Source organism: Molossus molossus, unplaced genomic scaffold (genome assembly GCF_014108415.1).
Source record: "Molossus molossus isolate mMolMol1 unplaced genomic scaffold, mMolMol1.p scaffold_m16_p_9, whole genome shotgun sequence".
Taxonomy (NCBI): domain Eukaryota; kingdom Metazoa; phylum Chordata; class Mammalia; order Chiroptera; family Molossidae; genus Molossus; species Molossus molossus.
The window spans coordinates 96,932,076-97,220,433 of NW_023425403.1; the positions used below are offsets into that span (position 1 = coordinate 96,932,076).

The window sequence follows — 288,358 nt, forward strand, 5'->3', positions numbered from 1 at the left end:
GGTAAAGGCAAATAGGAAATGGGAATTCGGGTGGAGGGGTATAATGAAGAAGGCATCCTTGAGGTCGAGGACTGAAAAATGGGTGGTGGTAGGGGGAATGTGAGAGAGAAGGGTGTAGGGATTAGGGTCTAGGCGGGTATAGTGTACCAGGGCCTCCTGCAGGCGGTTGAGAAAAAGGGCCGGGTTCTCTTCAGGGAGCTGGGTAATTTCTCTCAATTTGTCATAGTTAACTACCTTATTGGAGACTGCGTCCATACCCCGAAGGAGGTATCGGAGCATGAGGTTCTGACGTGGAATATTAGATCCAGGGCCGGCCTGATAGTTCCATGCAGGATCGTCCTGGGGAACTGCTTCATTGCCGAGGGGGACAGTATTGTCTATTAGGTGGTCTCTATCTGCCTGCTGCCTGGTGGCAGCGAGGATACGCTCATGTTCCTCAGGGGTGAGAGTGGAGGTGCAGATTACTGTGATGTCATGCCATGTCAGGTCATGAGTCTGGGACAGGTATTGGAATTCTTTGATGTAGGTTGAAGGGTCAGCTGAGAAGGATCCTAACCGCTTTTCAATCTGAGAGAGGTCCTGGAGGGAGAAGGGGACATGTACCCGCACCAGTCCTTCTGCCCCAGCCACCTCGCGGAGAGGGGCCAGGACAGCAGGCAGGGGTTGGGGAGTGCGAGATCGGGTATGGGCTGCTATGGGAGAGTCGAGGGGGTCAGCGGGAGGTGGGGCAGCTGGAGCCGGGTCAGGACCAGGGGGTCTTCTCTGAGGAGGGTTGGGGGAGGCGATAGGTGATCAGGGAGGTCATCGGGCAGAGAGTAAGGAGGGGGGTCTATAGGAGGTGCCTTTGGAGGAGGGGAAGTCTGGGCTAGGAGAATCTGGAGAGTGGAGCAGTGTGAGCAAAGGTCAGGGCGGGAGCGGAGGTCTCAAAAAGCCTGAATGTATGGGATCTCAGAGTCCTTTCCGGTCCGCCGGCAAAAATTGGCCAGGTCCCGGAGGACGTTGAAGTCCAAAGTACCCATAGGCGGCCAGTGAGACTGGTTGTCTAGGATGTATTGAGGCCAAGCGACCTGGGATAAGAAGATGAGTTTCTTCTTGTGGAGGGTCTGAGAGTATCCCAATTTGGAGAAATTTATAAGAAAACATCCCAAAGGAGTCTTAGGGTCTATTTTGGATTCGGAGTTTCCCATAATTTAGTGGCCTTCTGGACCCCTAAGTGTCGGAGGAGAAAGGGTATGAGGGAGGCGTCCCTTCCAGATACCCGTCTCCGGACAGAGATAGAGGGGTGAGTGAAAGGCGTCCCTTTCAATCAGTCCCCCTATATAGACTCCAGGAGTCGTGAGGGGAGGGCTCTCTGCTCGGCCGTGTCTAGGACGAGAGACCCCGGCGGGGACACAGGGGTCCTGCAGGAAGGGAAAGGGATTGAATTACTAACGCTTGCAAGCCGTATCTGCAGGGAGCTCCGAATTCAAAGCGGTGGAGGGCGTGGTGGAGGGCGGCACGAGGCAGGGAGAGAGAGGGGGGACTCTCGCCTCAGCCTGCAGGGACCGAGGCGGGTTGCAAAACCCCTCCCCCGGGTTTCGGCACCAGATGTAAGGTAGCCAGGCGCCGCCGGTGGGAGGTGAGAAGAAACTGAAGAGCCAAACAGCCGAATAAGCAGAAATCGGGCTTTATTGGGTACACTCTGGGCGGGTCACAGACTCCGGGGGTCGAGTCCGAGAAGCCACGCCCGATGCTGGGGTTTGTGATTTTTATATCTGCGCCTGTGGCAGCGGGAACTTGTTGTTAGGGTTAGGTCCTGAGGGGCTACGCATGGGGCTCCTGGAATGTGAGTCTATTGTCCCGGGGCAAACAGTTCCTGGACTAGGACAGGAGAATGGGCCAGGAGTTGATGTATGAGTTCGGGGCAAACAGTTCCTGAAACAGGGTGGGAGTTTAGGTTGGGTAAGCGAGGTAATGGCTGAGCAGTTTGCCTGGTGCCAGTTCCCAGGCCATCGGGCACTATGAATATGTAAAGAATACTTTCAGAAGTCAGGTGGTTTCCAATAGTTTGCTTTCAATAAAATAGATGGAGTAGGACTTCCAGTCAAGATGGCGGCGTAGGTAAATGCGCTATCGCGTCCTCCCACAACCACATCAAAGTTACAACTAAACTACAGAACAACCATCATTCAAAACCGCCTGACATCAAGCTGAATGGAAGTCCTACAACTACGGAATTAAATCAGCAGCCACATCCAGACTGGTAGGAGGGGCGGAGGCTGATGGGCTGGTCCCACACCCAAGTGTGGCGGATAAAAATCAGGAGGACACCTCGGCTGGGAAGGTCCTTCCTGTGGACTGAGGGGTCCCTGTCCCACACCAGGTGCCCCGCTCAGGGTTGCAGTGCCAGGAAGAGAATCCTCATAACTTCTGGCTGGAAAAACCAGCGGGAACTGAGGCTCAGGGAGGCTGAAGTGGCTGGAGCCCCAGGCAGCTCCTCTTAAAAGGCCGGCGCACGAACTTTGGACTCTCTCCCGCTAAGCTTGGAGGGGAGGCAGCTTGAGGGGCACCAGAGACATACAGGGAAGAACTGAGCTGTTTGGCACTGGAGCGAGGGCTGGAGAGGGGGCTTTCTCCTGGACAGAAGTGCTGTCAGAGGCCTTTGTTCCTTTGGTGAGCCCTTCCCTGGGGCGGCAGACAGAAGCCATATCTGGGACTCCAGCAACCTGGCTAACACTGGTAGCCCCGCCCTGGTGACTCCCTGAGGCCCTGCCCCACCCAACTTTCAGGCCCACCCAAGCTATTGTCAGTTGCTTTACCATAGGATTGGCCTGTCTTGGATCCTGCTTCAGGTTTTCTAAATTCTTTCAAACAAGCAGCATCTGGTCTAGCTGGCCCCATACCTCTCATTAAGTAATACATAGAAACAAACACAGGGAGGCAGCTAAAATGAGACAAAGAAACAGATCCCAGATGAAAGAACAGAACAAAACCCCCCAAAAAAGAACTAGGCGAAATGGAGATAAGCAACCTAGCAGATGCAGAGTTCAAAACACTGCTTATAAGGATGCTCAATGAACTTAATGAGAACCTCAGTGAACTTAGTGAGGGTCTCAAGAGACTAAAAAAAAAAAACCAGTCAGAAATGAAGGATGCACAGTCAGGAATGAAGGAGGCATTAACTGAAATAAAGAATAATTTACACAGATTCAGTAGTAGAGTAGGTAAAGCCAAGAAGCAAACCATCGATTTGGAATATAAGGAAGCAAAAACACTCAATCAGAACAGCAAAAAGAAAAAAGAATCCAAAAAAAAAATGAGGACAGTGTAAGGAGCCTATGGGACAACTTCAAGTGTGCCAATATTTGCATCTTGGGGTTGCCAGAAGAAGAAGAGAGAGAACAAGAAATCAAAAACCTATTTGAAACAGTAACGGCAGAAAACTTCCCTAACTTGGTGAAGGAAACAGACATACAAGTCCAGGAAGCACAGAGAGACCCAAACATGATGAACCCCAAGAGGCCCTCACCAAGACACATCATCATCAAAATGCAAAAGGTTCAAGACAAAGAGAGAATCTTACAAGCAGCAAGAGAAAAGCAGTTAGTTACCTACAAGGGCGTTCCCATAAGACTGTGAGCTGATTTCTCAACAGAAACTTTGCAGGCCAGAAGGGGGTGGCAAGAAATATTCAGAGTGATGAAAAGCAAGAACATACAACCGAGATTACTCTATCCTGCAAATCTGTCATTTAGAATCGTTGGCCATATAAAGAGTTTCCCAGACAAGGAAAAGCTAACGGAGTTCATCACCACCAAACCATTATTATATAAGATGTTGAAGGGTCTTCTTGAAGAAAAAGATAAAATATATGAACAAACAAAATGGCAATGAATACATATCTATCAACAATTAAATCTACAAACAAAAGAAACAAGCAGAACAGAAATATTCTCATAGATATAGAGAACATTTTGTTGGTTGTCAGATGGGAGGGGGGTTTGGGGAATGGGTGAAAAAGGTGAAGGGATTAAGAAGTACAAATTAGTTGCTAGACTGACAAACCTTAAAGGGAAGGGGATTTGGGGGATGGGAAGAAGTAAACCAAAGAACTTATATGCATATATGCATAACCAATGGACACAGACAACAGTGTGGAGAAAGGTAGGAGGCGGGGGAGTGGGGAGGAGGGGGTCAATGGGGGAAAAATGAGGAACATCAGTAATACATTCAACAATAAAAAAAAAAAAAAAATGGAGGAGACATAATAGAATTTGTCAGGGATTTATAAAAAATAATTTTGGGTAATAAGCAACTAAAATTCACCATTTTAAAGTGTACAATTAAATGACCTTTAGTATATTCATAGAGTTTGCACAACCACCATGATAATAAATTTTAGAACATTTTTATCATTTCAAAAAGAAACCTTGTACATTCTTCAGCCAGCACCCTTGGCTGCTCTTATGCCTCTTTCCCTGTATTCTACTGGCAGCCACAAATCTGTTTTCTGTTCCTCTAGATTTGCCTATTCTGGATGGAATCTTACAATATGTGATCCTTTGTGAGTGCCTTCTTTCATATAGCATAATATTTTCAAGGTTTATCCATGTTGTAGCATGGATCAGTACTTCATTTATTTTTAATGCCAAATATTCTATTGTATGAATATACGGTAGTCCCTCTTTATTTGTGGGTATACATTCCAAGACCCCTAATGGATGCCTGAAACCTCAGATAGCACTGAACCCTATGTATAAATATCTTTTTTTCTATACATGCAAGTCTATAATCAAGTTTAATTTGTAAATTAGGTACAGTAAGAAATTAATAATAGCTAATAATAAAATAGAACAATTATAATATGTTGCAATAAAAGTATGTGAATGTGGTCTGTCTCTCACATAAACTATCTTATTGTACAGTACTCGCCTTTTCATGTTATAGAAGCACTTTACGGCTTTTCTGGTATGTCACAGCATTACTACTTTTGTGCCTTGGGGCCATTATTAAGTAAAATAAGTATTACTTGAATACAAGCACTGGGATACCAAGACAGTTGATGTGATTGATAACTGAGATAGCTACTAAGTTACTAATGGGTGGGGAGTGTACACAGCATGGATGCACTGGACAAAGGAATAATTCATGTCCTGGGTGGGACAGAGCAGGATGGTATGAGATTTCATCACTCTTCTCAGAATGGTGCACAATTTAAAACTTGTGAATTGTTTATCTATGAAATTTTTCATTTTAAATTTTCAGACAGCAGTTGACCTAGGGTAACTCAAACCTCAAAAAGCAAAACCATGGATAAAGAGCGACTATTGTACAATATTTGATCCATTTATCAGTTGATGGACATTTGAATCATTTCCATATTTTGATTATTATGAATAATGCTGCTATGAACATTTATGTACAAGTTTTTGTGTAGACCAAGAAGTGGAATTACTAGGTTATATGGTAACTGTTTAACCTTTGAGGAAATGCCAGACTGTTTTTTAGGAGGCTGCACTATTTTACATTTTCACTGGCAGTGTATGAGGGAGTTCCAACTTCTGTACAATTTCGCTAACATTTGTTATTATCTATCTTTTTTATTTTTATTTATTTTTAAATACATTTTTATTGATTTTTTAGAGAAAGAGGAAGGGGGGGAGAGAGAGAGAGAGAGAGAGAAACATCAATGTGAGAGAGAAACATCAATCAGCTGCCTTCTGCACGTGCCCTACTGGGGATCAAGCCCTCAACTCAGGCATGTGCCCTGACTGGGAATTGAACTGGGACCTCTCAGTCCATGGGAAGGTGCTCAATCCGCTGAGCCACACTGGTCGGGCTCTACCTTTTTTATTATAGCCATTCTAGAAGTTGTGAAATGGTATGTGATTGTGGTTTTGATTCACATTTCCTTGATGGCTAATGATGTTGAGCATCTTTTCAGGTACTCAATGGGTATTTGTATATCTACATTGGGGAAATGTCTATTCAGATTCTTCGCCAATTAAAAAAATTGGGCTATTGGGTTATTTTTTTTATTGAGTTGTAAGAGTTCTTTATATATTCCAGATATAAGTCCTTTATGAGATATATGATTTGCAAAACTTTTCTCTTATGTGGTTTTTGACATGAAAGAGTTCAAAGAATTGAGTGGCACTGACATAATAAAACTTCTTTCATCCCTATCTATGTATGTAAATGAGGTTTCTTAGCTCTTACATTTACTATAGAGCCCTGGCCGGTTTTCTCAGTGGTCAGAGTGTCGGTCCATGGACGACTAAGTCACAGGTTCGATTCCGGTCAAGGGCACGAACCTCAGTTGCAGTTCATCCCTGGCCCTGGTCAGGGTGATCCAGGAGGCAACCAGTCAATGTGTCCCTCTCACATCGATGTTTTTCTAGCTCTCTTTATCTCTCTCTCCCTCCCTCCCACTCTATCTGAAGATAAATAAAATGTCCTTGGGTGAGGAGTGAAAAACAAATAAATAAAATTAAAAATTAAAAAAACAAAATAAAACAAAAGAAACTATACCAATAAAATTAATCCTGAATCTTGCTAAATTCCAACAGTAAGTCATTATTTATTCTTAGATACAGGATAGAGACTTATATATAAATATTTTATACAAAATTTTTATATATTTTAGTTTCAAGTAGTATTACAGGGAAATCAATAAAAAGATCCTCAAGAATAAAAATATTTACAGTAAATGTTAATATTTACAAGACAATAGAACTCAGCTTCTTTGAAATATTTAAACTTATATTTAAATTCTTCAAAATTCTCTAATATATAAACAAAGGAATATGAGACTAATTTTTGTAGCAAGCTATTCCTTTCTGTTCTTGACCTCCACCAAAATGCCCCTTCTTGTGGGTGAAAGAGTAGGGTTGAGCAGTCCTCATTCCCTAGAGCAGGCAGGAGTTTTTAACCTGGGCTTCTGATAGTTGTGTGCTTTCTGAAATTGCATTGTAGGCCTTTCTCTTAAATACCAATTACTCGCCTTGGTACTATAATCTGTTTGTTGTATGTATTCTCCCGAGGAGTGTTCTGTCCCAGGATTTAGGGCAAGGTATAGATTTCAGTCTTTCCATATTTTATAATGGAATAGAGTTAAACAAATTCAAACCTGCCTCTTTTTCTTTCTATTCATTCGTTCAACAAATATAGTATGCCTCCTAACATACCAGGCACTATTCTAGGGGATAGATATACAATAATGAACAGGTATACAATGTCCTTTCTCTCTCGGTGTTTCTCTTTTAGAAGAGGGAGATTAAGAAATAAGAAATAAACAAGGTTATTTTGGGCAGAAGTTCAGTACTGTGAGGAAATAAAACGGGGTGATATGCCAGTGAGTGTTGTGAACAAGTGGAGTACTTTAGAGGCAGGAGGGTGAGACTCTTTAATGAGCTAGCATTGGAGCTGAAGCCTGAGTGGTGAGAAGAAAGTAGCCAGGAGGTGAATATAGCTGGTGCGAAGGCCACCGCAGGAAGGAGGTTGGTGTTTCTCCGGGATTTCCAAGCCAGGGCTTGGAGAGTACTGAGCAGGAGAGGTGAAGTTGGCATTTTATCCCAAGTGCAGTGGTAAACCACTCATGAGTTTTAAGCAGAGGTATAACTGATCTGGTTGATATTTTAAAACAAAATCTTCTGGCTACTGTGATAAATAAAAGGATTATATGAGTGTTTTGGGTAGGGCTCAAGGAGAAGGAGTAGGGAAAGGAATTAGCTACTGTGGTAGTAGAGGTCAGAGATTATGATGACTTGGACTGGGGTAGACATAAGTGAGAAAATTCAAGATATAATTTGGAGATGGAGCTGATAGAACTTGTTAATGATTTGGATATGAGTTGTGAGAAAAAAGTACAAAATCAGGAGCAAGTCCTAGGAAATTAGTTTGAACAATTGTGGAGGCAACTGATAGATGTTTCACTCTTACATCAATGTTTCTCTTTCTCTCAAATTAATAAAAGTATGTCCTCGAGTGAGGATTAAAAAACATTTATAAAGATACTGTTTGGAAATATTTGGAACACCTATTAAACAGTTAAGTGACAAAGCGGAGTGGTATTAGATATATGAATCTAGAGTTCAGGGCTGAGGTCAGGGGTAGAGATAAAAATATGGAAGTGTAAACCCTGAGGGGAAAAAAAGACATCTACTAAGAAGGGCTCCTGGTGGCTACATAGGGCTCAATTTAAAAACAAAACAAAACAGCCTAGTAGTCATTTCTGCACAAAGTCCTCTCATGCAAACTGCATTTCACAGAGAAGCCTGCACTGAACTGCCTACTTGTACTGTGCTTTTGCCATATGAGCCAGCCCTTATAGAGAAATTCCTGGAATCCTGTTTCAACCAATAGGACTGAAGCTTTTTCCGGACTGTGAAGTTCTGACCAACCAGAGTGGCTCTATTCTGATCAATCAGGACAGTGAGTTTTGGACCAATCAAACTATAAGAATTTGGAGTCTTCATTTGTCTTAGAACAGGCCAATCAGGGACTAGGGGCAGGGATTTCTGTCCATATTAGCCAGTTCCCCAATAGCTGTGAGCTTTTCCATTGAAGACTGAAGACTGTGTCTCCCTTGCTGAGCTAAAACACCAAAGAGGTCTCATCAGAGCAGAGAGAAACAGGCCAGTGCAGTACAGAGCAGACCATGGAGGAGCAGAACAGAGCTGTCCAGCCAGAGAGGGGCCAGGCTCCAGGAAAGCCTGGCCCCTGGGGCAGCCTCACAGCCCTGATGTATCATAATTAAGCTGTTTTTGCCCTGCATAAAATTTCCTTCTTCATCACACCCAAAATTAGGGACTCCTGTTGGTGTTGAATTGGTGCCAAGGACAATTGGTTGACAGGAGTCCGGCATACAGATGGTATTTAAAATCAATGTGGTAGGCTGAAAAGTCCCCCCCCCCCCCAGGTATGTCCATGTCCTAATCCCCTAAACCTTGAAGGCACTTAAAAATGTCCTTTGTAAGCGCACAACAACCACCCAAGGCAGTTATTATCCTCTACTTGATAGGTGGAGAAACTGAGGCTTAGAGAAGTAGAATGCTTTGTTTTTATAAATAAAGTTTTATTTTAAAAATGAAATGCTGTTGTTTCCCAAAGCTGAAAAATACCCTAATTATCCATTCAAGGGCATTAGAGAATTTCTGCAAAGACTGGAGGTGATAAAGGGTCGCACTGTGCTTTGAGAATTTTACTGTGTGACAGGCCAGTAAGCCAGGACAAGCAGAATAGGGAAACTGAGAGTTAAACAGCAGTTTGCAGCCATCTAGTAAATCCTTTCTTTCCTAAACTAAGGACACTTAAGAGTAAATGGTTTGCACTTCCCTCCAACCAGAGAATAAATAGCTTAAATCACCCTACTCAGGGAGATAGCAGAAATTCTTAATTTCTTTTAATTTTTAATTTTTTAATTTTTATTTTTTTATCCTCACTCGAGGACATTCTTGCATTTATCTTCAGATAGAGCAGGAGGGAGAGAGGGAGGAAGAGAGAGAGAGAGAAACATTGACGTGAGAGAGACACACAAAGTGGTCACCACCCACACAACCCCAACCAGGGCCGGGGACAGACTGCAACCTAAGTACGTGCCCTTACAGAGAACCGAACCCAGGACTCTCCTGTCCGTGGGCCAATGCTCTAACTGCTGAGCCAAACTGGCCAGGGCAATAGAAGAAATTCTTTAGTGCCCTTTACCAACAACCCAAGGCAGATGAAGTTAAGGGAATAAATCTCATTTTGATACATCAGCATAAAGCTGATGAATATTCTATTGAGATCCTCCCCTAAACACAGCCTTTAGAACTCCTGAAAATGAAGGTCCCAGCACATGGTCTCCCTCCCAGGAGCACACCCCCGTCCACTACTTCTTTCCCATCTCCTAAACTCTATGGGACCCAAGGAGGCCTGCAACCAGGGCAGCAATGTACACCAACAGCTTGTCCAGGGCTGACTCCCTAAACCTGTTCCCAAGTTCCCCTTTTCTCTGACTTCTTAGAGAGCCAAAGCAGCCCAGCCTAGGATCATTTCCCCACCTCGTCCCTTTCCTGTTATTCTAGGCCCTTCCTTGTTTCACTGTCCCCATCTTTAACAGACATCCTCTAAAATTCACTTGGGCTTGTGTTGTGAAATTTTTCTGCACGAAATCAAGAACCCATACACTACTGGCTGGCCCTAGGCAGACCTGTTCAGGACCAGGTCCCCTGTTCAGTAGTAACATTTGCAGCATACTGCCTTGGCTGCCAAAAACTTCCCTTAGAAATGCACCCCACCCCCCCAAAAAAAGAATTAGAAAAAAGCCCTGGCTGGTTTGGCTCAGCAGTTGGAGTCGGCCTGTGGACCAGAGAGTCCCAGGCTCAGTTTCCACTAGGGACAGGTACGAAAAAAAAGAATTAGAAATGCATTTCCACAAGGCATGTCCCCTTCTTTGCTCAGCTCTAATATATTATTTTTCTGACCTCCAGAGGCCTTTTCAGTCCAATCACACCACACAGACCATGATTATTCCTCACTAACTTGTTAACTCTTGGATGGCTCAGTGGGGTTATCACATAATGAAAGATGTCACATGCCAGGCCTGCACCAAGAACCTAACATTTATTCATAATAATGATCACAATAAATCTCATAATAATAATCACAATAACTGTCTCCTTTGTCTCTGCAACAAGTGGGAAAGGCCGGATTGCTGGGTAACAGAAAGAAGTCAGAACCAGGAGTAGCGAGGCCTGGGTTCAAGTTTGGATGGGGGGTTATAGCACTAAAACGGAGCTAAAGTAACCTTGGGCTAGTAAGTTCACCATCTAAAAAAATTAGAAGATTGACACTACATATGATCTCTAAAGTGCCTCAAAGACATTTTTGTACGAGAAATTCTCTTTCCCCGCCCTTAGAGTTCCACGATTATGGGCAGCGGCCTGAACCAAGGACATAGGACAGCCTGTTCAGCCAGGGCTGTCCCTCCGTTCTCTGAATTTAGAGGTCAGTCCTGGCAACAACTCGGCCAATGGCCGGGGAGGCAACCGAGCTCCCCAGGCCAGGAGCGCAGAGAAGTGGGAGATAGGTCATTCAAAGACAAGGGAGAGAAGGCTCCGAGAAACTACAACTCCCAAGAGCCCACGGGGTGTCATTCGGTGGCCGGAGCCTGGGGCACTTTGAGAAAGGTAAGGCGCCTTCCGCCGCACTTCATTGTTAAGGCTGCTACGGCCAGGTAACCTGCGCGCATGCTCAGTCACGTCCCAACTAGTTCAGCTTTTTTTCCTGCAGGCTTCTTCTCTTTCCGGGTCCGCGCAGGCGTCCTTTTCCCCTCCCCACTCTCCACCCTCTTTTCAAGGATTTTTGGGCGGGAGGGGCGAGGCCTATGGCAGGCGCGTCCCCAGGGGTGTGGACACGCGCGTTCACGGGAGATTGAAGGGGGAGGAGACTAAACACTGGGTGTGTATGGCGGCGAAGACAGAACCGCCGAGAAAGGAAGGCGCATGCGTTCTAGGGAATGTGCAGCAAGGGTTTGGGAGAGGAGAGGCGGGGCGGTCCCGACGGAAATGGGCGAGCCGACAGACGCACGCGCATTGGCCGCCAGAGCCCCGCCCCTTTGGAGGTTTCCCCTCCTCCTCCACCGTCCTTCCGGAAGTGCAGCCATTCACCCTGGCGCCGATCAGCGGCCACACCCTGCGGCAGGCCCCTCCCTTTACCGGCTCCGCCCCCCAGCTCTCCGCCCCCTGCGCTGGTGGTGGCGCTGGGTTGCTGCGCTGGTGGTGGCGGTTTCGGAGCCCAAAGTCGGGAGCGCGGAGTCGTTCCCTGAGGCGGCGGCCAGGCTATGATCGCGGGTCCCCGGCGTCCTGCTCGGGGCAGCCAGAGTCCTTGTCTCAGCGTGTGCCTGTGGTCGAGCGGTCTCCTTAACCCGGTTCCACTGCGCGGTTTGCAGCGGCGCTCCCGGCGCGCCCCCTCCTCCGATGGCGGCGGAGATTCAGCCCAAGCCGTTGACCCGCAAGCCGATCCTGCTGCAGCGGGTCGAGGGGTCCCAGGACGTGGTGAATATGGCCGTGATTGTTCCCAAGGAGGAGGGCGTCATCAGCGTCTCGGAGGACAGGTACGGACCTCTGACCCTCGGCCGTGAGGAGGGGCGGGACAGGTCGGCGGTCCTCTAACCCGCGTTGGGGGCCGTGCCTCAAGGTCGGCACAAGTGTAGATGTGCTCCCTCAAGTTTTTATTGTATTACGCATCCTGGTGATGCCGGTGTCCAGCTGCGCGGCGCCTCCGCTGTGTGGCTTGGAAAAACGGCGCTCGGACAGGGGCGTGAGCTCTGGGCCCCCCCGGGGCCGGGTGACGCCTGCCGGCACCTGGGTGGCCCTTGGACTAACAGTATGCTGGCCACTGGACCTTGGTCCAGCCCTGAGGGCAGGACGGGGAGAGGAAAGAGCCGCCAGACCCTGCAGGTGTGTGCATGAGGAGGATGCCCTGAGCCGCCTCTGCAAACATAACAGGGTTTTTGAGTACTCTGGTACAGTTCTTAGGGCTCCAAACTGAGAAAGCAAATGCCAGTGTCTTCTATACTTTCCCATCGAATCTACATCTGCTAGACATCTTAAGTTGAATTCAATGAATATTGCAAGTTGTGAAAAGAGTAACTTTGAGTTTGGCCAAAGGAAAGGTGCCTGCTTAAAGGAGAGTGCCCTCTCTCCTTTGCATTCCCTTTCTTATCTCTTCGAGTTCCAAGGGAAGCGTCTAGAACTTCCAAGGGACCATTGCTGCAAATAGCTCTTGAGTTCCTTCCCTTTGCTTGCTTCCTTTCTTTTTTGCTTTAATTTTGCTTAATTTGCAGAAGTGGAGCCAGTTGTTCTGCCTTTAATATTCTCCCTTATTTTTTCAGACAAAAGAGTTTTTGATTTAATTTAATGTCCGTTAATATGCAAATATTAGGCTAATGTAGCTAATGTTCATAGGAATGCTGCTTGAATATAGTAGTTATGATATTTTCTGGAATTATTGTTTTTTTAATATCAACTAGCATTCTAAAAAATATAACACTAGAGGTATATGACAAGGGGCTTTAATCTTAAAACAGTTGTTAGGTTTTCAAATTATGCTGAGGTAGAGAATACCCTAAAATTGTAGGCAGAGGTAAAACAACAAAGTATTCATTATTATCTTTATAGTCATTTCAGCACTTTGCATACAATGTAGCTGAAAAAATTTTACCTGATAGGTCTATTCATATCATAGGTTCTTCAGTATAAATAGGATGAATATATTGTGGTTGTCTACATCATTCTCCATATAAATGGCCAAATGGATTTATTTTCTGTGCAAATCCAATTGAAAAGATTGTAAACATACACTAGTGACAAGCAGTATGCAATAAACAGAAGACATTCACAGCTGAAATGGAATGCATGGATGTAGTAACCTTTTGAAATTCACAAATAAGTTTTATGAGTGTTTAATTTTTCAATAGAGGCACAATTCTATTAAAGAGATTGTTTTAGGACCTAGAAAGTCTTTTGTCACAGAATTGTTTTAAAGGAATAGAGGATGGACATCATTTTCTCCAGTTTGTAACTACTAGAGATGAAACTGCTCAACCTGACTGCTGTTAAAATTCGTAAATAAGTTGGCTGAATCAAGTAAAAGGAGAAAGGTAGTTAAACCTAAGTTCTTTAATATTAGTTTTGAAACTTTTAAAAATCTTCACCCAAGGATATTTTTCCATTTATCTTCAGATAGAGTGGGAGGGAGAGAGAGAAACATGGATGTGAAAGAGACACATCAATTGGTTTTCTCCTGCATGACCCTGAGCAGGGCCAGGCACCGGATGCAACTAAAGTATGTTCCCTTGACCAGAATTGAACCCTTGATTATTTGGTCCATGGGCCTTTGCTCTAACCGCTGAGCCAAACCTGCCAGGGCTAGTTTTGAAACTTTTTGCTTTGGTTGATGGTTTGGGAGTAGAGGTAGGCTTTAAAGTTCAGAGGGATCTTAGAGAGGTTATTTACTCTAACAGCTTATTTTACTGATGAGAAAATTTAGGCCAGAGAATTTGCCTGCCCAAATTCATGTAGCTGGTGGTGGAGCCAGGCTTAGCTCCTAAATCATCTGATTCCCAAATCAGTGTGTTTATCATGAAGGAAACAGCTTAAGTGGGGTACATTCAAAGTATTTGGAGAAGCTAAAGTGGCATATATGAAAGAAGCTGAGAGATAAATTTCATTTGATTATAGAACAAAACTGTGATTTTTTAGCTATATGTTACCTTAATTTTCACTTTCCTATTTTACAATGTAAATAATAGAATTAATTTTATTACATCATTACTGTTAAATAAATAAAGCTCACCCATAAGTCCAGGATTCTTCTTCTTTTTTTTTTTAATCCTCACCCGAGGACATTTTTTCATTTTTTGTTCAGATAGAGTGGGAAGGAGAGAGAGGAAGAGAGAGAGAGAGAGAGAAACATCGACGTGAAAGGGACACATCGAGTGGCTGCCTCCTACACAACCCAACCAGGGCCAGGGACAAACTGCAACTGAGGTACATGCCCTTAGCGGGAACCGAACCTGGGTCTCTCTGGACCACAGGCCGACGCTCCAACCACTGAGCCAAACCGGCCAGGGCCTGTTTCAGTTTTGATTATCATCCGCATTAAAGGAGATTTGATCTGTATTATTTTCAAAATCTAATGTCACTGTCACTAAAGATATGAAGATAAAATACTGATTTTCATCTAAACCTACAAAGCCATTTCCATTAACTGCTTCAGCTAGAAAGTAGTACTTTCATTCCTAAACTATGAGGTTAAACCACAGATAATGTTCCATTCCTGAATGGCAGTGTCTCATAACCCATTAAGTTCTTTTGAAACCCTGGTTTCCTTTTTTGACCTCTCATTCTCAATAGCCTTTATCTATACTTTTGGAAACATTTAACATTTTTCTATTTTAAACAGTATTATAGATACTTGTCCAATTTATTTTCTCCATAAGTTCTGTAAGGTGCTATGTGCATCTTTTTTGAAGAGAATGTGATTCTTTAATAATCGATGCTGGAACAAACCAGTTAGTCATTTAGATAAAAAATAAAGCTTGATGTTGTCCTTAATTCCTTATCTGTATTCCAGATGGCACAATTACTTAAAGTTAAAAATTGAAATAATAAATATGCTAGAAGAAAATATGGATGACTTTCACAATGAATCATGGAGATCTTTCTAAGTTTGGGGAAAAAAACCAGAAACCATAAAAAATATTTTTTGATAAATTTGACCTTTTAAAATTTTTACTTTAAACTTGACTATTTAAATTTTTTAAAATTTTAATTAGAAAATCCCCCAGCTAAAATCCAGAGATAAATGACAAAGTGAGAGAAAACATTTGCAGCATAGATGATAAAGACTAGATTCCTTTGTGGCACACATTAATAAGATGTAGGATAATTCATAGAAAGTAAATAAAAATCGCTGATAAACTTAATGTTAATCAAAGAAGAGCAGATTAAATCATCAAGGAAATACTATGTTTCACCTATCAGATTGGCAAACATTTTTTTAAATTGAATTTATTGGGGTGATGTGTGCATCTTAGTATTATCTTTGGGGCTTAGCATAGTGTTTGGCACATAGTAACATAGTAAGTCCTCAATAAACATTCACTGTATCAGTGACTGATTTGCTTTCGTTGTTCCTGAAAACAGCATCTTTACTATTATAGACATTTGATTGAAATTTGTCAAATGAATTTTATGACCATCTTTAAAGTACTGTGTGAACAAATGTATACACTTGTGGGAAAAGGTTTGGAATGGGTGGCCTTTTTAAGTCCAGTCCTGGCCGATTTTGCTCAGTGGTTAGAGCATCAGCCTGCGGTCCAGAGAGACCCGGGTTCGGTTCCCACTAAGGGCATGTACCTTGGTTGCAGTTTGTCCCAGGCCCTTGTTGGGTCGTGCGGGAGACAGCCACTCGATGTGTCCCTTTCACATTGATGTTTCTCTCTCTCTCTCTTCCTCTCTTTCCCTCCCACTCTATCTGAACAAAAAATGGAAAAATGTCCTCGGGTGAGGATTAAAAAGAAACCACAAAAACTTTGTAAGTCCATGCATTTAAATTACTTCATTAATTCCATCAGCAAACATTTGGGTTTCTGTTGTGTTTCAAACACATGTGCACAATACATTGGTGAAAATGACAAGGTTCTTTCAGGAAATTTTAGAAGATAATAAAATTATGACCTCTAATATTATTGAAAAGAGAATTTTCAGATGCAGAAGAGTGGTTGGATTCCACAGGTCTTGTTGTTTTCTACATTTTACCTTTATTTTTAAAAATTTGTTTTTATTGACTTTTAGAGGGAGAGGGGGAGAGAGAGAGAGAGAGAGAGAAAGAGAGAGAGAGAGAGAGAGAGAGACAGACAGACATCAATGTGAGAGAGAAACATTGATGGGTTGCCTCCTGTATGCACCCTGACTGGGGACCAAACCCAAAAGCTGGACATGTGCCCAGAGAATTGAACCCTCAACCTTTCAGAGCCCAGGATGACGCTCAACCAACTGAGCCACACCAACCAGAGCATTTTACCTTTCTTTAGAGGATTCTTTCACTTGGACTATCATTTTCACCCAATGGTTCCTTAGTAGACTGATAATATTCTAATCTGCAGGCTCAAGAGTGGATAAAACCACACCCTGGGTTCACCTTAGCACAGTTAAGAATGCCTGGAACTTTACTGGATACCAAGGAAGGAAATAGAAGAAATATAAAACAATCTGACTTAAGGGATAGATTTCTGTTGCTATCATAAAACAGAGCTTGTTCCCAGAACTCACTGGCCTTTTCTGAGTATCTGCTTTGGCTGTAGCTGGGTTTTATCTCTAAAGCACAAACCCAACTTTGATACTTTTGGTTCCTCATTTCCCAGCTTCTTTCCCCACTGTCTTTTCTGAGTGAGTGCCATTTTAACATTTCTTGCCTAGGAGCTTCCTCTGTGACATCTTGGCTCAAATTTTGTTAAGACTTGTCTCGTCTGCAGCTCACCCAGGGCTCCCTTGTCCAGTAGCAGGTTCTTCTCCAAGTGTCGAAGGCTGGGAGAGACCTCTCCTGGTAGGTAGGATCCAGCCTCATCCAGACCTTTATCTTTATAAATTCTTTTTTTTTTTTTTTTAATCCTCACCCGAGGATATTTTTCCATTTTTTGTACAGATAGAGTGGGAGGGAGAGAGAGGAAGGGGGAGAGAGAGAGAAACATCGACGTGAAGGGACACATCGAGTGGCTGCCACCCGCACGACCAACCAGGGCCGGGGACAAACTGCAACCGAAGTACGTGCCCTTAGCGGGAACCGAACCGGGGTCTCTCCGGACCGCAGGCCGACACTCTAACCGCTGAGCCAAACTGGCCAGGGCATATCTTTATAAATTCTTTATAGGCATATCTTTACACAAGCCAACAATCTTAGCATTTATACAGAGAGTTTTTAGTAACTCCAGGTAGTTAGTATTAGACAATTATAAGAAATTGTTCCTTTATCAGGAGTCTGTATCCATGCAGTAGGTAAAAGGGGGGTTTTATCTCAATATAAGGAGATGTGCTGAATGAAAACAGGTGCAGTGTCCTCTGGGGTTGTCCTGTGTTTGTGGTGGTCAGAGAAAAGCAACTTTGCTTCGGATGGCACTTGCAGAATGAATCGTTCATGTGAAAAAGCTAGTGTAGAGGAAAGGGCATTCTAGGTAGAGGAGGAAGAGAAAACTTTCTTTCATTAGAGGCACTCGAATGGACTGGTTAAGTGTAAACTCAGGAGCCATTTTACTTAAATTCCGAATCCAGCTCTGTTTGTCACACTTCGAAGAATCTGGAAAATTAGTGTCTCAAGGGTAATAACTATAATGGCGAAAATTCACAAAATCTTTGGGTACAATAATTTGGAATTCTGTTTTGGATAAAAGGCCCTGAGGGTGTGGTGATAGATTGTGGGAAAGGGGACTCTGGGGAACTGCCTCTGTATATTCTGACTTTATTCAGGACCAATTTATGCAACATAGCTGTACTCTATAAGCTCTGAAGGCAGACAGAACCTGCAGGTAAAAGGGAGTCAGATTTTTTTCTTTACTTCATATAAAGTGATCTAATCCCCAGTGCTTAGCACAAAGGAGATAGGTAGTATATGTCCATTGATTGAAATTAAACACTGGCTGATTAATCATCTATTTGGAATGGAATGGATTGGTCCAGAGGAGGTTGTGAGTTTCCCAGAGCAAAAATATTTAAGTTGAGCTTGAGGGGAGTTTAGCATTTTGCTTTAAGCCAGGGTAACATTCAAAAGGGGATGGGGGCAGGAAAGGGCTGGGACAAGAGAGGGGTTTGCTTTTTTAATCTCTAAGGCCTTTTTTCCCGACTTTGAACTACCATGATGCTAAGTGGCCATTACTACTTGACTATTTTTTGAAAAGATATTTTAAAATCTCATTTCATTTTATAAGTCCACATACTACTGTTTCATTTACCATTGATTCTTTTCATTGTTAAATTACATGATCTCAGCTCTCTGGTTGAAACCATTCGTTTCACTAATACTTAAACCTTTGTTCTGTTCAGTTGAGATTCTGGTAGAGTTTTATATGTCATGCATTTTATAACACTTGCATCAAAAATTATTTAATGACAATCTCTCCATTGCCCTGGCAACAGTTGAGCCATCTGGGAAGAAAGGCATCTTTCCTTCTCTAGGCTTGAATCAAAAATTGTCAATCATTTTGGCGATACCAGGTTGGATGCCCAAAGCTGCCTAAAGCTGTGGAGGAAAAGACCAGGAGAACTTTCAGGAAAACCTGTACCAGCAATTCAGACATAGCAGAAGTGAAGTCTATGTTCAGGGAAGTCCTTCCAAAACAAGGGCAGTTTTCTGTGGAAGATATAACCACAATGGTGCTGTGTAAACCCAAACTTTTACCTTTAAAGTCTCTGACTTTGGAGAAACTGAGAAAATACAACAAGCAGCACAAGAAACAATTTGTCAACAAGAAATGGCAGAGCCCTGGCTGGTTTGGCTCAGCGGTTAGAACATTGGCCTGTGGTCTGGAGAGACCTGGGTTCGGTTCCCGCTAAGGGCATGTACCTCGGTTGCAGTTTGTCCCTGGCCCTGGTTGGGTTGTGCGGGTGGCAACCACTCAATGTGTCCCTTTCACGTTGATGTTTCTCTCTCTCTCTCTTCCTCTCTCTCTCTCCCGCTCTGTCTGAACAAAATATCAAAAAATATCTTCAGGTGAGGATAAAAAAAAAAATGGCAGAAAAGGAACAGCAGCAAATAACTCACTAATAACTTAGTACTTCTATAGAACACCCTACCTTCCTTACTATTAACAGTAGCTAGAAAAGAATCCACCTGTATGCTGAAAATATGTTAATAAAACAGATATTCATATAGATAATATAAAAATATCCAAGACTAATGAAATTTGTATGGTTGTATTGACTATAAGACATTAAAAACTAACTCAAATCTTAAAAAAAATTATTTAATGAAAATTGAAGTTTTTCTCACAGTACAAGCATAGTTCTAAAAGTTGAGGACTTCTTAGCGTGATAGTGAGTGTGAGGTCTCTGAAGTCGACAGAATCCATCTAAACTAATTTTTGAGTGTGACAAGTCTTTATTGAAATGTCATAAAATCAATAAACTTTTAACTCTGCACTTGAGAGTAATCACTTGGTGGTCATAATTGAGGCAGGACAGTTAAGAATCTTGGAAAATTTCTTGGCAAGTAGAATGGGGAAACATACAGATAGCTGGCTGAACAAACTGTCTGAGCAATTTACAATCAGATACAGATGGGCAAAACTTTCACCAGACCTCACCCCAGGGTGGCCTTTCCTCCCCTGGCATATCACTGATCTTGTGGTTTAGACCCCCAACCTTTCATATGGCTGGTCATGCAGTTTAGAACCTCCCCTCACCTTTCTTTCCTAGAGATAACATCTAGGCCTCAGTTGTATTTCAGCTCCAGGCCCAGAAAACAGCAAAGCCAGGCGGGTGATGCCAGGACCCGCTGTAATGACTAATGATCCCTTGCCCTGGCACCAACCAACCACGACCCTGAAAGGACACATCTGGAAGAGCTGATGAATATTCTATTCAGCTTCTTTCTTGAGACCTTCCCTAAACTCCTAGCCTTTAAAACTTTTAAGGTGAAGGACCCAGCCTACGCTCTCCTTTCCGGCAGCATGCTTGCACCTTTCCCTTCCTTTTCTTCCCCACAGGCTTGCATCTTCTAAACTCTAAGGGACCTCATGAGACTTGCAACCAGAGGAGCAATGGGCAACAGCAGCTTGTCCCGGCTAACCCCTGAGCCTGTCTTCCAGCCTCCTTTTCTCTGATTCTCCAGTGAGCTGACAGCAGTCCCACCTTGGCTCACTTCTTTCCCATAATGTTTCCAGGAGCTGAAGCAGCCCTGCCTAGGCTCTCTCCTGTTGCTTCTTTTTCTATCCTAGGCCCTTCCTTGTTTCACTGTTCCCAGATTTAATACACGTACTCTCAAAATCACCTGGACTCATGTTGTGAAATCTTTCCTGCATGAAGTCAAGAACCCACACACTTCAGGTGGGCCCAAGGCGGACTTGCTCCAGGCCAAGTCCCTATCCAGTGACAATAATTGATGGTTTCTAGGTCCCCAAATGGGAATTTTCTGCATATGATTATTGAAATTAGACCTTTACGCTCTATTCATAACATCGGGCAGTCTTCATGTCAGCAAATCTGTGTGGAAACAGGCTGCCTCTATGCCTCTAAAAGTCAGAATACAGATCAACTTTTTAAGAAAAGGTCATTATGGGAAAGCTTGTTTAAGGAGGCTCACTAGAGGAGGCTTAGCTTCCAGTGACCCCAAAACTCCTGATGGTTCTGAATTTCCTACTTAGTTAGCCAGATTTTTGCCAGGACCTCAAAAGGTCTGAATCAGGGAACATTCGCCTGGTTGTTACAAGGCAATGGGAAATAGTAGTGGCAATTCTGACACTCCTATTATGCGTGTGATTCACAGACTGTAAAATCCTGACCAGCTATCTTATACCTCAAACGTTAGTAAACTTACTTTGAAAAAAAAAAGGTAAAATGATAAGATATTAGTAGACGGAGGGACTTCAGAGAGCGGATATTTTCTAAGCAAACACAATCAAAACTTTAAAAACAGCAATTCTGCTTTTTACTTGTATATCATCTTTTCCTGGCTCTGTTTTCACTTTGAGTTTGGCGTTGAGAGGGAGACATTTTCTGTTTGTTGTTGAGAACCACTGTAATGTCATAAAAAATAACAGTTTGGGGGAAATTAAAACACTATGGCATTTAGAAATCAGTGAGACTATTTTAAGTAGTAGTGATCTAACACTAAACTAAATTATAGTAACAGAAGGAATGCAAAAGAAAGTAACACTCATTCATTTTTATATGAATAGATTGCAGGGAGAGGGCCACAGTTAGCCTAGGAATTTCCTAATGCAGAAAAGGTAACTTTCCTTGTGCAACTTCAGTGAGCAGTCTCACTAACTCTTCTTTTTAAGGGGCCAGGGGCCTCCTCATCCAAATGCTTCATTTAGTCATTAGTAAAAATTAATTCAGAGATGTAATTAACAAATAAAATCAAAAAGGAAAAAAGTAATCTACTTGTCTTGGCAGGGAGCATTACATTGTGCTGTGTGCCTTTAATTTAAGGATTCTTGGAAAAGAACTATGACTGGGAGTCTGATTTAGCTGTATCCTGCATTGACCTTGGGCCTTTTCTAGGGCATCTCACTACTCTATGCCTCAGTTTCTCCATCTAGCAAAAGAGGGCATAGGATTACTTAGCTGTGACTCTGGTACTATGCATTACTCACATAGTGACTAAATAAGTGTGAAGTTTCTGTACCACATCATCCTAAAACCTCATGTGGATCAAGTGCACGGAGGGGAAAAAGTGGCACGCACTTTGTAAGGCAACTGTGAGAAGATGCATTCCGAGCCTTGGGACAGCAGCAGTTATTTATTCCTGGATGAAATATTAAAGAGATGTTTGTTTTGTGTTGGTACCTGATACCTGGTTGAACTGGATTCACTACACTTCTACTTTTTTTTTTGGTACACGCTCCTAGTGGGAACCAAATGCGGGACTCTCTTGTCCGATGCTCCAACCGCTGAGCCAAACCGGCCAGGGCCATTTCAACTTCTTGATGAGTCCTTTAGTTTCAAATACTGAGCAATTTAGCTCTGGATGGTTTGCAGGCTCCTAAGTCAGGGCTTGGGTTGTCTTGAGTAGTGCTTTTGAAACGTTTCTGGTCACAAATCATAGTAAGAAATGTATTTAGCATTGCTACCCTAGACTCACAAATTTAGACACATACATCCATATATAACTGAAATAAAAGTTTTATAAAATGGTATCCTTTTTTTAAAATTTTATTTTAGAGAGAGAGGAAGTGAGAGAGACAGAGACATAGATCATCAATTTGTTGCCTCTTATATGCGCCCCAATTGTGGATGGAACCTGCAACCTGGGTATGTGCCCTGGCCAGGAATCGAACCTGAAAGCTTCTGGTGTACCGGACAACACTCCAAGCAACTGGCCACCCAGCCAGAGATAAAGTGATGGTATCTTTTTAATAGGACCTGCATTACTGGTATTTTCTGTTCTGTTGTAGCCTTTTAAAAATTCTGGCTATAGTTGATTCAGTTGATTTTATGACCCATGATGGGTTGAGAACAATAGTTTGAAAAACAGTGCCTTAGAGCAGTGATTTTCAACCAGTGGGCTGCAAGAATTTTAAAACATGTAATACCTGACTATTTAGTTGGGGCAGTGACCTCTTTCCCCTTAGATTGTCAAATAAAAAAATGACAACAGCCAGCATAACAATAGCCATCTGGTGTGAATGAATCAAAATTATACCTATTTTTTTTTGTCAGATCGGCAAAAAATATAATGTGTTTTTGGTGTGTTGCAGAATTTTAGTAATTAGTTTACGGGTGCCATGAGATGAAAAAGATTGAAAATCGCTGCCTTAGAGAAACTGTTGAAGTTTTGTACCCTCTTTCTCTTTGTGTAATTTAGTGTTCTAGAAGATGGAAATATAGTTCAACATAGGGGCTGTCACCCAATTCCAGGCTGACTCACCCCTGGCCACCCTGCCTTTCTGAATTCCCACTGGGATCATAATAAAATTGACCTTGTTTCACCAGAAACCTCCAAGTCAGAAGATGAGTGTAAGCCCGTTCAGGCTGCAGTCAGAGAGTTCAGAAAAAACCAGGAGTGCAACAAATTGAACAGGTGTTTTGGTTTCTTGTGTTCATTTATTACTGAGTTAGGACTCAGAAATGATGTCTCATCTAAGTTATGAATGTCAGTTAACCTCTCTGTATAACTATACATTTTAGTAGGGCAAATTTACCTATAATATGGAGCTGTTTGGGATTTGAATCATTTTCCATTAGTTAGTAAAATTTTTTAGCTTTTTAATTTCTTAGGATCAACTTATATATATTTTTTTATCCTGACCCGAGGACATTTTTCCATTTTTTGTTCAGATAGAGTGGGAGGGAGAGAGAGGAAGAGAGAGAGAGAGGAAGAGAGACAGAGAGAAACATCAACATGAAAAGGACACATCGAGTGGCTGCCACCCGCATGACCAACCGGGGCCAGGGACAAACTGCAACCGAGGTAGATACCCTTAGTGGGAACCGAACCTGGGTCTCTCTGGACCGCAGGCTGACGCTCCAATTGCTGAGCCATACCGGCCAGGGCAGGATCAACTTATATTTTAAGTAATCATAACAGTAATCATCTGAGTTATGTTTATATTTTATTTTATTTTATTTTTTGGTATGTGCCCCTAGCGGGAAACAAATCCAGGACTCTGGTCTGCAGGCTGATGCTCCAACTGCTGGAGCCAAACTGGCCAGTGCTATGTTTACATTTTAAATGAAGATAATGTAACCATAATGAAGAATAATTGCTTATTAACTTCTTAGCATAATGACTGCTAGTGTTTTATGAATTACCATCTGGAAATTTTTCTAATGCAGCTTTCAAAAATATGAGTAATCAGCCCTGGCCGGTTTTGCTTAGCGGTTAGAGTATTGGCCTGCGGTCCAGAGAGACCTGGGTTTGTTCGGTTCCCGCAAAGGGCACGTACCTTTGTTGCAGTTTGTCCCCGGCCCTGGTTGGATCTTGCAGGTGGCAACCACTCGATGTGTCCCTTTCCCATTGATGTTTCTCTCTCTCTCTCTCCCTCTCACTCTATCTGAACAAAAAATGTCCTCGGGTGAGAATAAAAAAATATATATATATATATATATATATATATATATGAGTAATCATACTTTTATATTCTTGCCCCCACTTAAAATCGAGCCACCAACTATCTAATAATCTTTAACCATCATTTTGAGTGGCTGCGTATTTTCCTTTTCTTCAGTATTTAGTCATATTTATTTAATGCTTGTGCTAATTTGAACTTGGCTCTGGATGTCCCATCATGAACAAGACAGCCTACTCCCAGGTGCTGGTAACATAGTGGGTTTATTGTCCTTTATCCATCGCTTATTGTTGGCTATTTACATTATTTTCAGTTTTATAAATGTTGTAAATGAACATTGTTGTGCATATAGGTATTTTCCCCCCAGAGTTCTGGATTATTTCTTCAGGAAAAATTGTAAGAAGAAGATTGCCATATTGCTTTTCAAAAGGTTTGTACTACCTATGATATTTACAGTGATATATGAGAATATTAGTTTTGCCACACCTGACCAGCCATGGATATAATCATTTAAAATTTGTTCTTCATAATTTACTTGACAGTGGCACTTATTAATGTTTAATTTGTATGTTTTGGTTGACTAGTGAATATTTTTTTATTTGCTTGTTTACTTATTATTTTTCCTTTTGTCTTTTCTTGTACTTTGCCTGTTTATCCATTGAATTCTCTTGGTTCTTTCAACAATTTCTTGTATATACATTCTATAGATATAGTAAGGATATTAATGCTACGTCTGTTAAAATCCACATATAAGTCTTATACTCTATTGTTCGCCTTTTCTGTTACATAGAAAACATTTACTTTTTTTTTTTTGTATCCTCACCCGAGGACATTTTTTTCCATTTTTTGTTCAGATAGAGTGGGAGGGAGAGAGAGAGAGAGAAACATCGACGTGAAAGGGACACATTGAGTGGCTGCCACCCGCACAACCCAACCAGGGCTGGGGACAAACTGCAACCGAGGTACGTGCCCTTAGTGGGAACCGAACCCGGGTCTCTCTGGACCGCAGGCCGATGCTCTAACTGTGGAGCCAAACTGGCCAGGGTGAAAATATTTACTTTTTTATTTTTATTTTTATTTTTTTTTAATCCTCACCCAAGGATATTTTTCCATTGATTTTCAGATAGAGTGGGAGGGAGGGAGGGAGGGAGGGGGAGAGACAGAGAGACAGAGAGACAGCGATGTGTGAGAGACAATCCATTGGTTGCCTCCTCACACCCCAACCAGAGCCTGGGATCGAACCGCAACTGAGGTACCCTTGACCAGAATTGAACCTACGATTCTTTGTTCCATGGACCGACATTTGAACCGCTGAGCCAAACTGGCCTGGGCAAAAACATTTACTTTTTAATTTAATTATCTCTCCTTTTTAAATTGAAATTTTTCCATCATTGTTCATTTTTTAAAGTGATTCTTTATCCAGAGATTCATTTTTCTTTCATCTTAGTTATATAATTTGGTGAAAAAAAGCAACTTGATTTATTTAGAATGTATTTTATTGGATGGTGTAAATTAAGAATGCTAATGTTTTTTCCAAAATTTACTGTTGAATTACTTCAACATCATCTATTGAGTGGTCCTTATGCTTTCTTTTGTATTTATTTGTGAAACTGCCTTAATCACAAAATTAAATTATCATAATCAACAAGGCTTATAATGGGTTCGGTTGTGTTTTGAGGATCTCTACTTTTTTAAATACCAGTTCTACACTTTTAATTATTGTAGCTAATGAGTTAATTCTTGACTGTGTGCCATTATGTGTCTATAATAACAGCCTGAATCTCTCTGGCCAGGTAAGTGATTTAATGGGAGAGGAATCATTTGTCTCCAGATGATTGGCTCTTTCCCAAACTTTAGGATTTCAGGGTCTCAGATTCTGCACCTGTAAATTGAGAATAATGTTTCCTCCTAGGGTTGTTTGGAGGTTTACATGACATAATATTCCTGCAGTACTTGGAGCATATATGTTCAGTAAAAGTTTTATTTTTTGTTTATGATACCACCATGCCTCTAAGTAGCTAAGTTTTTTCTGTTGCTATGGTTCCATTAAGTCTGGACTATTTTAAAAACCTACTTTGGATATACAAAGGTGGGGCTGTTGAATATTTGTTTGTTTCCTTTCATATGGTTCTGAGCCCCTTTAGTTGTCTCGATATATAAGGGTGTGTTACTCTGTCATGTTTTTACTGCCACTTTCCAAACTACCCTGTGAGAGCCAGTGGTCAGGAGAGATGTGTGGTGGGTGGGTGCTTTGCTCTCCTTTGCAGGCTTTTATCTCTCTCCATTGCCACCATGTCCTGCATTGGTGTGTCCATTGTCCCCACTGGTCTGCTGGTGGGCAGGACTGTTTTTTCCATGGGGAATATGTTAAGGTAGGGATGAAATTCTAACTAAGCTGTGCTAAACTGGAAACCTGGGCTTTTTAACTAGCAAATAATGGGCTGAAGCCCCCTTGGAACAGATTTTGTCCATACACAATGTTTTTAGAAGTTTGAATTAGTAGTCAAGGTTTAAAACTCTGGATTTCACATGAAAGTGCATTCCTATATAGGTGGAAAAGTGAGGTTAAAGGTGGTGACAAATACTGGATGGATTTATCGAGACAATGGATCAAAATGATGAAAGAGTCACTTGAGATGCACTTTAGCTAGGACAGTGCCTCAGTTTGAGAATTGAATAATTGTAGTACAAGAGAAACAAGGTTTTAAGGTTAAGAGAAAGGTTGGTTATTTGGTTTATTTCCCATAGGGAATAATTAATTAGTATCACAGCTGAAGTTCTGACTGTTTGAATGCAAAATCACAGCTAAACTAGATAGATACTGATAGTTAAATTTAAAAAATAATTATACTGCCCGGCCAGTGTGGACCCAGTGGTTGAGCATCGACCCCTGCAAAAAAGAGGTCATAGGTTTGATTCCTGGTCAGGGCACATGCCCAGGTTGTGGGCCTGATCCCCAGTGAGGGGCATGCAGGAGGCGGCCAATCGATGTTCTCTCTAATCGATGTTCTCTCTCATCGATGTTTTTATCTCTCTCTCCCTCGCCCTCTAAAATAAAATCAATACAGAAAAATTAAAAAAAAAATTATACTTGTTCTTAAGGTGATAGTACATGCCTATCTAAAAATCAGAAGGCTATCCTGAGAAGAGTTAAGCTCCCTCCCTCTTGTGGGTTTAAAGATTTTGTGAAAGGAAAACTGATAAGATTTGCACATGCTCTGACAGTGCCCTGATAGGGATCTCTATGGACATTTCTGCTTTAGCAGCTATAAACTTTTTACTTGTAAAACTGCTCTGGGGATTAGCAGTGCTTGCATGTGGCTTCTTCCTCCTGATCTGATAGCTGCATTCCCTCAGCACACTCTTCATGTATTTATCAAAACATATCGTCACAGACATTGGAATTTTTTATTTATCTTATTCTGTGGTCTCTTCTGTGTTTCTCAAGGCCTCTAGCTCAGCACTTGGAACATAATAGGCAAAACCAGAGCAATAGAGTTTTGTGTTGTGATTTAGTTCAATGGCGGAGTCTCTTAGGTTTTGTGTTGTATGTTAGTTCAGTGGTGGAGTCTCTTAGGTTTTGTGTTGTGTGTTAGGTCAGTGGTGGAGTCTCTTAGGTTTTGTGTTGTGTGTTAGTTCAATGGTGGAGTCTCTTAGGTTTTGTGTTGTTTGTTAGTTCAATGGTGGAGTCTCTTAGGTTTCCTTGGTACTGTGAACAGAAACCCGCTCTGGCGTTTCCTGGCAGGAGGCTCAAGTATCTTGCAGAATCCAATGACAGGGATGATGCATTTGGGTCTTAGGAATAGAACAAAAAACGAGCATATGGAGAACTACAAAGTTCCCTCTCCTCATGGGTTTCTCTGTCTGCTTCATTCTTCTTTCTTGCTCACACTGGCTTCCTGTGTTTCTTACTTAGTACATATGGCAGAACATGGCTACAGCTACTTCTAAATTTTGCATTTACGATCTAGATAGGCGGGGAGAGATTGATATCAGGCTCCCAGTCCCAGTTCCAGAATTCCTTTGGAAGGAAATTACTGGTCCAGCCAGGGTCAGCTGTCCACTCAGGGATTGTGGCCAGAAGTGTGGTCATGTTGCAGGAATGTGGCAGTCACTATTAAGCCTGTGGATGGGGGCAAGGAGGGTAGTCTCAGGAAACAGATAAAGGTCAGTGATCCAGCACGTGGCCACTGCTAGGGTGGTGTGAGCAAGGGATGGGCCTGTGCCCTTGTAGCTTGGTGTGTTGTTGGTTATTGCTTTAGTAGCAGTGGAATAATGAACACTGACTCTTGCTTTTCTCATGACTTTCATTGCCCTGTTTTCCTTGACATCTGCTCAGCACTTGACATGTTTCAGATAACCATTTTCTCCTCATTTGATTTGACATGTTGACCCCTATTTTCTTGTAGTAAATATAAAGTGAGGATGGGTAGGTATTTCACCGTGAATGTTTGCTGAGCAGAAGCCATTGTGATGTGACAAATATCTGAACTAGTGAGTGAGTAGAGTCCATGTGGTAACCATATTTTCTAAACTCTAAATCAAAATACGTGGTGAAATAAGAGATTTTTTTCCTGATTAAAAAAATGTATAGTATTTCATTAAACATTTAACAAAAAAAGTTAAAAAACAACATAAAACTAGACTGTTAAGCACATATGGACATAGTATGTATCCTATTCCAGGGAGGAGGGCATCCATAGTAAATAATAATAGCTAACTTTTACTGGGTGCATCCCATGTGCCAGGCGCTGTGTTAAGCCCATTATGTGCCTTTTCTTATTTAATCCTCAAGATGATTTTATGAAACTAGATGTTAAGCTAGATGTTCATAAAACTAGACTGTTAAGTACATATGGACACAGTATGTATCCTATTTCAGGGAGGAGGACATCAATAGTAAATAATAATAGCTAACATTTACTGGGTGCATCCTGTGTGCCAGGCACTGTGTTACATCTTTTATGTACCTTTTCTTATTTAATCCTCAAGATGATTTTATGAAAATATCCTCTGATTTGAAAGATGAGGGATCAGATATATGTGCACCCTGGTTCGCCACTCTCCACAGCCCTTCCATTCATCCTCATTGTGCTACATCACCTCTCTCAGGCTCTGTTTAGGAAGGTGTAGAAGGACCAGTAGATAGCCTCCATGGAAATCACAACAGGCTAATTTAGTTTTTCAGAGGAAAAGCTAGCATATCAGCTAACCAATCAGTAAATGATAATACTAATTAAGTAGAAAGAGGGTAGACATCCCTATTTATACCCTTGTGATGCCCCTTTTTCTTTTTACCTGCTGTAAGCATTTGTATTACAAAATTGTAGATATGACTGAGTACTATCGGGAAGACTCTGCATTTATTGATGGACTACAGGGTCTGTGAATGAGGAAGGCCTTGTACGCTGAGTGGGAGCACTTATCAGTTGGGCCTAACCAAGTCCAGGCTTCTTTCTCTCACCTAACAAAACATCTGGAGATAGGTGGTCCTTATCTCTTTCTGTTCTGCCATCTCCAGCATGTGGCTTTCATCCCTATCATTGAAGATGGCTCTTTGGCTTTCAGCTTCACATCTGGTCATAACTCGTGTCAAACTGATTATAACTCTTACCCCTACACCTAACTCTGCCCCTCTACAAATACTGCAGGACTGCCTTTGCTGCTTAGAGCATATTCCCAGGTTGGCCTGAATGCTGTAATCTAAATCCTTATGTCTGGGATCTGTGGTTTAAGTTCATGGATATAGTCCTGAGACTTTATGATTAAGGTATATAAGTGCTTTGGCCATGGACTGCCCTAAAGTTCATCAATTAATCTGGCAAATAGAAATATCAGAAAGTATGACAGTTCTTGCAAGCATTTTAGAATCACCTGAAGTCATTCATTTGCTCTTTCCATTAAGATGCCAGATATTGAATTGCTAGGAGAATTTATAAATGCACAACCACTGTTTTCTACGCTTGGAATATGTTTACTTCAAAATATCTGGAGCATAAGCTATCCTGTAGGAGTTTAAATTAGAGGTGTGATGAGCTAGTGATGTTTTTGGTCCTTAGGGTTGCCTGCAGGGCCTGGAGCTGCTGCAGCCCCTGGGCTGTGTGCTTTTGACTGAGAGAACCCCTGTCTAGTTATTGCGGGAGCTATAAAAAGGTTGAGAAGCTCCCTAAGGATACTCATGGCTCTTATGTTATATGTAAAACAGCCAAATCATCAAATCTGGCCATATTTCCTCAGTGACATTTTGAGCAAGATATTAAAGGATGTTTTCTTTACATTATAACGTGAGCAATTTGCTCAAAATTTAAATCGTAGAATTGTTCTTGGACTGTTGTTAAGAAGTGTCCTGTGGTAGAAAGAGCATGAGAGAAGGAATTGTAGGACCTAAATTAAAACCATGCTTTCGTCACTCAGTCTTCCTATGAAAATTCTTTGAAAAGCTCTGTTATGGGTCACAGCCTCACAGGGGAAGCAGTATGCTCTGAGAACAATAATCTGCAGCTGGGTGGGGTGCCAGTGTCTGCAGTACAAGAGGGACTAGTGGGGATTTTAGCAAACGAGAGTGTTTGCCTGACGGAAAGCACAGCTGCTTCTCAGCTCCTCATTGGATTTTTAAAGAAGTACTAGAAATCCAGGTTTTCATGTGAAATTTTTCACATGCAAAAATCTTTTTAAAAACTTTTCAAGCCAAGCAAAATATCAGCATGGGTAGGAATCCACCCTTTTGTGTGTTATAAACATTAATTTCTTTAGAAAATGATGCATGGCATTTTATAATATGTATCGGCGAGGTTTCCAATTAGTAAAAGCATTTATTTATATTAGGGTTGCCTTCTTCATTTTGTCCCCTCAGAAATTTCTACTTCATGTTCTTCACTGAAAGGTTCTTCCCTGAATATGTTGAGAGAAAAATCTCTCCATGACTCTGCCTCTATCAAACAGAAACTCATGAGGAGAGTCTCTTTTATTAGTTAGGATAAGATTAAGTCATAACTTCTATTTAAGAAACAGAAATGCAGCTGCAAGCCTAAGGAAAGGAGAGTTTATTGTGAGCCTACAGGAAAACTCCTGGACCCCAAGGACAGGGAATGTGACTGAACCTTATGACGTCAAGGCTTGGGAACAGGAGGCACTTGAGGACTATGCAGAGCTGTATTGTCTGATGTGGTAGCCACTAGCCAAGTATGGTCATTTACAGTTAATTAAAATGAAATAAAATTAAAAAGCATTTAGTAGCTCCAGCTACATGTCAAGTGCTCAGAAACCACAGGTGACTAGTGGCTATCATATTACTGCAGATAATAGAAAGTTTCCATCATTGCATAAACTTCTGCTGGGCAGTGTGGACAGGAGTGTGAAGTGGGAGGTCTAGTTAAAGGTTAGACTAAATGATGGTGGTGCCTGAACTGAAGCATTGGCAGCAGAGATGCAGAGAAGGATTTCAGTTACGATGGCAGGTTACCCTGGGGCAGCAGCATTGTGCAGGGCTTAACTAAGACTGAGGATTGGTGTCGGATTTGAGTCCCTGCTCTATCATTTCTTAGCTGTGTAGTATTAGACAAGTTACTTTAGGCTCCTACACTGACAAATGGGGATCATTGAAGCCTTAGGAATGGATGCAATAATCCAGCGAAAATAGGTAGAATGAAAAAGGAGGAGGATTAGCAGTGTGATCATAGAAAATGCCGGGAAGCTTGCAGGGAGGAACGTCAGTTGGGGAAGATCTCAGAAAGAGATGGGTACTAACCAGGGTTCTAAAGATGAGTGGATTCTGGGTTTTAGAATTAGTCAGTGTCCAGTGGAATAAAATTTATCTCAAAAGGTTGTGAGGATGAAGGGATGATTCATATGAGGATTTAGTAAAGAGCCTGATAATGTAGTGAACATTCTATAGATGTTAGTTGTTTTTATTAAGAATCCATCCTTGTAAGGTGAATGTTCAGTATCAAATAATAGAGAATCATGGTGGATGTGGATTGTACAAACGTGGAGAATTTTCACCAAAAAGAATTAAAACTTAAGGGCACCCTGATAGAAATTTTGAATGTGAAGAAAATAATTTCGGGTGTACATGAAAAAGTTTTGCTCTTGTGTACACAGTCCTTACTTGTGCAACATTGATGGCGGTCAGCTGCCTCCTGCATGCCCCCCACTGGGGATCGAGCCCACAACCCGGGCATGTGCCCTGACTGGGATTCAAACTGGGACCTTTCAGTCCATGGGACGATGCTCAATCCACTGAGCCATATCAGCTGGACTTCTCATTTTAAATAAAAAAGCACAAGGTAGAGACTGCAAAAGGCAATGTTGGGTGGTAAAGAAAGCCAGATAGACCTACTTGGATTACATCCCAGCTCTTCCACTTACTAGCTGTGTGACTTCTTTCACAGAGGTTAAAGTCATTTTTTTTTTTTTTAATCCTCACCCGAGGACATTTTTCGATATTTTGTTCAGATAGAGTTGGAGGGAGAGAGAGAGAGAAACATCGACATTAAAGGGACACATTGATTGGTTGCCACTTACATGACCCAACCAGGGCTGGGGACAAACTGCAACCGAGGTACGTGCTCTTAGCAGGAACTGAACCCGAGTCTCTACGGAGCACAGGCTGATGCTCTAACTGCTGAGGCAAACTGGCCAGGGCTAAAGTCATTTTTAAAATGTGCTATGATGTTTGTGAAGATTAAAGAACAGAAGTAGTTGTGTGTAAAGCTCCTGGCACATGATAGGATTTTTACATGTTAGAAAATGCATGAATTTAGTCGTCTCCAATTCAGAAGTTCAGGAGAATTGTTTTTTGGTGGGGACTTCATATCTCTAGTTCCAACTATGGTGTCAGGCACATTATAAGCACCCAGTAGCTGTGCATTAAATTAATGATCTATGAATATATAACTGTTTCTATATGTAGAGAAGTTGTTTAGGGGTAAAGCAATTATTTCTATAGCTTATTTACCTTTAATGAAACACCCAAACCAGGTATTATTGTAACTAGTTATTTGGGAAATGAGCACTCTGTAAATGGTAGCTCTTATGATAATCCAGAAACTAGATTTTAAAGTAACAGAGTAGGAAATTCACCTTTCACAATGGAGCTGTCATTTGACCTTTTAAAAAGATATGCAGAGTGGGGCAAAAGTAGGTTTCTGGATTCTGGATTCTAGAATTGGTCCTCTTGTGCACATAAGGAAAGCACATTGGATTGAGAGCATGGGCATTGAAGTCAGACCTGGGTTCAGCAACACCATTTATAGCTTTTAACACTTAAGCTCTCAATTACCTGGGTCTTTGTTTCCTTATGTGCAGAATGGGCAGAGTAATAGGTTTATATCATTGAGATGTGAACAAGAAGGTCACAACAAAACTGTAAATGCACTATTGAAATGAGAGGGAACTAGAATCTCTTTTGTATTTAGAATCATTTTGTTTAAAAAAATTGCAAATATAATAATACTAGAACTCACACTACGCCACCATATTTTCAGTTTTTTAATAAAATTATGCACTTTATATAATAAGATTAAGAGATACTTGCCTGTATTATCACTCTTTTGTTTTAATGTTTTTTTTTCCCCCTTTTATTGATTTTAGAGAGAGAGGAACTGAGAGGGAGAGAGAGATAGAAACGATGAGAGACAACATCGATTGGCTGCCTCCTGCATGCCCCCATTGTGGATCTGGCCCACAATCTGGGCATGTGTCCTGACCGGGAATCGAACCAGCGGTCTTGTGGTGCATGAGTCAATGCCCAACCACTGAGCCACACCAGCCGGACTGTTTTAATATGTTTTTAATGATTTTTTTTAGAGTGAGGGAAGGGAGGGGGAGACAGAGAGATACATGGATCGGCTGCCTCCTGCACGCCCCCTACTGGGAATCGAACCTGCAATCCGGGCATGTGCCCTGACCCAGAATCAAACCAACCAGGGACCTCATGGTGCATGGCATGACACTCAACCAACTGAGTCACACCAGCCAGGGCTGTCACTCTTACTTCATGATTCACAGTAACTACCTAAATGACAAAGTAATCATTTTTTCACCATTTTACTGTAGAGGTTGTTAGTTTCTTTTTCACTGAATGGACAAGATGATATATCTTGCTCTCACGTACTGTGATAGAAAGCAGTATCCTCATAGCGCCAGTGATCATTTATTCAGTGATTTCAGCTGTATGAAAAGTAACTGAAAACCAGAAAATAAGCAAAAGTAACCTTTTAGCAGCCAAAATGTGGCATAAAAACTTTGTTCACTTTATATTCTTTCCACCTAGACATACCCTTTATGGACACTTACTTATATACTGATATTACACTGAAATGCCATATTTCATTGCTTTGAAGATCCACATTTATTTCACCTTTAAAGTTTTCTGATGTCAGGATTAGTGCCTAGTAACTATTTTTTGTGCAGGATTCAGTGAGTTGGCTGGGGTGGCAGGTGGACCAGCCTGGACTTGTTCACATGGCAGAAAGGCAGCATCAAGAGTGAGGGCCAGCCCCAGTGTGCATGTACTTTTCCAGCTTCTGTATGAGTCACTTTTGCTCATGTCCCATAAGCTAAAACAAGTTATAAGGCCAAGCCCAGAGTCAAGGAGTGGAGAAATAGACTCTCTCTGCCTCTTCATGAGAGGAGCAATCAAGTCACATTGCAAAGGGGTGGGATTTATGAAGGCATTTTTACAAATAATTTACCATGATAGTACAATAAAAATCATAGTTTAGCCAGTGTAGTTTTCTTTCCCATTCATATGTAAAATCTTATGACCAATGAATGGCATCTTAGAATTGATGAAATATGGTGTATATATTGGGTTTTTAATTAAAACAATATGTATTCAATGTAAGAATTTAAAATAATAAGATTTAATGTGCTTCCCTGTACCTCTTCCCTCACGTTTCAGATTCTAGGGACATCCTCCAAGAATATTTTGGCTAAACAGTGCCCCTTCCCTCAAAGACACTCCCATCCTAATTACCAGAAATTATGAATATGTTACCGTACATGGTAAAAGGGACTTTGCAATGTGATTAAGTTAAAGGCCTTGAGATGGGGAGATTGTCCTTGATTATTGGGATGGGCCCAGAGTAATTAGAAAAGTTTTTAGAAGAGGGAGGCAGAAAGATTAGAGACAGGATAATGCGATGTGTAGGCGGAATCAGAGATTGAATTGATGTGACCACAAGTCAGGCAATACTAGCAGCCTCTAGAAGCTGGAACAGGCAAGGAACCAGTTCCTCCCTGAGGCCTCCCGGACGAACCAGATGTTGACGCCTTGATTTTAGCCTCTTAATGAAGACTCGTTTTAGACTTCTGACCTCCGAAACGCAGAGAGAATACATTTGTGGGACTTTTTGTAGTGATTTGTTACAGCAGCAAATGGAAACATATATTTGTTTATTTAATTTTTTACTTTTAAAGAAATACATGGTTTTTGCCTAGGAAGTCAAATAGAATTAAAGGACAGAAAGTAAAATCCCCTTTTTTCTCATCAACTATTCCCACATACTATAGGATACCAATGTAAATAGTTTCTCATGCATTTTTCAGAAATAGTCACATTTATTTTCATGTTTATACACATAAGATCATATAGATATGCATATTATATTCTGCAATTTGCTTATTAAGTGTATTCTTAGACATATTTTCATATCAGAATGTAGTGATCTACCTCATTCAGTACCATGATTTATTTTATCATTCCCTTTTTAGGGGACATTTAGGTTGTTTTCATTTTTTTTTTTTTTAAATCTTTATTGTTGAATATAAAATGTATTACAGATATTCCACATTTTTACCCCATTGACCCCCTCCTCCCCACTCCCGTCCCCCTTCTGCCTTTTCCCACACTATTGTCTGTGTCCATTGGTTATGCATATAAGTTCTTTGGTTTATTCCCCCCCCCCAACCTCTTTCCCTTTGAGGTTTGTCAGTCTAGCAATGAATTTGTGCTTCTTAATCTCTTCACCTTTTTCACCCATTCCCCCAACCCCCCTCCCATCTGGCAACCAACAGAATGTTCTCTGTATCTATGAGAATGTTTCTGTTCTAGGTGTTCATTTTGTTTGTAGATTCCATTGTCGATAGATATGTATTCATTGCCATTTTGTTTGTTCATATATTTTATTTTTTTCTTCAAAAAGACCCTTAATCATTTCATATAATAACAGTTTGGTGGTGATGAACTCCTTTAACTTTTTCTTGTCTGGGAAAGTCTTTATATGGCCATCGATTCTAAATGACAGCTTTGCAGGATAGAGTAATCTTGGTTGTAGGTTCTTGCTTTTCATCACTCTGAATATTTCTTGCCACTCCCTTCTGGCCTGCAGTTTCTTTTGAGAAATCAGCTGACAGCCTTATGGGAACTCCCTTGTAGGTAACTAACTGCCTTTCTCTTGCTGCTTTTAGGATTCTCTCTTTGTCTTGAACCTTTTGCATTTTGATGATGTTGTGTCTTGGTGTGGGCCTCTTGGGGTTCATCTTGTTTGGGACTCTCTATGCTTCCTGGAGTTGTATGTCTGTTTCCTTCACCAAATTAGGGAAGTTTTCTGCCATTATTGTTTCAAACAGGTTTTTGATTTCTTGTTCTCTCTCTTCTCCTTCTTGCACCCCCAAGATGCGAATGTTGGCACGCTTGAAGTTGTCCCAGAGGCTCCTTACACTATCCTCGTTTTTTTGGATTCTTTTTTCTTTTTGCTGTTCTGATTGGGCGTTTTTTGCTTTCTTATATTCCAAATCGATGGTTTGCTTCTTGGGTTTACGTACTCTACTATTGAAGCTGTGTAAATTATTCTTTATTTCAGTTAATGCCTCCTTCAATTCTGACCGTGCATCCATAATTTCTGACTGGTCCTTTTTTATGCTCTAGAGGCCCTCACTAAGTTCATTGAGCATCCTTATAAGCAGTATTTTGAACTCAGCATCTGTTAGGTTGCTTATCTCCATTTCGCTTAGTTCTTTTCCTGGGGTTTTGTTCTGTTCTTTCATTTGGGACTTGTTTCTTTGTCTTCTCATTTTGGCTGCCTCTCTGTGTTTGTTTCTGTGTATTACTTAACGAGAGGTATGGGGCTAGCTGAGACCAGGTGCTGCTTGTTTGAAAGAATTTAGGAAAAACCTGAAACAGGATCCAAGACAGGCCAATCCTATGTTTAAGCAAGTGGCAACAGCTTGGGTGGGCCTGAAAGTTGGGTGGGCCTGAAAGTTGGGTGGGTTGGGGCGGGGCGGGGCCTCAGGGAGTCACCAGGGCAGGGCCACCAGTGTGAGCCAGGTTACTGGAGTCCCAGATATGGCTTCTGTCTGCCGCCCCAGGGAAAGGCTCACCAAAGGAACAAAGGCCTCTGACAGCATGTTTGTCCTGGGGAAAGGCCCCTCTCCAGCCCTCGCTCCAGTGCCAAACAGCTCAGCTCTTCCCTGTATGTCTCTGGTGCCCCTCGAGCTGCCTCCCCTCCAAGCTTAGAGGGAGAGAGTCCCATAAGTCCGTGCGCGGGCCCTTTAAGGAGCTGCCTGGGGCTCCAGCCGCTTCAGCTTCCCTGAGCCTCAGTTCCCGCTGGTTTTTCCAGCCAGAAGTTATGGGGATTCTCTTCCTGGCACTGGAACCCTGAGCAGGGCACCTGGTGTGGGACAGGGACCCCTCAGTCTCAGAAAGGACCTTCCAAGCCAAGGTATCCTCCTGATTTTTATCCGCCATATGTGGGTGTGGGACCAGCCCGTCTCTCCACCGGCCCTCGCGCCTCCGCCCCTCCTACCAGTCTGGATGTGGCTGCTGATTTAATTCCGTAGTTGTAGGACTTCCATTCAGCTTAATTTCAGGCTGTTTGGAATGATGGTTGTTCTGTAGTTTAGTTGTAACTTTGATGTGGTTGTGGGAGGACGCGATACCGCGTTTACCTACCCGCCATCTTGACCGGAAGTCCTATTTTCATTTTTTTTCTTTTGGTTTTCTTTCCTCCATTACAAACAATGCTGAAATGAAGTGTGTTCTAAAAATATCATTGACTGTGATCTACAAATATATTTGCTAGCAATTGAATTATTACCGGAATGTCACTGTGTGTATGTGCCTGTGCTGTCGTGAGATTGGTTAAAATGTATCTTCCATTCAAATCTTTGCCTTTAATATGTTACTTAAAAATATTTTTAGGTTATGGAGAGCACATAAAACACAAATATATATCTAAAATGTATTTTTAATTGCACTATTGAAAAGAAAACACATTATGAAATTGAACATTGTTGGCCCCTCAGAAGGACCCTCCTTTGTCCTTTTCTGATTACAACCCCAAAAAGGTACACAGAATTCTGGCTTTTATTTACCTCCGTTCACTTTGAATAGAACTCTAGAAAACTTGGTCATCTGAGCCTCAAAATGTTAGGATTGTGAAAAGAGCTAATTAGAGTATTCTTTTTTTAAAAAAATTCTCATTCGAGGGTATTTTTCTATTTATCTTCAGACAGAGTGGGAGGGAGGGTGGGAGGGAGAAAGAGAGAGAGAGAGAAAGAGAGAGAAACATTGATGTGAGAGAGACATCGATGTGAGAGAGACACACACCGACTGGTTGTCTCCCACACGACCCCACCAGGGCTAGGGATGAACCGCAACTGAGGTATGTGCCTTGACTGGAATCCAGTCTGTGACTCTTTGGTCCACGGGCCAACACTCTAGCCGCTAAGCCAAAATGGATAGGGCAGTTAAGGTATTCTTAATAATGTGATCGAGAATTGACAGTTTGTGGCCTGGCTGGTTTGGCTCAGCAGTTAGAGCGTTGACCCAAGGACCGAATGAATGGTCTTCGGTTCATTCCTGGTCAAGGGCAGGTACCTGGATTGCAGGTTCGATCCTCAGCCCTGGTCAGGGTCATGCAGAAGGCAGTCAATCCATGTGTGTCTCTTACATTGATGTTTCTCTTTCCCTCCCTCTGTTCCACTCTATCTAATAATCAATGAAAAAATATCTCGGGAGAGGATTAACACAAAATAAAAGTTTAAAAAAAAATTGACAGTTCACCTTAGGAAAATTATAGAAAGTGGATATAAGAACTAAAAACAAAGTGAGAGTTTGGGACAGTTAGTGTTAAAATGGCAATCCTCTGTGTAAGACTGTAGCACCTGGAACATATGTATATTAGGCATAAAAAATGTTAATTTTTGTTTAAGAACACAAGAAAGTATATCAGAAAGACTACCATAAAGGTGAGTGAAAGAAAAAAAAGTAGCCTAGCCGGTATGGCTCAGTGGTTGAACATTGACCCATGCACCAGGAGGTCATAGGTTCTATTCCCTGTCAGGGCACATGCCCAGGTTGTGGGCCCGATTCCTAGTGGGGGGCATGTAGGAGGTGGCCAATGATGTTTATCTCTCTCTCTCTCTCTCTCTCTCTCTCCTTTCCTCTCTCTAAAATCAGTGAAGGAAAAAAAAAAAAGTAGAATTTGAAAAGACAGCTGTCTGTTGTCTGTTACCTTGAAGATTCATTCGAAGGGATGGCCTTAATGTGCTGGGATGTCACATATATATGCCTTCATTATGGTGTGTCAGGCAACCTGATCTTGAGTCTTAAAAGCTGAATTGACTCAAAGGGAGGCTTGATTTACAGCAAGCCCTGAAAATTGAGTTCTTTGTCTATCCTGTTTTGTAAACTCCCCAAAGGAGGCTTTTCTGATCAGTGCTGATCAACTTTGGAATTGAATCTTAGGGACATATAATTCTTGTCTTTTTTTCTGACTTATACCCAAACCCAGAGGGTAGCACTAAAAATGGCAAATATGAGTTCCTGCTGGAAGAAAGTCTTGGCCAGGTGGTGAGTGCATGGAGATGGGTGTGCCTAGGTAGGAAGGTAATCCCCCCAGAGCTACATATTTGGAGGGTGCTATAGCCCTTCCAGATCTAGCTTGTGGTCCTCAGAATACACTGCTGTGAATTTCTTGTGCAGGACTCAGATCCTGCATAAGGACACAGGTTCACAGGAGCTACCTGAATAAGTATTAAGTGCTACTGCCACTTTAGTAAAAGTTTTCTGTGGTGTAGTGTGGAGCCAGCCAGTCCCCATACTTTGGAAATATTTTTAGTTTGTAATGATAAAGCATAGATAGATTTTTTTTTTTTTAATCCTCACCCAAGGATATGTTTCCATTTATCTTCAGATAGGGAGGGAGGGAGAGAGGGAGAGAGAGAGAAACATCAACGTGAGAGGGACACATCGACTGGCTGCCTCCTGCATGTCCCTGGCCCTGGTCAGGGTCTAACTGCAACTGAGGTACATGCCCTTGACCGGAATCGAACCTGCGACTCTTGGGTCCACGGGCTGACACTCTAACTGCTGAGCCAAACAGGCCAAGACCATAGATATGTTTATTTCTTTCATCAATTCAATGCCTGAAGAGCCTTTTGTACCAGATATGATCAGTGGAACCAAAAACAAATTTCTAAAGTCAAAGTATTGAGTCCTCAGTCCTATACCCTCTCCATGTTAAAACACCATCTTTTTTAAAAAATGAATACCACATAGTTTATTAATCTGACCACTGCTCCAAGATGTAACAGCCAAAACCAAATTGCCATGGCAATCTTCTGTGTTCCTTTCTCTCCATCTTGATTTCTTATTTCGGTGGATCCTCAGACCACCTTTCACTCCCTTCTGACAGTCACTGTTACTGTGATCTACACCTTACCCAGCCAGCCAGTTCCTCCTCAATATTTCCAACCAATCCAGCCCACATTCCTTTTCATGGAACAGCATTGACAGCTTCAGTGTTCTCTTTTAGACCCTGTTGGAAGGAAGCAGTTAGAGGGCATGTGGGGCAGAGTTTATAAAGCCCGCAGTAGCGTGCAGTAACATTCTTGGCCTTCAGATTCACTCACTGCTCATTCACTGACTCATGCAGAGCAACTTCTAGTCCTGCAATCACCATTCATGATAAGTGCCCTATATAGGTGTATCCTTTTAAAATCTTTTATACTGTATTTTTACTATGCCTTTTCTGTGTTTAGATACACAATAATTAACATTGTGTTATAATTGCCTGCAGTATTCAGTTTGGTAACATGCTGTAAAAGTTTGCAGCCTAGGAGCAATAGGCTATACTGTTCATATAGCCTAGGTGTGCAGTAGCCTATACCATCTGGGTTTGTATAAGTCCACTTTATGGTGTTTGCACTATGATAGAATCACTTAAGGAACGTTTCTTAGAACATAACCCTATTGTTAAGCAGTACATGACTGTATAGATATTGATCCTATTTTCGCTTTGCCCTTTGCAAGTATCATTTTCAGAAATGATAACTGAAATATGATTCTGTTTCTTGGCATTCATTCAGACTTGGGGGAAAAACAGGTGAGTGCCTATCAACATTTTTTTCCCTAGATTAATTTTTTTATTTGTGGGTGGTATGGTAAAAAGGGAGAAATAAACATGTGTTCTGATCATTTGAGTTCAACATATGCTGATGATCAAGAATGCTTGTCTTTAGTCCAGCCGGTGTGGCTCAGTGGTTGAGCGTTGATGCATGCACCAAGAGGTTGCCCGTTTCATTCCTGGTCAGGACACATGCCCAGGTTGTGGGCCCGATCCCCAGTGGGGGGCATGCAGGAGGCGGGCAGTCGATGTTCTCTCTCATTGATGTTTCTATCTTTCCCTCTCTCTCACTTCCTTTCTCTAAAATCAGTAAAGGAAAAACTTTAAAAAAAAAGAATGCTTATCTTCAGAAGTAGTTAGTTATACAGCTAAACACCAACAAGGCAGATATTTTGCTTTGCTCACTGTGATATGCCCAGTGCTTAAAATAGTGCCTGGCGCATGTTCAGAAAATATAGCTAACTATAGAATGGAAATATATATTGGCAGTAAAATTGATTGCTGTTGCTTTATATAGTCAGTCTGCATATATATGAAAAATGCATAGCCCAGCCAGTATGGCTTAGTGGATTGAATGTCGTCCCATGGACTGAGAGGTCTCGGTTCGATTCCTGGCTGGGGCACATGCCGGGGTTATGGGCTCGATTCCCGGTGTGGGGCATGCAGGAGGCATCCGATCAATGTTTCTCTTTCACATTGATATTTCTATCTCTCTCCTTTCCACTCTCAAAAAAATAAAAAAATAAAAATAAATGCATATATTCTAATAGTGGTTCAGAACCTTACATTCTATTATTATGATATGAATGGTGGTCATTACAGTTTGGTGTTTTGTTAATTTCCTTGATTGAGTGATTGATTTTAGAGAAAGAGGAAGGGAGAGGGAGAGAAAGATAGAAACATCAATGTGAGAGAACTTTAGTTGGCTGCCTCCCGCATGCCCCCTACTGGGGATTTGACCCATAACCTGGGCATGTGCCCTGACCGGAAATCGAAGTGGTGAACTTTTGGTGCATGGGTTGATGCTCAACCACTGAGCCACACTGGCCAGGCGAATTTCTTTTATTTTCAATGAATCTATTTCATCATTGAGATTTTGGAGAACTATGTTTCTTCAATACACAACACTGTCCTTGAATGAATAATGATCTCTTACATCTGTAAAGCATTTTCTATCTACTTTACAGTTTTTCATGCTTTATCATTTGATCCTCACTACAGTACTGTTGAAATAAGGGATTCCTGACATTTGGTTTTCTGCCCAGTTGTCTAACTTCTTTCTTGATGACTGAACCCGTTTTATTCATCTCTACCCCACATGACTCAGAACTAAATCTTGATTAGTCTAAGCCTGTTACAGTAAGTTCTTTCTCTTTGCCAGGGATTGGTTTAGGAATAGGCACGCGACCCAGTCGGCTTGGGGTAGGGGAGGGAGGTCCATCTGGGAAAAGTTTCCCCCCTTTTAGAAAGAAACAAGCCCTCTTTTTCTGTTGCCTGTTGTCATGATTAGATGTGATCACCTGGAGATGCTATAGCAGTTTTGTGATTATAAGGAGAGGTAGCCTGAAAATAAGTTAACAGTTGAATATATTGGAAGAGAAAGAGATATAATACCAGCTATCAAATGGACCAACCCTGGAGCTGCCTTACTGCTTGACTTCTTAGTGGAGAATACATTTTTCTTATTCTAATTGAGGGCATTCTAACCGATATTGGTATTGTTATTGCCATTTTTCTGGCAAGGAAACAGACTCATAAAGCTTTAAATGGAATGATCATCATTAGACAGTGACTTCACTATTCAGGCCAGGAGAATTAAAACATACTGTTTCCTTGTCTAGCCGTCTTCCTGTTCTGCTGAGTATATGTAAACAGCCTTGCCTCCCCTGCTTGGGGACGGAACTGGATTATCAAATTTAGATATGTGTGTTTTGAAATGCATTTTAGGCCCTGGCCGGTTTGGCTTAGTGGTTGGAGCATCGGCCCGAAGACCATTGAGTTGCGGGTTCAATTCTGGCCAAGGGTACATACCTCAGTTGCGGTTCATCCCCGGCCCTGGTCGGGTAGTGCAAGAGGCAACCAGTTGATGTGTCCCTCTCACGTCGATGTTTCTCCCTTTCTCCCTCTATCTTCCTCCCACTCTATCTGCAGATAAATAGAAAAATATCCTTGGGTGAGGACTAAAAAAAAATAAAAAGAAATGCATTTTAGACAATTCCTAATTTATTTGGTAGTTTATTACCTGTGACAAATAGTGCTTTGATATTCCCACTGATATTGTTTTCTTAACTTGGCTGCATAAATTAGAACTTTATTTACAAATCAGCAACTGAAGAGAAGTCCTTTTATAATTAAATTTTAAAATTGTTTTATGAATATACATTTCAAAAAGCTTGTTAAACTCTGCCTAAATTTGTGGATATATATTTTGAAAGTTGTGTTAAATTCTGAGAAGTGATATGGTTCATTTACCAAGGAATTACAATAATAATTGACCAAACAATTGGATTGAATGGGAGTAGGGGCTGTATATCTGACTTCAGAAGCTGTATTGACATTTGTCAATGTAGAAAGTTTATGGTTGACCATGTACATGATATTCTTTGCACTGTTACTCTTTGTTGACTCTCTTCTCTGCATCCCACCTCTTTCTTCTCTCATCTTCCTTTCCAAACTCTTAGAGGTAGAGGGTACGGAGACTCATCGGTAGCATGTGGTACATTCCTTCTTATTGCAGAGGCGAATCAGGATCAGGTTCAATCTGAGTAAAGGAGTTTATTCATAGTTGAAGAATTCAATTAAAAAACAGTCTGTGGGCTGCAGTGTTGGTGGCCACCACCCTCATGACATCAGTGGAGATGCAGTGGAGTGCCTGGCTAGTTAAGAACTAAAAGGAAAACACTTCAATTAAAAAGATCATTTGACAAGGAAAAAAAAAAAGAAAAACATTTTATGTAAAAGACACTTTGATGGCTGAGGGTTAGGGTTTTGTTTCGTTTAGTTTTGTTTTAAATATTTTTTTATTTTTTATCCTCACCCGAGGACATTTTTGCAGTTATCTTGAGGTAGACCGGGAGGGAGAGAGGGAGGAAGAGAGAGAGAGAGAAATATTGATGTGAGAGAGACACAGACTGGTTGCCACCCACACGACCCCAACCGGGGCGGGGACAAACTGCAACTGATGTACGTGCCCTTAGCGGGAACCGAACCCGAGACTCTCTTTTCCGCGGGCCGATGCTCTAACCGCTGAGCCAAACTGGCCAGGGCTAGTTTAGTTTTGTTTTAAGGAAATTATTCTTGGTGGAAGCAGTGGTGGCTGGTAAGGGGAAGCTGCAAAGATGACTAAGATGGTTTTCAGCCACTTACCTTCCCCCTTTCCCCAAACTGAAGTGACTGCCATGTTTGAGAGGACCTCCTTGGTGACCAGAACTTGTTCTTGCCTCCACCTTTTGGTTCCTTCTTCAGGGTTGGAGGGTTGGTAGATGAAATGAGAGGCCTCAAATAGGACCAGCATATATATATATATATATACACACACACACAACACACACACACACACACACACACACATTAATTTGGTATTAATTTTATAACTTTAAGTACATAAAGGTTTATTTCCACAGACCTGAGGAAATGAATAGAAGTTACAGGACAATCTCTCTTCCCACCAAAGAAAGTTGCATATTTTGGGAAGTGCTTGTCCTAGAGGGAAAAACTGAAATTCAAATTAGCAGTGCTGTGCAAGTTTCTTACATAAGACTTAAAACTTGCCTGCAGTAGAGATCAGGTACCTGGACAGAGGCCACAAAGCTCTTGAGCAGGACAGGGCAAAGGGGACAGTGAAGATGGATCACAGGCATAGCGTGGAAGGAATGCCAGATTGCTTGGAATGCTTTCTCTTTTTCAGTCATCTCTGTAGGAAGTGCTGGGCAGGGATCCCAGAGAAAGGGTCCAGGACTCCTTAAACTAGCCTGGGTGCAGGACATGGCCACGGCAGGTAAGGAGAACCTACTGTTTCAGATTTAGGCAGACCCAGGATGGATGCTGATAGGAAACAGTTTTGCTTGGAATGCTAGATGGCCAAGCTTTGGCCTTTGGTCCAGTACAACCCTTGCTTCAATTTAGGACCTGCGTTTTGAGACTGTTCTTCCTGGTAGCAGATTGGTTAAATAGTACCCTCAGCTTGTTTTTCTCTCTAATCTAGTGAAATACTTTGAAGAATTTGATCTTGGACAATGGTGGAGCTTTCAGTGGGCACCTTGTGAGATGTTTTCTTAACTTTTAATTTCATTTAAAACTACAAGTAGGCCCAAATTCTTGGGAATTGGTTAATGAAAATATAAAGTTTCAATCTTATATAATTATTAAGAATTTCTCCAACGCTGTGATGATTTTTTTTTCACTGAAAAATCTTTTGTCCCTAAAATTTGATTTCACAACTAAAGTGATGGTGTGTGGTATCCTGATAAGGGTAATTTAACATCAGAGATTAGTGCAGGTGACACCATATGTTGCTGGTTATTGACATCTCCTTAAGGGTACTCTGAGATTTCTGTTTGAAGTGCTTAATGATTTGCTTTCTCCCTTTTAAATCAATATAGCTATGAATAGAGAACTTGCCCTTCAGATGGGCATAACTTTTCTTCAAGAGACCATCTTAAATAATGGAAGTGGAAAGAGTGTTTTAAAATCTCTATGAAGATGTTGAATAAACTATGAAATGTAGTTTAGATGTTATATTCCTCTGTAATTAACAGAAAACTTCACTCATTAATAATGTCTCAAATGTGTAAAGGGGTTATTTTTCTCTTATAAGAAGAAGCCCAGAGGTAGGCATTCCAGGACTGGTTAAAGTCATGAAAGACCCAGACTACTTCTGCCTTTCCATTCAGCCATCCTTGAGTGATCTTCTCACTTCAAAGTCAGCATTGCATCTGTCTTCCAGGCAGGAAAATGGGGAAGGACCCAAGGCAAAACAAAGGAAGTTACCAGCTGCGCCTGTTCTCTTTCAAAGAGCTTACTGGAAGCTCTGTTCTGTGACTTCTGCTTACACATCATTAACCAGCACTGTGTCATAACTTCTACACCCTAGCTATACATGAGGATGACTGGGAAATGTAATTGTTTTGGGTGTGGCATGTTGTTACCCTGAACACAGTTGGAATTCTGATGGAAAATCTTTGGAAAAGAATTATGTGTTTGTTGTTTCTAAACTAATGGGACTTAGGGGGAATAAAATGAACATTTATTGAAAACCTGCATATTGGATGCTGTGCTGGTTGCTTTTAGGGGCATTATGTTATGTTAGCCTTTAGCGTTCAGAGAGATAAGTTGTACACACATTTATAGAAAAGAATAAAATAAGTATCAGATGGATTTAAAGAGCTAAAAAAACAGGTTTAATTGTATTCTTTGTGGAAATGTTCTCACAGTCTATCTGTTAAGCTTAGAATTGATTTAAAGGACTGTGTCTTAAACCCAGATATAATGGGAAAGTTTAACAAATGCAGTTATGTTATTTTTTAAAAATCTATATGTTGAAACCAGTATTCATAAATGAAAGCTTGGAGAAAATATTTGCAACATAGATTAAAAAGTCTTAATTTTCATAATAGATACAAAAGCTCTATAAATAAGTAATAAAATATTATTAAAAGCAAAATTATGGACAGGCAGACACTTTTGCAAAAAACATACAGATAGTCAAAAAATGTTGTAACAGCCCAGCCAGTGTGGCTCAGTGGATTGAGTGTTGTCCTGTGGACTGAACTCCCAGTTCAGTTCCCAGTCAGGGCACATGCTGGGGTTGTGGGCTTGATCTCTAGTAGGGGGCGTGCAGGAGGCACCAATTGGTGTTTCTCTCTCACATTGATGTTTTTATCTTGCCCTTCCTCTTTCTCTAAAAAAAAAAAAAATCAAAAAATATTTAAAAAAAAATGTTGGAACAAAATAATTAAAGCAATGTAAATTAAAAGAAAATCTTCTTTTTATTCCCAGCTTGGTATACTTTGAAAATTTGACAATATCCAGTTTTGTAAGGATCTAGGGAGAAAAGCCACTTTCACATGTTATTGGTAGTCCTGTAGAGCAGTTTGATAGTACCCATCAAAATGTGAAACGTACATACCTTTGACTGCAGACTGACTTCTTGGGGCAAAATTTATGGAAATATTAGCATGATTGCATAAGGATGTTTATTGTAGCATTACAATTAAATTAAAATGTGGAACAAGCCAAGATGTCCATCACTTGGGTCATTATTAAATACATTCTGTTGTGGCCATACAATGCAGTTAACTGGAAAGTTGTCAATGGACCATTAAGTAGGAAAGTTGCAAGGTAATATGTATAGTATTTTTGTGATACGTCTTCCACTTAAGAAAAAAGCATCTATGTATGCATATAAGAGAATCGGGGTAAGCCCTAGTTGGTGTGGCTTAGTGGTTAGACCGTCAGCCTGTGCACTGAAGGGTTGAAGGTTTGATTCCTGGTCAAGAACATGTGCCTGGGTTGCAGGTTTGCTCCCCACCCTGGTCGGGGCACATGCAGGATGCAACCAATCAATGTGTCTCTCTCTCACATCGATGCTTCTCTCTCTCTCTGTCTCTCTCTCCCCCCACCTCCCTTCTACTCTCTCTAAAAGTCAATGGAAAAAAATATCCTTGGGTGAGGATTTAAAATAAAAAAAGAAGGGGAAAAATGAGAAACATCTGTAACAAAAACAAATTAATAAATAATAAATAAATAAACAAACAAACAAACAAAAATAAAAGAAGAATATGGGTAAGAGGCCTGATGATTTTTCACTTTTTATCCTTACCCGAGGACAAATTTTTTTCTTTTTCTTTTTTTTCATTTATCTTTAGATAGAGCAGGAGGGAGAGAGGGGGGAAGAGAGAAAGAGAAACGTCGATGTGAGAGAGACACATTGACTGGTTGCCACCCCCACGACCCCAACCGGGGCCGGGGACAAACTGTAACTGAGGTACATGTCCTTAGTGGGAACCGAACCCGGGACTCTCTGGTCCGCAGGCCAATGCGCTAACCACTGAGCAAAACTGGCCAGGGCGATTTTTCACTTTTTATAGGTAGGTATTATTTGAATTTTTTGTAAAGGTGAATTACATGCATATATGTTGATTTTGTTTTTTATCCTCACCCGAGGACATTTTTCTATTTTTTTGTTCAGATAGAGTAGGAGGGAGAGAGAGAAAAAGAAACATGGACGTGAAAGGGACACATCGAGTGGCTGCCACCCGCATGACCCAACCAGGGCCGGGGACAAACTGCATCCGAGATACGGGCCCTTAGTGGGAACTGAACTCGGGTTCCTCTGGACCGCAGGCCCACGCTCTAACCGCTGAGCCAAACTGGCCAGGGCCTGAGGATATTTTTACATCTATCTCCAGATAGAGCGGGAGAAGAAAGAGAGAGAGAGGGAAACATCAATGTGAGAGAGACACATCGAGTGGCTGCCACCCGCATGACCCAACCAGGGCCGGGGACAAACTGCATCCGAGATACGGGCCCTTAGTGGGAACTGAACTCGAGTTCCTCTGGACCGCAGGCCCACGCTCTAACCGCTGAGCCAAACTGGCCAGGGCCTGAGGATATTTTTACATCTATCTCCAGATAGAGCGGGAGAAGAAAGAGAGAGAGAGGGAAACATCAATGTGAGAGAGACACATCGAGTGGTTGCCACCCGCATGACCCCAACTGGGGCCAGGGACAAACTGTGACTGAGGTACGTGCCCTTAGCGGGAAATGAACCCAGGACTCTCCAGTCGGTGGACCAGCACTCTAACTGCTGAGCCAAACCGGCTAGGGCTTGTTTTCTGGGAGTGGTAGGGGTGCCCGAGATGTGATAAGGGAGAAAACAGTCTGGATTAGTGAACAATGTAAATCATAGAATATTGGAAAAGAAATACTATTTTTCAACTACCCTGTGTGAGTCAGGATAGGCTAGATTTCATTATAGTTACAGACAACATCCAGTCTCAGGAGCTTCACCACAGAGATTGATTTCTTACTCATGGTCATGACTATTGAGTGTTATCTGTGGGCTCTACTAACAGCTGGTGAGCTCACAGAGACTCCACCAACTTGGGAAAGGGGCCTGGCAGATTCTGCCCTGGCTTTTAAAGACTTCTTCCCAGGAATGACAAACATCACTTTCACTTCATCAGTCAAAGCAAGTCTCATGGTCATGCCTGAATTAAAGCATGCTGGGAAGTGCCATCCTACTATGTATTCAGGAGGAGAATTCACAGTATTTGTGAACACCCTAATCAGAATATTTGTGAACACAGCACTTGAAAAGGTACTGGAGATGAACTTCTAGGTGTCTGGCATATAGTTATGTGTTTTAATTTTTATAGATACAGTAATTTACACTAATCTAGATTCATTTTTAAGACATGTAAGAAATGATTTGATATTTTTTCTTTATTGATTTTAGAGAGAGAGGAAGGGAGAGATAGAAACATTGATGAGAGAGAACATCTATTGGCCACCTCCTGCATGGCCACCTCCTGCATACCCCTCACTGGGGATTTGACCCACAACCCCAGCATGTGCCCCGACCAGGAATCAAACCGGCGACCTCTTGGTGCCTGGGTCGATGCTCAACCACTTAGCCACACCAGCCGGGTGCATATTTTTTTCTTTTATTAAGAATTTATTTTTTAGAGATGCATAAGGTTCATAGCACAATTGAGAGGAAGATACAGAGATTTCCCATATACTGCCTGTTCCCATACATGTGTAGCCTCTCTCATTATTAACATCCCATATCAGTTGTACAACCAGAGTGGTACAATTTGTTATAATTGATGAACCTACATTAACACAGCATAATCATCCATGGCCCATAGTTTACATTAGGGTTCACTGTTGTCCTTGTATATTCTTTTTTTTTTTTTGGTACGTGCCCCTAGCAGGAACCGAATCCAGGACTTTCTGGTTCTGAGGCCGACGCTCCAACTGCTGAGCCAAACTGGCCAAGGCATGTCTTTGTATATTCTGAAGGTTTGGACAAATGTACAGTGACATGTTTTTATCATTGTGGTATCATTTTCACTGCCTTAAAATCTTCTGTACTCTGCCTAGTCATCCTTAGCCACCACCACCCAGTGGCAACCATGGCTCTTTTTGGTTTTGTGTTTTTCCAAGTGTCATATAGTTATAATCATATAGTATCTAGTCTTTTCAGATTGGCTTCTTTCATTTTTAAATATGCATTTAAGTTACCTCCATGCATTTTCATGGTTTGATAGCTCATTTGTTTTAAGCACTGAATAATATTCTATTGTTTGGATGTACCACAATTTATCTGTTCATCTATTGAAGGACATTGAGGTTACTTCCAAGGTTTGGCAATTATGAATATAACTGCCATAAAATTCTCACTTGTTAAGACAGAGCATCAAATTCTAAGCCTCCTACTTTTAGAATTGAACACTCAAAGTCCTAAGTCTTTTCTTTTTATGGATGAATAATACTCCATTATAGAGATATATCACAATTTGTTTATCCATTCATCCATTGGTAGACATTTGGGCTCTTTCCACCTATTAGTTATTATGAATATTGCTGGTATGTACATGTATTTGAGTACCTATATTTATATTTTTTTAAATTCTCACCCGAGGATGTCTTTTCATTTTTTTTCAGACTGAGTGGGAGGGGGAGAGAGAGAGAGAGAGAGAGAAAGAAAGAGAGAAACATCAATGTGAGAGAGACACATCGACTGGTTGCCTCCTGCACGACCCCAGTTAGGGCTGGGGACCAAACTGCAACCAAGATATGTGCCCTTGACAGGAATAGAACCCATGACTCTGTTCTGCGGGCTGATGCTCTAACTACTGAGCCAAACCGGCCAGGGCTTAAGTACCTATTTTTAATTCTCTTGAGTATATACCCTGGAGTTAAATTCTATGTTTACCTTTATTTTTTAATTAAAAAACTTATTGATTTGAGAGAGAGAGAGAGAGAGAGAGAAACACTGATTTGTTGTTCCACCTATTTATGCATTCATTGGTTGATTCTTGTTTATGCCCTGACTGGAGATTGATCCCAAAACTTTGGTGTTATCAGGGCAAGGCTCTAACCAATTGAGAACTACCTGGCCAGGGCTGATTTGCATGTTTTAAAATCAATAGACACTTGTTGAATTCACATCATTGTACTAAATTTGTGAAAGATAAAAAGATTTGTTTGCTTTCACCACAAAAACATTCTATAACTATGCAAGGTGATGGATATTAACTAGACTTATTGTGGTGATCATTTAACAGTTTATGCAAATATGAAATCATTATGTTGTACACCTGAAACTAATACAATGTTGTATGTCAATTACACATCAATTGTAAAAAAAGAAAAATTTTTTTCACCTGATATCTTAATGTATTTTCAGTCATATGTGTGGACTGAGGTCTGAACAGCTAAGAAATGGAGATGGTGCTCTCAGCACTTTTTCTGAAATTGTGTAAGGGAGAGTGTCACATCCACTGTTTAATGACTATCCACTTATACAAAAAGCTACAGTGATTTTTATGTAAATTCCATTGTCTGTGGTGTAATTAATCTTCGTACTAGTGGAATGCTGTCTCCCCTGCAGTAGGTGAGTGACCGACTTTGATTGTATCAGGCACACTGAGCGAGGCCCCCTTGCGATTGGGTAGCTATTATAAAATCAGTGTGCATTGAAGTCCTTCTCAGAGAATTTAAGTCAGTGGAAACAACCACTTTATGAGTCACCACTTCAATGCTTTTTATAGGCCAGGTCACCAAACAAGTATCTTCTTTTATATTTATTTCTGAAAAGAAGGGATAGTAGCTTAGCATTGTTGAATAATTCTTATGGATCAATTTTCTTACAGGATTTTAATATTATATCATTAACTTTTCAACAACACTCTGAGTTAGTGTGATTATCCTCATTTATGAATTCAATGGAACTTTGTCTTTTATTCTTGGGCCTCCTAGATTTAGTGCTACATTTTGGCAGTACTTTTTTAGAGTACTAGTAAAGCCCTGGCCAGTTGCTCAGTGGTTAGAGCGTCAACCTGTGGACCAGAGAGTCCTAGGTTTGGTTCCCACTAAGGACATGTACCTTGGTTGTGGTTTGTCCCCGACCCCGGTTGGGGTCGTGTGGGTGGCAGCCACTCGGTGTGTTTCTCTCATGTCGATTTTTCTCTCTCTCTCTCTCTCTTCCTTCCTCTCTCCCTTCTGCTCTATCTGAAGATAAATGCAAAAAATGTCCTTGGGTGAGGATAAAAAAAAAAAAAGTACTAGTAAAGAGAGGATATGAGAGATAATTAACATTTTTTGAGCACTGACTGTGTGCCAGCACGGTACTTCATTAGAACTTTGCTCTAGGCTGACAGATGGCCTGTCTCTGATCCTAGTACCATAGTGATAATAAACTAAGAATTGACAGTATGGTGCTTTACTAGGCTATCTCTGCTACTAACTTCTAAGCTTCTTGAAGGCAGGGACTGTATCTTGTTCTCTTTGTCCCCAGTGGTTTTCCACATTGTATAGCAATCAAGTTAGTTAAATGAATGCTTGTGTAAGTGGAAGGATGAGTGGATGAATGAGAGGACTCATTGAGATGTACCACCTGGTTCCTAGTTTGGAGAACTTTATGATTAATAGGTAATTAATGGATCTTGAAATGATAAGTGGGTGTTTGAAAGGTTTCCTGAGTGTATGCAGCCTGTCTACCATGTATAAAGTGAACCTACCTGTTCTGTCACCCTCTCTGTTTGTGTACTGCATTCTCACAGAATGGTGCTAGAATGCCCCTGAACGCAGAACAGCACAATTCTAGATGATGGGGTGGGGGTGGGGGGTCATAGCAAAACAGTAAGGGCTTGGAGTGCCCCTCCCTGCCTGTGGCCCCTGTGAATGCTGGTGGAGGGTGTGTTGGAAATGGAATGAGCAGTGCCACATGCCTTTCACCAAGCAGCAGTCACAAGACTGCAGGCGCCGGTCCACCTTTGGGAGGCTACAGAAGTGAATGAAATATGTGCTGCCTTCTGCTGCTATAAAAATGCTCTTGCTGTAATGGTGAGCTGCAGAGCTCAAAGGAGGAAAAAGCCAATGGTGCCTTGCTTTTTCTGTCTCTCTTTTCTCTCCTTTTCTCAATTAATGTTCTTTTGTTCCTCACAAGATCAACTTCTTCAACTTCCAAAGAGATTCTCCTCCTGACCTTCCAAAATTAAATAATGAAGAGATTCTCCTCCTGACCCTTCCAAAATTAAATAATGGAACTAAGATTCTTCAAATAGGATTGGGGATTATTTTCCTCAATCTACCTCATATTGTGGGCCATCAAAATAAAGGTGAGAAGAAACAGTGGTTACTTGCAGGACACACAGGCAAAGAGAATGATTGCTTATTTTCTAATCTGGGCTGATCTTCCTTACAAGCCCCTTTCCAGTATGAAAATGAACTGGACCAGGGGGGCAGCTAAAATAAGTAAAACTAGTCCCATGCAGGTAATGCTCATTTTAAAGCATGCAAAGTGTTTTTATTCTTACATTTTCTTTCCCTCCGCATTCCTCACTAAGATGGCATTTGGGTGAGGTTGGGGGAGGGGGCACAGGACTGGTTAGACCCACCTGGTGACTTCCAGATCCTTTATGACTCTGCCCTGAGAACTGCACTGTCCTGGTGCCTTGACTGGAGATCGCTGAGGGATGACCTCCCTGCCTGGAGTTGCTGCTGGAAACTCTAGCTTGTAGAACTCCTGTTATGACTGTTATGCTCGGTCGTGTCTGATGGTGCTCCTGGCTGGCTTCACTTTACTTTGGCTCTTTCATGTATGCCTGCCCTCTGAGTTTCTGCCATATCCTTCAAACAGCTACACATGCTTCCAATGTTCTGTGGACCACTGGCTCTCTGCAGTTTGTCTCAGGTAAGCTGGAGCCATTTAAAAGTTTTAAATTCTGAACCTGGTAGAGGGTAGATGCCCTCTGTAAAATGAAAATTAGCCCGGCTGATGTAGCTCAGTAGATTGAACGTTGTCTCATGGACTGAGAGGTCCTGGTTAGATTCCTGGTCCGGGTACATGCCAGGGTTGTGGGCTTGATCCCCAGTACGGAGCATGCAGGAGGCAGCCGATCGGTATTTCTCTCTCATATCGATGTTTCTATCTCTCTCCCTTCCTCTCACTCTATAAAAACCAATAAAAACATATTTTAATTAATAAAAAAAATTAACCAGTAGGGATTTGGGGATAGCATTCATTCATTTGTTCATTTATTAAACATTTGCTAACAATATGGCCATTACTGTGTTGGGTTGTAAGCTTAGAAACACAGGTCCCACCATTCTGTTCTCCAAGAGCTCATGGTTCAGTCAAGGAAGCAGGTAAGTAAACAATTATAGTAGAGAAGGGTGATTGAATATAGTCTAAACTGGGACAATTTAAAAGGTAAAGGTACAATTTAAAAAGGATTAAGATAGTGAATTTTATGTTATGTATTTTTCCTGCTATATACAGAAAAGTGATGATAGGTGCTGTTAATGTTTAGACTAGGACAACAGACACCAATCAGAGCAGTTTTGGGCAAGCAAGATGAATGCACAAGTTGTACTAGAAAGATGAAAGGGAGCCAGGAGGCAGAGACAAAGCAGAGAGAAGGACCAGGTGATGAAAGGACATAGTACCTTACTTTTCTCATCTCTAAAATGGGAATCATTATAATACCTATTTCATAGAGGTGGTTAGAAGGATTCAGTAAGTCAGTTCAAGCTCCTGGAATATTGCCTAAAAGTTCAGTGTTTTTTAAATCTCCTCGCCCATTTTTCATTAGTCACCTGTGGTTTTCCTTCATTGTAGATCTTCAAAATTTTTTTTTATCCTCACCCAAGGACATTTTTCGATATTTTGTTCAGATAGAGTGGGAGGGAGCGAGAGAGAGAGCGAAACATTGACGTGAAAGGGACACATCGAGTGGTTGGCACCCACACTATCCAACCAGGGCCGGGGACAAATTGCAACCCAGGTATGTGCCCTTAGCGGGAATGGAACCCGGGTCTCTCCAGACCACAGGCCAACCCTCTAACCGCTGAGCAAAACCAGCCAGGGCGATCTTCAGATTTTTTTGTGTGTATTTTTTTACACAGTAGCCTCTCAACAGATGTTTGTGGTTTAATCTTTCATACCTCATCATACCCTCCTTAGTGAAAATCACTCATCTTTCCAGGACACCACATGTCAGAATGTACATTTAGTGAGCATTTGGATAAGTTACCTTATATCCAGCCTTTCCTCATTTCCTCTAGAAATTCTGGATATTCTCTGGTTCCAGTCCTTCTAATCTTGTGGTTGTTTTCATCTTTTCACAACAGGCAATCACTCTAGGCAACTCTTTAAAGGGATGGGTACTTTTTTAATGTATAGAAGTACTTTCTTTACAGCCTCCTTCCCCCACCCCAGCTTTTAAAATAAAGGGGCAGAATAAAGAGACATAATTATTTTTTTAACTTTTTTTTAATCTTTATTTTTGAATGTATTACAGATGTTCCTCATTTTTCCCTCATTGACCCCCTCCTCCTCACTCCCGCCTCCCTCCTTCCTTTTCTCATACTGTTGTCTGTCTTTGGTTTATTTCTTCCCTCCCCCCAACCCCCTTCCCTTTAAGGTTTGTCAGTCTAGCAACTAATTTGTACTTCTTAATCCCTTCACCTTTTTCTTTTCTTTTTTCTTTTTTTTTTTTTATCCTCACCCGAGGAGAGGACATTTTTCCATTTTTCGTTCAGGTAGAGTGGGAGGGAGAGAGAGGAACAGATATAGAGAGAGAAACATCGATGTGAAAGGAACACACCGGGTGGCTGCCACCCGCACGACCCACCAGGGCCGGGGACAAACTGCAACCGAGGTACGTGCCCTTAGCGGGAACCGAACCCTGGTCTCTCAGGACCGCAGGCTGACGCTCTAACCGCTGAGCCAAACCGGCCAGGGCCCTTCACCTTTTTCACCCATTCCCCCAACCCTCCTCCCATCTGGCAACCAACAAAATGTTCTCTGTATCTATGAGAATGTTTCTGTTCTGCCTGTTCATTTTGTTTGTAGATTCAGTTGTCGATAAATATGTATTCATTGCCATTTTGTTTGTTCGTATATTTTATCTGTTTCTTCAAAAAGATCCCTCATCATTTCATAATGGTTTGGTGGTGATGAACTCTTTTAACTTTTTCTTGTCTGGGAAAGTCTTTATATGGCCATCGATTCTAAATGACAGCTTTGCAGGATAGAGTAATCTTGGTTGTATGTTCTTGCTTTTCATCACTCTAAATATTTCTTGACACTCCTTCTGGCCTCCAAAGTTTCTGTTGAGAAATCAGCTGACAGTTTTATGGGAACTCCCTTGTAGGTAACTAACTGCTTTTCTCTTGCTGCTTTTAAGATTCTCTCTTTGTCTTGAACCTTTTGCATTTTGATGATGATGTTGTGTCTTGGTGTGGGCCTCTTGGAGTTCATCTTGTTTGGGTCTCTCTATGCTTCCTGGACTCGTATGTCTGTTTCCTTCACCAAGTTAGGAAAGTTTTCTGACATTATTGTTTCAAACAGGTTTTTGATTTCTTGTTCTCTCTATTCTCCTTCTGGCATCCCCAAGATGCGAATGTTGGCACGCTTGAAGTTGTGCCAGAGGCTCCTTACACTCTCCTCATTTTTTTGGATTCTTTTTTCTTTTTGCTGTTCTGATTGGGTGTTTTTTGCTTCCTTATATTCCAAATCGATGGTTTGCTTCTTGGCTTTACCTACTCTACTACTGAATCTGTGTAAATTATTCTTTATTTCAGTTAATGCCTCCTTCATTTCTGACTGTGCATCTTTCATTTCTGACTGGTCCTTTTTTATGCTCTTGAGACCCTCGCTAAGTTCACTGAGGTTCTTACTAAGTTCGTTGAGCATCCTTATAAGCAGTATTTTAAACTCAGCATCTGTTAGGTTGTTTATCTTCATTTCACTTAGTTCTTTTCCTGGGGTTTTGTTCTGTTATTTCATCTGGGATCTGTTTCTTTGTCTCCTCATTTTGGCTCCCTCTCTGTGTTTGTTTCTGTGTATTACTTAACGAGAGGTATGGGGCTATCTGAGACCAGATGCTGTTTGTTTGAAAGAATTTAGGAAAACCTGAAGCAGGATCTAAGACAGGCCAATCCTATGGTTAAGCAACTGGCAACAGCTTGGGTAGGCCTGAAAATTGGGTGGGGCAGGGCCTCATGGAATCACCAGGGCGGGGCTACCAGTGTGAGCCAGGTTGCTGGAGTCCCAGATATGGGGGCTGTCTGCCACCCCAGGGAAGGGCTCCCCAAAGGAACAAAGGCCTTTGACAGCACGTTTGTCCCGGAGAAAGCCCCCTCTCCAGCTCTCGCTCCAATGCCAAACAGCGCAGTTCTTCCCTGTACGTCTCTGGTGCCCCTCGAGCTGCCTCCCCTTCAAGCTTAGAGGGAGAGAGTTCGATAAGTCCATGCGCGGGCCCTTTAAGAGGAGGTGCCTAGGGCTCCAGCTGCCTCAGCCTCCCTGAGCCTCAGATCCCACTGTTTTTTCCAGACAGAAGTGATGGGGATTCTCTTCCTGGCACTGCAAACTGAGCGGGGCATTTGGTGTGTCTCGGGGACCCCTCAGTTCTCAGGGAGGACCTTTCCAGCTGGGGTGTCCTCCTGATTTTTATCCGCCACACATGGGTGTGGAACCAGCCCGTCCGCCTCCGCCCCTCTTACCAATCTCGATGTGGTTGCTGCTTTAATTCTGTAGTTGTAGGACTTCCATTCAGCTTGATTTCAGGTAGTTTTGCATGATGGGTGTTCTGTAGTTTAGTTGTAACTTTAATGTGGTTGTGGGAGGATGCGATACCATGTTTACCTACCCACCATCTTGACCAGAAGTCAAGAGACATAATTAAATGGCTGTGCTCCTACTGTCACCTAATGTTAAGGATAAAGGATTAGAGAAAAGATCAGATTGTGAGAAACCAATATACAATGAAATGGATTCATTTCATTAGAGGACTACTCCAGGCACACATTTATTTGGGATAGTTGTGGACATATTACTGCTGGATTCTGATAGAATTTGCTAAAAGCAGGAGTTCAAATTTCATCCCAGATAATCTATCTCTCAGGGCTCACCTGAGTATTTATAGTTCTGGTCCCAAGAGTGGTGGTGTGAGCCCTTGCTCTTACACAGTTGTGACTCTTGATTTGCTTTCATTCATCACTGGAAGTGGCAAAAATCTTGTGTGTTGAGATCTCTATGTGACTGCATTAAGGTACTTTCACTCTGCTTATTTTACTTTAATTTAGCACTTGTTCAGCAAATATTGGTTGAATTCTTGACTCTGTATCAGGCATTATTGTAGACAGGGATAATACTAGTAAACAAAACAAAGATCCTTACCCCTGTGGAGCTTATATTCTTGGGATAAATAAACAATAATCATAAAAGGTAAGTAGGTGATAATGGAAAAGACAGAGCAGGGTAAAAGTAGGTATAGAAGGTGATAATGGAAAAAACAGAGCAGGGTAAAAGTACTTTGGAATACAGATATGGGGTGGGGAGAGGTGAAGTTTCCACTTTCTAAAAAGGTATGGCCAGGGTAATTCTCACTGAGAAGGTGATATTTGAATCAAGATTGGAAGGGTGAGGGGATTAGCCATGGGGCTATCTGGGCATGAATTTTCTTGGCAGAGGGAACAGCCTGTGCAAAGGCCTTGTGGTAGGAATGTCCCTGGTGTTCAGCAGGGAGACAGTGTGGCTAGGAGATGAGGTCAGAGGGAATGTCATAGGATGAAAGATTGTGTTAGATCATTATGGTGGTGGCTTTTATTCTGGTAAAGCAAGAACAACTGCAGAGTGTTGAGCAGGGGAGTGATGATATTTGACTTGTTTAATAGTATCAACTGATTGTTGTGTGGAAGTCAACTAGGTGCAGGGTTAAGGTGAGTGAGGACTGAAGCTGGCAGACCAGTTGGGAAGCCATGGCAGTAAGAGAGGTGATGGTGGCTTTGTCCAGGATGATGGTGGTAGAGGTAGTGAGAGGTAGTAGGGTACCTATAATTTCATAATTTAAACTTAGTAGTGTCTGGTCAAGTATATTCTGATTAAACAGCACTTTAACCACATACATTTATAGTACTGATGTGATAATTTTCTCTATTAAGCACGTGTGTGTGTATAGCATTTGTTTGTGTAAAAGTTTGGGGTGCAAAATTCATTTTTCTTGAGTTTAATTTTGTTTTAATGCTGAAAAGAATGTAGCTATCCTTTAGCCCCAGTTATGTGATAAAAGAGAAAATGTGTATCTTTACACATTAAAAATAATAATTCTTTTTAAAAATAGCTATTTGTAATATACAAAGCAAAACTGTTCCTCCCTACCTCATGGCAACCACTATCAAAATTTGGTTCCTGTCCTTAATGAGTCAATAAAAATATGCTTCAGTTTGGAGGATTTCAGAAGTTCAGTACAAAAATGGCAGTCATTTATAGAATAAGTACCTCTGGACTTGAGAACTAAGCAAAAACATTACTGAAGCCAACTAAACTCATGTGGGATTCAGCCAAGATTAGCCAGCTCTGAGTGCAGCCAGTCCTGCTAAGGGCCCAATGCTGACAGGGCAGGGGTGAGAGCAGCTAGGACTCGAAGGGAAACTGATATTGAGGGAGGGAATTTTCACCTGACGTAGCATTTAATACTTAGCGCTTCAGTGAGTTAATTCTATTTGATTGTTTTAATATTGTCATACATTGTTCATATGGGTATGAATAAGTCTGGCTAAGAATTTTTCTTGAGCTCTTCAGTGATAGGTAGGTGACCAGAGCCCCTGCTGCCACACCCGTGCCTCACAATTTGGATCTGAGGGAGGACAGATGCTGAAGGGGAATTAATATTTTAGAATTCCATGTGAAATCTCAAACTCTTAAGTAAGTGAGGGCACGAGGCCCAAGTTTGTCTTTAGAACACGAATTCTTCAACAACAAGCCCTAGACCTTTTCTCAGTCTCAGACATCTGTGGCAGCATTTGCATAGTAGAGGGAAGACAGGGTTTGGAGTGGGACTGGTCTGGTTCGGATCCATCCCAACTTCCATTTTTATAATTGGTGAGGCTTGAACAAGTTAACTACCTCTAACCCTCAGTTTCCTTCTCTATACAACAGGGTTTTTTCCATATCTACTTTCTAGAGGTGTTGTAAGGGTCATACCAGGCTACATAGAATTAGTTATAGGAAGCATCGTATGTTGTGCAAGGCTCATTAATAGCCGCTTCCTTTTTCTCCACCACTGGCTCAAGCCATTAATTTTGATTGATGATTAACATCATAGATGTTTATAGTTTGTTTAATTTTGTATAATAAAATATATTACATTTCATAATTTATGTGATTAATATGGCAGGGCCTAAAACAAAATTAAACAAACGTTAACACACATTTTTATTTCAGTGAATTTTTTGTTTACAGTTTGGTGTTTACAGATTCTTCTCTTTAATGTCTTATGTTACCTTATAAAGACAACAACAAAATAACCAAAAAGGCAGAGATTAATTTCCATTCCTTCTGAACAGAGAAGTGGAGGCAGGATGATCCAATAGGTGCCCCTTAACTGCTTTACTCTGCACGTCGTGTTTAACTGAGTGGGATTTTCTTGCTTGAAGATTTGTAATATCTAAAAAGAGCCTTAGAAACTGATTGACCAGCATTTTAAAAATAGGACCATAAGTAAAGATTAAGCAGCAAGATAAATTCTTGCAGGGTTTACACATCTTTCGGAGACATCTTTCTGTGCTCAGTGGAACATTTGTGTGTTTAACGGATCCATTTTGATGGTTTTAAACAGTGCATGGACAGTTTCCTTGACTATGAAATGAGGAGTTTGACTAGATTATTTCTCAGGTGTCCTTCAGTTTAAAATGGAAATTCTGAATTCCAAATTTTTAGTTTAACCTATTGAGAAGACAGTCTTGGAAAGAGCCTCTGAAATTAGTAAAGTGATACTCGACATATGGGAAGCCTCTCAAGCTGTTCTGACTACTGCATGACGTGAGGAGGGTTAACCGAAGGAAGTCGCTGTGGGTTCTCCTCGCCGGCTGGGTTTCTGCACATTCATTTTTGTCTACAGTAGATTTAGGAGCACAGGTGGTTTATTGGTATTAATTAAATATCTAAAAGAATTTGAGCCCCTTGGAAATTTATGGAATATAACCTTGATTGTATATTAATATTATCTTAGTGAAATATGATATATGAAAAGAGAATGTTATTGGGGTAAATTTTACTTAAGTTTCCCAATTAATGTGATTTTGGGAACGGCTCTTGAATGATTAAAGCTTCAAGTTTCTTACTGCAAAATGCTCTGTTTATTTTTATTTTTCTACATTTATCTTTAAGGGTTATAGTCAATAATACTGAAATAAAGTCATGTGAAAAGGAACTATTAAGTACTATAAAGTGTTACATCCTACGTAGACGATAATTGTTAACTTCCTGAGCTTTTACACTAAACTACTGTGGTGCGTGTGGCAGAGAATTAGGAAACTCCGACGTGCAGCGAAGAAATTTGACAGAGTTCTGATTGGAAAACGAGGAGAAAGTGCCTGTGTCATTATGGCCAAGGGATAATTGGGCTTCTTTCTTTGGCGGCACTTCTCTTTGAGTTTTTTGATATACAAATACATATATATATTTTCAGCTTATACATGTATTTCATTTTTATAAAATGCAGGGAAAGTACAAGAAAAATATATGAAACAGGAAGTAATAAACCATTTATGATCTCACCATCTTGGAGCAACCACTATTAACAGTATTTCTTGAACTCTTTTCTTTTCTCTGATTTTAGTAGAGATAATTTTATATGTACAATTTTTTAAAACCCTGTATTCGCCTAACATGATGTCCCCCACACACTGAAAATGATAGGGGAAATACGGAGCCTCAGCCACATATGTATTTGAGCTACTGAATCAACCTGGAAGTGCCTGCCTTCTAGTCCTTTTGTTTAAATCAGACCCTTTTTAAGTCACTTTAGTTGGGTTTCTTTTATTTGCAGCTCAGATCATCTTAAACTGAGAAAACTGTCTTGAATTTATTAATTCCTCCCATGTATGATTTCTTTTAAAACATGGATGTAGAATAAATTACTGTGAGTGGAATTTCTGGGTTAAAGATTATACACTTTGTTTAATTTTGAGTTTTTTAAAATGTTTTTGTTGTTGTTGTAAACTGGTAAAGCGTTCTTTTCTTCTTCATCTTAAAAATGTTTGGTTCATGACAAAGGTGGCAAGAACATACAGTGGAGTAAAAAGACAGCCTCTTTAATAAGTGGTGTTGGGAAAATTGGACAGCTACATGCAAAAAATTAAACTAGACCATCAACTTACACCATACACAAGAATAAACTCAAAATGGATAAAAGACTTAAATGTGACTCATGAATCCATAAAAATCCTAGAAGAAAATGTGGGCAACAAAATTTTGGACATCATACGCAGCAGAATTTTCACTGATACATCACCTAAGGCAACAGAAACAAAGGAGAAAATGAACACATGGGACTACATCAAACTCAAAGCTTCTGCACAGCAAAAGATACAGTCATCAAAATGGAAAGGCAAATGATACATCAGATAAGGGGTTAATTTCCAATATATAGAGAGTGCTCATACAACTCAACAAAAGGAAGACAAAGAACCCAATTAAAAAATGGGCAGAGGAGCTGAATAGACACCTCTCCAAACAGGACATACAAATGGCCAAGAGACATATAAAGAAATGCTCAACATCACTAATCATCAGAGAGATGCAAATTAAAACGACAATGAGGTATCACCTCACACCTATCAGAATGGCCGCCATCAACAAATCATCAAACAACAAGTGTTGGCGAGGGTGTGGAGAAAAGGGGACTCTAATATACTGCTGGTGGGAATGCAGACTGGTGCAGCCACTATGGAAAACTCTATGGTGTTACCTCAAAAAATTAAATATTGAACTGCCATTTGACCCAGTGATCCCACTTCTAGGAATATAGCCTAAGAAACATGAAACACCAATCAGAAAGAATATATGTACCCCCCGTTCGTAGCAGCACTATTTACAATAGCTAAGATCTGGAAACAGCCCAAATGTCCATCAGTAGACTAATGGATAAAAAAGCAGTGGTACATATACACAATGGTGTACTACGCAGCTGTAAGAAAGAAAGATCTCTTATCCTTTGAGATGACATGGAGGGACCTGGAAAGTATTATTCTAAGCGAAACAAGCCAAGCAGAGAAAGACAAGAATCATATGATCTCACTTATTTGTGGAATGTAATGAACAAAACAATCTGAGGAATGGGGTAGTCCCAGAGACGTGGAAGTGGGGTACAGACTGACAATCCCCAGAAGAGGGGGTGGTGGGGGAGAGATAAACCACAGAACTTATATGCATGTATGCATGAACCATGGACATGGACAACAAAGCTGGGACAGGGTGGGGAGGGAGGGGGGAATGAGTGGGGGAAAAAGGAGAAACATCTGTAACAAAAATAAATTAATTAATTAAAAAAAAAAGTTTGGTTCATGCCCTGACCGGTTTGGCTCAGCGGTTAGCGTGTCGGCCTGCGGTCCAGAGAGACCTGGGTTCGGGTCCCGCTAAGGGCACATACCTCCGTTGCAGTTTGTCTCCGGCCGTGGTTGGGTCATGTGTGTGGCAATCACTGGATATGTTCCGTTCACGTCAATGTTTCTCTCTCTCTCCTTGCCACTCTATCTGAACAAAAAATGGGAAATGTCCTCGAGTGAGGATTAAAAAAAAAAGTTTGGTTCACTACAGTGCCTGCGGTTATTTCTTTGTTTATGTACACTATTTTTTAGCATCTACTTTATGCCTGATACTTTTGTACACATTACCTCATTTAATGACCCAGGAGGTAAGTGATATTTTGCTCTTTACTCCCAGTTTGTAAGTGTGTGTGTGTGTGTGTGTGTGTGTGTGTGTGTGTGTTTAAATACAGGTATTTTACCCATTAGTATTCACTGAATGTTTGGTTTTACCCTTGGCATCTTATGTTAGTTAGATTTTCAAATTATTATACTTTCTTATTGTTTACCTTTTTCTGAGTTTTGTCTTGATTTAGTTATCAAGTTTTCCTTTAAATAATTTTCTTTGTGACTTGGAAGTTAAATACATCTAATTTTTGTTCTAATTGTGGGTACATTTAACATTTGAACTTATCATTGGAGCAGCTGTGGAGTTCCCCTAAATGGTATTAACTTCAGCACATTCTTTCCTTCCTTCCTTCCCTTTACCGCCTAAATTTTGTTGAAACAATTAGAAATGTTTGTTCGTACTGTTTTTAAACATTTTGTTTTTCAGGCATCCTTGCTGAATGTTTGCATCATGATTTCAGCACCATTGGCATACACAATTTAGATCACTGTAGTTTTGTTAGCTTTATTGCTCACAGCTATTTGTTTTATACTTATCTATATCTATACTTTTAAATATCTTCAATTTTTTTTTTATCCTCACCTGAGGACATTTTTTGAATTTATCTTCAGACAGTGCAGGAGGGAGAGAGGGAGGGAGAGGGAGAGAGAGAGAAACATTGACATGAGAGAGACACATCAGTGGTTGCCACCCACACGACCCCGGGGCCGGGGACAAACTGCAACCGAGGTACGTGCCCTTAGTGGGAACCGAACCCGGGACTCTCTGGTCTGTGGGTCGATACTCTAACCATTGAGCCACACCGGCCAGGGCTCTCCTATATTCTTGAGTTCTTTTTTCTGATTTATTCTTTAATGATTGTATGTCCTCTTTTTAAAAGAATTTTTTTCCAAAAAGAATATGTGGAATGTACATTTTTATCCTTCTATGTTTATTAATTTTCATTTGCTTTATAATCATGATAATTACAGTATTGATCATTTAGTTAAAATTAGGATTCTTCGGTAACAGTTTTTCCTTCAGAGTCCTGTAAACCTTACTCCATGGTCTTCTAGCAGAGAGCAGGGCAGGTGAGAAGCCTGATGTCCATCTCATTCATATTCCTTTTTTAAAATCTTGGTGGAGGTTCATATGTCTATGGAATTTTTCTCCTTGACATTTAGAAATTCTGGGATGTATGAATATTTTATGATTAATTCTGCCAAGCTCCGTGTGAATAATTTTAGTTTGAAAAACTTATTTTTAAGTTCTTAACCCCCATTTTTTTACTTCATTAATATTTCTCCTTTACTTATTATCTCTCCCTTCTGTTTCATCTTCTCTTTCTTAAATTCCTGTTATATACATATTTATCTTTTGGATCTGTTGTTCAGATTTTATCTTTTTCACTGATAATTTCCAGTGCTTTATTATTTTCCTGTGCATTCTGGGAGATTTCATTGAGAACCAGTTTTCTGCAGTAGCCGGTCAGCATTTCACTGCCTCTGTTCTTTAGGCCACCAGTTTGACTTTTTGCCTTCAGATATTATTTCTTGTTGCTCCCTTTTCACCTTTCCTTGAGGCAACATCTATCAGTGATTCACAATCATTTGAAGCTCACTGAGAATGTACATTTTAAAATTTGTGAGCTTGTCTTGTTTCTTGCAGTTATTCAGATTCTTCAGATGATTGATTCCACTTATCTTAAAATACCTGAGTCTCTTCTTCTGCCAAGTTTGCTCACTTTCTGCTCACTCATCTGCCAAGTGAGATCTAGTTTGTTCAATATGGGGAACTGAAATATGCTTTGTCGGAGATTGTGTAGATCATTGTTCAGTTCTTTTTATTACAGGCAAAAATGGGGAAAAAGTTAGATTTATTGTACTTTCTTATCAATAGCTTAGCCGTCAAATAGTTTGTGTGGGGTAGCGATTGGAGCTGTAGGCAGTGGGAGACAGCTGCAGGGCAGAGTTTCTCTTTGTTGGAAACAGTCTCTCTTTTGTGTTGCCTTGGCAGCTCTGAGCCTGGAGCAGTTGCCCTTCCCCTTGACTAGCTGGATGGCCTGGCATCCAGGCAGAGCTTCCAGCATGGCTTTTTGTGCAGCACTGCCTTGCTTCCAGCTCCACTCCTATCCAGAGCTGTCTGCAGACTCTGAAGATGAGGTCCTGGTGAACTTGGCCCCTCTCTGTGTCGCGGTGTGGTGAAGAGTTTAAAGTTTGAGGCTGATATCCCTGAATTCCAAAGTATTAGCTGTGTAACATTGGACATCTTGTTTAACCCTTTGAGCACCAGTTTAGTATAATAATATTGACATTTATTAACAGCTTAAGGCACTTACTAGGGTGTCTGGCTGTCTATACCTAGTGAATGACAGCAGTTTTATTGTCGAGGTTTTGGGCACTCACTGCTGATTGGGTTTTCCATTCACTCATTACGCTCTTTTCTAAACCATCTCCTGCTCACTCTGCTCAAGGGTTCAGGTTTGTGGATGGGCTCTTGTGAAGTGGTTAATTGGTGGTGAAGAATTTTCCCTGTCAAGCCAGCTGGGTCATTTTAACAGGGAATGATGAGGAAGAGGAGTGGTCATGTGCATCATGTTGGTTCCAGATACTCACATATAACTCTTTAAACCACTGACATTTATTTTAACAAATTATGTGAGGAAAGGGTCTGTGTTTTGGGGGAATAACTAATTTGGGCAGTACGGTTTATTGTACAATTCGTCTTTCCCTCACTATTTGTAAACTTTTTAGTATGTGAATTAGTATATATGCTTGAGTTTCTGGGCTTCTCATTCTGTTCCACTGGTTAGTTTGTGTAGTTTGATACAGTACCATGATATTTGAGTCTTTCTTCAGTGACAAGAATAATTGTTAAATGCATAGGGTTTGGAGACAGACTTCCTGGGTTTGAATTCTGGCTTCCTTACTGCCTGAGAGGTTAAGTAAATTACTACTCTCTCTGTGCCTCAGTTTTATCATCTTGAAAGTGGGCACAGTGATAGTGTCAATCTATTGGACCCATTTAAAGATTAAATCATAATTTTCACAAAGTAATTAAAACTGAGCTTGGCTCAGTGTAAGTGCTCAATAATTATTAATTATTATTATATCTTAAAATTTCTTGTCACATGTAACAAGACTTATTTTCAAGTCTAGCTTCCAAAACTGGAGATCACAAAACTTTATAAACTTCTTTCTACCTTATGTTGCAGCGGAGTCGTGGCTTTAATTCTATAAATAACAACACCAAGAACTAATGGTATAGTCCTGCAAAGCCCTGGAGGTGTGTTTTTGAGGGAGAAAGGATGGAAACCTGACTCTGTGGGCTCTTAGTGCCAGGATCCCATTTTTACCCTTTGTGTTTCCAGTACTAGTTCTGGTTTGTGATAAATACTCAATACATGCTTTTCAAAATGAAGAAAAAGTAATAATTCAGCCTTTTAATAATCAAAGATTTTACGATCTCACGAGTCCAGGTTGGAGTCAATTAAACTTTTGTAAATTTACAGTGCCTTATAACACCTTAAGATAGGAAAAGGCTGATTTTTTTCTCATATATTCAGTACCAGAAATAAGTTTAGTAGAGCAAGGAGAACTTTTTTGCTAAAATGTTTATGTACGGATCAAAGCAATCAATTGGGTTTTATCCACATTGACAAAGCTCAGAGTTGAAGAAGGTAGGGAGATATACGTAGGGGTCCCCTAAGGAAGCCCTAATCCTTTTCGGTTGCATAAGAAGAGTTGAGAGAGAAATTGTAAGTGATTATGATTTTCCTTGCCAGCTTGTGAAGAACAATTTTGTATAACTGAGAGAATTTCACAGAGCAACATGTTTTTTTTGTCTCTTGTACCTCTGGGCTTATTCGAAATGATCAAATCCAGACCTAACTAATACATTGTGCAAGGTGCTCTACATGCCTGTAAACCATTTCCTTTGGTTCCTGTCTTCTGCTCTTATCTAAGTAATGACAACTTCACCTGGCTTCCTCCATTTCACTCTTTGTCCTAATGGTCTTACTGAAGTCTCTCTGACTAAGTAGTCAAGGCAATTTCAGAAATAGTATGAGGGTGACGAAGACGTACACTTCAGAGTCAGGCTGGGGTAATTACTCCTGGTTCTTCCGCTCACTGGCTTGGGGACCACAGGCAGGTTATTGTCTGCATGCTGCAGGTCTTCACTTCTAAAATGGAAATGAACACAGGATCCCCTCATAGAACTTTGGTGAGGATTAAATGAAGGAAAGCAGGTAAAGTATAGTGTGTCTTCTACACCAAGTGCTCAGTATGTTGTTGTCTCAGTCAGTTTGTGCTGCAGTAACAGACTACTGCAGACTGAATGGTTTTCTCACAGTGCTGAACACAAGCCTGAAATCATGGTGCCAGCATGGTGGTTTCTTTGTGAGCCCCTATTTCTGATTTACAGATGGCTGTCTTCTTGTTTCCTCAGGTGGCCAGGAGAGAGAGAGATCATCTCTCTGGTGTTTTTTCTTTTGTTTTAATCCTCACCCAAGGATTTTTTCCCATTGATTTTCAGATAGAGTGGGAAGGAGGAAAGAAGGGAGGGGGAGAGAGAGAGACAGAGAGAGAGACAGAGAGAGAAACATTGATGTGAGAGAGATACATCGATTGGTTGCCTCCTGCACAACCCCAACCAGGGCTGGGAATTGGATTGCAACCGGTACGTGCCCTTGACTGGAATTGAACCTACCACTCTCTTTGGTCCATGGGCCATCACTCTAACCGCTGATCCAAAACGGCCAGGACTGGTGTTTCTTCTTTTAAGAGCACTGATCCCATTCATGAGAGCTCCTCCTTTTTGACCTAACCATCCATTAAAGGTCCTATCTCCTAACATCATCCCATCAGGGGTTAGGATTTCAACATACAAATTTTTGGGAACACACAAACATTCAGTCCTTAGTAGTTGCTGTTGTTCTTTCTACTACTATTATTTAACTTTCTCAGCTAATAGAAAGAAAAATGGAAGCTTTACTCTAATCATACCATCACTCTCCATTTCCCTCTGGGTGTCCCCATATCTGGGCAATAACAGAGTGGAACTTCCTTCTCATATTCTTCATGTACTTTATTTTGACTTCACTCTTTTTTATTTTAAAATAATTTATTTTTGACAGTATTATAGGTATCCCCCCCCCACCTTTGCTCCCCTTCACCCATCTTCTGCCCCACCCCAGGCCTTCATCACACTATTGTCTATGTCCATGGGCTTTGCATGTATGTATGTAAGTTCTTTGGTTAATCTCTTCCCATCTCCTCCACCCCTCCAACCACGAGATCTGTCCGTCTATTCCATGTGTCCATTGGCTTCACTCTTAATGCAAGAGATGCCCACCAGAAGAAGTTTCTTCATTTTTTTTGACAATGTACTTTTAGCCAAGCCTTTGTCTTCCTTTATATATCAGGTGGTTAGACAATTGTATAATGGGCAGTTGGAATTTTTTTTTTTAATTTTTCTTTTTTATTGATTTTAGAGAGAGAGGAAGGGAGAGGGAGAGAGAGATAGAAACATTGATGAGAGAGAATATCAATTGGCTGCCTCCCGTATGCCCCCCACTGGGGATTTGACCCACAACCTGGGCACATGCGCTGACGGGGAATCGAACCGGTGACCTCTTGGTGCATGGGTTGACGCTCAACCACTGAGCCACACTGGCTGGGCCTGGAGATATTTCTTAAAATATTTTGGCTTTTGCTGGTTTTTGCTCATTTTTAGGTTGATGTGTCAATTAGCTACAGCTACCTGCAATAGCTCACATCCATGCATGCATGCTTGCACTTATACATTGACAAACACACTCTGATCTGTAAACATGCTTTAGACTAAAACATTTCCGATTTTACAATTATCTTAGTTATCTTGGCCATAGTTAACTGGTTATTATCAAAACAGACCTGTAGGCCATGATCAGTAGAATTTGGGAAGTGCCAAGCCTAGCTGAGAGGTCAAAGAGGGAATTGACCTTGACCCATCTAGGCAGGATGGAAAGCAGCCAGTTCTTTGGCTTTGTGTTTTTTTACAACAAAGAAAGTAAAATCATTCCATCAGTTGAAAGGACTCTCAAGACTTCACAAAGTATACTTACACACTAAGACTTAGGAAAGACAAGCATGTGGTATAGCAAGAGAAAGAGAACACAGGCTAACATTAGGGAATCCAGAAAATTCCAGGTTCTTTCTCATTTGCACAGAATACTTTTTTGTCTTTGGATAATGAACCTTCAAGATACATCTGAGATAGCATAGACTAGGCAAATGGATCCATGGAACAGAGTAAAAAGTCCAGAAAGAGACCAACACACATATATAATCAATTGATTTTGACAATTTGGTGGAGAAAGGATTGTCTTTTCAACAAATGGTGCTGGAACAATTGAATATTTGCATATTAGATGAACTTCAATCCATGTATCATACATATAAGAATGAACACAGCCCTGGCCAGTTTGGCTCAGCGGTTAGAGCGTCGGCCTGCAGTCCGGAGAGACCTGGGTTCGGTTCCCGCTAAGGGCACGTACTTCGGTTGCAGTTTGTCCCCGGCCCTGGTTGGTCGTGAGGGTGGCAGCCACTCGATGTGTCCCTTCACGTCGATGTTTCTCTCTCTCTCTCTCTCTCTCTCCCTTCCTCTCTCTCCCTCCCACTCTATCTGTACAAAAAATGGAAAAATATCCTCGGGTGAGGATAAAAAAAAAAAAAAAAGAATGAACACAAAATGGATCATAGACTTAAATGTGAAACCTAAAACCGTAAAGCTTTTAGAATTGTGGTTCTCAACCTGTGGGTGATCCCTTTAGGGGTCGAATGATCTTTCACAGGGGTCACGTAAGACATAACAGTAGCAAAATTACAGTTATGAAGTAGCAACAAAAATAATTTTATGGTTGGGGGTCACCACAACATGAAGAACTGTATTAAAGGGTCACGGCATTAGGAAGGTTGAGAACCACTGTTCTAGAATAAATGTAGGCCAAAATCTTTGTGACAAGAATCTGCATTTTTTTGTTTTGTTTTTTTTTTAAAAAATTATTTATTTATTTTTGTTACAGATGGTTCTCTTTTTTTCCCCCCATTGACACCCTCCTCCCAATCCTGCCCCCAACCCCAGCATTATCGGCTATGTCCTTGTTTACAAATACATGTGTAAAAGTTCTGTGATTTATCTCTTCCCTTGCCCCACATCCACCTCTTCTGAGGTTTGTCAGTCTGTATTTTAACAAATCACCAGTTTATTCTTATGCACGTTACAATTTGAAAAGAACTGCCCTGTAAGGTGTGTGTGGTAGGATGAAGACTAGTTGTACAGGTTGTAGAGGGCAGTGTGGGAGAAAGATGCTGCAGCGGAGGTCAGCGGGTGCAGGGGCGTGCAGTGTGATGAGTGAGGGCAGTGGTTCCATTGAACAGTTCATGCAAGAGTTTCACCAATGTACAGTTAAATAAAGATAGGACACTATAACGAGCTTTTTATATCTAAAATATACCAAGTTTTAGAAGCCAAAGATTGTACCCTTCTCTGTAAAATGAAAGTGCAAGCAACTTAATAGATTTTGTTTTATTTGAAGTGTTTTTTTTTCCTTGTCAAAATAAGCTGACAACCCCATGTTTAACTTACCGCAATTTTAGTCTCTGTTTTGTTTTGTTCTGACTTATGAAATCCAACAAAAAGTGTGCCCATTACTGAGGCAGAGAACTAAGAGTAGTTTGGGTTAAGTATTGGGCAGCTAGGTTGGGTGGGCCGGAGAAGCAGACAGAGATCAAATTCTGGAGAACTTGGTAGACCAAAGAATTGGACTTGATCCCCAAATCTCTGAATGTTGTGACATAGTTGGATTTGCATTTTAGAAAGATGACTTAGTGGCTGGGTGAAGGGATCAGAGAAGGGTGAGAAAAGAGACTGGAGACCAGTGAGGAGGCTCTTGTGGATATTAGTAAGCATGTGACTAAGGCAAAGTAGATAAGCAGAAAGAGGATAGACTTTAGTTACATTAAGGAGGTAGAATTGACAGGAATTAGGAACCTATTGGATAGAAGAGGTAACTTGACACTATTTAAATTATTATCTGACTGTATTTTGGTGAATTTTGTATGCCCAGGTAAGTGCAAGTCGGCACATATCTCAGAATTCTTAAATGGATTGATGTAAATGACTATAGAGTGATTGAACATCTGTGCAGTGTAGTCCCTTAAAGACAAAGAGAAACTCATTAAAATGAGATCAGAAAGTTAATCTATCTTCATACAGAAGTACCCATTCATAAAAAGCTATGATATGTGAGTCAGAAAATGTTGATTTCATTCATTTTATTACATTTTTAATTCTTCGGAGAATGCTGGCTAGTGGAAATATTGGGTACTTATAAATTTTTTGGATTTTTATTTTTGCTGGCATTAATTCAATACTGCTGCATATTATGTAGAAAAAATTTACATATCATGCTTGCTCTATAGAATAGCATTTGGAGGAGGGGCTATGTGGTATATCAGCGTTAGCTCAAGAATCTTATAAATTTAAGAACTTTTTTTGCAAGTAATGAATTCCTGAAAAGAATATTAGAAAAGAATTTGGTTTCAGCCTTTACTTTTATCTGACTTCCCCCACAAAAACATAAATGAATGTTGACTATAAACAGGTTTCGTTTCTCTTGCTTCTCTGTGCATTGAATGAGTTTACAAGTGAGCTTTTCTGTTGACATGGCTTAAATCAAGCATGCTTGCCAAAGGAGGTCAAGATATGGTGCATTATTTGTGGTAATAGACTTTTCTTCAGCCAATATATAAAGAATTTTTGCTATTGTAGGTTCATCTGCACTTTGTTACACCATGTACTTTGATACATCAAAGACATTCTATGGAAGCTTATAGGGAATCTTCAGTATGGAAGGGAAGTTAATGTGATTTTGATTTATGGGATTTATTGACATTCATGAGTAATGCATTATGTGTATCTCAAGAACCCACAGGAGGAACTGTTGAGTATAGGAGGAGAGGCTCTCTGTATATAGTAGTTTTTTAAAGATAACATGAGATTTTTCAACCATTTATGCCATTTAGTGTTTTCCAGTAGTTAGGGGAATTTAATCTTCTAATGAAATACATTTAGGCATGGAAGAAAATAGACATTTTCGTCTACTTCACTAACTTCAAAGCAGTCCATGTGCTGTTGTCTCCTTTATCATTGATATATATTATTGTAATTTATATGTTGAGAATATTTAACATGAGGACTTAAAATTTTTTCTAGTGGGATATTCTGATACTTTGTATCAGTTTCTTTGGGGCATATAAGCTAGATAATTTGCCTGAAATTGTTTATACCTTTTAAAGCATAACTTTTTAAAGGCTGTTCATTCATCTTAGAGTCCCAGAAGTTGTGTATCTATTCTCTAGAAATAGTATTTCATCTATGAACTATTTATTAATACCAACAGAGGATAGTAAACCAATTCAGATTGTTAAGTGATGATAAAAGTGTTTAGTACTTTTGTAAATTAATAGCCACTACTATTTCTCTATTCATAAACCCAAAGGAGGCTATACCTTTCTGTAACATACAGTTATAAACAGTTACTGGTATGAGTCAAGACCTCAAGATTAAAAAAAAATTTATAGTGGACAATTTCAAATATATATAACACATGAAAATAATGATGTACGCATCACCCAGCTTCAGTGATCAACCTTTCACCAATCTTGTTTCAAATATTTTCCCACCCCATTTGTTGGGAGGGGTGCTGGGATTTACTTTAAACGCATTTTAGTTTACTCTATTATTTCACCTGTTTACACTACAGTAAATATCTATAAACGATAACTTGTTGTGTATTCCATAATGCCATTGTCACACAGAACTAAATTAACAATAATTTTCTTAATATTATCATCATCATAGTCTGATTAGTTCATCTAGGAGAGGAAATGATAATTTTGACCTAACTTGGGCTAATTTCCTTGTTATTGATTGCCTTCATTTCATCTTTAAGATCTTGCAATTGAGCTCCTCTAGAAGACTGGATTTGCTTTTGCTTCTAACTGGTTGCCTGAGGACATTATAAATCTAGGACCACTTAAAATTAAATTTTCCACATGAAGCTTTTCAGATAACATGAGTAGATCAAATTTATACTTAGTTTTTCATGAGGGTCAGCTTGTGGAGAACAGCTTGATTTAAATTCTTTTCCCCCCCTTTTATCCAGACATGTTTCCATGCTGTTCCATTTCTGCATGGGAGGATTTCTTTCATTCTTTGTTTTTTTTTGTTTTTTTTTTAAATTTATTTTATCCTCACTCCAGGACATTATTGTTTTTCTTTTATCTTCAGATAGAGCAGGAGGGAGAGAGGGAGGAAGAGAGAGAGGAACATCGATGTGAGAGAGATATATCAACTGACTGCCACCCACACGACCCCAATGGGAGCCGGGGACAAATTGCAGCCAAGGTACATGCCCTTAGCAGGAACCGATCCCAGGGCTCTCCGGTCTGCGGGCCCATGCTCTAACTGCTGGGCCAAACCAGCCAAGACTCTTTCTTTTTTAAAGTAATTGATTATTTTTGTTGTTGAAAGTATTACAGATGTCCCCCTTTTTCCCCCATTGACCACCCCCCTCCTGCCTTCCCCAGAATGTATTTCTTATAAATGCTTTCACTAAGGGTGTAGTTTTTGGGATTCCAGATTAAATATAGTTTTTTATTAGATTCTTCAGGTTGGTTAGGCTGTAGGCCTTTTCCCCTTTATCCCATGCCCGCTGCGACATTTAAAATAGATACTCAAGAACTCTGGGATCCAACAAAACCTGTTAAGGTTAAAAACTTCAGAGTTAAAAACTATTAAAAACTCCTGTTACTTAAAGTTTGAGGGATCTGCAGATCACTCACTTTCAACTAAGTTGGCAGTGTTTTAAAATGACAGTAAGAAAACCAAATTCTACCTGACATTTTGATTCTTTTAATCCAGAAGGTCTTTCACTGTCTATTCTGTCACACTGCTGGAAATCAATGATATTTTCTCATTTCTCTTGAAAAAAATGGTTTGACTTTGTGAGGCCTTTCCTTGTTTTTAAGCATCTGTTGCAATCTGCCTTCATCATCAGCATGGCTCTCTAGACTGGAAATGTTACAGCCACCTTAGGTTCTTTCTTTATTCTCCTGCCACTGCTGTATTCTAACATGTTGATCACTTTAGGTTCCCAATTGGCCTTTCAGCCTTTTTAATTTTTCTCTCATCTAATCCATGTTGCTCACTACTGCCAGAGTAGTCTTTTGAAAACATCCCCTTTCATTATGTAATCTTACCCACTTACACATGATTCAGAAACTTTCCTTTGTTCTTTTTTTCATAGGCTATTAAGTCTAATTCTTCCAAACTCTAAGTTCAAGGTGGATGTGAATGCTGGATGGGTAGCCTGATGCCTTACCTGCTGCAGTGGACACGTGAATTCCTTTTTACTTTCTCAGGGCCTGTCTGTTGACAGCTGTCTTCTAATTGCTCCATTTTTGGCAACTCTATGAAGATGGCAGTTTTAGTGAGATAGTCGTTCTGCTCTTCCTTTTCTTTTAAAACGTTAATTTTTTTCCTTTTTTATTGTGATAAAATAGACATAACATAAAATTTACCATTTTAACCATTTTAAGTATACAATTCAGGGGCATTGAGTATATTCACAATGTTGTGCACCATCACCACTGCCCATTTCCCAAACATAAACTCCATACCCAGTAAGCATCAACTCCCTATTTTCCCCTCCCTGCAACTCTTTTGTGTTTTTAAGGTGTAAAGTTAGTTCTTGGTCATTTTGCTACATGTGACTACCCTGGAAAAGAGCAGTTCATCAATCTACAGATTCAGCACAGTGGCAGCCAGGGGCATTCTGTGACTCACTGCTCTTTCAGTCTACTGTTGCATTAAGTCCCTGTTGAGCATTCGTCATGTGCCTGCCTCCTGGAGCAGGCTGTAGGAATACCATGGTAAGTAGGCTGACACCAACCGTGCCTTCCCACTGCATACAGAACGAAGAACTATATTGAAATCTATATTGTTCCTCTAATGATTCCATCCGTATTCCTCCTAATGGGCGATACTGATGAATGCTCACATAGTGTTGAATTGCTCAGACTGAGTTCAAGGTTTGTACTCACATTTCTCTTTCCTGTGAGGGACTCTGGCTGAGGAACAGATGGCACTGCTCATGGTAATAACCAGGAACCCAGCCAGCCAGCCTCTCTGATCTTCTGGTGCATTCCTAGTGCTACCCTGTGGGTTATTCTTTACCATTGCACCAGGATGGATTCATTGTTCTCTTCTCTTTTATTTCCCATTCTCTTTCTTTCCTTTTATGTATTTATATGACCTCTTCGAGCACCTCCTCTATGCTAAATACTATATGCATTCAAAGTAAAAATATTGTAATATTGTAGGTATTAAATCAAAGATAGAAATACTTAAGATAAAAAATTAAAAAGTCCTCAAGGAATTCATCATCTCATGGGGAGATGGACTTGCCAACTAGCATTGATAGCTAATGTGACTGTCATAATATATGCAAGATACAGTGTGATACTGGAGCTTAATTTTGCCTGAGGAGTCCAGAAACTTGTAGAATTATGCTAATAATTGAGGGTAGCTATGCAGGCAACACTGGTAAGGGGTGGAGTCTCAAACCCACAACTATGGAAGGACAGGAAGCTGTGATTAAACAACCATGAAGAATTAAATCACTATTTGCAGACACAGAATATTGATTTTTAGTAATAAAACTTAGACTAGGGCCTTGTTGAGGGCTTCTTTTTCTCAAGACTCTTACTACTGACTGATAAAGACAGCAATTTCATGTATTTTGTGTTTGTTTATAATTTGTCAACCTAGCATATGAGTCCACTTAACTTCATTTGAGACTTCATTTTATAGATTTAAAAAACAATGAAGATATTGCCTCTTGGTTGTGATTTCTTAAATTACAAATGACAAAGGCTTTCACAACCTTTGATTTGAGAGAAATGACCCTGCTGGTTAAAATGCCAAGGGGAGACCTGTAATTAGTACACCTGGCTGAAGCACATGACTGCAGATGACCAGAATGGTTATTATTTTTAAAGCAGGAACGTTATTAAAAGCTCAAAGTGTTGAAATATAAAACAGCCACATATCTTCACCAGCCTCTGATTGCTAGGTTGCTACAGTTATGAGAAAAAAGTCCAGGTGTCTGTGATTCTGCAAAGTTGTTTAGGTCTGTTATAGTGGGGTTATTAATGCTTGGAACTGAGCTGCTTGTCAGAGTGGTATAGAAGCTGGACAGCGCCCAGGATCTTAAACCCTGGCTGCCTTAATTCACTCCGCACAGCAGCCTCCTTCTATCTGTGGAGAAACTCAGTACAGAGATACCTAGTGTTTTGTATGATCCGAATGCATATAATGAGAATCTAGTAGTTTGCTCTTATTATAAATTATCATATAGAGATAGGCCTTTTTAAAACATCCTAATGTTTCAGGTATATTTTCCAAGGATTTCTGCAACATTTTTTGCATTAGAGGCATTTCCACCCTTTAAATAAGTCACTATAAAAAACTATAAAAAGACATTGACTGACATTGCATTGCTCAAAGTTTTTCTGTTAGTTTGCAGGTCCCTAGAGACTGCCTTCTGTTTGTATTGAGGTTGAAATGTATACTCTATTCGAAAAGTATTCCCTGAAAATAGAGGGTCTTCAAAACACAGTAGGTTTTACTCTCTCTCCCTACCCCGTTATTTCAGTAGTGGCAAAAATAACAGTTGTCCCCTGGGAAATGAAGTTCATTGCTATGGTAACTAATGAAGGTTGCATCATTCAGGACACATTTTTTTAAAGCCTAGATTTCAACATGGGTAGACGCCCCGTCTTATTTTATTCAGTAACCTAGCAACCTGTGGTGTACTGTTTGTCACCACCCCCAATTTTTTTTCTCAGAAAAGTGACCTATATAGATAGTTTTTTTTTTTTTTTTTTTTAATTGTAGGTATATTTTTCTGTGAATTTGGATGAATTCTTAGGTATGTTTATAATGACTTTATTTTCTGGCCCCAAAATTAGGACAGATGCTATGTCTGAGAAGTAAAGGATTTTTCTTCTACTTCCTTGGTGTCCCTCAGTAAGGTCTTCACAAAACTTTTTTGTTCTACACTTCTTTTTTTTTTTAATTTTTTAATTTTTTTTTTATCCTCACCTGAGGACATTTTTCCGTTTTATTTTGTTCAGGTAGAGTGGGAGGGAGAGAGAGGAACAGAGAGAGAGAGAGAAACATCGATGCGAAAGGAACACATCGAGTGGCTGCCACCCGCACAACCGACCAGGGCCGGGGACAAACTGCAACCGAGGTACGCGCCCTTAGCGGGAACCGAACCCGGGTCTCTCAGGACCGCAGGCTGACGCTCTAACCGCTGAGCCAAACCGGCCAGGGGTTTGTCTTTGGTGCCCTTTTAAAAATTCTTGTATTATTATTTATTCATTGTTGTCTTTTCATTATTTTTTAAAATTTTATTAAATTTATTGGGGTTAATACAATGCTGGTTAATACCATGATAAGTTTCTGGTGTACAAATTTATAATACATCATTGGTGTATTGTATTGTGTGTTCACCATCCCAAGTCAAGCTTCCTTCCATTTCCATTTACCCCTCTTACCCTCTTCTACCTCCTCCGACCCCACTTTCCCTCTAGTAGTGACCATACTGTTTGTTGTCTGTGTGTGTGAGGTTTGTTTGCTTGTTTTGCTTAATCCCTTCACCATTTTCATCTATTCCTCCAACCCCGCTCCCCTCTAACAGCTGTTAATCTGTTTTCTGTATCTATAAGTCTGTTTCTCTTTTGTTTGTTTGTTTATTTTGTTCATTAGATTCCCCATATAAGTGAAATCATATGATTGTCTTTCTCTGACTGGATTATTTCACTTAGCATAACATTTTATTTAGTTTCCATGTCTTTGTGTGTTTTTCAGTTTTTTTCTTGTGATTGAGTTCTAGTTTCATACCATAATGGGCAGAGAAGTTGCTTGATATGATTTCAATCTTCTTAAACTTATTGAGACTTGTTTTGTATCCTAATATGTGGTCTATCCTAGAAAATGGTCCATGTTCACTTGAAAAGAATGTATATTCTGCTGCTTAAAGGTGAATGAAATACGTAAAGATAGTTAAATTTATCTGGTCTAGTGTGTCATTTAAGGTTGCTGTTTCCTTGTTGATTTTCTGTCTGGAAGATCTATCATGTTAATGGGGTGTTACAGTCCCCTGCTATGACTGTATTACTGTCAAGCTCTCCCTTTATGTCCATTAAGATTTTCTTTACAGCCTAGCCAGTATGGCTCATGGATTGAGTGTTGTCCCATGGACTGAGAGGTCCTGGTTCAATTCCTGGTCAGGGCATATGCCCAGGTTGTGGGCTAGATCCCCAGTGGAGGGCATGCAGGAGGCAGCCAATTGATGTGTATCTCTCACATTGATGTTTCTATCTCTCTCTCCCTTCTTTCCTCTTTTTTTTTTTTTTTTTCTTTATTGACTCTTAGAGAGAGAGGAAGGGAGAAAGAGAGAGAAACATCGATGAGAGAGAACATCGATTGGCTGCTTTCTGTATGCCCCCCACTGGGGATTTGGCCCACAGCCTGGGCATGTGCCCTGACTGGGAATTAAACCGGCGACCACTTGGTGCATGGGTCGATGCTCAACCACTGAGCCACACTGGCCAGGCCCCCTTCTTCTCTTTCTAAAGAATCAGTAAAATGTATTTAAAAAAATAAAAGGGGTTTTCTTTACATAGTTAGGTGCTCCTACATTGGGTGCATAAATATTTAAAAGGGTTATATCCTCTTGTTGGATTGCTCTTTTTATTGTTATATAGTGTCCTTCTTTGTCTCAAAGCCTATTTTTGCCTGATACAAGTATTGCTACCCCAGCCTTTTTTTATTTGCACTTGCATGAAATATCTTTTTCTATCCCTTTACTTTTAGTCTGTGTGTATCTTTCATTCTGAGGTGCATCTGTTGTAGACAGCATGTATATGGATCTTGTTTTCTTATCCATCAGCTGCCCTATCTCTTTTAATTGGAGCATTGAAGCCATTTACATTTAAAGTGCTTATTGATAGGTACATATTTATTGCCATTTCATTTTTATAATTATATTCCTCTGTCCCCCCCCCCCTTTTCCTTCTTGTTCATCCTCCTCTATATCTTCCTCCTCCTTCTCTCGTCATCCTCCTCCTCTTCTTCCTTACTCTTCTTCTTCAAGAAGACCCTTTAAAGTTTTTCCTAATACTGGCTTTATAGTAATGAACTTCTTTAGCTTTATCTTGTCTGGGAAGTTCTTTTTTTTCTTCAACTTTAAATCATAGCGTTGCTGGGTAAAATAGACTTGGTTGTAGGTCCTTGCTTTTTATCACCTTGAATATTTCATGCCAATCACTTCTGGTTTGAAATGGGTCTGTTGAGAAATCAGCTGACAGTCTTATGGGAACTCCCTTGTAGGTAACTGTCTTTCTCTTACTGCTTTTAAGAGATTCTCTTTTTGTCTTTAATCTTTGCCATTTTAATTATGGTGTGTCTTCATGTGGGTCTCTTTGGGTTCATCTTGTTTGGCACACTGTACTTCCTGGACTTGTGTGTCTTTTTTCTTTACCAGGTTAGGACTATTTTCAGTCATCATTTCTTCAAATATGTTCTAGTTCCTTTGCTCTCTCTTCTCTTTCTGGTACCCCTATGCTGTAGATGTTATGCTTCATGTTGTCCCAAAGGTCCCTTAAACTGTTTTCATATTTTAAAATTCTTTTTTACATTTTGCTCCTCTGGGTGTTTTCTGCTACCTTGTTTTAAAGTCACTGATTCAGTCCTCTACTTTATCCAACCTACTATTTATTCCTTTTAGTGTATTCTTCATTTCAGATATTATATTCTTTCTTACTATTTTTCAAAGGTTTCTATATCTTTTTAAATTCTGGCTATCTCTTTTTTGAAGATCTCACTAAGTTCCATGAGCATTCCTATAATAGTTTTTTTGAACTCTATATCTTGTAAATTGCTCGCCTCCTTTTTATTTAGCTGTATTTTTAGAGATTTCTCCTGATCCTTAATTTGGGGCATGTTTCTTTGTCTCCCCATTTTAGCTGCCTCTTTTTGTTTGTTTCTATGTGTTAGATAGATCTGCTATGACTCCCAGTCTTGGTAGCATGGTCTTATGTAGTAGGTGTCCTGTGGGGCCCAGTGGTACAGTTTCCTTGATCACCTGAGCTGGATGATCCAGGAATGTCCCTTGTGTGGGTTATGTGGGCCCTCCTGTTATAATTGCATCTTGATTGCTATTCATCCATTCTTGTGTGAGGTTGACCCTCAGGTTGGCTGACTGTGAGGATCAACCTCAACCACAGTGTACAAGCTGCTGTGCGGGTGCTGACCACACGAAGCAGAATTTGCTTCAGCAGGGTCTGGTGCCTGCCGAGATCTCCCTTTGAATATGCTGCTTATGGAGATAATTGCATCCTGCACTGATGTTGTCTGAAACTGGCCACTGAGTGTGTTGGTTCTGGGGCCTTTGGGAGGGACTCTGGTGCAGACTAATGTCAGACGCTGCTTGTTCCTGGCCCTTGGCAACCTGTTTGGAGCTACAAAGTGATACACAGTTTGGGGCTGCCTTTGCTGGGCCTGGGTTGTGCAGGAAGGACCAAACTGAACACCAAGGCTGGCTTTAACCAGCACCAGGCCCAGGAGCAGGTCAGCAGAAGTCCCAAGGTACCCCAGAATCCTTCACCTGCCTCCTCCTGCTCAGTTGCTCAAAGAGTCTCTGGTGGTACTCAAGTTTCATGAGCTAGGTTCTCAGTGAGCCACCAGGTAGGGGTGAATGGTGTTCACCAGATTGGTACAGATTCAAACCCAGTGCCAGTGCTGGGTCTGAGGCCCCTCAGAAAATGTCCCAGGGTATACCATGTCTACTTGCCACCTGCCAAGTGTCCACAGACCTTTGTGGTAGGATAGGGTTTCAGGGAGTCATCAGGGTGAGGCCAGCAGAGTTTATTAGGCCCAAATAGATCAAGATTTGGCTGTGTGAAGGGAGGGCTCTGCACCACTTGAGCGTGCAAGGGAAAACCTGGAGCCCAGAGGGTGAGGTTAGAGGATGCCCTGTGAGGCTGAGATGCCAGTCAAGTTCATGGGAAAATGGGAGGAATGGCCCCCACCCCAAAGCCACACCACTCAGTGACTGACACCCTCTGAGTCTGCTCATGCCTCTACACTCCAGTGTAGGCAGCTGACTTCTCAGCAGGGCTTGAGTTCTGCAGGGTGGTGGGACAGGGAGTCTGGAGGGTGGGGCTATTGGTAATGCCTCCAGGCTGATTCTATAAGGAGGGGAGTGCTCTAACTAAGAAAGATGGAGTCTGTGGTGGGGGAAGGTGACTTAGCACAGGGGTCCTGGCAGCTGTCCCCTTAGCTCTCTCCCCAGAGCCACAAACCCAGTGTCTCCTGAGATGACTTCAGTTTGCTCTGCCCTTCCTCTGCTGGAGCCCAGGATGAGTGGCTGCAAAGGAGATTTTGTGTGTTGGCCCTTTAGGAGGGCACCTGTTTCCCTAGCAGACTCCTGTCTCTTCCTAGCATAAGAATTCCCCCTCATTTTCTCTGCCAGATGTTATGTGGGCACCTCTTCCCTGCTCTGGTGCTCTGGGCTGGAGGGCCTGGCATGGGGTTGAGACCTTACAGTTCTCAGGGGGAACCTTTGCACCTGAGACATCCCTCCGAATCTCAGCCGTTGAGTGAGGCCAGCCCTTTTTGCATCTCTGCCTTTCCTGCCAGTCTCAATATGGCTTCTTCTGTAAATCCTAGCTTATATGACTTCTACTCAACTAGTCTTCAGTTCATTATTCAGGTTTCTTGTTCTGTATTTTAGTTGTAATTCCAATTTCGTCCTGGAAGGAGGCGAGTGTAACATCCACCTAGTCCCTTCCATCTTGGATCCTTCCAACCTGGCAAACGGGCCTGTTGCAGCACTCTTTTATGAGTGGCTAAAACACTACATGTGGAAGAACCTTGAACAGTAATGAAGTGCTACAACAGAAGCTATTAATACTAGGGACCCCATGAGTCTTCATTGCCACATGTTAATACCCTGGCCCTCTTTTTTTCTTTTCACCAATGACTTAGCTACTGCTTATGTGCTGGTGACTCTCAGATCTTAATTTTCAGCTCAGGTCTTACTCCTGGACTTGAAGTAGGCAGTTCAATCCTTGACAGCCTTAATTGGATTGTCCCCAAACTCGACAAGTACAAGATGAAGTCAACATTGTCTTCTACAAAAATCACTTACTGATGAATATCCTGCAGCACCCTACATCCAGTCAGCCCCCAAGTCCAACTGCTTCTACTTTATTATTATTATTTTTTTATCCTCACCCGGGGACTTTTTTTTTTTTTTTTTTTTTTGATATTTTGTTCAGATAGAGTGGGAGGGAGAGAGAGAGAGAGAAAGAGAGAAACATCGACGTGAAAGGGACACATCAAGTGGTTGCCACCACACGACCCAACCAGGGCCGGAACAAATTGCAACCGAGGTACGTGCCCTTAGCGGGAATCGAACCTGGATCTCTCCAGACTGCAGGCCAGTGCTCTAACCGCTGAGCCAAACTGGCCAGGGCTGCTGCTACTCTTTAAGTGCTCTAATATATGTCCTCTTTCTTTAGGGCCTCATCCTTTCTTGTCTGGTTTACTGCTTACATCATTACCCTGGTTACTTCAGGGTAACGAGGCTTCTTGCAGGTGTAGGGGCAGAAAAATAATTTTCTTCCCACCTTTCTAACATCTTCAGGCCGGACAAATAATCAGATTAACAAGAGAAAATGACCAAATTTATTATGTATGTACATATGGGGCTTCCATAAGAATATGAGACCTGAAGGCACATTGGGCAGTTGAGCCTTATATGCCATTCTGGACAAAGGAGAGGGATCCCTGGTAGGGGTCTGGGACTTAAGAGAGAAAACAGGCAATTCACAGATCGATGAGGAAGAGCAAACATGGTAATTAAACAAATAGACTTGCTTGGATCTTCCCTATCTGCCACACTTAATTCATAGATGCTAGGTGAACATGCTAAGGGTTCCTTCTTGAAGCAGGTTTTGCTATCTGTATCTCTTGAGACAGGTAAAGGGGGCGGCTCAGTTTCTTCCTGGGTCTTTTGTTTCTTTTTTGTTGTTGTTAATCCTTAGCTAAGGATATTTTTTCCATTGATTTTTAATTTTTTATTTTTTGTAGAGACAGTGGAAGGGAGGGATGGAGGGGTAGAGAGAGAAAAACAACTATGTGAGAGAGAGACATCGATAGGTTGCCTTCCACATGCACCCCAACCAGGCCGGGAATCGAACTTGCAACCCTGTAGTCTGTGCGCTGACACTCTAACCACTGAGCCAAACCAGTTAGGCCTGAGTCTTTTGTTTCTTAAAAATAACCAGCTTAAAATAATCAATATCCCAAAAGGCATATTTGGAGGGGGGGGGCAAACTCTAGTCCCCCTCACAGACTTCATCCAAACAAAGTTACGATTTTATGACTGGCAGCCCTCAGAGTAAAATCCAGACTCTTCAGCATGGCATAGAAAGCCTTAGGTGGCCTCCTGCCTGCTTCTTTGTCCAACTCGATTCTCATTGTTCCCACCTTTTCTCCTCCCTGCTTGCTCTTTCCTCCCTGTGATCGTGTGCTGCTCCCCCTGCTAGGAACATGCTACCTCTCCCTCTCCCTGTTTCCTATGGTAAGTGCCTCCTCATCCTGCATTTCTGACACCAGCATCTCTGGGAAGCTTTCTCTAACATCGCCTAGGCCATATAAGCTACGGGGCTGAGGGCTGCCTGAGAAACACACCCATTCTAGTTGAGATTGTAGCCCAGGAAGGTAACTGGATTCAGTTCTTTAGAGGGAGTTGGGGTGGGATAGGAAGTAGCATGGTAATACCATTCCCTTTCTTGTTTCTTTAGGGAAGTAATATATGCTGGAGCTGTAGAATTAAGGCTTTGTAGTTGCTTCTCATTATCTCACTAGTACATTGTAAAGACGTTTCAGTGTCAGCCCTGGACGGTTTGGCTCAGCGGTTAGAATGTTGGCCTGTGGACTGAAGGGTCATGCTTTGGATTCCTGGTCAAGGGCACGTACCTGGATTGCAGGTTCGATGCCTGGCCTAGGTCAGGGTCGTGCAGGACGCAACCAATTGATGTGTCTCTTTTACATTGATGTTTCTCTCTGTCTCCCTCTCCTTCCCTTCCACTCTATCTAAAAAAAAATCAATGGAAAAATATCCTCAGGTGAGGATTAACAACAACAACAACAAAAAAGATATTTTGGTGTTAGCCCAGCTTCTTTGCTGCCATTTCTGCACAAGGGCCTCTGTGCAGATGTAATCAGATAACTTCCTGACAGTGGACAGGTAAGAGGTAAGTGACTGTAGAGAGGGATTTTTGATGTATCACAAACAATGAGCACCACTTTTAGAGATGGTGTGGGGCTTGGCCTTGGGTAGATGCCAAGTATAAAATGCGATTCCTTGTCTGATTTTATTTAGTGCTCAAAGAGTAAACCAGCACAGATCATAGTGGAGATTTGGTAAATGCTACAATTTATTAATATCTATTTTAATCTTAAAAAAAGAGAAACTTTTTTAGGTTTACGGAATAATATTTAAGACTAATATTTAAAAGTGTCCTGGCCGGTTTGGCTCAGCGGTTAGAGCGTCGGCCTGCGGTCCGGAGAGACCCGGGTTTGGTTCCCGCTAAGGGCACGTACTTCAGTTGCAGTTTGTCCCCGGCCCTGGTTGGTCGTGCGGGTGGCAGCCACTCGATGTGTCCCTTCACATCGATGTTTCTCTCTCTCTCTCCCTTCCTCTCTCTCCCTCCAACTCTATCTGTACAAAAAATGAAAAAATATCCTCGGGTGAGGATAAAAAAAAAAAAAAAAAATTTTTTTTAAAGTAATTTTTACCTGTCAAAATGTGGTCAGCTGCATCCAACACGGAATAAGATTATGCTGTTTTCAAAATAGCCCAGCCACTGAACTGATTGAGGCCCTTTGTGGCGTACCTTGCTTTCCTGTTTTTGAGATGAACATTGCTTCTCTCTCCCAACTCTCCCAGTGTCTGTTTCTGCATAGTGTTGAGAGCTTGGGGGACAGGATGACATAGGAGAAGAAAACAGGACCCTGTATGATGGGCAGTGTGGTGTGTGTGGCCCTGTTGGGCTTTGTGTGTGGGGTGAATGCAGTTGCCCATTTCAGCAAGGTCATGCATTTTTTTCTCTAATACACTGACCTCTACTGGCTTAACTATGACTCTTAATCACTGTTGTTTTTTTCTTAAAATTTTTTTCAAGGAAAAAGATTTTCACTCACTATTAAAAGCTTTTTATTTTGCTTTTTAAATATAATTTTCAGAAAAATTAACACTTTAGGGTTTGTATAGTGGAATTTACATTTCTAGGAAATTCCTAGCTATCCCAGTTGTACATTTCACCTCTGGGGTGCAATACCTTATTATTATTATTTTTTAAAAATTGCCATTATATCTCTAAAGTCATAGGAACAGATATTTTTGTATAAATTTTTTATAGATCATAAAATTTATTAATTATCCTTAATACATGTTGGTGTAAGGAAGGTAGTATATTTACTTATTTCATTTTTAAAAAGAGATTCCTTTTTCCTTTAAAAAAAATGATGTTAGAGAGAGGAGAGAGAGAGAGAGGGAGAAAAAGAGAAAGAAAGAGAAACATTAATGTGAGAGAAGAAACATTCATTGGTTGGCTCCCAAACGTGCCCTGACTGGAAATCCAACCCCACCACCTGTTGATGTACTAGACAATGCTACAACCAACTGAGCCACACTGGCCTAGATGGAAGGTAGAATATTTAGTGAAAAGAGCACAGAATTTAAACTATAACTAGTGAGCAGCACTAGTTAGAGCAAATCACTTAAGCTCTCTGAAACTTAGATTTTTCATCTCTGAAAGATGATTTCTGTTTCATAGGGCTAGTTTAAGGATGAAATGTACATGCAAAGTGTTTTTGGGGCTGTTATTTCTGAGAAATATTTGGTAGTATTAAAATAAAAAACAGTATCCTGCCACTCTGTTGACCTGTATGACTATTTTTAAAAATCTTAAAACAACCCTGGCCAGGTGACTGAATTAGTTAGAGAGTCATCCTGTACACCAAAAGGTGGCATGTTCGATTCCCGGTCAGGGCACATACCTAGATTGTGGGTTCTATGTGCGGTGGGGGGGCATATGGAGGTAGTGAGGGTGTACGGAGGCAACTGAATGATGTTTCTTACATCAATGTTTCTCTCTCTCTAAAAAATAAATAAATAAATAGAAACATATCCTTGGGTGAGGATTAAAAAAATAATCTTAAAACAAACTTGTACTAGCTATATTGACTTGTACTTTCAAAAAAAAATGGAACACTTTACGAATTTGTGTGTCATCCTTGTGCAAGGGCCATGCTAATCTTCTGTGTGTTCCAATTTTAGTGTATGTGCCGCTGAAGGGAATACGACAGTTACTAGTATATATTTTAGTAACATATATATATATATATCTCATAAATTTACAACTATAGATCATTTGAGTGGCAATTACATGTAAGGCTATGTGTATATAGGTTGTTACACAGTTGTTACACTACTGTGATGTTAGCTGAATCCTACTCATAGTCTTTCAGATGCAGAAATGATAAGGTGATGTATATCATATGTATCATGCATGTCAGGGATATCATGCATCACATGTCATATATACACACACACACATACATACATATATCACCTTGTAATTTAACTGCTACAAAGGAGGAAGAGGACAATGAATTTGGTTTAGGCAACCAGCAGCCTCTGCTACCTTGGACTGCCACCTACTATTTTATTCATCCAACAAATATTTTTCATATATTTTCCATATTTCATGCACTCTGCCAGGCTCTAGGTAGACAATGGTGAACAAGAAAAGAATGTTGTTTATTCTCATGCTTATTTTTTAGAAGGAAAATTAGATAATGCACACATTTACTTGCCTGTAGATCACATAACAGATGTGGCCAGTGCAACGAAGGAAATAAATGAAATAGATAATGCCATTCCTCCAGAGTCAGTACTTCCTGAACCTTATGCCCTTCCCCACATGCATTAGATACCTTTCCTATGTGGCCTTACATAGATATAACATAGCTCCCAGCTCTTATCTCTCATTGTTTTAATGATATGTTTACTTATCTGTCCACATGAAACTTCTGCACAATGCCTGGCACATAGCAGATGCTTCAGTACATGTTAAGGAAATGCATAAAGGAATGGATAATTTACAGGACACCTTTATAGATTGGGTGTAAAATTCCTTTCATCAAGAGTTAATTAAAGTGATCAATATGTTGGTAATGCAAGAAAGGTTTTGGATCTTGAATTCTCCCATGCTATGGTTGATTAATGCATTTTTTTCTTTTCTTTTTTTTTTTATCCTCACCCAAGGACATTTTTCCATTTATTGTTCAGATAGAGTGGGAGGGGGAGAGAGAGAGAGAAACATCGATGTGAAAGGGACACATCGAGTGGTTGCCACCCCCACGACCCTACCAAGGCAGGGGACAAACTGCGACCGAGGTATGTGCCCTTAGCGGGAACCGAACCCGGTTCTCTCTGGACTGCAAGCCGATGCTCTAACCGCTAAGCCAGTTGGCCAGGACTGAGTAATGCATTTTTAAACACTAGTGATAATAATGACAATGATATTTGTTGGTAATTATTGAGTGCTTGCTATGGGCCAGGCACTGCGTTAAGAACATTACTCTTGACTCACTCAAAGATACCTCCAATACAAATGTTCAAAATTGAACTAATGAATCTCACCCATAATCTGGTCTTTTTCCAGTGTTTATCATCACAGTGAATAACAATATCATCCATGTATTTGGAAAAACCCAAAACCTAAGGAAAGCCATTTTTTTTCCTTCATCTTCTCTATCAGTTAACATGTATTCAGATTCTGATAACAAAATCCACTTAACAGTGGCTTAAGGTAAAAAGAGATGAAACCATCTCACAAACAGGGCTAAAGTTAGTGTAAAGGTTGGTGGATCAGTGTTGTTACTGAGGCCAGGCTCTTTCTGGCTTTCATCTCTGCCGTCTTCAGTGTATTGGCTTTTGTTAAACTTTTTGTCTCATGATTGAAAATGATTGCCTCAACTCTAGGCAAAGCCTGTGTTGATTCTTCGTCTTTTACAATTTTTATTGTGCTGAAATTTACAATAACATACAATTAACCACTTTAAAGTGTATAGTTTATTTTGGTGTTTAGTGCATGCATTCATAGTGTTGTGCAACCACCAGCTCTCTAGTTTGAAAACTTTTTCATCACCCCAGAAGATCACTCCATTACCCATTATGTAATCACTCCCTAGCCACCCATACCCTCATCCCTTGGCAACCTCTAAATTGCTCTCTGTCCCTATGGATTTGTCTATTTAGGACATTTCATATTAAAGGAATCATACAATATGTGATATTTCGGTGGCAGGTGGGGGGGGGTCTGACTTTTTTTTTTTGCATAATGTTTTTGAGGTTCATCCAAATTTAGCATATACCAATACTTCATTCTTTTGAATGGTCATTTTATATATATATATATATATATATATATATATATATATATATGATGATTTATTTATTCATTCATCTGCTGATAGGCATTTGGGTTGTTTCTACCTTTTGGCTATTGTGAATTGTGTTGCTATGAACATATATAATCCTGTATAACTTATCTGTTTGAATACCTGTTTTCAATTCTTTTGGGTATATATCTAGGAATGGAATTGGTGGGTTATGTGGTATTCTGTTTTAACTTTTTGAGGAACTGCCAAACCATTTGACATTCCTATCAGCAATGTATGAGGGTTCCTATTTGTCTACAGCCTCTATAACACTTGTTATTTTCCATTTTTACAAATTATTAGTTTAACCCTGGCTGGGTGGCTCAATTGGTTAGAGTATCATTCCACATACCAAAAAAAAAGGTTGTAAGTTTGATTCCTAGGCAGGGCACTTACCTAGGTTGTAGGTTCCATCTCCTATCTGGAGCGTGCCAGAAGCAACAGATCAATGTTTCTCTCTCTCCCTCTCCCCCACCTGCTCTCCCTCTCTCTCCACCAACCTCTCCCTAATAATTAGTAAAAATATATTATTAGGTGAGGATTTTTAAAAATTATTAATTTAGCCTTTCCAGTGAGTGTGAAATGGTATCTCATTGTGGTTTTGATTGGCATTTCCATTTGTGTGTGTGTGTGTGTGTGTGTGTGTGTGTGTGTCCATGTTTTTCTTTATTGATTTTATAGAGAGAGGAAGAGAGAGGGGAGAGAGACAGAAACATCCATGAGAGAAAACATTGATTTGATCCACAACCTGAGTATGTGCCCTGACTGGGAATTGAACCGGCAACCTTTTGGTGCATGGTTTGATGCTCAATCAGTGAGCCACAATGGCCAGACAATTGGCATTTCCTTATTGACAATTGATGTGGAACATCTTTAAATGGGCTTGTTGGCCATTGGTTTATCTTTGGAGAAATTTTCACTCAGGATCTTTCCCACCCTTTAATTGGGTTATTTGTCTTTTTTGTTGAGTTGCAGTAGTTGCTTATATGGTATGGGCAGTAAACCCTGTCAGATATATGATTTGCAAGCATTGCTCCTATTCTTTAGGTTGTCCTCTCACTCACTTGATGATGTTCCTTTTGCACAAAAGTTTTAAATTTTTATGAATTCGTTCTTTTCTTTGGTGCTTGGGCTTTGGTGTCATATCCATTGCTGAATCTAATCTCTTGAAGATTTATCCCTATGTTCTGCTGATAGTTTTATAGTTTTCACTGTAATATTTAGGTCATTGATCCATCCTGAGTTACTTTTTATATATGGAGGGAGGTTGGAGTCCAACTTCATTCCTCTGTATGTGATTATTCAGTCATCCAAACACCATTTATTGGAAGACACTGTTTCTTTTCTATTAAAGTGTCCTGGAACCCTTGTCAAAAATTTATTGGCCATAGATGTTTGGGCCTGTCCCTGGGCTTTCAACTTTGTTGATCCACATGTCTATTCTTATACTCATACTACAGTATTGTTAATACTGTTGCATTGTAATAAGTTTTGAAATAAGGAAGTGGGAGTCCTCCAACTTTGTTTTTCTTTTCTAATATTATTGTGGCTATTTGGGGTCCTTTGAAATTCCATGTGAATCTGAAGAATATTTTTATTTCTGTAACAAAGGTCATTGGAATCTTGATTGGGATTATGATGAATCTATAGGATTGCTCTGGAGTATTGTCATCTTAATATTAAGCCTTCTAATCTATGATCATGAGATGTCTTTTCACTTAATTTCTTTCAACACTGTTTTGTAGTTAACAATGTACAAGTTTTATACTTTCTTGGTTAAATTTGTTGCTTAGTGTTTTATTCTTTTTGCTATTATAAGTAGAATTGTTATCTTAATTCCACTTTCACATTGTTCACTGCTCGTGTATAGAAACACATCTGACTTCTGAGTGTTGATCTTGTAACTTGCAATTTTGTTTAATTTGTTTATTAGCTTTAGTAATGTTTTTCTGCGTTCTTAGGCATTTTCTTTCTTTTTTTTTTAGACGATGTTTATTTCCTTTATTTATTTGTCTTTTATTAAAATTTTTTTTCTATATTGATTTTTAATTTTTTGAAGAACATCTTTATTGTTGAATGTATTATAGATGTTTCTCATTTTTCCCCCATTGACCCCCTCCTCCCCACTCCCACCCCACTCCTACCTTTTCCCACACTATTGTCTGTGTCCATTGGTTATGCATATAAGTTCTTTGGTTTATTTCTTCCCACCCCCCCAACCCCCTTCCCTTTGAGGTTTGTCAGTCTAGCAATGGATTTGTACTTCTTAATCTCTTCACCTTTTACACCCATTCCCCCAACCCCCCTCCCATCTGGCAACCAACAAAATGTTCTCTGTACTATGAGAATGTTTTTGTTCTTCCTGTTCATTTTGTTTGTAGATTCAACTGTCGATAGATATGTATTCATTGCCATTTTGTTCATATATTTTATCTTTTTCTTCAAAAAGACCCTTCAACATTTCATATAATAACGGTTTGGTGGTGATGAACTCTTTTAATTTTTTCTTGTCTGGGAAACTCTTTATATGACCATTGATTCTAAATGACAGCTTTGCAGGATAGAGTAATCTTGGTTGTAGGTTCTTGCTTTTCATCACTCTGAATATTTCTTGCCACTCCCTTCTGGCCTGCAAAGTTTCTTTTGAGAAATTAGCTGACAGTCTTATGGGAACTCCCGTGTAGGTAACTAACTGCTTTTCTCTTGCTGCTTTTAAGATTCTCTCTTTGTCTTGAACCTTTTCATTTTGATGATGATGTGTCTTGGTGTGTGCCTCTTGGGGTTCATCTTGTTTGGGACTCTCTGTGCTTCCTGGACTTGTATGTCTGTTTCCTTCACCAAGTTAGGGAATTTTTCCACCATTATTATTTCAAATAGGTTTTTGATTTCTTGTTCTCTTTTCTCCTTCTGGCACCCCCAAGATGCAAATGTTGGCCTGCTTGAAGTTGTCCCAGAGGCTCCTTACACTATCCTCATTTTTTTGGATTCTTTTTTCTTTTTCCTGTTCTGATTGGATGTTTTTTGCTTCCTTATATTCCAAATCAATGGTTTGCTTCTTGGCTTTAGGTACTCTACTATTGAATCTGTGTAAATTATTCTTTATTTCAGTTAATGCCTTCTTCATATCTTACTCTGCATCCATAATTTCTGACTGGTCCTTTTTTATGCTCTTGAGGCCCTCACTAAGTTCACTGAGCATCCTTATAAGCAGTATTTTGAACTCAGCATCTGTCAGGTTGCTTATCTCCATTTTGCATAGTTCTTTTCTTGGGGTTTTGTTCTGGTGTTTCATTTGGGACCTGTTTCTTTGTCTCCTCATTTTGGCTGCCTCCCTGTGTTTGTTTCCATGTAATACTTAATGGGAGGTATGGGGCTGAGACCAGATGCTGCTTGTTTGAAAGAATTTAGAAAAACCTGAAGCAGGATCCAAGAGAGGCCTATCCTATGGTTAACCACCTTTCAACAGCTTGGGTGGGCCTGAAGGTTGGGTGGGGCAGGGCCTCAGGGAATCACCAGGGTGGGGCAACCAGTATGAGCCAGGTTGCTGGAGTCCCAGATATGGCAGCTGTCTGCCTCCCAGGGAAGGGCTCACCAAAGGAACAAAGGCCTCTGACAGCATGTTTGTCCCAGAGAAAGCCCCCTATGCAGCCCTCGCTCCAGTGCCAAACAGCTCAGTTTTTCCCTGTATGTCTCTGGTGCCCCTCGAGCTGCCTCCCCTCCAAGCTTAGAGGGAGAGAGTCTGAGTAAGTCCATGCACGGGCCCTGTAAGAGGAGCTGCCTGTGGCTCCAGCCTCCTCAGCTTCCCTGAGCCTTAGTTCCCGCTGGATTTTCCAGCCAGAAGTTATGGGAACTCTTTTTGGCACTGCAACCCTGGTGTGAGACGGGGACCCCTCAGTCCTCAGGGATGACCTTCCCAGCTGAGGTGTCTTCCTGATTTTTATCTACCACCCGTGGGTGTAGGACCAGCTTGTCGCGCCTCTGCCTCTCCTACCAGTCTCAATGTGGCTGCTTCTTTAATTCCGTAGTTGTAGGACTTCCATTCAGTTTGATTTCAGGCGGTTTTGAATGATGGTTGTTCTGTAGTTTAGTTGTATCTTTGAAGTGGTTGTGGGAGGTTGCGATAACCTCGTTTACCTACGCCACCATCTTGACCGGAAGTCCCCGGCATTTTCTATATGTAGAATTATGCCATCTGCAAATACAAATTGTTTTACTTTTCGATTTGGATGTATTTCATTTCTTCTATTTGCCTAATTGCTCTGGCTAGGGTTTCCAGTAATGCTGAATAATAGTGGTGAAAGTGGACATCCTTGTCTTATACTTGATTTTAGTAGAAAACTCCATTTTTAACCATTGAGTATGATGTTAGCTGTCCGTTTTTTAAGACTACCTTTTATATCAGTTAAGAAAAAAATTTTTTATTCCTACTATGCTGAATGTTATTTATCATGAGTTGTTGAAGTTTGTGTTTATTAAATGATCATATGAGTTTTTCCCCTTCTTATAATTTGCTGTATTACATTGATTGATTTCTTTTTGTGTGTTGAACTATCCTTGCATTCCTGTGACAAATTCCACTTGGTCGTTACTTGTAATCCCTTTAGTGTGCTGTTGGATTTCATTTACTAGAATTTTGCTGAGAATTTTTTTCTTCTACATTCCTAAGGTATATGGGTCTTCAATTTTCTTTTGATATCTTGTCTAACTTTGATATTAGATAAAATACATCAGGAAGTAGTTCCTTTCTCCTCTTCTATTTATCTCTGTCTTTTTTCTTTCTTTCTTTTTTAGTTTTGGTAGATTCCAGGGAATTTTTCCATTTAATCTACATTATCAAATTTGCTGGCATAAGTTGTTCATAGCATTTTCTTATAATCTTTTTAATTTCCATGAGGTAGATTGTAATGTTCCCACTTTAATTTCTGATTTTAATTATTTACATTCACTCTGTTTTTTTTTGTTGTTGTTGTTTTTATAATCGGTCTAGCTAAAGGTTTGTTAATTTTGTTGATCTTTTCAAAAAATCTTTTGATTTTCCTGATTCTCTCGGTTGGTTTTCTAATCTCTATTTTGTTCTCTGATCAGATCTTTATTATTTTTTTCCTTTTGCTACCTTTGGGTTTGGTTTGCTCTTCATTATTTAGTTCCATAAAGTATAAACTTAGATTATTGATTTGATATATTATATGTATTTTATTATTTGATAGAGGGAGGAAAAGGGGCAGAGAGAGAAACATCTATTTGTTATTTTACTTATTTGCATATTCATTGGTTGATTCTTTTTTTTGTTTGTTTTTTATCCTTACTCGAGGACATTTTTCCATTTTTTGTTCAGAAAGAGTGTGAGTGAGAGAGAGAGAGAAACATCGACATGAAAGGAACACATCGCGAGGTTGCCACCCACATGACCCATCTAGGGCCAGGGACAAACTTCAACTGAGGTACGTGCCCTTAGTGGGAACCGAACCCGGGTCTCTCTGGACCGCAGGCCAACGCTGTAACTGCTGAGTCAAACCAGCCAGGGCCATTGGTTGATTCTTTTATGTGCCCTGATCTGGTATTGAACCACTGACCTTGGTGTATCTAAACTCTAAACAGCTGAGCTACCAGGCCATGAGGAGCTTATATTTTAATGTAGGTATTTAGAGCTGTAAATTTTCCTCTGAATACTACTTTTGCTGCTGCTCATAAATTTTGGTAAAGTCGTGTTTTTATTTTCTTTTATCTCTAAGTATGTTATAATTTCCTAGTGCGTTTTTTTTTTAACTTTTTATTTATTAATTTGTTTTTGCTATAGATGTCTCTCATTTTGCCCCCACTGACACCCTCCTCCAATTCCGCCCCAGTCCTATCAGCAGCTTTGTTGTTTATGTTCATTGGTCATGCATACATGCATATAAGATCTGTGGTTTATATCTTCCCTCACAAACTCCCCCTCCTCTGCGGTTTGTCAGTCTGTACCCTGCCTCTGTGTCTCTGGGTCAATTTTGTTTATCACATTGTTTAATTCATTATATTCCAAAAATAATTGAGATCATGTGTGATACTTGTCTTTCTCTGCTTGGCTTGTTTTGCTTAGCATAATATTCCCCAGGTCCCTCCATGTCAACTCAAAGGATAAGGGATCTTTCTTTCTTAAGAGCTGCATAGTATTCCATTGTGTACATGTACCACAGCTTTTTTGTCCACTCATGTATGATGGGCCCTTGGGTTGTATCCAGATCTTAGATATTATAAATAGTGCTGCTATGAACATAGGGGTACATATATTCTTCCTGATTGGTGTTTTGGGCTTCTTAGGGTATATTCCTAGAAGTGGAATCACTGGGTGAGATGGAAGTTCAATTTTTAATTTTTTGAGGTAACACCATAGTGTTTTCCATAGTGGCTGCACCAGTCTGCATTCCCACCAGCAGTGTACTAGAGTCCCCTTTTCTCCACAACCTCACCAACACTTGTTGTTTGATGATTTGTTGATGGCAGCCATTCTGACAGGTGTGAGGTGATACCTCATAGTTGTTTTAATTTGCATCTCTCTGATGAGTAGTGACGTTGAACATTTTTTCATATGTCTCTTGGCCATTTATATGTCCTGTTTGGAGAGGTGTCTATTTAGGTCCTCTGCCCACTTTTTAATTGGGTTCTTTGTCTTCCTTTTGTTGAGTTGTATGAGTACTCTATATATTTTGGAAATTAATCCCTTATTTGATGCATCATTGGCAATTACCGTCTTCTATATAATGGATTTTCTTTCCATTTTGATGATTGTTTCTTTTGTTGTGCAGAAGCTTTTTAGTTTGTAGTCCCATGGGTTTATTTTTTTCTTTGTTTCTGTTGCCTTAGGCGATGTATCAGTGAAAATTCTGCTGCATATAATGTCTGAGATTTTGTTGCCTACATTTTCTTCTAGGATTTTATGGAATCACAAGTTACATTTAAGTCTTTTATCTATTTTGAGTGTATTCTTGTGTATGGTGTAAGTTGGTGGTCTAGCTTCATTGTTTTGCAAGTAGCTAATTTTCCCAACACCATTTATTGAAGAGGATGTCTTTATTTCACTGTATGCTCTTGCATCCTTTGTCAAATATTAATTGAGCATATTGCCTTGGGTCTATTTCTGGGTTTTCTGTTCTGTTCCACTGGTCTATATGCCTGTTCTTGTGCCATTACCAGGCTCTTTTGATTACAATGGCTTTGTAGTATAACCTGAAATCTGGTAATGTGATACCTCCTACTGTGTTCTTCTTTTTTAATTTTGCTGTGGGTATTCGAGGTCTTTTTTGTTTCCCTATGAACTTTTGAAGTATTTGTTTTTGTTCTGTGAAGTATATCGTTGGTATTTTGATGGGGATTGCATTGAATCTATAGATTGCTTTGGGTAGTATGGACATTTTAATGATGTTAATTCTTCCAATCCATGACCAAGGTATGTGCTTCCACTTTTTTATATCTTTCTCTATTTCTTTTTTCAGTGACCTGTAGTTTCCTGCGAATTGGTCTTTTATTTCTTTGGTTAAGTTTATTCCTAGGCATCTTAATTGTTTTGCCGCGATGGTAAATGGGGTTGTTTTTTTTAGTTTCTCTTTCTGTGAATTCATCATTGGTTTACAAGAATGCCATCAATTTCTTGATATTAATTTTGTATCCTGCTACTTTGTCAAATTTATTTATTAAGTCTAGTAAATTTTTGATGAAGTCTTTGGGGTTTTCTACGTATAATATCATGTCATCTGCAAATAATGGCAGTTGCACTTCCTCCTTTCCCATTTGGATCCCTTTTATTTTTTTTTTCCTGTCTGATTGCTGTGGCTAAGACTTTCAGTACTATGTTAAATATTGTTTAAATATATGTTTAATTTTTGGCATTTTAATTACTATGTGTCTTGGTGTGGGCCTGTTTGGGTTCTTCTTACTTGGGGCTCTCTGTTCTTCTTGAACTCGAATGCCTTATTCCTTCAACCAGTTAGGAAGGTTTTCTGTCATTATTTCTTCAAATATATTCTCTAACCCTTTCTCTTTTTCTTCCTCTTCGGGGACTCCTATGATGCGAACGTTATTATGTTTTTAGTTGTCCCACAGTTCTCTTAAGCTGTCTTCCTGTTTTTTTAATTGTTTTTTCCTTTTGGTTTTCTGATTTGTTGGTTTTTTTCTACATTGTGTTCTCATTCACTGATCTGGTCCTCAGCTTCCTCTACTCTGCTGGTTAGTCTTTCCAATGTGTTCTTAATTTCTGCTATGTCATTCTTCATTTCCACTTGGTTGGTTTTCAATATTTCTATATCTTTACTCATGGTGCTGATATCCTTACTCATGCTGTTGAGCTTCCTCATGATCATGGCTCTGAACTCTACCTCTGATAATTTGCTTAGCTGCATTTCATTGATCTCATCTTTGATAGAGTTCTCTTGTTCTTTCATTTGGGATTTGTTTCTTTGTTTCACCATTTTGGTTATCACAGTGGGTTTTGGAGCCTGCCAAATTTTCCTTCTTGGTGTTGGTGTTCTACTGTTTGTGGCTGCCTGTGCTCGATTTGGATGACCTGGGTGGGCTCACGTTAAACACCACTGTCGAGTGTTACTTTCCTGGGTCAATTTGCAAGCCCAGGAAAGGTTCAGTTATCGTCTAGCTTTTTCCTGGTGGCTAGCTAATAGTCTCAGTTACTCAGTGCCTTGGAATGTAGCCCTGGTGTTCTGCATAAGAGGATTTCCAGAGGGTTTGATAGATGCTGGTTATTAATGAACCTCAATTTGCATTTCTTTGCCTCACTTGGGAAAGGCTGAATCCGGGGGGGGGGGGGGGGGAGCGAGCTGCTGCTGCTTTTTCCCATAGCTCTGGGAAGGAGCATACAGGCCACCGTCCTTTGTGGCCGCAACTCAGCAACAACTCTGAGTGCTGAGTGCCCTCCAAATCCCGGGTGTCCCCATAGAGTTCCAGCCCAGTCTGCCCTCCCTTTGCCAGAGCCCCCAGGTGAGTGGCTGTGGCTACTTTAGTGCTCTGTCCCGGCTCTCTTCTCTGTGGAGCGGTCTTGTTCTTTATTCCCCAACGGCAATGCTGACAGCTAAGACTGCTGCTGTCCATGGGCTCCCAGCCTGCCACCCTCTTGAGCCTCCACAGATTCTCCCAGTGTCCTGGTTATATGGTTCTGTCTTGCAGCTTTTCTGTTGCTTTTTTCCAAGATTTGTCTTTATATTAGTTGTAATTCCCGTTTGGTCCTAGGAGATCGTCTGCGTAGCTTCTATTCACTCTGCTTCCATTTTTCACATCCTCCAAGCCTATCTTGTTTGCAGCAGGGTCACACAGGCCTTCCTGGTGCCCCAGCACCCTGTAGATCCCGTGAGTAACTGGATGGCACAGTCCCTTTAGGGATCCGGCTCTATGCCTATGTTATGGGCTGCTGGGTCGCACAGGCCTCTCTGGTATGTCAGCACCCTGCAGACCTGTGGGTAGCTGGATGGCACAGTCCGTGCTGGGTCGTGCAGGCCTCTCTGGTGCTTCAGCACCCCACAGGCCTCTTGGGTAGCTACATTGCTCAGTCCCTACTGGGTCGCAGAGGCCTCTCTGGTGCTTTAGCAACCCACAGGTCCTGCAGGTAATTGGATGGCATAGTCCCTGCTGGGTCGCACAGGCCTCTCTGGTGCTTCAGCACCTCGCACGTCCCGTGGGTAACTGGATGGCCAGTCTCTGCTGGGTTGCACAGGCTTCTCTGGTGCTGCAGCACCCTGCAGATCCTGGGGTAACTAGATCACACAGACCCTGCTCGGTCGCACAGGCCTCTCTGGTGCCCCTGCACCCTGTAGGTCCCGCGGGCAGGCAGTTGGATCGCACCAGTCTCTCTTGGGCTCTGGCTTTCCACTGCTCTTGTTAGCTACCGGACTCCACAGGCCTCTGTGGAGCCCCAGGTCCTGCCGCTGGTGGCTAGAGAGTGGTGCTGACCCGTGGGGCTCAATTCCTGCTCAGCATTTGTTGTAGTTTTTGGGGATGGGTGTCAGTTGCTGGTCTGTGCTTCTGTTGCCTGGGGATGGATGTGTGCTCCCCAGCCTCTGTTGCAGGGGATATATCTCGACTCTGATCAGGCTGCTACTATGGGGGATGGTGCTGGGCTACGGGCTGTCTGCAGCTTCCGTTACTGGCACATTGGGAGCTCTACTACTGTGCACAGGTCTGTGTTGACACAAAGTGTCCACTGGTCCGATGGTGCCTGGTGCGCTGGTGGGCTCAGGTTGCTGGGCCCTAGCTGCTCCCACTGCCTCCTCCCAGGGAAGACCCGGAATTTTTTCCAAAATCGTGGAAACCCCTCATGGCGCAGGGAGAAGCACCCTGAAGGACCGCTTACCAAGGTAGCTGGCTCTTCCCACCCATAGCACAGGAACCTTCTGCTCCGTGTCTCTGCACAGCTCAGATTTGGTTTTCCACCTTCGCGTCCACTCACACACTCACTCACTCTCTCACACACTCACCCTCCCTCTGGTCCTGCCCACCGCCATCTTCCTCTTTATTTTGTTTTCATGTCTAATTGTTGTGGGTAAGACTTCAGTCCTATGTTGAATAAGAGTGGCGAAAGTGGGCATCCCTGTCTTGTTCCTGTTCTTAAGGGGAATGCTTTTAGTTTTTGCCCATTGAGTACTAAGTTGGCTGTAGGTTTTTTATATATGGCCTTTATTATGTCGAGATATGATCCTTGTATTCCCACATTGCTGAGCGTTTTTATCAGAAATGGGTGCTGGATTTTGTTGAATGCTCTTTCAACATCTATTGATATAATCATATGATTTTTGTCTTTCATTTTGTTTATGAGGTGTTTCACATTTATTGATTTGTGAATATTGTACCATCCTTCCATCTCTGGGATGAATCCCACTTGGTCATGATGAATAATTATTTTGATGTACTGCTGAATCTGAGTTGCTAATATTTTCTTAAGGATTTGGTTATCTGTGTTCTTAAGGGATATTGCCCTTTAGTGTTCTTTCTTTGTAGTGTCTTTATCCGGTTTTGGAATTAGGATTATGCTGGCCTCATAAAATGAGTTTGGAAGTGTTCCGTCTTCTTGAATTCTCTGGAATAGTTTGAGGTGAATGGGTATTACATCTTCTTTGAATGTTCAGCAAAACTACCCTGTGAAGCCATTGGGCCTGGGCTTTTGTTTGCTGGGAGTTTCTTGATTATGTCTTCAATTTCCTTAGTTGTTATTGGTCTATTCAAGTTTTTTTATCTCTTTCTTGTTCAGTTTTGAGAGACTGTGTGTTTCTATAAATGTGTTCATTTGTCCTAGATTGTCCAATTTGTCGGTGTTTAATTGTTCATAGTATATTTTGATGATCCTTTGCATTTCTGTGGTGTCAGTTGTTACTTCTCCCCTTTCATTTCTGATTTTGTTCATTTGGTTTCTCTCTTTTTGTTTCTTGGTGAGTCTGGCTAAAGGTCCATCGATCTTGTTTATCTTCTCAAAGAACCAGCTTTTTATTTCATTGATCTTTTGAATTGAATTGTACCAGCTTTTTATTTCATTGATCTTTTGAATTGGTTTTTTTTTTTGGTCTCTATATCACTTATTTCTGCTATGACCTTTACTGTTTTCTTCCTCCTGCTAGCTCTGGGTTTTTCATTGTGTTTACTTTCTAGTTCTTTAAGTTGTAGGGTTGGAAAGTCAATTAGGAACTTTTCTTGTTTCTTGAGGTAGGTCTGTAGTGCTATGAACTTCCCTCTGAGTACTGCTTTTGCTGCATCCCATAGATTTTGTGTTGTTTTGTGTTCGTTTTCATTGATTTCCAGGAATTTTTAAATTTCTTCCATGATCTCCTTAGTAACCCATTCATTGTTTAATAACATGCTATTTAGCCTCGAAGTGTTTGAATGTTTTTACTGTAATTGAGTTCTTGTTTCATTCCACTGTGATCTGAGAAGATGTTTTATATTATTTCAATCTTATTGAATTTGTAGAGGTTTCCTTTGTGTCTTAACATGTGGTCTGTCTTTGAGAATGTCCCATGTGCACTTGAGAAGAATGTATATTCTGTGTCTTTGGGGTCAAATGTTCTGTAAATATCAGTGAAGTCCAACTGATATATTTTGTCTTGTAATAACTCTATGTCCTTGTTAATTTTTTGTCTAGAAGATCTATCCAGTGGTTGTCACTGGTGTGTTAAAGTCACCCACTATGATCGTATTGCTATTGATCTCTCCCTTGAAGTTCTCTAGAAATTTTTAAATATGTTTTGGTGCTCCCATATTTGGTGCGTATATGTTTACCAGGGTTAAATCCTCTTGTTGGATTGATCCTTGTAATATTATGTAGTGTGACCTTCTCTGTCTCTTATTATGGAACTTGTTTTGAAGTCTATATTGTCAGATATGAGTATTGCTACACCAGCTTTTTTTATTCATTTGCTTGGAAAATTTTTTTCTATCCCTTCACTTTCATCTTTTGTGAGCCTTTTGTTGTGAGGTGGGTCTCTTGTGGCAGCATATATATGGGTCATGTTTTCTTATCCAATCAGCTACCCTGGGTATTTTGATTGGAGCATTGAAGCTATTTACATTTAAGGTAATTATTGATGGACAGTTATTAGTTGCCATTTTAATTTTATGCCTGTGTTTCTCTCTTTCTTTCTCTCTGTTTCTTCTTCTTCTAACAGTCCCTTCAGCATTTCTTGCAGTGGTGGTTTGGTGGTGGTAAATTCCTTTAGCTTTTTTTTTAAATCCATGAAGCTTTTCATTTATCCTTCAATTTTGAATGACAGCTTTGTTGGATAGAGTAGTCTTGGATTCAGACCCTTGTCTTGCATTACTTTGTACACTACATGCCTCTGCCTTCTGGCCTGCAGCGTTTCTATTGAGAAATCAGCTGACAGTCTAATGAAAGCTCACTTGTAGGTAACTTTCTGTCTCTCTCTTGCTTCCTTTAAGTTTCTTTCTTTGTCTTTAATGTTTGCCATTTTTATTATGATATGTCTAGCTGTGGGTCTTCTGGGTTCATCTTGCTTGGGCCTCTCTGCTTTTCCTGGACCTGTGTGACTTATTCCTTCAGCAGTTTAGGGAAGTTTTCTGTCATTATTACTTCAAACAGGTTCTCTATTCCTTTCTCTGATTCTTCTTTTTCTGGTACCCCTAAAATGCGAATATTTTTACGGTTTTTATTGTCCCACAGCTCCCTTAAACTTTCCTCCTACTTTTTAAACTTTTTTTCTGTTTGCTGCTCTGTTTGGGTGTTTTTCTCTACTTTGTCTCCTAAGTTGCTGATTCGGTCTTCAGCTTCTTCTAATCTACTATTGAACCTTTCTCTAGGGTATTTTTTATAACAGCTATGTCATTCTTTGTTTTCTCTTGATTTTAATGCATCGCTTCTACCTCTCTATGTGTAGCTTCTACCTCTTTTTTTAAGATGAAGTAGTTCCAAGTAAGCTCTTCATAATTCTTATTAAGTTGCTTGTAGTTCTCACCAATGTTTGAACACCCTTAAAATTATTGCTTTGAATTCTTTATCTGACAAGTTGCTTTCTTCCATTTTCTGTAGTTCCTTTTCTAGTGATTACTCTTTTTTTTCCTTCTTTGTGTTGTTTCTTTGTCCCCCCATTTTAGTCATCTGGTAGCTCTAGACCTGGTGAAGGATGTTTGGATGTGTAGGTAGCTCCCTGTATATCAAATAAGGCTATTGTGACTCCCAGATTGTGGTGTTGTGTGCTGCCTCTTGCCTGCTGTGGATTCTGGAGGATTGACTACTGGAGGTTGGTATTGGTGTGTCCTGGTAGGTGTTGCTGCTGGATTGCATGGGCCTTTCTGAAGCTGTGTTCACAGCTGGTCGCTGGTGCCACCTGTAGCTGTATTGCTCAGGCCCTGCTGGAACCGCACTCCCTGCCCTCACCTTAGGTGGCTGGGTCTCATAGGCCCCTCTTGAGCCCCAGCTCCCTGCCGGACCCATGGACAGCTGTGTTGCACAGGCCCTGTACTGGAGCCCTGGTTCCCTGCTGATCTTGTGGGCAGCTGGGTTGTACAGGCCCCGTTGGAACCCCCGTTTCCCTCTGATCCCACGGGGAGCTGGATCGCACTGGCCCCTCTCAAGCCCTGGTCCCACACCATTCTTGTGGGTTGCTGGGTCACATAGGTCTCTATGGATCCCCAGCTTTCCCACTGCTCTTGTGGGCAGCTGTGTTGCACAGGCCCCTATGGAGCCCTAATTCCCATCTCTTGCGTCTGGGGAGTGCTGCTGCCCAGTGGGGCTCAGCTCCTACTCAGCCTTTGCTGTAGTTTATGGGGATGGGTCTCTCCTTCTGGTCTGTGCTTCTGTTGCCTGGGGATGGATGTCTGCTCCCCAGCCTCTGTTACTGGGGTATATCTCAACTCTGATCAGGCTGCTCCTGGGGGGGACGGTGCTTGACTCCCAGTCGTTTGCGAGTTCTGGAACCGGCACCTTGACAGCTCCATTACTGTGCACTGGTCTGTGCTGACACAGGGTGTACACTGGTTCAGTGGCGCCTGGTGCACTGGTGGGCTCAGGTTGCTGGGCCCTAGCCACTCCCATTGTCTCCTCCCAGGGAAGACCCAGGATCTTTCAAAATGGTGGGACCTCCCCGCAGCGCAGGAGAAGCGTCCTGAAGAGCCGTTTACTGAGGTAGCCGGATGCTCCGTCCACAGCAGAGGAACCTTCTGCTTCGCGTCTCTGCACTGCATGAGTTTGGTCGTCCACCTTCACATTCATTCACTCTCTCTCACACACTAGCTCACTCTCTCACACACTCACCCTTCCTCCGGTTCTACCCACTGCCATCTTCTCTGTACTATAGCTTTTTTATCCACTCATCTACTGATGGATATTCAAGCTGCTCCCAAATCTTGACTATTAGAAATAACGCTGCAGTGAACATAGTGCATGTATTCTTTCGAATTAGTGTTTTGAGTTTCTTTGGATATAGTCCCAAAAGTAGAACTGCTGGGCCATAAGGCATTTCAATTTAAAAATTATGAGTTAACGCCATACTGCTTTCCACAGTTGGCTGCACCAGTCTGCATTTCCACCAGCAGTGCCTGAGGGTTTCCTTTTCTCCACATCTTCGCAAGCACTTTCATAAATCTGTTGGCCATCTGTATATCCTCTTTGCAGAAGTGCCTTTTCAGGTCTTTTGATGTTGAGTTTTATAAGTTTCTTATAAATTTTGGATATTATGCCCTTATCAGATGTATTGGCAAATATGCTTTCCCATTCAGTGGATTGTCTTTTCATTTTGTTGATGGTTTTCTTTGCTAGGTAAAAACTTTTTAGTTTGATGTAGTCACGTGTTTATTTTTAATTTTGTATCCCTTCCCCATTTGAATTGATATATCAGAAAAAATATTGCTAGGAGAAATACCTGAGATTTTACTGCTTACTTTTCTTCTACAGTTTTTGTGGGTTTGGATCTAGCATTTAAGTCTTTAATATATTTTGAGTTTGTTCTTGTGTATAGTGTAAGAAGGTGGTCTAGTTTCATTTTTTTGGCATGTATTTGTCCAATTTCCCCAGCAGTATTTATTGAATAGACTGTCTTTACTCCATTGTATGTTTTTGCCTCTTTTGTCAAATATTATTGACTATAAAGATGTAATTTCATTTCTGGGCTCTCTATATAATCTACATGTCTGTTTTTATTCCAGTACCATGCTGTTTTGATTACTATGGCCTTGTAATACAGGTTGATATCAGGTAGTGTGATTTCTTCAACTTTGTTCTTTCTCAAGATTGCTATGGCTATTTGGGGCTTGGGGATATTTGTTCTAGTTCTGTGAAATATGTCATTGGTATCTTGATAGGAACTGTATTGAATCTATAGATTGCTTTGGGTAGTATGGACATTTTAATGATGTTAATTCTTCCTGTCCATGAACAGGGTATATGCATCCACTTATTTGTATCTTCTTCAGTTTTTTCCTTTATTGTCTTAATAATTTTCTCAGTACTGGTCTTTCACATCCTTTGTTAAATTTATTCCTAGGTGGTTTTTTTTTAAGCAATTGTGAGTGGAATTATTGTGTTAGTTTCCCTTTTTGACAGCTTATTAGTTGTTTATAAAAATGCAACTGATTTCTGAATATTTATTGTGTGTTCTACTTTACTAAAGCCATTTATCAGTTCAAATAGCTCTTTTGGTGGAATATTTATGGTTCTCTCTATATATATATAAAGTTTCGTGTTATCTGCAAATAATGATAGTTTTACTTCTTCCTTTTCAATTTCGATGCCTTTTATAACTTCTTGTCCGATTGCTGTGACTAGAACTTGCAGCACCATGTTGAATAAGAGTGATGAAAGTAGACTTCCCTGTATTCTTCCTGATCTTAAGAGAAATGCTTTTTGTTTTTGTCCATTGAGTATGATGTTGGCTGTGGGTCTGTCATATATGGTCATTATTATGTTGAGGTATGTTCCTTCTATTCCCGCTTTGCTCACAGTTTTTATCATAAATTTGTGTTGGATTTTATCAAATGCTTTTTCTACATCTATTGATATGATCATGTGTTGGTTTTTTTGTTTTTTAATACTCACCTGAGGACATTTTTCTGCTTATCATCAGACTGAGTGGGAAGGAGGGAGAGAAAGAGAGAGAGAGAGAAACGTGGACATGAGAGGGACAGATCCACTGCTTGCCTCCTGCATGACCCAACCAGGGCTGGGGATGAACCACAACCAAAGTACATGCTCTTGACCAGAATCAAATCAGCGACTCATTGGTCCACAGGCTGACGATCTAACTTCTGAGCCAATCTGGCCAGGGCTCATTCTGCTTCTTAAAGCAGGCTCTTTTACATTTCTTGTAAAACTGGTTTGGTTGTAACAAACTCATTTAGGTTTTTCTTTTCTGGGAAGCTCTTAATTTTTCCTTCAATTTTTTTAAAGAATAGTTAGTGATTTTTAGAGAGAAAGGAAGTGAGAGGGAGAGAAAGAGGGAAACATTGATGTGAGAATGGAATATCATTTGGCTGCCTCCTATACTTCCCTCATTGGAGATCATACCTTTGAATCGGCAACCTTTTGGTGTAAGGAATGATGCTCAACCAACTGAACTACACCAGCCAGTGCTCTCCTTTAATTTTAAACGATATTTTTGCTGGTTAAAGTAGTATTGGTTGTAGGTCCTTGCTTTACATTACTTTGAATATTTCATGCCAGTCACTTCTACCTGAAATATTTTGGCTGAGAAATCAGCTGACAGTCTTACGGTGAGCTCCCTTGTAGCTAACTGTCTTTCTCTCATAGCTTTTAAGATTCTTTGTCTTTAATCTTTAGCAAATGGGGAGTAGGTGCTAATGGATCTCCCATGAGGCAGAGGTGCTGATCAGGCTTCAGAGAACGTGGTGGGTGTAGTCCCAGCCCTACAGCCTCATGACTCAATCTTTTCTGGATTTTGCCTTGACTTCGGCAGGGTGAAACCAATAGAATTCAGGTGAGTGAGACCTCCATATCCTGGAGGTTGGGTCTGCTGGAAGCTGGGAGTATGGTTCTATCAGCTCTCCTGTGTGGGGGACATGCCTGTCAGCTTCATGGGAAAGTGGAGGTAATTACCTCTTCTCCAAACCAGACAATTCTGTCACTGACACCCCCTGAGTCTTCCCAGGCCTCTACACCCTGTCCAGGGCAGCTGACTCCTCAGCAGGGCCAAAGCTCCACAGGGTGGGGCAAGAGGGAGTGCAGAGTGCGGGGCAGTTGCTTTCCCCCTAGCTTGTGTCACATGGAAGGGAGTCTTCTATCCAAGAAAGATGGCATCGGTGGTATGAAAAATTGACTCAGCATGCGTTTCTGGGGGCTGTCTCTTCAGCTCGCTCTCCATAGCCATAAACCCCAGACTCTCCTCAGTCCTTCTGGTCCACCTCACCCTCCCTCTGCCAGAGCCCAGGGTGATTGGCTGCCAATGAAAGTATGTGTGTTGACCCTTTAAGAGGGTTCCTGTGTCAGCGGTTGAGCTTGTCTCTCCCTGGTAGACAGAAACCTTACTACTTTTCACAGCCAGATGTTACGTGGGTGCCTCATTCTGGCTCTGGTGCTCTGTTTGGGGTTTAGGCCCCACTTTTTTCAGGAAACCTCCCACATCTGATATAGCCCTCTTGAATCTAGGCTGCTATCTGTGGAAGCAGAGCCAGCTGTTTTCTCATCTCTGCCTTTCCCACTAGTCTCAATGTGGCTTCTTCTATAAATCCTTGGTTATAAGACTCCTCTTCAACTAGTCTTCAGTTAGTTATTCAGGATGATTGCTCTTTAATTTAGTTGTAATTCTGTTTTCATCTAGGCAAGAGGTGAGTGTAGCTTCAACCTATTCCGCCACCATCTAGAAATCCTCAACCAGTGATTTCTTTTAATGCTTAGATTTCATAAAGGAAATAAAAGTTTTCTGTCAATTTAAATTCTTTTGACAGACATTTCCTGGAACTCTTCAGCCCTTGAGGATTGGCCCATCTCTTTCTAGTCTTTCAGTGAACTGCCAAGCAAATCACAACACACATCCCCAAATTATGTTGAGGGCTGGGTTCCCACCTTGATACCATCAAGCCACTCTGTGAACATGAGCCATTATCCCCACAACTGCCTGCTACAGAGACTCGGCATGATGCATGATGGTAGCTGCTAGCAAAACATGAAATTCAGTGACATATACCAGCTTGTTTTCTTCATCAAACATTCCCTTGTGTCCTACAAGTATCTAATTATAGTTTTAGAGTTTTGAAATAGTGACTCTGAGAGTTCTTGCCAGCTCAACACTTGATTTGATGTAGGGTCTGATTTCTGGAGCTTTCCACTGTGCCATTTTCTATGATGTCACTCCTGCATTTACTCTTGGTGAGGTAATAATCTCCACAGTAAAATGTACTTACCTATATTGTGAATAGAATTTTAGTGAGGGCTGATACATGTATAGTATATGTATTTGATAACTACTTACAAGTTATTTACCATTATACCTCTCCTCACAAATTAGGATAGTTGACCAGAAAGATGGGATTTTGCATGCATATGTATTATCACTATATATCACTACACTGTATCTTGTGGTTATGCAGAGAAAATGGCATTTATTTTGTTTGTAGTCTGTTCTTTTCCCTAATCAGGGTGGTCTACTGATTAAGTGTGAAAAAGTCCAATACTATTTAAAACTTTATCTAGTATGATGATTTAAGTAGCTTATTTAGGTAGTGTCCAACTCTCTGAGAAAAAAATGTTCTTTCTTTGCTTTTTATCCTGGAATAGAGTACAGTCGGCCCTCGTTTATCGCGGTTAATGAGCTCCAGACTACTACCATAAATGAAGTAGGATTCGTTATTTATAGGCATTGGTCCCTTGCCACTTCGCGTTTCGACGTTGGCGGCTTCACTCTGTGGCGGTTTTTCAAATATAGACACTTGGCACTTGACTTTCGCGGCTTCACTTTTTCAAAACCGCGATAGAATGAACCCGCGAAAGTTGAAGCGCGAAGTGGCGAGGGACGACTGTATGGGGTATAGGTGGGGCATATATGATCTCCTGGCAGTGGGGAACTGCTCATTTCTCTAGGTCTGATGTCTGCTACTTCCTGTGTTCTGGGGAGCAAGGTCCTATTACCTCCTAGTTGTGTTTGCCTTGCAGGCTCTTGCATATAATGTCATGGCTGGTGTAACTCATGGCAGGGCCTTTATGACTGGTCAGAGCCCACTGGCCCAGTCCCTGACTACTTCCTATTTCTTTTGCTCCTTCTCGCTGAGCTCTCTATGTGGCCTGCTGGCATGGAATGTCACTCATAGCCTTTGCCACAGGATTTCACTGGTTCAGTGACTGGGCCTTTAGCTCAGGAAACGTGATTCTCTGAGCTTACGAATGCCTGACCATGCCTGGAAAAAGTGTCTCTCGAGACAGTGATCTGGCCTGGCCTGTAAGACGGTGAATTTATTATGTAATCCTTGTCTGTGTGTCAAATGCTGTACATTGGTTCATTTTATCTCTCTTTGCATTTCCTTCAGTAGTAAAACCTAATAGTTCCCAGGTAGATGAAAGCCTCCAGCAGTCTAGGGGTACAAATCATATATGTGGAGAGGCAAAACAACAAAAATAATAATTTTCAAACACTGTCACCATTACGTGTGTGCATATAGACATATGAGGATTATATTTCAAGTCATATGTAATTCTTAATGTATACAAGCCTTAAATTTAGGATCTTTAGAGACATATGTGGTGTACATGCATATATATGTGTACATATTTTATATATAGTTATAGTATATATTATATATAGTTAAGATATGTTACATATATGTGTGTATAATTAAGAAGTTTGGTTTCTATCAAAATTTTCCTATGACTAAAAATACTTATTTTAAAACACATTTCCTTTTGTTGCAGGACAGTTCGTGTGTGGTTAAAGAGAGACAGCGGACAATATTGGCCAAGCGTATACCATGTAATGCCTTGTAAGTATCTTGATTTCTTTTTTTTCTTTTTTTTTTTTTATCCTCACCCGAGGACATTTTTCCATTTTTTGTTCAGATAGAGTGGGAGGGAGAGAGAGAGAGAGAGAAACATCGACATGAAAGGGACACATTGAGTGGCTGCCACTCGCACAACCCAACAAGGGCCAGGGACAAACTGCCTCCGAGGTACATGCCCTTAGTGGAACTGAACCCAGTCTCTCCGGACCGCAGGCCAACGTTCTAATCCCCGAGCCAAACCAGCCAGGGCAGTATCTTGATTTCTGTCTCAAGAAACCAGACATTGACCCCAATTCCCCTTCCTTCTGAGAGTGCCTTCTCTGTATTTTCTTCTTGAGTAGTGATGCCTGAGGGTTGAGATTATCATTATAATGGAAAGTACCATAGTAAATCATTTTAGATTTTCTAAAGCTCTCAGTATGTAAAATAAGAAATTTGTTCTGAAATTGACTATATATGCATAGTTTCTGAATAAGATTAGTGGAAGCATACACCATTATATGCAAAGGCGGGGATGGGGGCTTAGGTAAATAGAGAGGGAAAAAAATTCTGATTGATTTTTTTTCTGACTTTTATTTTATTTTTTTTTACTTTTTTTTTTTTATCTTCACCCGAGGACATTCTTCCATTTTTTGTTCAGATAGAGTGGGGGAGAGAGAGAAAGAGAGAGAGAAACATCGATGTGAAGGGACACATCGAGTGGCTGCCACCCGCACGACCAACCAGGGCTGGGGACAAACTGCAACCGAAGTACGCGCCCTTAGCGGGAACCGAACCCGGGTCTCTCTGTACCGCAGGCCGACGCTCCAACCGCTGAGCCAAACCGGCCAGGGCTTTTTCTGACTTTTAAATGGTATGAAGCAGTCTGATCTGTGGTCTTGCTCTTTCATCAAACTTGTCAGGACATCTCATTGAAAGAGATGGGCAAGGTTTGTAATCCAAAACGTTGAAGTTGACCACTGATTCCGGTCACTTCCCTGACTTTGAAGCTAGAGGAGAGGCAGACCTGGGCAGAATGGTGAGGGCTTGGATATGGCAAGCAAGAAATCTCCTTGAGATGAACATTAATAGGAACCTCATGAAGACATAGGATCCTAAGTAATAACTTGCCCACCCGCTTCCCCATACACACATTCATACACTTTTAAGTGGATTTCTCTAATGCTCTCTTTATCTGAATGTCACTGAGAATACAGAGAAGCCTCGAGTTGCATTTTCATCATTTATTAAGCTGTGTGCAAGAAAAGACTGCTGTGGCTCCTGCACCTGGCAGAGCTGCTCAGTAAGTAAATACTTGTTGAAGACACGAAACTGTTAATAAAGAGGAGTTTCCCTGAGAACATTTTTATAATTTTCCTAACGACTGAACACAGTCTTTCAGAAGAAGGACCCTCTAATTGTTTCCATACTTTACCTATGGTGTTCTACTACAGGGAGTAAAGTGGGATTGCTTGCATATTAAAACGTGGCCTGTGGACCAGTAGTATCAGGATCACCTGAGAACTTATAAAAATGCTAATATTGGGTTTCAGCACTGATTTTCTGAATCAGAATTTGCATTTTAAAAAGATCTGTAGATGATCTGAATACATCTTATAGTTTGAAGATTGTTTTGTGGCAATTTACACGTTTGCATGAACACATGTAAAGCCTCATGCATATATAGTGTTGATTTGTAAATACATAGATAAATACATTCTAGTCGATTAAACATTTACTGCACACTTACTGTATACAGACCATCAAGCTAGGTGCCAGGATGGCAGATGAACAAGGCACAGATGGTCAAGATGATTTCTGTAATCTTTTATTGTTGGATAGTTCCACTACCATGGAGAGGTAAAAGAACAAAAGGTTATGTTCTTCATAGTTGGTCAGAAATTCACTTTTATGGTCCTAGGAATTATATGCATTCAGATAACATAGTCACTGATCTCTGAGCAAGAAATTGAGTTTTGTTTAACTTGAGAAAGGTGGAATCTTATTGTTTAAGGGAATATGCAACATTTCAGGTTAATTAGAAAACCTGAAGTAGTTTTGAATTTCCAACAGGTTGTTTTGCAGTCCTTTCTTTGTTGTTAATCCTCACCCAAGGATATTTTTTCCATTGATTTTTTTTTTTAGAGAGAGTGGAAGGGGGAGGAAGGGGTGGCTGGAGAGAAAAACATCGATGTGAGGGATACACATCAACTGGCTGCCTCCCACATGACCCTGACCTGGGCCAGGGATTGAACCTGCAACGCAGGTACATGCCCTTGACTGAGAATCAAACTCGCGACCCTTTTGCGCATGGGCCAATGATCTTAACTGCTGAGTCACACCGGCCAGGGCTACAATCATTTCTTTTGAAAGGTGTTTTGTTAAGAGGTCAATATTATCCTTAAACAACAGTTATGTGGTATTAGAAAATAAGTGAAAAGGGGCAGTGTATCTGGAGGCTATAATGTGGACGGATACCACAGGTAGACATGACCATATTTTGTGTTTATAGTGGTATACAAAAGTAGCATGTCAAATTTCGAAGAAAACAAAATATCTTGTACATATAATAATGGCTTAGTTGTTTATTTTGTCCATTAAAATACCCTTTAAATATAATATTTGTCATGTTCTGGGTAGGATACTAATGTTGTGTAACATTGAGAAGAGTCTGGAGCTCAGTGGAGGAAAGAAGAGGGAAGGCATTAGACGAGAAAGAATGACTACTAAAGGCTAAGTTTGGTGGCAGGGAGTGAGCCTACAAGGCAATGTGTGGTGAGGCTGAGTGAACTTGAAGGAGTGTAAGACAAAAGAAAGATGAGTAAACACATTCTGATCACAAGCACAATTGCTGTTTTGGGGGTGCCCTCATGCCTTATCTTTTCTGAGGAACTCCCATGTGCCCTGTAGGAGGGAGCCAGAAGAAACCTGACTTGCCTGGTTAAGGCTGTTTGCCCTTGAGCCGGTCTAATTTCCCAGGATGTTAGAATTTGAAGTAGGAAATGCTAGTCTCAGCCCTGGCTGGTCCCTTAAGCTGGGAACATGTAAATCCTGTGAGGCATTTGTGTACTCAGAGAAACAGAGAGAAAGCTGATCTGCTTAAAAGAAAGTGTGAACAAGGGCGGAAGGACCACTTGGCTCCAGAGGGAGAGAATCCTGAGCAAGTGATGCAGAAGGTTTTCCTCATCATCCTCCTAGCTCCCAGAAACCTGGCTTTGCTTCTTCCTTTGAGTTCAGGAAGATACTCCCTCTCATACTGAATATGCCCATTTGTGCTTAAGTTCTCTCCGATGGGTTTCTGTTCCTTGCAACTGCGAGAAGGTCACTCCACCTAGCCCTGATTAGAATTACTATACCTCTTCCTCATTGTTCAGTTTCTCTGGGCTCTGAGAAAGGACTCAGCCATGTCCCTATTGGTATCACTGTGGTGTTAAGCTGAAAATAGTCTGGGGAAAGCAAGGGCAAGTAAAGAACAGCAGAAATATTTATCCTATTTTCTTTAATTTTTTTGGGTAGTTCATTCAGCAGATATTAAATGTTTCTTCTGTCCTGAATACCATGGATATGCTAGTTAAACATGGCAGATGATTTCTGTCTTCATAGTGTATATCGTCTGGTGGGGAAGGCAGACCTAAAATAAGTACCACTGCCCTGGCCGGTTTGGCTCAGCAGTAGAGCATCGGCCCGCAGACCACAGAGTCCCGGGTTCGGTACCGCTATGGGCACATACCTCAGTTGCAGTTTGTCCCTGGCCCCGGTTGGGGTTGTGTGGGTGCTAACCAGTCGATGTGTCTCTCTCACATTGATATTTCTCTCTCTGTCTTTCTCCCTCCGGCTCTGTCTGAAGATAAATGCAAAAATGTCCTTGGGTGAGGATAGAAACAAACAAACAAACAAACAAACAAACAAATAAATAAATAAATAAATAAATAAATAAAAAAAATAAGTACCACCTATGATGCATGGTGAGTGTTGTAACATGGGAAGTAAGCATAATGGAAACAAAGGTGCCTAGAGAATTTGGGTGGCTGATGACTTGTTTTATAGTTTCCTGTAAGCTGATTTTTATGGATGGGAGAGAAGTAAAAGCATTTCCTTATCAAATGTTCTTTCAAAAAATAATATCCTCCTGACATATCTCATGTAGTACCTACTTATTGCCCATGACAAGATCAAGTTACTCCACTCAACTGGGACCTGCCTGGGCTTGGATACCAGTGAGGGGCCTTTGTGATGGTACAGAGTTGAGGTTTCAATGGTGTCCATTATTGGTGTGATTATTTGTTTCAGGCTTCTAATAGATACCATTTTGACCACCACATTTGTATCACACTACAAAGGGAAACACACACACACACACACACACACGCACACACACACACACTCACGAAAAGTACAGGCATTTCTATTTTCAAGGATGAGATATTTTAGATTTACTTTACCAAGTAGGTCAGACAAAGGGATGGATGAAGGAGAGATCTCAAGCAGGAGTCAGGGTGGCACGTGTTTGAGATATTTCTTACTCTCTTCAAGTATTGAGTATCATGTCTGGGCCTTTGTTGCCAGCTTTCCCCCCTTGGGCACAGGAATAGATGAAACAACTTGGCTGTCAGTGATGGAGTGAATAGGAAATGAAGAGGGGCAAAGCCTCAGCTCTGAGGGAATGTTGAACAATTGGAAAACTTTTGTGGCTTCTGTTGCTGCCAGGGCTGGCAGGTGGAATTTACTTTGACTCGAAGGGTTTATGAATTTGCCCTCAAAGCAAAATAGAAGGTAGTTTTTCAAAGATAATTACAGAAAAAAATTACACCTAACAGAGTCATAAAATAACGTCTTTTGTCATATTTCTAGCTCTCTGCCATGGCCTGGTGGGATGATATTGTCCAGTCTGTAGTTGTGGTTGGGCCGCTCAGTTTTCACACAAGTCTGGTCACTTTACCATTTGCTCAGTTAACTCTTTTTGTCTCTCTTTTTTAAAAATTAAATTTATTGGGGTGACATTGGTTAATAAGATCATAAAGGTTTTAAGCGTACATTTTTATGATACATGATCTGTATATTGCATTTTGTACCCACTACCACAATCAGTTTATTTTCTGTCACCATATTTTTGGCCCCCTTTACCCTCTGTTACTCCCTACCCCCTTTCCTCTAGTAACCACCATACTGTTGTCTGTTTGTGTTTGTTAACTTTTAAAGTATAGGAGGAACTCTAGTCCTCACTGAAAAACATAATTTTGAACTATTTGCTTCCCAGTTTTTATTCAAAGCCTGGTTGAAAGGCTAGTTATGGTGGCAGCATGAAGGCATGCAGTTGGATTGGTCATCTGTATTCTGATTTCCCCACTTCATGTTAGGTTAGCCTTTGCAGAAATGCCTTTGTTCATTGTGTCCTCATCTCAGACTAATGTATACATTATGGCAGTTTTGAAGTAATTGTCTACCATAATCCTCAGCGTTTTTTTGATGAGAAGCACTAAGCAGTAATATTTTTCAGGTAAGAGGGTGAAAAATCCTTACTTTCTCTAAGGTGGAACTTCCCTACAGCATATTGGGATGGTCCAAATGGCTCACTGGCTCTGACAACTGATCCCTTTAGCAGGGTAGGGGTGATCCAGTCATCTAGGCCCTAGTATTTTCTTTCTTTTACTCCAGTGACATGCATATCTAATTTTCTGTACGTATCATGAGACAGAAAAGGTTTGAAGGAACAGCTTTACAGATGTGGTACATGGTTCTGAAGGATAATGTTAAATATTCAACCTGTTATGTTTCCCAACAGGTCTTTATTCTAATTTCTTTCTGTTCATATTCATTTCCTTATCACGACCTTTTGCTTATTGCTACTCTTTGGTTTTATTGTATCTTTTTTTTAAAGCCATTTCAAATTCTTTGTGAAATGAGGTAGGGAATGCATTAAATAAATAATCTTAGTTAAGACGAATAGAGAGATGAAGTTTGAACATAGTCTTACTGATACATTAAATTCACCGAAAAATAGGAGTTGATTAAGGTTAGAGTACAGTAGTCCTCCCTTTTCTGTGGTTTCACATTCCATGGTTTCAGTCAGCGTGGTCAGACATGGTCTGAAAATATCAAATGGAAAATCCAGAAATAAACAGTTCATGAAACTTAAATTGCACATCATCCTGGGAGGTGTGATGAAATCTCTCCCTGTCCTGCTCGGGTCGTGAATCATCCCTTGTACAGCTTCTCCATGCTGTATACTCTCCATGCCTGTTAGTCACTTAGTAGTCTTCTTGGTGATCAGATTGACTGTCAAAGTATTGCAGTACTTGTGTTGAAGTAACCTTTATTTTACTTAGTAATAAACCCAAAGTGCAAGAGTAATGGTACTGGGCCCAGCCAGAGTGGCTCAAGTGGTTGAGTATAGTCCTGTGTACCCAAAGTTTGCTGGATAGATTCCCAGTCAGGGCACATAACTGGGTTGTGGTTTTGGTCACAGGTCTGGGTGCATGTGGAAGGTAACTGATCAGTGTTTCTCTCTCTCCCTCTCTCCCTTCCTCTCTTTCTAAAATCAATAAAAATACATTAAAAAATATTTTTTTAAAGAGTGATGGTGCTGGCAATTCACATAAACCAAAGAGAAGCCGTAAAGTGTTTCCTTTAAGTGAAAAGATATGTGTGTATAGGAAAAGATATGTGTATATATAGGGTTTCATATTCTCCGAAGTTTCAGGCATTCATTGGGTTCTTGGAATTATTCCCTGCAGATAAGGGGGGTACTACTGTATTCAAAATATCTCGTAGGTTAGAACCTGTGCCTGGGAGGGAAACTGGTATTTGATTTTCATTTTTGTTACCACTTTGCTGAGTCAGTTTTGGGGAAGTCCTTTACATTTTCTCTGTTCTGAAGCCTAACAGATAAACTGTCCATTTTCTGGTTATGAGATATAGCAAATAAGTATTTGTAAAGTCTTTTCAGGTTATTGATATTAGTAGTATATATTTTGCTGATCCTAACCCAGAGAGATTAGAAAAGATTTGCTAGTTTTTGAGGTTTTGAATGCATTGGTTTCCTCTTCCCATTTGTTGGCACTATAGTCCTAGAAAAGTGATTTTCAACTGATGTGCTGCAAGAATTTTTTTAAAAATATTTTTTATTGATTTTTAGAGAGAGAGAAGAAGGGAGAGGGAGAGAGAAACATTGATGTGAGAGCAGAACATCAATCAGCTGCCTCCTGCACACCCTCACTAGGGATGAAGTCTGCAATCCAGGCATGTGCTATGATGGGGAATCAAACTGGTGACCTCTAGGTGCTCAGACTGATGCCCAGTCAGCTGAGCCACACCAGCCAGGACCATAAGAATTTTTTAAAACATGCAGTAGCTGACTATTTACTCTAGGACACTGACCCTCTTTTTCCTTAGATTGTCAAATAAAAAAATGATAGCAGCCAACACGACGTTAGCCATCAGTGTGTGAATGAATCAAAATTATACCTTTTTTTTGGTTGGTCAGATCAGCAAAAAACATATTTTTGGTGTGCTGCAGAATTTTAGTAATTACTTTGTGTGCCATAAGATGAAAAAGGTTGAAAATTGCTGCCCTAGAGCAACAGTAAACTTGCAGTTGAGGATTTAGAATATTAAAATGGTTAATATCTTCATATCCTTTTTATCTGGGATGGAAATGAGTTATTCTGTATGTAAATTGCAAATGCTAATTTTCCCATTGGGGAGATCAAAGGACAACTTTCAGTGTTTTAGGACTGTGAAGATGGTTCCTGTGTTATCCCACATCTTCCTTTGAATTTATTGAGTTTGGGGGAAAATTCATGTGGTTAGATCAGTGAAGGTATTGAAAATAATGGATTTGGCAGTTCTGATTTTATAAGTTAGTGTTTGTTTTGGTCACTTTTAGACAATATCTTTAATTCAATTGAGGGAGTTTCTTGGCAGATGGGGGAATATGGGAAATGCTCATCCTATTGTTTAATTTATACCTTATTTTATTATTATTTTTAATCCTCACCTGAGGATATTTTCCCACTGATTTTCAGATAGAGTGGGAGGGAGGGAGAGAAAGAAAGAGAGAAACATCAACTGGTTGCCTCCTGTATGACCCCAACCAGGGCTGGGGATTGAACTGCAACCGAGGTATGTGCCTTTGACTGGAATCTAACCCGCAGCTCTTTGGTCCTCAGGCTGATGCTCCAACCACTGAGCCAAACCAGCCAGGGCTATACCTTATTTTAAATAACTTCTTAGTTGGTGGTTGTTAAGTATATTGTTTCTTTGTTGGTTTCTTTTTGGTATAGGTTATATTATGGAATCATGTATAAAAACGATGTATTGTTTATAGTATTTACATTTTTGGAAATAATGTTACCTCATCTTTTAATTTTATGTTTACTAAGGTGCCCAAGGAACTTTTGATTTTTAATGGAAATGAAGGAAAATACCGATAATTTAAACTGAAGATAACATATTAATTAATCTGAGTAATTATACCATTTATTTAGCATACTCTTGTTTTGATTTTCATCTGACAGTAATTTAACATTTGCTGAAGTTAGGTCACTTTACTATAACTTAAAACTTGTCAGGGAGAAAAAACAACTATTGATAATTCACTGCAATTTTGCTGATGTCACTCGCTAAATTAAGAGAAAACAAATGGTTTTTGTTTGAATGCATAAAATATTTGATTCAAATTTAAAAAATGCTTTTAAACACTAGGCCATTAAAGTCCCAAATATAAGTGTTCTTAATAAAAGAAAACATGGGTTGAATATTGTAAACATAATAAATATTATCTTGTGATGAACAGAGCTGAATGAAATAATATCAGTAAATTAAATCTTTGCTTTGAGTAGTGGGGTGCTCCTTGAGGGCTCTGTATCCAGGGCCCTTTTAACTTAGAAAACTTGACATTTAACTTCACCAGGATGCCTTTAATAACTGAAGTTTTATTCATGGAAGTACAGTTGTTTATTTAGTTTTAAAGTTCCCACTAGAACATCCCATGAAGATTGTTTCCTGCCAAATAAATACCTTTAGCATTGCAAAGCAGTCATTGTGATTGAAATCCGTGCCTCACCCTTCAGTGAAACTGTCTGTTGATTTGAGCAAAGTTCAGCTGATCAGCAAAGGACAAAAAATAAGTCATAAAATGAAAGAATTATAGGTATAAATAATATAAATTAGGAAACTTTCTCCCAAGTAGAAGTATTTTGAGAATCTTCCTCTTAACTACATTTTTTTTTTTTAAGTTCTTAAGACCACTTGGTGGGTAGAAGTATTAGAAATACAAGTGGCCAGTTTCTCTCTCATCCATTTAATTGTTGTTAAGGTTGATGTTGATCTCTTGAGTTCTCTTTGTCTAGGGCTCACATCTCTTGAGCTTTTCAAATTACATGGTCATTAATATAATTGCCCAGGCTGGAGTTTCTTCTCATTTTATTTTTTCCTAACCTTTAAACTGAATACGTGCCCGAAACTACAAAGATTTAATTTTTTAAAAACACTCAGTATTGCCCTGGCCGGTTTGGCTCAGCGGTTAGAGCGTCGGCCTGCGGTCCTGAGAGACCCAGGTTCGGTTCCCGCTAAGGGCACGTACCTCGGCTGCAGTTTGTCCCCGGCCCTGGTCGGTTGTGCGGGTGGCAGCCACTCGATGTGTCCCTTTCACATCGATGTTTCTCTCTCTCTCTCTGTTCCTCTCTCTCCCTCCCACTCTACCTGAACAAAAAATGGAAAAATGTCCTCGGGTGAGGATAAAAAAAAAAAAAAAAAAAAAAAAAAAAAAAAAAAAAAAAAAAAAAAAAACACTCAGTATTATGAAAGTGTTTAATTTTAAAGATAAGAGTTTGGCAGGCCATCAGGGTCTAAAGGAAGAGAATATTGTTCCCCATTGCACATAGATCTACACAAATTTCTTTTCTATTTTATTTTTACCCTTCACTATCTTCTTAAAATTTTTTCCAGAAATACTTCGCTGATTGTCATCAGTCTGAAACAGAGAGGGGAGATGGCAAATCTTAATCAGATAGCATGGAAAATGAGTTTGTGTACTATTTTATCAAGACATTGTGGTCGGTTTTTTCCTCAATTTTAGTCAAAATGGGGAGAAAATAGGAAGCTAGGAGAAAAAAAAAAGATATGACATCAACAAGGCTTATTGGCAAGGCTTTGAATTTCAGTTATTGGGGGCGGTGTGGGAGCAGTCTCAGGCAAACCACATACAGCATGTACCAACTGTAAACCAAAGCCAACCAGGTGTTCCATCACCAAAAAGGATATATTCAGTGAAAAGAAAAGATTGCAGTCTAGTACATGTGGCTGCGGTGAGCCATGTGCACACAGTGCAAGAAAGCCCCTTTTTAACTGGAGGGAAGAAGAAGTTAAGGGGGGAGGGGGACCTTTAGAACTAGAGCTTCCTATTGTAAACATGGATTTCTTTCTGTGGGACTTTTCTACCAACATAGCCCTCCAGTTCCTGTTCAGGTTATAGGCCCCATAAATTTTGACACATGTATGAGAGGCATTGACAAATAGGGGTCACCCCACAAAGAAAGGATAATCTTTCTCATGGGGAAACAGTTAAAAGTAGGAGAAATAAATATTATCTTCAAGTTTGTATCATGCTGTATTTATTTCAGCTAAAGTTCAGGGACACAGATTTGATAGTCATAGAGGAGAGCTGTGCTGTAATTTTATAGTTTTGGCTAGCCACTTTTCTCAGCCTCTGGAGAATGCAAAATTAAGGTAAGAGAAGAGAATAGTCTCCTAGCCTGTTCATCTCTGTTGAACTTTCAGCCATCAGAGAGACCATTATATTTATTGACTTATGATTATTAGTTTTATAGCACTGAAAGCTAAAATATTACTTGTGAAACATCACATTTTTGCAACCTAGCTACAGATATTGTGCTTACACCATATTTTGTTTGTTTCCTTCGTTGTTCTCCCTGCCAAAGGATTCCCTTTACCGTTTGGCTATAATTAACATTACTGTGTATTATTATCCTTCTTCAGAAGGATAATCCTGCCACTTTGATATTTTCTTGCATAGATGGATAGGAGCCATTTTGTAAGGGTTATAGCACTAGTCTTTCAGAGGTTGCTTTTTTGATCATTTGTGGTGAGTTGAAGTTAGAAGGATCTCCGTTTCAATCTCTTTACTCCCCACAACCCTCAAAAGGACAGACATTTACTATAACAACAAAAAGGCATAAATGTTTTTTTCAATCAGTCCCTGCCTCCTTGGCCCTACAGGGGATATGGGCAATTAATAGGAGTATCACAGTTGGGAAATGGTTTGAGGAGTGTCATAAGGCTCATGCACAAAAAATCTTTCTCTCTACACACACACACACACACACACACACACACACACACACACACAGAGGTTTGCTTGATGCTTTACCATAATGCCTCTTTGAAGGGGAGTTTACCCCTTTGGGACAATACCTGGGAGGTACTGCCCTCTAGCTCTGGCATTCCTTGTCTATAACCATCTTGTGTTCAAGCATATGGGTTCTAGAACAACAGAATTTCTATTAAAATTTCTTTTGTTTACAGTCCTTTATAGGAAAGCTCTTTTCCTTTTGAATTCTGGTGGTATTTCTTACTATCAATATAAAGTGAGCCTGGCCAGTGTGGCTCAGTGGATTGAGTATTGTTCCATGGACTGAGAGGTCCAGGTTTGATTCTTGATCAGGGCACATGCCTGGGTTTCAGGCTTGATCCCCAGTAGGGAGCATGCAAGAGGCAGCCCATGGACATTTCTCTCTCACATTGATGTTTCTCTCTCTCTCTCTCTCTCCCTTCTTCTCTCTCTGAAAAATCAATTTTAAAAAACATATTAAAAAATATATGTATATATAAAAAGTGATTTGAACCAAGGAGGTGACATTGGGAACAAGTCTTATAGTTCTCATGTGTAGTTGGTGTCACAATCTATAAATTCCTTAATGACAGCTGTAGTACCTTATATATCATTGTATCACATGCCTGGAACATAGTAAGCATTCTAAATTTGACAGAAAAACAAATAATTTCATGAATAGGGGAAAAACAATGAATAAAGAAGTAGCAATGTAGATTTAAGGGTAGCATGTGCAATATTATAAAAATGTCTTTTAAATCATATTCAAAGATCGGTGGATTTTCTATTTTATAACTAGATATGAACTTTGGAGGGAATTAGACAGAAGATACTTTTACATAGTCAGGCAAAGAGCGAAGTGGTAAGATTATTCTTGAGCAGTCCATAGTCTTTTGGGCTGCAATCAGATTTTGTTTTATATTTTCATGCTTGTATATTAAAAAAATTATAACAGGAATAGCAAAATACTAAATAAAGACAATGTTATAGAAGTAATCTTGTCACTTGAACACAACTATGTTTAGCTTTTCCATTTTTATTTTTATGTGTGTATGTAGTTTATGTATATATGTAGTTTATGTAGTTGTAATCACAGTGTTTTTTGTTTGTTTTCAGCTAACGTGATAATTTCCCATGAAATCATTGGATTTTAATTTTACCCATGTTATGGGATTTGAGACCTGGCATCTTAGCATCTGTGTAGAAATTTTGCCAACATCGTTTATAGGCCAAGGGCAGATAAGACTTTCTTAGGGTGGTGCATAAAATATCATTTGATTACTTTTTTTCAGCAGTGTTCTTTTAGGAATCTAGTTTAATTTTGTGGCTAAGCTGAAAGATATTCTGCTGTTCTAGTAGAAAGAAGTTGGGGGTGGGGTATTTTTGTATGTTTCTATTTTCTAAATGTATCATGATTGAAAATCAGAAAAAAAGTGATTACGCAGTTTAGAAGATTTTTTTTGTTATTGTGCAGGGCCCTTTTATAGAGAATGAAAAAAAATACTACTAATTGATGTGTTTATGAAATGGCTCTATTAGTAGAACTTGAAGTTCTTTTATAGTTTAAAGATAATCTAAGTTGGATTGAAAATAGGACTGTGTTTGAGTTATGTCTTTGAAACTTCTCCAGCTTTTTCTTCCTGTGTAACCTTGGGTAAGATATCTAATCATAACTGTGAAAAGTAGGAATAAAATTATCTGAAGCTGGTTATGATTATGATGATGACTAGTTCATGATCTAAGGGCTACTGTGAAATTGGAGAAGGGGAGCCAGAATTTTAAAAAATTGGCAGGACTTTTTAGAATAACTATTTCAGTAAAGGACAAATTGTTTTAAAAAAAAAAAAGCCTCTATTCTTACAAGCAAGCATAGGTAGAGAAGGCAGGCATCTGGAAGCGGACTGTTTAGCAAGCACTTCTTGGCCACACGTGGCTTCCAAACATGCTTAGGTTACATAGGCTGAGGTCAGTCCTGCAGAACCAGGAGACCCTGTCTAGGACCTGATTTCTTTCCCGTAGAACCTGGTCTTATGTCAAGTTGGTTCTCTTAGATTGAGACAAATCCTCAGTCTTTTTCAGGTAGCAGCTTCCAGCATATCCCTTGAATGCCGAGAATAAAACACTTCTGTTAGTCTTCATACTCCATATCAACTATGATTCAAAAAACAGATTTCTGTACCAGTAGGGGGGAAAATCAGATCTTTCTTTTGTTTTCCTACTTCAGAAAAGATAGGTTATTTCTATTAAGGTTGGGGTTTGAATGGAAGAGATAAGTTCATGACAAAAGGATTATATAGCACAAAATATTAATTTAGTCAAGCAAACTTAGACTTGATACTGACAGAACAGCTGAGACCAAGCCCCTTGGAACTTGTCCAGTTTGGGAATGTCTTATTTGTTATATTGATTAAAAGGATAACTGAAAAAAAACTACGGTTGGCTGTAAATTTATTGTTTTTATTTTTGGTGAGTGGAATTAAATGAACTGTTATTCAGGAAATAGTGGCCCCAAAAAAATTACCACACACTTTTAACTAAGTCACTCCTGAATCAATGAGAATCATTGTTTTGTTAATTTCATCAACATGTTCATTTCTTTCAGCTCCATGTTCATGCATGTCTTTTAACCCGGAAACAAGAAGACTGTCCATAGGTCTAGACAATGGTACAATCTCAGTAAGTACACACAAATAAGATTTCCAGTTGAAATAATTCCCTTCCTATGGAGTATGTATATATGTATTGTGATGAGAATTATTTATTAGGTGTTGTTGTTTTTTTTTTCAAATTAACAAGTGAATTTTCCTGCTAAGCAAAGTAGAAATTGCAGTGTAGTAAATTATGGTGAGGGATAGGAAGAGCTGTCATCAGTCTCAACTTAATGCTGATAAGATTCAGCTTGACTACAGTGTGCACAGTGTCTAGAACAGGGGCAGTATGAGACCAGCTTGTGAACTACACGAATCTGTGTGTTAGTGGGAACAAGCTGTGATACTGTTGGCTTTGATCAGATGGTTAATCATGGTGTCATATGCTTTCTCACACACATGACGGAAAACAAGGGAAATGACTTCTTTTAGATTGCATATCTGCTCTTGTCTTTGATACTCTGTGTTCTTCTCCTTCGCCTCTTTCTTTTGTTCCTCGTTGTCCTCTTAACTCCCTGTAGCATGTGAATAGAATTTTGTAAATTTGTATGAATTTGTAAAGAAAACACAGATTCTGCATTTAGTCTGAAGAGTAGACCCAGGTAAATATTAGATCCTTCTATTATAGATCTTGAGGGAACTGAAGTTTAGAGATTGGGATCTCAGATTTTAGTACTTAATCTTCTTGTTACATATTTATTTTTAACTAATATATTAACTAGTGACAAACTAATCTGGTAAATTCTCCATTTTGGTAAATTTCCCAGGATGTACAATTCTTCTCATGTGAAGAATTGTAAAAGAGCTCTGAGCTTTGGAAAGATGCACGGAGAGAACAGCATGTTTAAGGTTTCAAATTCTCGTTGATCACTACAATAACAGTTTCTGTACTGGAAATACTTATACAGACTCTCAACTGTTTAACAGTTTACTCTTTGGACGTGAGAAATCTATTTAGAGACTGTACGTTCTCTATTCCCTGAGTATAGCAAATAAATTCTTTTTTTTTTTTTATCCTCACCCAAGGACATTTTTCCATTTTTTATTCAGATAGAGTGGGAGGGAGGGAGGGAGGGAGGGAGGGAGGGAGGGAGAGAGAGAGAGAGAGAGAGAGAGAGAGAGAGAGAGAGAGAAAGTTCGATGTGAAAGGGACACATCGAGTGGCTGCCACATGCACAACCCAACCAGGTCGGGGACAAACTGCAACCGAGATACGTGCCCTAAGCAGGAACCAAACCCAGGTGTCTCTGGACCGCAGGCTGATGCTCTAACTGCTGAGCCAAACCGGCCAGGGCATAGCAAATAAATTCTTAAAAGAAATACTAGTTAACTTATTTTAAAACAAAGGAAAGAGAAAATCAGAAAGTATATCCTTATTTCATTTTATTTTACTGAATAAAAAAGTGTTAAGAGGCAGTTAATCTTATGTAACTGCGTAGTGAATTAGGAAGAAGAGATAAATATAGACCATTCTTTCAAATGTGGCCACAAAAAGGAAGAAGAGAGATGGTGAGTACTGGAACAAGATATGATAGTGGACAAGCAGCAAGAGGGTCAAGAACAATTTGGAGTATTCAGCTCTGGGAAAGAGTGGAGTGACTTTCAAGATAGGAGGGAAAGATAGAGACAATTTTGAGATGTAGAGGAGGAATGGTCTTTTATTTTTCCCATGAAGTAGCACTGGGGTGAGGGTATATTTTCATGTCAAAAACTCACATTTTCTGATCTTATATCCCATAACCCCTTCTGCCACCTTGATCTACAAATTCTCAATTATCTCTCAAGACATTGTTCAAATATTACTTTTCACTTTTTTTTTTTTTTTAGACAGGTGGTTTCTGAACCGTACCATCCAAAATTACACACACAATACTGAGGAGGTTAGGTATATTGTATTGCTTATTTAACTTGTTTTGTAAAAAGTTTTGAAGTCTGTTTCTTCCATCAAATACAATATTGAATGTTGAGAACTTGGTCGGTCTTTTATTCATCTTCTCTCCCAGCAGATCTTAATGTGGTTTCTTGTCCAAATTAGGGACACAATGAATAATTTACTCAATAAGTTGTTAGCTAAAATACAAACACTATTATTATTTAATATAGCTGGTTGTAATAAGTGCCTGCTTAAATGCTGAGATAGTTTATTTTTATAATTCTATTGCTGTTCAGAATATTTTTCACAATGAAATTATCCTCTGTAGGGGAAGAAGTTATGCTAACAGTTTAATCTTGAGATTTCAGAAATGCCTTCTATCTTCATGTTGAAAGAAGCCAGTCAAATTGTACTAACTGCTGTTTATGCTTAAGCAGGACTTTAAAAATTTCTGTCATAATGTCTCATGTATTCTACCCTACCAACATATATTTAAATATCAAATGTGTGCAAAAGATTATGCTCAATTCTAACATGTGGCTCCTGGTCTCAAAGAACTTACCGTTCTTTCATTTGGGGAGAAATGAAGTTATAAAGTAAGTAACACAAAATAAAAATAACAGAAAAAGTAGCAATACATTAATGAGTGTGATATTGGCAAGGCTGAGGTCAAAAGAGAGTGGTCTGGTCTGGGTCAGCTCCATGGAGATTGCATGTGAGCTGAATTTAGAAGATGGGCTAGGATTTGATTAGCTAAAATTGGGAAGGGAAGGTATTTCTAGCAAAATGAATGGCATAGGGAAAAACAAACAAACATAGAGGTAAGAAAGGGAATTGTTTGGTGAGAAATCAACAGTTTGGGGAGAGGATTAATGGGGTATAAAGTATAAAAGATAGCTGGGGTTTAATTATAAAAAAACTTGACACAGTATGAATAGTTAGCATTATGTAAAGGAACTAGATTCCTAACAGGAACCATCTCCCCCCATCACTACTTGGGAAGACTTTCTAAGGTTTTCAGAGGGGATAATAGACTAGTAAGGAAATCTCAAAATATAGAAATTTAAAAATTTCCATCAAACTGATTTTCTCCAAACCTACTAAATAATAGCTGTAGAGATGTATATATGATCATCTTTATAAATATATTTTTTCTTCATCAAAACTGTGAGTGAGCCAAAATTATTTTTAAAATCTTGCCAAGATAAATGCATAGTCATTGAACAAGTCCCTAAAATGATAAAATCTCTGCTCTTTGAAGATTAATTTCATGTATGTGTTATGGGACGTTTGATTGGGACAAGAGGAAGAGATTGATCTATATAAAGGTTAACATTCAGAATAGTGATAATTGTATAAAAATAAATGATACCTTGTCAAATATTGGCATAATGGCATGGGTCTATATCTGGGGTCTCGGTTCTGTTCCATTCATCTATATGCCTGTTCTTGTGCCAGTACCTGGCTATTTTGATTACATTGACTTTGTAGTATAGTTTGATACTACATCATAGTATATCTATATACTATATCTATAGTATATCTGGTATTGCGATCCCTCCAACTTTGTTCTTCTTTCTCAAGATTGCTATGGCTATTTGAGGTCTTTTTTGGTCCCATATAAGTTTCTGGAATATTTGTTCTAAATCTGTGAAATATGCTTATGGTATTTCAGTAGGGATTGCATTGAATCTATAGATTGCTTTGGGTAGTATGGACATTTTAATGATGTTAATTCTTCCAATTCATGAAAATGGTACATGTTTCCACTTGTTTATATCTTCCTTTATTTCTTTTTTAATGTCCCATAGTTGTCTGAGTATAGGTTTTTTACCTCCTTGGTCAAGTTTATTCGTAGGTAGCTTATTTTTTTTTTGTTGTAGTGGCAAATGGGATTTTTCTTTTTAGTTTCTTTTTCAGAGAGTTTATTACTGGTGTATTAAAATGCCATTGATTTCTGGATATTAATTTTGTATCTTGCTACTTTGCCAAATTCATTTATCAAATACAGTAGTTTTTGGTGGAGTCTTTAGGATTTTCTTTGTACAATATCATGCCATTTGTGGATAATGACAGTTTTACTTCCTCCTTTACAATTTGGATGCCTTTTATTTTTTCTTCTTGTTTTAGTGCTGTGGCCAGGACTTCCAGTACTATGTTGAATAAGAGTGGTGAAAGCAGACAACCTGTCTTGTTCCTGTTTTTACATTAGTTTTTGCCCACTGAGTTTGATGTTGGCTGTAGGTTTTTCATATATGACCTTTATTATGTTGAGGTATGTTCCCTCTATTCTCACTTTGCTAGGAATTTTTATCATAAAAAGGAGGACAAACAATCCAATTAACAAATGGGCAAGGGACCTGAATAGACACTTCTCCAAAGAGGATATACAAACGGCCAAGAGACATATGAAAAATTTTCAACATCACTAATCATCAGAGAGATGAAAATTAAAACTATATCTGCCAGAATGGCTACCATCAATAAGTCAACAAACAACAAGTGCTGGCGAGGATGTGGAAAAAAGGGAACCCTAGTACACTGCTGGTGGGAATGCAGACTGGTACAAGCACTGTGGAATACAGTATGGAGATTCCTCAGAAAATTAAAAATGGAATTGCTGTTTGGTCCAGTAATTCCACTTCTAGGAATATATGCTAAGAATCCCGAAACACCAACTGAGAAAGAATATATGCACCTCCATGTTCATAGCAGTGTTATTTACAATAGCTAAGATCAGAAATCAGCCCAAATGCCCATCAGTAGATGAGTGAATTAAAAAGGGGTGGTACATTTACATAGTGGAATACTATACAGCTGCGAAAAAGAAGGATCTCTTACCCTTTGAGACAGCATGGATGGAACTGGAGATTATTAAGCAAAGCAAAATAAGCTTGTCAGAGAAAGACAAATATCACATGATCTCACTTATGTGTGGAATCTAATGAAAAAATAAACTAATGAACAAAATAGGTCCAGAGACATGGAAGTGTGGAACAGACTGATGGATCTCAGAGGGAAGGGGTGGGGGGTGGGAACTGGTTAACCAAAGAACTTACGTGTATATATGTATAGCTCAAGGACATAGACAATAGTGTGGTGAAGGCCTGGGGTGGGACGGCAGCTGGGTGGAGAGGAGTAAAAGGGGGGAAAATGGGGGACATCTGTAACATTCTCAACAATAAAAATAAATTTAAAAAATTTTAAATAGTACTTACTATGTGTGGGTCTGTTGTTGTTTTGGTAGTTCTTGTGGTTATTATATTCTTACAGTATATATTACTGTTAGTTCACATAGGTTATCAAAAGGAATGAAAAAATAAAGAGAACTAAACATTGGGCAGCTACTATGTACTGGGCATTTTGCTTTACATACATCGCCTTATTCCAGCTTTACAGTAATCCTCCCATGTAGCTAGTATTACTCACATTTCTCAGATAAGGACACTAAGGCCTAGAGAGTGCACAAGTCTTTTCCTGCTTACTTAGCCAGGAAGCAGCTCTCAGCAGAGCTAGGAACCGTCTCTGTGCCTTGAAGGTTGGCCATTTTCTCACCCCAGTCTAGACTGCTATCCTGGAGCCACTTCTGCATCTATAAAGAATTCCTGCTAAAGGCTTTCCATTCCCTGCCTATTACCTTATTTGTTTATGGATCTCTTTCACTAGACTGAATTGCCTGAAGGTAGAGACCATGTCTGCTTCTGTGATGCATCCTAACAGAATTCCTGGACCACTGTAGATGCTTTGTAAAATGTCTGTTGAATGAAGGAAAGAAGGCATTTCAGCTTATGTCATAGGGATGCTAAAACCAAAGTTGGGCACTTAGCTGGCAGGATAAATTGCTCTCAACAGTTGACACAATATGAGTGAATCCTGTGTTGAAGTGACTGGTTTGGGTGGTCATTTAAGAATTTTATATTCAGCCCTGGATGGTTTGGCTCAGCGGTTGGAACATCGGCCTGTGGTCCAGAGAGACTAGGGTTCGGTTCCTGCTGAGGGCATGTACCTCGGTTGCAGTTTGTCCCTGGCTCTGGTTGGGTCATGCAGGTGGCAGCCACTCGATGTGTCCTTTTCATGTCGATGTCTCTCTCTCTCTCTCTCTCTCTCTCTCTCTCTCTCTCTCTCTCTCTCACTCTCTCACCCTCCCACTCTATCTGAACAAAAATGGAAAAATGTCCTCAGGTGAGGATAAAAAAAAAAGAATTTTATATTCAACTTTGCTTCCTGAAATTTATAAACAAAGATATATTAAGCAAGCAACTAAGAAACTTAAGTAGAAATACAATGTGTTCTTGAGAGTTTGTGGGACCCTACAATATACTGCAAATAAGTCTTTCATTGCCTCTTTTTCAAGTAAGACTAGATATCTGATGAACTTTTGGGGTTATTGGAGGAATATGCCTTCTTCATCCTTTATTATTACTTGGAGATTTGTGTTTTGCAAATAAATTAACAACTTTACAATAGCATTACTTTGTGTTCATCTGTTTCACGAGTTGTATCCCTTAATTTTCTAAAATTGCCTCACATGATGGTATTCAGAATGGTGTATGTCTTGGCAGAACCTCATAGATGGACAATCTGTGTTATAGGTCACAGTCATCACTCAGGCAATGGGTTCTTGTAACAGGAAAGCAAAATGTGTCCCCCTTTCAGAAGACCTGTAACTTCGAGGGAGAGGAATGTAATTTCTATAAGAGAGGATGTTACTTTTCCAAACAAAAGGAGAAATTACGGCCGTGGCTGGTTTGGCTCAGCGGTTGGAGCGTTGGGCTGCGGACCAGAGTTCCAGGTTTGGTTCCCACTAGGGGCATGTACCAAAATAAAAAAAAAGGAGAAATACCTCTTTTAAAATGTTTATCTTTAACAAATAACCAGATATAATTTTTCTGGGAACAACAAAGAATTACAGTGTGAAACATGCATTCTAATGGTGAACCAAGCACAAGTCCAGAGAAACAAAGGAGAGGAACACCCTGTTATAGCACTTGGGTGGAACTGTTTTCAACAAAGAGTCCATTGGAGGAAACTGAAAGTTTGAAGTATAGTGGCTTTCCATTGGCTGAGTTACAGCAGTCTCCCATTGCCTGAGCTGTTACTGGGCAAGGAAGAATCTTTTCTTACTTCTGCTGAGGCAGTAAAGCAGTAGCACTTCTGCCAGAAATTCAAGGTGCATCTCTTCCTATTGTGGTCATTAGCATTGAGTAACATGTGTGAGAGTTCTCTCTCTTTTAGCCTCCCAATTCCATTTTAAATGAGGTTTCTGTTTATTAATTTTCACAAAAATAAAATTCTCAGCACACACTAGAAAGAAATCCAAGAATCATCATAGCTGTTACTATCACTTGAAACCAGGATCTTGAACTCTAAGTGTTTTGTTATATTCAGAAGCTACAAGGTATTGTAGTATTTGTAAAAATCCCTGTGTATTGCCATGGTAGCCCAATGAGTCATTATCAGTTGCAGCATATCTCAGTACCTGGTATGTTACTTTCCTGTGGCTTCTGGTGGCTTTAAAAAATATAATGTGGCCCTGGCTGGTTTGGCACAGCGGTTAGAACATCGGCCTGCGGTCCAGAGAGACCCAGGTTCAGTTTCCGCTAAGGGCACGTACCTCGGTTGCAGTTTGTCCCCGGCCCTGGTTGGGTCGTGCTGGGGGCAACCACTCGATGTGTCCCTTTCATGTTGATTTCTCTCTCTCTCTCTCTCTCTCTTTCTCTCTCTCTCTCTCTCTCTCTCTCTCTCTCCCTTCCACTCTATCTGAATAAAAAATGGAAAAATATCCTTGGGTGAGGATGAATGAATGAATGAATAAAATGTATTTTTAAAAAAACCAGAATGTGTTTTCTCACAGTTCTGGGGCTTATGTATAAGTCTAAAATCAAGGTACTGAAAAGGTCATGCTCCTTCTAGAGGCCCTAGGAGAGAATTCATCACCTTTCCCTAGCTGCAGGTGGTTGCTGGAAATTCTTGGCATTCCTTGTTTTGTAGGTATGTCACTCCAGTCCCTGCCTCCATCATCCCCCTCCTCTCTCTGTGTCTGTGTCTTCATGTGACCTTATAAAGATACCAGCCATTGGATTAAGGACTCACTCTAATCCAGTTGTGATCTCATTTTAACTAATTACATCTGTGAAGAAGACCTAAATTCCAAATAAGGTCACAGTCTGAGCTTCCAGGTGGATATAAATTTTGGGAGGACACTGTTCAGTTTAACACACCTGGTAATAGTGTATCTACACTATTTCCCTAATAGTGTTCTAACTATTGATTAGAAATAAATTTTGTGAATGTGTACTATGATGCCTTCAGGATGAGGTATCCAAAGATATTATAAGAGGGTGATTCAAAATCCCCTTGGGGGACATAAGAAAAGATTAGAATTAAAAGAAGCCTTAATCTCAATCTAATGCCACCCTCCCCTAGATTAGATAGATGATCTATTTGGTAGGTCACATATCAAGACAGTGGTGGCAGCTAGGACTTCCCTGAGCCTTGGATAGATTTTCCTATTATACCAGGCTGATTGCAAGGAATTGCCCTAGGATGGTCACGAATAAATTGGAAATTTGTGTTATTCCATACATCAAGCCATTGCTAAAATAATTTTTAAAAAAAAGAATTTGAGCATTTAACATAACGAGATGCTTTGGATGAGTTGTTTATTATTGTGGGTTATAATGAGCCTTCAGAAGGGAGTAAACCCAAATGGTGAGATCACATTCTAGAGTGATGAAAGGTTGAACCCTGAGAAAAAAGATGCCTACTAAGAAGGGCTCCTGGTGGCTAACTGGGCTAAAATTAAAAAACAAAACAACCAAACAGAGCCTAGCAACCATTTCTACACAGGAGCCTCTCCTGCAAACTGCACTTTAGGGAGAAGTCTGCATTGAACTACTGAACTGCCTACTCGCACTGTGTTCCTGCCATCTGAGCCAGCCCTTATAAAGGAGTTCCTGGGATCCTATTTCAGCCAATAGGACTGAGGCTTTCCCCACCCAATTGGAGCTGCACAGCACCAACCAACCAGAGTAGCTCTATTCAGACCAATCAGGACAGTGCCTTTTGGACCAATCAAATTGCGAGGATTTGGAATCCTAATTTACGTGATGACAGATCAATCAGGGACCAGGGGCACGGATTTCTGCCCATACAAGGCAGGTTTCCTCTGGCTTAGGGAGCGCATTTTCCCTTTCCATGAAAGACCCGGCTGGAAGTAGAGCTGCAACACCAGACATCTCACTGGAGCAGAACAGACCAGCACAGGAGCAAAGCAGCAGGCCCACACAGAGTGGAGCTGCCTAGCTGAAGAGGGTCCCCTGGCCCCAGGGCTGCTTCACAGCCTGTGTTCACAGCTGTGCTATACATTGAACTGTTTGCACTGAATAAAGTTTCCTTTTTCACTGCACCCCAAATTGGGGATTTCTGTTGGCATTGAATTGGCACCAAGGACCATCAGTTGACAGAAGTAACCTATGAATAAGGCCCTCTGATTAATGTACAGTTAATATGGCACCCAAATTAATGTACAGTTGGGCCACTCCTGCAGGAGAAAGAGTATTTTGAAAACCTTCCCTTCATTAGCTTAGAGATAGCAGTACTACATCTGACTTGTCAGTCATCAAGATGCATTCTAAGTTTTGTTCTTACAGAACTGGTGCTGGTTCTGGAATTTTCCTGCTTTCCAGGATTGCTAGTGTGATACCATACATGAATATAATATCCTAATCATGAGGTCAACACAGGGTTGATTTGAAGTAAGTTTCTGGAGGTCCTGTGTTCAGAGAAATGTGGACCTAGAATCTATATAGTGCCTCCTTCTTTAAAACTCTTACATAACTTCACTACTATTTATGCTGACTTGTGATTCATAATTCCCTGGTTTTTACCACAAAGGCCATCATTTCTTAAGCCATTTTATCATTTTATGGCACTGGAATTTCTAATGTGAGGAATTCTTTTTATAGACTCTACATTTATTCTCTTCTGACTTTGTGGTAATAAATTGCAATGAACTTAAATATAAATATATAAAATATCAATTTACATATATGAGGCCTTAGCAGCAAGAGTGCTAGGGTGCCAACATGCCAGTTGCTTGCTATTTATTTATATAGTATAATTCATTGAAGGTGGTTTTGTCATAGAAACCCTTGTTTTTATGAGAGTTAGTGTGCCTTCAGTATTTGTTTAGATCATAGACCTTTTTAGAACCTCTCAAGGAAAAGCTTATCTCCTATAGTTACATCACTGTACATGTGGCCCTGACATCTGTTGTTCAGTATCTGCATGTCATGTAAACACTTGGTCAAGTAGCAGTGAATTGCAGATGCCAAGAGCATTCCATGGCCCAGTATTATTTTGTGGTACCTCCATGCAACTATAAATTTTTGAAGGTCCTCTTGGTAAATCTTTTAGACCGATTCCATAGCATGAATACCATTAGGGGCACCCACATTGCCCTCGATTTTAAATTGGGTGCCAAGGAGATCCAGTAGAGTACACTGTAGATTGAAATCATTTAAACACTACCTACAGGAGTTATCTGCCACAGTGGATGTCCTTATAGGGGTGTTGTGTTACTGTTTTGGAAGGTGGTCATCTTATTTTGTCCATATCAAGTGGCATGTCCATGCTTCAGAAAGGTGTTGGCTAGGAATTGATAAGTATATTACTTTTTTTTTTAATTAGTTTATTTATTTTTCTCCTTTTTTTCCCCATTGACCCCTCCTCCCCAAAACCATCCTCAGCTTTGTTGTCCATGTCAATCTGTTATGCATACACGCATGTAAGTTCTGTGGTTTATCTCTTCCCTCCACCCCACCCCCTCTTCTGGGGGTTGTCAGTCTGTACCCCACTTCCATGTCTCTGGGTCTACCCTGTTCCTCATACTGTTATGTTCATTATATTCCACAAATAAGTGAGATCATGTGATATTTGTCTTTCTCTGATTGTCTTGTTTTGCTTAAGATAATACTCCATGTAAGAAAGATAAGAGATCTTTCTTTCTTACAGCTGCATAGTGCTCCATTGTGTATATGTACCACAGCTTTTTTATCCATTTGTCTACTGATGGACATTTGGGCTGTTTCCAGATCTTAGCTATTGTAAATAGTGCTGCTACAAACATGGGGGTACATATATTCTTTCTGATTGGTGTTTCAGGCTTCTTAGGGTATATTCCTAGAAGTGGAATCACTGGGTCAAATGGCAATTCAATTTTTACTTTTTTGAGGTAACACCATAGTGTTTTCCATAGTGGCTGCATCAGTCTGCATTCCCACCAGCAGTGTACTAGAGTCCCCTTTTCTCCACACCCTCACCAACACTTGTGGTTTGATGATTTGTTAATGGCGGCCATTCTGATATGTGTGAGGTGATACCTCATTGTTGTTTTACTTTGCATCTCTCTGATGATTAGTGATGTTGAGCATTTCTTCCTAGGTCTCTTAGCCATTTGTATGTCCTGTCTGGAGAGGTGTCTATTTAGCTCCTTTGCCCATTTTTTAATGGTATCCTTTGTCTTCCTATTGTTGAGTTGTATGAGTACTCTAGTATTTTGGAAATTAAACCCTTATCTGATATATTATTGGCAGTTATGCTCTCCCATACAGTGGGTTGCCTTTCCATTTTGATGGTTGTTTCTTTTGCTGTGCAGAAGCTTTTTAGTTTTATGTAGTCCCATGTGTTCATTTTTCCCTTTGTTTCTGTGGCCTTGGGTGATGTATCAGTGAAAATTCTGCTGCGTATGATGTCTGAAATCTTATTGCCTACATTTTCTTCTAGGATTTTCATGGATTCACGAGTCACATTTAAGTCTTGTATCCATTTTGAGTTTATTCTTGTATATGGTGTAGGTTGATTGTCTAGTTTTATTTTTTTGCATGTAGCTGTCTAATTTTCCCAAAACCATTTATTAAAGAGGCTGTCTTTACTCCATTTTATGTTCTTGCCACCTTTCTCAAATATTAATTGAGCATAATGTCCTGGGTCCATTTCTGGGTTCTCTGTTCTGTTCCACGGGTCTGTATGCCTGTTCTTGTGCCAGTACAAGGCTGGGTTTTTTTTTGTTTGTTTTTTTTTATCCTCACCCGAGGACATTTTTCCATTTTTTGTTCAGATAGAGCGGGAGGGAGAGAGAGGAAGAGAGAGAGAGAGAAACATCGATGTGAAGGGACACATCAAGTGGCTGCCACGCGCACGACCAACCAGGGCCGGGGACAAACTGCAACCGAGGTACATGCCCTTAGCGGGAACCGAACCCGGGTCTCTCTGTACCGCAGGCTGACGCTCTAACCGCTGAGCCAAACCGGCCAGGGCAGTACAAGGCTGTTTTGATTACAGTAGATTGGTAGTATAACCTGATATCTGGTATTGTGATCCCTCCTACTTTGTCCTTTTTCAAGATTGCTGTGGCTATTCGGGGTATTTTTTGGTTTCATATGAACTTTTGAAGTATTTGTTCTAGTTCTGTGAAATATGTCGTTGGTATTTTGATGGGGATTGCATTGAATCTCTAGATTTGGGTAGTATGGACATTTTAATGATGTTAATTCTTTCAATCAATGAACAAGGTATGTGCTTCTACTTTTTTATATATCTTTTCTCTATTTTCTTTTTCAATGTCCTGTAGTTTTCTGCAAATAGGTCCTTAACTTCTTTGGTTAAGTTTATTCCTAGGTATCTTAATCTTTTTGCCGCAATGGTAAATGGGATTTTTTCTTTTTTTTTAGTTTCTCTTTCTGTGACTTCATATTGGTGTATAAGAATGCTGTAATTTTCTTGACGTTAATTTTCTATCCTGGTACTTTGCTAAATTTATTGTCTAGTAGATTTTTGATGGAGTCTAGGTTTTTCTTTGTATAATATCATGTCATCTGCAAATAATGACAGTTTCACTTCCTCCTTTCCAATTTGTATCTTTTTTATTTTTTCTTCAGGTCTAATTGCTATGGCTAAGACATCCAGTACTATGTTAAATAAGAGTGGCGAAAGTGGACATCTTTGACTTGTTCCTGTTCTTAAGGGAAATGCTTTCAATTTTTGTTCATTGAGTATGCTGTTGGCTGTAGGTCTTTCATATATGGCCTTGATTATGTTGAGATATGATCTCTCTGTTCCCACATTGCTGAGCGTTTTTATCAGAAATGGATGCTGGATTTTGTCGAGTGCTCTTTCAGCATCTATTGATATGGTCATATGGTTTTTATCTTTCTTTTTTTTTATGTGGGGTATCACATTTATTGATTTTTGAATATTGTACCAGCCTTGCATCCCTGGGATGAATCTCACTTGGTCATGGTGAATAATTTTTTTGATGTATTGGTGGATCCGATTTGCTAGTATTTTGTTCAGGATTTTGGCATCTATGTTCATCAGGGACATAGGCCTGCAGTTTTCCTTGTTTGTAGTGTCTTTTTCTGGTTTAGGAATTAGAATTATGCTGGCCTCATAAAACAAGTTTGGAAGTGTTCCTTCTTGAATTTTTAGGAATGGTTTGAGGAGAATGGGTGTTAGTTCTTCTTTGAATGCTCGGTAAAACTCCCCAATGAAGCCGTCTGGGCCTGGGCTTTTGTTTGCTGGGAGAGTCTTAATTACCTCTTCAATTTCTTTTGTTGTTATTGGTCTGTTCAAGTTTTCTATCTCTTCCCGGTCCAGTTTTGGGAGACTATATGTTTCTAGAAATGTGTCCATTTTGCTTAGATTGTTGAATTTGTTGCCATATGATTGTTCATGGTATTTGTTAAGGATCCTTTGTATTTCTGCGGTGTCAGTTGTTACTTCTCTTTCATTTCTGATTTTGTTTATTTGGGTTCTCTTTTTTTGTTTCCTGGCGAATCTAGCTAAGGGTCCATCAATCTTGTTTATCTTTTCAAAGAACCAGCTCTTTCTTTCATTGATCCTTTGATTTGTGTTTTTTGGTCTCCATGTTGTTTATTTCTGCTCTGTTCTTTACTATTTCCTTGCTTCTACTTGCTCTGGCGTTTGTTTGTTTGTTTGTTTGTTTGCTTTCTAGTTCTTTAAGTTGTGAGGTTAGGTAGTCTATTAAAAATTTTTCTTGTTTCTTGAGGTGGGCCTGTAGTGCTATGAATTTCTCTCTCAGAACTGCTGTCACTGCATCCCATAGATTTTATGTTGTTGTGTGTTCATGTTCATTGGTTTCCAGGAATTTTTAAATTTCTTTCTTGATCTCCTTGGTCACCCATTAATTGTTTAATAACATGCTATTCAGCATCCATGTGTTCAAATGTCTTTGCATGTTCTTTTGGAGTGGATTTCTAGTTTCATGCCATTGTGATCTGAGAAGATGCTTGATATGATTTCAGTCTTCTTGAACGTGTAGAGACTTAGTTTGTGCCGTTACATTTGGTCTTTCTTTGAGAATGTCCCATGTGCACTTTAGAAGAATGTGAATTCTGTAGTTTTGGGGTGTAATTCTCTGTAGGTATCTATTAAATCCATTTGGTCTAGTGTTTCATTTAGTGTCTCTGTTTTCTTGCTAATTTTTTGTCTAGAGGATCTATCCAGTAATGTCAGCGGGGTATTCAAGTGCCCTACTATGATTGTATTGCTGTTGATTTCTCTTTTGAAGTCCTCCAAAAGTTTTTTAATATATGTTGGTGCTCCTATATTGGGTGCTTATATGTTTACCAAGGTTATATCTTCCTGTTGGATAGATCCTTTCAATATTATGTAGTGGCCTTCTTTGTCTCTAGTTATGGCCTTCATTTTGAAATCTATTTTATTAGATATGAGTATTCCTACCCCAGCTTTTTTTTCCCTTTCTGTTTGCTTGAAAGATTTTTTTCCATCCCTTCACTTTCAACCTATGTGAGGCTTTTGTTGTGAGGTAGGTCTCTTGTAAATAACATATATGTGAGTCATGCTTTCTTATCCAGTCAGCTACTCTGTGTCTTTTTATCAGAGAATTCAAACCATTCGCATTTAAGGTGATAATTGATATGTACTTATTTATTGCCATTTTTGTTTAGTGTGGTTCTATTTTTCTTCCTATTTCTTCTACTAATTACAGCAGTCCTTTTAGCATCATATCTTGCAGTGCTGGTTTGGTGTTAATATATTCCCTTAGCCTTTTTTTGTCTGGAAAGCTCTTTATTTGACCTCCTATTTTGAATGATAGCCTTGCTGGATAGAGTAGTCTTGGATTCAGATCCTTGTTTTTAATTACCTTGATTATTTCATGCCATTTCCTTATGGCCTGTAGTGTTTCTGTTGAGAAGTCAGCTGAGAGCCTTATGAGGGTTTGTTTGTAGGTAGCCTGTTGCTTATCTCTTGCTGCCTTTAGGATTCTCTCTTTTCTTTTCTTTTTTTTTTTTTTTTAATCCTCACCTGAGGACATTTTTCCATTTTTTGATCAGGTAGAGTGGGAGGGAGAGAGAGGAACAGAGAGAGAGAGAGAGAGAGAGAGAGAGAGAGAGAGAGAAACATCGATGTGAAAGGGACACATCGAGTGGCTGCCACCCGCACAACCAACCAGGGCCGGGGACAAACTGCAACCGAGGCACGCGCCCTTAGCGGGAACCGAACCCGGGTCTCTCAGGACCGCAGGCCGACGCTCTAACCGCTGAGCCAAACTGGCCAGGGCTCTCTTTTCTTTAATTTTTGGAATTTTAATTACTATGTGTCTTGGTATGGGCCTGTTTCAGTTTTTCTTTCTTGGGGCTCTCTGTGCTTCTTGAACTTGAATGCCTTCTCTCTTCACCAAATTAGGGAAGTTTTCTTTCACTATTTTTTCACATATATTCTCTAACCCTTGCTCATTTTCTTCTTCTTCAGAGACTCCTAAGATGGAAATATTATTACGTTTCCAGTTGTCCCATAGTTCTCTTAATCTGTCTTCCTGTTTTTTTAATTGTTTTTTTTCCTTTTGGTTTTGTGATTGGTTGATTTTTTTCTACCCTGTCTTCTAATTCACTGATTCGTTCCTCAGCTTTCTCTTCTCTGCTGTTTAGTCCTTCCAATGTGTTCTTTATTTTTGCTATGCCACACTTCAGTTCTTCTTGGTGGTTTTTTATTTCCAATTGATTGATTTTCAGTGTTTTTATATCTTTACTCATGGTGTTGATGTCCTTACTCATGCTGTTGAGCTTCCTCAAGATCATGGCTCTGAACTGTAGCTCTTTTAACTTGCTAAACTGCATTTCATTTATCTCATCTTTGGTAGAGGTCCTTGTTCTTTCATTTGGGATATGTTTCTTTGTTTCACCATTTTGGCTATCTCAGTCGGTTTTGACGCCTGCCAAATTTTCTCTGTGCATTTTTGTTTTCTGCCATTTGTGGCCCCCTCTACGGGATTTGGATGAGTGTGGGAGGACCCACATTAAACACCAATGTCAACTCTTACTTTCCTGGGTAGAGTTGCAAGCCCAGGAAAGGTTCAGTTATCGTCTAGCTTTTTGCCTGGAGGTTTTTAGTCTTGGTTACTTGAAGAGCCTTGGGTTCTCAGTTGAAGGAAAAACTCCCTCAGGTGTTTAGCATGAGGGGATTTCCTGAGGGTGAGGCAGATGCTGGTTGTTAATGAGTTTCAATTTGCATTTCAATGGTCCACCTGAGTAGGGCTGAATCTCCCTGGGATGAGCAGCTGCCTCTCCTCCCCAGAGCCCTGGGAAGGAGTAAAATGGCCACCATCCTGCGTGGCCGCAAGTCAGCAAAAGCTCTGAGCCCCCTCCCAATCCCGAGTGTCCCCACACAGTTCCAGTCCAGTCTGCCTTCCCTCAGCTGGAGCCCAAGGTGAGTGGCTGTTTTAACACTCTTTCCCGGCTCTCTGAGCTGTGGAGCCGCTTGGGACTTTAACCTCGTGGGCACTGCTCACAGCTAAGACCACTGCTGTCCCTGGGCTCTCAGTCCCCCTCTTGGCCTCCGCAGTCCTACCACGATCGATTCAGTGTCCCTGGATATATCGTCCACACAAGCTGCTATTCTGTTGCTATTTTCTGATGATTTGTGTTTATTTTATTTGTAATTCCAGTTTGGTCCTGGGCGATCGTCTGTGTAGCTTCAATTCACTCCATCCCAGTATATTACTTTTCAAGTTACTCTCCCTTTATCATATACCTTAATAATCTCTCCCTCCCATTGGGACCCTTTACATTGTCTTTTAAACACACTCAAGTTTCTTTATATTGAAAACAAAGACTAAAACATCACAACTCTCTTTTTTGTTCACTTAATGTCTGTCTCACTTCTCTCCTTATAATCAAACTTCCCAAAAAGAGTTGTCTGTAGTCAATTTTTCATTTTCTGACTTCCTCTTCTCCGATCACTGCAGTTTGGCTTCTAGTACCATCAGAATGGCCAAATAGCTCTAGCTATGGGTACAAAAGTCCTCCATGTGGATCTATCTACCTGACATTTTTCAGTCCTCATCATGTTTGATCTCCCTGCAGCATTTAGCTCTACTGTCTGGCTAATTTTTACTCTTTTTGCATCATAGGATGTCGTTCTAGCCAGCTTTGATTCAGTGTTGGAGTTTTTCTCTGCTCCTAGGCTCTCGCTGTTTCTCTCTAGACAGTCTCACCCATATCATGGCTTCATTTGCTACCCATATGACAATAGCTCAACTTTTCTTTTTTTAAATCCTCACCTATGTTTTGTTTAATTTGTTTTAGAGAGAGAGGAAGGGAGAAGGAGAGAAAGAGAGAAACACTATTCTCTGAAGTTCCAACTGCCTTCTTAATATTTCCTGTTGAATATCCCAAAGGAACCTCAGAATCACCAGATCCAATGTCAGGCTCGTTGTTCCTCCCTGCACACCTGGTCTTAGTGTTCCCTATTTTAATTACTCTAACCACTGTTCACCCTGTTGCAAGAACCAGGGGTTTTTGGAGTCATCTTCCCTCCTCATTGCTCGACTCTGTCCAGTCCATCACTTAATTGATTTTTACCTCCTAAATGTCTTTCAGCTTCCACACCTCTTCATCATCAAAGTCATTACCACCATCATTAGCACCTCCCACCACCACTACCACCATTGCCAGTTCCTTTGTCTTCTCCTTGGACCCTCCATTGACCCCCTCACTGGTTGTCTCATATCTGTTCTGCCTCCTCCAGTCTGCTTTCCATATTAGATCTAGAAGGATCTTTTCAAAACACATTTTATCTTGTTTCCCCTGCTATCCATCTCCAGTGGCTTTTCCTTGCTCTTAGAAATACAGGCTAAAATTCTTCACATGGCCTGTGCAACCCTGTCATGCCTGCCCCTGCCCTCTGCAGCCTTCTTTTGTGCAAAGCCCTTCCTCTTGGAGTTTCCGCCTAAGTGGCCCACTTTCCGTCCCTTATACTCACCATGTTCCCTCTTTCCACAGAGCTTATCTTCGAATGTGCTTCCCTCCTCTCTTCAGCTGCTTAAGCTGTTGTCATTCAGATAGTTTAATTTTTATTTTCTTAGGGAAGTCTTCCCCAATTTTTCGATGTGTCCCTGGATTGAAAGTGTCCCTGGATTGGTAGCGTTGAGTACCCCTCTGTAGCAGTTGTCATAGTTGCCATTTTATACTTATTTGGGTGATTAGTTGATTAGTACATATATTCAGCATAAGTTTCACAAGGCAATAGCTGTTCTGCTTGACACTTTGTTGCATCTCTGACACCTCAGTACAGTGCCTATCAATTGTAAATGCTCTGAAATATTATCGAGTGAATTAATGAGTGAGTTAATTAATATAGTTTACCAAGTTCACAATATAGAGAGGTGAAGAGCACAGATTCTGGAATCAAAATGCCTGAATCAAATCATAGCTCTCACTCCACAAGCTGTGTCACCCTGGGCAAGTTGCTTTTTTCTCTGTGCCTCAGTTTTCTTATTGTAAAATGGGGATAATATATTCGTTTTATACAGTTGTTGTGAAGATGAGCTGACATCATGTATGTTAAGCTTTTAAAACAGTGCCTGTACATATCAAGTGATCTGTAAATATTAGCCCCTGTCAACATTATTGTCATTAACAGCAGCATCCTCCATTGGTGGCAACCAGGAAGCCCTGGCTAAAATCTGTCATGTGGATTTAGTAGGCCAGTTCCAAGGAGAGGAAGTGCCTTCATACTCCTTAGTGGCATACTTCTTAGGATGATTCAGCTTATTTCTAATCCCATCTTCATTCAGTCTTTGCTCCCTTATCACAGTAATTTACCAGTGATTTGCAAAATGTGGACTTTCAAGTACAATTTTTTTCTGCGAAATTGTTTTTTTTATCCAAGTTGTTCCCATTGTAATTTTTCATCACCCTCAAAAGAAGGTTGGGCTCAGAGAAGTGTGCATATTACTGAAGATGCAGCAAATTTTTTATCACAAGAGACAACCATACTGCAGTGGACTGAGAGTATGGGAGGAGGGAAGGTTACCAGCCATCAAGGGCTATATCACTTATTATTCATTTGGGAGTCTGAATTATATAGGTCCCTGTCCAGAGAGTACTCTGACTCTACAAAGTTTTAACACCAGGAATCTGTCACACATCTTTTATTAATTGATTCCATCTAAACATGTGAAAATAATGTCTTCTGTGTGCACAGATATATTTCTGATTTTTATTTTGAGTTCATCTTTTACACAAAGTATACATCGGGGCCTGGTTCTCGTATCACTGTCATTTGGATCGCAAGGCTTAGAGCCTAGGGGTACTGGTATGGTATTTCCATGTCAATCACCTTCGAAGGCATTCCTCCCAGAGTACCTTGACAACAACAGAGTTATGAAACACACCCCCAAAAAGCCATTTGACATTTATTCTTTTTTTTTAAATGTTTTTACTGATTTTTTTTTTAGAGAGGCAGCCTCCTGCACGCCCCTTACTGGGGATTGACATTTATTCTTTTGCTATAAAGCTTGAGAACTCACTAGAGCCAAAACGTGTGAAGGACACAGTTATTCTTTTATAGTCCCTGCACCACTGAATTGCCATCATCTGGTGTTACTATGTCTACTCTGATCTGCACCAGTCTTGAAACGAGGCATTTTTCTAGCCTTGCTGCCTGGAAGCTTACACTGGAGGAGGGAGTGGTATTACGTCTGCCCTTGTCACTGGGATGCAGTGCTGGGGTGCACTGCTGGGCTTGTGTTTCTTTGTTTTACTGCAGTTGGATGCTACTCAGGGTGGTGGAGACCCAGAGGAGGTTTTGTTTCCAAAGTGGGCGCCCCTCCCTGTTTATTTACGCCTCCTCTAGCACTCTACCTTGAATGTAGGTGCCACAAATCACAAGTCACTCATCTTCAATTCCACAGATCCGGGAATAACTACGCTCAGTTACTAGTGAATGCTACATTTTCATAAATGCTCTTTTAGTGTAGGAAGAAATTAGACAATATTAGACATTAAGCTCAGTGAAGCAAATTACACAGTTGCCAAAGTACTGCTAACTGTACTGGCATGTAGAACAGCACAGCTTTTCCCTCAGCAGCAATCACTCAGGTTCAGCTGGTTTCCTGGATTGGAGAGACTGAACTGGGCAGGTTCTTTTGCCCAGGCCTTGTCTGTCATGGGTAGCAGACAAAGGAGCTGAAAAGGTGCTTTCCAGTGGGTTGAGTGGTGTCATGGGTGGATAACTGATGTATTTTCAATTTAGTGAGCCCCGAGTTCTCTCCAGGTGTTTCTACTGGCTCTTGCTTCTCTGGCAGAGCCTTAGATGGCAGTGCTCCCCAAGGTTCTGCCTTGTGCTGCATACTCTTTCTTGGTGATCTATGCCTGCGGCTTAATTATCCCACATGTACAGTTCTCAAGGTGGCCCATTCTGTCCTCCTGAGCCTGAACTCGGACTCCCGGCTGCTTGCTTGGCATTTCTACCTGGGAGTCTCCCAGACATGTAATTTAGCATATACTCAACAAATAATTCTTTTTTCCTCAACATATGCTCTTCTTACTTTTTAAAAAAATCTTTATTGTTGGAATTATTACAGATGTCCGCCCCCCCCCCCTACTTTTCACCCATTTGACCCCTGCCTCCTCCCTTCCCTCACCCCCTTTCTCCTTTCCTTAGTAAATGCATCACCGAGGGTTCACAACCAGAAGTGGGAGTTATGACAGATCCACATTTTCCCATTGCATCTCACAGCAAAGTGCCCTGGCCTGCTGACTGACCTCAGAACTGTCTCCAGACTCTCCTTTTTTGCCTAGTCCCTCCAGTACTTTACAACTGTCTGTCCCTTGTAGCGTTTGCTAGGACTGTTACAGCAAGCTCCAGACTGCTCCTATATCTCTAGTTTCCTCCAGCTACTCTGCCATCACATACCTAAAATGCTAGTGTAATTATACCACTCCTTTGTATATAGACTCTCAACAACTTCCAGAAGAATGCAATTCAGATTTCTTAATCCCTGCCCACATTGTCACCCTCATTTATTACAAACTCTCTTACCCAAATATCATACTTGTTTGGTACTCAAATCCATGCCCATCTGCATGGAGCCCTCTTGCTAAAAGGAGATGTTACCCTTACTGACCTGCTTCCTTCCAAGCCCTAAGGAACTCCTCTCATACCTTCAACAATTAGCCTAAAGCCCAAAACCATTCTTAAAAAAAAACAACTTTTTTTTTCTTTATTGATTTTAGAGAGAGAGGAAGTGAGAGGGAGAGGGAGATAGAAATATCAATGAGAGAGAACATCAATCAGCTGCCTCCTGCATGCCTCCCACTGGGGATTTTGCCCGCAACCTGGGCATGTGCCCTGACCAGGAATCGAACTGGCGACCTCTTGGTGCATGGGCTGACGCTCAACCACTGAGCCATACCGGCTGGACCCCAAACCCATTCTTATGAGAAGCCTAACCTACTCCAGGGCAGGGTTAAAAGGCTCTTCTTAAGGGGTCTCATAACACATAGTTAAAGTTTCTGCTCTGGTATTTATGTGTAATTATTAGTTTACATGTATGATTTATGTATATGATTGTATATTAAGTAAAATAACACATAGAGTTCCTGAAAGTAAATAGGAGAAATTTATTAAGTGCTAATTTCCTTGTTTTCTTTTTTTTCCCTACTCTTCCCCCAACCCACCTCCCCTCCCCCCCCCCCCCCCCACACACACACACAAATAGGATTTTTATTTGTCACCATTAAGTGTCTGAATTTTAAACATATTCTTGGACTGGAGGTTCATATCTACCAGCTCGTCCAACTTGAGCAACTGCCTCATCCTCAGTAGCTTTTCCAGAACTGACTGCTGCCTTCACCATGAAGCTCCATGAGTTTTCCCAGTTCAAACTTGGGCTTCTTCACCACTTTGACTTTTCTAAGAAAGACACCATGGAGCAGATAAATAGATCGACAAGTCTTTTCTGTGTTTTTTCCTATGCTATCTGGAATCAATTTACTGATTTCTTTTAAGTAATTTGTCTACCTCTCAGGTCATGATTTCCATCATCATCTTTCAGATTTGGCAGACCTCTTGGTGCTGAAAATACAAGGTCTTCTGAATCTGAATTTTTTTTTTTTAAAGTAAAACCAGCACAGAATAGATGAAGCAAATAACCATTGGTAGCCTTGACATCAACATGAGCTTCTATCATGGTTTGCCATTTTTTGATCATGGAGTTCATTTTGTCACAGATAACATCTTTACCATAGAAATTAGTCAGTTAGTTTTTGCCCTGAAATCCTCAGTAATTAGCTTGAATTTTCTAAATGCAGCTTCATCATTCTGCTTATTAGCTAGGTTCACTTCAAAAACACAACCTTTGAGACCGTCAGATGTGATTTGGGTTCCCTGAGTTTTCATGAACAGTGTTTTTCTATATTTTGTATTTGAACATAGCTGATGCTGTCACATCGTACCAATCTTTTTTTGACTGACTGCCTCCCACATGACCCGACCAGGGACTGGGATGAATTGCAACTGAGGTACGTGCCCTTGACAAGAATTGAACCCATGATTCATTGGTCCGAAGGCCAATAAATACTCTAACCACTGAGCAAAACCAGCCAGGGCATTTGTGGTATTTTTTTAAAACCTCTGTTAGCCTGAGTAACTTGAAGGCAGGGAACATTACATGCATTGTTATTTCCAGTACCCAGTAGAAAGCCTTGCACAAATTGGAACCTCAGTAATTGTTGTAAAATGAACGAAAATCAAGCTAGTTGCATCTGTGTTTCCATCCAGAAGTTCTTTCTCCTTATCCTTACCCGAGGACATTTTTTCATTTTTTGTTCAGACGGAGCAGGGGGGAGAGAGAGGGAGAGAGAGAGAGAGAGAGAGATCGACGTAAAAGGTACACATCGAGTGGCCACCACCCATGCAACCCAACTAGGGCCAGGGACAAACTGCAACTCAGGTACATGCCCTTAGTGGGAACCGAACCCGGGTCTCTCTGGACTGCAGGTCGACGCTCTAACCGCTGAGCCAAACTGGACAGGGCTCTCCTTTTACTTTTATTCTTACATTCTAGTCATCCTTATAAAAGCCCACCAGCTGTGATATGGAGGAAGCGATTATGGAGGAAGCGATTGTTTTATTCTTTTTTTTCTTATCCTCACCTGAGGACATTTTTTTCCATTTTTTTGTTTAGATAGAGTGGAAGGGAAAGAGAGGAGAAAGAGAGGAAGAGAGAGAGAAACATCATTGTGAAAGGGACACATCGAGTGGCTGCCACCTGCACGACCCAACCAGGGCCGGGGACAAACTGCAACCGAGATACATGCCCTTAGCAGGAACCGAACCCGGGTCTCTCAGGACCGCAGGCCGATGCTCTAACCGCTGAGCCAAACCAGCCAGGGTGTTTTATTCTTCTCTTTTATCCCTTTTTCAGGTAGAGTTTATTCAGAGTTTGTGGGAGAAATCATTGTTAATACAGTTTGTCTTCATATATCAGAGGCAGATATCCTGGTTGTTGACATATGAACTGTTTCCAGGGAGATCTGGATCTGAAATTTAACTGTCATTTTTCAGCTGGATAATGATAGCAAGTTGGGTAACTTCACATAAGCCTCAATTTACTCACTGTAGATTAGGAAGAATAATATGTGCCTCATAGGATTGTTATGAGGGTTGCATGAGGGAATTTATATAAAGGCCTCAATAAACAGCAGAAATAATTTTTTTTTTTAGTAGAAATTCTGTTCGTTTCAAGAAAAGATCAATTTTACTTTTTGATAAGATTAATAATTTTATCTAAAATTAGAGTTTTTTACATAATTATTTGCCATCTAAAGATTATTTTTTTAAAACAATTATTTTTTAATTGATTTTAGAGAGAGGAAGGGAGAGGGAGAGAGATAGAAACATCGATGAGAGAGAACATCAATTGGCCACTTCCCACATGTCCCCCACTGGGGATTTGGCTCACAACCTGGGCATGTGCCTGATCGGGAATTGAACCAGCGACTTCTTGGTGCATGGGTCGACGCTCAACCACTGAGCCACACCAGGTGGGCTGCCGTCTAAAGTTTAAAGATAATTTTTAAAACTTCCAATTTTTAAACCAATATTTCTTGTGAGCACCAGTTTTGACTAGTACAACTGGTTTTTTATATGTAATGTTTGTTTTCTATTTTTTGCTCATTACTTGCTGCCTGCATATTTATTTGTTTAAATAACGTTCACGCTGAAAATTTATTAGTGTAAATCCAGAAAAATGTAACTTAACATTTTAGCACAAAGACCATGATTAGAAACTGTTGACTTTATAAAGGAACACATCACAATATATACAAATACCAAATCATCATTTTGTATACCTGAAACTAATAAAATGTTAATTGTAACTGACTCTTTTTTAAAAGCAACACATTATGGTGTTTTGCTATTGACCTAGGAAGTAAAACATTGATTAGTACTGAGATTTGAGTCAAAACCATGTGCTATTCTATTTTTTGGCATTGATTTCAAAAAACAATAGCTTTGGCAATTAGGCTGTCTTCCTATTTTTTTTATTTAAGTGCTGGTAATTGTATGTATTTTCATTCAAACCTATTGCGGTTAACACTGAACCCCTAAATTGAGGAATCTAGTTCCTACTTCCAAACCTACTATTGATGAGCAGATCATTTAATTCGTTTTTTGTCTTCACTATATGAAAACATAAACCTAATGCCATACTTGTTTACTGCAGCCATCCTAAAATGTCGAGCAGCTACTGTGTGCCTGCCAGTCAGTGTTCTAGGTGCTTGAGATACATCAGTGAACTCTCCCCTTCCCCATTCTTCTTCTTGTTTATGTTCCACTTAGTAAACAAGAAATATAAAAACTTATTTATGTTAGAAGGTAATAGGTACTTTGGGAAAAAAAGGAAGCAGGGTAAGAGGGGTTGGAATAAGGGGGATTGGGAATGTGAGGGTGGGGTAGAGAAGACAGATTGCAAATTTAAAGAATGGACATATGTTAGGCCTCGCTGAGATCTCATTTGAGCAGAGAAATTGAAGGTTGGAGTAGTGAGTAATGCTGATATCTGGAGAAATAGTGTTCAAGATAGAGGAACAGACGTTGCAGGGACCCTGAGGCAGGAGTGTTTATAATACTAGTACAACTAAGATTTTAACATGATAATAAAAAACAAAAAGGAGTGATTATCCCTTTATAAATATTTATCGATCATACATTACATATTGGGGGAAATGCTGGACATATGGGAGACACATGTATTAAGAAAGAAAACAAAAACTCCATTTGTTTCCATTTAAAAACCTATTGAGGAAAGATAAAATAATCTGATCATACATAGCTCTAATTTAATGCAGGTTGAGATCAAGAGCATAAAAGAATAGTCTCTTAAATTTCAGCAGAGGGAAGATTCATTCTGCCTGAATGATCATATAAGCCGAGCATTCAACCTTGCCTAGAAGGATTTGTATGGAAGCGATGGAGTTTGGGGAAAGGGAACAGTTGCCTGACAAAGGAGAGACTAGGGCAAAGGCTAGGTAGTGGGGGTGTACAGGCCACTGCCAAACGCAAATGTAGTTTAGCTGGAAGTGCATTTGAAGGGGGTGTGGTGCAAGAAGGATAGCAAGGATCTGGTTACTGAATGTGTAGAAGTTGACTGGAGAGAAAGGGTAGTTGGCAAGGATGCCTCCCAGGGAAGCTCATTTTCAGTTAGTATACTATTTGGCAGTTGCTGCCATCTACACCAGCATCTGTCCTGCTTCTAGGCATTGGACTTGGGTACAGATAAGGAGGGAGGCATGAGTTGTACTTGGTACTTGTCTTTCTTTTGTGTTTGTTATAAAGTATTGTCATCTGGATTCTTGGACGTGTGCATTGATTTCAGAATTTGCATTGTAAGATTTTCCTTTGCTCATAGAAATTCAATGAGACATTCATCCAGGTTTCTGTAACCGTTTGAAGAGGCTTTTTGAGGTTTGTGTGAAACAAAAGATCAGCGGGTAAAAAAAAAAAAAGTCATTGTGCTAGGCAATCCCTAAGACCCCTTACAAACACTAAAATTCCAGAAAATCCAAAACTTAACAGCCAAAGGTCCAAACTTCTTTCAACAACCACTTTCATAAGTAGGAACAGTAGTGGCCAGCCTTGACCATTGGGCAAATTTTATGACATCAGCTATAAGCAGTTTTCAATTTTAGCAGGCAACTTTTCTGTTCAAAGTAATTTTGTCAAAATATTTGAGCCATTTTTTTTTTGTTTAAAAAATAAATATTACCAATTAGAGTTTATGCAAACTGATCTGTCATGTAATTTGCTGTTTAATGTTACAACAGAACTTTTTGTTGTTGTTCAGAGAGAGTGGGAGGGAGAGAGAGGAAGAAAGAGAGAAACATCAATGTGAAAGGGACACATCAAGTGGCTGCCACCCGCATGACCCAGCCAGGGCCAGGGACAAACTGCAGCCGAGGTTCATGCCCTTAGTGGAAACTGAACTCGGGTCTCTCTGGACCGCAGACCAACGCTCTAACCACTGAGCCAAACCTTATTGTGTTTTGAAGTTATTTAAAATATGCAGTCTCTTTCACTATCTGTCAAGGGTAATGAGGGCATAATACTTCAGTGGCTTTTTTGTGTAGTACATCATTGTCCTGGCTTCAGATTGTGGCCTTGAGCAGGATAAACTCCCCATTTGTTGAATAATTTCTAAGAGCATTGTCCTTAAGATTCTGAAATTTGCCAGAGGCAGTCTTGGACGTGGCTGATTTCAAACATGTGTGTCATTTTTTCTTTTACCAGCCCCCTTCAGTCCTTTTGTGAGAGGTATTGAAAACCAGTTTCTGCTTACTTGCACTCAGTGCTGAGGGGTTGCGGGTGGGAAAGCGTAAAAACACTTTTCCATTAAAGAAAGATGATGATGGGTAAACCTTAAGTGAAGCACCCAGCCAAACCTAGAGAGAGAACAGTTTATGTGAAGAAAGACCTTGAAATTGTATTTGTGTGTTTGTGTATATATCTTTTTGAGTGAGAATCTGTAACCCTGAATTTGTTCCCTTGTACGTGATGCTTTGAATCTAGAGAGGCTAACAGCTGCTCTTGTCACACAAGGCCATTATGTCTCTTGATTCAGGTGCTTCCATGCATTGTGACACGTCAGCCTTCTTAGAAACATACCAGCGGTTCTTACAAAGTTCAGAGCTGAGGCTAGGGGTTTGCAGCTAAAGCATTCCTTCTTCCCACTTCTTTAAATACTGTGCTCAGAAAAGACCAGGGACCTTAGGCATTGACCAGAGGGGGAAAGGCACTTACCCCACCTGGCTCCTGGGTGGAGAGAATAGAATGTTCCTTTGTTTCGTAGTCATCGAAGCCTCTTTTCATAATTTATAAACAAGAATAATTCTTTGAAGTATGCGGGAAGATTGATAGAATCTGAAATGAAGATTAATCGAAACCAAAAGTCAGGTCAGTCACTGGACCAGCGTTCTCAGACTGTGGACTGTGAGGTCAAAGCTGTTTTCATAGCTCTAACGTGGTATTTGCCTTTTGCATTCTTATTTTTGAACATGTGTAGGATTGAATGCAGAAGCAGATACGAAGACCCAACTTTCGTCTATTAATTAGGTTTGCAAAATGGAAAACAGTGCTATCTTTCTGCTTAATTTTTTTGTTTTATAAAATATACTTTCATAAAGAATGTTATTTATAGTAACATAATACATTTATTATTTTGATGAATTAATATTTTTTAATTTTCATAGTGCTAATTTCTAATATGCTAAATATCAATAAATACAACCTATGGGGTTTTCAGTAATTTTTAGAGTAAAGGGAAGCAGAGACACATACGTTTGAGAACTGTTGATTTAAACAAAAAGACAAGTAAGGGGTGCAAATTACACCTTTCACTTCTATGAAAGGATTTGAATATAAAGATACTTGTCGCCATTTAAATATTTGAGCAGAAGTCATTACTTTTCTGAAAATTTCTTTTCAAAATTCTAAATTTCTCAATAATTTTTTTTTTTTTTTAATCCTCACCCGAGGACATTTTTCCATTTTTGTACAGATAGAGTGGGAGGGAGAGAAAGGAAGAGAGAGAGAGGGAAACATCGATGTGAAAGGGACACATCGAGTGGCTGCCACCCGCACGACCAACCAGGGCCGGGGACAAACTGCAACCGAGGTAGGTGCCCTTAGCGGGAACCGAACCCGGGTCTCTCCAGACCGCAGGCGGATGCTCCAACCGCTGAGCCAAACCGGCCAGGGCCTCAATAATTTTGAAACACTGCAATTTTGTAGTATAAAATAGCCTTCAAAATAGGGTCAACTGCCCTGGCCGGTTTGCCTCAGTGGTTAGAACATCAGCCAGTGTCAGCCTGAGGGTAGACCTGAAGACCAAAGGGTCGCAGCTTTGATTCCCAGTCAAAGGCACTTACCTGGGTTGCAGGTTCAATCTACAGCCCCAGTTGGGGTTGTACGGGAGGCAACCAATCGATGTTTCTCTCTCTCTTCCTCCTTCCCTTCCACTCTATCTAAAAAATCAATGGAAAATATCCTCAGGTGAGGATTAACCAAAAAAAAAAATAGGGTCAACTTCTATAAAATGTAAAGCTAAGTTTACTTTATCTGATTTCAGAAAGTTCACACAACCTTGCAAGAATACATAATAAAATAAAAATGAAAATAAACATTGGAGTCAAGGCCAGGGAATGTATCTGTGTACGTGTGTGTATGTGTGTGGGTGTGAGCACTAAAATGTGGAGATAACCCAAAGAAACATAAGAGTGTTAGAGTGTGTTTTACATGTGTGTTCTACATGTCATGGTCATGTTAAAGATAGACCAGATATATTACCTACAGTGTCTGCCTCTGCTTTGCCTCTTCTGTGGCAAAAGAACTGCCCTCTGTAGGCCCTCATGAAAAGGTGGAAGTGGACATATGTTGTATCTCTTGACCATTTTCTTTAGTATTTATTAGTTGAACTGGGATTAGATACTTTGTCCAAAGACTGACTAGGGGCCTCGTATGGACCAGCTAGGGTACTGGTGAGAAAAGATGTGTAAGGAAGTGAAATTGCTGCCTGAATTTGAAGCTGGGAGTAATAAGAGAGCAAGCCAGTGGGTGGGAAGTGAAACGGAAAGGTTACATTATCGAGAAGCTACATTCCAGTTGTGAGGAATCAGAAGCTGAGTTTTCAGAAGAGACTGGTTGATGGAGAAAGGATAATAGATTGCACTTGGAGAAAAGTACTGAGATGCAAGGAGAGAGGCCCTGAGCCTGCAAGGGAGACAGAAGGTGGTAAGTGCAGCTTCAGTGGCTAGTAGCTCTCCCATATGGCCTCTTTACAATAAATCCTCTCTTCACTGGCTTGAGTTCCTGAAATCCAAAAGAGCCTGAGTGAAACCTAGAATAATACAAGTATACAGATTATAAAGACTAGCGCTGATTGTATGATTAAGACTTGAATTTGATTCTGAATTACCTGGTAGCCAAGGCAAAAAGGAGACACAGTTAGTTATGAAACTGTATGATTAAAAGAAAGTTTTAAAGGTAGTAATAGTTTTCTAACACTGAATTTAAAATCAGTCAACCTCTAATGTATTAAATATTAAAATTAGAATTACCATATGATCCAACAATGCCATGTATGAGTATATATCCAAAAGAATTCAAAGCAAGGTCTGGAAGAGAGATTTACACATTCATGTTCATTGTAGCATTATACAAATAGTCAAGAGGTGAAAGCAACCCAAGTATCCATTGCAGAAGGATGGCTAGAGAAAATGTGGTACATACATAGAATGGAATATTGTGCAGCCTTAGTAAAGAAGGAAATCCCGCCCTGGCCGGTTTGGCTCAGCAGTTAGAGCGCCGGCCTGTGGTCCAGAGAGACCCAGGTTTGGTTCCCGCTAAGGGCGTGTACCTCAGTTGTGGTTTGTCCCCGGCCCTGGTTGGTCGTGCGGGTGGCAACCACTTGATGTGTCCCTTTCACATCGATGTTTCTCTCTCTCTTCCTCTCTCTCCCTCCCACTCTATCTGAACAAAAAAACAAAAAAAATATCCTCGGGTGAGGATTAAAAAAAAAAGAAGGAAATCCTGTCACATGCTACAATAGTGATGAGCCTCAAGGACATTTTGCTAAGTGAAATGAACCAGTCACAAAAGGACAAATAGTGTATGATTCTACTCAGAAGTATCAAAAGTAGTTAAAATCACAGAAACAAAAACTGGAAAGGTGATTGCCAAGGGCTGAGGGGAGGGAAGAATGAATGTTCAGTGGGTGTAAGATGAACAAGTTTCTAGAGATCTGTTGTACAACAATGTGTATATACTTAACACTACTGAACTGTGTACTTAAAAATGATTAAAATGGTAAATTTAATGTTATATATTTTTACCACAATTAATTAAAACAATCACCCTCATGTAAGTTAATAATTGAGACATTAAGCAATATATTTGGCAGTATCCTGAATATTTTTAATGTAGATGCAGAAATTGATTTATATGGAAATGTAAAATGAGAAGGTTACCAATATCGCACCTCTCAAAAAGACTTTGGCTTTAGATCAGTTTCTTTCATGGAGGCAGATGCAGAGAGAAGACACATCTGTTCCCAGCAAGAAATGTAGGACCTCTGTGTTCATTAAACTTTTATGTGTGTATCTCTTCTCTTCAGTTACGGCTTTAAGAAAGCACACATATAAGAGGACCTCAAAGCTGTATACTCTGACAATTTTGCTGGTCGTTAAGCAGATGACAACATTCCTCCCTTCATTCTTTATCATATTTGGGCTGAGTTAAGAGTTCCTATTTAGTATTTATATGACCTTGCTAGTTGGTTTGTGATGTATTTTTTTCTGGGAGGAGAGGAGAACCTATATAGAGACTCTAATTTAGTTATTTTCATAAAAATTAAGTATATCAAGCATTTAATCAATATATATGCTCTGGTGTGCAACAAACACGACAATCAGTAATTAATAATCTAATTTTAAATTATATTTTTATTCCCTAAAGTAGTGCTATATTTTAAGAAATAAGAGCTCATTGGCAAACTTTCAACTAAAGCAAGAAACTTAAGAATTAATATGTATTTTTTTTTTTAATCCTCACCCGAGGACACCTTTTCCATATTTTGTTCAGATAGAGTGGAAGGGAGAGAGACAGAGAGAGAAACATCGACGTGAAAGGGACACATCGAGTGGCTGCCATCCGCACAACCCAACCAGGGTCGGGGACAAACTACAACCGAGGTACATGCCCTTAGCGGGAACCAAACCTGGGTCTCTCTGGACCGCAGGCTGATGCTCTAACCGCTGAGCCAAACTGGCCAGGGCAATGTATTTTTTTTATAGGTAGGTGGTTCATGGTTCTATTATTAGAATTCTTTAGCATCTATTTCATTGAACCTTAATAGGTGAGCAGGTGGACCTTGCTTAGAACTATGTAGCTGCATTCCTTTACTGTAAGCTCAGTGGAGAATCAGGGTAACCATGGGGATAGCAACAGGGCCAAGCTCATGGCTTTTTAATTTAATTATTATTGATTGTTTAGAAGGTCTTATATTTTTGCAGTGGTTGAATATTACTTTGAAAAGAGAAAGGGGGGCAGATGAACAGACAGATGAAGGAAGAAAAGGAAGGGAGGGAGGGAAGGAAGGGAGGGAGGGAAGGAGGGAAAGAAAAGGTGCACAGATAGATATAAGCTTGGCTTAGAGTGGGGGCTGCTGCCTTCTGTGCTCCTGGGCCTCACTGTGCTCCTGTCATGTGTGGTTCCCTAGATGGAACCAGAGCTATACCACAGTACTGTGTATCCTAGGCTTCTGTTCCTTTACTTCCTGCGTTTTATAGAAGAATCTAGGAAATCCCTGGGAGCTTGTGAGGAGTGGAAGTCTAAGGATGACTAGGAAAGAAAACCATACATTTCCTTTGAGTGGAAACATGAAGTACTGCCTGTTGACTTCTTACTTAGACTGAGAAAAAGCTGAGTAACAACCTGACTCAGTTAAGATGACCTCTGTTACCAAACTATAGCAATGGTATCCACCGGACAGATACAGTGTTATAAACCAATAGGAAATAATTGTTCCTGTGAAACACACAAGAGGATTGAGAATGGCATGTGTATAAACAAGCATGGGCCGTGTATGTTGTTGAATGACAGGGTATGCCCACAACTTTTCAGTATGATATTGCCCAAACAAAGTAATATTACTGTCTGATTGACTAATTCTGCAGGATCTGGTTTTCATAAAAAATTCAAAAGGACAGGAGCAGTAGAAAAAGCATTGACGAATGTACAACGAAGATTACTAGCATACTCCATTTTTTTGTACTCCACCCCCTGCCCTAGCACTGGCTGTTAACAGCACTTAACATGGACCTAAACCAGTCTTGCCATTTTTTTTCTCTCCCCCTTTTTTTTTTCTAATTTGATCTGAAACATGCTTTCTTCCTTTCCTTCTAACTCTTAGGAATAGAATAGTATCTATTCTGCCTTTGGATTGGGTTAAGTGTCCTAGGTAATCAAGTGCCCTACCTGTAACCGTTACAAACAAGATTTTTAATGGGTCCATAGTGTGTCTTCCAGGAACTGTGATAGCGCTATTTTTCAGTTTTAGTTCAAAAGTAGCACCTGTAAATCTGTCTTTTTACTCAGAGTTTACCAAATAATAGGAAAAGGATCCCATTTACAAAAGTTAACAACAAGACAGTAAAAATGATCTTAAAGAGAAATATGTGAAACTTAGTTGAAGCACATTATAAGAATTTGCTAATTATACATAAAAGAAGACTTTTAAATGTCAGTTCTTTCTGAATTTAAAGGTTTGGTGCAATTCCAATAAAAATTCTTAATGTGGTTTTTCTTTTTTGTTACATAAAAAGGTTATTATAATCATCTAGCTACATTTTATTAAGAAGAGAAATTAGGAGGCACATGGCTTCTATGTCAGTACATTTCATATCTATTGTGATTGAATAATTTTTGAATTTATTGCTGACGGTATTACAGATGTTCCCCCATCCCCCCCCCTTTTTTTTTGCTCTGACCAATATTTATTTATTTTTATTTTGTCTTGAATTTATTGAGATAACATTGGTTGATAAAACCATACAGGTTTCACATGTACAACTCAGTAAAACATCATCTGCATACTATATCATGCGCTCACCACCCAAAGTCAAGTCTCTTTCCATCCCCATTTATCCTTCTTGGGCCACTTCCACCTCCCCCCAGCCCCTTTCCCTCTGGCTATCACCATACTGTTGTCTATATGTCATATATATATATATATATATATATATATATATATATATATATATATATAAATCCCTTCACTTTTTTTACCCAGCTCCCCCCAATCCCCCCTCCCCCGTGACAGCTATCAGTCTGTTCTCTGTATCTATGCTTCTATTTTGTTTGTTAAATTATTTTGTTGATTAGAGTTCACAGATAAGTGAGATCATATGGTATTTGTCTTTCTCAGACTGGCTAATTTTACTTAGCATAATAATTTCCAGGTCTATCCATGCTGTTGCAAAAGGTAAGATTTTCTTCTTCTTTTTTTCTTTTACAGCAAAGTAGTATTCCACTGTGGAAATGTACCACAGCTTTTTAATCCATTCATCTACTGATGGGCACTTGGGCTCTTTCCAGATCGTAGCTATTGTAAATAATGCTGCAATGAACAAAGGGGGTGCATATAATCTTTTGAATTAGTGCTTCGAGTTTCTTTGGATATATTCCCAGAAGTGGGATTGCTGGGTCAAAAGGCAGCTTCATTTTTACTTTTCTAAGGAAAATATAGACTGTTTCCCCCAGTAGCTGCACCAGTCTGCATTCCCACCAACAATGTATGGGGGTGCCCTTTTCTCCACATCCTCAGTCATATTTGTTGATTTACTAATGAAAACCATTCTGACAGGTGTGAGGTGATATCTCTGTGTGGTTTTAATTTGCATTTCTGGGCTAATAAACATTTTAGAATGTTAAAAAATTTTTAATTCTATTTTTATCCAAGTAGTAGCAATTTTAAAATATGCATGTTGGCTAGAATTGAATAAAATAGGCTCTCTGTACAGTGACAGAGGGGACATAAATTGGCACAAACTATTTAGAAAAATTGTTGATAGTATGCAACTAGATCTTTAGAAGTATTTGTATCTTTTGTATCAATAATTCCATTTCTAGAAAACCATTCAAAGATAATCATAAAACAGATTATAAGGGTAATCTCATTAGAATAATAATAACTGGTGTCTTAGAAATGTAATGATCAGGGACTGAGAAGGTAAAAATCTCACCTAGCCATCCAGTGGAATATTCTGTAGCCCTTTAAAGGTATGTCTTCAAATGACCAATAATGTTCATGTGGTAATGTTAAGTTAAAAATTTAATGTTTTAATGTATACAAGGGAAAATAATCAAAATAGTAACAGGAATTATCACTATTTAGTAGAGTTATAGTCAATTTAAATTTCCTTCTTGATATTGTTTCATAGCTTTTGTTTATCTACAGTAAGCATATTACTTTTATAATCAGAATAATAAACACTAAAGATAGAGCCCATTTCTTTAGTACATCTTTCTGAATTTGAAATTCAAGCAGACAAATAAGTAAAAATATAGAATATTTGAAAACTATCATCAAGTTTCTTTAAATAGATATACAAATAGATCTAGAACTTTGGATAAAAAGCATTCTCATATCTACAGAACATTTACAAAATCATTAATATCTTGATCATGAATAAAATCTTACTAAATTTTAAAAACTAAAAATATTTTCTAAATATAAGCCAGTAAAGCTAGAATTTAGAAACAAAAAGATAACCATAAATATAACTGCTTATAAGTAAGAATTTGTTTTCTAAATAACTCCTGATTTAAAGAGGAAATTATTATATGAATAAAATATTTCTGTAATATACTATTCCTTCCTTATCTGTGGAGGATGCACTCCAAAACTCCCAGTGATGCCTGAAACCACAGATAGTACTGAACGCTTTGTATATTCTATGTTTTTCCCTTTGCATACATTCCTATGATAAAATTTAATTTAAAAATTAGGCACAAAAAAAGATTAACAATAATAACTAGTACGAAATAGAATAATTATAACTAGACTGTAATAAAAGTTGTGTGAATGTGTTCTCAAAATATCTTATTGTACTGTATTCACCCTTCTTGTGATGACGTGAGATGACTGAATATCTGCCTGAAGATGAAGTGAGGTGAATGACAGGTGGAACACACATGCTCATTCTCCTTTTATGTTTCCCCACAGAGCATATATATGTCAGGTAAAAGTTTATTTTGAGTAAATTTGACATTCAAATTAATCTCATCAAATTGGGAAATGCTTTTTGTATATTCATTTAATCTATTTATTGATTATCTACTGTGCCAAGGCTCTGTGCCAGGTACCCTGGGTATACATGGAGAAGTAAGATGCAGCCTTGAGAAGCTTGTATTACGAGGAAATAGTTACCAATATTAGAAGTAAAATCTTTAAAATACTTATTTATTTGTCTAGTAGAGGATTGCCATTTATTTGGACACTGGTGAGAGCCTTGCAAATTTTCAGCTATGGCACCATTGAAAGAAAAGTAATTTGCATCAGGTTTATCTTCAAAATTTATCAGTGTCATGACTCTGAACTTGATTCTGTTTTCTTTACTTGCATACTCAAAAAATCAACTTAAGAGTTAAAAGGTGACTATTGTTATATTGCATTGAATCACAGTTATGATCATCACTTGTAAAGAGGTACAAACATGCTGAGTTGGTAATATACTAATGTCAGATGTAATTCTATGATGTTTGCTTTGTACAGTCTGATTTTACTGAAACATATTTATTCACTAAAGAATTTCCTTTTGCTTAATATTTTTCTTCTTTTTTGTAGGAATTTATTTTGTCAGAAGATTATAACAAGATGACTCCTATGAAAAACTATCAAGGTAGGAATGAGAGCAGTGCTTTCATTTACCTAGACTTTGAGATGTTTCATGATGGCTTCCACTGCTACAAGGGAGGCCTTACTTTAAAATAGTCAGGGGAACAAAAAGAGCAAGAATTTGAGGTTATCTCATTTTTAGAAGTGAGATGCTGAGGCCTAAAGAGGTAAGGCGACTTGCCTGTGGTCCTGTAGCTGGTAAAGTGCAGGGCCTTCCTGGTCAGTGTGACTCCAGAATCCAAAGGCTTTGTCCTTTGGTTTCCGACTTACTATACTACACTGCTCCTAACAGTGCAGCAGGTGTGGAGAGCAGGGCCAGTGTTGGGAGTGAGCTGCTTTACATGGGGCTCATTTAATTTTTGGTTAAATGTTTTATTTATTTATTTGAATATGTTTTTATTGATTTTTTAGAGAGAGAAACATCTTTCCTGCATGCCCCCCACTGAGAATCAAGTCTGAAACTGGGCATGTTCCCTGACCAGAATCGAACCTGGACCTCTCAGTCCCTGGGATGCTGCTCAGTCCACTGGGCCACACTGACCTGGCATTTTTAGTTAAATGTTTTAAAAGGCCCAAAGTGTTTATACTATCTAAGAGAGGGAATTGTGGTTGTACCTTCACCACTGATAGTGTACCACAGGCCATTTCCATCATATGGATCAGGAATAATTTTTGTTAAGGATTTCTTTATCCAGACAACAATGTCATGGGATCAGAACATTAGCTGTGGACCTTTTAACACTTAGAGATCATTTCATCCAAATATCTTGACCTCATTCATCCTGCATGGTCATCCAGCAAATCTCTCATAATGTCCAGAGACAGAGTAGCCCATCCTGATTTGGGAAAATGCTAAGAATTAAGTTCTTTAATTTTATATTTTGAACCAAAATTTATTTCCCTATAGATTTATTCTTTAATTTTTTTCACATATCACTTATCAAGTATTTATTGAGTACTAGTCATTGTTCTGATAACTGAGGATTATAATAGTGAAAAAGACATATGTAGTATCTGCCTGTAAGTAGTTTATAACTGTGTAGAAGATACAGACAGGTACACAGACCACTAAAATGTTATGTGATAAAGGAACATTTGAGATCTTGCTCCCTGGCATATGTTGTCAGTTTGGCCCAAATAATAATGTCATGTGATAAGTGTTAGAGTAATAATGTTAGGTGATCTAACATAAAAAATAATGTTACACGTGCTAGAATGTTCCCCCATAGCACTTTGCTCAGCCTATTGGAGCTACAAAACTAAGTGTACTCTCTCTTACACATGACAGCTTTTCAGTGCTTTTATTTATTTGTTTGTTTGTTTGTAATCCTCACCCGAGGATATTTTTATATTTATCTTCAAACAGAGTGGGAGGAAGAGAGAGAGAGAAACATCGTTGTGAGAGAGACACATCAGTTAATTGCCACCCACACGACCCCAACTGGGGCCAGAGACTAACTGCAGCCGAGGTACGTGCCCTTGGCCGGAATCAAGCTCAGGACTCTGGTCCGCAGGCCAAGGCTCTAACTGCTGAGCCAAACTAGCCAGGGCTGTTTTTAGTGATTTTAAGAGTCATGAAAATTCTAACCCCTGTTCATTCTTCTCCTTTTTTCCTTCTGTTTTCTAGTATAAGCACTTTATATTTTCCTGTACATGACCTGAGTTTCTGTTCTTTAAAAATTTTTTAATTGTCTTGGTCACAAATCTTGGGATATCATGTTGTACTATTGGAACCATTTAAAAAATGTGACACACTGTGGTATGCAGCCTCTAAGGTGGCTCCTAATGATCTTTGTCTCGTGGTACTCATGTTTCTCTCCTTGAATGTAGGCTGGACCTAAAATACGGCAAGTATTGTATATCACTTCTAAGATTAGATTACAGAAAGACTGGGCTTCCATCTTGCTGGCTCTGTCCTGCTCTCTTGCTTCCCTGTTCTGGTGGGAGCCACTGCCATGTTGGGAGCTGCCTTGAGAAGCCACGTGGTAAGGAACTGAGGGGAGACCATAAAGACAGTCAGAAAGGAACTGAAGCCCTCATTTCAGCAGCCTGTGATGAACTGAATCATGTCAACAGCTATGTAAGATTCCCCCTCTGTCAGGCTTTCAGATGAGACCACAGCCCCTACACCTTGATTCTGACCTGCGAGAGACTTTGCAGAAAAGGCACCAAGCTAAATGGCACCAAGATTTCTCATCCACAGAAATTCCCCTGAAATAACAAATGTTTACTATTTTAAACCACTAGGTTTTGGGATAACACACACATATAATGTGATAAGTACAAAATAATATTGCCTTCCTCTTCTGGGACACTGTTCTAATAGCAAGGGTAGCAGCCACATTGCACTGTGAGCTCATGTGGAGTAGTCAACCCCTCAACAGTTCTCACTTGAGTTGTTATCAGGCTGCATCTCCTATACTTATTTTTTCTGTTTTGTTTTGTTACAAATGATTCTCCTTTTCCCCCCATTGACACCATCCTGCCCCTCCCTCCCCGCCTTGTCCCCAGCTTTGTTGTCCATGTCCATTGGTTATGCATACATGCATATAAGTTCTGTGGTTTATGCCCCCCCCCTTCTTCCGGGGATTATCAGCCTGTACCCTACTTCCATGTCTCTGGCACTACCTCGTTCCTCAGACTGTTATGTTCATTATATTCCATAAATAAGTGAGATCATATGACCTTTATCTTTCTCTGCTTGGTTTGTTTCACTTAGGATAATACTTTTCAGGTCCCTCCGTGTCCTCTCAAAGGATAAGAGATCTTTCTTTCTTACAGCTGCACAGTACTCCATTGTGTATATGTACCACAGCTTTTTTATCCATTTGTCTACTGATGGACGACACTTGGGCTGTTTCCAGATCTTAGCTATTGTAAATAGTGCTATAATGAACATTGGGTGTATATATTCGTTCTGATTGGTATTTCAGGCTTCTTAGGCTATATTCCTAGAAGTGGGATCACTGGGTCAAATGGCAGTTCAATTTTTAATTTTTTGAGGTAACACCATAGTGTTTTCCATAGTGGTTGTACTAGTCTGCATTCCCACCAGCAGTATACTAGAGTCCCCTTTTCTCCACACCCTCACCAACACTTGTTTGATGATTTGTTGATGGCGGCCATTCTGACAGGTATGAGGTGATACCTCATTGTTGTTTTAATTTGCATCTCTGTGATGATTAGTGATGTTGAGCATTTCTTCATATGTCTCTTGGCCATTTGTATGTCCTGTTTGTAGAGGTGTCCATTTAGTTCATCTGTCCACTTTTTAATTGGGTTCTTTGTCTTTCTTTTGTTGAGTTGTGTGAGCACTTTATATATTTTGGAAATTAACCCCTTATCGGATATATCATTGGCAGTTATGCTCTCCCCTACAGTGGGTTCCCTTTCCATATTGATGGTTGTTTCTTTTGCTGTGCAGAAGCTTTTTAGTTTGATGTAGTCCCATGTGTTCATTTTTCCCTTTGTTTCTGGCCTTGGGTGATGTATCAGTGAAAATTCTGCTGCGTATGATGTCTGAAATTTTGTTGTCTACATTTTCTTCTAGGATTTTCATGGATTCACGAGTCACATTTAAGTCTTGTATCCATTTTGAGTTTATTCTTGTATATGGTGTAGGTTGATTGTCTAGTTTTATTTTTTTGCATGTAACTGTCCAATTTTCCCAACACCGTTCATTAAAGAGGCTGTCTTTACTCCACTGTATGCTCTTGCCACCTATCTCAAATATTAATTGAGCATAATGTCCTGGGTCCATTTCTGGGTTCTCTGTTCTGTTCCACTGGTCTAAATGCCTGTTCTTATGCCAGTACCAAGCTGTTTTAATTACAGTAGATTTGTAGTATAACCTGAAATCTGGTATTGTGATCCCTCCTTCTTTGTTCTCCTTTTTCAAGATTGCTGTGGCTGTTCGGGGTCTTTTTTTGGTTTTATCTGAACTTTAGAAATATTTGTTCTAGTTCTGTGAAATATGTCATTGGTATTTTGATGGGGATTGCATTGAATCTATAGATTGCTTTGGATAGTATGGACATTTTAATTATGTTAATTCTTCCAATCCATAAACAAGGTATGTGCTTCCACTTTTTTGTTTTGTTTTGTTTTTTTATCCTCACCGAGGACATTTTTCTATTTTTTGTTCAGCTAGAGTGAAAGGGAGAGAAAGGAAGAGAGAGAGAAACATCAACATGAAAGGGACACATCGAGTGGCTGCCTCCTGCACACACTACCCAACCAGGGCTGGGGACAAACTGCAACCAAGGTATATATTCTTAGCGGGAACCAAACCCGGCTCTCTCCGGACCGCAGGCTGACTCTCTAACTGCTGAGCCAAACCGGCCAGAGTGGTTTTTCCACTTTTTTATATCTTTCTCCATTTTTATTTTTTTTACAATGTCCTGCAGTTTTCTGCAAATAGGTCCTTTACTTCTTTTCTTAAGTTTATTCCTAGGTATCTTAATTTTTTTTGCCACGATGGTAAATGGGGTTGTTTGGTTTTTTTTTTTTTTTTAATTTTTTTTTATCCTCATTCGAGGACATTTTTCCATTTTTTATTCAGATAGAGTGGGAGGGAGAGAGAGAGAGAAACATCGATGTGAAAGGGACACATCGAGTGGTTGCCACCCGCACGACCCAAGCAGAGCCGGGGACAAACTGCAACCGAGGTACGTGCCCTTAGCGAGAACCGAACCCGGGTCTCTTGGGACCACAGACCGACGCTCTAACCGCTGAGCCAAACCGGCCAGGGCGGTTTTTTTTTTTTTTGCTTTCTCTTTCTGTGAGTTTGTCATTGGTGTATAAGGATGCCATTGATTTCTTGACATTAATTTTGTATCCTGCTACTTTGCCAAATTTATTATTAAGTCTAGTAGATTTTTGATGGAGTCTTTAGGTTTTTCTATGTATAATATCAATCATCTGCGAATAATGACAGTTTCACTTTCTCCTTTCCAATTTGGATTTCTTTTATCTTTTCTTCATGTCTGATTGATATGGCGAAGACTTCCAGTACTGTGTTAAATAAGAGTGGCAAAAGTGGATATCTTTGTCTTGTTTCTGTTCTTAAGGGAAATGCTTTCAGTTTTTGTCCATTGAATATGATGTTGGCTGTACGTTTTTCATATATGGCCTTGATTATGTCGAGATATGATCCCTCTATTCCCACATTGCTGAGCGTTTTTATCAGAAATGGATGCTGGATTTTGTCGAATACTTTTTCAGCATCTATTGATATGATCGTATGGTTTTTATCTTTCATTTTGTTTATGTGGTGTATCACATTTATTGATTTTCAAATATTGTACCAGCCTTGCATTCCTGGGATGAATCCCACTTGGTCATGGTGAATAATGTTTTTGATGTATTGCTGGATCCGATTTGCTAGTATTTTGTTCAGGATTTTGGCATCTATGTTCATCAGGGACATAGGCCTACAGTTTTCTTTCTTTGTAGTGTCTGTTTCTGGTTTAGGAATTAGAATTATGCTGGCCTCATAAAACAAGTTTGGAAGTGTTCCTTCTGGAATTTTTAGGAATAGTTTGAGGAGAATGGGTGTCAGTTCTTTTTTGAATGCTTGGTAAAACTTCCCAATGAAGCCATCTGGGCCTGGGCTTTTGTTTGCTGGGAGAGTCTTAATTACGTCTTCAATTTCCTTAGTTGTTATTGGTCTGTTCAAGTTTTCTATCTCTTCCCGGTTCAGTTTTGGGAGACTGTGTGTTTCTAGAAATTTTTCTATTTCACTTAGACTGTCCAATTGGTTGCCATATAATTGTTCATAATATTTGTTACCAATCCTTTGTATTTCTGTGGTGTGAGTTATTCTCTTTCATTTCTGATTTTGTGTGTTTGGGTTCTCTCTCTTTGTTTCTTAGTGAGTCTAGCTAAGGGTTCATCAATCTTGTTTATTTTTTCAAAGAACCAACTCTTTGTTTCATTGATCCTTTGATTTGTTTTTTTGGTCTCCATGTCATTGATTTCTGCTCTGATCTTTACTATTTCCTTCTACTTGCTCTGGGGTTTTTTGTTTGTTTGCTTTCTAGTCTTTAAGTTGTGAGGTTAGATAGTCTATTAGAAATTTTTCTTGTTTCTTGACGTGGGCCTGTAGTGCTATGAACTTCCCTCTCAGAACTGCTTTCGCTGCATCCCATAGATTTTGTGTTGTTGTGTGTTCATTTTCATTGGTTTCCAGGAAGTTTTTAATTTCTTTCTTGATCTCCATGGTAACCCATTCATTGTTCAATAACATGCTATTTAGCCTCCATGTGTTCAAATGTATTTGCATGTTCTTGTTGCAATTAATTTGTAGTTTCATGCCATTGTGATCTGAGAAGATGCTTGATATGATTTCAGTCTTCTTGAACTTGTAGAGACTTAGTTTGTGCCGTTACATTTGGTCTGTCTTTGAGAATGTCCCATGTGCACTTGAGAAGAATGTGAATTCTGCAGTTTTGGGGTGTAATTCTCTGTAGATATCTATTAAATCCAGTTGATATAGCGCTTCATTTAGAGTCTCTGATTTCTTGTTAATTTTTTGTCTAAATGATCTGTCCTTTGATGTCAGCGGGGTGATTATATTGCTGTCGATTTCTCCTTTGAAGTCCTCCAGAGGATTTTTAATATATTTTGGTGCTCCTATGTTGGTTTCCTATAAGTTTACCAAGTTTATATCTTCCTGTTGGATAGATCTTTTCAATATTATATAATGGTCTTCTTTGTCTCTAGTTATGGCCTTCATTTTGAAATCTGATTTATCAGATATGAGTATTGCTACCCCAGCCTTTTTTTCCTTTCTGTTTGCTTGGAAGATTTTTTCCCATCCCTTTACTTTCCACCTATGTGAGACTTTTGTTGTGATGTGGGTCTATTGTAAACAACATATATGTGAGTCATGTCTTTTTTTAAAAATTTTATTATTATTATTTTTTTTATTTTCACCCGAGGACATTTCCCCATTTTTTTGTTCAGATAGAGTGGGACGGAAAGAGAGGAAGAGAGAGAGAAACATCGATGTGAATGGGACACATTGAGTGGCTCCCACCCGCACAACCCAACCAGGGCCGGGGACACATTGCAGCCAAGGTACGTGCCCTCAGTAGCATTCGAACCCGGGTCACTCAGGACCACAGGCTGACGCTCTAACCGCTGAGCAAAACTGTCGAGGGCGAGTCATGCTTTCTTATCCAGTCAGCTACTCTGTGTCTTTTTATCAGAGCGTTCAAACCATTTACATTTAAGGTGATATGTACTCATTTATTGCCATTTTTGTTTAGTGTGGTTCTGTTTTTCTTCCTATTTCTTCTACTAATTATAGCTATCCTTTTAAATTTTCTTGCAGTGCTGGTTTGGTGCTAATATTTTTCCTTGGCCTTTTTTTGTCTGGAAAGCTCTTTATTTGACCTCTATTTTGAATAATAGCCTTGCTGGATAGAGTAGTCTTGTACTCAGATCCTTGTTTTTCATGATCTTGATTACTTCATGCCATACCCTTCTGGCCTGTAGTGTTTCTGTTGAGAAGTCAACTGATAGCCTTATTGGGGTTCTGTGGTAGGTAACCTGTTGTTTAACTCTTGCTGCCTTTAGGATTCTTTGTCTTTAGTTTTTGGCCTTTTTATTATTATGTATCTTGGTGTGGGCCTGTTTGGGTACTTCTTTCTTTGGGCTCTCTGTGCTTCTTGAACTTGAATGCCTTCTTTCTTCACCAAGTTAGGAAAGTTTTCTCTCACTATTTTTCAAATATATTCTCTAACCTTGCTTATTTTCTTCTTCTTCCCGGACTCCTATGATGCGAATGTTATTATGTTTCCAGTTGTCCCACAGTTCTCTTAAGCTGTCTTTCTGTTTTTTATTTGTTTTGTTTGTTTGTTTGTTTTTCTTTTTTTTATCCTTACCCGGGAACATTTTTTTATTTTATTTTTTTGTTCAGATAGAGTGGGAGGGAGAGAGAGGAAGAGAGGGAGAAAAAGAAACATCGACGTGAAAGGGACATTTCGAGTGGCTGCCACCCGCACAACCAACCAGGGCCGGGGACAAACTGCAACCTGGGTACGCGCCCATAGCGGGAACCGAACCCGGGTCTCTCTGGACCGCAGGCCGATGCTCTAACTGCTGAGCCATACCAACCAGGGCTAAATTTTTTTTTCTGTATTGACTTTTAGGGAGAGAGAGGAAGGAAGCGAAAAGGAGAGTTGGAAACATTGATGAGAGAGAACATAGATATTGTGCCTCCAGCATGCTCCCACTAGGGACCTCGCCCACAGCCTGGGCATGTGTCCTGACTGGGAATTGATCTGGCAACCTCTTGGTGCATAGGTCGATGCTCAACCACTGAGCCACACCGACTGGGTGTCTTTCTGTGCTTTAATTGTTTTTTTCTTTTGGTTTTCTGATTGGTTATTTTCTACCCTGTCTTCTAATTCACTGATCCAGTCCTCACCTTCCTCTATTCTGCTGGTTCGCCTTCCATTGTGTTCTTTATTTCTGCTATGTCATTCTTTATTTCCACTTGGTTGGTTTTCAGTGTTTTGATATTTTTATTCATGGTGTTGATGTCCTTACTCATGCTGTTGAGCTTCCTGAAGACCATGGCTCTGAACTCTACCTCTGATAACTTGCTTAACTGCATTTTATTTATCTCATCTTTGGTAGAGTTCTCTTGTTTTTCATTGGTTTTTTGTTTCTTTGTTTCACCATTTTGGCTATCTCAGTGGGTTTTGGAGCCTACCAAATTTTCACTGTGGGTGTTGGTTTTCTGCTGTTTGTGGTACCCTCTATTGGGTTTGGATGAGCATTGAGGGCCCACGTTAAACACCAATGTCAATTCTTATTTTCCTGGGTAGACTTATAAGCCCAAGAAAAGTTCAGGTATCCTCCAGCTTTTTGCCTGGAGGCTATTAGTCTCAGTTACTCAGGGCTTTGGAATGCAGCCTCCTGGAATTCTGCATAAGAGGATTTCCAGAAGGTGAGATAGGTGCTGGTTGTTAATGAGCTTCGATTCGCATTTCTTTGGCTCATCTGGGTGGGGCTGAATCTCTGAGGGAGGGGCTGCTGCTTTTCCTCACAGCTCTGGGAAGGAGCAAGTTGGCCACCATACTTTTTGGCTACGACTTAGCAAAAACTCTGAATGCCCTCCAAATCCCAGGTATCCCCACAGAGTTCCAGTCCAGTCCGCCCTCCCTCTGCCGAAGCCCAAGGTGAGTGGCTGTAGCCAATCTAGTGCTCTGTCCTGGCCCTCTGCTCTGTGGAGCTGGCTTGGGATTTTAACCCCAAGGGCACTGCTCACAGGTAAGGCCGCTGCTGTTGTGGGCTCCCAGCCTGCCACCGTGTCATGCCTCCACAGATCCTACCAGTGTCCCTGGTTATATGGTCCTTTCCCGCTGCTTTTCTGTTGCCTTTTTTTTTGGATGATTTGTCTTTATTTTAGTTGTAATTCTCGTTTGGTCCTGGGTGATGGTCTGTATAGCTTCCATTCAGTCTGTCCTCATTTTTTCCATGTCCTATACTTTTGAAGGTGTTTCTTATGGGTGTTTTTGTTTGCTTGTTTGTTTTTAGCTCAGTGCTTCACTTCACTTTCTGTTATTCATCTCGTTTTACTTAGTCCATCACTGTAGCTTATCAAGATATTATGAAATCCTGCTTGTCACTTAACTCCCACTTAGTTTTTTTGTTTTTCTTAAATATATAATCATAAGATATATCATCCCCAAGTGTTTGTTAAAAATGGTTATTGGCCACACAGATGCACAAATGATGAGCATATCACTAAAAACCATTCTTCATATGCTGTTATTCTTTGGATCTCTTATATCCAGCTTGTTTATATACATCAGTATATCAAAATGTAGCTCATTTACTTCCATTTTATCTACAAGGGGGTTATAAAAAAAATTGACAGCTAAATGACTAAAGAAACCCTTTCACCACAAACACCTAGAGAAATGATAAAATGACACTTTCTGTTGTTGTTTTTGTTGCTCTTTTTAACACAGTGCTAGGCTCACAAGAGGAACCAAAGGAATGTTTCCATGTACCAGAAGCACAGAGAAAACACAAAGCTCAGAGTGATGTAGTATGACCTGACATTGCAGATGTCCTCGGGAGTGAGAAGGAGCCCCTAAAAGTTTGAAGCTTTTGTATGAATGTTCAGTGAGGGACAAGAGATGAGGCCTATTGCCTAAGTGAGATTGGAAATTGTAACTGAGATTTCCACATAAAGCTGAAATCCATGAAAGAATATAACTCCATGAGACGGAGAGGAACAAAACCCTCCTCTTACTGGCTTAGAAGACTGTAGGGTAATTTCTCATCTAAAATCTGGATAGAGAGGGAAAATCTCCCATGATAAATCAAAATTCCAACTTCTAAGACAAAGAACTTTTGATTTTTAAATATCTTATCATAGCCCTGGCCGGTTTTTCCCAGTGGTTGGAACGTTGGCCCGCGGACCAGATAGTCCTGGGTTCAGTTCCTGCTAAGGACACGTACCTTGGTTGTGGTTTGTCCCTGGCCCCAGTTGGGGTCATGTTGGTGGCAACCAGTCGATGTGTCTGTCTCACATCGATATTTCTCTCTCTCTCTCTTTCTCTCTCTCTCTCTCTTTCCTCCTCTCTCCTGTCTGCTCTATCTGAAGACAAATACAAAAATGTCCTCGGGTGAGGATAAAATAAATAAAAGTTTTTATCATAAGGGGAAAAAGTGTAGTTATGTGAGGTGATAAATGTTAACTAAACTTACTGTGGTAATCATTTACAATATATACATAAAGTGGAACTATGGTTCTCAAACTTAATTTATTCCGGAAAGCTGTTTGAGAAGCCATTTGTTAAAAAACAAGATCATTTTTTCCTATTAGAATTAATTTGTTTCAGACCTCCAAATGATTCCCTGCTTTAACGTTTTTTATATACAGTACATGTCTAATGTACTGTTTAATCTATAAACAAACACTTCTTTTCTTAAATTTATCGAACCAGCCCCTACAAGCCTGGAATGATTCACTTTCAGCACTAGTTCCAGGGCTGTCCTTCAGGAAGTCAGCACCTTCGCTTTTTCACACAGCACTGCCTCCAAAATGCTGTCACTGGCTAACTACTTCTCCTTTATCCAAATCAACAGTTTTTCTACCTCTACAATAGCTGTAATCATTGTTTTTTTCACACCCTTAGCAACATTAGCACTTCTGATGGCCTCTTTGTTTACAAGTTGTGCTTATTGTCCATTTCACCACCAATAAAAGTGGGAGGAAAAACACCACAAAGATATTTACAGCACAATTTCCTGAGATGTTAATATAGGAGATTTAGTTGTAAACTGATTCTTACTGGTGCATTCTCTCCTTTGTCTGTGGCCTGAGTGACGCTCTTTGTCACGCTGATGTATCAGCAGGAAAAGGTTGTCAGGTCGAGAACTGAAGTTTGGTTCAACAACCAAGACATCTTTTTCTGTAAACAGCTTGGTCAAGAAGGGAGATGTTTGAGAATTGAGGTTTGACTGCATATCAGATTATTATGTTATACACCATAAATTAATATAGTGTTCCATGTAACTTTATAAAACAGAAACCTTTTGGATTTAGAGTACAAATTTAAAGCTATCATGTGACGCAGGAAGCTCCAAATTAGGGATTTAACAAAAATTGTGCCAAGAATCTGAAATAATGATCAACAATCTGAAGGAAGCCATTATACCTTCTAAAGGGTTTTTAAAAATCAAAGAAGGTGTAGAAACCAGAAAGAAATTAAAAGCCTATAAAAAAAATAGGTAGAACTTTTAGATATAACAAAATCAGTGGGTAGATTAGACACAGTAAATTAGTGAAAGAAATGGTAGATAGATTTGATATTGGTGAAACAACATCTTTAAAGTACTGAAAAAACAAAACTGCCAACATAGAATTCTAGACCCAGTATATGTATCATTCAAAAATAGAAGTGAACGCTCTAGCTGGGTTGGTTCAGTGGTTAGAGTGTCAGCCTGTGGACCAGAGAGTCCCGGGTTCGGTTTCCGCTAAGGACACATACCTCGGTTACACTTTGTCCCCGGCCCCAGTTGGGGTTGTGTGGGTGGTGACCACTCGATGTTTCTCTCTCTCTCTCTCTCTCTCTTCCCCCTCTCTCCCTCCCACACTATCTGAAAATGAATGCAAAAATGGCCTCAGGTGAGGATAAAAAAAATTTTAAAAATAGAAGTGAAATAAAAGTTTTCCCAGACATTCAAAATCTGAAAGAATTTGTCATCCATAGACCTGCACTAAAAGAAATGTTAAAGGAAATCCTTCAGGGAAGAAGGAAGTGATGTCAGAGGACAAGAATGAAGAAAGAGTACCAAACATGATAGGACTTTCACGATAAGAACTGCAGTCGGCCCTGGACATCCACAGGGGTATTAGTTTCAGGACACACTTGATGATACTAAAATGCAGGTGTGCAAGTCCCTTATATAAAATGACACAGAACAATGATTACAGTTTGCCGATCAAAAATACTGTTTTTGATCAGTGGTTAGTTGAATCAACAGATGTGAAACCCATGTATATGAGGGCCAACTATATTTATAGAAAAAAAATCCTTGTAAAAGTGGATCTGTGCAGTACAAACCAGTTTGTTCAAGGGTCAACTGTATATGATTTTTTTTTAAATTCAAATTTCTTTAAAACACAACTGGCTATTTGAAAATAATGACAGAGTAGTATGGTGTTTGTAATATATATAAATTTAAAATGTATAGTACAAAAGCCAAGAGGTAGAGAGAAATGGAAGTATACTATTGTCAGGTTCTTATGCTATTCACAAAGTGGTCTAATATCACTTGAAGGAAGAATGTAAGTTAAAGATGTATACTACTAGCCCTAACACAACCAAAAAAATAACAAATAAAAATGTTAGAACTCGTAAGCCAAGCAAGGAGATAAAATGGAATCATACGATAATTCTCAGTTACTCAAGAAAAAAAGAGAGCCCTTGCCGGTTTGGCTCAGCGGTTAGAGCGTCGGCCTGCGAACCAGAGAGTCCTGGGTTTGGTTCCCGCTAGGGGTACATACCAAAAATAAAAAAAGAGTGAGAGGGAAAGGGGAAAAGAACAGATGGTAAAATAGGTTTAAATTTATCATCTTACTATTTGTTTTCTAACAAGTTATCAGTAATCACATTAAATATGTAGGTCTAAAGCCAATTATAAGGCAGAGGCCAACAGATATAGTGAAAAAGGGAGACCCAAATATAAACTACAAGAAATGCAGTTGAGCTATAAATACATAAATGGTTAAAAATAAAATGATGGAAGAATATAAACCATAGAAACACTAATCAGAAGAAAGCTGGAATGGGCCCTGACCGGTTTGGCTCAGCACTTAGAGCATCGACCCTTGGACCAATGAGTTGTGGGTTCGATTCCCGTGAAGGGCAGGTACCTCGGTTGCAGTTTGGTCTCAGCCTTCATCTGGGTCATGCAGGAGGCAGTCAATGGATGTGTCTCTCTCACATCGATGTTCTCTTTCTTTTTTTCCCCTTCCCTCCCATTCTTTCTGAAGATAAATGGAAAAGTATCCATGGTTGAGGGTTTAAAAAAAAGAAAAGAAAGCTGGAGTGTAGTGGCTCTTGTTAATATTAGTGAAAGTAGATTTCAGAGCAAAGAGTATTATTTAATAATGATATAGAAGATAATTTTATACTGACAAAGGGGTCAATCCCTCCGGAGAACATAACAATCCTAAATGTTTATGCACCCAATAAACATAGCTTTGAATTTGCAAAGTAAAACCTGATGAAATTTTAGGAGGAAAAATAGACACATTCACAATTATAGTAAGAAATGTTAATACTTCTCACTCAAAATTGATTGAACATATCAGTAGTTGATAGACTAAGCAGGTAGGAAATCAGTAAGGTATAGAAGACTTGAACAATACAGCCAACTTGCTTTAATTGACATCGGTGGAACATCCCATTTAACTAAAACAGAATATACATTATTTTCAAATGCACAGAGAACATTTCAAGGTAGATTATATTCTAGGCCATAAAACAAGTCTCATTAAATTTGGAAGACTTCAAGCCTTGCAAGGTATGTTCTTTGATCAAAATGGAATTAATTAAATTACCAGGAAGTTAAATAACCCACATCTAAATAACCCATGAGCCATAGAAAAAAAATTATAAGGAAATCAGAAAGTATTTTGTACTGAGTGCATATGAAAGCACAACATATCAGAATTCATGGGATGTTGCTAAAGGGGACATTTATAACACTAAACACTCATGTTAGAAGAGAAGAGGGTCTCAAAGCAGTGACCTCAGCTTCTACATCAAGAAATCAGAAAGAAAAAAAAAGGAAACCTAAGCTGAAGCAGAAGAGATATCATAGCAGAAGTTCATGAAATAGAAAACAGAAAATAGAGAAAAATCAATGACACCAAAAACTGTGAGGTTTATTTGTTTTTTGTTTTTCCAAATCAATACATGGCTTTTATTACATCTTTAAAATATTACAAATAGCCCTGGCTGGAGTTGCTCAGTTGTTAGAGTGTCGTACCGCACACCAAAGGGTTGTGGATTTGATTCCTGGTCAAGACCACGTACCTGGGTTTCAGGTTCGATCTCTGGCCCTGGTCAGGGTGCATGTGGGAGGCAGCCAATCAATGTGTCTCTCTCACATCGATGTTTCTCTCTCCCCTCCCTTCCATTATCTGTAAAAATCTGTGGAGAAAATATCCTGGGGTGAAGATGAACAACAACAAAAAAATATATATAGGAATTATTTGGCATCTTGCTGGTGCTGTAGCTGGACAACTTCAATCTTATTCTTCAGCCTGCTGAACTGTTTATTTTTTAGGAATATAGATACCATCCAAAAATTTCTGATATCCTTGTTTTTAACTTGTAACTTGTTCAATCAGAGTGGCTGGATTTCATGCAAGTTCAATGTTGTTTCCTTCAAGAATTAACTTATCTTTCTGGGCTTGAGATAATGATCAAGCAATGCCTGATCTCATCTAACCAATGCCTGATCTCATCTAACCACTGCAGATGTATTTTTCACCCAAGAAATTTCTGATTTCAACAAGAGAACCATTCTCCTGAATAAGAAAGTTGGTGGGAAATTGAGTGTACACAGACTTCATCCTGTAATCGAAGCCCAGTGTAACGCCCCTGATCATGTTCTGCACGACTGCAGATGGTACAAACCATGGCCAGTTCCTTTCTATTTCCCCAGCATTTGTCAATCTGGAGCCTCTTCTTTTTTTTCCAAGGAGACTGAGTTCTACATTATGTGGTTGAGGTCCCTCCACAGGGTGCCTCTGGGGCCCTTCTCAATAACTGTGCATCCCTGCAGAGTGGTGTTGACATTTTTTTTAATGTTAACATTCGGATTGCTGAGAATGGTCTTCATCCTTGCAGTAGATGCGGCAAAGCAAAACTGTGTTTTGTTTTGTTTTGTTTTGTTTTGAGAAGATAATAAAAGTGATAAAATTCTAGTTAGATTTACCAGAGGGGGAGAGAGAGGATGCAAATTACCAATATCAGGAATGAGAGAAGTGATGAGATTCCAAGGATATTTAAAGGAAAATAAGGAATATTATGAACTACCTTATGCTAATAAATTTTACAACTTAAATGAAATGAATAAATCTTTGAAAGGTACAAACTGCAAAGGCACTCAAGAAGAAATAGATAAACCCAATAGTCTCATATCTATTAAAGAAATTTACTCTATGGTTAAAATCTACCCACAAGGAAAACTCCAAGCCCAGATGGCTTTACTGGTGAATTTTGCCAGATAATCAAGGAAGAACAATAGGAATTCTGAGAAATTGCAGAAATAAAAGACTTTTCAACTCATTTTATGAATTCTGCATTATCTGATACTAAAACTAGACAAGAGACAGTACAAGAAAAGAAATCTGCAGGCCAACCTTCCCCCTTTGAAATAGATGTAAGAAATCTAACCAAAATTTTAGCATATCATATAAAACAATATCTAAAAAGGATAGTACATCACAACCAAGTGAGGTTTATCCCAGGTTTATACCCAAAGAAATGAAAGCAGGAACTCAGACAGATATTTGTATACCCATGTGCATAGCAGCATTATTTGTAATATCTAAAAGGTAGAAGATACTATTCAGCCTTAAAAAGAAAGGAAATTTTGGCACATGCTGCAACATGGATGGGAACCTTGAAGACAATATGCTAAGTGAAATAAGCTAGCCACAAAAGGACAAATCCTGTGTGATACCACTTATATGAGATACCTAGAGTAGTCAAACTTGTAAAGGCAGGAAGTAGAATGGTGGTTGTCGGGGGCTGTGGGGGAGGGGAAGTGGGAATTAGTGCTTAATGGGAACAGAGTTTCTATTTAGGAATATGAAAAATTTCTAGAGTGTGAATGGGTGTGATGAGCATACAATAATGTAAATGCATTTAGTGCCACAGCACTGTACACTTTAAAATGGTTCAAATGGTAAATATTATGTTTTGTCTATTTTACCACAATAAAAAAGATTGCATATGTAAATTGCTTAGTACACTACCTGAAAAATAGTTCATCAGTTTAGTAAATATTAATTCCTCTCAAAACAGGTAGAGGGGGGAACTAGTTTTGACAAGGATGTGGATAAATGGACCTTATACACTGCTGGGGGGAATGTGAGATGGTGCAGCCACTTTGGCAAATAGTTTATCAATTTCTTTTTTTGGTATGTGCCCTTGGTGGGAACCAAACCCAGGACTCTGGTCCGCAGGCCAACGCTCCAACTGCTGAGCCAAACTGGCCAGGGTAGTTTGTCAGTTTCTGAACAAGCTAAACATAGGGTTACCTTGTAACACGGTATTTATACTCCTAGTTATACAGGGGTGGGCAAAAGTAGATTTATAGTTCATAATAAATAATACAGTAATAAATAATAATACAAGAATAGACTTACAACTGTAAAATTACTCTTGCCCACTGCTGTATACTCAAGAGAATTGAAAGCATGTGTTCACACAAAAACTTGTACACAAATATTTGTACATTATCCATAATACCTCAAAGTGAAAACAGCCTACATGTTCATCGGTGGATGAATGGATAAATGAAATGGGGTATATTGATACAATTAATTATTATTTGGCCATAAAAATAGGAATGAAGTACTGATACATGCTATATAACATGGATGAACCTTGAATACATGCTAATAGAGGAAACTAGACACAAAAGACTACACATTGTATGATTGTATTTATATGAAATAAAAAATAGGAGCATCCGTAGAGACAGGAAGTAAATTAGAGGTTGCCCAGGGATGAGGGAAGGAGAAACTAAGGGTATGGGTTTTTTTGGGGGCTGATGGTAATGTTCTGGAAATATTTTCCTCGATGATTAAACAACATTGTGAATATACTACAAACCACTCAGTGGTTTAAATGGTTAATTCTATATTGTGTGACATTTATCTCAATAAACATTTTTTTAAATCGATCAGTGATACCAAAACCAAAGACATTACAAGAAAAAAAGACTACAGGCCTGGTATCTCTCAAGAACTTAGATGTAAAATCCTCAAAAAAAAAAAAAAAAAACTAGTAAATCCACTAAAGTCATAAAAAGAATTATATACCATGACCAAGTGGGATTTATTCTAGATATGCAAAGGTGATTTAACATTCAAAAATTAGTGTAATCCATTCCATCAAAAGGCTAAAAGAAAAAAATCATAGGATCATATCAATTGATGCAGAAAAAGCATTTGATAAAAGCTGACATCCATTCGTGATAAAAACTCTCAGCAAACTACAAATAGAGGGGAACTTCCTCAACTTGATAAGGAAACATCTATAAAATATACATATATATAGTTAAAATCATACTTAATTGTGACAAACTAGGTGCTTTCCCTTGAGATCAGGATCAAGATGAGAATGTTCTTTCTCACCACTGCCGTTCAAGAAGTAGAGCCAGGCTTCAGACGCCCAGGTTTCTGAAACTTAGTGATATGTTTGGATCTTTAAAGTGTTTCTTTCTGAGTAAAAGAATTCTGTCACCTTAAAAAGAGTATGCATTTGAATTTTGGGGTTTGTTTTTTCTTTATTTTTCAGAGTCATAGGCAGCCTGACAGAAAGAAAACCAGCTTTGGCAGAGAGACTGGGGTTTTAAGTCCAGCTTCGTCACTCATTGGTTGTCTAGATTTGAACAAGTCCCTTAACATTTTTATGCCTTTCTCCTGCGGCAAATGATGGCAGCTCAGAGAGCTACTCCCCACCCCTTATCTTTTGGGCTACTGTCATCCCCTTGGACTTAGGAAAAGGTAGAAGGTTAAAGGCTCCTTCGTGAGAAAAAGAGGCAAAGTGCTGGGATCCACTTTCTACCTAAGATAGACCTCGGTACACTTGGATTAGACACTTGATGACACAGGCATGACAAGATCTTCAGACTTTCTCCAGGAAGTCACAGCTTTTAGTTAAAGATGTTTTGATCTTGATTGTGGCTGATACTCGTAAAGGCAGGCGTATACAGTAGAGAAGTCATAGTGTTGCTTCTATGCCTTTCTGTATCCCTTTAGATTCTCTGTGCTTCAAATACCAAATTTTAAAACATCAGGCATTTGGTGAAATGACTGTCCTCTGGGTATTCACTCTGGTTCTGACTTTATTGTTTGATAGTTAATCTAAAAGGGCCACCTTGCCAAGGCCAGGTAATGTCTGTAAAGTGAGGACACCACTCCTCTTGCAGGGTCACTACAATAACTGAGATGATATGTTTGAGTACCTGGTACTTGTTAGACATGCAGAAACTGGCAGGTGATGTTGTTACTGCCAGTAGAGCTTCACTGACCCATCCATACTATCCAACTATTTTTATGCTCAAAATGGGAAACTGCTGTCTTCTCTGTCACTACATCACACTCGTGATCAGTCTGCTCTCGCTCACCAGACTGGACCAGGGAGGCCCAGGTTCCAGGATGTCAGTCTTTGTTTACTTCAGTCAGCTCTGTTCAATGGCCACAGGACCTTCTTTCTTACCCACTGGAATTGTATAATAAGAAGAAAGCAAATATTTTACTGATTCTTTTTGGTAATTTAGAAGCCACTAGACCTTGACCAAACTACTGAACTGTATTGTGCCTCAGTTTGCCCATATGAAAGTAGGGCGATGGGGTAGATGACAGTAGTTTTTCCTAACTCTGAAGTTATGCGATGCAATACTCTGGTGGTGGTGCTCATGTGTGAGCAATCCTGGGAACTTTGTTCTCATTATCACATACGTGTGCTTTGACATACGAGATATTTCATTCTCTTTTATTTAGCACTTGGGACTAATTTTGCCCTCCAAAATGGGAACAGCATTTGATTTCTTACAGGAAATTGATCTAGACCTTTGTTGTAATTATAAGCCAGACTTCATCAAAAGGAGAATAGTAATCATCTTTACTTTTGTTGTTGTTAATCCTCACCTGAGGATATTTTCCCATCGATTCTTAAAAATATGTTTTTATTGATTTATTTTTTTTTAAGAGGGAGAGATAGAAACATCGATGTGAGAGAGATACATAGATCGGCTGCCTCCTGTACCCCCCTACTGGGTATTGAGCCCACAACCCAGGCATGTGCCCTGACCAGGAATCAAACTGGGGGATCTCGCAGTCCATGGGACGGCGCTCAATCCACTGGGCCACACTGCCCAGATTCCATCAATTTTTTTTTTTTTTTTAAAGAGTGGAAGGGAGGGAGGGAGAGAGAGAGAGACATTGATGTGAGAGGGACACATCGACTGTTTGCCTCCTGTGTGACTTCAATTAGGGCCAGGGATCGAACCTGCAACACTGCCCTTGACTAGGAATCTGACTCACGACCCTTTGGTCCTCGGACCAATGCTCTAACTGCTGAGCCAAACTGGCCAGGGCATTACCTATTTTAAAGCTTAAATAAACTGACCCCAGTGACTATTATAAGAACCGTGTTCTTAATGTGTTTTGTAGTCACACAGAACCTGGCATTCTCTAGTCCAGCAGCTCTAACATGTCTGAGAGAAGTGGCCCAGGCCCTTTGGGAATGAGAGCCCTTTGTGGTAGTAATCTTTGGGTTGGTGCAGGTAGGAAAGAGATTAGTGGCAGGAAGTAGATCATTTTTTAAAAATCATAGAAGAACTTGGACATGCCCCTTTATAGTGGCATGCCCCCGACACCGATGAGAACCCCTTTTCTAGCTGGTGTTTGCTTGTTCTGGGGAGAGGGGAAGGGAATGACTGTGCTTTACCAGCCTCCTTTAGGATATTTCATGGGTTGTTTTCTTGCCTCTTGGTTTTCAGCGCATCAGAGCAGGGTGACGATGATCCTGTTTGTCCTGGAGCTGGAGTGGGTGCTGAGCACGGGACAGGACAAGCAATTTGCCTGGCACTGCTCTGAGAGTGGGCAACGCCTGGGAGGTTATCGCACCAGTGCTGTGGCCTCGGGCCTGCAGTATCCTTTGCTGGAGAAAATTCCTTGGTGGGAACTTAGCTGCTGACTTCTTTCTTTCATGAAAATTTTGGGTATGTGCAACTTGAAAGTTTTTTTATTTGCTAATTGCCATGCTAATGAAGTTACTCGTAGACTTTTTAAATGAACAAACCCTCGTGTAGGTAGTGAAGTGAGGTTATTTCCGTAAAGTAACAGACCCTGCTGAGTAGGTTGTGGTCTACTATGGCCTGACATCTAGGTAGAGCACAGCCCAGACTGAGAGTCTCAGCTGTCGCAAGGAATTGCAGAACATGGAGATAAATCCATCACCGAAATACATCTTTTACTTTTGTACAGAAGTCATTTACAGATAGATACTAAGGTTGTGAACACTCCCATTGGTACCTGGCAGGAAAACTACAAGATTCCTATTCATTTAGAATATATTTGAAAGGCTGCCATGCCAGGACCTCAGTAGGTTAGCTGGTATCTATAGGCTTTGTTACAAGTCCAAGACTTTTTCGGGATATGTAGAATGATATTATTTTTTATCTCCCAAGTCCACAGGGCCCATGTGCTCAGTGTGAACACCTGCTAATGCTGAGTAATCCTCACATCTGACTACTGGCTCCATTGAGCACAGGCTTGACAGGTGTGAACCATGTGTGGATGCTGCTGCCCTTGTAAGGAGTAAAGGGCCCTGCTTTCTTAATTTAAAAAGCTTAGAACTCTTCATCTTCTGACAAAGAGGAAATAGGTGGAAACAGAGCACTTGTCAGTCAAAGCAGGAAGAAATAGTAAGACTTGCTTTCAAATTTTCATCTCATTTGTAAACTGCTTACTCAGCAATTCTCAGCAATCCGAAAAAGTGCTTGACTGATTCTTTGCAGTAGCTGTATTTTCATGTGTATAGGCTAATGTCTCTTTTATTTTCCTCACTGGAAGGGCAAGATGGAGAAACTAAGAATGGCTTTCGTAGAAGGTTGTAAAAGTGCCAAATCATTAGAAAGACCAGAAGCAAGGATGATAAGGAATGAATAGCAGGATCAACTTAGGGTGGTACTACCTGTTAATAAAAGAAATTCCAGAGTTTACTTTTTAAAAGCCCTTTCAGATAAGCCTAATGCCTGAATTGAAATGCATGAATTTTCTTGCCAATAGGTTAATGATTTCTTATAGTGTTAGAGCTGGAAGGGCCTGAGATCATCCAGTCCAGTGCCTCATTTCACAGATGAGTCAGTCAGCCGAAGCCCAGGAGATATCATGTCCCTTATATGTGGCCACCCAGCTAGGATGTAGGAAAATCACCACCAGAACCCAGGTGTTCTGCTTGGACTGCTATTTTTTCCTGTCCTACTGCATTACCCCTTTGAGAACAGAATTAATGGCCCCAGTATAATTTGTTCTTAATATGCTGGCTTCTCTGTCACTAGCCAAGCCAAAGAATAGAGAAAAAATACAGATTTTACCCTTAAGAAGTTTACTTTTTTAAAAATTGATTTTAGAGAGAGAGGAAGGGAGAGGGAGAGAGAAAGTCGATGAGAGGGAACATCCATTTAGTTGCCTCCTGCATGCCCCCTACAGGGGATCGAGCCTGCAACCCGGGCATCACACTGGCAGCCTTTTGGTGCATAGGACGATGCTCAACCAACTGAGCCACACTGGCCAGGGTAACACATTTACTTTTTTAAAACTATCTGAAAGTGAAACACAAAACCCAAAAACACAGAATTAAAGCTGTCTTGACTTTGGTAGTCTGAGTCTTTTCAGGCATCTCCAGAAGTTATCCTTGTTTTTCGACTGTTTCCTTTGGCCACACCATGTGGTTTATCAAGCAAAAAAAAAATTAGATGCTCGGATATCAGAAGGCTTTGTGTATGTGTGTGAAAGCCTGTGGCTTCGTTTCCCAGTGTCTGTGGCCATCCCGTCTAACCTTGCTATTAGGGTAGAGGCGAGCTGCAGCCCTACATGCACATAGACCCTCATGGGAGATTCTCACCTCTGCCAGCTCGGCCTCTCTCTCGCCCCAGGTTTGGAGCCACCGTGCCAGCTCTGGCTCCCAGGAGCACATGCATGCCTGGTAATTTTCCAGTGCTGCACACTGATGGCGTAACAGTGCTGCCTTTGCCAGAGTCTCAGCCAAGAACCATATGTCTTTCCCAAGGCTGGAGGTTATTCTCTGGGAGTTGCCTGGTGTACAGATTGTTAACTGGCAACTCATACAGTGTTGTGGTTCACATTAAAATCCAGTTTTTAAACACATTTTCTCATGGGAACCCTCCACCTCCATTTCTCTCTTTCCCTTCTTTCTGACACCTGTCAGAAAGAGAGAGAGGAAGTGTGAGAGAGAGGAAGTGTGAGAGAGAGAGTTGGTTTTCGGTGTGTGAAGGAGAGAGAGAGAGATTGATAAGGAAGAAGCAGATCTGCAACAACATAAAATGTTCAGAATAATATCACTACCCCTATTTCTCTTCATAATGGACACTGGGTGGTATAGATAAGAGACTTTTCTACAGGTGAACTAATTCTACAGATGAATTAATTTAATTCTCTCCCATCACCTTACTCATCCAAGCCAACATGTGAGAATGAATCACATTGAATTCAGTATTTATTCTCTTCTTTCAGGCCTCTTATTGGAGAGTAACTGACCAGTTTACAAATTGAATTATCAGTTTATGAATAATCTAAAAATCTTTGGTTGCTTCAGCTAAAAATCTGAAGTTTCAAATATTAAATGGTCAATAATAATAATAATAATAGTCATGCAGAGAAGGAAAGAAAAAGAATAACTTACATTTGCAGTTCATGAGAGTCTATATAGTGCTTCTATATAATGTTGCTTTTTTTCACCATGAATACAGTAAGGTGAAGTAAAAAAGAACTAATTCTCAATTTTCATAGTGTAGAAACCAGAGGCTCAGAGAGGCTCAGATAGCTTATGTGACTCTCTCTTTTTTTTAAACATTTTATGTATTTATTTATTTATTTATTTATGTATTTATTATCCTCACCCGAGGACATTTTTCCATTTTTTGTTCAGACAGAGCGGGAGAGAGAAAGAGGAAAAGAGAGAGGAGAGAGAGAGAGAGAGGAACATCAACGTGAAAGGGACACATCGAGTGGCTGCCACCCGCACAACCCAACCAGGGCCGGGGACAAACTGCAACCGAGGTATGTGCCCTTAGCGGGAACCAAACCCAGGTCTCTCTGGACCGCAGGCCAACACTCTAACCGCTGAGCCAAACTGGCCAGGGCTATGTGACTTTCTCAAGGTCACATGACTGTTACCTGGCAGAAGCAAGAGTAGGATTTGAATCTGAGCATCCTTTAGCTAGCCCTCTGCACACCTGGGTATGGCAGAGCAGAACTGCTTCTCAGAGGTCCCATCATGCATTGAAGTTAGGAAATCGAACTTTTCCTCCCTGACTTTACCTCCTAGTCTGTGAATTTCTCGATACTCTATCCAGTCTCACCTTTTAGTCTTGTCATTTGGCCACATTTAATCAGATTTTTCATGCTTCTACAGAATAGTTCAGATACTCTTCATTTTAACATTCTGTTCATTTTGGAGATATTTTCAAGATGTCACCCTATGTAGTGAAATGTCTTTCCACCAAGTAGTCTTAGATCTGTTGCTACTCAGGAAAAGAGAACTATAAAGCTACGAAGATTATCTTGATTTTCATATTTGTTCATGTCATACTTAATGCCAATCACTCTGGCTTTGAGGTTATACTATAATTTTATTTCAACCCTCTTCCAAATATCTTTTGTTGAGTTTATATATATTTTTTAGAAAATTCTGTTATTTACCTGAAATTGTAGACTGCTGGGTATCAGATTGAGTCTGTTTTTTTCATACTTGTTATAATTAATCAAGATAAATTTAAAGTTATCTTATTTCGTGGAAATCTCTTTTTTTAATCCTCACCAAAGGACATGCTTTCTTTTAAAAAAAAAAAAAAAATTTTTTTTATTGTTGTTAATCCTCACTCGAGAACATTTTTCCATCAGGGAGGGAAGGGGGGAGAAAGAGAGAGAGAAACATTGATGTGAGAGGAACACATCAATTGGTTGCCTCCTGCATGTACCCTGACCAGGCTGGGGATCGAACGTGCAATCCAGGCATGTGCCCTTGAATAGGAATCGAACCCGTGACCTTTTGGTGCATGGAACAGCACTCCAACCAACTGAGCCACACTGGCCAGGGCTATTTTGTATAAATCTTAATAGATTGTTACAGTTATCTACTTGTTTGTAGAGTATAACTTTTATTCCTTGTTCTTGAGAATGGAAGAATTTGTTATGCCTTATTCCCCTTCACTATTTTAAAAAATGTATTATTGTGAAAAATTTCAAAACTTGTACCAAATTGGAAAAAAATTATATAATGAACACCCACATACTTATTCAGATCCACTGTTGATTCTTCTATCCCTTTTTGTTTTCTCTTTTTGCTGGAGTCTTTTAAACCAATTCTAGACCTTATGTCATTCCATCCTTACATACTTCATTGTGCAGCTCAAAATATTATGTACTTTTTTCAAAAATTATAATGCTATAATGTAAGAATGTATAATCACTCCTTGGTATTGTTGAATAATTGACCATTTAAAAATTTTTAAATTTCACTTACTATTTTTTTTTCCTTCATTGTTGAATGAAGCTGTCCCTCCTCTTTTCCCCCACTGACACCCTCCTCTTCACTCTCACACCCCCGCCATGCCTTCACCACACTGTTGTCTGTGTCCATTGGTTATGCATATATGCATATTAGTTCTTTGGTTTATCTCTTCCCATCCCCCCACCCCTCTTTCCAATGAGATTTGTCAGTCTGATCCCTACTTCCATGTATCTGGATCTGTTTTGTTCCTCTGCTTATTTTATTCATTATGTTCCGCAAATAAGTGAGATCATGTGATACTTGTCTTTCTCTGACTGCCTTATTTTTCTCAGCATAATACTCTCCAGGTCCCTTCACGTTGTTTCAAAGGATAAGAGCTCTTTCTTTCTTATAGCTGCGTAGTACTCCATTGTATATATGTACCACAGCTCTTTTATCCACTCAGCTACTGTTGGACACTTGGGCTGTTTCCAGATCTTAGCTATTGTAAATAATACTGCTATGAACATAGGAGTGCATATATTCTTTCTGGTTGGTGTTTCAGGCTTCTCAGGATATACCCCTAGAAGTGGGATCACTGCATCAAATGGCAGTTTCATTTTAAATTTTTTGAGGAAACACCATATTGTTTTCCATACTGGCTGCACTTACTATTTTAAAAGGACTCTTTGCAGTGATTTTATTTGATACTGGGTTCAGACAATGTCCACACATTGTATCAGGTTGTCATATCTCCACAATCTCTCAGCCTAGAGCAGTGATCTGACCTCTCTATTTTTATGCCGCTGTGGGGGTACTGAGTCAGTTCTTTTATAGATAGTCCCACATGCTAAATTGATCTCTGCTTCCTCATGTTGTCATTTAACCTGTTCCTCTACTTACCTCTCTGTCCTATATTTTTTCATTCACTGAAAGTTACTTCTAAAATCTTGATTCAGCCCTGGCCGGTTTGGTTCAGCGGTTAGAGCGTCGGCCTGCAGTCCAGAGAGGCCTGGGTTCGGTTCCCGCTAAGGACATGTACTTCGGTTGCAATTTGTCCCCAGCCCTGGTTGGTTGTGCGGGTGGCAGCCACTCGATGTGTCCCTTTCACGTCGATGTTTCTCTCTCTCTCTTTCTTCCTCCCACTCTATCTGAACAAAAAATGGAAAAAAATGTCCTCAGGTGAGGACAACAAAAAATAAAAATAAAATCTTGATTCAGTTCAGATTCGACTTTTGTTAAATATACTTGGTAATTGTGCTGTTGTGCTGCATATTGCTTCCCAGCAGGAAGCACATAGTGTGGGCTGTCACCTTGCCAGTGAGGCCAAGACTGATCAGCAGTTCAGGTGGTGACAGTATTCCCTGCAGTGCAGTCCTTGCTATTGCCCTTTCATTTCATGGTTTCATCCATTACTGATCTGTGCCTGAACCAATTCTTTCATTAATGTTGCAAAATGGTGACTTTGTAATCCTGTCGTTTTTGCACATGTATTAGTTGTAATTCTTCTATAAAGTAGAACTTTACCTCATTTAACTAGGGCTATCTGATTATCCTGAAACACAATTAGTGTGCAGCAAAAGCAACATAAATTCTTAATTATTTCTCTAATTGCTCATTTTCAGATAGAGATTTAGTGCCATGGATATCTCCAATAGGGATCTTTTATAAACTCTTAGAGTTTTATTTTTTTAAACAATATAATCAGTATATTTCAATAAAATGCTTTTTTTTTTTTTTTTAATGCTTTCTTTGTCCCATCTTTGGCCAGTAAGAGCCCCATCATATTGGCTCCTGTGTCTTTTTTTATTTTCTTGATAAATAAAACGAAGTGTTTATTTACACCAAAGAATTCCAACACTGGATCTTACACATGTGAAAGACTAAGTATTATTTATATACCCACACACAGCAAGGGATGGGAGGGCTGTAACGAGAGAGTTTATAGTTTCCCCACAATTACAGGTCTAGTATTTCCGTTTCACTGGAGACAGTGGCTCTGCTCCTGCCTCTCAGACACATTTACAAGACAGGGGCAGGTCTTCCCACTGAATGGCATGGGAGGTAAGGGGAAGGTGGGCGGAAAAGGAAGTAGAAAGCTTAAAACGAGACAGTGTGGCCAGATCTCCCATTAGCTCTTAAAGCATTTTTAGCATAAAACCTATGTAGGCTTTTTTCTTTTGTAAAAAGCAATTAAGTTATACCCAGTAACTAACTGAATTCAAGATGGCCAAATCAAAGAAAAGTGAGAAAAATTTTGCCTTCTCCCTCTTACCAGCAGTAGAACATGTTGGGACATGAAAAGGGAGAGGACCAAGGTAAAGAGCCTGGGAGGGAAAGTTATTAAAGTTTTAAGCTAAAGTGAAACTAATAAGTGAGTTGGGTTTAGAGTTAGGTCAATAAGACCTGATTCATCCCTGTGTCTTTTTGTTACAACCCCATAGTTTCTGATAGCTTCCTTGTTTTTTGGCAAAACTGTCTTAAGTTCGTCTTGTGCCTTCCTGTCCCAGTCCGGCAATCAGCCACTTCTTTTAGTGAGGAATAGTATTTAGAGATAGCTAGAACATATATGTACGTGCGTTTTTATAAAGAAAATAAAGTCTCAGTGCATATGATATTGTTTCACAATAATAATAGTAATGTTATAATAACTAGACTACTGCATGAGATTTTAGATCTTTGCAGTTCTCTTTGTCCTTAGAATATGTTCTATAAAGAACACACAGTCAAAATGCTGTGTTTTGAAATAATTCTGTTAACTACATGGTTATGTCACCAATTTGATAATTAGGTTAATTCATTTTCGTTTTCAGTTTGGGGCATTTTACAAGATTCCAAAATGGAAACTACATAACAAGAGAGAAGCCTCCCCTCGGCTTGTTTCTCCCTTCCCCACAGGCAACCGTTTTTGTTGGATCTTGGGCTTTTTTCTAAATATGAGCATGTGCACACTTATATTTATATGTTCTCCCTTTTTTACACAAAGATAGTAAAGCATATAAACTCTTATATACCTTGGCTCCTTTTTCCACTCAATAATATATCCTGAAAATCTCTCCATGTCAGATTGCTTATGATATGGAGGTCTTTCCCCCCCTGCATAGTTTTCTGTTGCGTGGATGTGTCATAGTTGATTCAATTAAGTCCGAATTTGATGGATTTTTGTGTTGTTTTCAAACTTTAGCTGTTATAGTAATACTGAGTGAATAGCCTGTCATGTGTCCTTTTGTATTTTTGCCAGTGTATCTCTGGGACAGATCTCTAGAGGTAGGATTATTGCTAGGCATTATCAAACAGGGACTCTCACCTTGGATTTTTAGTGGAGGCTGGTCATGTAGGCAGCCTCTGCGTGGCATGTACGGAACTTTCAGACTCCCAGAAGGAAAGCAGGTGTTTGTTTGTGTAGTTAAGGCACAGTGAGCCACTCTTGTCTGTTAATGGTGGAAACCCTCCTGAAATCTAAGTTCCCAGATGCCATGTTGGCCTTTTAAGCAGCCTTTCAAAAGATAGCGGTCAGACCTGCTAGGTTAGTGCTTTTTTGCTTAGCACCATTTTCATTTCTTGAACTGTTCATTCATATAGTGTGCCTAATTTTCTATTAGGCTTATGACCTTTTTCTTGAGAACTCTTTTTATATACTAGGGATTTGGGCCTTTTGTGACTTAAGTTGCAAGTTTTTTGTGTTTTTTTCCCAATTGGTCTTTTAGCTTTGCTCTGGTATTTGTTTGTATGTCTTTTTTTGAGTAGTAATGTTTTTTTTCCACTAAGGTTATAAGGGAACTAACTCTTCCATCTAGAACTTATATTTTCAATTTTTTACATTTAGATCTCTGATTCATTTGAAATTTGTCCTGGCATATAATGTGAAGTACAAATCCTATTTAATTTTTCCCAGTGACTGTCCAGTTTGTGCCAGTATCTTTTTTTGTTTTAATCCATCTTTTCCTTATTATTTGAAGAGCCACCTTTATTAGATAGGTAGCAAATTTCTGTATGCTTTTAGGTCTATTTCTACACTTTCTGTTCTGTTCCAGGGTCCATTTGTCCATTTATGTACCAGTACCACACTTTCAATTAAAGAGACTATAACACATTTTAATATCTGACAGGGCTAGCCTTCCCCATCACATGCCATTTTACTCTTATTTTCAGAATATTTCTGGCTCTTCTTGCTTATTTATTTTTTTATATAAACTTTAGAATTAACATCTAACTCCAGGGGAAAAGTATTGATGTTTTTATAGGGATTATATTAAATTTATAAATTCATGTTGTGAGAATTTACATCTTTATCGTGTTAAGTCTTACTGTCCAATAATACTGTGTCTTTCTTTTCATTTTGTTCATATTTGTATCTTTCAGCATTATGTCCAAGTTGTCCTCATGGGATTTGTACATTTCTTCTTACCTTTATTATTTTTGTAAATCCCTCCACTCAATATTGAGAAAAATCCTTAATCCTTACATGATAGATTTGATGTTGAAACCCGGCATGTATTTATTGGTGACCATTCAGGCCAAGTAACCATCCTCAAACTGGAGCAAGAAAACTGCACCCTGGTCACAACATTCAGAGGACACACAGGTGGGAATGAAAGCAAAATCCATGTGCTCTCTCCGTGAGCCGCTCCTGCTGCATGTGCTGGTGTTCAGGTAGCAAGTTGTGAACATGGCAGGACACACGCTGGGCTTGTGCAGACATATATGACACACTGACCTGGCTTCAGAGTGGGTCAGAAAGATAGTATCAAAAATGTTCTCCATCAGTCCCAACAAAAGAGGACTCAGTGTATTTTGAAAATGTTGGTGATTTGGTTCTTTGTCATGGTGCCCTGGAGAAAGCCAGTGTTGGCACATGTTAATGAGACATTGTTTGAGACTGTGTGGCAACTGTACAAAGCCCCTCCCCACAAAAGCCAAAAGGACAGCTGCTTCAGTCTGTCTTTGCCATCCTTGGACCGAGGAGATGGTGGGCAAGACAGACTCCCACTTCCAAGACAAATGAAATGAAAAATATGTTCATCATGGGTAACCAGGTTGCGTAAAAAGGTAAAAGTTCTTTAACTTCCCTTCCTTTTGGACTCTTTCCAGTTTAAAACCCAAGGCCCCCTTTATGTTACTGGCCTGTTCAGAGTCATTTAAACAAGTTTTAAATATTCATCATAAAATATCCATGTTTAGCCTTTGAAAGTCTTGAATAGGTGATGAGGATTAATTATTTACTAGTATTTTTAATGTGTGGTGTTAACCTTGAAAAATAAGTCACTGTCTGTTTTCGTGGTTGTTAATGGGCCTTGGTGTCTTCTTCAGATTACACCCACAGCTGAGTACAGAACATACTGAGTTTAGGCATCATATAAGAACCAATGTAGGCGAATGAGGATGTAAAATGGGATAGTATGTAAGTCATAATGGACTTCCTAAAGGGAAAAAAAAAGGGAATGAAAGAAAATTGAATCCAGGGAAAAGAGTTTTCAAAGAGCATCTGAATTATCTCTGCCTTTAGGAAGAAGAATTCACAGAAATATATTTCCTGTGGCTAGGACCCAGTTCTTTCTGATTGGATTTCTCATTCTAGCCACTTAGACCCTGGCCAACCCTGGCCTGGTGGGGATCCAGAACTCAGGAATCTTAAACTTCCGTGTTTCACTGCTAACTTCAGTCTCCTAATCTTTCACGTCCCTAAACCTCATTCCAACTCCACTGGCTCTCGCCCTTATTGAGAAGTTCAGTCCTTGACCCCTCATTACCCTGTGTCTCCACGCCACCTTTCCTTTCTTCCCAGGCGTGCGTCCCTTCAGCCGTGGGCTCCCCAACATGCTCAGCTCAGGGCCCCTTTTTCTTTCTTGGTAAATTTTGTCCATGATTCACTCACTGTCCATGCTCCCTCCTTGTGCTGTCTACCACTGGGTCAGGACCCAGCTGCGAGTTCCACTGTGGTTCTTAGCCCATCATTCCCAGTGCAGATTCATCATTCCAACCCAGAGTCGGGAGCCCTCATAATCCCACCACATGATTCGTCTACAGCGCTTCAGACCCTCGGTCCACTCCCCCTTAACAGCTTTCTCAGGCCTTCACTACTTTCCCCAAGCACTCCCTCCCATTCCAGCCTCCTCCTTCGAAGAAAAAATAGGTATTATCAGATAGCAGCTTTAAAAAAGATGCTTTTCATGCCTACCCATATTCTTCTCCAACAGACTTCTTCTCTACCCCTCTTTATCCCCTGCCCTCTGCCCCAGGCTCAGTCTCCTCGGGGTCTCCACCCCAAAAATCATTCCCTTTTCTACCTTTGGACCAACTCCCTCTTCTCAATTTATTAACATGCTCAAGTTTCTTGCCTCTCTATTAAAAGCAAATAAAAATCCTCTCAGTTCATGTCCTGTTGTAGCAATTTTCTTAATAGCAATGTTTTTACTCTTTTTAAAAAAATTGTGGTAAACTATACATAATCTTAAATTTACTATTTTAATCATTTTTAAAAAATCCTCACCCAAAGATATTTTTCTGTTTATCATCAGATAGAGTGGGAGGGAGGGAGGGAGAGAGAGAGAGAGAGAGAGAGAAATATCAATGTGAGAGAGACACATCAACTGGTTGCCTCCCCCACGACCCAAGCAGGGCTGGGGATGAACCGCAACCAAGGCACATGCCCTTGGCCGAAATCAAGCCTGACACTCATTGGTCTGCAGGCCAAAGCTCTACTGCTGAGCCAACCCAGCCAGGGCTTTATCATTTTTAACTGTGCAGTTCAGTGCTATTAAATCCATTCACATTGTTTTGCAACTGTCACCACCGTCCATCTCCAGAACATTGTTCATCTTGCAAAACAGAAACTTTGACCCATGAAGCTCTAATTCCCCTCTCTCCCCAGGCCTTGGCAAACACTGTGCTGCTGTCTATGTCTGTGAACATGACTACTCTGGGTACCTCCCGAGACTGGAATCATAGAATTCGTTTTCTTTTTTTTGGTTAATCCTCACCCGAGGATATTTTCCCCTTGATTTTTAGATAGAGAAGGGGAGAGGGAGGGAGGAAGAGAAAAAGAGAGAAACTTTATGTGAGAGAGACACATCAATTCGTTGCCCTCTGCACAACCCTGACCAGGGCCAGAATCAAACCTGAGACCCTTCGTCCTTGGGCCGACGCTCCAACTGCTGAGCCAAACCTGACAAGGCAGAATTTGTTTTCTGACTGGATTGTTTCACTTAGCATAATCTTCATGTTGTAGCAAATAGCAACGCTTTAAAAAATATTATTTCCCCAGCTGCTTCAAATTCTTCACCTTGCGTTTCCTTTCCAACCACCTGTAACTTGGCCTGTCTCATCACTCCACTTCACCTGCTCTCCCCAGGGCTGCCGATGGCCTGCTGGTTGCTAAATCCAGTGGACATGTTTTAAGCCATGTCCCACTTAAGTTAAACCTTTCGGTGGCACTTGACTTTGTGGCCGTTCCTTCCTGCTTGTAACTGCCCTCCTTCGGCTTTTGTGACACATGCTCTCTTCCAGTTTTCTTCTGCATCTCCATCTGCTTTCTCATTTCCTTGTGGGCTCTTTTAGGTTCTGCCCTGGACGCTCGTCTCTTTACACTCTGCTCTCTCTGGTTGATCTCAGCCACAGAAATGAAAGGCACAGTCATTGTCCTAAAATTTCTCACAGCCCAGTGAGAGAGAAAAAGCTAAACCAGTAATTCTAGTGCATGGTGGCAGGGGCAGCAGAGAAGCAGGCACTGAGTACCCCAAGAACACAGAATGGGCACCTCGCTGGGGTGGGCGTGGGAGTCAGGGAAGGCCTCCCCAGGGAAGACGTGGCTTCAGTTAAGATCTTTGGGGGAGGATTAAGTGTTGAATTCATGAAAAAGTAAAAACAGTCCCGGCAGAGAAAACCAGCATGGTCCAAGGCATGGAGATTTATAAGAGTGTGGCTTTCATGGGAACATCTCTTTTGGGCTGGAACACTGAGTATGGGGGGTGGGGGGCAGCCAGAAAGGAAGTGAGAGTCAGTTCAGATCACTGAGGGCATTATCCTGATGTCAGTGAGAAACCATTAAAGCGGGGTGTGTGTGTGTGTGTGTGTGTGTGTGTGTTTATTTTTCTTTCCTTTTTTTTTTTCTTTTTTTTATCCTCACCCGAGGATATTTTTTCATTTTTTGTACAGATAGAGTGGGAGGGAGAGAGAGGAAGGGAGAGAGAGAGAGAAACATCGATGTGAAGGGACACATCGAGTGGCTGCCACCCGCACGACCAACCAGGGCCGGGGACAAACTGCAACCGAAGTACGTGCCCTTAGCGGGAACCGAACCCGGGTCTCTCCAGACCGCAGGCCGACGCTCTAACCGCTGAGCCAAACTGGCCAGGGCTGTTTATTTTTATTTTCAATTGATTTTAGAGAGAGGAAGGGAGAGAGAGAAACATCTATTTGTTGTTCCATTTATTTGTGCATTCACTGGTTGCTTTTTGTATAGGCCATTAAAAAGTTTTTTAAGCAAACCTGTTAACTTGATCAGATTTCAAAGATTGTTCTGGCAGTGAGTAGAGAGTGTAATTGGTAAGCTGGTACCTGAAAATGGAAAATCAAGGAGTGGATGGACCCAAGGTAAAAATGTAGGTGATGAGCCCAGCAGGCCTATTGGACTGGCCAGCTCCCAGATTTGGTTTAGGGAGGTTGTGTTGAGCCTGACCTTTGGCTCGTTAGTAGTCAGGCATTCACCATATGGTGGCCAGTAAGAGTGCTCTGAACTCTGCATTGCTGCCTTCGGGTCAGAAAACCGGTAAGTAGCTGCTGCTTACGCTGTACGGTGGACCAGATGTGGCCCAAGGGTTCCATGTCTTGTGAGTGAGTTCTACTATGAAATGTTACCTTGACATTGTGTCTTGTCTTTCTCAAAATGTTTAAAGCATTTTCATATGATTTTATCATGAGGTATCTTTGAGGAAGGCAGGACATGGTCCCAGAAGGTCACTAACATGAAGGCAAATGCAGCAGGTCACCTATTTAACTTGCTGTTATTCCTAGACAATAGTATCTACTCATTTCCAGTCTGGCTCAACTCAAAGCTAGAGCAAGGATGTCTGAGAGATTCCATGGTATTCCAAACATGTTATCGAGTTCCTCCTATGTAGTAGGCCCACTCTGGACCCCAAAGATCCCAAACTCGGGCAGACACAACTCCAGAAAGGGGGGTTTTATAAGGATGTTTAACCTTCCCCCTCCCCTATCTCACAGACACATTAAGATGAATCCAGATCCATTACAGAGTGATCTTGGGGGTCTTGTTAGTCCATATCCAAACTTAGAATTCTATTATAGTAAAGAAGGTCATATAAAAATGTTGGTTATGATGGAATCAGCCTGATAGTCATACCCAGAGGCCCGAGATGGCGTTTATTAATCTAAGGGGACTTAGGAAACCAGTTTTATGTTCTTACACTTCCTCTGCTGGTTTTATTTCTGGAACCAAATGCCAAGAATCGTCATGCTTCTGCATCTGCAGAAATTAGAATGTTTTTCTACCAAAAAGTCATACACTGACTAGGACAAAGGGAGAAATAATCAGATTTTGACCACCGGAAATTTGTAGTATCAATTAATTTTTTTTGTTTTACTTTTTAGAATTTTTTTTATTAATATAAACATTAGAAACAGGAGAGGCTTAAACATAAATCTGCCAAGCATAGTAATTAATGAAAAATTAAATATGAACTTTTTCATTAACTGTTGGGAGAATTACTGAAAATGACAAGGTAACTCAAACAAATAACAAAACAAGGAAAGACATAGTTCAGTACAAATATGGAGAGTCAAATAATTGAAAACATGATTTTTGTTTACAATGGAGGCTTTCAATCTAGTTTATATGAAGTGTAATAGATGCATATTTTTATCAAGGGTCATCAAGTCATTAGCTCTCTATATGGTGAGTACTGGATTATGTAGGTGTAAACAAGCATGGAAGGCAAACATTAAACCAGTAATTGCAGATAATCAAAATGTGAGTGTAGCAAGTGCTGTGAAGCCCAGATGCCACACATAAGCTGCACTGGGAAACAATAACAGGGCCTCTCCTTGTCCAGAGAGCTAAAGAGCGGCTTCTGAGGAAGTGGTGTGTAAATGACACCCTAAGGAGAAAGAGGAGATACCCAGGTGGTGGGGAATATTCCAGGCCCCAGATGTGTGGAACAAGTATGAAGCCTAGATTGGGAAAATGTGAACAGCTGCATGCAGGCAAATGGCCCATGTGGAGAGCCACGGGAGAGCAGTACAGGTTGACTTTCCAGGCAGTGTTAAGAACCTCAGACATGGTTCTCAGGCAGTGGGAAACCAGTGATGAAGGGTAAGCAGGGTGGTAACACGCTTTCCATTTTAACAAATCACTGGCAGCAGTGGTTAGTGGATTGAGGGGACAAGAATGAATGTGAGGAGACTTTTTAGACTGTTTAGAAGGAAATCATCTGCTGGAGTTCCTAGAAGAGGTGGCCTTTGTTAGGACTTAGGGGTGCAGTGGGTGTGGAGGGCAGAGGTGGGATTCAGGATCTCTTTGGGAGACGCGGAGCCAGCAGCACTTGGTAGTTGCAGAGGCATTGGCTCCAGGTTTCTGTCTGGAGCACTTGGGTAGACAGTGATGCTGTTTACCGAACAGGTCATTTGAAGTAGAACAGGTCTGAGAGAATGTCACAGTGCTTTAATTTGGACATGACCAAGAGATGCCCCTGGGGACGTGGCAGGGAGACAACTGGATGTCTGTTTGTGGGTCTTGGGAGGAAGGTGTGCCTAGAGATAGCACATTTAGCTTTACCAAAATACTCATCACTGCAACCCAGAGCAAAATGCAGTCACTGAAAGGTGAAATATTTTATTCAAGAGGCTTCATGGTCTGAGGACTGACTTGGATGGCTCTGCTTAAGCCCCATTAGCGTGCACACCTTGTCCTTGCAGGGTGTGGTGTGACGGAATACTCTTCGTGAGGTGCCAGTCACATTTTTGTAAAAAGAGACCCAACAGTTTCCATTCCTGATACTTTTTTTTTATTGTCACCCAAGGACATTTTTTGTTCAGATAGAGTGGGAGGGAGAGAGAGGGAGAGAGAGAGAGAGAGAGAGATGTGAGAGAGACACATCAAGTGGCTGCCACCCGCATGACCCATCCAGGGCCAGGGACAAACGGCAACCAAGGTACATGCCCTTAGCGGGAACCAAACCCAGGTCTCTCTGGACCGCAGGCCAACACTCTAACCACTGAGCCAAACCAGCCAGGGCCTCCATCCCTGATCTTACAACACTTCACATAATCTAGCTTTTTGCAAGATTGATTGTAAAATTCTCCAAAACATTTTGTTCACTACAAATTGTAGTAACATGTATTAAATTTTTTTTTAAATGTTTATACTCTTTGATCTGGTGACACATTTGAGAATCCCTTCTAACTAGTCAGAAATGTGAACAAAGATCTATGTTTAAAAATATTCATCTTAGCAAAATTTATAATAGTAAAAGGTTGAGCAAAATCTAACAATAAGTGGACTAAATTAAGGTACATTCGTGTGTTAGGATATGTAGCCATTAAAAATATATTTATGGCCCTGGCCGGTTTGGCTCAGCGGTTAGAGCGTTGGCCTGCGGTACAGAGAGACCCGGGTTCGGTTCCCGCTAAGGGCACATACTTCGGTTGCAGTTTGTCCCCGGCCCTGGTTGGTCGTGCGGGTGGCAGCCACTCGATGTGTCCCTTCACATTGATGTTTCTCTCTCTCTCCCTTCCTCTCTCTCCCTCCCACTCTATCTGTACAAAAAATGGAAAAATATCCTCGGGTGAGGATAAAAAAAAATAAAAATATATTTATGAACCCTGGCTGGTTTGGCTCAGCGGTTGGAGCTTTGGCCTGAGGACCAGAGAGTCCAGGGTTTGTTTCCCGCTAGGAGCACGTACCAAAAGATAAAAAAAAAAAAATTTTAATACATTTATGAGAGTATATAATAGTACAGATATATTTTATAATGATTAAATACTTTTATTTGTAAGAATTAATTTATTCATGTTAAAAAGTATTCTGTGCCCTGGCCGGTTTGGCTCAGCGGTTAAAGCGTTGACCCGTTCTAACCCAGGTTTGGTTCCCGCTAAGGGCACATACCTCGGTTGCAGTTTGTCCTCGGCCCCGGTTGGGGTTGTACGGATGGCAGCCAGTCGATGTGTGTCGCTCACATTGATGTTTCTCTCTCTCTTCCTCCCGCTCTTTCTGAAGATAAATGTAAAAATGTCCTCGAGTGAGGATAAAAAATAAATAAATAAATAAAATTATTCTGTAGGTCATATTATGGAGGTCAAAGGCAGGGAGAGACATATAATGAAATATCGAAGGGGAACAGAAAGGTGGAGTAATCTGAAGTCAAACTAAATAGAAGAAATGATTTCTGTCATTTAAAGCATCATAAACTCTGGAAACCCACAACCACTGCAGCCCCTGGCTGTCATTCTAGTCATGGAGGGCGAGGAGGATGCCCTAGGTGTGGGACTGGGCGGCGGTGCCTGTGTCTGCATTGCCGTGGGTCGCAGGCTGACTGGCTGAAGGTGGATGCCTTTCCCTGCTGCCAAAAGTGTTTGGTAGAAAAAACTGTTTATCGGGAAGCTCTGTCTGCTGATAGATGCAAGAACCCTCCTGGGAAGGAAGAGGCTGTTCTCAGCCATGTTTCTCTCCATCTCTGTGCCCCTCCATGGCCCTTAGTGCATTGCCTCCCTGTTGGCCCCCAACTGCCGGGCTCTGCCAAATGTGTCTGTAGTGATGCTTTATTGCTCTGGTTTGTTGTCCTCCCATTCCTCTCTGCCACCCATTCAATAGGCTAGGTGAGTAAACATTTTGGAGCACCTATTGTGTTCCAGGCACTATGCACTGTACTTGAATACAAAGATACAGAACCTAAAGTCTGTGGTAACAGATTTATAATCCAATAAAGTTTGCTGCGCTGGGTGAGTGACAGTAAGACAAGCACAGAGATGGCAGCCTTGCCTAGATTGAGAAGGAGATTGGGAAGAAGGCTTCCTGCAGGAGAGGATATCTGAGCTGCACCTTGAAGAGGGAGAAAAAGGTACCCGGATGATAAATGGTAGGACCAGCACTCTAGGCAGAGGGAGTAGCCACATGTCTCTTGAGAGAATGGCTCCACCAAACACAGTGTGCATGCCCTTCTTGTTCTCAGACCTAATCCCATCTAATCATTGTGTATTGTGTTGGCGTTGGGTCTGAGTTTTGATTTGATTATCTCCACAGAGCTTAGCACAGTGCCTAACATATAGAAGATGCTCAGCCATGCTTTTTGAGCTGACGTGAAATAAACGCTGTGGTTTACAATTTATAAGCCTACCTCCAATGGATCCTATGGTTAGGACATTTACATAGAGCTGGGATGGGACCCTGCAGTTCTCTGCTTTCCTTCTCAGTCTTATCCTGTTGCCTGTGTTTTAGCTTTTCCTTTCATCTTTTACACTCTTACTAAAAAGTGGCGCAGTACTCTGAGCCTTGGGAGGATGATAAGTATACCCTGACTTGCTTTAGCCTAGTTTTTCTTTTCTCTCTTCCTGACTGTGTTACAAAGAACTCTCCTTCTCAACTTTGGTCCCTTACAGCCTGATGCATTGTGGAAGAATTAGAGATCGGACTTGTCTCTAAAACTTTCATTGATCTCATAATGGCTGGGAGAACAAGCTGGTCACTGCCTGAGGGCTGACTCAGCAAAGGACATGTCATAAAGATGGTGTTGATGAGGTCTCCTGCTCTATAATAATAGCTAATATGTATTGAGTACTTCCCATGTGCTAGGTACTACTCTTTGTGCTCATAATATATTAACTCACTTAATCTCAACAAAATTATCATCCCTGTTTTACAGAGCAGACTTCTGAGGCACAAAGATATTAAATAACTTGCCCTTGTCACATACTTAACAAGGACAGGGTTGAAATTTAAGTCCAGAATCTGATTCCAGAGCTTGTATTTATAATACCCTATCTAAACATCTAGTTTCTTCATCATAAACAGTTTGCATCCTATAGTCACCAACAAAGAAGGTCAGGGGGCCTTATGGTGCAGTGTTTGTAGATGTAGAGGTGTGTTGAAAGGTATTTGTCATGTGGCTCTTAGTAAATTCTATTTAAATATTTACATGTTTTTTTTTCTGGTAGGATGAAAAACATGTCTAAGTATTTACATCAAATAAGGCTTTCTAACCATTCTTTTTATCAGTAATCACCACTATTGAAATCTGACATACTGCCTTCAAGCACCTGAGTTACCCATTTTATATGTTGTCTTAGTCTATTTGGGCTGCCTTAACAGACTACCATAGGCTGGGTAGCTTATGAACAATAAATATTTATTTATCACAGTTCTGAAAACTTGGATGTCCTAGATTAAGGTGCTGGCAGATTTAGTGTTTGATGGGGCCCACTCCCTGGTCTATAGACAGCTGCCTTCTGGATCTAACCTCACTTAGCAGAAGAAGTGAGGGAGCTCTCTAGGGGCTCTTTCATAAGGGTACTAATCCCATTCAGGAGGGCTCCACCCTTATGACCTAAACACTTCCACATATTGGGAATTAGGTTTCAATGTAAGAATTTGAGGGTGGGGGCACAAATGTGTTTTTTAAGAGGAAATCATGCATTTGTCATCTTTCTGTTCTCTATCCCCTTAATCCTAGTGGCTTAACCACTCAAGCAAGACCATCTCCAGAGCTTCTCCTTCAGATGAGCATTCCCTGACCTAAAAGGTGTGAGTAATAGAACAGATGAAGGCTATCACATAAACAACACTGGCTAGCCAGAAAAAAGAGAGAGATCATATGACTATTTTATGTGCTATGAACAAAGCAAAGAACATTCATGCAGGTACTCCTTCATTCAGTCGGTTGCGCATTTGTCTGTGCCTACTGGGTGCTTATTCTAAGAGGTAGAATTTTGGGTCCTAGGGATACTATGGTGAATAAGCCAAAACTCAAACTTCCTAGAGCTTATATTATGTTGGGGCAGTAAACAATAAATAAATATATAATAGTATATTCCAAGGAAAAATAAAGAATAAGGAGAAGAGTGATAGGATTGGTCAAGGAAGACCTTTCAAGGAGGTGACATTTGAGCAGGAACTTGCATCATTGAGGGAATGAGCCAGTGGTGGTCTAGGGGAAAATAATCACAAGCAGAGGCAACCAAGGGCACAGAGCCTGAGGTGGGAATGAGTCTGGAATGATAAAGGAACATCAGGCAAGCCAGTGTGACGAGTGGAGGGAGTAGAGGGGAAGCCCTGTGACAGGGCCTGGAGCTAGGTCGTGAAAGGCTGTGAACAGGACTTTGGGCTTTACTCTGAGTAGATGGGAACCACAGGAGTGATTTGAGCAAGGGGTGTCATAATCTGCTTTGTGTTCTTCAGTGATTACTTTGGCTACTCTGTAGAGAATGGACAATAGAAGAGTGGAAACAAAGAAACCTTGTAGGAGGCTATTATAATAGTCCTAGGCTCTTTTGTTTGTTTTATTTTTACTTTTCATTAATTTTTGTTCTTGTTAATCCTCACCTGAGGTTGTTTTTCCATTGATTTTTTTTTTTTTTTTTTTTTAGATAAGTGGAAGGGGAAGAGGGGGAGAGAGAGAAACGTTGATATGAGAGAGACACATTGATTGGTTGCCTCTCACATGACCCTAACCAGGGCCAGGGACGAACCTCAACTGAAGTACATGCTCTTGGTCGGACTCAAACCCGAAGGTCAATTCTGTGGGCCAGTACTCTAACTGCTAAGCCAAACTGGCTGGGCTGGTGACGATAACTTTGATCGTTTGGTTAGGGTATATGTCTGCCAGGTTTCTCCATTTTGATTACCCTTTGTAATTCATAAGTATTTTATGAGGAAATATTTCAAAACTGTATAAATATTCTGTTTCTTATTATATTTCTTCCCTATAATTTTAGTGTCCATTGATGATTCTTACCAGAAACAAAAATGACTGTGGTGATTACCAAATTGTTTTTTCTATTATCATTATACCTTATACACATTTTAGTTGGAATTGTACTATAAGGAAAAACTTTCACTTTTTCCTTATTTATTTATTTCATTGTTTATATTGGAATAGGCCCACAAGTTCTTACTAATTTCTGTGTGAGGACCCTGTACTACCATTTATTTATTTTGGTGCTCAAATTGTCCCAAATTTGGCCATGGGGAACCTCTTCACATCAGCCTCTGTGTTCTTTTTCACATCTCCATCATTTTTTTAGCACATCTTAGTTTTTGGTACCACATGATGTTCTTGGCTCAGCTTGTACTCTGCTTGCCTTAGCCCTAGAATCAGCCATCCAAACAGCCCTTCTTCCTTCTATTAGTGAATAGTATTTAGAAGCCAAAATTTGGGTGCTCTGTGTGCTCATTGCTTCTAGGGTCTCTCAGTAGACAAAGTTAAAAAATTTGTACATCTATACCTATATTCTTTGTGATTTCATACTAACAAGTCCAGTCTAACACCAGAGAGATCATTCCAACCCTCCTCTTATTTGTAACTCCTATTATAATAGTGAGAAACTCAGCTCTCGTCCTCAATGCATTTATTTAGTTAATCCTTTTCAGAATTGTTAACCTATATAACACATACCCCTGTGAAGTGAAGTACAAACCTCCTAATTAGAGTACTATTTTTTTTTTTCTTTATTGATTTGAGAGAGAGAGAGATAGAAATATCTATGAAAGCCCTGGCTGGTTCTGCTTAGCAGTTAGGGCATTGCCCTGCGGACCAAAGAGTCTTGGGTTCAATTCTGGTCAAGGGCACGTACCTTGGTTGTGGTTCAGTCCCCGGCCCTGGTCGGAGTTCTGCACGAGGCAACCAGTCGATGAGTCTCTCTCACATCGATGTTTCTCTTTCTCCCTCGCACTCTATCTGAAGATAAATGGAAAAATATCCTTGGGTGAGGATTTAAAAAAATCAATAAATAAAAAATAAATTTTAAAAAAGAAATATTTATGAGAGAGAACATTGATTGACCTCCTCCTGCATGCCCCCCACTGGGGATTTGGCCCACAACATGGGCATGTACCCTGACCAGGAATTGAACCAGCGACCTATTGGTGCATGGGTTGACGCTCAACCACTGAGCCACACCCGCCAGGCTAGAATACTATTTTTGTGTATAAATTTTTTTATATTTAGCCTTATTACCATTTTCCAAAGTTCCTTTTATCTTTTCTCCCCCTGCCCTGCTTTAGTGTGGTGGTATGATTCATTTGTAATACAGCTAGGTTTATTTGTTTCTATTTACTGTATATTCTATTTTGGGTCCAACACATACACACACTCCTAGTTGATTTTAATTATTTACTTGTTTTTGAGTATGTGAAACATATATGTGGTTCTAAAACTCAGAACCAAACTAAAAAATGTACTATGGAAAGTATCATTCTCCTTCATCCCTTCTCCATTCCCATTCCTCAGCCTTTCCCACACACCTGCTGTTAATAAGTTTCTTTAATTTCTCATGTACCCTTACTTTCTTAGGTAAAAGGTGGCATAATGTAGAGAATTCTTTTGCACTTTGTCTTTTTCACTTTAGTTTACATCCTTGAAATCACTTTCTGTCCATCCAGGAGATCCCCCATTCTTTTCACAACTGCATAGTACTCTGTGTGAGTGTAGCATGGTTGGTTCTCCCACTCTCTTACATGAGCATTTAGGCTGTTCCCAGTGTTATTTAAAACAATGCTGAAACTAATAGCTTTGTGCATGTATGTTTTTGTATTATTTGGTGGAAGTGGGGACAGTATTTTCAAGATAAATTCCTACAACTGAGATTGCAGGATTAAAAGCTAAGTGCATATGTCGTTTTGTTAGATCTGACCTTCCCCACTTTACTGGTTTGCATTCTTATCAGCAGTGTATGAGAGTGTTTTCTTCCATAGCCTTAACAACAAAGTGTGTGTCATGCTTCTTAATTTTCCTTGTAGGATAGTGGCTCATACAAAGATAGCAGTAGAGACAGTGAGAAGTGCTTAGATTCTAGATATATTTTGGAGGAAAAACCAATTCAGAGTTTATGATGGATTGCTTTGGAGGCTAAATTCTGTTTAAATATTAGGCATCAATATTAACAGTCTAAAATAGTAACTTCTTTTCACTTGTATGACATCTATGAAGCTTTTAGTGACTCTCACCTTCCTCTTGGGCGGGACTTATTATAATAGTCCAAAAATATATGGCATTGTAAAAGGTACTACTAACTGCTCTAACAAGTAATTTTCAATATTTCTGTGCCTTAATGCAGCAGAAGTTTATTTCTCACTCGTGTAACAATCCAGTATAGTTGTTGTTAATTTACAGCTCTTTCCATATGGTGATTCAGGGACCCAGGCTCCTCCTAGAATGCATTTTCCTCCCTGCCATGGGGCCTTGGAGTCCTCCAGGAAAAGTATAAAGAGAAAATGGAAAAGGGACATCTTAACTGCCTCAGCTTAGAGGAGATGCAAATTCCTTTCACATACTTTCTGGGTTCCTTCCGGGGTCCTGTTGCTGAGAACTGGGCCCATGCCCCCTGCATGTAAGAGGACCTGGTAAATATGGTCCTTTCCAGGGAGTACTCTTTATGTGGGGGAATATAAGGTTACGGACAGTTAGCTAACTCCACCACAGATATTTAACAAAATAAGTCATTTGGGTACTGTGTGGAAATAAATAACATGTTTTGCAGAATAGAATGCATATTCTAAACTATTACATGACCAAATACCGAACGATTTTTTTTTTAAGTATAATCATGGAGTTTAATAGCAGGGAAAGAAGATGAATTCTACAGAAGGAGGAAATATTTAGTATTGAAAGGCTAATTAAGTATCACAAGGGGTCCAAATAAGATTTATGGATTAAAAATTATATTTTTTGTGTTTTCATTCATCTGCTCCTTCATTCATGCAACAGCTATATTAGGGCCTGTCTGCTGCTGTCTGTGTGCTTGGTACTGGTATGTGTGTATGTGTGAAAGGGTGAGTGGAGGGGCAGGAAATGGAGAGGGGAAAGGAGATGGGAGCTGCAGGGGGTGTTTACCACATGTGCACTGGGGAAAGTGATGTTAATTACTTACACAGAAATACATATAAGCAGAGTGCTGTGCAGGTATCAGAAAAAGCTATTAAATATTCAAAATAGTGGGTAATTTTTTCACTTTGATCTTGAAAAAAAAAATCTCCTGCCCTGGCTGGTTTGGCTCAGTGGTTAGAGTGTCGGCCTGCAGTCCAGAGAGACCTGGGTTCGGTTCCCGCTAAGGGCACGTACCTCGGTTGCAGTTTGTCCCCGGCCCTGGTTGGGTCGTGCAGGTGGCAACCACTCGATGTGTCCCTTTCACGTTGATGTTTCTCTCTCTCTCTCTCCCTCCCACTCTATCTGAACAAAATATGGAAAAATGTCCTCGGGTGAGGATAAAAAAATATATATATATAAAAAAAAAATCTTCTCACACAATTATATAAGAGAAACTTTCCTAAGACCTTTTAATGCAGCACTTCATTAGAACAAATTGATAATCTAAAGAAGAAAAAATGGTTTGCAACAAATAAGGTATTTTAGGTTCTTTTTGAAATATAGTATGTTTCTTTTTTAAAAAAGAACTTTACATTTTAGTATTTTTCAATGATATAAAACATGAGTACTTTTCATATTCTTAATTATAGCTGATACTCGATTAAAAAATCTAATTGAGCTTTCAAACCCTATAACTTCTCATCTATTATTGTGGGGGTAGTAGGTAGACAGCAGTTAAAATAAAATATGTCTAATATTTCCAAACCTTTCAATATTTTCCATTCTTCTTAGAATTATGTCTATTGTTTAAAGATCAATTAATTGTCTTTTTCATTTCTCTTTGATCTTTATAGAAATTGATTTTATGGTGTATTTAATTTTTGGAAAAAGTGCTTTAAAGTTATGGAATTTGTATTCTCAGAGCCAATTTTTTTTTCTCTTCTGGGATTTATCATTTGTTCTTTTAACAAAAATGTTATCGTATGCCAGGAACTACACTAGATGTAACTCATGGATTCACATTTTAATGGTGAATACTATTGTTACTCTGTGACTAATGTTCAGTTGTGTCTGGTCTCTCAGGTGGGGTGACTGCTCTCTGTTGGGACCCCGTCCAGCGAGTTTTGTTCTCGGGCAGCTCGGATCACTCTGTAATCATGTGGGACATCGGTGGGAGAAAAGGAACTGCCATCGAGCTCCAGGGACACAAGTAAGGCTGCTGGTGCTTTATAAAGAACTGTTGAGCAAGATTCCCAGCTGAAAGCTGGGACGAAGGAGTGCAGTTCCGTCACTATGGCAAGATCTTAGCGTGGGAAGGAACAGACAGGAAAACCAATAATGACCACTTTGATTTATATCGGTGCCTAAGTATGTTTATTTTATTTATACCCCATTTTATTCGATAGGGGATTTGAGAGTGCTTACAGAAACCATAAAGTAAAATAATGGCAGCAAATAAATAAAAGGTAAAAGTTAGAACCAGGGAGAATATAAGAGTAAAAATTTGAGCATGAAAGAAGAGCTTAAAAGTATAAGCCGTGAAGGCCTACAGAATTTCTATAATTGAAGTGAAATGTGGCTTCAAGATTCCTCACAGCTGAAGGAAGAGGGGAGAGAGAACATTCTTCCTTACATGGTACCTTTTGCACTTCCAGTACTGATCGCATGCTTGCCTTGATCACATAGGCTCTCTTCCTCAGGACAGATTTCTGGGGCCTGAGAGGAAGAGCTGAGAATGCTTTGTTTCCTTGGAGCAGGTCTCAAACTTGGCCATCACGGAGGAATTGGTTTAGATTCCTGGGCCCTGCCCTTGGAGATTCCGGTCACCAGTCTGGAGCTGAGGGCATCTGAATAGTAGCAGGCCTCCCATCCCTGGCAGCTCTCTGCTGGGGAACCTCGGGCCACACTGATTTGTCCTGTGCTGTGCTGCCCACAGTTCCTGGGGGCAGTGTCTGGTTGTGCTGCAGAAAGGAACAGTAGATGTGCTGTACACTCTAATCAAAATGGTTTTTAACTTGCAAAGTTTTCCAAGTGATACCGAGAGCGGCTGCAGACCTCCATGAGTAACTGTTAGTGTGTTCCCATGAACTGACTGGTTTTAAGCAACAAGAGCCCTTCCTTTAAAATCTGTCTGGAAACAGTGGTTTTAAAACAGTCTCCTAAGTAGTTAAATCTACAGTTTAGGATTATTGAACTATTTCAGTTTTGGAGGGCCCTGCACAAATAATCATTTGAGTGATCGAGCTTAGTGTTAGAGAAGTAGCTAAAGAGGAAAAGCTGTAAAGCTGACGTACAGTTTCAGTCCCAGAGAAATGAAACCTAAACTAAGAGGTTCTCCAGTTTCTTCTTTTTTTACTATGTTTTTATTGATTTACTTTTTAGGGAGAGGGAAATAGAAACATCGATGTGAGAGAGACACATCAACTGGTTGCCACCTGCATGACCCCAGCCGGGGCGGGGACAAACCACAATCAAGGTACGTGCCCTTAGCGGGAACCAAACCCAGGACTCTGGTCCATAGGCCAACACTCTAACTGCTGAGCCAAACCGGCCAGGGCTAAATTAATTCTTGTTAATAAAAATTATAATTCTTCAAAAATTAAGCTTTCTCCTTTCTCTCTAATTGTAGCTTTTCCATGGAAATATTGCCACATACACCTACTCCCTCTATTCATAATACATTCAATAAATGTTTACTGAGCTCCAACTACATACAAGACAGTATTAGGCACCTAGGACACTAAGGTGACCAAGTAGTCCCTGCCTCTATGGAGCTGTGCTAGAAGTTTGAAAGTAAGGTGGGACAGTGTGTCAGTTTTGCCTGAAAGTGGGAGGCCTCACAGGGAAGTCACCTTGATTTGGATCTTAGGAGATAAAAAGCTTCTTGTAGTTCTCAGGATCAGGAGGTTACCCAAACAGAACTGCATGGCTAAATACAGTGTTTTCAAGAGACTGCAAGTGGACGGGGGCAGTGGCTAATCTGAACTTCCACCCTAGCCAATAAACAGCAAAATGTTGCTGATGCTTAAATTAGTGTTCCCAGACCGGTGCTGGAGGTTCAGACTGGCTGCATTCCAAAGATTCCTGGCGAGACAAATCCTTCTTTGGTCTCTTTGGTGTGGGATAACCCTAGGTATGTTATCTGGGAGGCCTCAGGGGTGGATTGCACACAAGCCTTTCTGGTCTTTTGAGGTTTAAAAAACTTACGAATATGGGAGTTCTGAATAGAAGAGAGCAAGATTAAATCTTCACCAAGAAACCTAGAACTTTGCATCAGAAATGAAAGATGCTACACATTTAACTACCCCCTACTATTAGGGGATGGAAGAGGGCCTAAGTTGACATTTGGGCAGCTGTTAGCCCGTGCCTGAAAAAATCTCTACCCTTTTTCTTAAGAGCATCAGACACAGGACCAGCTTCACTGGGCATGCAACCTGTGCAGTCACACAAGACCTCAAGTTTAGAACATCCTCATACTTGGTTTAATGCTCCGCTGTCACCGTCTTGTAATTCCTAACAAATTTTTAACAAGGGGCCCTATATTTTCATTTTGCACTGGGCCCCCCCAGAGTATGTAGCTGGGCCTGTTACCTATAGGGCTGGTGAAAGAGGAAATGAAGCCACCTTGCTAAGTAGAGTCTTTGCGATGGCAGATCCCAGTGGTTGTGGAAGGGGGGGTTTTTACTCGGTCTTAAGGACATTTGCACTGCAGTACATAGAGCACTCATCCACGAAATAATAACCAGTTTGAATTGCTTTCTAGTGTCAATGCTACAGGGATGTCAGATGAAACATAAATGCAAGAAAAAGGTATATTTTGTTCTTTATAACCCTTAATCTGTGAACCTGGGAATGTTCTCTCACCTTGTGTTTAACTGCAAGGTGATTGTATTTTGAATCCTTAAATCAAAAGTCCCTGAATGGCATTATTGCAAAGCTTGGAATCCAGCATTCATCACTGTGTTCCACTCTTCTTGTTGGAATGTTAGAAGTACTGGAGTTCCATAAAGTATGTATTTGTTGCAGAATGTTGCTTGCTGACAGCTATGAGTGGCAGTGCAGTTCTTTCTGGAGCTTATGTTGTGATGTGTATCAGGATGCCTTAACAAATGAAATGTAGTTCAAATCACAGGGTTACGAGTCTGTTCAACTAGAGATTTTCCTTCTCACGCCTGATTGTCAAAATGGTGGCACTCCATACCTTTTTTTAAAATATGTTTTTATAGATTTTTTAGAGAGAAAGGGAGAGATAGAAACATTGATGTGAGAGAGATACATTGATCAGCTGCCTCCTGCATGCCCCCTACTGGGGATTCAGCCCGAAGCCTGGGCATGTACCCTGACCAGGAATTGAACCAGGACCTCTCAGTCCATGGGACGATGCTCAATCCACTGAGCCACACCAACGAGGAGGCATTTCATACTTTAAAATATAAGAAATAACAACCAGCCCTGGCCGGTTTGGCTCAGCGGTTAGAGCATCAGCCTGCGGTCCTGAGAGACCCGGGTTCAGTTCCCGCTAGGGGCATGTACCTTGGTTGCAGTTTGTCCCTGGCCCTGGTCGGTCGTGCGGTTGGCAGCCACTCGATGTGTCCCTTTCACATCGATGTTTCTCTCTCTCTCTCTCTCTCTCTCTCTCTTCCTCTCTCTCCTCTCTACCTGAACAACAACAAAAAATGTCTTCGGGTGAGGATAAAAAAAAAAAAGAAAAGAAATAACAACCAGGACAGATAGAAACCAATTGATTTTTTTTAAATGACTGTGTGCCAGCCCAACTGGTGTGGCTCAGTGGACTGAGCACCGTCCCATGGAATGAGAGGTCCTGGTTTGATTCCCAGTCAGGGCACTTGCCTGGGTTTCGGGCTCGATCCCTGGTAGGGGGTGTACAGGAGGCAACCGATCAATGTTTCTCTCTCACATCGATGTTTTCATCTCTCTCTTTCTTCCTCTCTCTCTAAAATATAAAAAAAATAAAAACATTAAATGACTATGTGCCAAAGATTTTATATTAATCATTAATTAATATAGGAATTTAAGATAGTACAGCCAGTTCTAAGGAAAATCCAAAGAGTAGATAACATACATAGGCAATGGAAAATGTGGAAATGAATTTGTAAGTAGAATCACATCTACTTCCATGGGAGGGTTGGGGCATGGCAGTTAGTTGCATCTTTACTGGACAGGATTCATGTGCAGTTGTAGCAGTTTTCTACAACTTCCCGAGCTCTAAAGTAGTTCAGGTAATGGTGCAGACCCCTGCAGAGTCAGATAAGCCGGAAGGGTGTGTTAGACACCTACTGTTCCACTGAAAAGATACCCAGTCATTTCTTTTTGCCCATTTCAAAGTCACCGTCTACCTGAAGTTTTTCCCCCTTCTCTTCTGTAATCATAATAATCTCAAAGATTATTCTTAATCACAAAAATGGGCTGGTCTCATAAGCCTTGGCCTAATTATTTACATTGGTGAAGTAAAGAGTGTTAATTACTGTATTGGCCGTCTTGGTTTTCTTTGCAAATATACAGTCATACAGTATTAAACAGCTAGTAAGCCCACAAAATTAACTTCTGCCTGGAAGTTTTTATAAGGAATCTTGTATTAGGCTTTTCTACCCCATGACTAGGAAGTCAAATCAGCCCTATTTATTTCACTCACAGTATTTATATCCTTCATTGAATTCCTCAAGGTTTCCAACATGTGCTAGGTTCCTGTCCTGGAAGCTATCTTACCACCTGTGGGGCCGGGATGCTGCAAAACCACGTACCAGGCCAGTGTCCTGGGAGAGCTTTGCAGGCATTGACTCGATTAGTTCTTATTGTGGCTGGTCATATCTGATTCAATGAGCATCATTCTCTAATATTATATTCTAGGTAAGGGCTTGGTTGCTCAGTTATATCCTGCAGATAGATTTTAACTGAACCTGTGATATAACTATTTTGTGATGAAAATTAAGGGCACTCAGTAACAGTTTTTTTAATTTTGGGAGCTCACTGAGAATTTGGTATCATTTTTAAATGTTTTAAGTTAGCTTATAAAAGTGGAGTTTACTAATTGTAGGCTGGAGATAGCATAGAAAGTAAGAGAAAAAGCATCCTTACATATCCAGAAAATAGAACATTAAAAGTATTCCAGAAAACACAGCGAGATTTCCCTCTTCGTTTCATTCAGTCCTGTATAATTAGTTCTTGTTCTGCTGGTTCTTGGTTTCACAGTCCACATTCAAGAAGACATCTGCATGCAGACTTAAAAGAATCTAGAAATCCAAGGAAATTCTGGCTCAGTCCACTTGCACAGATTAATAATTATCTAAGCAATGTATTTAAAAAATCAGGTATTTTGGACTATAAGGTATTATTACTTTTTAAATTTTGATATTTTTAAATTACCTGGTACATATAGTCCACGAAACTCTGTCCTTTCTGGCCTGTCGCTCATAGCAGAGCCTTCGGGCAAGCATCAGAGTAATGCAAAGTTTATCTTTAGATCATAGAAATGTAATGGTCAGTGTTTTTACTGTGACAAATAATATCAGACTGGGGGAGGTTAAAATTCTTTATTGTTAACTATTTCCTAAGAGTTTTGATTAGTATTTCCCCTGAAGGTAAAAACACATAGTCAATGAGAGCATTCATAAATCTCCAGGGCCTTCCCATAAAATACACAGTTTCAGAAATACTTGTATGTATTGTTAACATTTTACCTATACTAACAACCTAGGGAAGACTGAGCATTTCTTCTGTTCTGACAACTCTTCCCATGCAACTCTTAAAATAGTAACACTGCAAACAAATGGACTTATTTATAGCATCTCAATTTTTGTAAAGCAAAGGAACAAGTTCTTATGATTTTCCAGGACTCTTCCAGGAAATCTCAAAGTTTTAGGTGTAAAAGTATTGTAAAAATGTAAATACAGGGCTTAGTCTGAGAAGGCAAAAACAAAAGAAGTGGTTAAGATAGGAGCATAGGTGCCTAAAAAACAGTACTTGGTTATCTAAGTAATCAAAGTAACAATAAAACATTTGAAAATGAATTAGAAATAAAAATATTAACTATTAACTCTTCACAAGTGAAGGCCTTATCTTTTTTCTTTAATTAGTCAAGGACTTTAATCATGTCAACATAAAACTCTGAAAATAATTTTGGTGAGACACAGAATCTCTGCTAGCTAGGCAGATTCCATATAAGGTAAAGAACACTCTTTTGTTTTATAGTCAAAGGCATTAATCAGTAAACCAAGGAAGCAAGCCATCAAAATTGGGAACTAGGCCAAAATTTTAATGTATTCTATAAGCTTTTTTTCAGGCTCAAGTATTATAAACCATAGGAAATAAAATTCACTTTCCAAGATTTGTCCTTCACTTTTTTCTTTCATATTCTGGAACAGATTTGTACTTTACTTTAGAATTGACTTTTTTATCCATACTCTCTCAAAGGTGTACAGAGGAATTGTCCAGAGGCTGCATGATGAGGGACACTGAACCAATGCAGAAAGAGATGAGCACTGGGCTCGCTCCTATTCAGCCAGACATTAGAAAGACTTGTAAAAACGTTGAACATTTTTTGTCATCAAAGTATTTTTTGGGGGATAAATAAAGTTATTTTTCATAAAATATATGTTATATAGGTTAAAATGGAATAGATTCATCATTTTAATTTCTTAGTTTTGGTTTCAAATATAATAAATATTGATAGTTATTACTCAAACAGTTCTGTTGCATCCTCAAACAAGTTTTTAATGTTATAAGGTCCTGTACCAAAAAGTTTGACAACCACTGCCTTAAGACAAAGCTAGTCTTTTTCTTTCACAAAGTGAATATACAGATAAACACATGATGAGAGGTTCAACATCATTAGTCATTATGAAAATGCTAATTGCCCTGGCCAGTTTGGCTCAGCGGTTAGAGCGTTGGCCTACAGTCTAGAGAGACCTGGGTTCAGTTCCCGCTAAGGGCACGTACCTCGGTTGCAGTTTGTCCCCAGCCCTGGTTGGGTCGTGCGGGTGGCAGGCAATCGATGTGTTCCTTTCACGTCAATGTTTCTCTCTCTTTCTCTCTTCCTCTCTCCTTCCTGCTCCGTCTGAACAAAAAATGGAAAAATGTCCTCCGGTGAGGATAAAAAAAATAAAAATAAATAAATAAATGAAATGTTAATTAAAACTATAATCAGATGCTGCTATACATATGTTACATAGTTAAAATTGAAAAGCCTGATCACACTAAATTTTGGTGAGGCTTTGGAGGAATAAAAACTTGGTATTGATGGGCGTGGAAACAATACAACCACTTTGGAAAGCAGTTTGGCAGTCTCTTAAAAATTAAATGCACCTACCATGTGACCCAGCCATTCTAAGTATTTGCCCAAGAGAAATAAATGCATATGCCCATTCAAAGACTTGTACTCCAAAGAACACGTTTTGTTTTTTGTAATCTCTCCAACCAGGAAACAACTAAATATCCATCAGTTGAAGAATGGATAAATAATAAATAAATAAAATACAACTCAAAAAAACTGTCAAAATACCTAACAAGAAAAATAAACCTTAATTACACTGAGTAAAAGAAACCAAACTTTTTTTTAAAGCACATACTATATTATTCTATTTATGTAAAACTCTAGAAAATGTAAATTAATCTATAGTGACAGTGTTTGCCTCGGGGAGGTGCTGGGAAAGTTGGGTGGAAGAGATTACAAAAGGACAAAGAGTACCTCTGGAGTGATAAATTATAATTTTGTTTGTGGTGACAGTTTCATGGATCAAAATTTATCAGTTGTACGTTTTATGTATATGCAGCTTATTATATGCCATGCATTTCTTGATAAATCTGTTTTTTAAAAAAAAGACAAATTTTAAGAATTATAGAATTAAAATTTCCCTCCTGAATGCCCCCCAAAATAAAAAGTGAATGTACTATTATATATTTTTAATTTGAACCTGGTATAGTCTCAATAACCTATTTTAATTATAATAATTAACCAAAGAACTAATTCTATATTAATCGGGAATATGTAGATAATTAAGAACTGTCTATCATATACAAGCATTTTAGCAGACTGGCAAAGCTCACAAACACACATAACATACAATTCTACTGTGACACACACATCACTTTTTCATCCCCTTAAAGTGTCAAAAATGAACTTATTTATTGGTGTTACTCACATATTACAGCCTGTCTGTAGAAAAATAAGAAGCAAATATATATAAACTCAATGTGCTATGTAATCAAAGTTTCAGTATTCTAACCTAGAAATTGCTACATAGGTGTCCAGTGATTATCTGTCAGTTAGCTCAACTTCTTATTAATCTGTTTGAAGTTACTTAAAGATCTTGGGGCCCTGGCCAGTTTGGCTCAGCAGTTAGAGCGTCAGCCTGCAGTCCGGAGAGACCCGGGTTCGGTTCCCACTGAGGGCGTGTACTTCGGTTGCAGTTTGTCCCTGGCCCTGATTGGGTCGTGCAGGTGGCAACCACTGTTTCTCTCTCTCTCTCTCCCCTTCCCACTCTGTCTGAACAAAAAATGGAAACATGTCCTCGGGTGAAGATAAAAAAAATAAATAAATAAATTTAAAAAAATAAAAATATCTTGGGAATTATCTCTAAGTTGATGTGTTATAAAACATAATTGCTATTTATGTAAAAAGTTTCTCAGAAAAAGTATTCAATTTAATTGAATACAAATTTGTATTTTTTATAATCTTAAACATATAGTCATAATATTAGCTTATTTGGCCCATTATCCTATATAAATTTAGGATAAGTCAACCAAAATAAAAAAAAAATGTACAGTTGCATTATACTTAACACTGATAAATCAGAGCAAGATGTAGCTGTGTTTTAAAACTTACCGTACTAGTCTCATTTGCGAAAGAGTTACCTTAATTTTATGAGCTTGGATTCTTAAATTTTTATTGAGTTAGATAGCATTTTCTGTAAAATAATTTTTATTTTTAAGATTAGTAAATTTAGAGTTTTAGAGAGTCAATTTCCTTATTTTCTGTGAAGTTCAGGAATATTCAATTTATAAAAGCACTTGTTATCTTTATTAGCCAAACAGAATATGTTTTATAATTTAAAATGTGCTATAATCTGCCCTGCTGGTGTGGCTCAGTGGATTGAGTGTCATCCCACGGACTGAGAGGTCCCAGTTTAATTCCCAGTCAGGACACATGCCCAGGTTCAGCTGATTGATGTTACTCTCTCACATTGATGTTTCTATCTCTCTCTCCCTTCCTCTCTTTCTGAAAAGTCAATAAAAATAAGTAAATAAATAAAATGTGTTATAATCTAATGTATTGACACACTCTGGCAATAGGAAAATGTTCCATACACCACAAATAGTAAAGGCCTTTCTCAATTGTAGGCACAGACACATAGAACTTGATCAAGCTTCAGTTTTCTACAGCATCAGCCACAGGTCAAAAGTAAACACAAATGTTACCAGTCTAAGTTTCAAAGAGCTACTCTTCTTCCCAAGGGGCACAGACTTAATTGATTTGAGCTCAAAATATAAAAATATTCAAATAAAAATGACCAAGAACTCAGATACCCTGTTCTCTCCCACCCAACAGCAAATATATCTCTAGAATCTTTTTTTAGTGATCATCAGTTTGCCAGACCATAAAACTGAATTCTCCATCTTGGTTGCCACAATTTGTCAGCCATGCCTTGGCTGGAAAGGAAAATAAACACAAGCCAGTAAAGGGAATAAAAAAACTAGAGAAACAGAGTCGGCGTAGCTCAAGTCTACTGCCGCTGAGGATTCACGGGGAGCCAAGAGGTGGCATGCCTGGCATAAGCCTCCATGGTGTGCTCACAATTCAGGCAACAGTTCTCCTGGCTCTGCCAGGTTAATGCAGTGGGCTTCTCTACGGATAACCTCTAAAACTCTTAAAAGGTACCTTTTTAAAAAGAAAAGTATTACTCTTGAACAAGTAAATATGAACACGTGTCACAGAATTGTTTATTTGATCAGGGAAAGAACTAGTAAGATATTATAGCCAGCTTTTCTCCTTAAGTGTTGGTAACAGACAAAGCTTGCCTGGCCTCAGCATCTTAAATAAGCATTTTGACTTGTAAACCTTGAATACTCTCTTCACAGTTGGCCTGTTGACAGTGACAGTTCCAGTCAATTTCTATGATCTGCACTTGGGGCTCAGCAGTGAGTGTGCACATTCCCTAACTGCTGGGCATCCTTCCCTTAGGGCTTTCACTTGCTCCCCTGAGCTGAGGCTAACTCTTGTTTTCTTTCACAGTGACAAAATCCAGGCCCTCTCCTATGCACAGCACACGAGGCAGCTCATCTCATGTGGGAGTGATGGTGGCATTGTTATCTGGAACATGGACGTGGAAAGGCAGGAGGTGGGTGCGTGGCTGCTGGGCTTGGCTCTGCTGAAAAACAACAGCTCAGCTGCCACTCCTGCTCACTTCTTAATTCTTTTATAATTAAACCTTGAAATAAAACATGTTATGTCAGAGAAAAATAATTCTGGTAGAAAAGGAGTTTCTACTTTTTTGCCCCTCACAAATTGGCATTTAACATTTATGTAATGGAGATTTCATAAGAATTTAGACTGAGACTAAGCTGTTTAGACTTTAAATCTGTTGCAACATTCACAACAAAACTTCAGGTGAGAAAAAGAAACCTTCTATTTTCAGGTGATCAGCCCTTTGGTGTAAAGTACCCAATGAAAACAAAACTCATGTGCTTCGTGTTATTGACAGAATTGATGGCATGTGTGAGAAATGGTGTTTGATGAAGTAAGAGTCTTTAGTTTGGTATTAACAGAAATATTGGAAATAATTACTTTATGCTTCATCTTGCAAATAGTTCTCCAGATAGAAATATATACTTTGTTATTTTTAAGCATATATTACTAGTTTTACCATAGCATTCTTTTTGTATGAGTTTTCTTTTTCACCTTTGAGCATCTTAACAACTGATATGTTTACTGAATATCCCCTTTGACAAGTACATTGAAGTATATTCTCATTTCCCTAGAATTATGGTGGGTAAATGTTCCCATTGACAGTGTATGTTTTTCTAATTTCAGAGAAGCAGCATTTTAAAAAGACAAAAGCAATCTTCGAACTTCTTTCCCTGCCCTCACACAATCTCATTCGAAGAGAATATTATCCACAATCTAATGCCTTTCAAATGCCAGTAATGAAATGCTTACGATTAAAACCTGATTTGCTGAAATCATAAATCCACAGGATTTCTATTAGTAACTAATTAAAATGATCATCATTATTGTTAGGAAGTAGGGAATTATAGAACATTGCTTTGAACGCACCCTTAGGCCCCAGTAGAATAAGGGCAGGGAAATCAATACATTGTAGGCTAGCCAGGCCATCTGCGTGAGCTGTGATTCTGCATGGAAGCCCGCTTTAGGAGAGGCACAGTCACATCCTGTCTGCCCTGGCTTCTTCCCTGGCCTAGCTGACCTGCTGCGGGGGAGGAGAGGACCAGAGGGTCTTTTCCCTCAGTGCACTGTAGAGGAGGAAGAAACTGTCCTCTACCCTCAAGGTTCTTTCAGCTGGTCTAATATTCAAATAGATCCTAAACAGATTAACAAGAGAAAATAACCAGATGCAATGCATACATACATATGGGAATTCCACATATATGAGAGAGTTCGAGAAACTTACATGCATGAGAGGTGCAAAGGCAGAAAGGGCAAATGGCGTAATAATATACTAAGCTAAGGATCACCTTGGGACGTCAGAGAGAAGGAAGGTCATTGTAGGACAGTAAGAAGAGCAGATGTTCAGTAATTAGAAGTTTGCTCTGACCTACAGATAGATCGCAAAAGGTTATTTCTAATGATAACTCTTATGGGCAGGGTCCCGAATTTAAATTATTCTTTAATAGCTATTTACTTATTTATTTTATTAATTAGTTAATTTTTGTTACAGGTCTTTCTCCTTTTTCCCCCATTGACGCCCTCCTCCTGATCCCCCCCCCCCCCAGCATTGTTGTCTGTGTCCATTGGTTATGCATATATGCATGCAAGTTCATTGGTTTATCTCTTTCCTGACCCCTGACCCCCTCCTCTGAAGTTTGTTAGTCTGAACTCTACTCTCTTCTATGTCTCTGGGTCTATTTTGTTCATCAGCTTATTTTGCTTATTCCACAAATAAGTGAGATCATGTGATATTTGTCTTTCTCTGATTGGCTTATTTCAATTAACATAATACTCTCCAGGTCCCTCCATGTCACTTCAAGGAATAAGAGATCTTTCTTTCTTATAGCTGCGTAGTGTTCCATTGTGTATATGTACCACAGCTTTTTAATTGACTCATCTACTGATGAACACTTGGGCTGTTTCCAGATCTTAGCAATTGTAAATAATGCTGCTATGAACATAGGGGTACATATATTCTTTCTGATTGGTGTTTCAGGCTTCTTAGAAATGGGATCACTGAGTCAAATGGAAGTTCAATTTTTAATTTTTTGAGGAAACACCGTATTGTTTTCCATAGTGGCTGCACCAGTGTGCATTCTCACCAGCAGTGTACTAGAGTCCCTTTTTGCTAGCACTTGTTTGATGATTTGTTGATGGCAGCCATTCTGGCAGGTGTGAGGTGATACCTCATAGTCATTTTAATTTGCATCTCTGATGACCTAATTTAAATTCTTTAAAGGACAGGTAAAAGTTTATTGTGAGTCTGCAGGGTCTCAGTTGCCTTTAGCTCAAAAGAATCCGAACACTATGGAAGCACATACATCTTGGTGTGAGGGGTGACTCATTTCTGAGCAGCACGCAGCCTTGCCCTTGATAGACAAAAGCCGAAAGGTTTTTGATGATAAAACCAGGTGGTTGATGGGCAGTCCTTTGAGCCATCTTGCTTAAAGTATGTCTTTTGACATACAGATATATTAGTACTCAGTACTTGTTGACTATTTTAAATTTTGTTGAGTGATTCAGAACTCTAAATAAGCAGTGGAGATGGTTCCATCTTTTTTTTTTTGCAAGTGTTATATAAACAGAAATCCCCAGAGAGTATGTGCGGAGCTACTTATGGGTATGGCAAGTGATGTGCAGTGTTCACCTCCTGAGGTCTGACTATACTGAGACAGTCCCTGCCCTGAAGTGCTGGCAGACTTTGTAGAAGAAAAGACATGTGGAAAGAAGCCTGAAACACCAATCAGAAAGAATATATGTACCCCCATGTTTGTAGCAGCACTATTTACAATAGCTAAGATCTGGAAACAGCCCAAATGCCCACCAATAGACGAATGGATAAAAAAGCAGTGGTCACTGTAAAGAATCGGGGGCACCGCCGAAAAATAGAGAAGAGACTGGAGAGCCAAACAGCCGAATAAATAGAGATCAGGCTTTACTGGGTACACTCCGGCCGGGTTCACAGACTCTGGGGGTCGAGTCCTAGAAGCCGCGCCCGATGCTGGGGTTTGTGTTTTTTTATATCTGCCTGTTGCAGCTGGAATTTGTCTGTTAGGGTTTGACCTTGCGGGGGCTATGCATGGGAGCCTCTGGAATGTGAGTCAATAAGCCCAGGGCACCTGGAATAGGGTGGGAGTTAATCTATAAGCCCGGGTTCCTGGAACAGGGTGGGAGTTTAGGTCGCATAAGCGAGATAATGGTCGAGCAGTTTGCCTGGCGCCAGTCCCCAGGCTATCGGACAGTACATATACACAATGGAGTACTATGCAGCTGTAAGAAAGAAAGATCTCTTATCCTTTGAGATGACATGGAGGAACCTGGAAAGTATTATTATCCTAAGCGAAACAAGCCAAACAGAGAAAGACAAGTATCATATAATCTCACTTATTTGTGGAATATAATGAACATAACAGTCTGAGGAATGGGGTAGTCCCAGAGACATGGAAGTGGGGTGCACACTGACAATTCCCAGAACAGGGTGGTGGGGGAGAGATAAACCACAGAACTTATATGCATGTATGCATGAACAATGGACATGGACAACAAAGCTGGGACAGGGTGGGGAGGGGGAATCAGGGGTGGGGGGGAGAAACATCTGTAACAAAAATTAATTAATTAAAAAAATTAAATAAAAAAAAAGACATGTGGGAGAGAACTTAAGAAAACTATGAAATGGTATAAATGAATCAATTGCAATAGATGTAAGATAGAGCACTAGTGCTAGATACAGTTGTCCCTCGCTGCTTCCCACTTCGACTTTAGTGGCTTCACTTTATTGCGGTTTTTTCAAATATTATACTGTACTATATTATACTAATACTATACTATACCATACTATACCATACCATACTAATACTATACTGTACTGTACTATACTGTACTGTACTAATACTATACTGTACTATACTGTACTAATACTATACTGTACTATACTAATGCTATACTGTGCTATACTTATACTATACTATACTGATACTATACTAGTACTATACTATACTTATACTATACTGATACTATACTATACTATACTGATACTATACTAATACTATACTGTACTATACTTATACCATACTAATACTATACTAATACTAGTACTATACTATACTATACTCGAAAAAACTGCGATTGAGTGAAGCCTCGAAAGTCGAAGCGGGAAGCAGCAAGGGACAACTGTGTATGAGTAAAGAATCCTACTTCGGGGAAGTTCATTTATCGTGGTAGAGTCTGGAACTGATTAAGCAGGATAAGCGAGGGCCGACTGTATTTAGAAAGAGGAGTTACCATTGTTGTCTGATGTTCTCAGAGAAGGGTTTGTGGAAGGACATAGTGCTGAAAGATTGATGGGGCCTGAATGTGCTCTGACCAGGGCAGGAAACTGCAAGGGTCAAGACCAGGTGAACCCGAGCCGTTGCGCATGTGCAGGGGAAGTGCGCATGTGCAGGGGAAGCCCCGAGAAAGGCTAGCTGGTGAGTGGGACAGACGATGAAGACCACGTGGCCGATTGCGTGGGGGTTGACATCCCATAGGTTAACAAAATCCATTTTTTCTCAACTTTTTTCATTTTTTTCATATATAGGGTGTCCCCCAAAAATGTATACATGCTTTGAATAATTATAAATTCCACTGGGTTAGATCTGAAAAGAAAGAAACATCAATTATTAAGTGTGTAAACGTAACACAAATTTTAAACCTGTTTGACAGAGTTTAGAGTACTCGTGATGGGGTTGGGAAATAGTGAACAAAGTTAGAATGTTGTGTGACCCCCTGAGGCAAGCAACAGAGTTTCTAACCTTGCTGGGTCCTGCCATGAGCGGACAGTGGACAAGTAGCGTCTCCGAGTACCTGCTGTGGTCAGGTTCTGTCCCTCCAACACAGATAGCTGTGTGTATGTGCAATGTGCAATTATATATAATTGTACACAGTCAGAGCAAATATAATTGCATACGATCAGAGAATATGAGATAAAGTCCTGAATCCTCAACATGGCTGTCAAGACTGCTGATAAATCCCCAGCTCTCCCTGAACACCCCTGAACCCCAGCCTAGGTCATAGCACTGTCAGCACTCAGTGCTTCTTTTCAGGCCTTTGCACTTACACTTATTTAAATAATTATTATTAATAATATTTTCATGTTTAACCTTCCATGATGATTCTCCATGAGATTCTTTTTATTCATCACTATATCCCAGGACCTGACACATAATAGACATTTAGTAAATATTTTTTAAATAATTGAGAAATCGTGCTTCTGTTTCTTAAGAGCACATCTTGATTCTGTAATTTCATCTGTGTGACTTACATCAAGTAACCTTAAGTTACTGATTCTCATGTGACCTGCCATGTGCTTTATTTGACAAGACCCCTGAATGGTTGGACAGTGATTCCTGCCAAAAGTGTGATCAGCCTTTCTTCTGGAACTTCAAGCAAATGTGGGACAGTAGGAAAATCAGCCTAAGACAGGTGAGCAATGTGGCTGCTTCATCAGAATGCAATAGTGTGAAATAACTTCACCTGTGAGCTTAGAAGAAATAGGGATAAATTATTATCGTGGAGTCACTCTGTGACTGCACATTAATTTATTCCCTTTATAACTATTATAGCTCATTCCTACTGGATTCAGTTTTGTAGGGACTTGTCCCCATAAGTAGTTACAAGATATGACTTTAGAATTGTAGTGGCATCTGTTGAAATATACCTTAACGTTAGAGGGATCATGCTTAGCTCATACTGGTACAAAACCATGCAATTATAGAAGTGGTGTTTATTTCTTCTTAATAATTTCCCTTGCCCTCCTTATGTCTTAGTTTTAGTTATTCAGATCAACAGCATTTTCGATCTGATTCCATGGTTGAGATTGTCCTCCCTAAGGAAACCAAATATTGATTTCATTGCTCATCTAGATTGAGCACATGAGAGTGCGGACAACAGATTGAATCAGGGTTCATTCATATTCTGCTTCATAAGGCAGCATGATCTCTGGAGGTGGCACCTCCTCATTATACTTAGCTTTAAGATAACCTGACTGCCAGGTGGTTGCTCTAGAGTTCATAGTGATGACAGCCAGAGAGGACCAAGAATGGGGGAAGGGGCAGTGGGGAGGTGGCAGTCAAATGTGTTTCCCAGCAGTCCTCATTCTGAATAAACTGTCCAAAAAGAGAACCTACCTAGTGTGTTCGTTTCAGTGTTGGGGCACTCTTGTTTAGCATCCTCAGCTGAATGTAGGCCACCTTGACGAGTGTCTGTTCTCCCCCGCAGCACCACTGCCGGAAGTGCGGGAAGGCCGTCTGCGGCAAGTGCAGCTCCAAACGCTCCTCCATCCCTCTGATGGGCTTCGAGTTTGAAGTGAGGGTCTGCGACAGCTGCCACGAGGCCATCACAGATGAAGAGTAAGTTCCAGCATTCTGCAGAATTGTCAGAGTTAAGGAGAGAATGTGATCTGAGAGCTGCAGCCAGTACTACAGTCATGGCTACTAGTGCCCAGTTCCCGCTGGCATAGAAGGTAGATCATGGCTAGTGGGTAGAGCCCTCCTTTCCACCCAGAGACTGTGTTCTCTCGTGAGACAAGAGGGAAGAGGGTGTGCATGGAGAGTGCGTCTGTACTCTTCTCAGCCCGGGTATGTGCATTGCAAACACATGGCCTTCAGGCAGAGCCTTCACTGGGTCCTCACGTCTTTGAGAAGTGCCCTAAGTTCAGGAGCCCAGGGTTCACTTTCTAGCCCAGGCTGGTATCTTTCACAGGGGCCAGGTCAGCCCCCAGGCTGTAGAGGTTTCTTTGTCCAGAAAGAGCCAAGCCACTTTACCTGAGAAGTAAATGCTGCCAGTTGCCCAACTACTGTCTTGCTCCTGTCTTTGGTCCTGTGTGAATATACCAGGACCTTAGGTTGCGGCGTCTTATTGTGCATAGTAGGTGGGATAGATCTATGCTGTCTATTTAGTGTTGGCTGATTTAAAACAGCCAACCTGTTACAGAATACTCTGCAATAAGTTTCCCTTTTGGTGAATTACAGCAGGATTTCGTAGGAAAACGCTCATGCCCCCTCCCCCACATACCTCTAGCACCCTGTATACAGTAAAATCATTGAAGTACTACATGGGTGTCTTAAAGATGCATATATATAGAAACATTTAAAATGCACCACAGTAAAAAAATAAATAAATAAAATGTACCAAAGTACATCATCATTTAAAGGGAATTCTTGGCAAATTAATAAAACATTCTTTTACAGATCACCCTTACTTACCTGTTTTTCATTATTATTTATTCTTATCCAGTAAAAATTAAGATTCCCTTCCAGAAGTAATTCTGTTCACTGTGTATTTTCCACTCATCATATGTGATGAAATTAGTGCGAGTTCTTCTCATTAAATTCGAGAGCTGCATGTGATCTTAGTGATACTCTAGTTCAGTTCTTCATTTTGTAGATAAAGATACAGGTCTACAGGGTCCAAAGGACTGAAAATTAAACTTGAATCTTTAATTTCAAATATTTTAAAATGACAATTTTTTGTATGCTGAAGATCTATTTTCCAGATTTAGCTATAGATTTAAAAAATAAAACCGCCGTCTTCAGAGAGCCCAGCACAGAGATGTGGGAACTCTTGAAACATGTGCAGAGAAAAGCCGTCCTCCCCTACATTCCTGCCCTTTTCCCACATCATTGTTTCTCCTGCCTCTTCCCTGGGGAAGCATTTGCATTGCCTTCAGAGCACCTGGGCAGTTGACAGAACTTCTTACTAAAAAATATGTGTAGATTAAAAAATAAAAAATAGGTAACAGTGTTTGGGAGACTATCTTACCAGCAAGTCCTTCTGAGATCAAATGTAGCCAGTGCACTGTGGTCTATTTTTGTTTTTTTTATAAACAGACTTTCATAGTCTGTTAGAGCAACAAATAATCTACAAGGGACTTTTGAAAATTTCATCATCTCTTTCCCATTTTAGAGAATATAAGAATCCTTTACTTAAAAAATCTGCACTGGCTGGTTTGGCTCAATGGTTAGAGCGTCGGCCTGTGGCCCAGAGAGACCCGGGTTCGGTTCCCGCTAAGGGCACATACCTCAGTTGCAGTTTGTCCCCGGCCCTGGTTGGTCGTGTGGGTGGCAGCCACTCGATGTGTTCCTTTCACATCGATGTTTCTCTCTCCCTCTCTCTCCCTCCTACTCTATCTGAATAAAAAATGGAAAAATATCCACAGATGAGGATAAAAAAAAAGAAAAAAAAAATCTTACCCAGGTCACCAGGGAATAAAGGTAGACCTGAGCAGCATTTCTAACAGTGAAGCCATTTTAGCCATTTGGCGAAAAGTAAGAGTTTAATGTCACTCTAGGTGTCCTTCCTTCCTGTCATTCTTGTGTCACAACGTTTCACTCTTGGGCATTCTTTGCTTCCTTCAGACGTGCGCCCACAGCCACCTTCCACGACAGTAAGCACAACATTGTGCACGTGCACTTTGATGCTACCAGGGGATGGTTACTGACTTCGGGCACTGACAAGGTCATTAAGGTACGTGCCGTCTTGTTTCGGGAGCTTCCTGTCTTTGGTCCTGTGTGAATATACCAGAGTACCAAGGCTGCATGAAACCCACTCAGAAGTTTACCCTTGGCTGTGAGCATTTTTGAGAACCTATAGTCTCTTGGAGACATACTCTTAAGAGACACTCAATAACAGGTCACATGTGCAGTGGCCAGAAGCGTGATAGAGACAAGAATTACTTTAAGAGTTCCGTAGGGGAGACAGAGCTGCTAGAGGTGGCGGCTTGAGATGAGCATTGAAGGAATGGTAGGACTTGAATAATCCAACAAATAATAAACTGGATCTTTTCCCAGTGATCAGTGAATCCACAAGCATTCTCCCAGGGCCTCTCTGAAAACTGTGGTGGACCACTTGGACTTGGTGCCACAGTAGAGGTCCCGAACACAAGGGGCCACCTTGCGTCATTTTCTGGAAAACATTGAGGCACAGCACAGTCTTGCCCAGCGCTGTGAGCGCTGCTTCCCAGGCCCGTTCTGGTCCATTCTTCGAGGCAGCAGCAAGATAAGGGGGTTAAAATAACCCCCTTTGGAAGCCGCCAGGCCTCTGAGACTTGAAGCAAGTTTAAAATAAACTGGGAGTTTCAGTTCCTTTATTTTTGAAACTGAGATGCCTTGTAGAACTGTTTGGAAGATTAAATGAGATAAGATATTGAAAGGATACAGCACATCCCCGGGACCCATTTGCTGCCTGTTACAGCTTAGTGCCTTCCCCTTCAAGGACTTGAACCTGCTTTCCTTCTCTGCTAGCTGGGTCAGAATTTCAGCTGCCATTGTCATGTTTTTGAGGTTTATGGTATACAGTAGGATTTTTTGATGGAAAATACTGTTTTAAAGATTTCAGAATCATGTTAGTATAATATTTAGTTGTTTCTTAAATTTGAAAATTCACTTGAATTTTCAGTTGGTTACCCTCAACACAATTTGATTTTACATTGTATATGTTCCTTTTCTTTTTACAGTTGTGGGATATGACCCCAGTGGTATCATGATGACACCCCCAGGCATCAGAAAGAGTATTTACTCAAGAAGTGATTGTTCTAATCCAAACCGTTACCGGGGCTGTAAGGCAGACACGTGAGAAGAGAAACTAAGGAAACTAGCTGACTTTGCATATTACCTGCGCACACAGGGGTGAGCTAGTGAATGAACACTTGGAAGGGACCCTTTCGACTTGTTCATACAATATAAGAGAAGATATTTTTTTAACAAATGGTTTATACAGTCTGGCTTGCTGCATTGTTTTGAGTATACTGAAAACTGTGTGGGGTGTTTAATTATTGTATTTTTCAACTCTTCATTTTAGCTATTTCTTTGTGTGTCAGAGAAATGAGGGAAGTGTCTGTTCAGGGTATTTTTGGTCATCATAAAGCAGCTTCCATATTTTCTTCATCTGGGCGCGGATCACGTGGTCAGCATCTTCCTCTCCGCTGCGTCTCTGTGTCTCTGTCCCCTCCCCTCCGCCTGCTGCTCACAGAGTGGTGTTCACGCTGTGTTCACGGCGGTGCTGCTTTCACAGGAGCCCTCTTCCAGGGAGGCCCGAACGTCCACGTGGACTGACCAGCCGCCTTCTTGAATCACCTGAAGAATGACCTGTAACGGCTAGTTTACCGACATTCTTACCGAGTAGAAATGACCTGGTGTTCCTGCCTCAGTTTTCTGTCCTTCGCTACGAGGAAGCCGCTCCCGCCACTGCCCTCAGGGAAGAGGTCACTGTAACTCAGAGCTCCTGTCAGCGGTGCCTGGATCGTTTCTAATTCACTTGGAGCCTTCTGAGCCTTTCATGGTTTAGTTTTATTGACACACTGCTCCCTCATTCATATAAAAAGCAAACAAAACCCTATGTCTTTCCAAAAAAAGTGTGTTCAAGCTGTGTTTTTCTGTGTGACATCACCTCTGAACTTGACCGTGTTCATTACTGTGAGACTGAACCCTGCTCGATTCCTCACCATTGTATTTTCTTCCCCTTTAAAAACTAGAACACTTTGCACACTTTTGTACTAAAACTGTTTGGTCTGAGACATAAAAGGTACTGAGTCCTACAGCTCGTGTGTTCCTGTTGTGAGTGTGAAAAGGGATTTAGAAAATCAAGCTGAACTCTTATTTTAAGGGAATGCTATCAAATTTGATAAAGTGAAATATTCTCTGTGTAGTGACTCAACTCAGGATATTCAAGTCCTTTTTAAAATCTTATGTTCACCTATAAAAATAGAATTTAAATAAGTGGGCAAGCAGGTGCTGAGGGCCCACCCCATTCTTAGCACATTGCATGGTACCACCTCAGTCAGCCCTCATCTGTTGGGCTTTTTGGGGATCGCTGAGTCTCTTGGGAATTACCAGGTTAAATAATACCTGGTAATTATTACAGACCAGTTACTTGCCCATCCTATCAAGCCCTACCTCCACAGTCTCTTCTTTACTTCTAATTTGACAGTATTTTGGTGGTAGTATTTTAAATCCTCCCTATTTTTTTCTCTTTTTCTGGAAAGCAATTTTTTCCCTTGTGGTCATTAATTTTCTTTCTAACCAAAGAAGTGCTACCAGCCATACTTGGGTACCACCCCTAACACAGACCTAGCATGCTTCGCAGGGAAGCAGCTTCCTAGATATGATTTGCTGCTGCAGCAATCAGTGGCAAGACCAGGGGTGCTCCCCACTGAGCCACAGTGCATGGCAGTCACCACCTGGGACATCACATCACACCAGTCACGTGCCCACATTCTAAGGTCTCATGCATGCGCCTGAGTGCACAGGAGTGATTACCAGTTGTCCCTTCCACTGGCCCCTTCCATGCTACCCTTGCTTGCCATCCAGCCCTTAATGTTAATCTGAGTCTTTTCTGCATGATTGCTCTGTGAGAGAGCTTTAAAAAGGGAATTAAATTTCAAATATTCAGATACCTATTTTGTAATTTATTACCAGAACCTGCAGCCATTACTAAGTTGCACATAATGGAGACTCTGGACAATAGGAATGGGTCACTCTCTCTTCCCTTTCTGGACTTTGAAAATGCCTCTGCGAGAGGGAGGCAACATGTTAGAGAGGCAGTAGATCAGGCACCCAGCAAGCCTGGTGTGGACCTGCGTTAGATCCACATGAGCTCATACCCCTTTTGGGAAGCTGACTTTCCCTGCGGGATCACATATTTGCACCACGGTGGCTGCCTGTGACCCTGCACTTCACTATACTTACCTCCCTCCCAGCATGGCTGTACCCAGCCCACAGAGCCACCCAGAGATTGAAACCACTTGACACTTTGTTGGTGAGGAGAGTCACAGTCACAAACCACAGGTAGATCAAGGTACCCATAGCTCTGCCCTTTTCTTTCTCTTCATGTGAATAGGTGCTTGAATTTGGTGAACAGTGCTTAGCAAACCAATTGTGTGTGTTTGTAATTCTGTGAATTCTTGAGTTTTATGTTGAATCTCGATCGTTTTTGTAACTCAGAGATATTTGTGCTGTGTTGAGTGTCTCCCAAGCATCCTGTGGAAATGGAGCAGAGGGCGCTGGCATCAGCCTCGCCTCTCCTCCTGTCTGGGTCAGCTGTCATAGTTCGTGTCTCACCCTGCGGATTTGCACTTACATGCTTGTTTGCTCTGTTACTCCGTCATGCAGCAGCTCCGGCAGCACTGCCGCGTGCGGAGCTGCTCGCTCTTTGGTGGGATGAAACCAATCGTGCTCTCGGTTTCTCCAAAGAAATGGTGTTACTGGAACCTTGAACTGCCTGGGTATGTCTCCACAGTAGCAAACGGTTTTACATTAAGTCCTTAGAGTTCTGTGTCTTTCATATGAGGTCGATCAACCACAATGCATTTCTCACTCGATTGTTTGAATTGTTCAAAGAATCATAAAATCGCAAAACTGGAAGGGCTCTTCAGAGATCTAGTGTTCTGAGCACAAAACACTATAGTTCTACCAGGCAGTTAGAATAGCTGAGGTGTAAACAAGAGAATCTAAAAGAAGAATTTCAAGGAACAGTTGTTTTTGAACATTACCAGGTAATGGCACACGTGGGAGGAGGAGTGATTCCTTGTGCCCTGAGACAGCGCTCAGGAACAGGTTTGTTCCTCAACGTAGCAAACCTGACGCTTCTTTTCCCACAGTCCTGTGGTCGTGAGTGGGTGGGTACTATGTAAGAGGCAAGCATTGCAGGTCTTCATCAGGGTAAACTCTTCCCTACGCTCTTCCCCACAGAACACCTGTGGCAACATTTAATTGGAAGTTCAGGAGCCTGAAAATGCCCTCACCCCGTTTGTCTGAGGGCTCATTGCCACTTGGCTCGAGGGAGTCACTGGGCCCACAGTCTTTGCCCTTTCTATGGAGCATCACCTTCTCATGTATTGACATTCATTTTTTAAAAACGTAATTTAGCCCTGGCCGGTTTGGCTCAGCAGTTGGAGCGTCGGCCTGCAGACCAGAGAGTCCTGGGTTTGGTTCCTTCTAGGGACACGTACGCAAAAAAAGCATAATTTCTTTTTGCTTAACATTAATCTATTTTTAAAGCCTGGATTTTGACTTTTAAGCAAAGAGATAGCGCTAAACTATGTATCAAAGTTACTGGATATAAATATTCATTAAATAAGACTCTTGGTTTTGCCATTTCATAAAGTTTAATTTTATGGAAAGACCTTGTTCACTAAGATTTATATTTTAAAGTGACAGCAAGCATTTTGCTAAAACATCCTTTTTTGTTGTTAATCCTCATTGAAGAAATTTTTCCATTGATTTTTAGATAGAGTAGAAGGGAGGGGTCAGAGAGAGAAAGAAACATCTATGTGAGAAAGACGTAGCGATTGATTGCCTCCCGCACGACCTCAACTGGGCCCAGGGAATCGAACCCATGACCTTCCATGAGCTGATGCTCTACACACTGAGCCAAACCGGCCAGGGAGCCAAAACATTCTTAATTTTTCTCTCCTTAAAAATAATACTAAGTTAAATTTTTCCTGATGTGGAAGCATGGATATCTAGCAACTTGACTGGAAAACACAGAGATTAATTTCCTTTTTAACACTAGTTAACTGGATAATCCTCGAGATTCTAGTCCATTTCAGCTAACCATTTGCTGAGTGCTCACGCATGCCAAGCCTGGAGCTAGGCCTGGGGTGACAAGGTCCATTTCCAGACCTGGGCAGAGGCCACACAGGTGCAGATGGATCATTTCAGTACAGTGTGGTAACTTCAGTGATAGAGGTGCGCATGGGGTCCCTGCCAGGAGCCGCACAGGGTGCCCTTACCCAAGTGGGGGGGTCAGAGGGACTTGGCTGAGGAAAGGACATCTAAGCTGAGAGCTGAAGCGTGAGTTGAGTACGGAAATGACTTTTCAGGCTGCAGAAACAGTATAAACAAAGGCCCAAGTCTGGCAAAGTCCTGGTGCGTGGGAGCCACAGGTGGTTTGGCGTTGCCAGAGCATGCCAAGCACGTGGCTGGCGCAGTCCTGGAGCCTGACTCAGGCGCGATGCTCATGGCTGCGGAGGGAGGCAGCGCAGTTGGCCATGAAGGGTTTTTACTTTGCATCAGTCTTAGAGTCAAGATTATCCAGACTAGTTATCAGTTTCCTTTTCTTTGGAAATGCCTACAATTGCTATCATAAAATGACCCCTGATAACTAATTTTTGAACTTCTGGGTGCATAGCCCTCACCGGAGCTGTTGAGGTGGGTGGAGCTGGAGACCACACGTGCATGGACTTGGCCGGGAGGAACTTATGTACGAATTGCATAGGAAAGGCCTTGACCTGTGGCAGGAGGAGACTGTTTTAACAACTGGTGTCACACTCACACGCAGAGCCAAGCCTTTGGTACATAGCAGGCAGCTGGTCGCTTCCACACAGTGTGCTAGATGTGGCAAGTCCTCAGAGTGGAAGGGAACATTGTTCTCAGCTCAGTGACAGTGAAAGGGCGCCAGCAGCCACTGCCTCAGGGGCCTGGCTCTGACAAGGTGGGGCGCGCCCAGCCTCGCGCAGGTCTTAGCGCTCCATCCATTCGCCTTCTCTCAGTCCTTACGTCCCCTGTCCGTCACTGAATTCCGGAACAACCAAGTACTATATCATTACCAACTGAGGGCTTTTAATTTGTAATTCTGTCTTTCAACATTATCTGTCCCACTGAGAAGCCTGTTTAGGCCTAAGATACCAAAGAAATGTCTAAAAATGAGTTCTGTCCAAAATTGGAATGGGATCCTTCCTTCATGCTTCCTCTGCCAGGGACGGAGACGGTAAACGGCGCATAGTCAGTGATGTGGGAAGGAGATTAAAGCCTGAGTAAGGGTTGAATTCAATGACTGTTCTAGGATCCCTTCCAACCCCACGATGCTATGATTCTACGAATGTTGCTTATTACTGAACTGGCCTAAACCATTATCAGATAAATGGGAGCATATCCTAACCTCCTTATCTTCTGTCACATCAAGAAAATTGCTTTCTGCATTTTTCTATCTTGAGCCTAGGAGATTTGAAAAAGATAATGAAGGTGGAAGTTGATTAAGGTACCATCTCATTAAAAACAGATTCCTTGCCAGGCTGGTGTGGCTCAGTGGTTGAGCATCGAACCATGCACCAACAGGTCGCCAGTTCGATTCCCAATCAGGGCACATGCCCAGGTTGTGGGCCCAATCCCTAGTGGGGGACATGCAGGAGGCAGCCAGTCAATGTTCTCTCTCATCAATATTTGTATCTCTCTCCCTTCTCTCTCTCAAATCAATAATAAATAAATAAAGAAAATCCCTTCAAATGTTCACCATTGTGAGCCAAAAGTGGACCTGACTTTCTTGGGAGAGAAATTGCCAGGGAATTGTAGGCTAGTTCAAAAGGTTAGATTTAGAATCTGACCTTGATATTGTTGATTCTTCCTTCTTCCCCTTTTTCCCCCTTGGTTCTCTGGGAAGGATGAGAGGGAGAACTATAACACAAAAAGGGGACATGGTTTGACAAAAGCTTATCACTTAATATACACTTTTTTCATTCAGATGAATGACAACCTGATGTCAGCAGCACACACCAATATGAAGTATGGGCCAAAGTACTCGGGTCACTGGGAACAATTGTACTCACATCTATTTGTGTTTTATGCCATTTGCCTTGCTTTTTAAATGACTTTTTTTTTCAATGTACTGTCATTTTTAAAAAGAAAATTTGTGAAAAGTACAGACTTATTAACTGGGCAGCAGGGGAGGTGCTAGCCCTGTTGTACTTGTCGATCACTGTGGCCTTGACCAGGGACGTGGACACTGTTGTGCACACTCAGCAGTCTGCAGCCACACCAGAGCCTGGCTGCAGTGGGCATGCTCCATTAGGGTGTTTTTTCTTTCTTTCTGAAGTGAGATTCTCCAAGGGGTCAGGCTGAAAGTGTAATAAGCCTGAAGTGAGAGCAGATTTCTTGAATGTGGTCTCTGTCACCAATCCCACCAACCAAACCAAGCAGTCACGGCACTGACTTCCTGAATGTGATCAAGTGGGACTGAGCAAGTGTCCCTACAGTGTTAAGATGTCTGCATCCAGTTCTACATTCAAATGCTGCTGGGAATGTTTCTAAACTGCTCGCTTTCCCACTGCTTCCCTCCAACTGAACTGTACGTGTAGCCGTTACTGACGTTCACAGCCAATGCAAAGGCCCCCCGTGGTTTAAAATAAACATCTGTGGAAACCATTCTGCAACTGTGGTCCCGTCATCGTTGTTGTCCAGCTATAACACATGGCCACATACACCCCAGCAACCCTGCTTTGGTGGTATCTGGGTAGGGTAGGTCTCCAGACCACTCCTGCACAGCTGTCAGGACCCTAAGGGGAGCAAAGTCTGGAGGTAAAGGGGAGCCACATTCACCCCACTAAGCACAGAAAATGGGCTATAGCATGTGGTTTTTCATTTTCTCTGCTTATCTGTAGTTAATGAACTTTCCAAGTGAGGACAAAGAGTAAGTACAGCCAGGGAAAGCCTCTGGAAACTCACGAGGCCTGTTCTCTGGGTCAGATCGTTGGGAGGAAATCGGTGGTCGCGCAGTGTGGAACAGCCGGTGAAGGGTGGCTGGGGCACTGCACGCCAAGGCCCGTGCCCCTGGTGGCGCCCCTCCCTCAGCCCACCTGGACCCGAAGCCTCCCCCATGCCCAGCACCCCAGAGGCCCCTGTTTTCTTCCTTTGGAAAAGAGATGCAGTCAAATGGAGTCCATGCTTGCTGCCTTTGGGGAGGTGCACCCAGAAAATCCCCTTCCTTGGGCACCTTGGATCTGACCACCCCGAGCACCGCTGAGGAACTGTTCCTGTGACTGGCTGAGTGGTGCCCACCTGGGTTTTCCGCCACAATAGGTGAGGAATTAGGTGTATGACCCCTTGAGCACCAAGAATATACATAAATATATTCTAAAGCTATTCATTGCTTTGTTACAGCTTTCCCTGAATTCACTAGGAAGTAAAATGATGTAGTTTAGAGGTTTTAATCCAACTGATGCACTAGAATGCCAGGTACATTATTGAAGCCACTTTTAACCTTAAGCACATGTAAAACGAGGCCTCGCATCATTTGTTTATGTTAAATAGGCACTGTCCCTTGTGGGCGCTTTGGCGGTACAGAGCCCTCTGCGGGTGCACAGAGATGCACAGCATCCGTCCTTCCTCCTCCCCTTAGACTGACAATGTGGGTTCATTTTATATGCAGAATCCTAAAGAAAACCACATTCTCAGCGAGGTGAGAGGTTTACACAAGATAAGAAATTGCTGTGGAAGATGAGGGTTAGCTTGTTCCCAGCCATAGTTATGTTTATTTTAAAATAAAAGTTTCCCTTGTGGATTCCTCATTGTGACAGCATCTGCAGGGGGAGTGGAAGTGAGGTGCCTTATCCCTGCCCCTCGCCTTCCTGTGTTCTGAGGTGGCTCCGCCTGCACGCAGGGCTGGCCTGGCCTGGCCTATGTAAACCTCGGAGCCAGCTCTTCCAGGATTTCAGTTCGTTTCTCCTCTTCAGCTGGCGAAGGCGTTCTAGCAAGAGGCAAGTGTGTGGAGACTGATTTCTGATCTAAAAGTGCGAGGGGAGCCTGGCCCATGTGGCGTCTACCCAGGCACCAAGAGGTTACTGGTTTGGTTCCCGGTCAGGGCACATGCCCAGGCTGGGGGCCCCATCCCCATTGAGGGGTGTGCAGGAGGCGGCCAATCGATGTTCTCTCTCATCAATGTCTCTCTCTCTCTCTCTCTCTCTCTCTCTCTCTCTCTCACACACACACACACACACACACACACACACACACATCAATAAAGGAAAAAAAAAATTTAAGTGAGGGGAAAAAAACCAAAGACGTGGGAACTGCAGTGGTCTGGCCTGGCCTCCATCTGCCTGCTGGGGCCCAGCTCAGCCGTCTCTCTGACACCTGCCAGGGAGGGCCACACGGGCGCTGTCCCTGCCCTCAGGGTCCCCAGGGTGTCCTGACTGTGCCAGGGAAGGCGGAGGGGTGGAGGACAGGAGCTCTGCAGGAGGCTGAGGGGAGGGTTTGCAGGCCTGTGTCCTAGCTGGGAGGGCTTGGGGCCGGGGGTGTGGTCCGGCGGGCTGTGGCCAGGGCTGGGGAAGGAGTGGGAGAAGGCAGAGCAGCCTCTTCGATGCAAAGTCACTAGAGCTTCTACAGTGGGAAAGAGAACCAGTCTCTGCTGCCATCCCTTTCGGATCCTGCCCAGATGGAGACCAAACCCTGAACAGAAACATGAGGTGGGGTCACAGTGTTGGCTTCCTATTGCTGTTCTGGACAGCCCCTTCCGCTGGGAACCTACCCAGGCCAGGAATTCGATGGCAGGGATCGCAGCCTGAGGACTTCTGTCCTCAAGACACCTCCTGAGTTCAGAAAGATAGATGGAAAGAAGTGGGGTTGGGGTCAGCGTCAGGTGAAGCGCTTCACGAAGCCTGGGCATAAGCCCGCCCCCCAAGTTTCCCAGGAAGGATTGTCATCTCCAGAGGCCCCCACCTATGGTTTTAGGGAAAGGGTAGCAGCTGCCTTCACACAAGGGAGGAGTCACCCTGAAAGGACAGCCACGGCTGCACGGTGGCAGCAGGGGTGAGATAGCAGTCTCAACTTCTTTTTAATACCAAGATAATAAAAAGGAATGGGGTCATACACTGCTCTCTTTCTACTTCAAAACAGCATTTATCCAATCTGTTCAGATTCCAGAGATTCTTGTTACAAAGCCTCTGGGGTCTGGGTGGAAAGTGCTCCTCACCAGATTCTGAGTGCAGGTCTCATGTCCCCCAAGCTCCAGGTCACAGGCAACCAAACCAGCCCACCTCCTGAGAACAAGTCACCTGCAGAGCCCCCTTGTCTCCCCACCTTCTATCCGAAGAAACGGGCTCTTTCCAGTGAGGCCGAGTCCCGTGCTGAGACTCCCACCTCCTAGGTGAGCATCTCTCTCTTTGAGGGCTGGCTGGTGGTTTCTGGACTGCTGTGATGTTTTCTTCCTTTCAGGGAGAAGGAGAGTAGGAAGGGAAAGAACTTCAGCTCCTCGGTCAAACTCTGCCTGTGCTCCCTCTGCACGCCTTGCTCAGGCTATGTAAAAGTTCCTCACCTAGTGTCCCCTCCAGGCCCAGGGCCCACCCCCCTCAGCATGCCCCTTATCGCCACACCCAGACCTCGGGGAACACAGTGTCTCTACAGTGATCACATTGAAAAATGAAATCATTCTTTCCTGAAGCCAAAGAAAGGAAAAAAGAACAGAGAAAACAATATTTGAGAGCAGATTGGGGGATTTTAAAGACAGAAAGAATCATCTAAGGCTCTCATTTTTAAGATAGAAATAAATTTTCCGTTTTACAGAAGGTATAATTGTTTATTGTGGAAATATAGGAAACACTGGTGAACAAAAAGAAAACATTTGGACTTCCCGCCAAGATGGCGGCGTAGGTGCCCCCTGTGCTGGCCGCCTCCCGTGACCACATCAGAATTACAGTTAAACGACACCAGAAGACTTGTGACTAAGGATGTGAAGAGGAAGCCGTGGAGACGTGGGGGGGAGGGGCAGAGGTGTGGAACAGGCTGGCCTCATACCCGCGCGTGGTGGTTGGGAATCGGGAGGACGCTCCTGGTGTTTGTGGTTCGAGGCACTCTGAGCAGCAATGTCTCCTGTGACACCCTCTACAAGGCGGTGTGGGAAGTCCCACACGGGGACCAATGCAAGTGCAGATCAGCCTGACGAACTATGACCCTCAGAAGGACAAATGCTTAAATCCACTCCAGGCCCCAAGTTCTCAGTACACGTTCTGGGGGACCAGCAACACGTGACGAGGCAAAGGCCGTGGACATCCCTAACATGGACATCCAGGCAATGAAGAAACAACAAAAGTAAACTGGTCAAGAAACTGGCCAAGAAGTATGATGCCTTTTTGGCTTCAGAGTCTCTGATCAAGCAGATCCCACAAATCCTAGGCCCAGGCCTGAATAAGGCTGGCAAGTTCCCCTCCTTGCTGACCTACATAAGGACATGGTGGTCAAAGTGGACGAAGTGAAATCCACGATCCAGTTCCACGTGAAGAGGGTGTGTGTCTGGCAGTGGCCTTTGGCCATGTGAAGATGACAGATGACAAGCTGTGTACAGCGTCCATGCCACTGTCGATTTCCTCGTGTCAGTACTCAAAAAGAACTGGCAGAACGATGGGCTTTATACATCAAGAGCATCATGGGCAAGCCCCAGAGCCTGTACTAAGGCACAGCTTAATAAACTATATTTCTACCATTTAAAAATAAAAGGATCAGGAGTGATATCTCAACTGCAGAGGTCCCCCTTAAGGATCGAGGGGTCCCAGCCCTACACCAGGCTCCCCAGCCTGGAGTACCAGTGCCAGGAAAAGGAGACCCCACAACACCTGGCTGTGAAAACCAGAGGAAATTTCAGCTGAGTGAAGGCTTCTGCAGTCCCAGGCACCCTCTTAAAAGGCACATACATAGACTTACTCACTGATGGACTCACTCACACTGAGCTCCAGTGTTCTGGCACTAGCTCGAAAAGCTCCAGAGACATACAGGGAGGAACTAAATTGTCTTGCCTCAGAGTGAGGGCTCAATGGGCAGCTCTTTCCCAGACAGAAGTGCAGGCAGGTGCCATTGTTCTTTTTCTAAGCCCTGCACCCACCTCGCCTGCAGGCACAGGCCGGTGCCATATCTGAGTCTCCATCAAATTGGCAAGCACCCTTCACCCAACCCTGGTTATTACTCAAGATCCCTGCCCCACCCAACTCATAGGCTCAGACCTCTTTCAGTGGCTCATCCTCACAAGTGGCTAGCCACCACCATTCTGTGGATTTCCCTAAAATCTCTGGAAGGTTCACAAACCCCCAAAACCAAGTGACTGGCCTAGGTGTGCCATTTACCCTTTGCTAAGTGGCCCCAAACCTGGTACTAGTGGTAGCTGTGTTTTGGTTCAAAGCATAGCCTCTCCCAGGTACCTACAAGCCCAGCACAAGCAGCTGCCAACAGCATATCACTTTGTAGCTCCTACCAGGTGGCCCTGGGTGGGGCACAGGCAGCAGCTGACCTGGGCCTACACCAGAGAACTTCCCAAGAGGCCTCAGAACCAACATAGTTGGTGGCCAGTTTTAGACCACACCAGCACACCACCCAAATAGCTCCACAAATGACATACCCAAAAGGTGAAATAAGCAAATTCCACTCAGTTGGGCCAGCCCCCATACAACAATTTGTTCTCTATAGTCACAGCCACTCCTCATAGCCAGTCAGCCTGAGGGTCAATCCCACCCACTGATGTGCCAATAGCAATCAAAGTTCAACTGTCACAGGAGGGCACACACAAGGGACACCCCCTGGAGCACTGGGCTCAAGTAAACAGGGACACTGTGCTACTGGGCCCCACAGGACACTCACTACACATAAGGCCACATGGCCATGATTGGGAGATTTGGTCGACCTCCCTAAAATCTAGAAACAAACACAGGGAGGCAGCCAAAATGAGGAGACAAAGAAACATATCTAAAATGAAAAAATGGGACACTACTTCAGAAAAACAACTAAACAACTAAACAAAATGGAGGCAAGCATCTACCAGATATAGAGTTGAAAACACTGGTTATAAGAATGTTCAATGAACTTAGGGGAAGAATAGATGAACTCACTGAAAATGTATACAAAGAGATAGAAACCAGAAAAAAAGAACCAGTCAAAAATGAAGACTATAATAACCAAAATGAAGACTACACTGGGAGGAATCAAGAGCAGATTAGATTAAACAGGGGCACTGAATCAGTGATTTGGAAGGCAAGGTAGCAGAAAACATCCAGCTGGAACAGCAAAAAGAAAAAAATTTAAAAACATGAGGCTAGTTTAAGAGACTTCTAGGACAACATCAAGCATACCAACATTCACATCATAGGGATACCAGAAGGAGAAGAGAGCGTGCAAGAGATTGAAAACCTATTTGAAGAAATAAAGACTGAAAACTTACCTAATCTGGCAAAGGAAATAGACATACAAGTCCAGAAAGCACAGAGAGTCCCAAATAAGATGAACTCTAACAGGCCCACACCAAGACATATTATAATTCAAATGCCAAAGGTTAAAGACAAAGAGAAAATCTTAAACGCAGCAAGAGAAAAGATGCTTCTACAAGATTATCATTACAAGAAGAAAACTGAAAACCTTACAAACACATGGAGGCTAAATAACATGATGCTAACAATAAATGTATTAACAACAAGATCAAGAAAAAATAAAATAAAAAGATACCTACCTTGAGACAAATGATAATGAAAACACAATAACACAAAAATCTATGGGACAACACAGTTCTAAGAGGAAAATTCATAGCAGTTTAGGACTACCTCACGAAACAAGAAAAATTTTAAATGTAAAATCTAAATTTACACCTAAATAAAGTAATTAAGAACATTAAAGAAAGCCCAAAGTGGGCAGAATTAAGGAAATAATAAAGAGCAGATGAAAATAAACAAAAAAGGAGTTCAAAAAAATACAAAAGATCAGTGAAACCAGGAGGTGTTTCTTTGAAAAGATAAACAAAATTGATAAACCTTTAACCATACTCATCAAGAAAAAAGAGAAAAGACCCAAACAAATAAAATCAAAATGCAAAATGGAGAAGTGAAACTGACAGCACAGAAATACAAAAGATTATAAGAAAATACTAAAAATAAGTATGTGCCAACAGATTGGATAATCTGGAAGAAATAGATAAATTCCTGGAAACATACAATATTCCAAGGCAGATCCAAGAAGAAACAGACAATCTGAACAGAACAGTTACTACTAATGAAATCAAACCAATAATCAAAAAACTCCCAACAAACAAAAGTCTTAGAGTAGATGGGTTCACAGGTGAATTTTACCAAATATTCAAAGAATGATTAACATCTATTCTCAAACTATTTTAAAAAGTTGAAGAGGAGATATATAATGTTGCCGGAAGATGGCGACAGTCAGGACCTGAGGGAGGGTGAGTGTATAAGAGAGTGAACTAGTGTGTGAGAGAGTGCGAGTGCACGTGAAGGTGGATGACCAAACCCGAGCAGTGCAGAAACACGGAGCAGAAAGTTCCTGTGCTGTGGACAGAGCAGCCAGCTACCATGGTAAGCGGCCCTTCAGGGGGACTCCCTGCACCATGAGGAGGTCCCACCATTTTGGAAGACCCCGGGTCTTCCCTGGGAGGAGGCAGTGGGAGCAGCTAGGGCCCAGCAACCTGAGCCCACCAGCGCACCTGGCACCATTGGACCAGTGGACACTCTGTCAACACAGACCAGTGCACAGTAGTGGAGCTCCAAGGTGCTGGTTGTGGAAGCCACAGACAACCCAGAGCCCAGCACCATCCCCCATAGTAGCAGCCCCATCAGGGTCAAGATATACCCCAGCAACAGAGACTGGGGAGCAGATATCCATCCCCAGGCAACAGAAGCACAGACCAGCAGCTGAGACCCACCCCAAAAAACTACAGGAAAAGCTAAGCAGGAGTTGAGCCCCACAAAGCAGCAGCACTTTCCAGCTGCCAGTGGCGGGACCTGGGGCTCCACAAAGGCCTGTGCAACCCAGCAGGGACTGTGCTATCTAGTTACCCACAGGGCCTGCGGGTTGCTAAAGCACCAGAGAGGCCTATGCGACCCAGCAGGGACTGTGCTATCTAGTTACCTGCAGGACCTGTGGGGTGCTGAAGCACCAGAGAGGCCTGTGTGAGCCAGCAGGGACTGTGCCATCTAGTTTCCTGTGAGACCTGTGGGGTGCTGAAGCACCAGAGAGGCCTGTGAGACCCAGCAGCTCATAACAGAGGCATAGAGCCGGGTCTCCAAAGGGAGTCTGCGATCCAGTTACCCACAGGACCTGCAGGGTGCAGGGGCACCAGGAAGGCCTGTGCAACCCAGCTGTGCACAAGATAGGCTTAAAGAATGTGAAAATGGAGGTGGAGTGAATAGAAGCTATACAGATGATCTCCCAGGACCAAATGGGAATTACAACTAATATAAAGACAAATCCTTGGGAAAAAAGCAACACAAAAGCAGCAGGACAGGACCATATAACCAGGGACACTGGGAGGTTCTGCGGAGGCAGATGGGAGGCGGCGGACTGGGAGCCCACAGACAGCAGCAGTCTTAGCTGTGAGCAGCGCCCTTGGGGAATAAAGACCAAGCCCACTCCACAACACACAGAGCCTAGACAGAGTGCTAAAACAACCACAGCCACTCACCTGGGGGCTACAGCAGAGGAACGGCAGACTGGGCTGGAACTCTGTGGGGACACCTGGGATTTGGAGGGCACTCAGAGATTTTGCTGAGTTGCAGCCACAAAGGACGGTGGCCAGTGTTCTCCTTCCCCAAGCATTGGGGAAAAGCAGCAGCCTCCCCATCTTGGACATTCAGTCTTTTCCAGGTGAGGCAAAGAAATGCAAATTGAGGCTCATTAATAACCAGCATCTATCCCACCCCCTGGAAATCCTCTTATGCAGAACACCAGGGCTAAATTCCAAGGCACTGAGTAACTGAGACTACTAGCTAGCCACCAGGAAAAAGCTAGAGGATAACTGAACCTTTACTGGGCTTGCAAATCCACCCAGGAAAGTAAGACTTAACAGTGGTGTTTAACGTGGGCCCACTCAGGTCATCCAAACCCAGCAGAGAAAGCCACAAACAGCAGAACACCAACACCCACAGGGAAAATTTGGCAGGCTCCAAAACCCACTGACATAGCCAAAATGGTGAACAAAGAAACAAATCCCAAATGAAAGAACAAGAGAACTCTATCGAAGATGAAATCAATGAAATGAAGCTAATTAAATTATCAGAGGTAGAGTTCAGAGCCATGATCTCGAGAAAGCTCAACAGCATGAGTAAGGACATCAACACCATGAGTAAAGATATAGAAACAGTGAAAACCAACCAAGTGGAAATGAAGAATGACATAGCAGAAATTAAGAACACATTAAAAGGACTAACCAGCAGAGTAGAGTAAGCTGAAGACTGGATCAGTTAATTAGAAAACAGGGTAGAAAAAAATCAACCAATCAGAAAACCAAAAGGAGAAAGAATTTAAAAAACAAGAAGACAGCTTAAGAGAACTGTGGGACAACTGGGAACATAATTATATTCGTATCATAGGAGTCTCCGAAGAGAAAGTAAATGGGCAAGGGTTAGAGAATATATTTGAAGAAATAGTGATAGACTTTCCTAACTTGGTGAAGGAAGAATGCATTCAAGTTCAAGAAGCACAGAGAGCCCCAAGTAAGAAGAACCCAAACAGGCCCACACTAAAACACATAGTAATTAAAATGCCAAAAATGAAAAACAAAGAGAGGATCCTAAAGGCAGCAAGAGATAAGCAACAGGTTACCTACAAAGGAAACCCCATAAGACTCTCAGCTGACTTCTCAACAGAAACACTACAGGCCAGATGGGAGTGGCATGAAATAATCAAGGATCTGAATCCAAGACTACTCTATCCAGCAAGGCTATCATTCAAAATAGAAGGTCAAATAAAGAGCTTTCCAGACAAAAACAGGCTAAGGGAATATATTAACACAAACCAGCACTGCAAGATATGCTAAAAGGACTGCTGTAATTAGTAGAAGAAATAGAAAGAAAAATAGAACCACACTAAACAAAAATGGCAATAAATAAGTACATATCAATTGTTGCCTTAAATGTGAATGGTTTCAATGCTCTAATAAAAAGACACAGAGTAGCTGACTGGATAAGAAAGCATGACTCACATAGATGTTATTTACAAGAGACCTACCTCACAACAAAAGCCTCACATAGGTTGAAAGTGAAGGGATGGAAAAAAATCTTTCAAGCAAACAGAAAGGGAAAAAAAAGCTGGGGTAGGAATACTCATATCTAATAAAATAGATTTCAAAATGAAGGCCATAACTAGAGACAAAGAAGGCCACTACATAATATTGAAAGGATCTATCCAACAGGAAGATATAACCTTGGTAAACATATAAGCACCCAATATAGGAGCACCAACATATATTAAAAAACTTTTGGAGGACTTCAAAAGAGAAATCAACAGCAATACAATCATAGTAGGGCACTTGAATACCCCACTGACATTACTGGATAGATCTTCTAGACAAAAAAATTAACAAGGAAACATGAACTCTAAATGAAGTGCTAGATCAAATGAATTTAATAGATATCTACAGAGAATTACACCCCAAAACTGCAGAATTCACATTCTTCTCAAGTGCACATGGGACATTCTCAAAGACAGACCACATGTTAGGGCCCAAACTAAGTCTCTACAAGTTCAAGAAGATTGAAATCATATCAAGCATCTTCTCAGATCCCAATGGCATGCACCCAGAAATCAATTGCAACAAGAACATGCAAAGACATTTGAAAACATGGAGGCTAGTAGCATGTTATTGAACAATGAATGGGTTACTATGGAGATCAGGGAAGAAATTAAAAACTTCCTGGAAACCAATGAAAATGAACACACAACAACACAAAATTTGCAGTGAAAGCAGTTCTGACAGGCCTACCTCAAGAAGCAAGAAAAATTTCTAATAGATTATCTAACCTCACAACTTAAAGAACTAAAAAGCAAACAAGAAAACCCCAGAGCAAGTAGAAGGAAGAAAATGGTAAAGATCAGAGCAGAAATAAATGACATGGAGACCAAAAACACAATTCAAAGAATCAATGAAACAAAGAGCTGGTTCTTTGAAAAGAGAAACAAGATTGATAGACCCTTAGGTAGACTCACCAAGAAACAAAGAGAGAGAACCCAAATACACAAAATCAGAAATGAAAGAGGAGAAATAATAACTGACACTACAGAAATACAAAGGACAAATATTAACAAACATTATGAACAATTATATGGCAACAAGTTCGACAATCTAAGCGAAATGGACAAATTTCTAGAAACACATAGTCTCCCAAAACTGGACCAGGAAGAGATACAAAGCTTGAACAGACCAATAACAACAAAAGAAATTGAGGATGTAATCAAGACTCTCCCAGCAAACAAAAGCCCAGGCCCGGATGGCTTCATGGGGGAATTTTACCGAACATTCAAAGAAGGCTTGATACCTATTCTCCTCAAACTATTTTTAAAAATTTAAGAAGAATGAAGACTTCCAAACTCGTTTTATGAGGCCAGCATAATTCTAATTCCAAAACCAGAAAAAGACACTACAAAGAAAGAAAACTACAGACCAATATCCCTGGTGAACATAGATGCCAAAATCCTGAACAAAATACTAGCAAATCGAATCCAGCAATACATCAGAAAAATTATTCACCATGAGCAAGTGGGATTCATCTCAGGGATGCAAGGCTGGTACAATATTTGCAAATCAATAAATGTGATACACCACATAAACAAAATGAAAGATAAAAATCATATGATCATATCAATAGACGCTGAAAAAGCCTTCGACAAAATCCAGCATCCATTTCTGATAAAAACTCTCAGCAATCTGGGAATAGAGGAATCATATCTCGACATAATAAAAGCCATATATGAAAGACCTACAGCCAACATCATATTCAACGGGCAAAAATTAAAAGCATTTTTCTTCAGAACAGGAACAAAACAAGGATGCCCACTTTCACCACTCTTATTTAACATAGTACTGGAAGTCTTAGCTACAGCAATCAGACATGAAGTAAAAATAAAAGGGATCCAAGTTGGAAAGGAAGAATTGAAACTGTCTTTATTCGCAGATGACGTGATACTATACGTAGAAAACTCCAAAGACTCCATCAGAAATTTACTAGACTTAATAAGTGAATTTGGCAAAGTAGAAGGATACAAAATTAACATCAAGAAATTGACAGCATTCTTATACAACAATGACGAACTCACAGAAAGAGAAACTAAGAAAATAATCTCATTTAGCATTGTGGCAAAAAAATTAAGATACCTAGGAATAAACTTAACCAAAGAAATAAAGGACCTATTTGCAGAAAACTACAGGTCATTGAAAAAAGAAATAGAGGAAGATATTAAAAAGTGGAAGCACATACCTTGTTCATGGATTGGAAGAATTACCATCATTTAAATACCCAAAGCAATCTATAGATTCAATGCAATGCCCATGAAAATACCAATGGCATACTTCTCAGAACTAGAACAAATACTTCAAAAGTTCATATGGAACCAAAAAAGACCTCGAATAGCCACAGAAATCTTGAAAAAGAACAAAGTTGGAGGGATCACATTACCAGATTTCAGGTTATACTACAAAGCCACTATAATCAAAACAGCCTGGTACTGGCATAAGAACAGGCATATAGACCAGTGGAACAGAACAGAGAACCCAGAAATAGACCCAAGGCAATATACTCAATTAATATTTGACAAAGGTGGCAAGAGCATACAGTGGAGTAAAGACAGCCTCTTTAATAAATGGTGTTGGGAAAATTGGACAGTTGCATGCAAAAAACATGAAACTAGACCATCAACTTACACCATACACAAGAATAAACTCAAAATGAACAAAAGACTTAAATGTGACCTGAGAATCCATAAAAATTCTAGAAGAAAATGTAGGCAATAAAATTTCTGACATCATACGCAGCAGAATTTTCACTGATACATCACCTAAGGCAACCGAAACAAAGGAGAAAATGAACACATGAGACTACATCAAACTCCAAAGCTTCTGCACAGCAAAAGATACAATCATCAAAATGGAAAGGCAACCCACTCTATGGGAGAGCATAATTGCTAATGACATATCAGATAAGGGGTTAATTTCCAATATATAGAGAGTGCTCATACAACTCAACAAAAGGAAGACAGAACCCAATCAAAAAATGGGCAGAGGAACTAAATAGACACCTCACCAAACAGGACATACAAATGGCTAAGAGACATATGAAGACATGCTCAACATCACTAATCATCAGAGAGATGCAAATTAAAACAATTATGAGGTACTACCTCACACCTGTCAGAATGGCCACCATCAACAAATCATCAAACAACAAATGTTGCAAGGGTGTGGAGAAAAGGGGACTCTAGTATACTGCTGGTGGGAATGCAGACTGGTGCAGCCACTATGGAAAACAATATGGTGTTACCTCCAAAAATTAAAATTGAACTGCCATTTGACCCAGTGATCCCGCTTCTAGGAATATACCCTAAGAAGCCTGAAACACCAATCAGGAAGAATATATGTACCCCCATGTTCATAGCAGCACTATTTACAATAGCTAAGATCTGGAAACAGCCCAAATGCCCATCAGTAGATGAATGGATAACAAAGCAGTGGTACATATACATAATGGAGTACTATGCAGCTGTAAGAAAGAAAGATCTCTTATTCTTTGAGACGACATGGAGGGACCTGGAAAGTGTTATCCTAAGTGAAACAAGCCAAACAGAGAAAGACAAGTATCATATAATCTCACTTATTTGTGGAATATAATGAACATAATAGTCTGAGGAATGGGGTAGTCCCAGAGACATGGAAGTGGGGTGCACACTGACAATTCCCAGAACAGGGTGGTGGGGGAGAGATAAACCACAGAACTTATATACATGTATGCATGAACAATGGACATGGACAACAAAGCTGGGGACAGGGTGGGGGCGTGGGGGGAACCAGTGGGGGGAAAAGGAGAAACATCTGTAACAAAAATTAATTAATTGAAAAAAAAGGAAAAGGAATAATCCTTAAAAAAAAAAAAAAAAAAAGTTGAAAAGGAGAAAATGTTCATTTTACGAGACCAGCATTACCCTCATTCTGAAACCAGACATTACAAAAAAGAAAATTAGAGGCAATATCCCTGATGAAATATGCAAATAACTTCAACAAAATATCAGCAAACTGAATTCGTCAATACATTAAAAACATCAAGTGGGATTTATTTCTGGAATGCAAAGTTGGTAAATATTCACAAATCAATTAATGTGACCCACCAAATAAATAAAATAAAGAATAAAAATCTTATGATCATAGCCCAGCCAGTGTTGCTCAGTGGTTGAGCATCAACCCCCGCACCAAGAGGTTGTTGGTTTGATTCCCAGTCAGGGCACATGCCCAGGTTGTGGGTCATACCCTCAGTGGGGAATATGCAGTAGGTGGCCAATTAATGTTCTTTCTCATCAATGTTTCTATCTCCCTCTCCTCTCTCTTCCTCCTTCTCTAAATTCAATAAAAAAATTTTTTTTTAATCTTATGATCATATCAATAGATGCAGACAAAGCTTTTGACAAATCTGATATCCATTTATGCTAAAAACTCAGCAAAGTGCAAGTAGAAGTTACATAACTCAACATAATAGAAACCATATATGACAAACCTACAGCTAACATCATACTCACTGGGGAAGAGCTAAAAGTGTTTTACTTAAGGGCAGGAACAAGACAAGGATGTCCACTTCTACCACTTCTATTCGACATAATATTGGAAGTGCAAGCCACATAAATCAGACAAGAAAAAGAACTAAAAGGCATCCAAATTGGAAAGGAAGAAGTAAAACTGTCATTATTAGCAGATGACATAATACTATATAGAGAGAACCCTAAAGATTGCAGCAAAAAACTATTAGAGCCTGGCCAGACTGGCTTAGTTGGTTGAGAGTCATCCTGTGCATAGAAAAGTTGACAATTTGATGCCTGGTCAGGGTACATACCCAGGTTTTGGGTTTAATCCCTGGTTAGGAGACATGCTGAGGTAGCTGATTAATGTTTCTCTCTCACATTGATGTTCCTCTCTCTCTAAGCATGTCCTCAGGTGAGGATTAAAAACAAGAGAAAACTATTAGAACTGATAACTAAATTCAGTAAAGTAGCAGGATACAACATTAATATTCAGAAATCAGTTGCATTTTTATAAACCAATAACAAACTACCAGAAAAAGAAAGTAAGAAAACAATACAATTTGCTCTTGCATAAAAAGAAAAACTAGGAATAAACTTAACCAAGGAGTAAAAGACCTATACTCAATAAATTATAAGACATTGAAGAAAGAAATTGAAGAAGATATAAATAAATGAAAGCATATACTGTGTTCATGGATAGAAAGAATTAACATCATTAAAATGTTCATACTACCCAAAGCAATCTATAGATTCAATGCAATCCCTATCAAAACACCAATAGCATTTTTCACAGAACTAGAACAAATAATCATAAAATTTATATGGAACCACAAAATACCTTTTATAGTCAAAAGAATCTTGGTTGAGCATCATCCCACGCACTGAAGTGTTGCTAGGTCAGGGCTAGTGCCTGGGTTGGGGGCTCAATCCCCAGTTGGGGTGTGTGCAAAAGGTGGCAGATCAATGTTTTCCTCTCACATTGATGTTTCTCCCTCTCTCTCCCCCTCTCCCTTCCTCTCTTGTTCTAAAAAAGAAAAAAAAGCTAAAGGTATCACACCACCTGATATCAAACTATACTACAAGGCTGTAGTAATCAAAACAGCATGATACTAGCATAAAAACAGACACATAGATCAATGGAACAGAATAGAGTCCATAAATAAACCTACTCTTATATGGTCAATTAAAATAAGACAAAGGAGGGCAGAATGTGCAATATTGTAAAGAGAGTCTCTTCAATAAATGGTGTTGGGAAATCTGGACAGATACATGCAAAAAAATGAAACTAGACCACCTTCTTAGACCATCTACAAGAATAAACTCAAAATGGATTAAAGACTTAAATGTAAGACTTGAAACCATAAAACACCAAGAAGACATATATGTAGTAAAATCTCTGACATCACTCTTAGTAATATGTTTTTGGATATGTTTCCTCAGGTAAGGGAAACAAAAGAATAAATAAATGGGATTACATCAAACTAAAAAGTTTTTGCACAGCAAAAGAAGCCATCAATAAAACTAAAAGGCAACTTTCTGAATAGGAGAAGATGTTCACCAATGATATATCTGACAAGGGGTTAATATACAAAATGGATAAGTAACTCGTACAATTTACCAATTCAATTAAAAAATGGGCAGAAGAACTTAATAGACATTTTTTCAAAGAGAACATACAGATGGCCAATAGACATATGAAAAAATGCTCAATGTGACCAATCATCAGAGAAATGCAAATTAAAACCACAATGAGACATCACCTCACACCTGTCAGAATGACTATCATCAAGAAATCAACAAATGTTGGTGAAGATGTGGAGAAAAGGGAACCCTTGTGCCCTGTTGGTGAGATTGCAAATTGGTGTGGGTGCTATGGAAAACAGTATAGAGATTCTTCAAAAAATAAAAATAGCCCTGGCTGGGCAGTTAGAGCGTCGGTCTGCGGTCCAGAGAGACCCGGGTTCAGTTCCCGCTAAGGGCACATACCTCGGTTGCAGTTTGTCCCCAGCCCTGGTTGGTCGGACGAGTGGCAGCCACTCGATGTGTCCCTTTCACATCGATGTTCCTCTCTCTCTCTCTCTTCCTCTCTCTCCCTCCCACTCTGTCTGAATAAAAAATGGAAAAATGTCCTCGGGTGAGGATAAAAATAAATTAATTAAAATAAAAATAGAACTACCATATGACTCAGCAATCTCATTTCTGGGTATTAATTCAAAGAAATCCAAAACACTGATTCAAAAGATATATGCATCCCTATATCCATTACACTAGTATTTACAATAGCCAAGAAACAGAGGCAACATAAGTGTCCATCAACAGACTATTGGATAAAGAAGTGACACATATATACTCAGCCATAACAAAAGAATGAAATCTTACCATTTCTACAACATGAATGGACCTAGAGGGTATTAGGCTAAGTGAAAGAAGTCAGGCAGAGAAAGACAAATACCATAAGATTTTATTTATATGTGGAATCTGAAAACTAAAATAAACAAAAAACAAAAACAAAACAGAAAAAAAACTCAGATACAGAGAACAAACTGATGATTGACAAATGAGATGGGGTTTGGGGGGCTGGGTGAAAAAGGGGAAGGATTAAGAAGTACAAATTGGCAGTAACAAAATAGTCATAGGATGTAAATTACAGCGTGGGGAGAGGGAGACACTGTAGATGGATCTGTGGCTATCAAGACTGCCCGGCCGGGAACCTGAGCTGAACAGTCATCTTCAGAACGTCGGGCAAAGATGGAACAGAAATCTTTCCCTTGTGAATGCCACAGACCATCATGAAACCTTGATTAAAAGGAGCACAGACAGGTCGAAACCTCCTGAAGAAAAAAAGCGGATGCCTTAATGCTTCAATTTTGACAGATTCTAAAGCAGATCATAGAGACCAAAATGTTCATGGGTGAAGTGATGAGAGAAGCTGCCTTTTCACTTGCTGAGACCATGTTCACAGCAGGGGACTTCAGCACCACAGTTATCCAAAATCTAAATAAAGCCCAAGTGAAGATTCAAGCAAAGAAAGATAATGTAGCAGGTGTTACTTTGCTGGTGTTTGAACATTACCATGAAGGAACTGGCAGTTATGAACGGACTGGTTTAGCCAGAGGTGGGGAGCAGTCGGCTAAATTAAAGAGGAATTATGCCAAAGCAGTGGAACTACTGTGGAACTCGCCTCGCTACAGTCTTCCTTTGTTACTTTGGATGAAGATATTAAGATAACCAACAGGCGTGTAAATGCCATTGGACAGGTCATCATCCCCCGGAATGAACGTACACTTGTTTATATCATCACAGAGCTGGATGACTGAGAGCGAGAAGAGGTTAAACAAAATACAGGAGAAGAGAAAGATTCTCAAGGGAAAAATTGAGAAGGACTTGGAGAAACGGGGGCAGCTGGAGAGGTGGTGGAGCCTGCCAGTGTTCTGGCTGAAGAGAAGGATGAGGATCTTCTGCACGAACGACCCTCCTGCTCTGGGTCTTTCAGAAGAGCTAACACGGCACCATTTTCGTTCAGTGTATACATTTGGTTCATGCGGCTGCTTATTTTTTGGCCTAAGAGGTTCACTGGTTATAAAATTTCCCCAATGTCCATTTATCACAGACAAGGTTTAGAGAACCTGCCTAGGAACTTGTAGAATGTATTCTGCAGAAGCGTCATCCTACTCAATGTATATCTATCTGGTCACCGGTGATCAGCTTACCACGCATGTTAGAAATTTCCCCTTGGGAACCAGCAGTGGTCTCAGGCCAACACAATGAGCCACCTCCTGTAGGCGCCCCGGTCACGCCTGCCCACTCCCACACCTGCCCTGCTGCCTGCAGCCTCCTGTGTCCCGCGGTACTTCTCCCTCAGGCTTGAGGAGAGCCTTCACTCGTTCTACTTTACATGACAGGTCTCTGCTCTGTCTGTCATGGAGCAGTTCTGCCAATTTGAATGTGATCATGGTATAAACAGTAAAATGATTAAAATTAAAATAAATAAGGAACAGAATGGGGAATATAGTCAGCAATAGTGTGATAACTGTGCATGGTGCCAGGAAGGTACTAGAGTTATTGTGAAGGTCACTTTGAAAGTTATAGAAATATCTAACCACTATTCTGTACACCTGGAACTAATATAACAATGAATGTCAACTGTAATTGAAATTTTAAAAAATGTATAAAAGAAAGAGTCTGACATCTTCTGTGGTCCCACTCAGAGAGGACATGTCCACATGCTCGGGCCCCTGCCCAGCTCTCCCGCAGGCTTCTTTGTCCACATCTGGCGGTAGCTCTGTGACGTGAGGACAACAGAGAGCAAACTGGACTTTGCCCCAGATGTTGGAGCCAGGCAGCAGGCCTGCCAGCACGGATCTGTGCGCAGACAGGTTGACGTGGGCTGTCAGGGTGAGGTCCCTGCGAGTATGGAGGTTCGGGGCTCTCCATGGCCTCATGGCACTCGCCCCGGTCCCGCAGCGCCAGCCCAGCTCCACCAGGGCGGGAGCAGTCTCTCCCGGTGTGCTTTTCTGAGAACAACCCCTTTGCACTTACAAGAGACTGCAGAACATGCCAAGGTCTCCAGGGACACTACAGAGCACACACACATGTGCCTATTTCTGTGGGGTGTGGGTGCAGCAAAAATGACGTCATAAGACGGGTACTATTTTGGACCCTGGTATCTTCATTTGATGACGTAGCGCAGACAACTTCCTTCCCCACAGACATGTACAGACAGCAGTTCTCGGGTTTGAACAGCTTTCTTATGTAGATGTTCCATAACTTATTGACTTGTCTCCTATCACTAATGCTACTATGAGCAAGTTTGTTTTCCAAATCTGTTATTATTTCTTAGCATAAATTCCCAGGATAAATGTACAAATGTTAAGGCTTCTAGGAACCTGACTTTCGGAAAGGCGACAGCAGTGTATGACAGAGCCTGCCTCCCTCAACACTGTGGCCAGGCCCAGCTGGGATGGCCTCTCCTCTGTGCCTCAGTTTCCCTCTGTAAATGGGTGTGATAGTCATGCCCACCTCAGAGGGACTGTGAGGACACACGTGTTAGCATCCAGACCATGCGGGGGGTAGCCTTGGGTGCCTCCGTGTCCTGTGGGGCATTTGCTGTGTCTGCTGCTATTTGGTTCCCTTGCCTGGTGGGGGGAAAGAGCTGCAGGAGAGAGGGGGCGGGGAGGGGCAGATGGGAGAGAGCTCCACTCCCAGATGGTTCTCCTCTGGTTAGCAAGTGCCTCTGTGCACCATGACTTCCAGAGACCTGGGCAGTGCAGAGGTGGGCTGTCCCCAGGTCCCCGTGGCCTCCTGTTGATTCCCCTGGGCTCCAGCCCATCCCTGTGACTTGGGAATGCCAGTGGGCGGTAGCTGCCCTGCCACCAGGCCACCGCAGTCAGAGGGCACACAGCCTCGCCCCACCCCAGGCTGTGCACAGGGCAAACTGGAATCAAAAGCTCCTCTGAGGACCCGGCCTCTCCCTTTCTGTCCCAACGTGCCCCGTCCAGTGAAAATGAAGCAACACCTTGCTCCTCAGGACATGGGTTTTGGGTCATTCTTGAGGAGAATCATCCCTGTGGCTACTTGGATATTTTTAGATGAAACATAAGCGACATCGAAATTAAAGGCTACAGCCTCCCTGGGGTGTCGACCTCGCCAGGATGCACTAACAAGAAATGGATGCTTAGTGCTCTTGGGTCCGCTGGGGCAGGACCGCTGGCTGCCTCTGGACAGGGTGAAGGATGAACAAACTGAGGAGAAGGCGCCACTCAGCATGAGGCCAGAGACTGGCTGGCTGCCGACAGGGGACCAGCCCTGCCCGCCTGTCCCGGACCCCACAGGGCGCACAGATTTTGCTCTTGGTTTCACTTCCTCCCAAATTGGGTCTTTACCAAGAAGGTCACACTCAAACCCAGTGCGGTGGCCAGGCCCCCTCCAGAGGTGGCCCTGAGCACGAGAACAAAGGCACAGCAGAGGGACACTCCTGGACGTCCCTAGCCCTCCCTTCGTGGCAGTAAAGCCCTCGGCGCCCAGAGCTGCCCGGGGAAGCAGCTGGTGCGGCCTGTTCCCCGCGCCACCGAGGCACCTTGGGCCCTGCCTGAGAGGTGTCCGCTCAGATGTGAACCAACTCCTGCTTTGAGTGTAGGAAACACACTGACGTTGCATAAAGTACATATCAGTTGCAAATTTTCTCAGGGCAGTTTGACAGGCTCTGCAAAGAGCTCCAACTGGGCCGGCTCTGCTGAGCCTGGGCTTTGTCCCCGCGCCCCAGGGGAGCTGTGCGGAACGCTGGCCCTTTCGAACACTGGGCTCTGAGTCCCGAGAAGTAATCCCCCAGGATTTGGTCTGGAGGATCAGTGAGTAAAAGTGGGGTGTACCCAGGGTGCACAGGGGCAGAGGCAGAGGTGGGGAGGGTGCCCGCACAGCGCTTCCTCCAGAGGCGACAGCAGCAGCAAGAGGGGCGCTCCTGGGGCCTCACGAGCGAGCCCACCGGGCAACAGCAGGCAGAACTGCACAGCTGGGAGTTTCTTTTGTTAAATCCTCACCGGAGGATATTTTTCTATCTATCTATGGATAGAGTGGGAGGGAGGGAGAGAAACATCCACATGAGAGAGACCCACCGACAGGTTTCCTCCCTCAGGACCCCACCAGGGCCAGGACACACCTCAACTCATTGGTCCGAGGGCCGGCGCTCTAACCGCGGAGCGGCCCGGCCAGGGCGGAGTTACATACTTTTAAAAACAGCGCCAATACGCTGAGATGTGGGTTAGCAGCACACTGTCTGTTAAGAACAGGCCCTTTGGCTTCTTCAGAATTGAATGTGCACGCCCTTCAGATTAGCCCGGGAACTGAGTTGTTCCTGTGGCAGCTGCCTGGCCAGCCGGGTGCTGTCAGAGGAGAGAGGGTCACTTCTCACGTCCTGATTCAGCCAAGCTGTGCAGGGCAAGGATACCTCTGCCAGGCTTCTATTTGGTGGTCACCAGCTCTCACCATTTTCTTTGTGGGTCTGAGAAACGCCAAGAAGAGAGGTGGCAGCTTGGGGGCTTCCCCAGGAGCATGCTGATGGCCCACCGTGGTCTGGGCAGAGCGGGGTCCGCTGCTGATGGAGATTTCTCTGCTAGCCTGGTGCACTTGCAGTGGCCGCTGTAAATTCCCAAAGTCCAAATTAATGCATATCCCAGAATAAGCCTTCTTGGTAAAGAGCCCATGACACATTAATGAAATGCAGTCCAGACAAAAACACCATACTTTGTTTTGTGCATTGCCTATTGTCTCACTGAAGGTGGTCCTTTCTGATTGTGGATCACTGGTGTTTAACTTCGGAACCAGCACTCCTCCTGAGGAGACTGATCTGCAATAAACACAATGGAAATGTATAAACCAAAGTTTGTAATACCCTCTCATGCCTTTTCTCTGTCAAGCAGTGTATTCGTTTTCCTGTTGCTATTGCAACAAATTACATACTTAGTAACTAGAAACAACACAGACACATTTTCTGACTGTTCTGGAAGTCGGAGGTCTGGAATGGGTCTTACAAAATCAAGATGTTAGTGGAACTGTGCTCCTCACCTGTTCCAGCTTCTAGAGCCCGCTTGCATTCCTTGGTTTGTGTCTGCGCCACCCCCAACGACCACTGCGTCCATCATCATGTCACCTCTGACTCTGGCCCATCAGCTCCCTGTTATGACGGTGTCACCTTGGAATCTATTGGGTCTACCGGATAACCCAGGCTACTGTCCCCATCTCAGTACCCTTACCTTAACCACTTCTGCAGAGTCCCTTTTGTGTGTGAGGGTGACATATTCTCAGGTTCCAGGAATTGGGACATGGACATTGATGCAGGCGCAGTTCTGCCCACCGCAGTGGAGAAGACAGCTTGCAGAATTGTCTTCTTCCTGATTTCTTTGATTCGTATTATTTCTTAAACATTTTTAAAATTTATTGATTTATTTTAGAGAGAGAGGGAGAAAGAAAGAGAGAGAAACATCTATTTGTTATTCCACTTATTGGTTGATTCTTTTTTTATTATTGCTTAAAAAAATTTTTTTAGAGAGAGAGAGGAAGGGAGAGAAAGAGAGAAACATCTATGTCAGAGAGGAACATCAATTGGTTGCCTCCCATACATGCCCCGACTGGGGATCAAACTCTCAACCTGAATATGTGCCCTGACCGGGAATTGAACCCTCAACCCTTCACTCCAACCAACTGAACCACACCGGCCAGAGCCATTGGTTGATTCTTGCATATGCCCTTACCGGGGATCAAACCACAACCATGGTGTACCAGGATGACACTCTAAGTAACTGACCTACTGGGCCAGGGCCTTATTTACATCATTTCAACCCATCAGGAGAGAACAGGCTCCATTAGCTTCCCATTTAGCATCATGTTCTCTTGGAAATGCACCCACCACCCTGGCGCGAATGCCCCCACAGCAGCCCCTGCTCTGCAGAACCCTCCCTCTGCTATGTTTTGCCAGCTCTTAGATGGCACAGCTCTCGGGGAAGAAAGAGCCAGCAGTGGTGGCTGGGTCTTTAATACGGCTCTCTGCACAGTTCTGCCTTCCTTTTCACAGGGAATGTCCGAGCCACGTGTGGGCAATAGCCACCCAGCCTTGATAACAGGCTAGAAGAGGAGGGGTGGAGGTGCCCCTGAGGGCAGAGGGGCAGGATTTGGAGTGGCTTCCAAGAACTCTGGACTGTCAGAGAGAGCATTCGCCTCCCAGTCCATGCACTGCACAGAGCACACGTCCTCAGGAGCATGTGTCCCGGGGAAGAAGTGCCAGGCTTCCTCAGCTGCTCCTAGACCTGCCTGGACTCTGCCCCGGCTGGGACCCACTGCTCAATTTCAGGTTATTAAACAGAAGGCCCGTGGGCCGTGGGCCCGACTTTGTTTTTTCCTGTGAATGTGGACAGAATGGCCTCCTCAGGACAGCTTGGGCAGCACTGTGGGACCACTAACTTCCCACCAGGAGCAAAGTCATCTACTTACAACACAGCCCAAAAGTCAACTTGCCATGCTAGGATCATGTTCTTTTTCCAACACAGGGCTCAGGCCGGTCATGAGAATATATGTATCTGGAGAGGCACAGAGCAGTCCATGAGGTGGAGCTATCTGGTGCCATGGACCCTCCTCTAGGTGGCCCTGGGGGCAGCGGGGTGGCCTGTTTACCTGCACCCTTGGATGAGTGGCAAGTAGCTTCCTGAGCAGCAGCCTCCTCCCTGTTGGAGGATTTTCCCATCCACATGCTGCAACTAGCCCTGGGTTGCTATTGCTTACTATTGTTTCCTTCTCCGGCCTTCTGAGGTTTTCCCTTCCCCAGGATTGGAACAAAGATGCCTTCGATTCTAAGGCTTAGAACTTCATGTACTGAGAGGAAAAGATGACCACACCCCTGGGAGGGGCAGCGAACGGCAGACGGTCTGTGAGCCCACTTTGCAGGGGGAAACGTACACACACACGTGTTTGTTATATCTCCTCTGTGATGTGAATAGGAAATAGAAAAGCTAGCAACATTGCTTAGGTCCCAACGGCAGTATTCAGTAAAGTATTTGCTGTACATTTTGAATTTGAATATTTTTACAATGAGCATATATATAATTTTATGATTTTCCTGCAATCATAAAACATATTACATTTTTAGTGAAATGAGAAAAACACCGTTGAAGCGTATTTGACATGGAAAGACAGTCACATATATTGAATGAGAGGTTACGAAATGGCAGGAGCAACAGATTCCATTTTCTGAGGGAAAATGTGCCAAAACAGAGAGAAAATATCTACAAGGATGATGTTTTGGTGCACTAAAATGTTAACAATACTTATCTGAGCGGTACAATTCTTATTTCTATGTTTTGGGCCTATCTGCATTTTCTAAATACATGTGGCCTTGTTTCACAGGAGGGTGAGCTAAGTGAAAGCCCCTTACTCCAGTGTGCGGTGGAAACAGTGAGGCCAAGTGACGGCCTGGCTGTTCCCTGGGCCACTGGGAGCCTCTGTTTGACCAACTCTGCCCAGCGCTTTGCTCCCTGCCCTTGCGGTGGCCCTGCCCGTGCTGTGTGGTGGCCCTGTCCGTGCCATGGTCCTGCTGTGCCGTGTGGTGGCCCTGTCCGTGCCGTGTGGTAGCCCTGTCCGTGCCGCAGCCCTGCCCGTCGTGTGGTGGCCCTGTCCGTGCCGTGTGGTGGCCCTGTCCGTGCCGCAGCCCTGTCCGTGCCGTGTGGTGGCCCTGTCCGTGCCGCAGCCCTGCCCGTCGTGTGGTGGCCCTGTCCGTGCCGTGTGGTGGCCCTGTCCGTGCCGCAGCCCTGTCCGTGCCGTGTGGTGGCCCTGTCCGTGCCGCAGCCCTGCCCGTCATGTGGTGGCCCTGTCCGTGCTGTGTGGTGGCCCTGTCCGTGCCGCAGCCCTGTTCGTGCTGGGTGGTGGCCCTGTCCGTGCCGGATGGTGGCCCTGTAAACAAGCTCGAAAGAGCCACCTGGCAACATGGAAAGGGCACTGGGGAGCCAGGAGCCACAGTTGGAGCCCTGACTCTGGATCTACCAGTAATGTGATCTCGGGCATGTGGACATAGCGTTTTTGGCCTTGATTTCTTTACTTGCGAAAGGGAGATAACAACTGGCTGGCCATCCACCCCCCCCCCCCCCGCCCCCAGGCAGCAGAAGGTTTGTGTGGTGAAATAAAACTGTGTGTGGACTGGAAAGCCACCCCCCCCCCCCCCCGCCCCCAGGCAGCAGAAGGTTTGTGTGGTGAAATAAAACTGTGTGTGGACTGGAAAGCCACCCCCCCCCCCCCCGCCCCCGGGCAGCCGAAGGTTTGTGTGGTGAAATAAAACTGTGTGTGGACTGGAAAGCCACCCCCCCCCCACCCCCAGGCAGCAGAAGGTTTGTGTGGTGAAATAAAACTGTGTGTGGACTGGAAAGCTCTGGGCACATTGGTAGTTGTCACTGTGTTCTGTATGAGTATTAACTGTAACTGCAAGTGACTCTCATCCCAGGCAGTTGTCCACTTAATTTCTGACCTGCCTTGTTAGTATTTGTGGATTTTTAAACTCTTGTGAACACTTGGTCTGTAACAGCTGTTTGCCTCTGTCCAGTGGCCTTGAAACCCCCTCGGAGTCACTGTGCTGGTTTCTCTGTGGAAAGTAGGAAGGACTTCTGCCTAAAGCCACCCGCCGCTCGGCCTGCCGACGGATGGTCCTGACTCCTCTGAGGCCATGGACGCTGGGAGCAGGTCCCTCAGCAGGCCCGCAGCCCCTCCTCCGAGAGGCCCGAGAGGCCTCGCTGCCCTGCCCGGCCCCAGGCCGCCAGCGGGCGGGCGAGGCTGAGGGCTGGGCTTGCTCACCGCCTGCCTGCCCCTCCGCACCTCGGCTCCCTGCTTTCAGCCTCTTCCAGAGGGTGCCCCTGGCCCCCTCAGCGGTGTGACCGCAGGAGTCCCACTGAACACCCTCCTCCAGGGCACAGCCGGCTGGCGGGCGCTCTCTGAACAGGCAGCTGCGCCGTCTTTAGCAACAGGCCTTCCAGGGGCTTTTCTACCTTTTAAAAATCTCCCTGGTCTCAAGTCCACAAAAAGGGTCCTGCCCCACCCTTCTCCCTGTGCCCACCCACCTCCCAAAGGCGCGGAGCTGGGGCCCCACCGTTTCTTTACACTCTTGTGCCTCCTAAGCCATCAGCATTCTCGTCCTGAAGGAAGGGCGGAGGGGACCCACGCTGCACACGGAGAGCGTGCGCCTCTCCGCCGCCCGGGAGCGGAAGCATCCCTTCCTGGCTGAAGGAATTTGTAAGCCTCCAACCGCGCAGCCACTTTCCGAAGGCTGCTGTGCACCCCAGAGTCTTTCCAGGCCAGCAAAGAGAAACACAGTAATACTCTCTAAAGTAATAACATACAAATATATAAGTTATATGCATGTGTGTATATAAAATTTTTATTAAGAGAATTGGAGTTAAAAGAATACCAAAGAGGTTCAGTCACTTATCCAAGTTCCCAGCAAGTCCATGCAAAGTAGAAAACTGATGGCAGAGCTCACTTTTCCTGGGTCACTGAACCGCACCGAGGCCCAGCCGACACCAGTGCCAAGGGAGTCTGGATGCAGCCTCCTGTCAGCAAGTCACGGTGCCCTTAGTGACTTGTGGGGGGAGGGGCTCCTTGCCCAGCTCACGAGTGTCCCACCACGGGCCTGTGGTTAACACACGAGCCAGTGTGGTGCACCGCCAGCCCCGAAGCACCAGGTCCCCGACCACAATAAGCACAAAAATGCTGGGGCTTGGTGTAGTAGACTTCTTTTGGAGATGTGTCCCCTCCCCTCCCCTTAGAGGTGGGCCCCACATCCTCTGTATAACAAGAACACATAAGGGCCAGGCACTGTTTGTCCCTTGTGGCCTTGACCCCATGGGCAGAGTGGACTGAGCTAGGGTGACACCTGACCCAAGCTGTGCCAGTCCGAACCTTCCCCCAGGAGTGTGGAAACGGGACCCTTGAACTGAGGGCAGGTTGGCTCAGCAGCAGCATGTTTGGCCCAGGGGGTGCAGAGAGAGCCCCGTGTGCCCAGTTCCTCACAGCCCTCTGGTCCTGTCCCCAAACCTCCAGGGAGCTCTCCCACTGTGTTCTGGGAGGGCTGCCCTTGTAGCTCACCAATACATTACTTTTGTTTAGTCGTCTTGAGTGGGTTCCTATTACTTTTAATTAGACAATTTCCTAAGATACTCAGCTTATCTTAGCTAGAAAGTTCAGCAGTTCTTCGGTACTAAGCAGCTTACCATTTAAAATAAAAATATCCTGCCCTGGCCAGTTTGGCTCAGAGGTTGAGCGTCGGCCTGTGGACCAGAGAGTCCCAGGTTCAGTTCCTGTGAGGAGCATGTACCACACACACACACACAAAAAGAATATCCCTGGAAAAGTGCAGGTATTAGAAATGGCTGATGGTGTTTTCAGTCATTCACATCTTAGTGTGAACCAGTGCAGTAACTTCCTTTTCTCTGAGACTGACTAGCTAAGATCAGGGACATTTGGGGGGAATTCAGAGTTTTGATGAGGAATAAAAAGGAAAAGTCCTTTGAGAGTGTGAGCTCCTGCCGAGAGCCAGCCTGGGTCCGGGGGGCACTTCCAGTTACCAGAAAATGTGACCAAGGTTAGTCCTGTTCCCCGTAATAAGGAAAATAATTCATTATGTCTCATTAATATTTTTAATTTACATAATACCTTCCTTCCAAGGAACTCATTATGTCGATAGAAGTTCATTATGAGAAAGAGATTTGGGAGTGGAATTTATGTTGGACATAGTCTTCTAAATATGGCAACAAAGACCTTTATTACATGGATACATGACTTGAAGCAAATTTCTCTGTATAAGCTAATTAAGAAGGGATGAAAAAAGGTATCAAGCCCGGGGGATGCTGAAGGAAAGACGAGAAATACTCATAAGGTGTGTTTCCATCCAAATATTAAATTTGTGGTGTTCCCCAAATCATCCAGCATCTTGGGTGTGATATATTTTAATAGTATTAAAGTTCATTATTGTTTGATGAGAAAATATATTGCAATGTTTACATTTAGCTGAAGAAAGCCACAGTCAGCGAAGGAGTTCCTAATAAGAAACCTCCACAGCCAGCCACCGATCGTCTTCAGCTGGAGAAATGATCGTCCCTTTACCCCTGGGAAGTTTCCAGTACGGACTTTCAGGGAGCAGCTGCATGGGTACATACCATCTGGTACCTCTCCATTTGTGCAGTAACACAAACAGCCCATAGTGAGCCCAGGGGGACTCACACACTGTAACGACTTATGTAACGACCATTTCAAAGATCACATTGCCTGGGAAGCCAGCAACACGGCGTTCCAGAGGAAATGGGCGTCAGGAGGCAGCGGGGTCGTTGGCTTCTCCTGTGATGTCCTTGGTTTGGGGTCAACGCTGAGGGGAGTCCTCTCTCTCTTTGCCCCTAACCTCAGCGCATGCCCCTATCCAGTCCCATTCATTCAGCAGGTATTTATCAAGGACCAGCTAAATGTCAGACGCAGGGCTAACTACTGGGGGTCTTGTGAGCCCCCCGCCCTCAGCACTCACCAGGCATTAAGCAGGTTGTTATGTGATCAACCTACTCACAGCTTAGTGCTGTGAAAAGTGTGCACACACGGTTAGGCGCTCATGGGGGTGGGCAGGCACTATGGGCTGAAGCAGAATCAAGCAGATTTGTATTGTGAAGGACCCGTCTGTCAGCTCCACGGAAGAGCCACTGGTGGGGGGGGGGGGGACATGAGAGCCCTGTGCTACTGTACGACATCCCGGTCACTGAGGTGGCTTGGGCAGAGCGGGAGCCTGGAGGTGACGAGAAGGTGGAGGCATAGTGTGGATGCCGACTCCAGGGTGTGATGAGTGAGAGAGGAGAACTGGCAGGGTGAGCACGGGGGCGGGCGGCCACGCCATCCACTGGGTGGGGATGAAGGAAGGGCTCGGGTTTGGCCATGCTGAGTGTGAGGTATTTGAGATGTACTTGAACTCAGAAGGGAGACCTCAGCTGGATGGAGATCCTTGGGAGCCAGAGCAAATAGTGGCATTTGGGGGTCACAGCAGAGAGTGCAGAGGGAGAGGGGAGGAGGGCCCCGGGTTTGGCTGGGAAGGACCCCAACATTGAAGGTCGTGTGGAGAAACCACAGTCAGCGAAGGAGCTTGAGGAAGATGGAGCAGACATAGGAGGACGCGGAGTGTGGAGTCACAGGCCACACAGAGGGGCCCGCCAGGGACAGCTGTGTCAAGGGCTACTGACGGGTCAGGTAAGATGAGAATGGAGGCATGGCCTCTAGGTTGGCAACATGAGGGTCATAGGTGACCCCAGAAAGAAACAGCCAGTGGTGGGGGAGAAAACTGAACCTGCGTGGGCTGCAGTGTCCGTGGGAATGAGGCCGTGGAGAGGAGAGAGGTGAAGTGTGGTGTGGCCTGGGTGACCCCTCATCCACCTTGCCCGGGACTCCTGGTTTCAGCACTAAACATCCTGCATCTAACAATCCACTTAGTTCCAGGAAAACCCAGATGGTTGGTCACCCTCAGGTGGAGTTTTGCAAAGTGTTTTTAAAACATTGGGATGGACATACGTGAACACTAATGGGAAAGACCCCTGAGAGGAGACGGGAGCCCCTGCGTCACCTGCCTTGAACCTCTAGGTCACTCGCACGTAGGAAAATGCTGTCGCTTCCCTGTCTCCCCACACTATCCAAGGGCTGTGCCTCAGGTGCCACAGCAAAACCAGGATGACTGAGGAGTGTCCCCTTCCGCGGGGCCAGGGAGGTGACTACACCTGGGCGTCCAGGAAAGAGCCTGCTTTGCAGCAGGGGGACCTGTGTGGGCACTGGGACCAGGGCTCCTTCAAAAAGCACAAAGGTGCTTAATTGGGTTTGTTTTCAAAATCTCCTAAGTGAGTGCCTGGGGGAAGCGCTGGGAGTAGCAGTCCTTCCGAACACCCACTGAATCCCAGCCAGACCATCAGGTAAGGCCCAGGCCAAATGAGTTCCAGGCACCTCGCTGTCTGCCTGGATTGGGCCTGGGCTGGAGGAGCAGCCTCACCTTGCTGGGGCAGAGCTCAGCCTGAGCTGGGGGCTGCAGCAGCTCAGACCCCACCAGGGGAATGGTGGGCAGAGCAGGGGGGCCCAATCCGGGGAAGTTTCTGTACCTCATGCAAAGCAGCCTCCACTGCGCAGGAAAACGGAGGCCAGTGGGCAGATGAGCTCTGACTGTTGGGATTGATTATTCATTCTCTCCTTGGGAGGCCAGGCAGACCCCAGGGCAGTGCAGGCCAAGAGCCTCACCCAGGCTCCAAAGTTCTCCTGGAGAGGGTGGAGGGGTGGTCCTCCTGTGTGGGGGCAGGAGCTCCAGGCTCCCTCAGGCTCCCCTGGTGCTCACAACCTTCCCTCCTCACGCTCAAGCTTCAATCCTCCGAGTTAAAATGTCCTGAATGAGAGGAGGGATGAGCTGGGGCTTGCCCTAGAAGATACTAAAGCGTACTGCAAATGATTAGAATAGTGGGATCCTGACATAATTACTAGATCAGTGAAGCAGACTAGAGCTCAGAAAGAGAAGCAACTTGAGGAGAATTTGGTGCATGCTAAAGATGGCATCACAGCTCCAACGGAAGGACAACTTGAGCAATGAATAAGCAGCACTGTGACACTGTTCACTTAAAAATCACAAATGTAGAGAAGGAAGGCTCCTCACCTACCTGATATCAAAATAACTTCCAGATGGATCAGCAAGTTAATGAGAGAATATCATTTAAAAGCACAGGGGGAGCTCTGGCTGGTGTGGCCAGTTGGCTGCACGTCGCCCCTTACACCAAAAGGTAGCCATTCCTGGTCAGGGCACGTGCCTGGGCTTCAGGCTCAGTCCTCAGCCGGGGTGTGTGCGGGAGGCAACCAGTCGGCTTCACTCTCACATCTATGTTTCTCTTTCTACCTCTCCCCCCTCTCTCTCTAAAAAATCAATGGAAAAAATATGCTTGGGTGAGGATTAACAAAACTAAAACTAAAAATAAATAAAAAGCAGGGTGGGAGGACCAAGTAAGTATTTAGAGTGGAGTAACCAGGACCATTTTTCTTTTTTACTATAAATATGAATAGATCAGCCTTAATGATACATATGCAGCCTGAATGCATAACAAATTTAAACACCAAAAACAAAATTAGAAAGTAATTTGCTAAAATGAGGGGAAAAGGCACATGTGATAAATGTGTGAAAGAAGGCGTATCAATCAACCCTTTAAAAGATGATCATCACAATAGAAAAATGGACAAAGGTTCATCTGATGAGATGAACCAAAGAACTTATATGCATGTATGCATAACCAATGGACATAGACAACAATGCTAAGGGGGTGGGAATGGGGGCAGGATGGGGAGGAGGGGTTCTAGGGGGGGAAAAGGAGAAACAGCTGTAACAAAAATAAATTAATAAAAATTGGAGAAAAGAAAAATGGGCAAAGGACATGAATAGGCAATTTACAAAAGAAATACAAATGGCCAATAAACAATTACGACCACGAAGTTCAATCCCTTGCACAAGAAATGCAAAGAAAAATAAGATGCCGTATTTCATCTGTCAGCTTTGCAAAGACTGTTCTTTTGAGAATGACATGCCCCAGAGTGGGCCGGGTGACACAGGAGAGTGCAGAAGGGAATGTAAAGTGCTACAGTTTTCCTACAGGGCAAGTTGGTTACTGTGTATCAACAGTCTTTAAAATGCTCACACACCAGGTCTCTGTGATTTCATTACTAGTAATCCATCCTAACACAATAACCAAAGAGGTTCTCAAAAATGTATGTGTGAAAGTGTTCATTGTGAAGATTTTCAATAGAGAGAAATTGGAACAACCTAATATCCCACAATAGGGCATTAATTAAATTATGGAACATTCACACAATAAAATATTTGCTAAATTCAAGAAAACAGTTATAATATAATGTTAAGTGGAAAACACAGGACTCAGAATAATATATACAGTGTGGTTCCAACCGGGAGTAGGGGACATGCATAGAAAATGGCTCGAGAAAAAGAGTTAAAAAATTTAACAGTGGAATTATAGGAGACTTTATTTTTATTTCCCTGCTTTTATGTTTTTAATTCATCTTTTCATTATAGTTATATTTATTATATTAATATTTATTTGTATATTTTTATTTCCCTATTTTCTAAGTGAATACACATTTGTTTTATAACTAGAAAAAAATGTGACCTTACACAAATATTTCCTCCACCACCCTCCCTCCACACAAAGTCCTAAGGGGACACCTGCTGAAATGCACAGACTCCTCGATTTGCTCAGCCGTGTGCTGGGACCCAGCAAGGGGTGTGGTGACAGGAGTGAGAGAAAGGAGACGAATGTTTGGAGGGAGGAGATAGGGAGGGGCCAGCACGGGATCTGGAAATGGTCCAGAATGTGGAATGTTGCTGACGCCATGCTGGCCTTGCTAGGGCCCTGCTGACACCCCAATGTCCATTAACTTGTTTAAAGAGATCGGAGGGGCCTGGGCACCTTGGGAACTAGATTCCAAAATGGGAGAAGGAAACCTAAGGGGAGGCCTCTGACATAGCTGGATGGCAGCTCCCTCCTTCTCTCTCTCCCTCTCCATCTTCCTCTCTCCCTCCCGCTCAGAGGCTTCTTAAAGGAGAGGAGGTACAGAGAAAATTCTAGAACAGTGATAGAGGTGGAGGAACAGTGGGAACTCCAATGAGACACTGGGGCTGGTTGTCCATCTTTTCTTTTGCAACTACAGCTTGCTGTTCAATTTTGCCCAGAACTAGATGCTCAAGAAACATGAAACCTGGCTTGGGTCAAGGGTCCCTCCCGAGGCCACTTTCCCTCACCCCAAGAGGCTCTCTCCTGCAGCCTGTGTGTACTCCACTCTCCTTGGAGAGGGTAGGCAGGCAAGGACTCCCCCCCCTACCCCCCCGTACAGCACACCGTGGACGGTGCCTCCGCATGTACTCTTCACCAGCGGATCCTTTTGAGCACCCACTACGATTAGGCTTGTGCAGGACGACCCGTGCACAAAGCTGAAGAGAACACAGGCCCCACTTCAAGGAGTTCATTGATGACTGATGGACGAGAGATTGTTCAAGGACCCGTGAGCTAGATCCAGGCCAGAGCAGAAATTGTTCCCCATAAGTCCCCGTGGAGATGGCAACCCCTCCCCATGGCATGCTGGTTCCTGGAACAGGCCAAGGGCCTTCCCTAGACAAGCAAGTAAAGGCATTACCCCTACCCACCCTGCCCTGTTCTATGTAACCCCTTAGCACCTGCCCCACAGAGCAGGGGTTATCCATGGCAAATTGCCACTGCCCAAGGGGGCCTCCTATGCAAGTTCCCACAAGAAACTCTTGATATAATGGAGTTGTCAGCCTCTCCCTCTGGTCACTTTGCCTGGGAAATTTTATGTCACAGAGGGCATCTAGACACAATCATAATAACAATTTGCTTTTTACTACGAAATAGACTCACTCACTACATCCAGGCATTGTGCTGTGAGCTACAATACTTTCTTTTTTCTTTTTCTCTAGGGTAAAAAATGTACAACTCTTTAATCCTCACTTCTATCCCATAAAAGTATCATTATCCCCATTTTACAGAATGAGGATGTGAAGCTTGGGGGGTTCAGCAGTTGGCCCAAGGCGTACAGTGGAGGAACTGAACAGGCGCATGTCGGGCCGGTTCAGCCAGTACCGAAGGAGTGCCTCCGCGGTCGGGGTGCCTGCTCCTACGATTCATGCTCTGTTCAAGAAGCCAGCCTACGGACAGGCGATTTCGACTGTGCTCAGACAGGTTCACCAAGGGTGCTATTGGAGAGGAGGCTGACCAAGCTTCAGGCCAGTTGTGCCCAGCTGAGCTGCAGAAAAGGGAGAGACCCAGGAAGGGGGTGTTCCCGGCAGAGGGGCAGCAGGGACAGGAGCATGGAGGTATACTGCTCTGGCATGTTCCAAAAACAGTGGCTTGCCTGGCAGAGGGTCCAGGCAGGGAAATAATGAGTATGTTTAGACAGGTAGGTTGGGTGCAGTAACAAAGGCTTCGATTCTGGGTTATGGGATTTGGATGTTAAAACAATATTAGTTGACATTTCCCAGGTATTGTGTTTCTCTGAGAATCTTGAAGGTTTGTGAGCTGGAAGAAAGTCTTAGATGCAAAATGGTGAACAGGTAAAGCTCAGGGTAAAAATTACCGACAAATAGGAATGGCGGGCACCAAGCACATCCAGTGTGTAAGGAATGTTCTATCTGGGAAGTACTGTTCTTTGCTTTTCTCTGAGGCTTCGTACCCTTGCTCCCTTCATGAGCAGAGAACTTACCATATGGTTACTGTGACTGTCTGTGTGTCTAACTCTCCCACTAGACCTGGGATTTCTTTCATTTCTGAACCCTCATCGCTGACCACAGTGTTCGACAGATAGTAAGCACTCTATAAATGTTCATTGGACAAATAAGAGATTTTATTCATTAAATATTTAAGTTAATAGTAACCACATCAAACTCAGATGATGCATTTCCAAAGAATCAGAATGTAATAAAACAGACCCTTGTGGTAGATTATTGTTTGACAATGTTCACGTCCTCTTCCCCTCCGGTGAAGGATATCCATCCGACCCTTGCTGACTGGGGCTCTGTGAAGTGACTGGCAGTAGTCAACTGGACATCGGCAGGCGAGAGTCAAGCACAGGCTTGAGATGTGTTTGAACACCTGGGCTCTTCCCCTTGCTGTGGAACAGAGAGCCCACGGTCCAAGGAGGATGTGCAAATTTGCAACATAATCCAGACCCAACTTGTTGTTTGGAGACATCCCACTGAGCTGAGCCGAGATCAGCCCACAAAGCAGACCTGCATAAGCATCAGCAATAAATACATGCTCATCACGGTATACCTCTGAGACTGGAGTTGCTTGCTGTGTGGTGATAGGTGACAGATACAACCCTACGCTGAAAATGCACAAACTCTAATTTTATTGTCCTGTATTTAGGAAGATGTCACAGACTCTGATTTGAGACTATTTCTGACCCCCAATTTCCTTGTCTGTGAAATCTGTAAAGCTGTTATGAGGACTAAATGAGATCATCCAAGAAAAACACTTAGTACAACCCCTGGCGTGTGGAAAGTGTTCAGTGTGTGCCCAATGATGACGACGATGATGGTGATGATGTTTCTAGACCTTGGGTGCCTGCTTTATTATTATTATTTTCTTTATTGATTTTAGAGAGAGAAGAAAGGAGAGGGAGAGACACAGAAGCATCGATGAGAGAGAACATCCACTGGCCGCCTCCTGTTTGCCCCCCCCCACTGGGGATCGGGCCCACAACCTGGGCACGTGCCCTGACCGGGAATCGACCCCGCGACCTCTTGGTGCCTGGGTCGATGCTCAACCACTGAGCCACACTGGCCGGGCTGGGTGCCTGCTTTCAACAGCAGTTGCCACTGGGCGCGGGGGTAAGTGAGTGAGTAGAGAACTTCCAATAACAGAAGGTCAAGCAGCACGACATTTACTCTGTGCTGAGACGCGCCCTTCCAAAACGATCCCCTCGGCCAAAGGACAGAGCACCACAGCCTGTTTATTACCGTCAATTAACTGATGACACAGCTGTCCTGGAGAAGGAGGAGTCAGGTGCTCCCGTGCCTGTGATGGGAAAGCCTAGGACGCGGGTGAGAGTTTGAACCCGCTGTCTGTCGCCCAGGCTGTGGCAGGCTGCCAGGGGACCACTTAGCACAGCCTCCCTGCCTCCCATCTGTTTTCACCGCTCGTGGACTCTTGAGCACGGAACGCTCCCAGGCAGGGTGGACAGGACGAGGAGACCCACCACACGGGTGAGAACAGCCCATCAACAGAATCTGTCTCACAAGGTCACTTTGCCTCCATGCTTCATCTGCCCACAGACTTATCCAGGGCAGCTCATTCTTGTCCCACACTAGGGTGAACTAGGAAAGTCTTTCCATGACCAACCCACCGCACAAAAGGTTACAGTGTTCCCAAACTTGATCTAATTCATACACTGGGATATCTGCACCAAGAGCCACGGGCAGGCAGGGCCTCTGACAGTAGCTCACATTTAACTCCAGCTTCTAAAGCCTTAGGAGTTGGATAAACTCTGCAGATACTGGTGGTGTCTTCTCCTCAGAGTGCCAGGAATCTGTTGATGTTTGCCTGGGGATTGGAACTGTTTCTAGTGGCCCAAATGAATCTCAGAAAATAGAAAACAACCTATCCTGTGTTACATAATCGGCCTGGGAAAGCATGTTCCACATTAGAACGGCAGCCAGCGTTTTCCAAGGACTCAGAGGTTTGGGTTGTTCATTCGGCTCTGGCCCTGCTTAAGAATGACAATGTTTTAACCTGTCTGCTTCTGCTCAGACACATTAAGCTGCCCCCTCCATCACTGACATGCCTCCTTGTACAGTGCACTCTGTCTTCCACTCTAGAGAGGATGAAGAGACATCCAAGCATGAGAGTGATTATGCTTCTCAGAGAGGTTGGGGAGATCAATAAAATGCTTCTGACACAAAAAGGAAGTGAAAATGAAGCGATATCAAGGTCCTTAGAAGCAGACCAGATCCATACCAAAGTATGACTTAAAAAAAGGCAGTCCCTTCAAGAACTACGTTCTCACTGAATGGAAACATCTCAAATGCTGCTTAGCAGGCTGCTCTCTGAGTAGTACCCCTCTCCCTGGCCCGTCCTCCCCTGGCATGGCTGGTCCCTTAGTTCACCATAATACAGGGCCACGCTGGAAGAGGAAATGCTGCAGCTGGTAGAACTGTGTCCTGGATATGAACGTGACTGTGGAGGCAGACAGATTTGGGTTCATATTCTGGCTCCTCCACTTGATCTTGGCCAATGCGTGTGACCTCTCTCAGTTCGGGTTTTATCTAAGATGTTTGGTAAGATACCTCCATCACAGGCGGTCGCAGGGTGAAATGACAGACGTGTGTGCACCGCACCCACCAGTGCCCAGCTCGCAGAAGACACCGTAGAAACACGTTTCACCCTGTGCGCTCCCACTGGAGGGCCCTGCGCTGGTGTAATGCTCTCTTGTCATTATGTTACAGTTCATAGTAAGTCTTGAACAGGGGGCCTTGCATTTTTGTTCAGCTGGGCCCCACAATGCAGGGGGCCATCCAGCTGAGCAGGCCTGGAGGCCGTCTGCGGCGCCCCGGGCCCTCTGCCGTCCAACAGAGTCCTAAGGCGCGCCCAGCACGACCCTGCCCTCGAGCACTTTGGCAGTGATTCCACATTTGGAACAAAGTCAAAAATAGAAATATTTTGCATTAAACCTGCAGCGTTTCATAGCAAGCTGCTGGGTATTTGTAAAAAAAAAAAAAGGCAACCTCACCACGGAGGAAGTTTCTTCCTCACTTCTGATGTTTCCTTTCTCGTGGAGAGAGTACAATGAGTACAATTCTGCCCTTCCTCAGCCCCTCCTCCTTCCATCCTGGGAAATGGAGCACTTAATAATAAATTTAGTAAACTTGGGAGCAATTCATTGGGCCTCCTCAGCTCTGGTCCCCTCTCTCTCCTCTCCCTGGGAAGGAGGTGGGTGTCTGTCCTAGGCCAGCTGCAATACGCTAGGTCGAATTCTTGGGCCTGACACTAGGAAGTCCATTTGGTTCTCACACTGAGCATGCTCTTTAATTAGCCATGTCAATAACAACAGTGATATTTTGACTTGCATCTATTATTGAGTTGCCTTACTTCTCAATCTGTTCAGTTCTTGGCTGGGAAGAGGGTTGCTATTTAATGGACACCCTTAACAACTCCAGCATCTCTTGTCACTTAGAATGATATTTAATTAAAATGCCTCATCAAAAGTTTAACTGATTATGAGAAAGTGGTACAGATACTGGGGAGAATCTTAGATTCATTGCATCTCCAAGCTGACAGACGATGAAATAATCTATTCTAGACCATTTGGTTCAAGAAGAACACCTAAAGAGGTTAAAAACCTGGCACCGTGGTTCTCCAACTTTAGTTTTCAGAATCATCTGGGAGGCTTGTTAAAAAACCGATTTCTTAGGCCTCAACCCAGAATTTTGGATTCAGAAGATCTGGGGATGGCATGGTCCAAGAATGTGCATTTGTACCAAGGTCCCTGGCGATGCTGATGCTGCAGGTCCTAATTTGAGAACCACTAGCCTGGCATAAAATGAGCCAGCCTGTTATTACAGAGCAGGGACCAGCCCCCAGGGGTCCTGTGTTCTATCGAATGCCCTTCTTGATCCATCTTCTTTTCTCATGGTTGCACCCTCCTCAGCCCTGGCTGGAAGTTCCCTGGGCTGTAGTTTTTATATTTGCACTCTCTGTCGGAGATGAACTTGCTCTCCTCACCAAAATGATGTCTATAATGAGCCTTGAACCTTCCAGAAAAAAAAATGCTTTAACAATATTAAGTGTTTCTGGCATTAACACATATTATAAAAGAGAGTGTTTTATAAAGAAAAGCTAATGCAGTGAAGGATAAACTTAAAGCAAATGCAATCAACCAAGGACCAAGAGCCCCAAAAGTTAATCCATGTTTTTCTGATCCCTATCATGCCATCTATTTCTGTGTCTATTTTTCTAAAACAAACAAGAAAACTGCATATGCTTACCCAACGTATTGGTTGCAAAGTTTCTTTCAAGTCCATCTTCTGTGAGTTCTCTTTTATTGCCCATGCAGCCTGTGTTACTGACCTAGAAATCACAGTTGCCATTTTAAAATAAAAGAAAATGGGACCAAAGGACCTGTTCCCCAGCCTCCGCTGCCACCACTGGTCCCATGTTCGAGTGTCCCTACACTCCAAACCCTTCTAGGAAAAGGCCCTTGTGCAGAAGGATCAGCCGCAGAACCATGAAGGGCTCTCCAATCATAAGGGCTTGACTGGGCAACCTCATTCATAATAAGGTGCTCTGAGAATTTGTCTAGACCAGTGCCGTGTAACAGAAATATGTAATCTTAAATTTTCTAGAAAGTAGCCACATTAAGAAGGTAAAAAGAAACAGGTAATGCCCTGGCCGGTTTGGCTCAGCGGTTAGAGCATCAGCCTGCGGTCCTGAGAGACCCGGGTTCGGTTCCCGCTAAGGGCATGTACCTCGGTTGCAGTTTGTCCCCGGCCCTGGTTGGTTGTGCGGGTGGCAGCCACTCGATGTGTCCCTTTCACATCGATGTTTCTCTCTCTCTCTCTCTTCCTCTCTCTCCCTCCCACTCTACCTGAACAAAAAATGTCCTCGGGTGAGGATAAAAAAAATAAAATAAAATAAAATTAAAAAAAAAGAAACAGGTAAAATTAATTTTTATTATATATCTTATTTAACTCAATATATCCAAAATAGTATAATATGTAATCAATAAAAAAAAATCACTGATAGTTTTTTTCACACTGTCTTCCACATCCATTGATTTTTACACTTAGCACATCTCAGTTGGGACTAGTTACATTTCCAACGCTTCATAGCCGTACCGACCAGCAGCAGACGAACCTCGGCCCGCACGGGCACTTTGGAGCTCTTCAGAGATGCCTTGGGCCCAAAAGCAGCTCCATTCAAAGTGAAATATCTGGGAGAAACAGCAGACACCATCCCACCGGCGCCCTCTAGCCCTCTGTGGAGTTCCACACGGACTGTGTTACTGAAACTCTGGCTTATTTGCAACAGGCATTCTTTTAGACTAAGCTTTTTGTTTTTATTTTTCCCTGAGCATCTAATTTTAATACACCAATCCCTGAATCGACAAAGCTTAGGAATACAGCTATAAAAATTGTCATTTTATGAAAAATGCAACGGCTGTGTCCTCCCACAGCACCCAGCCTGTGGACGCGCCTGCCTTTCCCCACGTCTAAGCACTGTGCTCACTGGGGTCTGACAAGTGGACAGCCCGCGTGAACAGGCCTCGGCAAGGCTTCTGCTGAAGGGTCGACATAGAGGGCCAGCTTCCCCCTGTTTATACAGCTTACCAGCACACTGAGTTTCTGCTTGAAATTTTCAACAGATTTCCAGATTTTCTTGAGATCAGACAAGTCCACAAGATGCAGAAAGATGTTCTAAACCAGAATAGAAAAAAAGTTGTAAATCTTTTTTTATAAATAAATATTTTTAAAAATAAAAAACACATGTAGTCCAGCAGGAGTGGCTCAGTGGTTGGGCATTGACCCAGGCACCAAGAGGTCGCCAGTTCGATTCCCAGTCAGGGCACATGCCCAGGTTGTGAGCCAAATCCTCAGGGTGGGGCATGCAGTAAGCAGCCAATCGATGTTCTTCCTCATCGATGTTTCTCTCTCTCTCTCTCTCCTTTTCTCTTTCTCTAAAATCAATAAAGAAAAAAGTAAAATAAAACAAAACAAAACACATGTACATGGTTTTAAACATCAAATAGTTTGGAAGGATAGGGAATGGAAAGTAATGGTCTCACACCTAGAAATAAACCATTGTTAATGTCATGTGTAACATGACATTATACATTTTAAACATACTATATATGTGACTACATGTGTATATGTATATGTGTGTCCACTTCCCATACAAATAGGATGACACTTGTTCCCAGTTTCTTGTGAATCATCCAGAAATATTTTAAGCATTTAAAAATAACATTATATTATATTACTCATATTATTTAAATACTTTAGACATATATTTTAAATATGATATATACACATATATTAAGCATGACATTACACATTTTAAACATACTATATACATGATTACATATATATATATTTATGTGTGTCCGCTTCCCACACAAATAGGATGAGACTATACACGACTCTGCATCCTTTCTCACTTAACTATATGTTTTGGGGATGGTTTTTGGAGATGTTATTTCTCTTAATGGCTACATAACATAGTTTTGCACGGATGTGTCATAGTTTCCTGCTGCCAATCATTTAGGGGTTTTTGTCAACATTTTGCTCTTAAGACAATATCTGAGTCACATCCTAACTACAAGAAGACAATTTCCCCGTGACTCAGTCCCCACTTACGATGCTTATCAAGCTCTGCCTCGTATTTTGGTTGTCTCTGAACACAGCTCCCTCCTCCCGACCTACGAGAACTCCTCGATGGAAGGGCCACGTCTGTGCCCCCCTTTCCCTTATGGTGGGACATGCGGTCATACGTGTGGATGATTCATGTATGTTGGCTGTTTAGCTCTTTTTCTCTGTACATGAATCAAACTGGTATTTCAGCAGCCAGTGAGCGTGAGGATGCCCCTCGCAGTTCCAGTCACCAGCCTCAGGCAGAGGAGTCCCGCCGCTGGGAGACCTGAGAGCTGAGTCGACAGGCGTGATTCCGAGCAACCGCCACGACGCCTTTGGTAAACAGACAGTTCAGTGCCCTGCCTCAGTTTCTTCATTAACTGACCCGAAGAATCCAAGGCTATAGTCAAATTTCCTTCTACTGATCTTAAAATTTCCTCACCCTGAGACAAAGGCGCAGAGAACGCGCAGACCCACATCTTCGTGACTTGAAGTCTGTAGTCTGCTTGAATACCATATCTGGCTCAAGTCTGGCACAACTGAATGTCCTCTACCTTCAAAAGACAGAAAAAGCATTCTTTCCAGGACTGCACTCTTTTAAAGTCTATGCAGTGCCCTGGCCGGTTTGGCCAGAGGAAGCACAGGCTGAGCCTCCGCCTGTGACTGCAGACTGAGTCCAGACACCTACCCTTGCACCCTGAAGTCTCCTCCATAACCACCTCAAACTGCCCCCACCACAGGGCTGGGTAACACATACAAAGCCCAGGTTCAAAAAGCAACAAAAGCACGTGAACTAAAATTACTTCTACTTTCAATATTCCACCACCTCCCTGGGTTTTCAAGAAGCACGGGGGTGTCTCGGCATTAAAAGGGGGCAGCAGCAAAGAACAGACAAGTCGTCATGGAGCCTGGTGGTATGAAGCATCATGAAAAGATGAAGGGAATCATCTGTCTCCCTCCGGGAGAAGCAGGAGGCCAGAATGCGCCAGAAGGAGAGGCCAGCGGTGGCTGCGGCCAGGGGAGCAGGAGCAGCAGGTGCAGGTGTGTAAAACCCTGATGCTGATGGCTCCACACGGGCAGGGCCTGCCCCAGGGCCATCGGCCCCCACCTGCTAACTCTTAGCTCTGGACATTGGAACTGGACAGAAGGCACTGAACGCTTTCTGTGGATTGGCCGCCACCCAGCTGCTGTGGGCTCCAGGAGTCATGAGGTGACATCACGGGAGCCCCTCTGCCTTTGTCGGAGGGTGAGCCTGGTGAGCAAACAAGAACAGTGTTTGAAGTTACCCTCAGAAGTAGAAATTGCTCGGTAGAAATGAGGTGGTAGTTAATATTAATGTTGAGTACTTGGGAAGCGAAACCAATAATTCTCAAGAACTTGTAAATACACACTGACCTAGGAAAGTAGAAACCCCTGTTTTTTGTTTTTTAATCTTGGTGGGTTTTTGTTTTTTTTTTGGCATTCTTCCCTTTTGTTAATCCTCACCCAAGGATATGTTTTTCATTGATTTTTAGAGAGAGTGGAAGAGAGGGAGAGAAGGTGGGGAGAGGGAGAGAGCATCAATGTGAGAGAGACACATTGACTGGGTGCCTCCTGCATGACCCTGACCAGGGCTGGCCCTTGACCAGGAATCAAACCTGTGACCCTTCAGTACATGGGCAGATGCTCTAACCACTGAGCTTGCCGGCTAAGACTTCTGTTGGTGTTTTGATGTTGATGGGAATTACCACAAGACAGGGCACAAGCAGCACCTTCTGGCCACGTCAGGGGTGTGACGAGAGTTAAAATGTTGCCCAGGCACTGTAGCTCTGTGACCTCTCTCTTCAAAACCCTTAACCCCATAATCATGAGAAAAACAGCAGACAAATCCCAGCTGAGGGACAGTATACAAAATGCCAGGCCAATACTCCTCAAAACTGCCAACATCATCAAAAACTGGGGAAGTCACAGATGCTGTCATAGCCAAGAGGAGACAAGGAGACATGACTGCAGGCCGTGTGCTGTCCTGGATAGAACCTGGGAATAGAAAAGGGGCATTAGGTGAACACCAAGGAAACCTAACTGAGTATGGACTTGAGTTAATAATGATATGTCGACATCGGTCCATCAAGTGTAATAATGAACTGCACTAACATAAGGTGCTAACAAAGGAGAAACTGGGTATGAGGAAAATGGGAACCCCACTATTTTCACAAGTTTTCTGTGCATCTAAAACTATTTGACAATTTAAAACTTTATTTTTAAAAAGTGTTGACTAAGAAGACAAAAGTCTGGTGTCCTACCCAGGCAGCAATACAGTATGAACTGCAATGAGAAGCTAAAGAAGGAGGGTCCGCCCTGATTTTCTCTGCAGAACCACAGGGGACACTGAGCCAGAGACCGTGGGCTGGGGGCAGGGAGTGTGCTCTGTGACAGCACTCCTTGTCCCAAGCCTGTGTCACACGTACGCTCTCCAGAAAGAGCCCCTTGGAAGGACAGTCCACATGCCTGATCTTACCAAGCCAGGGTGTACAAGCGGCTGACTGCCACCACACCTTGTGCCTTCCCTTGTGCCCAGCTTGTCCCTGCTCACCCGACCCGGCTGGCCTGCTGCACACCCTGCCCAGGCCCTCCTGCCCACCCCGCCGTGCAGCCAGGACCAGCCCCCCAGTGTCCTCAGTGCCCACCATCCCCTCTTCTGCTTCTGGGAACTTGTTGGCTTTCAACGCCCACCGAGTCAGGGCAGAACTAGGGAACTTGAAGCAGGGAATGCAAGGTTGGGAATAGTAATATTAGTATAAACAATAGTGATAAAAGCAATAATAATAATAGCTTCTCTTACTGACTGAGAGTTCTGAGTCCTACAAAACACCCATTGGCCTGACCCGACCAGAAGCTGGCTGATGTGGGAGCGAGAGGAAGCACTGCAGGGTCCACACCACCCACTCCCGCCCGCACCCCCGCCCTGCACAGCTGGGCAGGCGGGCACCCCAGGGCAGCACACGGCTTCATGGAGAGTGTTTGTCAATCACTCAAATCCCCCACAAGACTGTAAGGGGCTGGATCTGTCTCTGTCATTTCTATTCCCAGCTCCTAGCACACTGCCTGACACACGGTTCACATTCTAATATATGTTCAGCAAAGAATAAAGTAGTATCACCCTTATTTTCAGCTGAGAAAACAGTTTCAGGAAAGCTAAATACACTGCCCAAGCACAGGCTGGTACTACAGACCTGGGACTCAGCTCCTCCCCATTTCCACGGTCGGTGGAGGAAGCCGTGCAGAGGTGCCTGTTCGCAGCAGAAAGGAGCAGCTGGTCCCTGGCAGAGCCTGGAGGGTACACTGAGTCAGGGAAACCACACCCACGGGACGAGCAGACCGGCCCTCTGAGCCTGCCGCGGGCCACTCAGAAACACAAAAGGTGGAATTTCCCAAGTGTGTGTTCAAATCCCATACTGTGCATGTATAAGGGGAGGGGGGCAGGAGGTCAAAGGCTCCCTGTCTCCTCACCCCAGGAAACACATTTGCTCCCCTTTCAGCTCTATATCCTTCCCGAAGATGGTGGAGTTGGATAAAAGAATGGCTCAGTATCATAAACAGAACCATATTGTCATTTTTTTCCATATAAATCCACTTCATAAAAAATGTGGCCCAAACCACAGCGGGCAGGAATCCAGGAGAACCTCCTCCGCCGGTGGCCTGAGATTAGTATTCCTGCTGCATCTTGTAGCAGCACAAGCAAAAGTTATCAGCAGGCAGCCAGCCAGCCAGCTCTCGGCCTCAGGGCTGCAGCCCAGGGCGCCACGCACTTGCACACGTTGGAGGAAGGTGCACCCGCCCTGGCTCGATCCAGCACCAAGCCTCTGTACGCATCTGATGGCCCGGGACTAGAGGTTTCTGGGGAGAAGGGAAAGGAATAGCTACTCACTTTGAACATTCTGTTGAGAAAAAAAATAATAACCTTCATGAGCAGATGCAAATATTCCATTCTAGATTGGGGGGTTCTTTTTCTTTGGCCATAGTCCAAGCCTGAGGCAGTGAGGGTGCTGTCTGCTCATCCCCCCCCTCACGTGGGCCCCTCAGTTGTGAGCAGTTAGTGAAGCGGGTTCTCAGGTGAGAGGAGGAAACTCTGGGGGTTGGGGGAGGTTGGAGGGGAGTGTGTTCTCCAGTGACAGCAAGGGGGCCCCTTCTCTCCACTTTACAGTGGAGGTTCAGGTTTCCCACCCAGGGCCAACTTCATGGAGTACACCTGTGCAGGTGCACAGGCCCCACATTCAGAAGGTCCCATGATTGTTTTAATGCTCTGCCTTTACTGTCTTGAAATTCTCAGTTTTTACACAAGGGTCCCACATTTTCATTTGGCACTGCACCCCGCAAATGCTGTAGCTGGGCCTTGTTCCCACTCTCTCAAGAGGAAGACCATAAAACACGAGCCAGGTTTGGAGCTTTTGTTAGAAAGCGGCCCTCAGCAAGACCAAAGGTTTGTTGTCCCTCTTTATTGGATGGCGGGGGGAGGGGGTGGGGGTGGAGTGGGGGGGTCCATTCACAGCTTGGCACACCCTTCACACGTCTCAGTGATGTGGGCTCCCCTGGGCGGGAGCCCAGCAGTGCCGTTGCTGCTGTAATGTCTCCGCAGCAGGGGTCGGCCCCTGACCGCTGGCTTCAGGGGCAGCCCAGGGTGTGGGGTCAAACCTCACAGCCCCAAGTATGGGGTCAAACTCAGCTGTTGCAAAGCACGGCTCCAGCTCTCCATTGGCTGAGGCCCCTGCACAGCAGCAGAGCAGACGGGGCCCACGGCCAGCAGCTTGGCACTGACCCCAGAGGCATGAAACCCCCAGCAGGAGGGGCGAAGGGCAGTTCACCTGGTCAGCACTCCCCCTGATGACCTCACCTTTGGCACCTTCCCCTGGTCTCGACTCCACAAACCAGGTGAACTGTGCCACCTGGTGGGCTTCAACGAAACACTGTGAGCTATAGGAAGAGCTAGCGCTATGGAGACCAGCTTTTCCACATGAGGAGTTAAGACAGATGGACTCGCAGAAAGAACACCTGGAACAGACTTTCTGGTGATCTATATGATGGCCACACTGTTGGAGCAGCAGGTGGTCCCGGAACCTGCTCCCCTGCCAAGCTGCGCGACAGTGCATCTGGGGTACTGTCCTCACTTCCGAAGGGTCTGAACACAGGAAGGACAGGAGGGCTCTCTTAGGCCAGGAAGCGCTGGTCTTAGTCACACCTGCATCCCTACCTCTCCCCTAGTGCCCGACATAGAGGTCTCCACCTGGCTGTACTTTATATTCACCTGGAGTTTTTAAATTCCAGGTGATGGGCCCAGGCCTGGGTATGTTTTCCAAGCTCCCCAGGTGTGTCTAATGTAAAGAACCACTGGCCTAACATGGAGCAGGGACTGGATATTTATCAAGTGGTTGAATCCATAAGTGGCATTCAGACTATTCCATCAAAGGCCATAATATCATTAATCAAGGTTTATGTAAAGAGGGCTCCCTCGGCTGCAGCAGGTGAGAAGTAATCCTTACGGAATGTTTTCTTCACTGAAGTAGCCGGGTTTATCAATGGGTCTGTTTCATAGGAAGCTACAGGTAACCATGCAACCAGCCCCACAGGCTTCAGAGCACCTTCCAGGTGCCCAGAGACAGTGAAGCCTCCCGTTGACTTGGGAGGTAGTTTTACAGCTCCATGCGGTATAATATCCCTCCAGAAAATGCATAACTTGATTTTAGAGAAAAAAATAAAACATCTTGAAAAGTGATACATTTCCAAACTATTTTCCCAAGTTCTGCTGGTACATCAATCTTTCCTGGAGAAGAGGCTCTGGAGAGACATGGCCTACTTTTCCAGCCACCACAGTCCCATTTAGTGACCAGGGCAGTTGAGTTCACGCAGGAAGTACTGGCATTTACCCAGGTCAAGACTTCAGCTGATTAAATAGTTTATGGCACCCGGAGGCCTCTGCACAGACTCAAGGTTAGGGAGCGAGGAGGCCCTGCCTGCTCTCACCCTGCAGGCTGGACGTCGGGGCAGGAAGAAGGGAGGAAGTTCAACGCACGCCCCTCTCCTGTTATTCTGGGGGCAGTGGTTCAAACTTGTGTCCACAGACAAATTACAGTACAGTCCCAATCTCCTCCTCAACCCCTCCCTTCTCATGTCCCTAGACACGAGCTAGGGACTAGTATGCGCACTTTTCAAGTTCCACTGGTGATTCTGATACGAGAGTTGGCTGGAGCCTCTCACTGCTCTGAATCAGAAAGCACTGTGACATGTGGACGGGCCCAAGCTCCCTGTGCATTAATTAAATGTTGAGGAAAAGCTCCTCCAGTCACTCACTGTCTACCTCTTGGTGAACGCTGAAGGCACAGCTAAGAAAGCTGGCAGCTGTGCCGACTACCATGGGATTTTGTCCAGGACTCCTGGCCATGCTGGGAGACCCTTCCTGACCTGCCTGAGAGGTGGGCAGTCTCCCCAGGGTAGGCAGGCCGCTGCCTGGCCACAAGGTGCAGTGGACACGTGCAGGCTGCTCACCTCATTGAGCTATCTCAACGGCAGTTGCTTTTCTGATGCCACTGTTCCCGCCAGTGACCAAGAAGGCTCTTCTAGGAACTTAGACCTCCAGGTCCTCTGATACAGATTCCCAGCCATGCCTGGAAGCAGCAGACCCACAGAAAGGAAGGCTGCAAGGGGCCAGGAACACCAAGCCCTGCAGGGAGAAAGCCTGACTAGGGTGGGCATCATTGCTCTCTCCAAATGTCACACAGGTCCATCCTTCTTCAGCTCCTGCTCCCCTCTCTGATCACACAAACAGTACTATCCTCTCAGCCTCTACACGTTCTGTACCATTAGCTTCCTGCACTTTGGAAAGTATTTGGAGATTCCAACAATTTGGCATCCAAACTACCTTTCTTTTTTTTTTTTTATCCTCACCCGAGGATATTTTTCCATTTTTTGTACAGATAGAGTGGGAGGGAGACAGAGGAAGGGAGAGACAGACAGAAACATCGACGTGAAGGGACACATCGAGTGGCTGCCACCCGCACGACCAACCAGGGCCGGGGACAAACTGCAACCAAAGTACGTGCCCTTAGCGGGAACCGAACCCGGGTCTCTCCAGACCGCAGGCCGACGCTCTAACCGCTGAGCCAAACTGGCCAGGGCCAAACTACCTTTCTTTGCTACCTCTGATACTGGGAAGTGCCCCCGCCCTCCTGCCAAAACAACAACAACAACAAAACACCCACTGTTCTTGGATAGATAGATTGTTTTTGTTTTTTTATTAGGGGGTGGGAGAGGGGCGCTCAGGAGCCCATTAGCATCATGCTTACTGCATGGCAGGACTGGGATCCCTGTACAGCTATAGAAGGACCACTGCAAAGTGGGGAGATTTGCAAGTAGGGAATGAAGGAAGAGGAAGGTAGTTATTTGGGCTCTGCTCCCCCTCAGAGGAAGCAAAGACTCCTTCAGGGCTACGGGGTGTACGCTGCACAACTCTAGGGGGGGGGCACCATTCAGATCATAGTGATGGGATGTAGGGATGGGGGTTTGGTGGATTGACAATTGGTAACCTTGTGATTTGCATTCTTGCAACCTGGCCAGCCTAGGATCAAAGTGTGTGTGGACAGAGGTTTTACTGGAAGGCAGAAAAACCGCCTTGGGTGCATATGGATACTTTGTTTGCATGTCAAAGGCTGGAACACCACCTGGTGTGGCCAATGAGTTGTAGGACTCAGGTGTGTCTGGGTTTGTTCTTTTTTAGCTTTGAAGTCTCTTTCCGCCATAAAAAGCGAGAGACAAGGCTAGGGTGTATGGTTTGCAGAGATGCCATCTCAAGGAAATAATTTACGTAAATCCACATGTAACTTGGGGAACCAATTTGCAAATATATTGGGCTGCATCCAGAGATGTGGAGCATTTGCTCCCTTGCTATGCTCCTCCTCACTCCTATCAGCGTGTGCTTGTAGTTCATTGTGCTGCACCGACCCTGGCAGGCCGAGAGAGACGGCAAGTGATTCAAGGACGCAGTGGCGTGATTCCACGCAACCAGCAACGTTAAGGTATGCGAAAGGGAATTAGCAATCCCGATCAAAAGTAAAATGCGCTCGAGTTTTCTTGAGTCAGCAGCACCCAGCTTGAGACAGCTGCCCGCATATCTAGTGTCGTGAGGGGTTTCCATGGGGTTGGGATTTCCTAAAGATCAGCGACTTTATGCGTGAGTCTTGCAACAGCTGCTGAAAGCAGCTCAGTGCTCTGCACGGAGCGGAAGCTCTTGCAGCTTCTGAGGGACGTACAGGAGTTCTGCACGTGGTTCCCTGAGGAGGCACATTGGATTCTGACGTGTGGCTCAAAGTAGGGGAAACTTTTAGGGTGCGCAAAGACTTAGGGTGTAAAATTTCTACCTCAATCCTTCAATGGCGACTGGTATTTACAGCATTGCAGCAGCTGACTCAGGAGAGCAGTCCCCGCAGCGAGGTGGCTCCAACGTCCCCTTCGGAGAAAATTCCGGAGTCGACAGCTTTCGAAAGGTCGACAAAGGAGGAAAGTCCTCCTCCCCCTTCTCCACCTTTTGTGGAGGATTCCCCAGCCCACCATGCCCAGCAATGGAGGGCTCTCTTAGGCCAGGAAACCTTGTGACCTTGGGGCTTTCCCAGCTATAATAAGGCCAGGTCAACAACCTGTGCATAAATGTTTGCCCTATCAGGTTTTTAAAGAATTCAGCCAAAGCATAAAGGAGAATGGTTTGCAAAGTTCCTTTACTATAGGAATGTTGGAGGGAATAGCTGGTAGTTATTTGATGACTCCCTGGGATTGGACAGCGCTAGCAGAAACAGTGTTGATGCCGGCCCAATTTGCCGTGTGGAAGTTAGAATATCAGGAGAGAGCCACACAACAGGCATTGGAATATTTTGGAACAGGGATTCCTATTGGACCAGATATGTTACTAGGACAAGGAAACTATTTAGATCCCCAAGTACAGGCAAGGCAAGATGCTAGATGTTTTATCAGGCCTCAGATATAGCTACTAAAGCTTGGTGAAGGATCCCAGAGTCTGGAGGAGAGACAGGCTCTTTTGCTGCCATTAGGCAAGAAGCACAGGAATCTTATGTCTTTCATTGATCGGCTGCGGCCATAAGTAAACAGGTAGATAATGCAGAAGCAGCTGATACATTGTTATTACAAGTGGCCTTTGAGAATGCTAATGCAGATCGTCAGGCCGTGCTTGCTCCATCGAAGGGAAAAACCTCAAGTATAGGGGAATATATAAAGGCATGTCAAAATGTAGGGACAGAAATGCATCGGTCCAGAGCTTTAGCAGCTGCTCTTGAGACGTTGCTAATTGAAAAATTCAATAGAAGACAAGGGTCCAAATTGTTTTAATTGTGGAAAGCCAGGACATTTTCAAAAAGACTGTAAAAAAGGAAAGGTCGGAACTAGTGGCCTTCCTACTAAGCCTTGTCCTCGATGTGGCCAGTCAGTGTAATATGGCAAATGTGGAAATCCCTTGTCGGGAGCCGGGAAGATGGGCGAGACCCTGCTCCCTGGGTCCCTCAGCCTCAGGCTTTTGTAAATCAATCCAACAAAGAGTTGGAGACCTCCCAACCTCCACAGCAGGAAGTGCAGGCCTGTATTATCACCACCACAGAATTAACCCTTAAGGAGTCTGATGATGTTTGTTTAGTTCCTACAGGAGTGTACGGCCCCTTGCCTGAGTGGAAAGTATGTTTAGTGATTGGAAGGTATAGTTTAACAGTGAAAGGAATACAGGTGATGCCAGGGGTAATGACTCAGATTTTAAAGGAGAAATTAAAGTAATGCTTAAAACTGTGGAACCCAAATAGCTCAACACCGGGAGCCCAAATAGCTCAACTTCTTTTGTTACCCTACTGGGTTCCTGGAGCCAACTCCACAGTAAGAGGGACTGCAGGGTTTGGAAGCACTGGTCAGTGTGATGTTTTCTGGACTGTGGCTAATTAACACCAGAAAGCCCTTGCTCTCCATTAATATACAAGAGCAACTCTTTTTAGGATTAGTGGATACAGGGACAGACATTTCTATTATAACAACACAGGAATGGGCTAGGGAATGGCCTAAAGCCCCGGTACCCCTGCTAGTAACAGGAATGGGAGGAACTCAGGCTCCTCAACCAAGTACTTGTTCCCTTTCCTGTACAGGTCCAGATGGACAAGAAGGATGGATTCACCCTTATGTCATGGAGTCTCCCCTAAATTTGTGGGGAAGGGATCTTTTCTCTCAGTGGGAAATGGTTATTCAAACCCAGCCTTCTGGCTAGGGGTCACTGGTAAAATTCCCCTCCTTTCATTGGCCTGGAAAACATCAGAGCCAGTATGGGTTGATCAGTGGCCCTTAAAAGGGAAAAAATTGTTACATGCAAGCAGATTAGTGAAAGAGCAGTTAGAAGCAGGTCATATAGAACCTTCAGTCAGTCCCTGGAACACTCCCATCTTTGTAATTCTAAAAAAGGGTGGAAAATGGAGATGACTACGTGATTTGAGGGCAATCAGTGCTGTTATAAAACCCATGGGAGCGTTACAACCAGTCCTACAATGATTCCTGAAAAATGGCATGTGATTGTTACAGATCTTAAAGATTGTTTTTTCACTATCCCTTTGGTCCTTACAGATAGAAATTCGCTTCTTCAGTTCCCTCCATTAACAATAGTAAACCAATGCAACAGTTTCAATGGAAGGTACTACCGCAGGAATGATAAATAGTCCAACAATTTCTTGATACTATGTTCATCATGCTATTGAGCCAGTAAGGAAACTATTTCCTGCCATTTATTTTTACCATTATATGGGTGATATTTTATTAGCTGTCTCTACCCCAAAAGAATTGAATCAGGTCTATGTATTGCCTCAAGAGACTTTAAGAGAGGCAGGATTACAAGTTGCTCCAGACAAGGTACAGCAATTAGAACCTTGGCAATACTTAGGGTGAATTTCAGGGGCAAGAACTATTCACCCCCAGAAACTTACCATTCCAGTCAAAGTGACAACTTTAAATGAATAACAAAAATTACTGGGAGCCATCAATTGGCTTTGACCTATGCTTGGTATCACTACTCAACAGTTAACTCATTTATTTAATACTCTCAAAGGGGATCCAGCACTACATTCACCCAGAATTCTATGTATAGAGGAGAAACAGGAACTTAAAGTAATAACTACTTAAATACAAACTTGACAAGCTCATCATAGGTCATTAAAAGACCCTGTTAGATTATTTGTGTATCCAACTGCACCATACCCTACAGCATTAAGAGAACAATTAACACCTGAAATAAAATATCTTAAATGGATCTTTCTCTCAGCTACCCCATCTAAAACAATAACTCCATTTGTGGAACAGTTAGCAAATCTAATAGCCAAAGGTAGAAAATGAACACAAGAACTGACAGGGTATGACCCTCAGATTCTACATTTGCCTCTTGCTCAGGAACAATTTACTACTTTGATTTTCCAACAGAAATTGATCAAGGAATTCTGACTCAATTGGATGCTTTAGAGGCAGCTGTATTGTGGCTAGGAGAACGTGAAGAGGCCTTAGCCACTCGCTCTACTTTACACTGTGATTGGGAATTTAGTCATAGCATGTGTGCAACTGCATTGCCTTGGAATGACACCTCCCACAGTTGGACAGTAGTCAAGCAACACCTGTAAGAAGCTTTTGCTGGAAACCTTGGAGGGCAAGTAACTAACCTAAAAAAGACTCTGAAAACACAGTTAGCAGATATACAACTTGCTCAACAAAATGTTTTAAAGGCAATCTCAGATAATGTCCAATGGCTCAATCCAAAGCATTGATTTGAAGGTTTTAATCTTAGAATCTGGATTTTTACTACTATGGTTGTTTTCTTGTGTTGGCCACGTAGTACTCCGAGGACTCTGGTGAATGGTGTCCTCCATGCAAAAGACCGAAAAACAAGTAATGACGCTCCTGACCACCGCAGCCATGGCGATTTCTCAATTACAAGAAAACAAAAAGGGGGGAGATGTAGGGGTGGGGATTCGGTGGATGGACAATTTGTAACCTTGTGATATGCATTCTTGCAACCTAGCCAGCCTAGGATCAAAGTGTGTGTGTACACAGACAGGTTTGACTGGAAGGCAGGAAAACCACCTCGAGTGCATAGGGATGCTTCATTTACATGGGTATAAGATAAAGTTTGCATCAAAAGTTGGAACACCGCCTTGCAAGGCCAATGAGTTGTAGGACTCAGGAGTGTCTGAGTGTGTTACTTTTTAGCTTTGAAGTTTCTTTCCCGTAAAAAGTGAAAAACAAGTCTAGTCTGTATGGTTTGCAGAAATACTATCTCAAGGAAATAATTTACATAAATCCACACGTAACTTGGGGAACCAATTTGCAAATAAATTGGGTTGTATCCAGAGATGTGGAGCATTTGCTCCCTTGCTCCTCCTCACTCCTACCAGCATATGCTTGTAGTTCGTTGTGTTGCACGGACCCTGGCAGGCCGAGAGAGACGGCAGTGGGAGACTTATAAAGCAAACCGAGGAGGAAGTGTTTTTCTATGTATACAAAAGCATCATATGAATAGATGCAACCCTGAGTTCCTTAGCTATTTCTCTCTGCCTTTTGAGGTGCCTCTTCCACCTTTACTGTCCTAGTATTTTCTGTTCACAAAATTGGCTGAGGGAGGTGGAGGTAGCAGGCAGGGGGACTGGCAGGAGGAGGCCCTGAGCTCTTCTCACACAAGGCTGGCTGGGGTCTCAAAGCTTGCTCCCTCACTCAACAGCTCAGTGGTTTCTTTTCTGCAACACAGAATGTGACTCTTTCCCCTGAAGGTGCTACAAGAAGCCCAGCACCTCCCACATGCCCTGTTTATACACAGGCTGCCAATAGCTGGTCTCTCTTGCCCGGTGCCCTGGTATAGCACAAATGCCAATTACATGCCTGCACACTGGTGAAGAGGCCAAAGAATGTTTATGAGCTTGGGTTTGGTTTGGAAATCACTGCCACAGAGGAAGTCAACACCCCTGTCTCACAGTCAGGAGACCAACAGGAATGTTCCTGCCCCATGTTTGTAACTCATCTGTAATTGGTCTGGGCAGCTCAGAGAACACCCTGCCATTGCTTCTGCTGTCAGTGGCTCACTTAGCAAATTCTGACTATTCCAAAGCTTCCTGAAAGGCTGACTTGAAACTAAAAATAATATCAATAGTAAGGGCTTTGATGGAACAACATGGATTGGGTTTTTTAAGACTTTTTTTTTTAGAGAGAGAGAGAGAGAGAGGAAGAGAGGGAGAAACACATACACATCGATGTAAAACTTCATTGAGAGCAAAACTTCAATCAGCTGCCTCCTGCACATCCCCCATGGGGGATGGAGCCCAAAAGCTGGGCATGTGCACTGACCAGGAATCAAACTGGCAACCTTGCGGTGCACAGGATGATGTCCAGTCAACTAAGCCACACCAGCCAGGGCAATATGGGTTTGAATCAAAGCTCTGCCTCACTAGATGTGCACTCGCATGTGTTGGCTTCACATTTCTGAGCTCCTACCTCTTCGTGTGCAGGAAGGGAATATGCAGCCTCGATGAGATGTGTGTGTAAGCCATTTATCCCTGCACCTGAGATTGACCTGGGCCCCGAGGCTGAGGCGACCAGAGTCCATTCCTATGTAGCCTCTTGGTTAAGGCGAGTAAATAACTCCATTTTTATCATCAATGGACCTTCCTTGATATTTTTCCAATAATAGGTTAATTACCCCTAGAAGTAAAGGAATTGTGCCTAAGATTATAGTTGCCCCACGTGATGGGAGACATTTGCAGTTTCCAGTATCGATATTTGCAGACATTTGCAGGCATTTGCAGTTTCCCAGTACAGAGTACCGGTAACTGCAGGCATTTGCAGGTACTCGTGAGCCCAGTGCAACACCAAGGACTAGACACCTGGGACGGGCAGCCTCTCAATCTGGCCGCCAGACCCCTATAGATCTGAGGGGACGCGCCCCCTGGGTTCCAGGGCCCCAAAGATCCTACTTGGGTTTCCAACGAGCGGCCGGGAGATGCCAAGACATTCCCAAAAAGGTTGAAGGAGACCTGGTAGAAGTTTCTAGAGGTGAGTTCTGGGTGACCGGTCCATCTGGATGAGAGTGGGAGGGCCGGATGCGGCACAGCCTCTCCTCTCCTGGGAATTCCCCCAAGACGTTAGATAGGGCTCAAATCTGGCAAATTCTGGTTCAAATCTGGCAAATTCTGTTCTTTCAGACCCTCCACTGGGGCAGAAAGGAAGACTGATCACCTCCCAAGCGGCATAGGTGCCACTCAGAATAGGGAATTTCTGGAAGGATATTCAAACGGTGTGTGCGTGTGACTGTGTGAATGCAATTGTGTGTGAGTGACCGTGCTCCATGACGTTTGTTACAGAGCCTGTGTGAGTCCTACCCTGTGGTTCCGTGACGGCTTCATACAGCTAAAAGTCTGTATCAGGTTTTTGGAGCACTCTGGTGTTCCACCAGCAAACCTGCTCTGAGCTGGGGGCTTATTCCAACCTGTCACATGCCAAGAGGTGTCTGAAATCTCCGCGAGGGGAGCGGCCAGGCAGACAAAGCTAAAATTTCTGTCTTGTGTGTCTTCCCTTGTTTTTCTCCTTGTCTGCCTCCCTACTGTGTCTCCCTCAACTTTGTTATGGTTAGTCTAATCGTGGACAGCAGCCCTCGTGCCCAGAAGACCTCATTGGGCTGCATAGTAAACATTCTTAGAGAAGGATTTGAGAAAGGTTCTGATTCGGGCACAGATACTGGTAGTGGGCCCCAAACTGGGCCCCAAGAAAAACCTGGGCAAAAGTAGGAAAGTGCCTGCAAGGCAGAGATACAGCAAAAAGCCCGGCCAGTGTGGCTCAGTGGTTGAGCACCGACCCATGCACCAAGAGGTTGCCAGTTCCATTCCTGGTCAGGGCACATGCCCAGGTTGTGGGCCAAATCCCCAATGGGGGGCATGCAGGGGGCTAATAAAGTGGGGAAGCAAGGTGTAGTGAAAGACTCAAGGAAAGTCGAAAGGCTATGAGTCCTTAAAGACGCCCCCAACATCTTCCGCTACAGCTGTGATTAATATTTGTGCTTTGAAGGCTTGGAAAGAGCTCCCAACAAAAAGGGGACATTTTACTAGATCTTACATCCATCAGACAAGGACCTGAAGATCCATATCAAGATTTTGTAGCCCGGTTGCTATGGGCACTTAACAGTGATTCAGGGGCCCTCCCTGCCGGTGGGCTGCCCTGTGCATCCTGCAAGGTGCTGTGCATCAGGACTGGGGTCTGGTGTGGAGACCCCCTTGTCCTGGGAAACGGGGGTGGTGGGTAGGTGCACAAGCACTCACCCGGAGGCCGCAGGGTTCCCTGGGGAGGGCAGTCAGGCCCCAGAA

At 41.6% G+C, this 288,358-nt stretch overlaps 1 protein-coding gene, 1 non-coding gene and 2 pseudogenes across 2 annotated transcripts; 3 read left to right on the forward strand and 1 right to left on the reverse strand.

Annotated features, from left to right (window-relative positions):
- Positions 1-11,728: 11,728 nt before the first annotated feature.
- WDFY2 (WD repeat and FYVE domain containing 2) lies at positions 11,729-225,977 on the forward strand. The gene is made up of 12 exons (XM_036250646.1): positions 11,729-12,076; positions 110,568-110,635; positions 124,585-124,658; positions 160,735-160,789; positions 181,069-181,219; positions 190,277-190,389; positions 205,919-206,045; positions 216,084-216,189; positions 221,595-221,696; positions 222,492-222,622; positions 224,630-224,738; positions 225,727-225,977. Exons 1-12 carry the CDS (start codon positions 11,940-11,942, stop codon positions 225,754-225,756), a joined length of 1,203 nt encoding a protein of 400 aa, XP_036106539.1. The 5' UTR covers positions 11,729-11,939; the 3' UTR covers positions 225,757-225,977.
- On the reverse strand, positions 87,982-88,083 carry LOC118623078. The gene has a single exon (XR_004958191.1). It is a non-coding gene; the product is annotated as a U6 spliceosomal RNA (small nuclear RNA).
- A 9,641-nt stretch (positions 225,978-235,618) lies between the features above and the next one.
- Positions 235,619-236,429, forward strand: LOC118622460 (annotated as a pseudogene).
- A 12,765-nt stretch (positions 236,430-249,194) lies between these two features.
- Positions 249,195-250,164, forward strand: LOC118622462 (annotated as a pseudogene).
- Positions 250,165-288,358: the final 38,194 nt, after the last annotated feature.

Bases quoted from the DNA above. Each gene is read 5' to 3' on its own strand.
- WDFY2 (XM_036250646.1), top strand. From the start codon at position 11,940: ATGGCGGCGGAGATTCAGCCCAAGCCGTTGACCCGCAAGCCGATCCTG. The intron at 12,077-110,567 runs GTACGGACCTCT...CTTTTGTTGCAG, and splicing joins ATCAGCGTCTCGGAGGACAG to GACAGTTCGTGTGTGGTTAA. The intron at 160,790-181,068 runs GTAGGAATGAGA...CTTGGTTTTCAG, and splicing joins TCCTATGAAAAACTATCAAG to CGCATCAGAGCAGGGTGACG.